This window comes from Pyrgilauda ruficollis, unplaced genomic scaffold, assembly GCF_017590135.1.
Source record: "Pyrgilauda ruficollis isolate IOZ18807 unplaced genomic scaffold, ASM1759013v1 scaffold23, whole genome shotgun sequence".
Lineage (NCBI taxonomy): Eukaryota > Metazoa > Chordata > Aves > Passeriformes > Passeridae > Pyrgilauda > Pyrgilauda ruficollis.
The window spans coordinates 1,323,811-1,550,411 of record NW_024522539.1 but is presented as its reverse complement, the minus strand read 5'-3'; the positions used below and the strand labels follow the sequence as shown (position 1 = coordinate 1,550,411).

At 43.9% G+C, this 226,601-nt stretch overlaps 2 protein-coding genes and 1 non-coding gene across 4 annotated transcripts; 1 reads left to right on the top strand and 2 right to left on the bottom strand.

Moving 5' to 3' along the window:
- Positions 1-11,861: 11,861 nt before the first annotated feature.
- TRNAQ-CUG lies at positions 11,862-11,933 on the bottom strand. The gene has a single exon. It is a non-coding gene; the product is annotated as a tRNA-Gln (tRNA).
- Positions 11,934-12,139: 206 nt separating this feature from the next.
- RAB11A (RAB11A, member RAS oncogene family) lies at positions 12,140-30,119 on the top strand. Its single transcript, XM_041469027.1, has 5 exons — positions 12,140-12,293; positions 19,910-20,105; positions 20,995-21,188; positions 22,123-22,203; positions 28,442-30,119. The coding sequence occupies exons 1-5, from the start codon at positions 12,254-12,256 to the stop codon at positions 28,579-28,581; spliced, it is 651 nt and encodes a 216-aa protein (XP_041324961.1). The 5' UTR covers positions 12,140-12,253; the 3' UTR covers positions 28,582-30,119.
- Positions 30,120-34,332: 4,213 nt separating this feature from the next.
- Positions 34,333-223,196, bottom strand: MEGF11 (multiple EGF like domains 11). Of its 2 annotated transcripts, XM_041469050.1 has the most exons (24): positions 223,081-223,187; positions 220,982-221,083; positions 219,352-219,452; positions 198,919-199,011; positions 124,949-125,195; positions 122,883-123,003; positions 117,760-117,896; positions 112,430-112,642; positions 104,904-105,078; positions 85,202-85,322; positions 83,601-83,764; positions 83,095-83,197; positions 69,325-69,471; positions 66,663-66,797; positions 63,303-63,431; positions 60,323-60,451; positions 59,500-59,628; positions 56,927-57,055; positions 56,555-56,788; positions 51,821-51,939; positions 45,593-45,659; positions 40,940-40,996; positions 34,891-35,097; positions 34,333-34,664 (listed from the first exon to the last, which is right to left on the bottom strand). In XM_041469050.1, exons 3-24 carry the CDS (start codon positions 219,410-219,412, stop codon positions 34,504-34,506), a joined length of 3,078 nt encoding a protein of 1,025 aa, XP_041324984.1. In that variant the 5' UTR covers positions 219,413-219,452; positions 220,982-221,083; positions 223,081-223,187; the 3' UTR covers positions 34,333-34,503. The 2 variants fall into 2 exon arrangements, with proteins under 2 accessions (XP_041324984.1, XP_041324983.1); XM_041469049.1 differs by lacking the exons at positions 45,593-45,659; positions 51,821-51,939 and having other exon boundaries at positions 223,081-223,196.
- Between the last annotated feature and the right edge of the window lie 3,405 nt (positions 223,197-226,601).

Here is a 226,601-nt window from a genome sequence, read left to right as displayed (position 1 = left end):
TTTTTAAATCTGTATCACTGCCCAACTCCTCTCCTAATTATCTGAAATTCTTTTCTTCTGTAACAGCTTTGGAATGTGCCCTTCTATTATTACAAATACTGGCTGCATCAGATTGGGTCCTAACTGCTCATCCATCGATTGGGTTAGGTAAGAGTACCCTTGTTTAAAGCCTCAGCAACTGCTGAGAAACCAGCAAAACAGAGGAACAACATTAAATCTCATGGTGAGTCACTGTGAATGTAGGTCAGCCCAGGCTCTGCCCTTTGCTGAGCTCTCAGAGCGTTGGCTCCAGGTTACCTGAAGGAGCCCCAGCCCCAACAGACCTCCCCCACAAAAAAAAAATAAAATTATGTTTGTGTTCCTTTGCCATACAGCACTGCCGCTTCCATGGGGGAGTTTAGAGCAGATGAACACTTTTTTAGCAACTGAGCCACAACCAAGAGCTGAGAAAGGATAGGAGAGAACACACAAACCAAATCACCTTGCAAGTAGAATACACAACCTGTTTGTTTAACCCAATTTGTGCCAGATAACATTATAGATCCACTCAATCTCAGCCACTTGAGTCTCACAATCAATGTTCTGAGAGCAGAACGGGGGGGGTGATGTATCTGCTCTGATTCATACCTGGAGGACACCCTCTCCTGTAACAGTCAGGGGTTCTACATAATGAGGTAGGCAGAGAACTGTGAATTGATTATTAATTAAGCTGCTTGATCACCTCCTTGGAAAATGTATGACCAAATGTTGATGCACAGAAAGTAATTTACATAATCAAGTTTGAATTTGACTCAAAATACAGTACAAAACTACCTTAATAAATGGAAATTTAAAAAAAATCACACTCTGACTCTTGATGCAAAAAAAAAAAGAGTACTTCCAGTGCAAATAATGAGATGGGAGGAAATGTCCTTGGCAAGTCAATTTGTTCCATGCTGCTGATGGTTCCTGTTAGTGACAAGGATTTTTTTTTCAAGAAGGAAACAATGGAAAACAAATGCAAAAGCATTTACCAGAAGGCCAGGCAATGGCAGCTTTTCCAAAATGTCAAGTGTGCAGAATAGAGTCAATTTAAAAGAGAATTAATTATTTAAACTGAATTAATGTGGCTACAATGAAGCCCTGTTAAACCATCTCATCCATCCTGCTTCCAACTGTGCTACCCCTTACAGTCTAAGTCTAAATACTGTGACCTCAATTTTCAAGCACTTCAAATAAAAACTCTCTTACCCAGTCATAGTACCAATATATTGCTTTTTTAATATATTTACTGCATCTCTATCAGGAACTCACCCACAGAATTGTGCTCACCTTCTCCACATTCCTAACTCATACAAATTTGACCTCTGGGCCCCTTTTTTCCCCTCTTTTCCTCTTTCATCTTCATACTTCTTGTGTTTTCCCAGATGCTTCCGGCAACTTCTATCACTGCATTCTTCAGATCATCCTTTGCCTGCAAGTCTGCCCTTTGCATACAGTTCTGGTATCTTAATTTCAATAATTTTTCTCTTTTGTTTCATGCATTATCTTGTCCTTGCATGCCTTTGGGGACAGGAAGGTGACTGAATTTTAGGTCTCTAGCTTTCATATGGAAGCTCATTTTCTCAAAGAATGTCCACACTTACTTCCCTGGGAGCCTACTGTTCCAAAGGCCTTCAGTTCCTCCTGGACTATGGGCCACAATGTTGCAGTACACTGAATATCACCCCTAGAAGGGATGCTCTATGCCCACTCTTTGCATTTTCCAGGTCAACACAAATTTGCAATGCAACCAACAATCTAAAGGTGCAATAATGGTTACCTAGTGCTCTTTTTCCTGGATAATGTTGCATGAAATATGGCAAACACCAACAGAGCCACCGTTCCTCTTTTGTATCCCACAGGAATATCTATAACCATGTCTACCAGTGATAAGTCAAAACTGTCACTTTTGGTTTCCAGTTTCAATATGGGCAAAGGAACCATTCCAAATCCAAACTTTTCTGCTACCCTTTAAAGCAAAACATCTGGGCTAGAATTTACATAAAATAAATTCCTTTATTTCTTCTATTTCATGGAGGAAAAGAACTCCTATCTAATAAGTAATGAACTTAATTGCCCTAGGTCTTGACTGTATTGGGAATGCATATTAATTTAAATGCATCAGTGTAAAAATCAGTCTCATTAAACTATCTCAAAGCCCTAGAATAGATGGAGCACTGCATTAACACTTGCATGTAGTCATTCATATTAAAGTTATAATTTACAAGAGCTCATAATGAATAAACAGGAATTAAAACTGAGCTGAGGTGCAATAAAAAGGATTAGTGGCAGTGATATTTAAATTGACAGTTAAAAACTCTTCTGGAGCACTTTTAAGGCCTTGGAGAAATACAGTTGGTTGGATATACTATTCTTTATTTCATGGTGTACTAGAAACAATGTATAAAACATGAGCACACCGAGGCCAAATGAACATCTTCACTGCAGAAATGTATTTCTTAAGTTATTTTATGATTTAAAATGTCATTTTCGTGTCGTGCGAGGGGAACGACTGATGTACATATGGAAAATTGTGAGCGAGTTCTTAGAAACCATGCTGTTTTCTTGATCATTCATAACCAAAGACATAAAGATCCTTCAGCGTATCACTACTGCACAGCTTGTACGAGATCTCCATAGCTACCCTTGGCACAACAAGCACAAAACCCAAGTGCCTTTGCAGGGCTGATAAGCAGACAGGAAGCAAGGGAACATCTGCTACAGCTTTAGATGGTTTTGCCTTCAGTAACCACTGAAGCTCTGCATTCCACGTCCTGCTCGCTTGGCCTTTGACACCACCAGCTGTTGGACAGGCGATGTAAAATGTTATACCTACAGAAAGGGAGGTGCATTATTTTCTAAAGGACCACTGGGATATTTAATGGCATTTTTTCTTTCCGTTCTCTGATGACTGGAAACGCTGGATAGCAGAATCTGCATATGGAGTTACTTCCTGAAAGTCAACCACTTCCTATTTAACAATTTTTTTTATGTTCTGTTTTCCTTTCCAAACCTGCTTTGTTTTGTTTTGTTTTGTTTTGTTCTGTTTTAAACACCAAAAACAATTGCCCCATATACTGAATAGTAATTATATTCATCATAATCATTGTAAGGAAGCCATGTGCTTCCCTGGATCAGGGCTGGGGCTTCCAGCCCAGGCAATCTGTCTTCTTGGAGCATAACAGCATTTCTGTAACATGGACAGCCAAGGAACAGAGTTACACAAAATAAATATCAAACAATTTAGTGCAAACCCTTTCTTTGTTTAAAGAAAGAGCTACTGAACATGATGTTTTATAAAGGAGCTTGGCCAAATAATGCAGATTCTCTGCTCGTGTGTGTGTGGAGAATCTGCTCCAGATAGTTCAGCAATTCTCCACCACCCTGGCATTTTCATTTGCATGGAAAACTACTAACAGAGAACTGACAGCAGCATATTTTTAGGATATTGAGGCCCATGCATCTTTATGTACTTCCTCTGAGATTGTAATTTTGTCTAGGAGATTGCAACAGTTGTGACGAAATCGGATTTAGCCATGTATGGTAGATCCTATGGCTCTGACACAATGAGAGGGAAAGGGGCTCAGAGTAACAACAAGAAAGAGGAAGACACTACTCCAGAGTTATGTAAATGTAACTGAGAAGAGAATTTTGCCCAGAAATTCTGTGTTCTATGCTTTGGAGTTCTATACATTTTTTTTTGTATGTTCTATTCTTAAACTGCAGATGGATGTTGTTTTGCCAGAAAATAAATGAAACACAAAGATGACTTCAAATATTTGGACCAGTCATGTTGCCACTCAAAATACAGAAGCATCTGTCATATCACTGTCCTAGTGAGATCATAAAGGCAGAGACAAAGTGATCAAAGAAGAAAATACAGGACTCTTACTCAATTCCTAATACAAGCTATTTCTCTTTTTAGGACCAGGAGCCTATGTGGCATAGAGATATTCCCATAGTCTACAAATACAATAGCTGAGTACCTGAGGTGACTACTTTGCCAGTATTTATTCAGTTAAATATAGGAATAGTCATAAAGACAGTGGATTTAACACTTGAGCCTGGCAAATTACTGACTCAGGTTATTATTGTATAATGGAATCATAGAACCCCAGAATGGTTTGGGTTGGAAGGGACCTTAAAGACATCCAGTTCCATCCCCTCTGCCATGGGCAGGGACACCTTCCATTATCCCAGGCTGCTCCATGCCCCAATGCCCAACCTGGCCTTGGACACTTCCAGGGATCCAGGGGCAGCCACAGCTGCTCTGGGCACCTGTGCCAGGGCTGCCTACTCCCACAGGAAGCAATTCCTTCCCAATATCCCATCTATCCCTGCCCTCTGCCAGTGGGAGGAAGCCATTCCCCCTTGTCCTCTCCCTCCAGGCCCTTGTATAAAGTTCTTTTCCAGCTCTCTTGGAGCCCCTTTAGACACTGGAAGGGTCTTTAAGGTCTCCCCAGAGCCTTCTCTTCTCCAAACTGAACATTCCCATCTCTCCCAGCCTGGCTCCAGAGCAGAGGGGCTCCAGCCTTTGCAGCATCTCTGTGGCCTCCTCTGGACTTGCTCCAGCAGCTCCAAATCCTTCTGCTGTTGTTCCCCAGGGCTGGAGGAAGCTCTGCAGGGGGGGTCTCACCTGAGTGGAGCAGAAAGGCAGAATCCCCCCTCACCTGCAGCCCTCACTGTGGGATGAACCCAGGATATAGAGCCTTTCTGGGCTGCTCTCTATGCTTTTTATCTTCTGCATTTCACAGGAAACTGAATTTTTTAAACTATATTAATATTACAATAATTAAATAGCTGTCTTGAACTGTGTGCACATTGCATTTTGCCAGCTTGAAAGCAAGCCAAAACTTGAAGCAATTTTTAAAAGAATTGTAGAATCAATACATCAATTCCCATTAATTTGGTGTCAGAGGAAACAAATGTGTACCTGTCTGAAACATGTGCATTCCCTGCAGAGAAGTACTAAAATAGGCATCTTCTGTCTCCCTGCCTTCCCTGTGCCCTCCAAACATCAGAAACCAGGGTCAGAATGAGGGAAAACCAGACTGGCTGCAAAATACAATCAAACCACTTTTATTAACTCCATATTCAGGACAAGTTATGCACCAACTGTGCCACATCAAAGCCATCCCAAGCTCTACCCCATCCACTGCACTGAGTTCCTTGTTTCTCCCTGATGCTCCAGTCCCTCCAAAATACATCTCCTTTGCAGGGCTGGGAATATCTAGGCAAGCTGAGGTGAAACTCCATTCAGTCTGTCACAGCCATAAGCTGTCATTCTGCACAGCAGTGGGACAATATTAGTGATGAATCCCAACTGAGAGTGCATTTTTAACCAGCCAAAGTTCTGGATCAGTCCAAGCTCCCTAAAATGTGCTGTGCTGCATGCAAGCATCTTGCACATCTTGCTCACTGCACAGCTGGCTGCTGAGCAAATTCTTGTCTCGGGAGGTATGCTCAAGCACATGAAACATATTTTTAGCATCCCATAGGTGTGAGTACTCCCAGAGCTGAGAGTGCAACCTGGCTGACAGCAGGTTTCCAGAGGAGGGAGTAGGAAAGAGGCAATGGATGATGAGATTACCCCCCACAGAAGGAGACTTCTGCTTGGAATATCAACACATCTTTTCAGTCTCTCATTGTGACTGTTTGTGCTTTCATCAGATTTTCCATTTGCTCCTTCAGCTACGGGACCAGATGGCTCCCACACATTATGCTCTGAATCATGGCAAGGCTCGAGGTGTTTGTTGTGTGTCACAGCAAACACAGGCGCTGGAGCAGGTTAAACTCCCTCACAGCCAGCACGCTGCACCCTGCTCAGGGGTGGGACTGAGCAGGTACCTACAGATACACACTGGGGAAGATCTGAGCATCCTTTTCTTCTTGCAGGAAAATGACTGCCATACCTTGAGCACAGATAGCAGGGAAGAGAGGCAGAGCAGTGACACATGGCAGAGGACAGATGCTCCACGCTTCCCGTGATGCACAATGCCTGATGGCAAGGAGTCCTGGTGGGCCAAGGACAGGAGGCTGTTGTTCCCCCTCTGATTTCCCCTTGCAGTTCATGATTAAACTGGTGCTGACACCTTGCCCAGTGCCTGTTTGCAGAGCCAATAGCCCTGGGCAGGACTTCTGGCCATGAAGCACCTACTGGAAAAAGAGACAATCTCATTGTTTGAGAGCATCTCTGCCTCTGGCATTTGTTAAATAGAAAACAAAACTGATTTTCTCCTCAGTTTGCATAGATCTGGGGTAGATCCAAGCTGTGGCAGCCCTGTGAAATGAGAGTGAACAGGAGGGGTGTTTGCAAATGCAATGGCCCCTATTTAGGAGGGCAAGACTGGGAGGATTACACAGAATGTGATTTGTGCTTCAGTTACAAGACCATAAAAATCAGCCTGCAGTTCTCTCTCACTGAAATACTGCATTTCTGAGCACTGAAAACCACTGGAATAATGAAATATGGTTTTTTTCAATATCTAGGAGATATCTGGGGCTCAGTGTAAGTTACAAATCTGGAGGCAGAGAAGGGATGTCCTGGATAGCACAATTGATATGGTGAGTGTGCTCCAGGTCACACCACGGAGGAGCAGCCAACAGCTGGAGACTGTCCAATGGCCTCACTCCACCCCAAGTATTTTCTGAGATGAGAAAATTCCCCTTTGGCTGTTTTTCAGCTTGCTTTTCTTGCTATGTATTTACATGCCCCCCGTGTTGGAAGTGACAGGGCACCTTGTGAGTGTGCTGGCCTTTGCTGACAGGCGCTGGCAATCAGGGAACACTCATCAGGGACAGGGACAGTGACCAGGAATGTCACAACCACAGCCTGTGCAGAGCAGCTCCCATGAAGGTTAACGCGTGTCGCCACCACCTTTGAGGTCAGTGTTGGCTTCTCTTCAGCAGTCCTATAAATAGATCCCAAGGTTGACTGAAAAGAGGATTTGGCTCTGCTGGATCTTGTTTAGCATTCCCAGGAGAGGAAGGCAGATTCTTTTCCCTTTTTCTCTTCCAGCCTCTAACCTTGAGTTGGTCTCTGTGGGGAACATTAGTGGCATTTGCCAAAAGCACTGCTGCTGCGAGCCGGATGTCCTGCTGTGTCACACAAACCACACGTACACGTCTCTTCAACCTGCAAACCCAGACCTAATTCCACTAAAGCCTCAAACTAATTCCTCACTGGCAAAACTAGGGGAAAACCCAAACAAACCTTGAGCCTAATTGCTTGAAAACAGTAGGACACCTAGTGGATTTATAGGGAATATCTTTGGGATTATCAGCAACATTTTGTCATTTTCTTGGCAAAACCAGCTGTGAATATATTTATAGACAAATCACTGAAATATCAGGGTTTCTATTTAATAAATTAATCTTGTTATAGCTCTTACAGCCTCCAGTTTGCCTGAAGAAGTTATTGCAACCTATAGAAAACCCAAAGAACAGTGTTCGAATGACTTGAAAAAAAATAATTATGGAAAACTGGATGGTTCCCAAGGTCTGGGAACAGGAGCAAGGATATTCTGCCAGATCAAAGCCATCCCAGTTGTTCCATCTGACAGCTCTCTAATGATCTTAATGAGCGAAGTTTTACGGCCTCAGCCTGGCTCCCAGTACAGTCGTGCAGCTCCACAACGACGTGGCCGTGCTGAGCACAGCCAGCCGGCCCCGCCGGTTGTTTCAGCAGAGAATGACTTGGCCACAGAACCCAAAGTGCTTCTTCATTCCCCAGGGCTGATCTTTTATATCCAAATTAGAAGATGATGGGCCACGTGATAACGCCTGCGCTGCTGTCGCTGCATTTGCCTGGTACCAACTCCAACATCAAGCAAATTTTGACCCTAGATAGGGAATAAACCCCTCTGGCAGGGTGTGTAAGAGGAAGAAGATTTGGAGTGATGATTCTATGAAATTATATCTTGGCCAGCAATTATCCTGGGGCTGCCAGGCTTATCTTGCTGGTGTCTCTGGAGGCAGCAGACACAAAGAGATGAGTGATGAGTCCAAAATGGATTCAGGAAACTGATGACTTCATTTTGACAGTCATCACAAGGAACACCAAGTCATTGAGTCTTGCACTCAATTCCTGTTCCCAAAACACACTGAAAACTTTCCTTCCTTTCTGCTTAACATAATATTGTCCTAGTGAAAAATGTCTGCAGAAGATGGTTAATTTTTCTGTTCCATTCCCAATCTTTCTGCAGTGCTGCAGGGATTCCTCAAGAACAGCAAAACCAGAATGAGATTTGATTTTGGATAAAAAATCTGTTCAGATGCAGGTCTTTTTTTTTTTTTAAATTCAAGGTTGAGAAAGGAAAAGCTAATTTAGAAATTAATTTTGATTTGGTCTATTTCTTCTTATACCTTTTCTTTTTAGAGCTGTAGAAATCAGAAAGGATGTAGCACCTGATAGAATGCAAATGAGTTATCAACAGAAAAATTCATATTAACTCCATGTACTTTCATTATTCCTACCTGTGGCATAGAATTACTTGAAAAATAGAATCTGTGTACATTGTAAACCATTTAAATTGGTCTAGGGTTTTAAAACAGATTTTTTTTTTAATTTCAGTGCATGGATTTTGTATTTGAATGGGTTTTTTTTCTGACTGACATGTCAAACTGGGGATAGTGCGTGCTAAGAGTACGCTTTTCTCTAATTTAGCAGCTGGATTGGAAAGCTTGAATTATCTCTGCATAATTGCAATGATTAATGGATTGTTAGGAAATTGCAAAGTATTGATTGAATTTTCCCCTTAGGAAATATTTCTCCTCTGATAAAACACAGTTCTGGGGCTTTGCTTTTGTCCTTCCTACTTTCTGCCCTGGGGAAGCCAGGGGCTGCTTTTATCTGGGAAATGGGAATTTGGGTCAACAGCCCTTCAAGGACAATTTTGAATTATTGTGATTTCCAATTCCAAATCTTCTCTGAGCTTTGCAAAGATATGGATTTACAAAGTGTGAACAGGGATTTCAGAGCCAGAAAAGCTTTTTTTTTTTTTCTTTTTTCCCCAGGACCAGCAGCAAATACTGGCCATCTCTGTTTCACATTCTGCCGTTTCCATGTCAAATACCACCAGTGTGCTCTGCAAAGACACCCTGGCCTTGTTGTGGGAATGCCACAACCATCAAAGATGGTGGCAAATTTTCCACTTTATTAGGCCAGGATTACTCTGGGGGATCTCAGGAGTTGGTGGGAAGAGGGAAGTGGAGAATGAAGTGAGAATTGGATGCAGGGAGAGCTTGATACACAATGCCTGGGGCTGGGCAGTTGAGAGCTGGGAGCCCTGACACACATCTGCACCTTAATGGTGCTGGGCTCTTTTTGGCAGCTGCTCTGGGAATTTCCAGAACAGACCCAGAAATACGCAGTTATGAATGCGACCTCTGCTTCTTTTCTTCGCTAAATTGAACATCCAAGGCCCAGCTGAGTATCGTTCCTTGTCTCTGCTCCAGTTGCTTGGGACGTGCTTCCTCTGCAAATGGTTCTGCCTAAGTTAGGAATTATGAGAGCGTGCTAATTCAAGGTTTGCCATGAATTTAGTGTTCCTGCAAGGATGACACTAATGGCAATTAATGCAGCAGAAATGCCAGTGCTGAGTGACTGTTCTCACATTAAAAGCTGTCAGTTGGAGAGCACACAGTCTCTGTTATTCCAGGCCTGACCTCTGCTTTCTGGCTGTGTTTCCTGTGCACGGCAGGTGTCCCAGGCCATCCCATCACTGCAGCAATTCGCTCTGGGAGGGGACACAGGGAAAGAGCAGAGTAGCCCAAACAAGCCTGTGCTGACAGTGACATTTCCTGAAGGTTTGGATATTCTCATCTGGGGATTGAACAGCAACAAAATTAACCCAGGACTGAACAAAATATAAGACTTTAATTTCTGGAGCTCCTTCCTACTTCAGTGCTCTCCTCATGTCCTGCTCTGTTGATTCCTGTTTAGACACAGAGCTCTTTCTACTGTTTCAGTTTCCACCATGAAGGATCTGATTTTAAATGATCAATTGCATTTAAACAGGCTTAGCTAGAAGTAATCCCTGCTGCTGCCCAACTCCATAGCAATCTGCACAACTTTTCATGTTTTGCTAAAAATCATTGGTAAAAATGCCTTTGCTTTACAATGGCTGAAGTTCAACAAGTGACAGTGCTGCAGCAATGTGGGGACTGTGATTTTTACCTAAGCCAGAAGAGCCACTGTCCTCACCCTGTGCCCTCAACTCTTGCATAGGGTAAGTCAGTTCCAGATGAGGAACAGCTGCAGTGTGCTGCAAGAGGAAGTCATGTTTGCACACATGAAACATGTAAATAAAGGGTGTTTCTAGGCTCACAGACGCAATCCAAAGCATGAAAAGGAGAACAGCTCTTACAGAAGGATGACTAAAAGTACTTAATCTGTGTTATTTTAAGCCTTTTTAGCACTAACAGCAGTTCTGGAGGATGAAACCAGGTCTGAGAAACATCAAGTGAAAATTAATAGCTTTTTAACAACAAAGTTCAATGGACAAGTGCAAATAGGATATGAGATGGAAACCTGAGCTCTTGAATTATAAATATACCCAGCCTCTACACAGACAAGTATCTGTTATCCATTTGATGTACTACTCAATGCAGAGGATTGAGAAAGGTGGCAGGAGCAGGATGGGCATCTTCAGGCTCAAGATTTTGTGTGTTCTGGGTTTGGCTGCAGATAAAAAGGATGAATCCAAAGACAGCACAGATTCCTATAGCCCTCACCACTGCCCTTCCCCCTGCGAGGAGCTGGAGGTGCAGGGCACATCAGAGGCTGGCAGCAGGATGTGGGTGAGCCCAGACTGATGCTCCCGATGCTCCTGAGGAGCATCTGTCCTCCTGTGGAGGGTCACACTGCGGGCACACATCAGGTGTCTTTGTTACGAATGTTTTGTTTTCCCCACTCGGAAGCTCTGAGGCAGCATGAAGTATTTATCTTTAAATGCAGAGGATCACATTCTGGCTCGTTATGGTGCCAGCAGACGGTAACTGATGCACAGCCCTGCTGCTGATGCCCTGGGGTTACTTTCCACACACAGGAATGATGACACAGCCACTGACTGCAGTGATGGCAAACGTGCTGCTGCTGAGGGCAGGCTGGTGGAAAAGAGCAGTTTTAAGGGATTCGGTTTAATCATCTGGACACAAGTGCTATTTTTATCCTCTGTTGTTTATATCTCAAGCCTGCACCAGGAGAAGCTGATGACAAAGTTGGTGTCTCCCACAGCACAGGGGAGACAAGGGGAACTGGACAACCTTTTGGGAAGGGAGAAGCAGGGTGGGCAGGGGTGGCGGTGGGAAAGGGGCCTGTGCTCATGGCCTCTGCATCTCATGAGCTGAAAGAGCTTGTTGGCCTGACTGATACCTCCACCAAGCTCATAGGCTTCTCTCAGCTCAGTTCACAGGAGGATCTTCTTGGGGGACTTCCCACCAACCAACCCCAAGCTCGGCTGTGCTTGTGGGTGGCTCTGGGGTGAGGCCGCTGCCTGCCCATGGAGGCAGGAGAAGGGCACCCACCCCGTGGTGGGGGTTAAGGTTGGTGAGCCCCAGGCAAGATGAGGTGAGATTATCACAGCGTGTGAAGAGGCCCAGGGAGCTTGGAGCACGCCCATCCATCTCTTGGGCACAGGACTCCTGGGAGCTCAGTGTGTCCATCCATTGTTTGGGAAGAGGCTTAGAAATCTTGGATGGAGTGTGCCCAGGCATTCTTTGAGCACAGGAGTCCGGGGTTTGGGCACAGGGAATAACTCGGGCAGCTCAGAGAACCCCGGGCATCGCTTGGGCACACAAAAGTTGAAGAGAAAAAAAACGGAAAGGAAGAAAAAAAATTCAGGTTCCACCGAGATTTGAACTCGGATCGCTGGATTCAGAGTCCAGAGTGCTAACCATTACACCATGGAACCGCTCTGCCACCACCCCCTCCCGGCCGTCTCTAGTTCCTTCCACCGCTCCCCCGCCGCAGCACAGCCGCTGCCCACAGGGTGCCGGAGGGGGGGATCGCTGCTGAGGGGCCGCGGGGCCGGGCGGGACCCCCGCTCGCTTTAGCCCCGGTGAGGGCGCGGCCGCGGCGCTGCCCCGGGCGCGGTCGTGCGGCGGCGCCGCTGCCCCGGAAGCGCCTGTGGGCGGGCGGGCGGAGCGCGGAGGGCGGAAGAGCTGCGGTGGCTGCAGGGAGGGTCCGGCCCCGCTCCGCTCCGCTCCCGGTCCCGCTCCTCCGCCACCCGCCATGGGCACCCGCGACGACGAGTACGATTATCTCTTCAAAGGTGAGGCGGGCAGGGCCCGGCGGGCGGGCGGGAGAGCAGCGGGGCCCGCAGGCGGGGCCGGGGCCGCTCCCTGACGCGGGGCCCGGCGGGTGGGGGAGCGCCCCGGGCATCGCCGGGCCCCGCTCGGGTGTCCCTCCCTCACCCCAAAATGTCAGCTCTGGGCCGGGTTTGGCAGCGGGGATTTGTGTCAGCGCCGGCCCGAGGCTGCCCCGGGCACCGGCTGAGGCGGCTGCCGGTCTGCGGGATGGCGAGCAAAGATCGCCAGGAAGGATGCCCAGGGCTGATAAGGACTCGTCAAGGTTGATAAGAACCCTTTCCAGCTGGTAAATAGAGCTTTCGAGTGGATGAGACATACTCAGCATTGGTAGATGATGCGCTAATTTAATCAGGTAGTCCGACTTGCTGCCTTCTGTGCTCAGGCGAGGAGTGGAATGTCCCTGCTGCTCCACACCCAGAGATCTTAAAATCCTCCTGGAATCATGGAATGGTTTGGGTCGGAAGGGCCTTTAAGATCATTTAATTCCACCCCCCGCCACAGGCAGGGACACCTTCCAGTATCCCAGGTTGCTGCAAGCCCTGTCCAGCCTGGCCTTGCTGTGTCCTGGCTCCCACAGGGAAGGGCAGGAATGCCTTGTTTTCCAGGGCTGATGCCCCTCCAGTCTGCGTTGCAGTGGCCAGTTGGGTTAAAACCTTCCAGATTGTTGTTAAATACTCAGTTTTCACTCCCTGCAGAGTAAAACGCCGGCCTGCTGGACAGCTTCATATAGCCTGCTGTGAAATGTGTGTAGAAGTGCTGATGTTTTGAAAGTTCACTATCCAGTTTTTTAAATCCCACTGAAAAAGCAAGCAAAGTAGTGTAAAAAGGTAGTTGTTTATTGTGATGTGGTGTTGTAAATTTGAATTTAGGATTGCGAACATTGCTTGTTGTGTTGTAATGGTGAGAGACCCTGTGCTTGTCATCATGAACATAAAGGAAAACACTGATGTTTTTTCCTGTACCTTTAAGCTCCTGTAATAACTTTGAGGAATTACATTTTTTTGTTGTTGGCTGTTTTAGCCAACTGCGTGTGGAAAGTGGCATTATTTGTACCTATAAATCAGTCATCTGTACTGCTATGGAAACCAAATCAGGAAGTTCCAGAACAGGCTCTTTCCTCAGCTTGCAGCCCTGGCAAGGACCTTGCTGACCACTGGTTTAATGGCATCAGGCAATGTTATTGTAGGTACTTGTGTGCAGGTTATCAAAGCCATTGAATTACCCTTGTTCATGCACTTCTGTCAGTGGGCTTGTAATTAATGTTTTAGCTGTGAAAGCCTGGGAATATCAGTGACACAGACTTTATTGGGAGAGCTCCTATCTTTCATTTGGCCTACTTCCTTCTATAGTTGGGAAAAAATAAAGTTGGAATCCAGTTATAGGGAGAGGTACAAAGCTGATTTAATTGATTGCCTGTGCTAAAGCTTTTTCTTTTTAGCTTGGTTTATAGAAGCTGTTGGGGTGCAGGGAATGCTGTGAAAATGCTGTTGTGAAGATAAATGATTTGGGTTTTTCCAGCCTAAAGTGGACTGCAGGAAGTTGATGCAATACCACTTAACTGGGATTGATGTGGCAGCTGAAATAACACGAAAAATGCAGAATAATAAAACCATGGAAACTTTTGTAACTTCCCAGAGGTGATGGTAGTTCTAAACAAGCTGTCACCACTCTGGAATGATCTGGAAATTATTGCAAGTAACTCTGAACTGAATGTCTCCTTGCCAGGCACTGGTCAAAAAGGTGAGGGATAGGTAAATATTTTGGGGACAACGTTAAGTCAGTGTTTGAATTTGAGACATGAGCATCTTGGGAATTGAGGTGAAATGTAGCCATGACAGACATATCCATTTTGAAAGGGATATTGTGGAATTAAAAAGGTGGAGAAAGGCATCAAAATAATCAGAAGAGAGACCTAATGGATTCATAGCCCTTATACTGAATTGATGTACAGATTGATTAAAATTTAAACAGTGAGTGATAAGGGCAAATAGGGAAAGTATCTCCTGTTTGTCATAATTTCTCTGGATATCTGTAATGCTTCTTTTATTGGGCAGCGGGTGAAAGCAAAAGGACAAAGTCCCTCAGGTGTGTATGCAAATTTTGAAGTGGTGCATTGCCATGCATATTATAAATGGATTTGAAAGCCTGCACGAATTCATAGAAGCAAGAAAATCTTGTTTGGAGCACGTCAGTGTGACGGTTACAATGGCAAGTCTGAAGGCTTTGCTTATTTGGGGATGCAGGGGCTGGCTGGGACAGAGATCAGCCTGTCTGTTGTGATGCACATCATGGTTTTTGAACATCACTTATTTGGAGTCAGGCTCTGCGTGTTGGTCTGTCAGGACACTTCATCCAGCAGGGCATTTCTGGGTTTATGGGGGGACTGCATGGGTAGGTTGGTGGGACTGAGTTCAGGGTTTGACCTGGTTCAAACAATCGTGTGATGTTCTCTAGTCTGGCTGTCTTTTACTGCTCCTGGGCTGAGCTGCCACGTTTCTGTTTGCGAGACCTCTGGTTTTGTCCTGTCAGCCCCTGACTGCTGCTGTGTGTTGAAATCTGGCTGACTCTGCTGCTGGGTGTAAACTGAGCCCACCTGTGCTGCTGTACCATAAAATCCAGGGACCTGTTACAAAATACACTTCTCCTGACTATGTTGCAACACTTCAGGGTATAGGAAGGACTAAGCCTAGCTTGGAAAAAAACCAGTTTCTGTTAAATTCTTCTTGTCCAGCTTCCAGTCTTTGTATTCTGCCATATTTTCAGGGTCTGTTGAGAGCAGTGCTTGCTGTTCCCAGAATGGCCCCTGAGGAAACACAAGGCCTATGAAGTCCAGTTCATAGAAATCTTGCTCTAATTTTAGTAGGAGGAAAATATAATAATGATATAAAGATATTACTTTATTGCTTAAAAACTTAAGCCTGGCTTTAGTACAGGAACCTTTTGCTCTTTTTGATCAATGTGCTTGCAATAGATGAGCAGTTGTCAAAGGATCCCTCACTTGCAGAAAATGTTTTCTGTGGACAAAGCTCAGGATGATTATGTCTGCACCTTGACCATCTGGGACTCTGCATTTGGGGCAGACTCATGTCATGGACCTGACTTGGGATGTTCACTTTACTGCTAGGAAAAATTCCAGCCTCAGCTCTCTGCTTCTTTGCATCATGTTCATTTCTCCAACTTCTCCCTTTGATATTGAGGAAATGCACTGAAACTGAACCAGCTTGCTGGTTTGGGGTTTAGAAGACACATTTTACTTGTGTGTTTAGATAAATGTGTGGCTGCATTACATGTATTGGTTTGACAGTGGTAGAAGCCCTTGGCTTTCACTGCCTCAGATGTGGAGGCACTTTGGTGCTGCAGCGAAGCTGCTGGTGCAGCCATTTACTGCAGAGCTGTTGGGAGGTGTTACTGATTGTATGGGCAGGTAATCCCTGCCCCAAAGGCCTCTGGGGTGCCAGTTTAGTCTTTGAGAAAAAGACTGAATAAAATGGGGCACAGCTGAGGAGGGTGATTAAAATAAGTCATGACCATGTTGGGTTTATAGCCAGCTGTGATGTGTAGGATCAAGTCTTTTTTTTACATGGCCTTCGAACTCCAGCTGAAGTGGGCAGGGAGAGGTATTCATCAGCAGGTTCTTCTGGGGATCATGAAGACATGTCCAAGCTTTTTATTGATATGTCTCTTAATAGCAGAGCTCAGTGCAGAGACAAGTTTTAGACATGGTGATTTCCTTGTGCTGGTGTGCTTGTTCTAGATCATGTAATATGTGACTTGTGCAATAGCTTTTGCCCCAGACAACACAAGCTAGTGCTGCTGGATTCTATTTTCAACCTGATCTCATAGTTAATGAGATGATTAAAATATTTTCTGAAAATTTAAACTAAGAGGTTTTACAGAAGTAAAAATTGTGTGAGTGAGCTGGAATGTTGGTGAAAAATTAATAACCCCTTCTTGACATAGTTCTCTAAATTGCTTCTCATGCAGCTTAGGAAATTGAGTTCTTATTTTGGTCTTCTACAGAAATAAATCTGGAATTACAGAGTGAAATTTATACAGTACTGTGGATTTGATACTCTTTTTTTTTTCTCTTCACTGAATGCTTGTATGCTTGTCTTAAATGTTTGGGGTAGTAAATGCTATAGAAAGTCAAATGCATCGATTGAAAGCATGTGGTTGCAAGTATTGAACTGTCCCACCACTAAATCAGTCACTTTGGGCTGGGAGATTATTTCCATGACTTTCAGATGTGCCAATACAATTTTTCTTGGTTGTGCAGCTTCCTGAGGTGCTGCTCCTGTGAGGGAGGTGGTGCTCCACAGCTGGTTATTGATTAATGTCAGGACTGGGTCTGAACTGGCTAAAACGTTTCCTCCAGACCTTCCTCCTTCCAGTGCTGGTGTAGAAAAGGAATTTGTGGGTGATGCAAGTTGGGTGGGACAGAGGAAGTGGGAGTGTGGCACTGAGAGAGCTGTGTGCAGATGAGGACTGTGGTCCTCCAGATAAGCTGGGATTTGGGATGTAAGGGTTTATCCCTGAGGACTTGGACTCTGGTAAAGTAAATTTTGCCATCCCAAAGCTGAACAATTAGGTCTGATGACAGGCAGATAGAGCCATCAAGGTGAAATAGCCAGGAGAAATAATTCCAGCTCCAGATGTACCTAACAGAGATGGAACTACAGAAATTCTTGTCTGCATCACAGGGAGATCTGGCTTAGAACAAGGCATGCTGAAAAGAATTCTCACTGTGCTGGAAAGAATTTGAAAAACTTGTAGGGAAGGTGTTTGGGGAAATGAACGATGTGTTTATACAGAACCATTTGACAAGTTTTTGTATTTAGCAAATACAGCAAAGCCCAGACAAGCTGTGGTTGCTTTCTGTAAATACCCCAGCCTAAACACCACTGGGAGAAGACACTAATAAGCTAATGGAGAATGCTGGCACATGGACACCACCATCAGCTGACCACTAATTCCTTCCGAAAATCAGAAGGCAATTTCTAACCATTAGGAGTGAGTTTCTGGAAAAAAACCCAATGAAAGGGACAATGTGCAGGAAAAATTAACTTTATCATGGCCTAGATAACATAATTTCCCTCCCAGAAACTGTTTGCTTGGGGTGTTTAGTATGGGACTTGGCCATCCAGGGTCATTCCTACTGCATTTCTATGTTAAGAGTGTAATACATGGGAACACTGTGTAGTATAAAATATCAAAACGTGGTGGCTTGATAAGGAAAGCCAAACTGAAATTAATAACACAACCTGAGTGGCTGTTAGAGCTGTTTCAGTTCATAATTTTATTTAAAGAGTGATACTTACCCAGACTGGCAGAAATGCAGAAGGTGTGAGGAGTCTTAGGCGCCTGCTGACATTCCAAGCTGTCCTCGTGCCTGTGTTCAAGAGGAGCTGCAGTGGCCCAATTAAGTAGAGGAAATAGCTGACTTCAAGGAGGAAGGTATTATTTTCCCCTTATAATTGGGACACATTAATCTGGTGCTGGAAACCATTCAGAACATAAGCAGTGTGGGAATCAGACACGGTAAGGAAAAAAGCCTGGCAGAGGAATTAAAGGGATCCCTCTATTGTTAAATGACTTAAAGGTGGACCTACAAGAAGAGGTTTGAGGGAATATTTAACAGGTATATGATGCATCCTGTTGGGAAAAGGAAATGGTGAACGTGGATTGCTTTTCTTGCTTAGAGAAGCTTCTGGCCACTGCTGGGTAATAGCAGGGCTGAGCTGTGCAAAGGGAGCTGTCAGCTTTTCCCTCCTAGGAACTTGTTGTGTGTCCCAGTGAATACAAACATGATGTCATCTAAACCCATGGTCCAAACCTGCCAAAACAGTGTTGAAGAAGTGACTTGCCAGTGGCAGAGGAAAGCTGTGGCTGTTTGCCAGGGGTGGTGATGCAAGTAGTGCCCTGTCCCCTGCACTGGGTTTATCAGGATGTAGCGTCTCTGTGCCAGCAGAGCTGTTGAGCAGTGACCTCGCTCGCAGGAAAGCAGACTCCTGTTTGCATTCAGGGGCCTTGCCACCTACCTGCACTTGTGATCTTCCTACACAGGAGAGGTTAACAGAGGGTGCTTTCTGCAACCTCTGCTTGGCCGGCTGTGTGCTGAGTCAGCTGGCACGGGCAGCTGGGAAGATGTTTGTTTTGATGAAGTATTCTGCACAAGGCCGTGCTTGAAGCCAACGTTTCTGCAATTTTCATTTATGGAGGGAGTTTAAAAGGTGCTGCTCTGCCCTTCCAGTCAGAGCAAAGAATTGCTCTGCATTATTTAAACAGAAGCTGCAGAGGGCTGCAGCAGCAGATGGGAGTGTTTCTGCTGCTAGACTGAGCTCCACAGGGGGTTTGTGTCATTGAGTGTGTTTGGTGCACTCGTTGCTTTGTTGTACCACACAGCATCTTTGTGGTGTCTTAACAGTTAATGATGTGTGTTACTGGCAAGTTATTGTTTTTTCTAATTAAACAAAGACACAGTGTTTGTTGTCACCTGAGTGTGCACTTTTTTGCTTGGGCTGGTGTTGATTCACTGCTGAACTTTGTCATTGGCCTCTCTTCCCAAAGATTTTATCTTATTTTTCTTCCCTTTCTTTCACTACTGGTTTGGAACCTTATCATCCTTAACGCCATAGGATCACCTGACATGACTCTGATTGTGAACACATTTCATCCACTGTTCTGCCTCTTGGTACTAAGTTTTAAGTTACAATTAAACTTGCACCTTTCAACTCAGCTTTACAAGATAATGCAGCGAATCCTCGTGGTGCTGTTTTTCCTGCAGGAACTGGACTTTGAACCTTCTGTCAGTCTCTTGTCAAGCATAGCTGAATCCTTCCAATTAGTCTGCTTGGCACTGGTGCTGGGATGAGTCAAGCTGAGCCAGGGAATGGTGGATCCAGTTGTGAGGTTCAGTGATCCCCTGGCAGCTTTTTTGAGCAGCTTCAGTCTCCGGCCTGATGCGTGCAGAAGCAACAGCAGCAGTGGGGACTGCAGAAGGACAGAGAGCTGTGGCTCAGCAAACATTTCCAACTGGCTGGCAGGGTGATGGTGGCCTTGGGGGTTCTTCGGTTTGGTTCTCTTTTCATTCACAAAGTTTTCTGCCCCAGGGGGGAACCTCTCTTCTGCAAAGGCATGAGGAGTGTAAAGTGAAAGCAGAGTGTTCTGCTTGCCCTGTGTTTTGGACTTCTTCAGCAAAGCAGATTTCAGTTGTGTGGTTGTAGCGTTTGTGTATTTTGGTTTTTAGTTCTAGTATTGTTTAAGGAAATATAACTGGTCACCAGCATTTGCAGTGACAGCCATGTATGTTGTTCCTAAAAGAGGAATGTTGTTCCATGCTGAGCAAAGGAGGCTGAAATATAACCATTGAAAGTCAAGTCTAACTTCTGTTCAAAATGCTGGTGAATGTGGCAGCTCTGGTTTTCCAGAAATATTGAGACTTGGACAGCAGACCCATGACAAGGATGGTGCCGTCCTTTTCCTTCACGCTTCATTCCTTAAAAGAAATATTTCTTGTGTGTGATTTTCAATGTGTCATCTACACCTGGAGTCTGAGTCTGATATAATTTTTGTCTTGCAGTTGTACTTATTGGGGACTCTGGAGTAGGCAAGAGCAACCTTCTGTCTCGGTTCACTCGCAATGAGTTTAACTTGGAAAGCAAAAGCACCATTGGAGTGGAGTTTGCAACGAGGAGCATCCAGGTGGATGGGAAGACAATAAAGGCTCAGATCTGGGACACAGCGGGGCAGGAGCGATACCGAGCCATAACCTCAGCGTAAGTGCAGCCCGGGTGGCTGAGGACCAGCTTTGGCTGAGGAGGGCAATTTTGGGCCCTTCCAGTTCCTCACCAACTGCAAACAGGGGTGTTAGTGTTTTACTGGGTAATATCCACAACTTCTGGTGTGGGAAGGTTAAATATTATTCAGCCCAGAAACTCGATCTGGTGTGTTCCTGCACAGACTGATTTCCTTTGCAGTGCTCTCATGACACGTAACTGGGGGCATTTCAAGTTGAGAATGCAAGAGCTTTGAGAGACTAATTTCCATGGAAGTGAATGATAAAGGAATATCAGTGTTCCTGGTCGTTTTATCAGTGGTAACCTTAGAGCTGAAACCTTCCTGTAGCAGCCAGGAAAAACTGCTCGCTTGTGTGCTTGTTTGATTGTTAAAAACCAGCATAGCAAAAGCTGGATTTCAGTAGAGCTGGACGGAACTGTGGGGTGGGAGAACACAGCCTGTTTCCTTTTGAATGTATTGCTGTGGCTCTCACTTAAAAGGAGCTGTGGCCTTTGGTAAAGGGAGTAGATCACGCTGACATTTTTATGACCCAGTGAGTCACTCTACAGTCTCCTTATCGCTCTGGGCTGTGCCTGTGCTGCACCCACAGTGATGGGTGGGGGAGAATTTTCAGGAGTGGATCAGAGGTGGAAAGAGCCCAGAGTTTCATGTCTGGGATGCAGGGTTTCCCCAGAGCCATGGGGGTTGCCTCGCTCCCACACTCTGAGCTGGCCCTGTGGCGTAACCTCATCCGGCTGGTGTCCTGTCCCACGGCCCTGGGGAACTGCCCTGGGCCCTGTTTGCATAGCTGGCATAGCCAGAGCTGTTCCCCACTGTGGCACAGGCTCCTGTGACCTGACTGTGTGGCTGGCTGTCCCCTGTGCCCAGGTACTACCGGGGAGCCGTGGGGGCTCTGCTGGTGTACGACATCGCCAAGCACCTCACGTACGAGAACGTGGAGCGGTGGCTGAAGGAGCTGCGGGACCACGCCGACAGCAACATCGTCATCATGCTCGTGGGCAACAAGAGCGACCTGCGCCACCTCAGGGCCGTCCCCACCGACGAGGCCAGGGCCTTTGCAGGTGGGGGGCTCAGGAATTTCCTGCTGCTGACTGGGGATCTGCCCGCCTGGCTTGGGGAGGGTGTGGGTAGGAGGTAAAACCTGAGGCTTGTCATGTCCCTGAGTGTCACATGTCACATTCAGTCAGAAAGCAGATCTTGTAGAACATGCATGTTGTTTCAAGAATCAGCCAGAGGCACCTGGACATCTTAAATCAGATTTATTCTCTTGGCTGGGCACTGTTTGTCTTGCAGAAACTGTGCCTGTGATTTTAGGTTTGAGTTTCTAGTGTGGTTAGCTTTGCCTTCAGTGTCCCAGCTGACCTGCAGCCTTACGCAGGTGCCTGTGGCTGAACACTTTCATTAAACTGGCTCTCTGACTTTTGTTATGTAATTAAGATCTGTGAACAGTAGTTGTAGTTTCTGTAAGCCTTGGTTCAGACCCAGTCTCTTTCATCCAGGAGTGTAGCTGGGTTCCTCACATGAAAGTTTGCTGTAGCTCCACTGGGAGAGTTTATGGCCAGTGAGGATCCCTGCCTGCAGCTGGAGGAGTGTCATTCCCCCTGCTGCTCTGTTCCTGTTAAATAAACTGCTGTGATATATTAACAGGTGGGAGGTGGAGAAACTTGATGAGGTTGAAGAAAATTCAGAATTTTTCTCACACAAAGAAACTGTAACAGATTCTCCCTTTCAGTGATGCAGGAAAATGTGCCTTAAAGTAACACAGCACTGGGCTGATACCTGTGCTTGGGAGTGGGTGTAAATTCTAGTGTTGGTGTTGGGTGGTGTCACTTTCTCATCACTTAAGGGGGAAAACCCCACTACTTGTTTTCCTTTCTCTTGATACCTGGGTGTCTCATCAGGAACACTACAAATATTATCTGGTACAGAAGCTTTTCCAGATGGGAAACAGGTATGTGCTGTAGCTCTCTAATTATAGTATTTCTGTCCACACAGAGAAGAATGGTTTGTCATTTATTGAGACGTCTGCTTTAGACTCTACAAATGTGGAAGCAGCTTTCCAGACTATTCTGACAGGTGAGTCATGCAGGGCTTTGTGCTTCAAGGGGGAAGGGCAGAAGGCTGCTCAGATATGATGCAAATAGGCATTTCTTTGCCTATGAAGTGTTTAAAATGTTGCTATTAAATCATTCTTCATTAACCATAAGATTTGGAGTCCAGTTTCAAAATGTCACAGTTGAAAGGCCAGCCTTGAACTGGGGAATGAATCCTTGTTCACTTTGATCTGCCCCGGGTTTCTTGTCAGCCTGGTTTGTGTTTCAGTTTCCATCTCCCATTACAGGGAGTGCCCACGGGAGGGAATTGTCTCATGCTGGCACCAAGTGAGAGCAGCCAGTGTTTATCAAAGAGAACTCAGTCCACTTTGTTTCCACCTTTAATGGTGACCGTAGCAGTTGCCAAGGAAAAAGGGATGAAAGAGCAGAGATTCTTCCTTTGAGACACAGTGACTCCTGAGCTGCAGGAGTTGCTGTTGTTGCATTTAATAGTCCTGCCTGGACTTTTGGCCTGTGTAACATGTGACAGCAGTCAGTGCTGCATTTTTATGCTCTGTTGATAAAGTACTTCCTTTTTGTTTAAAGCCTTGTTTAGGTAGGCAAAACTTGTTAAAGCTGAGACACTCAATTTGGAGAACCTTAACTTAACCCTGACTTGTAAAGGTGGGGTAGGAATTCACAAATTAGTATGGAAGTCACTCACTGTCATGAGGCTTCTGCATCTCTGAGCAGCCAGGGCACAGTGGGACACTGTAGCCTCTGGTTTTGGAGTTTTCATAATTCTCAGCTCTGGCAAATGCTCTAGTCTGAGTTTTCAAAACATCTGGGACACTCCTCTGCTTGCTGTGTCTCTGTTCTAGTGTGCCAGGCAGTCTCTTGTTTTCTCCAGCTGCCTCCAATGTGTTTTCCAGTAGCAAATTTAAAGTCCCTCCTTCCCAGTGTAGCATGTGCCAGGCTATGTGATGTGCTTGGCTTGAGCAGTGGCCCCACTTCCAAACTGTCTGTAAATCAGATCTGGTTGCTGTGACATTGACACCAGCTAGTTCTGAACTTCTTCTCCTCTTTGGCACCCAATTTAGACATTCCTTTAAAAACACGCCAGAAAGGTCCTGGTAGCTGTGCTGGAACATGCATGTGAGGATAGAACTAGGAGGTTATTTACTGTAGTAAAACTATAAATCCTGTATCATTTCTTCAGTTGTTTGAAATGCTTTATGGACAGCCTGCAGTGGAGAGAGGTGTTGGGCTACTGGGGTATTAAGTGCCTGTGTCCATCTGTTTCTTGTTTCATCCTGTTGTAAGAGGCCTCTGACAGTTCTGACTCTATTGTGTTCTTACCCTGGGTTCCTAAGCAGTAGTGCTCCTGTGCAGATACCAGCTAAAAGTGTGTTTGTGTTAGATGAATAAAGAACTTTGTTTCCTTTTTGATTGAACCACGTGGTTCCCTTTTAACTTCAGTGTAGTCATTGGGTTGTAATTCTAGCATTGCGCAAATTTGTTCCAAAAAGAAAGAAGTTCTGTTAGCTCACACATTTGCTCCCTACATGACAAACTGCCAGTGCCATCAGAGGGTGGATGACTAAGGAGTGGCTGAATGCATTTGGCACCTAATTTAGACATTCCTTTAAAAACACACCAGAAAGGTCCTGGTAGCTGTACTGGAACATGCATGTGAGGATAGAACTAGGAGGTTATTTACTGTAGTAAAACTATAAATCCTGTATCATTTCTTCAGTTGTTTGAAATGCTTTATGGACAGCCTGCAGTGGAGAGAGGTGTTGGGCTACTGGGGTATTAAGTGCCTGTGTCCATCTGTTTCTTGTTTCATCCTGTTGTAAGAGGCCTCTGACAGTTCTGACTCTATTGTGTTCTTACCCTGGGTTCCTAAGCAGTAGTGCTCCTGTGCAGATACCAGCTAAAAGTGTGTTTGTGTTAGATGAATAAAGAACTTTGTTTCCTTTTTGATTGAACCACGTGGTTCCCTTTTAACTTCAGTGTAGTCATTGGGTTGTAATTCTAGCATTGCGCAAATTTGTTCCAAAAAGAAAGAAGTTCTGTTAGCTCACACATTTGCTCCCTACATGACAAACTGCCAGTGCCATCAGAGGGTGGATGACTAAGGAGTGGCTGAATGCAGAGGTGTTGGGATGCCTGCTGCATTTCCTGTTTTCTTCACATGCCTAAAGGCAGTCCTGTCAAAAATGCACATGAATTTGGGCATAGATTTTTCAGGAGAAAGACATTGCTCACTTGTCAGTGCCAAAACCTGAGACTTTCTTTATGCCCACATCCTTGGTAGCCCTTCTCAGGAGCACCTCAACTTTGAGGTCAGATTTGGCCAGATCTGCTGTGTGTTGTGTAGAACAAGCCTTGCTGCTCCCACTTTCTGTTTGCAGAGGCTCGGGGCTCTCAGATGCAGGTTAGTTAATTAACTGTCATACACCAGCACTAATAAAACAACATCAGATAAATCAGGCAGTGTTCCTTCTCTCCCAAGGTGGCTGTCATGGCTGCATAGTCTGGTCACCTCACAGTCCCCATCTCCTGCTGGCCTGTTGTGTTCTGTGTGACACTGCAGAGGTGAGGAGTTTCCTGTGTGCCCTGGGCTGCCTTCAGGGCTGTGTGATGCTCGAAGGATGCACTGCTGCTGCCATGGGAAGCACCCACCTCTCGGGCAGGGGCTGGGCTTTCTTTATTTCTCCTCACATGCTTCTCACAGTACTTTTTATTCCAGAAATGAATTTGGATTCTAATCTGTGGAGGTTTGATTTTTTTTCCTGGTTTATATATATTTTAATATGTCTGTAAGCAGAGCTGTCTGTAATGGGTGAACAGGTGATAAAACTTGCTCATGATGGGCTCTGACAGATTCTTGAGGCTGTTGCTTTTCCATGGATGTCAGTGTAGCCTGCATGTTGCTGTGACAGAGTTTGGGGTGAAGAGCTCTTGGGTTTGTGAACAGGATCCATGTGATCCTTGTTCAGGAGGGGTCAGTTCAGCTGTGCTGGAGGAAACACTTGTGCTTAGTGGGCATGTGCTCTCTCCAGACAGGGGCTCCTGTTTGGGGGAGATAAAGGTGCAGTGAACAGTGCCTGAGCAGCAGGTTGGCTCCAGCTGGGCTGTGACTGCCACGCTAAGGAGCGCTGTTCTGGAGCTCACTTCACAGCTAGCTTTTTCTCTTAATTACTTGCTTTGGAGGAAAGAGGGGGGCAGTCATCTGAGGAATGTGGTTTTTGGAGTCACCCCGCAGAATCCTGGCTGCTGTGTTTGGCAGGGCTGCCTCCCAGCTCAGTGCCTGTGGGTGGAATGCTGGCTGTCCTTGGGAGCAGGAAGCTGGGGAAGCCAGCAGGCGTTGCCGGCGGCTGCGAGCTGAGCTGGCTGACAGAAGGGGCAGGACGAGCTGCTGCACCAGCCCTGCTGGTATTTGCAGTGCTGGGAACTGCACCACAGACACCCCAGGCTGCTCAGAGCCTTTCCCCAGCTGCTGGGATCTCTCCTGAACAGGGTGTTGTGACCAAGGTCTGTAGCAACCCCCCTTTCTTTCCAGCCCTTCTGAAGCTGGCCTGGTTGGGACAGTGATGGAGGTTGGTGAAGGTGCTTCCCTTGGAGGTGTAGCAGGGTCCCTGTTAAGCTTATCCACACCTGGATTCTCAGATCAAGCACTTGGGGTAGAAGGCTTTGCCCATGGGAAATACGAGTCCAGTGTCGTTAGCACAGCCTGAGTATGTGATCTGTTGCTACAGGTGGAATAAGGGATAAAAGCTCTTCTTTCTTTTCCCACATATAGAGGACTTTTAGAGGGGGTGTATCATGCATGTGGTGGGCTTCCTGTCCTGCTCTGGATTCCAGATGAGGTTTTGAGGACCTTTCCCATCTGTGACTTAGAGTAATGGTCCCTATCCAGATTCTTCTGTTCCAAGATGTCTAGACTGCCAGGGCTGATTGTTGTGCACACAAAGCTGCTTTGTATCATCTGGCAAATAAGAGAGACTGGTATTATGATCCCAGCCACCCTGAGCATTCACAGCAGGATAAAGCATCCTTAAAGTAAACTGGAGTCTGCCTCCCTTCCCTGCCTGCCTCTGTGCTGTCTCTGTTCCCACACCGCATTCTGCCGTGGTTTCATCTCTAAGGAATCCCATCACCAAGGAAACAACATCAGAGAATTAACATCAAAAAATCAAGGGATTTCCTCTTTTGTTGCCTCTGTACACCTGAAAATGAATGGAATCCCAGTGCAGGCTGAGCAGCCAAGGCCTGGCCCAGCTCCTCCTGGGCAGCAGTGTCTCCTTTTCCCAGCTCTCACAGTGCAAGGCCTGTCTCTCACAGTTCCCTATTATGCAGTGATGCATTCTGCTAAATGTGCCCTTAATAAGGTCTCATTCAGCTCCTGAGCAGAGCCCAGAGTGCTGTGTCTTCATTAAAAAGAGCACATCTTCATTAGCCCAGAGCTCTCGGGGCAGCAGTTCCGGTGCAGGCTTGGCTGCTGGGCATTCTGCCCCAGTGAGAGCAGGTTTGGGCTGTTCCCCCTCCCCTGCCACAGCAGCACAGCCCTGTGTGCTAGGTCTGCAGCTCACCAGGGAAGGGCAGGTTTTAGCATTTACGCTGTGGCTGCACCAAGATTTGCTCTGCAGAGGAGGAAGAAGCAGCAGGAAGCAGCAAATTTGGGGCTGTTGACAGTGGATTCACTTGCAGGATGCTGGGGAGGTTGTGGAAGTGAGGATCGTGGGAAGATGTTCCCAGAGTCAGGAGTAGATTATCAGTAAGGGAATTGGTGCTTTTAAGATTATTTTTAAGGCTTTGGGGCTGTTTGCTGAAGATCTTTGCTGTCAGATGAGGCTGTTACACAGAGGGCCCTGTGTGAGTCCTGGCTGGTGGGGTGGAGCCAGTGTGTTAGTCAGGGACTTGTATGAGCTTGTTCAGGAAATTCTCTGTGAAACTGAGAATTGCTGCTGCTGAGGTGCTGCCGGAGAATTCCCAGTAACAAAGGTGGCCAGAGGCTTTTCCTGTTGATGGGAACAGGCATTGTTCTGCACTGGGAGTGAACTGGCTGCCAGCCCTGAGCACGAAGCTTGTTCTGAAGGTGCAGAGCAGATTTCTCCAGCTCTGCTCCTCCCACCCCACACACAGGCTCTGCTGAGCACCGCCACGGGGCCGAGCTGAACCCTGTCTGCACCTTCACACACCGGGCTGCAGGTGGCTTTGAAGGTCTGGTTTCATGGGTTTCACTTATCTTGTGAGGTTGTTCATGTGTAAGATGGTTGGAAAGAAGAGCAAGCTTGTGAAAGGGTGAAATCAGAAAATCCTTTAACCTGCTCAGCTCTTGTTTGGTTGCCTCAGTGACCTGATCCGTACCTGACTGCATATGAAAAAGCCATTTTAATGTATAGTTTTTTCCTTCTGAGTTTGAGCTGGGGTTTTTTGTAAAACTGAGCTTTAGCAAGCTTTTATTTTTTTAATGGTTTTCAAATTCAAATTTGCAAGTGAGTTCCCCACGTTCTATTTTTGGTGTGCTGTGTTTCCTTTCTGGGGGTGAAGTGCTACACACGCTTTACTCTCTCAGTGCAGCTGAAGCTGCTCTGAGTTTTTGTGCAGCACCATCAGCCATGAAAGCCCCAGGAACAGGGCAAGGCTCTTGGTGCAGGTGTTTATCCCATGCTCTCTGGTTCCTCTGTTAAGAATCTCTTCATCTGGAGCCCGTATTTCTCACACAGCACATTTTGTATAGGGTTTCTGTGCTGCTGCAGGGGCTGAGTCTCCCCCTTTGGGCCCAAATCAACCTTTTCTGAAGATTTAACACTGCTTGAATATGATAGACGTGATGGGTGTGCTCAGCAAGAAGAAATTGCCCTTGCAGTCCTATCAGGGAGAGAAATCTGGAATGGTTCCCTTTAATCCTGTTTGTGGATACATCAGCAAACATGTGACCTTGTCCCTGGACACTGTCCTTGGAGCTTAAGAACCTTCAGAAGGAATGGATGGGCACATAGTTTCTCATTCATAGCATGGAGATTTGTGAATTCCGTCCATTTACTGACTCTTATCTCAAGGAAAGTAAAACAGTTGTTTAAAAAGTAATTTCTGTTGCAGAAATTTATTTTATTTTCTGTATCTAGAAAACGCCACAATTGAACTTTGTGTGGAAGCTTCATTGCATTACTTATGTAATTCCAAAGCTATGCCTGGTTTCCCCCAGGTTTAAGTCTCTGATGGCATTTTGCTGGTGTGCACATATTGATCAGCTCTTTCTCCTCTTCCAGAGATCTATCGGATTGTTTCCCAGAAGCAGATGTCTGACAGACGTGAGAATGACATGTCCCCAAGCAACAACGTGGTTCCCATCCACGTCCCTCCAACCACTGAAAACAAACCAAAGATGCAGTGCTGTCAGAATATATAAATTGTCCATTCTTTCCTAAAAGGCCGTGTATATTCCCCAGGTCCAAGATTTAAATATATTTGTAATTCTTGTGGTTACATTCTTGTGTTTAGTTACTGCTTATTCCTTCTCCACGAATTTCTCCATGTCTTAAACACTTTGATTTCAGTGTTTATCAATCTCTTACTTGGATGTGGCTGCAGTATTTTCCCAACACCGACCTGTCGGTTTGGGCTCAGTAAATTGTTTGGAACTCAGCTGATCCCTTCCGAACATGATGCCCACTAGTCAGAGCACTGACACCTTTGGAGAGCACTTGAAGACATTATCCTGCTCCTCACAAAGCAATTACTGTCAGGTTAACAAGGAAAATCACTCTGGGCAGAACAATCTTTCCTTGTCTTAAGGTGTATTCTGCATCTAAAGCTCGGTGAAGCTCTGAAGTGCAATTTTATTGTAAGTTATATGTTTTTGGCTACATCTTCAGATTGTCAAGTGAAGTTTTACAGGATATTACAGGGGAGAAAAGAGAATTTCTTGTGAACAAGCAGCAGTTAGCAGCAGTTCTGGCTGCCTGAGTGAGGTGCTGTGGTTTGGCACCTGCTGCAGAGGAGGTTGATGTGAGGCAGAGCTGCTGGGACCCCACGGAGGTGCCCCTTGTGAAGGAAGTGAATGCAGGAGCCACGTCCATGAGGAAGGGTCACTCCAGCTCTGGAACTTGCAGCATCTTTGTGCTGCTGGAGGCTTGGCCTCCACAGTGCTGGTGGTATCAGGATTTGAGGATGCCTTTTTTTTCTTTCACGGGACACAGACTTGAAGGGTGTTGGCACATATTACATATCACATCTATTAATGCATGCCACATATATTAATAGATACAAGTGCTTGAGTTGATGAATGAATAACTTCCACTACCTGGCCTTAGTTTTCAGTTCTGGTTGATCCAGTATTTTTAAATTATTCCAGTGGTTTGCTGTATGTTCTTCAACAAAACCCTCTGGAGTTTTCTGTCTGGATGTGTTCCTCCTGTGGTCTGCTGCTCCATACCAATCCTGTCCAATCTGCCTGTTCAGGGATACATGAACTGTGCCTTCTGTCACTCGCTCTGTGCTGTTCCTGAACACGCCTGACACTGGCACTGGGGGCCACAGCCACTGCAATCCCACAGGATTTAAAGGAACTCTGTTGTGCAAATGCCTGCAGTTATTTATACAATTACAGGGAAGTAACTGATTGTAGGGGACGTTTCTCAAACTCTGATATGACCCACTTGGAAGATCCAGATGTGGTCGGCACTTCCAGCTGTGTTCTGTTCCCAACCTTTCTGTCTCGCGGTGCTCATGATGTGTGAGGCACACGGAAGGCATTGCTGTAGTCGGTCACTTCTTGTTTTTTACTCCATTTCTCCTCCTGGTATTAGTTCTGAAGATGCTATTTTGATCTGTTTGTAAATTACTTTGTATTTTATGCATGTACTGTACTTTGATTCATTATTTTTTTAGATTGATTTAAAATATATTCATCCATGATTCTAATAAAGAATTACAGGGGACAACTCACTGTGGTGTTGGGTGCACTTTTTGGGAGAATTGGGATTTGACCTGAAGGTTTTAGCTTATGAGCTTCTTGAAAGAGGCAGTGAGAAGACACTGAAGTGGAAGTGTCCCTGGAAAAGGATCTGAAAGGGTTGTGTAGCACAGTTGCCTTCCCTGGGAGCAGCTCTGAGCTTCCTGGGGCTGCTGCAGTTTGTAGCCAGGGCACTTTGGCAGCTTCAGGAAGCTTTGAAGCTTAGAAAATTCTGTGGGTTCACTCTACTCAAACCTCTGAATAACTTTTACAAACCTGTTTTTTTTTTTCCCCATGTTGCCACGAGGAAGAAAATCTGGAGGGAGACGAAGTCCTGCCTTCTGCAGCAGGTGATGGAAGCTTTGGATCATGCTGAGGTGTCCTGATGAAAGGTGCCCCTGAGCACCAACGGGGCAGCACTGGTGGCCCTGGGGACTGCTCTGAGGGTGAGCTGTGAGCCCAGCCCCTCACTCACTGCAGGAGCTGTTCTTGCAGCACATTCTCTGCCCATGCTGGAGCAGATTTTGGAATTAATTGATTTCCTTTGGCAGACATGTTCTAAATTTGTCAGCTGGAAATGCAGGATGAGTTTCACTCTGCTTCCTTTCCTCATTCATATACACAGGTGATTTGACTCTGCTGTCACATCAGTCTGGATTTTGTGTGGTTTTAGGCAAAACTCTTCCTCCTGCAGCAGATGGAATTGCAGTGCAGCTGGTGGGAGCACAAACCACTGTGGGAGGCTGAGTACTTCTAAAGCAAACTCCAGTGGGGTGTGTACAGAAAAGGAACTTCCCACCTGGGAAATCCTTTGCCACTTGGTCACCAAGTGTCCACCCAAAGGCCTGGGAACCTGGGAGTGGCCCAGGGCAGTGTCACCACACGTGGTGGGCATGCAGGGGCTCTTCCAGCTGGGATTGAGCATTCCCAGGAGTCTCACTGAGCTCAGACTGCTGAGGAACTGGGAGAAGGGTGTGCAGAGCCACTGACCTTTGGTTTATTCCAGCTTGGAATGGCAGCACTGGGTTTTCCTGTTCTGGGGGTCTGTGCTGTGTTTCCCTAAGGATTGCAGGGACCTGGCTGCAGATCCTGGCCTGGGCTGGGTGACACTCCTGGGACAGGAAGGTGCTTCCAGAGGTGTTTGGGAGAAACAATGCAAGTTGTTATTTCATCTGAATGCTTTCCAATGGGGGATTGTCCTGTTCAGCTGCTGATTAATCCTTCTGTTCCATAATTGGCACTACTTGTGTACTGAAGTGTCTCCTCCCTGCTAATGGGAGACAACTGATGGTAACAGACACTGCTTTGGGCCCTGGAAGGAGCTTTCTGAGATTCTGGGAATTATGTATAATGCTTCCAAAAGCTTTTTCTGTCGTCTACATATTTGAAAGCCCCAACTTTTAACAATTATTCAGTGAGCATCAGTGGTTCCTGTCTTTGATGGGAGTTGAGGTTCTGACTCTTAAGCAGAAAGGACGTGGAATTGTTCTGATTTAAAGACATTTTTATTAAGCTAGAATTACTTATTCTATAAATTGAGACCTGATGAATTTCCAGCCTTAAATAGCTTATTGAGTGTGGCTTGTCAAATAAGAAGATTACATGCTGGGCTTTAGTTAACAAGATTTTTAGAAATATGAAGCACAAATATTGAAAAGCTTCAGCACGTAGCAGTGGCTGCATTGCCTGGAACTCATTAATTCTGAAGGTGTTTCCACTGCAAATCTGTGATTTTTTTTCACTGGGCTCCCTGGGAGCTGCTGGGCTGCCTCGTGTCCTGTCCCATGGCTGCTGGGTGACCGTGGGTCACCAAGTGTCCACCCAAAGGCCTGGGAACCTGGGAGTGGCCCAGGGCAGTGTCACCACACGTGGTGGGCATGCAGGGGCTCTTCCAGCTGGGATTGAGCATTCCCAGGAGTCTCACTGAGCTCAGACTGCTGAGGAACTGGGAGAAGGGTGTGCAGAGCCGCTGACCTTTGGTTTATTCCAGCTTGGAATGGCAGCACTGGGTTTTCTGAGCCATCCTGTCAGTTCTGTCCTAGCCTGGTGCCTGGGGGCTTTTGGCTGAGGGGAGCAGCCACATCACCTGGAGAGCTTGGATCTGTGCAGGGCTGGAAGTTTGGCTCTGCGAATGAGTACGTTGGAGAGCTACACATTGAGAGAAATTCAATTTATTTTGTACAAGGTAGGATACCTTTGCACAGTGAACAAATATATTACAAATCTGTCTTGCCTTAAAAAAGTATTGCCATTTTGGTGCCTGTTTCCTAAGCTAACGCTGATATACAAGAAGGTACTTATTTTTGTTGGTTTTGTTGTTTTTTTTTTTCTTCCTGTTAAGCTCTATGCACATCATTGCATTTGGTTTCAAAATCCTGCTTTGAAAAAAACCAAACCAAACAACTGAGCACATCTCTGCTCTCTGGAGTCTCATTGCAAACTACAGCAACACACAAACGTGGGTCAGACCAGCAGCTCAGGCTGCTTGTGCTGGGTGCCAAGGTGGGTCTTAACAAGAGTATTCCTCATCCAACCGCCTTTCTCTTGGTATTTTTGAGGTAAATCTTTCTATTAATGTACGCAAAATATATTCCTACTGGGCCTACAAAATAATTGTTTCCTTACATCTCAAATAAGGCTTTCCTGGAAAACAAAATTGCTATTGCTGATCAGCCACGGCCCCCATGCACACATGCAGCATTCGGGAAACCTCGTGGGCAGGATCCTGCTCTGGGAGCCTGGGGGTGTCCTGGGGGTGTCCAGGCTCAGACTGGGGGTTCAGAGCCAGCCTGACCACCTGGAGAGTCCTGGCTCCAAGGGGAGAGGCTCCCAGGGGCAGAATGCCCAGAGCCAGGGGCTGTGATCCCAGGGGTGAGGGCTGAGCCCATCTGGGGACATGTGGGGACACATCTGGGTCCCACCACGGTGCTCCAAGGATCCAGGAGTATTCCCAGAGCTGGGACCCAGCTCCTGCCCCCGAGCTGGAGGGCTCCTCTTGCCAGTCCTGAGCCCTGCAGGTCACTCCTGGGATCGTGCTGGGAGCAAACCCACGGGGCTGGTGTCATCCTCCTCTGCTTCCATCAGACTGGCAAATGTGCAACAAAATATTTTTTATATTTAAAAGGCAATCAACTTGCTACTTCCACGTTTGCCTAATAAAATTACATACTTAGAGTCAATACTACTTCATGCTCAAATCTACAAGGAACTAACGGCAAGTACTCTACTTTCTAGGTCAATAGAGATTATAAATTAAAAAAAATATCATGGTGGCTCAGTCCAAAATTTTACCATGGGTCACACCCTTGATAATTACTTCACAAACAGCTGCTGAAAAAGAAAACCCAGTTTCAGCTCCATTTAATGACATTTCAGGTAGAATCATCAATGGATAAAGTTGCACTACATGGTAATGCACATCAGATTAAGAGGTGTCATCAGTGGCATGCTGATAGTGAATCATGAGGAGATGGTTTGGGAAGATGGGAGAGAGAAGCCGATGTGGCTCAGCTTTGAGAAAGGAAATGAAACCAGGGCTGGTCTGTGCAAACCTGCAACGTCCCGTGCAAACCTGCAACGTCCAGGGCAGGAATTGGAGGGGCAGCAGTTTAAACTGCCTGACAGATCTGCTGGATTTAGCTACCAAAAGAGAAGCTGCATAAGGAGAATGAAAGCCTACCTGTGCCAATCAACGTTAAAAGTGTGGTAAGTGAGTGTGAGACTCATTGTGGAAACTCCATTCATTAGCAAAGATCAGGGGATGTTTGGAAAGATTAAAAACTGCACAGAAAGTGTCTGTGTTAATATTCCTCAACTCAAATTCTCTGGTACTGAATATAGAGATGACAATCTCAATGCTAATTACCAAGCATGATCTGCACAGGTTGCACATGGTGATGGCAGTAAATGAGCTTTCCAGACAGTGACATGACAAGTTTCCCTGCTCTCATTCAGAAAAATGTCCATTCCCATGACAAAGATGAAAATAAATTCCAGCGTATTCCTAGTCACCTCATTCCTAACAGTAAAATCTTGCTGCAGTCAGTAGAAATGTACATCCTGAAGTCCTTCTACTTAGCATGTTTTTGTGGTTTATTTTACAGCAAAGCCAGGGTTAGAACACGCCACGGAGAGTTTTTGCCTGGAGCATGAAGACACCTTCCTGGGGTGATGTGCTCCAGCCCCATGTGGAGGAGGCTCTCGTTAGTTCCAGGTACCCATACAAAAATGTCTTTATAAATAACATCATGCAGCAGCAGTTGGCCCAAGCTGATGTCGTGTTAAGTCCTTGCCAGTCCGCAGGAAAGGAAGGAATGGCTTCTCCTCTGCTTCCTCCCAGTCTGTGTTGGCAGCACAGTGCCAGTGAAGTCCATCCCTCTAGGACTGCTTGTCCCAAGAAGGCCCGTGCGTGGGGCTGTGCCGGACGGGGAGCAGGTCGTAGTGACCAGGAATGTGACTGTTCCTAGGCAGGTCATACGGGTTCTGAAGGTAGCTGGCACTCCGACTGCGGGTGTCTTGGACTATGCTGACAGTGGGCTCTGGGGGAGCAAGGAGAACTGGGTTGTGGTGACCAGCAGCAGTCCCAAAACTCCTGATCCTCCTGGGTCCCTTCCAACTCAGGACATCCACCACTGTGGCTCAGCTCCCCAAACCAACACACAATGCTCAGCCCTTCCCCCTGTGCCACACCAAGCCCAGGATCCGTGTGCCAGGACAGGGGAAAACCAGCACTTCCACCAACCCCCTGTGCCACCCACTGCTTACCAACTTCGTAGATGTTTTTATTGGCTGTTGATGAAGTTGGCATTTCGGAATACGGGGACTCCCTGTGACCAGGTGATTTCATTTCCACGTAGCTGCTCTCGGAGTGTTTGCAGGTTAAAATGGGGGGGTCTTTGATGGTGGCGTATGGGTTTTCACTGCTGTTCAGGGAACAAGTGCTGGAGCTGCACACAGATTCTTTCATATAATCTGCAAAACAAGAGCGGAGTGGGTGCGTTAGAGTCATTAGCTTAATTAGGTTAATTACAACTGAGCCTCTGCAGGAAGGCTGGGGGGGCACAAGGGGCAGGGGATAAGGAAGATCCTTGAAGCCTCCAGCACAGACACCCGGTGCTTGTGCTCTGGGTGTTCCAGACCATTGCATCCACCACTCACTGGCAGGAAAGAAATGAAAACCTGCTCAGTACTGAAGGTTTTCCTGTGAGAGCTCCTAGCTGCCGTTTACTGCAATATTTAATTTTGAGGTGGCAATCCTTTCCCTCCCTCCCCTCATTCCTACGGAGCCGTGTTCATCCCGCGGGCAGGGCTCTGCAGGCAGGAGCTGCTCTGGGAGCTGGGCTGCTCAGCCAGCTGCAGGGGCTGCGCTGGAGTGCACGACACTGCCACAGGCTCTGAACTGCACCAGTGCAGCCTCTGCATGTGCAGCTCCTGCCGGTTTTGGGGTTATCCAGCATCCTACAGTTGGGGAATGCTTGGGTTTCCACAGAGGGGAACAAGCCTCCATCTGAGCCTCACTTCTGCTCTGCTTTTTTTCCCCCCTTTGCTGTAGACATCTCCTGCTCCTCTCCCCTGGGCTGGAGAGGAGGTGACAGAGGCACTGCTTGGCATGAGAGCTGTGACCACCGGCCTGCCCGCTCGGTGACCCTGGCTGGGATAGACCAGCCTGCTGCAAGGTACAGTGCCAGTCTTGCTTTAAAAATAAAAAAAAACAATAGAGAATAAATAGGTCTTAACATTGACATTCAAGAACGTGCCATTGCTGCTGTGTGCATCCTGCTGGGCAGTGCCAGTAATTTAGAATTAGAGCGATGCAATGAAAGATGAGGCATTTTCTTGTGCTGGGTTACAGTACAAAGGCAGATCCTGGTATATATGAAATACTCCCGGTGAAATAGGGGGACTTGCAAAATAGCTGCAATCCCAGCTGCCCCCGCTGTCTAGTATGGGAGACAAAAAGAGAAATTCAGGTTAAGAAATAGACAGACAACATGACATCACTTCTCCAAACCTCGGCTCTGAGCCTGCCAGCCCCATCCTGCTCCCTCACGTGCCAGGTTTGCTCCACTGTGAGTGACTGTCCCTCCTTCAGCTCTGGGGTTGTGTCTGTGTCTCTGTGTCCATCACCCCTGGCCTGGTGCCCCTGGTCCTGGTTCAGCCCTGAGGGAGGTGCCAGGTGTTGCCTTTCTGGGCTCTGATTTCAGTGACACCAACAAGTCTGGAGAGCCCTCAGCTCCCAGGGTCAGTGAAAGCAGCTCACTGGGAAGCTCCACTGCACACAAATAGCTGGGACCATCAGGGCTGGGGAGGCTGGCAGAGGCCTGGCACCGGTGCAATGTTTATTTAGTTAGAAAACTTAGAAACTCCTTGTCCGACATCATCCTGGGTGAGATGAGCAGTGCCTTTGCTTCCAAGTGAAACATGCCTGGTTTGGTAGATGACAGGAGATGGGAACCAAAGCAACAGTGACATTCCCTGGCTGTTGGCTGCAGGGTTTGTCCCTGCAGTGTCACCAACCCCAGCCCAGTACAAGTGAGTGGAAAACTGCCCCATCCCATCCTTCTACAGAGAGATGGGGCAGTCCTGTGAGACCCAAGGCTTCTGCACATGAGTGAGCTCAATGTTGGCTTTTCCTGTGTATGTGACTTAAATCCAGGTGCCCCAGTCTGGGATCTGTTGGTGTTAGAGGTGAGGAAACCATAGACAGACAAATGAAAGGCTCAGCTCCACCTGCCAGCAGCTTACAGCTCCTGGGGCTACTCCAGGAGATAGAGCTCATTAGGAGAGCCAGCTCTGCATTTTGGGGTGAGGGACATGAAGATTATCATCAACTTGGTTAGGAGAGCCTGGGCAGCCTCCAATGAGCCAGCTCTGCATTTTGGGGTGAGGGACATGAAGATTATCATCAACTTGCTTCTCCATTTCAAGCAGTGCTGCTGAGCAGATGGTCACAGGGTGAAAAGCAGGATTCCCTCTGTGCCCCAAGAGCCCCCTGCAAAGTGTTCTCTGTCACACCATGGCTGGGAGGGAACAAATCAAACAAGAGCTGGGTGTAGATTCAGGAAATGTTGATTATAAAGGACTGCTGACTGCTACAGCAAAGAGCAGAGTGAGAATTCCTCCTCCTGCAGAGCTGCAGCTGCAGGTAAATATCTGTGTGGTTTGTTTATAGAATTGGGCACATTGGAGCTGGCAAAGGCAGAAATCCCAGCACATCAGCTGTTTTATTTCATCCAGCTCAGCTACTTTCATCTCCCTAAGCTAAAATCCACCTGTACTGCAGTTAGGGCTGACATTACCTCCCAGGCAGGTGTCCCTCAGCCCTTCCCAGGACCAGTTGGAAGAGATCAGTGAATGCCACTTGGGCTGCCCAGACTTGTTTGGCCTCTCCCAGGAATTGCCTTTTCCCAGGAGATATTGAGAAACAGCGTGCCTGAGAGCCCATCCTGCTGACGTAAACAGAGCTCTGTGTCTGCCTGGGATCAGACCCTTGCTTTGGACACAATATATTTTATGGAGCACCAGGGGATTCTGGGATTCTGGGTACACCAGGGAGTCATTAGCCCTCAAGAAATATTACATGCAAGATCATGGAGGATTTAACTCTGAAGGCTGTAGAGTTATTTTTTGTTAAGATAATTTGTGGATAGTTAAGAAGTCTGGCATTAATTGTAAAATTTTGTTTCATGAATTAATTTAAGCAGAACAAACATATTTAGAGATTTTCAGCCCATGGTGCTGCAGCCATGTGTGAGCCCTGGCTGCTCTGCCTCCTCATCCCTCCCTGCCACAGGCTCCAGCTCTCATGGAGGTGAAAGCTCTGCCCCACAATGCTGGGGCTCACTGGAAGCACTCAATCAGCTGGACTTCTAGAGAAATATTGGGAATATGCTCTAATTTTGAAGTCTCTGCCTTCTGTGTTGCCTGGATACCAATCACCAGACCTTTGGAGGGTTTATTTTTGTTAGCAGGGACTGGAAATGTCCCTCCCCCAGACTGGGTTCCTCTCTTCTATCCTGAATTTCCCCTGGCATGCTGCAGACAAGCCTTGGATCCCCCAGCCGAGGTGGAAGTGCTGAGGGAGGTGCTGTGCCCCGGTAGGTGCTCTCCTGTTTAACCCCTGCAGGGATGAAGTGCCTGTGCTGGCTGCTGTCCCTAACCTGGCCAGCCCTGGCTGCTGCAGGGACAGTGACACAGCAAGGGCCCACTGCTGCTTCTCAGAGGGCCACAGGAGTGGGGACACATCCTGTACAACAACCAGGGGAGCCTCTCTGAGCCCAGCCCTGCACCCCTGGGATCAGTGCTTCTCTCTGCTGGGCTTTTCCTGGCTCTTCTGCAAAGCATGGGTGTTCTTCCTTAAAATGGTCGTGCCTGAGGTCACATCATTCCATCAGTGCAGGACTCTTCATTTAAAATCCAAACCTCTAAAAACAGAAGGACTCAGCTGAAAGGAAGAGCTCAGGAATGACATCACTGAGCACCATGCACAGGAAAGAAACTGCTCAGAAACCTGCTCTGAAAACCCTCGTGCCTGGTGAGCCCCTGTCACCAGGTGCCACAGGGCTGGCACTGTGACAGCCAGCCCCCCTCTGCTGCTCTCAGACACTGGCCCTGACACCTGGCAGCCCCAGATCTCTGTGCCCGACCCCTGGAGCTCCACAGCAGCTCAGCCACCACACCCCTGGTGCCAGGGGACCCTCTGCTGGTGCCCTGCTCTGGGCACAGCCCCCAGCTCTGGTCTCCTCAGAGAACTGGGGCAGCAGGAGGTGGCCCAGGTTCTCCACAGCCTGGCCTCAGCCTCAAGCCCCTGTGCCCCTCTCTGCAGGGCTCTGTCTGGTCCAGGGGCACCAGAGATCACTTCCAACTGCAGGACAGGCTGTCCCCAGTTAGACCACACTGGTGGGAAAAGACATGGTTTAAATTGGATGAAAGTAGCTAAAAACCAGGCACCTGCCTGCCAAGGCTTTTTGCTGACAGAATCCAATTGTTTGGGACTGGGAGTTCTTCCTCTCCATTTTGTGAGGAATGCGGTGAGTCAGGGCCTGGCAGGGCAAGGAGAGCTCACTCTGAGCATTGGGCACATTCCCAGCTCCTCCTGGGAGGAGACTCCCCTGGGATGGGGGTGCCCAGCTGCCAGGGAGCCTGAGCCCAGGGATGGACCTTCAGAGGGGCCTTGGGAGCCTTCAGCCTGCTTCTGAGAAGGTAAGGCAGCTTCTGAAAGGCAGCTGCTTCTGAGAGCCCTCAGCTCCTAAGTGCCTGCAGCTGAGCTCCCAAACATCCCTGGGAAGCCAGGTGTGCCCCTGTGCCCTGCCCCTGCCAGTGCAAGCCCTGCCTGTCTGAGGCCACAAAGAAATCCAGCTGTGGCTTCTGAGCCTGATTTTTCAATTTATAAAGAGATAAACATGTAAAGGAAATGGTTCAGATGCTAAAAATTAAAGAAAATATGTAGCAGCTGAAAATGCATTTCACAGTTCTCTGTCACTGTGGTTCTTTTCCTCTGCCCCACTGGTCCCCCTCTGTGTGGATGGGAGTTCCTGCTGCATGTGCTTAAGGTACCTTTAAACTTTGTAAACACAGTAAGTTTGAGCTAATGAAGTTAATGGCTCCATGTAAAGGGAACAAATAGCTCTATTATAATAAGATTTTTCTTTTTGGAAAAGGGAATTATTGAAGTAGCTGAAACCAGTGGATTGAGTATTTTGTATCTCATAAATCATATATATCATATACATATATAATCCATTCAATATTTTTACTTTAGCTTTATCAACAAAGACTTGGTTGTTGGTTCTTGGTTTCCTTTGGTGATTCTGTGTGGCAAGGTGATGTTCTACAAATATTGCATCCCTGTCTTTTGAAAACAGCAGTTACAAAGTGGTTATTGATCTCTAGGCCTGGCTATAAGCTGGTTAATGCTTTTTATGTGGAATAGCTTTTGATATTCCTCGTTGGCTGAGCCCAAGGTGTGGCTGTGGAACACCTGAGCCATGGCAGAGCAGGGGCTGTGGCACAGCCCTGCTGTCCCCTGGCTCAGCCAGCACCAGCCCCAGGGCACTGCAGGAAGAGGCTGTGTGGTGTTTCCCTCCTCGGCTCCCTGAGGGACATTCCCAGCCCTAATTCACATCCAGGACCTCGGCCTGAAAGCTGCCTATTCCCCAGGAGACAGATTTCTTGCTCCATCTTCTGGAGCACAAGCTCAGTGAGCTAAACCCCAGCCCAGTCTGCCAGGAGCTGTGGGAACCACTGTGCCAAGCGTTCCCGTGCTCCAGATGGAACTGGAATATTGAGAATGTGAACGTGGAGGAAAGTGAAATGTAAAACCACTGGGCCCTGTGCTCGTGACTCATCTGAGATCCTGTTTTAGACCTGCCCTGGAGCCAGTGCCCACAAGTGCCAGTGTGAGGGGACCTCGGCCTCAGGGAGGGCTCTTCTCCAGCTCTGCTCTAAATCCCTCTCAGCAGAGGGCACGAGCAGGGGCAGCTTCTTTCCTGGGGTTTTCTTTTAGCTCAGCACGGCCAGGAGCCAAGAGCGGGGAAAGAGCACTGTGCCACCAGCAGCTCCCCCAGAGCCCGTGTGGCCCGTGGGTCCTACCTGAGTGTGCCCTGGCCAGCCCTGAGCTGAGCCCTCCCTTTCTCCCTGTGCTGCAGAGCCCTGGGAAGCTTTGCATCCATCCCTCATGGGCCAGGAGTGCTGGGAGCCAGGCAGGCAGCTCGTGTGGGTGTGGCTCTGTCCCTCCCTGCCGGGCTCCTATCTCACCTCTTCTAGGACACCCTCCTCACACCTGGGCAGGGTTCTGCAGCTCTGGATACCATACCTTTGAAGCTTTTTTCCATTATGTATGTGTTCTGACGTCTATCCATCCCACAAGCACCTGCATAAAAATGATATATAATGGAAAACAAATAAATATTTATGTAAATTGGATTGCTTTGACTACTGAGCAGCATATATTCTTCTCTCTAAATTGTACATCAAGGCCCTCATTTAGCGAGGCTCTTAAGCACATCCTCAGCTGTAAGCACACACTCAGCTCCAGTGGGGAGTCCGTGCACGCCTGGAATTATGCGTGTGCTTAAGAGTTTCCCTGGAAGGGAGAGCTCTCTGCAGCAGGGTTACCAAGAACTGCCATCCATCAGGAGATCAGGATAAAAACCATCTGCTGAGACATTCATTACTGGAACGTGTGAAAGAAGCCTAAAACATGCCCTTTCAAATCTGAGTCTGCAGGTTGCGTTGCAGCACTCTGTGACTAATTTTAGGCTTTGTTTTGTTTGTGGAGAGTGTACTATTTAACTCACAGTCTTAGACTCTAAGGTGTGCACAATCTTCTTAAATTACCTACTATCACTTTGCTCATGAATTTGCACAGTTCAGTGACTGATGTGACAACAGTCCCTAAGTGACCCCTGTGCCCTGACAGCGCAGCACCAGGAGCAGAGCTGACAGCCAACAATTCTGCCTTGTGCAGCTCCAGAGGAACTTGCTGTTCCTCACAGAAGCTGAGACAGAAGGGGATGGGGACCTTTTCCATTTTTATTCCTGCAAATTACCCTAGATATCAATCAAAAGGAAAATCTAATGTAAGCCTTTAAATCTTTTTAGCTATAGAGTCTGGTATTTCCTATTGACTGGGACAATCAATACAGATTTGGTTACTGAGAAACGTCCTTGTGGCTTATGGGATTCCCAGGCAAGTAACTCAGTTACACTGGGAAAAGAGCCCCACAAACGGTGTGTCCCAGCTATTTGTCCTTGTGTGTCCTCTGGTCTCTGCAGAAAAGTTGTCGTGGCCATGGGCAATGCTGTACCAGCCCCTTTTAGATGACAGCTTCATTTTTTTTTTTTTTTTGCTAAATAAGGGAAATTACTAAATTAGACAATAAATGTGTTACTGGCACATCAAAGACAAACCAACCCTTTGCTCTGGTTCTCAGTGCCCATCCCTGAGCACAGGAAAGGGGCTGGTGGCACCCAGTTGCCTCTCTGGGATGGGCTCTTCTGGCCATGAGTGATCCCCAGTCCATCTGAGCACCTTCTGCTTTGTTGTGCACCACGAGCCAGTCCCACACTCACCCTGCTGCAGAGGGCAAGGCACTCTGGGAGCTCTGGGCAGCTCTGTCCCAGAGCAGGGTGAGCTCTGTGCTCTTTCCCTGCCGTGTTCTCAGTCAGAGCCAGGAGGATGGAGCCAATTCATCCCTTGGCCCACAGCCACAGGGCTGGGGCTCCCCAAGGCCAGCCCTGGGGATCACACATCCTCCTCCTGCCAGGGCTGAGCAAATCTCCAAGGGCAGCAGTGTCCAAGCAGCATTTGGAGCTCGCCCCACAAAGCAAGGCTGGGAGGAGCACTGGAGAGCTCCCAGCTGGGGTCCCCAGGGGAAGGGGCTGTGCCCAGGGGGAGGCAGTGGCAGGGAACAAAGGGACCCAGGCTGAGCCATGGGGAGGTGCATTGCCCTTGGGAGGGCCATACAACCCCACAAAGCCCTTCCCAACCAAAAATTCCCATAATTCTTCCTTTAGTTTTCTCTTTTATCTGTTATAATAGTGTGGGTTTATGACCCATTTTTTTGTATTCACTCAGTTCCTTGGGAGGTGAAATGAATAATAGACACATTATTTTTTAAACTGCAAAAGTAGTTAATGTGGAAAAGTCCTAAACCAGTCAGGGATCTGGCACTTCAGGAAAGTCCAGGTTTAAGTTTGAAGTTAAATTATCTGCTGGGGTGAAATCAGAGTCTCAGCTGGAAATAGTTTTCCACACCTTTTGGCTTTGAGAAAAAAGTGAAGTCAGCTGTGAATCAAACTTATAGCCTTTGGTCCTCTGGAATAAATGCAGCTTTGAGTCACTCACGATGTGCTGCAAATCCCACTTTAATGTCTGCATCCAGGACTGCTGTTAAAAAAGCATCAGAGATAAACCCAGCCCTGCCTGCAGCCGCTGTGGCCAGTGCTCCAGAAATGAGACAAGAACCTTTCCTGAGCTCAGGTCAGTGTTTGGGAGTTTTCACCTGCTTGGGATGGGAGCTGGAAGCTGGGCTCTGCCCCTGCCCAGTGCAGACTGGACTAGAGCAAGAGGGATTACTCACAGGGCAAACAATTCCAGTCCTGCAACACAAGAGAGAGAAAATGCAAGGACAAGCCACTCCCTGAAACAAGGACCAGGCTGCTTTGGGCAGGCAGTGACACACAGGAAGGTGACAAAGCTTCTTCTTGGCACCACAGAGTTCCCAAACTCTGATGTCTCAAGTCCACATCCATGGGAATTATTTGTGCTCCTCCCCAGACTCCTCTGAACACAATCAGCTCTCTGAAAACCTGGAATTTGAAGCTCACAAACAAATGTGCAGCAGTAAAAGTACAGCTTTGTCCTTGCATTTCCCATTTGGAAAGAACATGAACTTTGCAAACAAAGTCCTGCTAAACAGGTAAAACACCTGCAGTCTGGTAAGATCCACTGCAATTAAGAACATCCTTATCACTGCAGGTTTGAGGAGATGAGTGTTCAAGTTAATTTTGGTGTGGATATTCTTACAATTTCCTTTCCCCAGCTCTAATTCACGTTTAGGACACCTGCAGTTTCTAACAGGGCTGTAGACATTTCTGGAGCCTGGTTCTCCTCATCTGCTGGCTCCATCCTTTGGGATCACCTGAGGAGTCACTGGCTGAGGAACCAGTGGAGACTTTCCATCCATTCCAGACTTTCTCTTCCATTTCCCTCTCTCTTCTTGGCTCCCTCCCACATCTGCTGTCTGTGACAATTCATGGGGTCACAGCAGAGGAGTTGGGCAGTGTCCACTGCTATTTTTAACTTTTTAACTGAATCCAGTCCTGCCCAAGGTTTGGCTGCTCTTCCAACACATGAGTTGGAGCATCTATGTTATCAAACTAAGGCTGATCATGAGGTCAGAAGGTGGAACACGTTTTTAACTGTGGTACTTCCATGCTTGATGATGTTTGAAAGTCAAGATTCCCTGTGTGACCTTATTAGACTTTTATGTTTATAATTCAAAGTTGAAGGTTTAAACTATCTTCTGAAATTTTCATGAGAGGAACCTGCAGCTTTTATTACACAACGGTAATACCAAGAAGTGAAAACTTTTTATTTGCATGTAAAAACCAGCCTTGATCTGAGCAAGGATTCAACGCTGTGAAAGTTAGAGAAGAAAGGAAAAAAAACCTAATTTTCATCAATTAGTTTGAAAAAAGAAAGAAAAAGTTATCTGGGATGCAAAATGCTATGGGAAAAAATTGAGTGTTTTGCTGGAGGCTCCTTAGCTAAAGTATTTATCACTTCTAGATCATTCTTGCTGCAGAGGCATTTAGAATCATTTCTGCTGGTAAAATAAAATGCATGAATGCAGAACAGAGGTGGCACATGGGCAGCTCAGGACAACACAAGTTAAACACAAATAAAGCAAATAGTGTGCAAAAAAAGCAGCAAAATAATAAAAGGAAAATTAATATGGTTTGAGAAGCATTTGGAAACCCTCACACACAGCCACCTCTTTGTCACATACAGATAAGCACAACAGTGGTTCTGCAGCTTATTACACAGAAAACATTGATGGTGTTAAGGATGAAAAGATTTTGCACTGAAGTTTGACAGGTTTGTGATTTTCCTGATGCAGGGAAGAGTTATCTTTGGAGTGGGGCACGGCGTGGGCCCGGGGCAGGTTGTGATGCCTGGTGCTGCCCTATGTTCATTCCTTTGCCATGTGAGCTGTGAGACAGTTGACCTTAAAAATCCCATAATACTCCCTAATGCTGCACTTTCCCTCCTCCTGCATATTTTCAGTGAGATGTTACTAATCCCAGGAAAGGAAAGGGCAAAAGCTTTGGGCCATTGATGAGCCAAACTCAGAGTGCTCAGATAGGAAAACAAATAGCATCCAAAGCACTAAATCTGGGCAGGATTTGAGCTAAGAGCTGTTAAAAACCCTGTTAAAAGTCAAGCCAGGAAGAATAAACTGAGAACAGGCAATTACACTTCACTCTTGGCTTGGTTGCACTGGCTGGTGGTTCAGAATTGCCACGCAATGATTTACTGGGAGATAATGGAGCATTGCACAGCCCAGCTCCCACAGAGGCTCCACACCTTCATCAAGATGCCAGTATTTAGTGCTAAGCTTTATTAAGCATGAAAGGAAAAAAAAAAAAAAAGCCAAATTTGAATTTTTAATGTCCTGAGTTAGTCCTTAAAAAAACATTTATAGAGTAGATGATAGTGATTCAACAGAGCAACCTTGGAAGGGAGACTAAAATGAATATTGACTTTGCTTTCCCAGTCTGTGGTTTGTGGTAAAAGAAACAATTTTTAATTCTCCATCTTTCATTACTGGCAATTCTGATTGTGAACTAAAGACAACACCAATATTCCTCATTATTGTTAATGCCTTTATGAAAGGCTGATTTGGATTTGGAATTGCTCTAAAATCTACTAAAGTGATTAAAGTGTTTAAAAATTACTGACCTAGTTCATTCAGATAGCTGTAGGGTCTCCAGTCTGCAGTTTCTCTGTCAAGGATTTTGTTACTGAGCTGTTCAAAAAGTATGATAATGGGTTAATGCTGGAAGAGACAGACAGTTCCCACCCCAGACTACAGCCCAAGGATGTCAGGAATAAAAATGGGAGGTGACTCCTGCCTTGGCCTCAGCATCTCAGCCTTTATCTGTGTGAGTTGGACAGCTGTTCAGTAGCATTAGGGAAAATCACAAAGGAAAGTCACTTCACCAAGCCATGAACACAAACATGCTGGAGAACACAGGATTTCCTTTGGAACCACGATGGGATGCCTGTGGACGTGGGGTGACACACTCCAAACTAACCCATGGAGATGGATGGGTCAAACCCCTACACCAGCATGCACAGAGGGGCTGCCTGGAGCCTGGGGGCTGCTGACACAGCTGTGGGTGCACTGACAGGAGATGCAGGGGACACGAGTTCTCTCAGTTCAAGGAAAATCCCTTTGGCAATGATGGAGCACAAGGGCCCCTGTGGATCTGCCAGCAAAGAGGAGAGTCCAGGGCTGCCCTGCAGGTGCTGCTGCTGGGACAGCCCCTCCCAGAGGGTGCAGGGAGAGGAGAGGGGTCTCTGCTTTGGGGTGCAGAGCCCCACCGGGCTGGGACAGAGCAGAAGGGGCTCCACAGATGAGTGGTCACCAGCTGAGCCCTGCAGGGGGGTTTGGGAATAGCTGTAGGTGCTAAAACTGCTGAGCTTTCCTCCTCATATTATTCCCTTGAAAGCCACGCCTGCTGGAATACAGCTGGTCCAGAGGAAGTGTCAATTCAAGAGCAAATCCCAGCCTTGTTTCTGAAAAGGTATGAAGCCATCACTGCCCTCCTGTGTCTGCTTCCAGACTGGGAAGCCTCCTGCTGTGTTTGGAAGCATTCAGCTCCACTATTTTACTGTATTTACAAGAAAATACTAAACAAAAAGGAGGTTAAAATTGAAAGAGAGTATTCAAAATTACCACAACATTTAATTTTTCCTGATCTACCATTCGTTTTTGCTTAGCTGTCTTAATAGGTTAGACCTGGCACAAAACCCCCCACTGATGTATTGAAGCCTATTGGGATATTAAATCCCAGCTGGGGCCCAGCACCAACAGCCACATTCCAAGGGCATTTTCACCCCTCAACAGTCCTTTCCAACAGCCCTCAGTGCTACTGCCACCCCACCTTGGGCTACAGCATCCCTGGTGTGTCCCTGTGCCCACAGTGCTCCTGCTGTCCCCAGCACTGAGGAAGCTCTGCAGGAAATCAGGAGAGCCCAGGAGTCATTTCCTGATCATGCAGCAGCTCCCTGTGCTTCCCCAAACTGGGAATGGAAACAGAGACAGCAGAGGCAGGGATGGATGGATGGATGGATGGATGGATGGATGAGACATCAGAGGCAGGGATGGATGGATGATGGATGGATGATGGATGGATGATGGATGGATGATGGATGGATGATGGATGGATGATGGATGGATGATGGATGGATGATGGATGGATGATGGATGGATGGATGGATAGATGCATGCATGGATGGGGCAGTTGGACAGCCCAGCAGTGGCAGGGGCATGAAGAGCAGATCCATTTGGAATGTTGTCACTGGGAGGAATTCGACCCTTGGCACCATCAGTTCTCCTCAGCAGAGCCCACAGCTTCATTCTTCTCTTCAGAACTTGCAGCCAGAACACAAATGCTGATTTTTCAACCCAGCTGCACCACTTACAGCACATTTATTAAAGTCTTGGGGCTTCTATTAAAAGTTGTGGCTTTGCAGGATTTATAAATCAGCTCACAAACCTAAAATTTGGCATGAAGAGCTACGGGCTAGAATTGATTTTTTTTAATGAAATGATTTGGGGACATTTCTAAGTTTTTCTGAATGCAATTTTTCTGAATGTGATTATAGCTGTCTCTTTGTGCTACTATCATTTCTTAGCATGCTATAATTTGTTAACTTTTTTTTTTTTTTTTTTTTTTTTAAAAGAGAAACTACTTAATTTTTTTCTGTGAGAAAAAGAAAATACTTCAATTTTTACTGTGAAGCAAAATTGCTTTTCTGCAGGAAGAAATCCTTCATAGTAAATTTATCCATTAAAATTCCAGGCTGGTAATTTTAGCAATTTGGTTAAAACTACCTCATATCTGGCAACTTTTCCTTTAAGATCAACGAGATACCAGCCTAAGTAAACAAAGTCATTATCTGCCTGTCTGAAATAGCTGGATAGATGACAGTGGCCACTTGATCACCACCAGCCATTTGTCAATGCCCAGGTTTTTAAGTCCATGGAGATTAGGCAAAGAAGTGCTGGCAGGAATTCCATCATACCTTTATCCTCCAGGAGAGCAATCAATAATTTGACATTTATTTCCCTAACTACTGACTTCAGGTCTCCCTGGTCCAAGCTTGTGCTGCTCAGTTTTAGATGCCCATCCTGAACATGCTGCAGCCATTCTGTATTTGCAGTCCTCCTTTTTCTTGGGCAAGTTTTAGTCAGAGGTACTTAAAGGTGCTTTCTGTACTGAATTCCTTTTTATTAGCTGGGTGACATCCAGTCAGACCATTTCCAGTGACCTCTGTTTTGCATTTTCTAATTTTATGTGAAGTCTTTGGTAGAATTTAGGACTTCCTTTAATAGATGTGAAACTGCTGGCTTTAAAAAAATCAGGACATCTAATAGCAATTGATTTTTATGATGTCTGTAGAAACCAACACTTGGACTTCTGCTGCGATGCTGGAAGGGAATGAGGGTGGAATTATGAGCTTTGCAAAAGCTCAAGGTGAGAATCCTCCATTTGCTTGTGACCAGTGCAGCAGCCTCATCCTTTACACAGAGGATTCTACACAAACTTTGCAGTGCTTGGTAAAAGTGAGGTTTGTTTTTACTTCATGCACAATGAAATAACTTACTCACAAAGCTGGCATTGAACCCTGAGAGGGGTTCTGTGAGTGGTCCTGCCAAACACCCTCTGGTCTGTGGTTCAGCAATGAGAGCTTTGATGTCAAAACACAGGTATGGAGGTATGTAATCTCCATTTATCTGCTTTGGAAATTTTTGGTAATTCTATGGCAAAAGGTCACCTGAGTTCATGTCTGATACTCCTTGGTAACTTGCAGCATCATTACTAGCTGGTGCTGCACATGTCATGAGAAAAAAGGCCAAACCTACTTGTAGGAGCTCATAAACAAAGGTCAAGGTGTGGCTTCAGTTAAACTCACAGTAAAATATCTCTTGGCTCCAGTGATTCCAGCCTTCTCCCCAGCTGACTTGCCAAGCTCTCTCCTGTGGGCAGAGCAATTACTTGTGGCAAAGTGCTGGGAGTTAAAAGCCTGCACTGAGATTCTGGAGCCTCCTCCTGAACCTCAGAGCTGCAGATCCATTCTCGGGGTCCTTGCACAGAGATGAAGCTCAGCCCTAGAAGCTCCTGCTGGCACCTGGCACAGGCTTGGGGACAGGACTGCAAGGGCTTGGATGCCCCAGTCCCTGTGTCCAGCTGCCTTTTACTGCCAACACCCAGGCACACGATCCCCCAGAGAGCTGATCAAGCTCCATTTCAGCAGTAATCAGATTTCTTTGTCCCATTAGTCTTCCTGGGAAGCTATTCCAAAATCTCACTGATCTGATGGTAGAAATCTAATTTCCAGCTTCGATGCATTCATGGCCAGTTCATCCTCATTTGTTCTCGAGCCAGCTCTGTCATCTCACTTAAATAGCTCTCCTCCCTCCTTGTGTTTACCTTGCTGTATTTATAGATGGCAATCATGCTCCCCCTCAGCATTCATTTTGCCAGACAAAAGCAGCCAAGCCTTTTCCAGTCTCTTCTGATAGGCTCCCCCTTATCCTCCCACTTGTTTTCCTCCTGCCTGTGTTCCAGTCTGTGCTCCACTGGCACAACCCCCAGCCCCAAACACACTGGGCGGGTTTGGTGCCTCCACTGGTGCTTGTCTCTCAGCAGCTCTCTGGCTCACCTTCAGGACCTGAGCAGTGGCCAAATGTCTGTCTGGCAGAGGGGGAATGAGGAGGTGAGATCCTTCCCCCTGCTGAAGCCTGGCCCTGCTCCCATCCTGTGTCACAAACTGTCCCCAGCGCAGTGCTGGGCCCTTCAGCTCCTTCTAAAGCCTCACCCACCTCCTTCCCTCCAGAGGTGCCACCCCGGGGGCTGCAGCAGGGTCAGCACACAGTGCTGGGAGCCCCCAGGCAGGGAGCCTGGAGATGGGAGAGGGATGGGGAGGAGAGCAGAAAGGAAATAGGAATTATATGTGTAGAGTTGGGGAAGAGAAGAGAATAGGAATAGGGACATGAGAAAGAAAAAAGATAATGGAGTAGAGAGATCACCAAGAAAAGAGGGGAGAAAAGGCAAAAGACAAAGAAAGGAGAGAAGGGCAGGGAAGCACAGCAGAGAAAACTCCTCAAAGTGGAGCAGGGCTCCCAGCTGTCCTGCCTTTGTGCTTTGCCCAGGCTCGGAGAGAGAATGGCTCCAGCCCAGCTCCAGGCCTCATCTCCTTGGAGCACAGGGAGGTAACACATCCTGGGTCTGGCTCAGCACTTCAGACATTCCTCTGCCATTGTTTTTTCATGTTGCATCTGTGCTGGTTTCTTTGTGACCCCAGCTGGCACTCTAAAGAAATGAATCCTCCAAGTACAACTTGTGCACATTTCTCTGCAGAAAGTGAGAATGGCACCAGGCAAACTGATTTGGAAATGAACTCGTTAAGGCAGCTATTAGGGCTTTATATGCTCCTTTGTCTCACTTGGCTGCAGAGCTGCAGACAGACAAAGTGTATTTTTGGCCATCCTCAGCTATTCAGCACTGCAAAGCATTCTCATTAATAAGTGAGATGGTGGGAGATCTAAAGGAAATATCAGGCCATATATTTTGATAAATACCCTGAAAATACCAATTCTATTGGTCTTTCAGTGATTATCAGGACAACCTGACTGACTACAATGGCCAGAGCTGCAGCAAGGGGAGCAGCTTCCAGGAGAGTCCCAAAGCACCACTTGGGGATTAAACCTTTCCAGCAGCTTAATTTTTGAAGTAGTTCTGTGAGAAGATGGCACTGCAGGCTGGGAATTCAGGATAGGTGCTGGCTTTGACCTTTTCTGAATTGATTTAAATTTCTGCAAAAGGATTAGTGGCCCAGATGGACACTCATCCTAAATTTGACATTATGAGCGTTTGCACTTTCAATTTGGGGAGCAAAAATTCATGATGCAAGGGGATCATCTACATCAAAAACCATATTTACACATCTGTCTAAACATTTCTCTGAGAAATCTCTGGAGCCAGCCTTTTTTTTTTTTAATGAGATTTTCTTTTAACGACTAAGAAATTACCTACAGAAGCACATGTAGAGATATTTTTGCCTGTCCTGTACAATACTGTCTTTTTTGCATTAATCTTGTTCATATGGCATTCCAGTGAATAGCTACATTTGGGTTAAGGTGACACAGCCTGAAATATCATCATTTTTAAAGCCGACAACCTTGATGAAATCAACTGCATTTCCTTTTTCCTGTGCTCCCTCTGCTTTGCCCCATCTGGCCTTATTAAGGCTCCAAAGGAGGAGCTGTTTTACCATTTGCCATATCTAAATTTACTGCTAAAGAGCTGAATTGAGTCACAGTGTTGTTCATGAATGGTCTGAGGGAATCAATTGCAACAAATTATATGGAAAGTGCTCCTGGATGTTCCAGTGATAGGGCTGGAATAGCTCTGCTGGAGAGCCAGGAGTGACAGCAGAGGTCCCAGTGTCCCTGCATGAGTCCTCAAAAGCACCCCAGGTACCTTCTTGCATCTTTCTGCTTGTCTGTGTCAGCAGGGAATTTGTGTGTCTGATGTGGGAAACAATGAAACGGCAAAGAGAGATTACTGATTAATGCTTCATTGATTTACTGGTGTTGTGTTAATGGATAATTATATTTATTGAGTTATTTATCTCTTCTGAGAAGCAAATATACCTCAGAGTTGCTAAGACACCAAGCCTTGCTGACCCAGACAGGCATGAGACTCCAGTTCCCATTCCCAGAGAGTGGGAAGATACAGGGAGGGGAAATCCAACCTTTCAGTGTCTGGGACATCAGGAATGCTACCCTGGAGTTTGAAATAGTGCTGGCAGACAACAGGGCCCGAGAGGCATTGCTTTGGTTGATTTCCTTGAACTGATAAGAACATTGCTACAGTGGGGTGGGGTAATATCTACCTTACAAGAGCTGTTTCCATCCAGATTACTGGGAAAGAAGCGTGAAGTCACCCCACATGAGAGAGTGTGGTAGCTTGGATTGGAAAAACAATGAACACTGCTGCTACCCTGGGATATATCTGGGAAGAAAACAAGTCAGCACAAAATACTTTGGAAGCCACAACAGTTCTTAAGAAACTGAAAACATGGTAGAGACAATCTAGTTTAATAATCTTTGCTGGAGTACTGGGTGTTCTAAAACATCTGCAGATCTATCCTGCATTATGGTGTGCTCTTGACTATTACCATTAAATATAAGAGAAAAAAGGCAAAATATTTAAATAATACAGTGTTATCTTCTTGAAGGTGTTAATAAAGTAATTCCTGACAGTTGCTTTGCAGGTGAGGGGAGGGAGGCAAAACTCGGGAAATGCATGGGCTGCAACACAGCTGCCTCCTTAGTTTAACCTATGGAAGGGCCCCTGGGCAGTCTTGCAGTTGAAACAAATGAAACCTTTTTGTTACAAAACCAGGAGTAAAGTTAGAAATCAAGGTGCTATAACTGTACCAAGGAGTCCAAAACGTTTTCCGTTGTGTGCAAAGGCTTTTCAAAAACCAAAGCTGGAGCCCTGAAAGGCAAACCTGGGCAGTTACATTCTATGCTCAGAGACATTTTATCTACTTCCTCAATTTAAGTTATAAACACATTTACCAAACAGAATAATTTACCAAGAAAGGCATCATATTTATGCTGGCAGTTCTAATGAAAACATCAATCCCAATCTGGTTCCAGCTGCATAACAAATAGATACGTATTTCAAAGTAACATCAGGAGAAGGGATGGAAAATTTCAACTGGAGCAGCATCATTTAAACAACGAGGCCCTGTAAGGAGCAAATGAACAGGCTTTGCTAAAGCAATGGCTCAAACTGCAGGCAGAGAGGTTGGTTGTGGGGAACACCTTCATTCAAAGGGTGATGAAGTGCTGGGGTGGCTGCTTGAGCCCATCACCACCTTTACTGAAGGCTGGCAGCAATGGATGAGGCAGGACAGGGACCTGGTGTCCCCAGCCACTATCACCTCCTCTCCTGGCCCTCTGCATTTGCCTCACTCTGAACATGCACTTTGCTTTGCTGACATCTTGTGGAGATCTAGATTGAGCTTAATTTACTGCAGACTATCCCGTTTCCAAGAAGTGGGTTTATCTGCAGGGTGTCTCTTACATAAGGGCTGTGGCTCAGGGCTGGGGGAAGCTGCTCCTGCATGTGCAGCTCTGACCAAGCACTGCTTTTCTGCTGAAATATGCAAAGAGATTTTCGAGGTCAGCTCTATTTTGTGATAAGTGCAGAGCCTTTGAGTCCCAGCTGTTTTCCAGAGTTGCTGCTGACAAATGATCTCAGATCAGGATGTGATTCCAGAGCTGAAGTCTTTGCATAGAACATCTGTCAGCCAGGCTGCCAGGGCTCTGCCACCTCCCCCAGCTACAACTCTGTGACATTTACAATCAAACCAACAGGAAACACATCTCTCTTGGGGTCTGCCAGTGGGAACTGGGGCTGGAACCCACCCTTCATGTCAGTGTGTGCCCTCCACCAATACAGCCTTGAGCCTGCTGGGGGGCTTGGCTCAAGGGCCCCTCCTCCCTCCCCACAACCCATGGTCCCAGTTAAACAGAACACTTGGATCTGTGTCTTTCTGCTCTGAAAGTGTTGGTGGAATCAGCTCTGCCTTCCCCCTTCCCTTATCCCCTGCCTGTGGGCAAGACCAGCTGGAAGGAAGAGCCAGGACCCTGTGGCTGTGCTGTGGGATTTGGGGTGCCCACCGATGTCACCGGGAGCCACCTGAGACCAGGCGAGTTCTCACCCAGCTCAGCTGGCTGCAGCTTGTTCTCTGCACCCAAAATGAGCTGAAATAAAACTCTACCAGAGTGCTCTACTACTCAGCACAGTGTTGAATTAATGATTCTGAGCTTGTACACATCCCCCAAAATCCTTTTTTTCCCCCCCCTTGCATGCAGCACCCTGAACTCAGAATTACTCCTTCTACACAGTTCCTTCTGGTCGATACTTAAGTAGCCACCCAGGCTGATTTACCTTGATAGCACAGTCCATTTTCTACACATTTATTCATGAAGCTCTTGTAACTGCTGGCTGGAAATACATCAAATTCAAATTTAATGCTATCCCTGTTTAAAAAAAAAAAAAAAAAAAAGCCAACAAAAAACCCGAACCCACAAAAAAATCTCTCTCTTCCCAAAGGTGGGAATTTTATTCTGGTCTGAACAGCAAGGAAAGACCTAAATGCCTAAAGGAAAGGGAATTAGACTGAGCTCCTGCTCTGAGCCTGGGCTCTGGGGTGCCACAGAGAGCATCAGTCCCCATCCTGCAGGATAGTATTGTGGAAATTGGGCACCAGCCCAGCCACAAAAAAGGGAATAAGTGAGCACTCTGCAGTAAATACAAACCCAGACTTCTCAACTGCTAAATGGAGCTGCTTCCTTCTCTTTGTGTGGGTCTTCTCTGCCCACACAGTGTCAGTGAGACGGCTGAAGGCTCCAAACAGGAGGGTTCACTCTGCCACCTCCCACTACCCATCATCTGCAGATCATTTCTGGAAGTGTCTCGTCTAGTCTTCAAAATCCATGATGCTTTATTTGTGTTAAGCTTTGCTTAGCTCTTGGCTCTCAGCAGAGGATTCACCCATACCAGAAAGTTTGCTAAGACCTTGATAAGACCTCAAACATCACTTCAGCCCATAGCCAAGTCTTTGTGAAAATCCCACTAAAAAATCTCTGCTGCTCTCCACGCTGTTTTCCCTTCTGTCCCCATCTCCTTGAACTAAACAAAAAAATCTTTAAAATATTTTTTGCATGTAGTGCACTGCTCTCAGGCTGGGGAGCACCATTTTGATTTCAGGCTTATTTGGGAAAGTTTGCTCTTGGACCCATGTGCCGTGGATAAGCCCTCCCAGCACAGGAGGTTTTCTTCTCCTCTGGCTGCTGGGCAAAGTGTGTGTTTTGCTGCCACATCCTTCATCCACAAATGCAAAAGAGTCCAAGGGCTGCCCAGGGGGTTCTCTTTCCTCATAATCTCTCTCACACATATGCATGGATTATCAGCCTCACAGGAGCTGAGGACGTAAAGACCAAAAACATCCTCCAGAAATAAATGTGCTGGAGGAAATTGCTGCCTCCAGGAGCTAGGGATTTGTGTATGTGACTCTATTCAGAAACAACACCACCATTACCCAAAGAAGAGTAAACAGGCAAAAGAACAACTGGTGATCCAGGAGAGCCATAATGTTACAACTCACAGAGGGCTGGATGCTGCAGCCATCCAGGTGGAATTCTTGCCAAAGTACATGGGTTTACATGGGATTATATCCATTGGACAAGCACATCTACATGGTATTCTGCCCTTAATCCACAAGCAAACCTGCAGGTGAAGGTTGGAATGCCTGTTCCCTTTCTGCAATATTGCTGCTGATGCTTTGTGAAGGCTGTCCTAGAACAGAGGCTGGACAGAGCTAAAGAATAAAGTGTCCTTCAGCATCCTCTGCAACACACCTGCCCTCAGACACACATGTGTTGTCTTGCCAGCCACATATTCCTTTTCTGTGAGCTTGTCTCATACCCACCTCTCCATGTTCTGCTGAAGAAGGTGCACATCAGCACCTTTTCCTGCCTCTCTGCTCCATGGAAGAGAAGCAGCATTGGTAAGGCCAAACTTGGGGCAGTTACTGAAAGTCTCAGCATGGGAATATACTGGAGGACAGACAGGATTTGGCAGGGAGTTTTCAGAAGCTCTCATCTAGAATTTTTAAATGCCCTTCTAAAAAGGGCAAACCCCAAAACTTGAAACAATGCTGGTACCTGCAGGCAATTTATAATGAGCTGAAGATGAAGCAGTGTGTTTCTATCTTCTTAATCTTCCCCTGCAAGCTCAGATGGCAGAGTTTTCCGAGGGGGAGGAGGAAGAAAACTGTCCTTGTGACCTCCAGAAAGAGAGGCCTGACCCCACTCTGCTGCAGCTTCCTGAGTGATATAATTTCTATTGCTAGAAGGATTGCACAAAGAAAGTAAGAGGAAAGGAAAGGCCCAGTCTCTGCCTTTTTTTCAATTTGTCATTTTTTATAATGACAGCATTAAAAAGGAGATCACATCCTCCAAAATTCAGACAATCTGTCAAGAAAAGCTGTCCTCCATGGCAGGAACAGAGGATAGAAAGAAGGAAGAATGCTTTGATCCTGAAGAGCCTTCCTCTTCCTCTCCCCTGCTTTCCTCAGCTCCTGGGAAGATGATTCCCACCAGCTGTCTGCGTGACAAGGACTGGTCTGCACACAGCAGAGAGTGACAACAAACAGACACCTCAAATCACAATCTGCAGCACAAACAAAACCAAAACCTTATGACTGACCCAGCCAATCCCATTCCTTAAACCAAAAAAGGCTTCCCAAGGTTTCACAAAGGGAAACATCTCTACACTGCAACAGGAATGCACATGACTCAAAATTCCATACAGCATATTTCCTGCCTGGGTATATCCCATATCAACTTCCACACAGAAAGCAGCTCAAATCAGTTTTATATTTGCTCTCCTGTCCCATTTATGTGTTTAAAGATCACAGTATTCTGAGGAAGAATGGAAGTGTCATTATTTTTGAGGCTCAATAACACGTTACACATCACAGAAACTTGTTTTCCCCCAACAGACAGGAATGTGAGTCTGGATTTGATTAACATAAAAAGACCCTTACCAGAAAGTGAGTAATCTGTATTAGTCATCCTCATGGCTGGAGTGTAAGATACACTTGGCATGTCATGGCCCTTCTCCTTCTGTTTCCGTCGATACCACACAAAGAGTGCCAGCAAGACCATAATAATTAGAAGGAGAATAATAATTCCAATGATTGCTCCCACTGAGTGCCTCTCTGATCCAAGAGCAGGGCTAATTTTAGTATAGGGGTTTAATTCTTCCATCATAAGAGCCGCTGTTAAAAGTAATTCATAACACACTGTAAATTGAATCGTACATTTCATTTTTGAAACACTATTTTTTTAAGCACTTCATTGGAGAGGGGGAGAGAGAGAGAGGAGAGAGGGATTTTATAGAGAGAATTCCACTGTACCTTGGTCACATCGGATTCCTTTGAAGCCTGGACTGCAGTAGCAAGTGCCTGTGACGTGGTCACACGTTGCATTGTTCATGCACTCACACAATTGTTTGCAACCATAACCAAATGTTCCTGGAGAGCATTCTGGGGAGCCAAAGAAAAACATTGGAAAGAATTCTTCTGTTTTTGGGAACGGGTACAACACTTGCCGTGGAAGATTCCGTAGAGAAGTCTCCCTGGGTTTAGGATCTCAAGGATAACACCCTAATTATTATTACACCCTAATTATTATTTGTAAGAAATTATTATTATTATTAGTGAAATTATTATTATTATTATAGTGAAATTATTATTAGACTAAAGCAGGAGCTAAATGCATTCTATGTGCAGTTTGTTACTTATTAAGCTGTAATTTTCTGGAAAATTCATGCAATGAAATCAATGATAGGTACAAAGGCTTTAGAAGACTTCATGTATATTACCAATGTTCAGAGTTTAACAGAGCTTGAGCTCAGAAGCTGCAGACAACAGAGCTCAGCATTCTTCACCAACTTACCTGTTTTATTTTTTGTGGGGGGAGTTGCAAAGAAAAGTTTTAATGAACCTTTATATGAACCCAACAGCCTTTACCAAACAAACCCCACATGCTTTCCTACTCATCCCTACCAGTGCCACGTGAAGAGAACTTTGCAGGTGGAATTTCAGAACTGAGCAGCTGAATGGTTTGATTTGCTCTGCTTCGGTGTCAGGGTTTCTAATACAGAAGGAATTTCTATCCTGTCTTTGTGTTTCTATCAAAGACTGAATGTCCAGCTGAGAAATTTATTCATACAATTACCATGATGGGCTATTACAATAAATCTGTAGGCAACTTACTGTACTTCTGGAAGCATTATTCAAGAATAAATTGAAAGAAACAATGTCTGTCACATCCCACTTACTTCCATGGAGAAGCTGCATTACTGAAAACATGCACCCTTGCTATGATCCTGTGGAATATATTGTTCAAGATGTGACTCCTTGTGTGTCACTGCAAATGTTTTTCATTGCATGACAACACCTCCCCAATGTCAGTCTCAAAGTAGCTTCTGGCAGACAAAATTTAATATTAAGTACAGAATCATAGCCAGTATCTCTTTATTGATTTGCAGTGTGTATTAAAATTGTATCTTTAATCTGTTGGTACTCAAACAAACAAAAAAATAAAATTATTACAATTAATGCTCATTCTTTTATTAGCCTGCAGCCTACTTAAAATGAATAAGGCCTAAATTTTGGGACTGCACCACAGAAATGATGCCTGCAATTAAGCATTTCATCTGCAATGCAGTGTGACTGCCCATTCAGCAGGATTTGGAGAAGGAATGAGCCTTAATGAAGAGATTCTTTTAGATTAAACAGTAGAAAAACAAGTAAATAAATACATTTGTAGTTTGGATAGAAAAGAAAGCCTCAGGCTTTATACAGGGGTCAAATCATAAAGCAGCTCCTTGTATAAAATCTGCTATTGTGCAGTTCTTTGTGGGATTCTTTAGTTTCCTATTTTGATTGTGGCTGCAGTGAAGAGCATCCCCAAATTCCAGGAAGCTGGCCACTTACAGAGTTACAGTGGTGCCATGTGCAATCCCCCAAGAGCACACAAGTTTGGCCCTGAGATGCTCACTTTGCTGAATGCAAGTGTGTGCAACATATTTATGAATTAAATTATGTGCACAAATACTTCCATAAAGATCCACATAGCAAGCTACAGTTAAAAAGCCTTCCCTTGCATTTCTGACAGGAATGTTACTGAATTATCTTACTGCCAAAAAAAGTGAGGAAACCCTGTGGAATTAATGCCTTGGGAAGATGAGGTGGATTTCACCTGTGTTTAGAATCCCAGTAAATGGGTGAGAATTTCCTTGTGAATTACTGCACTGGACAAACAAGTAATTATCCAATTACAGCACATCCAGTTTCCAGGACCCTCGTTCAGGGTTCATTGACCATCACTGAGGTTCATTGGGAAACACTCACTGCTCTAGCTAAACACAGACCCTTCCCAAAATGGTAAGCAACCTTGTTTCCCTTGATCTGCTTTATAAAGATGAATATTTATTTGGTCCATGTTTACACCATAACTTCTGTGGGAAAGCCCCATATTCCCAATATTCTTTGGAAGGCAGAGAGCAGAAAGGACTTTTAACACTTTTAACACTTCTGTTTTATGCACTGGGGAACCCGGGGCTGCTGCTCTCAGCAGCATGAACAAGGCCTGAGGCAGCTTTAGGGCTGGGTGTGTATCAATCAGGTACAAGTCGTTTGGGAAGGCCCCATCCAGTCAGCACTGAGTGCAGTGATTTGCTTTCTCTCACTCAACTTTATCCTGGGAATGAAAGGCCCAATTTGCAGGGATTCACTGAATTTCTTTATGCTTAGAAACTTCCCAGTTTTCCAGAGGTGCCCTCTCCTCCCTATGGATTATATAAGGAGCCTGAGGTCATTGTCCTGCTGACATCAACACCTCATTTAAGAGCCAGTTTGTGCAAGAATTCTGAAACATACCCCACTCTCTGGAGCAAGAGGGGACTGAGGCCGCTGGTACTTACTCTGCTCACACTGTTTGCCTGTGAACCCCGTCCTGCACGTGCACTGCCCGGTGATGTGGTCACAGTCGGCTCCGTTCTGGCACTGGCACACATTGGCACAGTTCTTCCCATAAAAAGCAGCTGGGCAACCTTTCAGCAAGCAGAACAAGGAAAGAGTAAGAAATAAGCTGAAAGTCAGCCTCAGATGTGTTATTAGCACAAAGAATGTGGGTGTATAAATCTATGGATTTTCAGCCTCTGTATATTTAATGACATTTATTTGATGGTCTAAATGCAGAGATACTGTGACAGACAATTTTCTTGAAGTAATGTTTCTCATCTTTACAGAATTGCCTCTAAAGTGTTTCAGAAGAATGAAAACTTGACCCATCCATACAAACTACATTTTCAAGAAGTGAAAGAAGATGCTAAACAGAAACTCTCTGGAAGACCAGGGATCAATCAATTATTTGCAAGTGAAAGAACCTTCTTAAAAGGCTCACCAGAATTGGATCTCCTCTTTCATACCGGTAATTTGGCAGTAGGGTGAGAAATCTCTACCATTTTCCTAAATCAGACCATAAATACTGGGGCATTAACAAGCAGGGACACTGACTGTGCAAATTCTAACAATGAATCAATAATCTAAATTATTTTCCCCTCCTTTACCGAGCGCCAAAGGCATAAAAAAACCTTGGAAAGCTTCAGGACTATTTTCTTAGGGGTGATGTGAGGTTATCAGGAGTAGGGAGCATGTGGTTTTCCAGGGAAAACTGCAATACTTGGAAGAGACACGAGGTAGCAGCACATACTTTGACAGATTCCCTGTCTCTGAAAGGCTTACGCTGAGTGCAGTAGAGCCCCGTCCAGCCATGGGTACATCTACATTCTCCATCGTAGGGGCTGCACAGTGCTCCGTTGTGGCAGTTGCATGAATGAAAGCAATCAGGGCCCCAAAACCCAGCGGGACAAGCTATGAAAATAGACAAAAAAGAAAGCAAGGATACTGTGTTAGTGCTGTGGAGGAGCAACAATAAAGGGGGAACCCGTGAGACATCAGCAAAGGCAGAACCTCGCACTGCTGAACTTGGCAGTGACTCCTGGACAGTGAGCAGTGCTCCCTGGACAGTGACAACCCTGGACAGTGACCAGTTCTCCCTGGACAGTGGCTGGTCCTTCCAAGCCACCAACTGCTCTCCAAACCCTGGTGCCACCCTGTAACCTCTCCCTGGCACAGGGATTTCTTGCAGCAGATCAATGGAGGAGATTTTGCTGCTCTGCCCTGTTCAGGTGAGACCCCACCTGCAGATCTTCCTCCAGCCCTGGGGAACAACAGCAGAAGGATTTGGATCTGCTGGAGCAAGTCCAGAGGAGGCCACAGAGATGCTGCAAAGGCTGGAGCCCCTCTGCTCTGGAGCCAGGCTGGGAGAGATGGGAATGTTCAGTTTGGAGAAGAGAAGGCTCCAAGGAGAGCTCAGAGCCCCTTCCAGGGCTTAAAGGGGCTCCAGGAGAGCTGGAGAGGACCTGGGACAAGGGATGGAGGGACAGGGCAGAGGGGGCAGGGGGAGATGGGATACTGGGGATGAATTGTTCCCTGGCAGGGTGGTGAGGCCCTGGCACAGGGTGCCCAGAGCAGCTGTGGCTGCCCCATCCCTGAAGTGCCCAAGGCCAGGTTGGACACTGGGGCTTGGAGCAACCTGGGATAGGGGAAGGTGTCCCTGCCATGGCAGGGGTGCAATGGGATGGGCTTCAAGGTCCCTTCCAACCCAAACCATTCCAGGATTCTGTGACTCCATGAGCCTCTGTTAGGGCAGGACACAGGATCAGGTTTTTGCTGCTGTGAACCAGTGACCCTGGACACAACCCCTCTCTGTGCTGTGGCCACTCTCCATGCCTCACTGGCATTATCTGTGAGGACAATTTAGGCAGGGTTGCAAGATATGGAGGTAATTTAATTTTCTTTTTGACATGCTGGAATTCTTGCATAATAAAGCCCAGCTATTCAGGTTTACTTTGCTATGCAATCAACTACTAAAATTACCACATTCATTTGAAGCACAGAGTGCTACTCCAATCATGAAAAAAATGTAAAGAAAACTTCTTCCAGTATGAATTCCCATCCACAAATTCAGATTGCTATTGTTGTTGGGGGGCTAATATTAAATTAAAATCTCCGGGTCTATTTTATATTTCAACAAGCACAATATTAATACATTAAAAAAAGTTATTGTAAGCCTCCCTCCAAAAATGAATGCAGCAAGTTACAGTTATTAGTGCCAAACTAAAAGATCCGGAATTATGATAGGCCTTCAATACAACAACTATATTTTTGCTTTAAAAAGCACTTTTCATTGCTTCCTGCTAAAGACATGAATTAATAAGGCACGGTTCCCAGGAAACCTGAAAGTACAGACACCAGGCCTATTTCCATGGATGCCAATGGCTCCATGGATGATAAATGGAAGTTTCTGGCATTTGACAGACACCTCTAAAGCCAGAACGAATGGCCAAAAAACCCTGCCATGACGTAAATCAAACAAAAGGTCACTGGACTCACACAATGTAAAGCTGAACAGAATTTGGCCTGAAGTGTTTGTGCTATAAGCAACCAGAAATACTTTCCCAACGCTGTCCTAAGGCAGAGCTGCAGGGGCTGTTAGTGAATCCAGAACTGGCTCTGGAGTCAGAGCTAAAATTATCTCTTGAGCAGCTCCAAGCCCAGGTCATTCCAGGTTAATGGGAGCACAGGGCCAGAAATAGCCCGGGAGGGGAGGCCAGGTGCCCACGGGAGCCTGGAGTGGGACAGGGTCACCTTGGGAGAGGTTCCCTGTGTGTGCAAGGAGTAGCTGAGCAAAGAGCCACGTCCCCCTCTGCTCATGCAGAACCCAGAGTGCCCAGAGCCAGGTGCTGCCTGCTAAACTGCTCCTGCTGACCTGGCCTGCCTCGCTCTGGAAGGAAAACCACCTTTTTTCAAGGTTAACAGACACTAACAGACATTTCCTAATTAGATGGCTAAATATAATGAGGAATATGTGCAGCTTTCTGTCTTTTTTCCCTTTTTTTCTGCTGTTTTTGAGTGACAGCAATATTCTGCCTGTGGAAGACATACAATAAAAGCAAAATTACAGCCGTCTGTTTTTATCCGATTCCTGCTTTATCACTTGGAGTTTAATATATTTTACTCTGGAATGCTGTCTAATATGCTAGTTGTATCCTGAATATGAAGTAACATTTCTGAATGATCGGATATTGCCTCCCTCTGTGATCTAGCTTCAATTAAGGGATGCTCTCAGGAAATGACACTTTGGGATCAGCAAATGCCAATCTTCTACCTGGGCAATTTTCAGAAAGAAATCCTTCATCCCTACAAGGCCACATTGACTTTTACAATTAAATTACATTTAATAGAAATATTTCAGCTACCTAATTTCTCAGTTCTAGGGATTTGGTACATGAAAACATTTACTGGTTAATAATGTCTAAATGTAATACCTGAAAGAAAATTATTTAAAAAAAAATAAATAAAAAGGAATCCAGCTAGAAATTAAAATGGAACATGGAGCTTTCTTTTCTGATAAGAGCTTGTGACCTCCCTTTCCTGGAATAAAAGCCAGTCAGGGCTTCTGCAAACTCCAAATGCAGAAACTATTTCAATCCAAAGCTAACTTAGATTAATTAAAAGAAATCTGCTTTAAAGAGAGCAAGGCACTGGCCGTAATACAACAGGGACTTCCCTAGAATCTGTCTTTAACTTTCAGAAAGCACTAAACAAACACAAAAATAGGATGTTGAAGGCAGAGGTGGAAAAATGCCCCTTTTCTTACTCTGGGAGCAGTCCATCCCTATCCAGCCCGGGAAGCACTGGCAGGATCCGTCGATGGGGTTGCAGGTCCCGTTCTCGGTGCACTGACACACCTCGGCACAGTCCTTCCCGAATTTCCCACTGGGACACACTGAAAACACAAGGCACTTTACTGCAGCCTCTTCAAAAGGAATGTGAGGAAACCACAGGACTCAACATTTAGCAATTAGAGATAAAATTAATTACAACAGTTTTTCTTTGATGAAGAACAGTTCCTCTGGAAAGCAGGAAAAGTATTCGAGCCCATTTTGCTTGCATCCCAGGAGTAAAAACAATAGGAAAAAGTCATATCAAAATCCATTTGCTGCTGGAAAATGAAGTTAATATAGTCAGAAGATTGCAATTATTGAAGGGAAGTATGGAAGGATTACAAGAGGAGAGACAAAACGGAGAAGAGGGGTCATGAGGAGAAGAAGAGAACAAGAAAAACTTAGGGGAATTCAGTGAGTAGCAGCCACAAGGGAGTGGCTGGGACTGATTTGGTTTCCAAGGATTTTATCTATATTTATATTTATGTATGTTATATATCTGTTTGACTGAGAGCTATTTAACAAATTTGCTGCATCCCAGCAACATCAGCACCTCTCTCTGTGTATCCACCTAAGTGAAGCTGGAAGAAAAGAAACTCTCAATTTTTTTCCAGAGTCATCTTCTCACATCCTAAGCACAGTGACAGGAAACTAATAGACATGTAGATCTTCAACCTCCCACCAAATTATTGGAAATCTTTAACGTTAAAGTTGATGGAAAGCTCTGCTCAGTAACGAATGAAATGTTTCATTTCTGGGCTCTTATTGGCTGGGTTCCCTGACAAAAACAGATGTATTTTCAAAACAAGATAAAACATACAGTCCATCTTTGCAAAGAGTGTAACAAATGGAACTGGACTTGGATCCTGGTAAATAATAGCGATGTCAAAAAAGTGATTAAGGCACTTCCCTGAATTATGCAGCTGTTTCACCACTTCAGCCTCTCTCACTTTCTCAAAAGTAGTCTCTGCAGGTGACCTCAATCTATCCTGACTGTGAATCAGCCACAGATTGAAATCCTGAGCTGTGATTCATTGGCTTTTATATAATATGCCATCCTCTGCTCTTACAACAGCAGAGTATTGTTTTCTGCTTGTGTTTCTATAGACTATGGACTTATCTGTAGGAGTGGATAAAGTTGGGTTTGGCTTTCACACTGTGTGCTAAACAGAACTGTTCCTAAATAAAAAGAGATAAAACTAAATACAATACACAGCCAGGATGGAAAGAATACACAAAGAGAGAAGGAAAACAGAACCCTCCTATCACAGACAGCAAAAACTGAACTGATCTGTCAGCCCAGGCTCCTGGACAGGCCACACCATTATTCCCTTCCAGCTCTGCATGAAGCAGCTCCAGGCACTGTTTTATGGCATCTTTGAGATGGAGACAGGCAACACCACCTCGATGAAGGCTGGGGTCTGTATGTACAAAAGTGGAATTCTCTAAGGACTTCCTTTGAAGAGGAGCTGATTTGTTCTGCTCCATGGAATACTGATGGATCAGGGCAAGCTCTGTGATCCAAACAGAGCTGCTGGCAAAGGGTCACACTTGGGTGCACACAGGCAGAGCTGGCAGAGGGGTTCTCTCCACAGGAGCTCCCCTTTTCTCTGGGAAATGGGATGATGCCCTCTGGGATGTCAGCACAGAGGGATGACAGGGTTCTTCTCCCTAATTTAAACAACCTGGCTGTGGACTGACAGAGAGACTCTTGTGAAGATGTGAGATCCCATTTTTTGAGACTTTTTAAATGTCTCAATCATTTTTAGAGAGCTGTAAAACAAGGCTTAATGCTGCTTTTTTCAGCAGCAGCCTGACTGTACAACACAGATTGGGATGTTAATTAGCTGGGAAAGCTCTGAAGTGGGACTCCCAAAGTCCCTGTGGGATGTCAGGTGTGTTCTAGCAGTGATAACAAGTTATTATCAACCCATCTCACTCTGGGATTGTGAAAGATATTCATAAAACAGCTGTTTAGTTGTTTGTAGCTCGGAATCCTTGGCACAACTGAGTCAACCTGTGCAGTTTTGGGGGTTACACAGCTCCTCACATGTACATACTGCTGGTGGAAGAATGTTCCTGCTGCCAATGGCACAAGGAAATGAAAATTCCAAAGTGAAATCTTAATTTCACATTTTTCTAATGGAAAATTAATTAGCATTTTTCTTTCTACAAAATAAAGTTACATGTTAACTCATTATGACAAACTGCAACACAAATTGATTTTAATTAGGACATGAATATTTTAAGATTAATTTGCTAGATAGATCAACATTTCAAAGTAAAACCAGAAGTGCTGAACATCTGAGCAAAAATAAAATAGTTTTCTTAAGAGGATAATTAGACCTGCTTACGCTTTGAAATCTGGCTAACGTTTCACATAAAATGGACAAATTCACTGGAATACGTTCATTTTAATAAATTAATTGGTGTAATGTTTAGTTGACTATACAGCACAGGAAAAAAAAAAACACCATGGTTATACTTAATCTCTGTTTAATGATTTTGGGTAACTGCTGCCTGCAATCCCATCTTATTGAAAAGCAGGTCACTGAAAGTGTCATTCAGTTTTGGCAGGGATGGTGACTCCACAGGGCCAGTGGCCACTACAAATCACTTCTTTTAAATATCTCTGTAGAAAATACCCACTGCAGTATGCAGCACCTGAGAGTGCAGAAGGCTCAGGGATTTTATGGGTATTTTTAGGATGAAAATGACACCTGGACTTAAATGTGGAACTTTGAAGGGTAAAGAAAGGTGATGGGTGTTTGGGGGAGCTGAAGCTCCTCTTCACTTGTGAAAATGAACTCCTCTGCCTCACTGCAAACTTTCCTGTCTCCTGCCCTTGTGTCCATGGTTGCAGCCATTCCCAGCCAGATCCTGCACAGTGCCAATGAGGTTTTGTGCACAACTGGGTGATTGGGATTGTTCACCTGAGCTGGCCTTTACCTTAACCAGTACCTCCCTGTCCTGCTGCAAAGATCACAAGAAGGTGCTATCAACATTCAGGTGAGGACAGGCTGAGCAGCAAGAAAAATGAAGCCATTGGATGCTGATGTATTTACAGCAGGTGTCTCATTCCACAGCCATTTCAATGCAGCGTGGCAGAGCTGGTTTATTTATGAAACCAGGAGCACATCGTATTTCCGAGAGGGTGACTGAGCACCTGTTTGCATTTTCCCTTTGAAGGAAAGATTTTCTTGGGATCTAAACTGCCGAAACACGCGAAAAAGGCAGGAAGCATGGGATGGGACTCGCTGCAGAGCCGCGGATGCTCAGGAGGGAGGCGGTACCTTGGTTGCAGAGGGGGCCGGAGAAGCCGGGCAGGCAGTCGCAGTGGCCGGACACGTGGTGACAGGGACCATTGCTGTGCACGCACTGGGGACACGGCTGGCTGCAGTGGTGGCCGTAAAACCCGGGCGGGCAAACTGAAAACAGAACAAACCAAGGCGTCAGAAGTTTTCCAAGGTTTTCTCATCACTCAGAGATCGAGAATTCTCTGTCTTAATCCCAAACCAATAGTTCTTCATTTATCAAGCACAATTTTGTGGGCAGCTGAAATGATGAAGCCTGTTGGATTGTTTCATGTCTAATAAAGTGCAGGTTCTGGGTAAAACTGCTCCTGTGTTCAAACATTCCCACCTTCCTTCCTTCCTCATGGAAGTCCTTGGCTATTTAATACCACAGCAGAGTTCTCAGCAGCCTCTCTCTCTCAGGACACTCATTTGAGTCTCTCTAACCTGAACACTTTGACAAAACAGGAGTTTAAGATGTTTGACACCTCACAGCAGATATAGTTAATAACACACATTCCAAATATTTTAGGATAGATAGGAAAAGAAACACTGGCATACAGGTACAAACAACAGAAACTGAGTCAAGAAATCAGAGAAGGTGTATTAGGAAACAAATACTACTGTGCCAAAAGCTGATTTCCAAACCTATCTGGTGCAATGCCTATGCTCAGCTGGGGCAGTCATTTTATACATTTCATGGGAGGAGCAACAGCCATCAGGTGATGAACAGAATCCAATAATGGCAATTATGTAACACCATACAAAATCACCTGATTTGAATCAGTAATCACATCAGATAGCTGAGTAAACTTGTAATGAATTGTGTGTGTATTTTGCCTAAAACCTGGATTGAAATTATTATGGAATTTGTACATCAGTTATAGAATCAGGATTATGGCTCAGTATCTCTCCTAAAAGCAGATTTTTGCTTCTAAGAACACGTAGAGTGAAAAAGCATCCACTGTCCAAACATTCACTGCAATAGATAACACAAAGAAATGTTAAATTGCAGTAAGTGACAGTAAAAATAACTTTATATGTTTTTATTTTTACTCCTGTTATTCTCTGTTCTATAGTTCTGGCTCAGTGGTTACTAAATCATGTCTGTTCTATTTTTCCAGCAAATGAGAATTTTCTCATGGACTGTATGTTCTCAGAGGGTGTCAGGCTCTTACCCCACTGCACATTTCCAGCTGGAGCTTAGCTGACAGGTTGGTTGATGATGCAGTAGCTATAAAACAACCTGGATCATTCCTGGAGACATTTCTGCAGGCTTAAGAGCACTAAACCATCCCAGTGTCTCATGTAATCCTGATTACACAGACAGAACAAGTTGGCTGAGTATCATCTTCAGTATCATTCTCAGCTCTGCCTTGTAATAAAACAGCCTAAATCCTGTTTCTAAATGAATTTCTAAGAGAAAAATGTGGATGATTTTGAGAACAAGCTTAGCAAGGTCTCCTGTTCACCAGGTATTCTTCAACCTGAATCCCAGAAAATAGCTGGAAGCAAGCTGGATTCCCAGGCCAAATACTCACAGAGGCAATAGCAGAAGCATGCACAGGATCCCTCTACTGTCACCCCAGTGGGGAGGAAAATGTCTCCTCATTAGATCCTTAGCAAACATCCTCAGGGAGCAGCCTGATTCCTGGGCTTGCAAACTGGGCACAAGGTTTGCTCTTGTAGCCTGCATGCCAACAGCTGATAGAACTAAGCTGGGGTTTTTTCATCTCAGAAAGGTCAGAAACTATTAACTTCTGGAAGTTTTGCACTCTTAAGGTTTCAAATTTGTAAAACATTTTCTTCCTCATCTCCCTGAAGCTCTGAGCTCCACATTTTAGCCTTGGACAGAGGTTTTACAGCTACACAGATATGCTGAAGCACCTGGAAATTGGGGTTTATAATGGAAATGCTTATAGGCCATTAACTGCAGCAGTGCTAGAGGTCATCGTTATAATGGCTTTAAATAAAAACTGTCAGCTACAAATTATTTTTAGAGATGAGTGTGTTCTAGTGTCAAGTGCAACTGGTGAAATCAAAGGGGATATATGAACTGGGCATGCAGAATATCTTACAGCAAGAAGAAGAAGAAATGCTGAGAAGAAAGACAAATCCACTTGTTTACACGGGAAGATGGTTGGTATGGTTTGGATCAGTGAATTAGGGTCCCTGTGGGGCAAATGCAGCTTCCCAGATAAAGCAAATGAGAGGATTTTTATCTGCTTGGTACATTTTAATATGTAGCAGCAGAGCATCAAACAGGAGCTATTTTGGGCTGCTGTGTTTCTTTTTCTGGCATACAAGAAAACATTGCCTTGTTATTTTGATGCCAATGCTCATCCACTTGTCATTATGTGATGGGTGGTGGCTGACTGTTTAACAGGTCTGACTTCACTGCAAATCTGTGTCCTGCCAGCTTTGGTTTGAAAAGGTGCTGCTCCTCCTTCCAGGTCACCTGTGACCTCCAGGTGTGATCAGAAGAAGAAACACAAGGCACAGCTCAGTGCAGGAGAGTTCTTGATGAAGGAGCATTTTCCAGGCTCTTTTGCCCTTAGGAAGTCATGAGCTAAAGCAGCTCAGAAACTGTGGATTTGTCTGTCTGGTGCCATAAAGGAGCATTTCCACCTGCCTTGCTCCTGCCAGCTATGGGAAATCTTACTTCTCTGGCACAAGGGCCCTCTGTATCCCGGTGCACAGTCACAGGTTCCATCCTCAGGGGAGCAGGATCCCCCGTTCTCACAGCTGCAGGAGATGGAGCAGTTGGGTCCCCAGCGGCCCTGGGTGCAGATGTTGTCACAGTGGATGCCTAAGGACACAAAGCCACATGTTAGGCTTCCCACAACTTTTACTCTGCTCATTGATCAAAGAAATTCTTGGTTGGACTGATGCCTCACAGTCCCTCAGAGCCAGCAAGGGAGTCTGGGAAGGAAACAGCTCCTCTTTTATCTGCTTAATAAAGTGAAAATTAAGAAAATGCCAGAGAGGTGAATTCTGTAGGTGTTGCTGGGTGCCTGTTCAGTCCTCAGCACCATGAAAGAAACTCTGCATGTCATCCAAGAGATGAAGGTCAGGAATTGCTTTAAAGTCACAAAATAGCTCAAATAACTGGTCTGGAAATAGGCAGTTGATTGAAGCCTGGTTACTTACCTGTTGTGAATTGGATGGCCATAAAAAGAAAAATCAGGATTTTGCAAAAACATGTTCAGTATTTGGATTATTGAACACAAGTAAATTAAACCCTATTTTGTGTTCTGTTCCCTTCCTGGCTTAAACCCCTGTGCTCTGGTGTTTTGTGCACATACCCCACATCCACCCAGAACTCCCCAGTTCTGTGTGAATGAACGGAGTTCTGATCCAGCAAGCGGCCATATGTGAGCACAGGCTGAGCATTTGCATGTTAAATGGGGACTGAGACCTGCCAATCCAGCTCCCAGTGCTTCCCAGGGTGCTTGTTTGATATTTATTTTTATGAAGAGCAAAGCTTGAAAACACTGAAAGGAACACACAGCCAGGAAACTTAACACAAGGCTTCTGGCATGGTTTCAACTGGCTTTGTTTAAACTGGTGACTTTTAAAAACAACCTGTGCCACGGCTTGTCATATATAAGTGTGATTGAAGGAGCTGATCCTGCACACTATGTCTGAGGGGCTCTCACTCCACAGGGATAAGGCAATACCAATATTAATAATACCTGCTATTAGCAGGGCCATTTGCATGATCAAGGACTCCTTGGATGGGTTTGCAGAATCATGAACTAAGAGGGACATTGAGCAGTGCCAGCTGCAGGGAGTGGCACTGGCAGGAGCATCTAAAAACAGCAGAAATGGATCAGAGACTGGCTTGGAAATTTTTCCTAGAACATGACCCCAGTGGGAGCCTGGCCCTGAGATTGGGGGGTACCCACACACCCCACTGGGCTTCCATCCCCAACCTGAGACATTCTTTACTATCTCTGACCAGAGATGTTCTTTACCATTCCAACCTGAGATGTTCTTTATCACCCATGCACATGTCCCACTGCACAATGGGATCAAAGCAGCCCAGGGGTTGGATTAGTGCAGCTCTCTGCAGAAACACAATCCCAATCATTTCCTCCACCTCTGATAACTTCATCTGGATGCTGGAGGTAATGCACTGCATTTGGGGAGCTGTGATCTGCACGGTCACCAAACTCTGAGCATTATTAAATCAGCTGAAAGTCATTATAAATACACTTACAGTGCAGTTTCAAGTTGGTTTTATAAATCTCTGAAGTTAACACAGTAAAAAATACTGCAGAGCCAAACTTTCCCTTTTCTGAAGATTAATCATACAATTATAATGTCCCTTCCTAGAAAATCTTAACCAAGTCTGGCAAAAGCACAGTTTGAAATGTGATTTCTAGTAACACATGTTCTTAGCTTTATTTATAAAGAGGCATGGACCATTCTGTACAGCTTAATAAAAACCACATTAAATACAGTAAAAACTTAATACAAGCTCAATTCCTTCATATCCAAGTAAATAAATCTGAAAAAAGGGCCTGTGAAAAGAGACAAGGATCATTTGTGTTAGTAAAATCAAGAAAAACTATTATTTTAAGAAACTATTTTAAAGTCTTCCCTGCTCCCTTTGAAATCAAATATATCCTTGGATTACTTAAACAAGTGCTTTGTATGTGCATTTATGTATTTTATCCACAGTGCACTGTAATTAAAAAGTTAGAAAATAAATTGTAAATAAATAAATAAATAAATGAATGTGTTTTGTGTTTATAAATACATATATATGAACATTTATAGGCTGGAGTCTCAGTGTGAGCTCCCTGAACTGAAATTCAGACACAAACACAGAAAAACGTGCATTTTTCCTCCCGAGTGCAGCATTAAAACTACAATTCTGTCATTGTGGATGGGCTATTTATAAACAGGGACAATTAAACAGCGTTATTTCTTGTCTCTTTTGACAAAGTTTGGGGAAGAATGACATTGACTCTTTTCTTGTGGAAGGTACCTGAATTTGAATGCCAGGGTTGTTCCTGCAGCAGCAAAGCCCTTCCTTTGGTAATGAGTAATGAGGGATGTCTTCCCTCTGCTAACGAAGGCAATGAGTCATTGTGGAGCTGATTGTGTAGCAAAAGGGAAAGGGGGAAAAGGAAACTTTCCAGAAGCCACTGGCACCCATTCCAGCCCTTATTTATTTGTACATTTCCAGAAGACAACCGAGATGGTGCCGCAATCAGGTTTTATTACTTTTTATTACTCCATGTTAATTCTCATGGAAGACTTCATTTTTGAAGGCTCCTACACGCATTGAATTGCAAATATAAATGAGAAGTTAAAATTGCATCTGGACATGCAAGTCTTATGGAATTGTGCTGGAAAAAGCACCTTAATTTTACAATTCCCTAGCCTGACAGCGTGTGAAGGGGGAGCCCATCCCTCCCAGCTACTTTACAGTCAGAGTCAGTGAAGCAGCAAGATTCTGTAATGTAAAACTTTAATATTTATTTAGGAACTTGCTGATGAACATTTCTGATAAGCAATTAGTTTTCAATTTCCAGAACTACAAAAAGCGCTGAAGTTGACACAGTTCTGTACTACCTCGTGTTACAACCACAGATCCCTAATTTATGAACAAAGTCCTGGTTTCACATGCATGGTGTAGAAATTAGAAAGACAACTATCAGAAATCCTTGAAGCTGCAGGAAGCAGTTCTATACATAAACTCTATTGCCTGGATACCAGGGAATTATCTGCCAGCCCGAGGCTGTGGTTCACAATTGCAGACACTGGTATAAAATTACACTTCCAAGACCTTTTTAGACAATGTTCTGGGGGTGAATTGTAAATGAAATCCACATAACTTATAAAATTGTAGTTATCCACTGGACATGGGCAAAAGATCTGCACTTTTGCAGTAAGGCAGAGCCCACTGTGGCTTTAATTCAGTCTGTGGAACAGCAGCCACAAACTCTCCATGGCCCAGCAGAGATTTGGGGTATTGGATTTCTGCAAGCACTGGCTGCTTTCCAGTGGGATTCCCTTTGGACTGCTCTGTACATGGCATTTAGCTGACAGTCCCAGGAGTGGCTTCACTCCCTTTTCCCCACACCAACCTCCTTTGCACACATGGAGAGAAGGAAAACCAGCCCCAAGGGCCTGAATTACTGTGGAAAACACAAACTGGGCTGAACTCAGCCCACCAGAACAGTCACAACTGCACTGTTCCAAGGGACAACCACATAGGATAGCTGCTCCAAACCCCTGCCCCTCCAGCACAATTTCCTACCAAGTGTCCGAGCAGCTGCTGGCTGGGACATGGGGAATATCTGGGGTAACTCAGCCCAGACTTCCCAAAGGTGAAGCCTTTGGTTGGGCAGGGATCTTCCAACATGGAGCTGCAGACAATCCTGATAAAGGAAAGCAGAAGGGAGAGAGGTAGAGGAGGAAGAGAATCCCAAAATCTCAGAATGGTTTGGGCCAGAAGAGACCATCCATAAAGCTCATCTTGTCCCACCCCCTGCCATGGGCAGGGACACCTTCCACTACCCCAGGCTGCTCCAAGCCCTGTCCAACCTGGTCTTGGACACTTCCAGGGATCCAGGGGCAGCCACAGCTGCTCTGGGCACCCTGTGCCAGGGCCTCACCATCCCCACAGGGAAGAATTCCTTCTCCATATCCCATCTAACCCTGCCCTCTGGCAGTAGGAATCTGTTGATAGAAACCTGTGTCTGTCTTACATGGAGCAGTTTCAAGTTTGACCAGATGAAGTCAGTCCTTTTATTCAAATTTACAAATCAACTGTGATGGATTAATCCAACATCCACACAAGCATCAGGAAAAGGAGCAAGACAAAGAAGAGGAAAAAACCCCTCAAGCCATACAACTGGAATGTGAGGCATCTATTGAAGAGCTCCTTCACAGGCTGCTTCTGTTAATAATCTTCAGTGGCTTCAAGAAAGTTTGTCAAAGTAATGCAGATTTAGTGCTGCCCATAACTACATCATGCTGAAGGACTTTGGAGGGTAAAATTCCTGAAAGCCAGTCACAAGCAGAACTCCCTTTTTTCCTTCTCCAGCTTCTGCAATTGCACTCCTGCTTGGGGATTACGTCTCTGGCTCTTAATAAAGCTGCCATTGTTTCTCTGCAGTGTCTCTGGATAGTTGGAAACTAATACTCCAAACACAATAAAAGAGCAAAAATGATGGAATAAATGAGAACCAGTGGCCTGGTTTTGACCACTGCTATCCCCCTGACAGTAGCCTCTACAGCAGTGCCTGCACACTGCCCAGCATCTAATTATTTTTCAGGGACGTAGGAATTTGATAAATTATAGGATGTAGCTCCCTCCCCCCCACATACTTTAATTTTACATCTACCAGTGTATAACTGTAATTATTTCTCTGAATAAGATCTTCAGCTTTTTTTTCCCCCTCAATAGTCCCAATCTAAAGACAGATGCAACATCAATTAGGAATGACAGGAACTATTTCAGCAGACATTTGAATCCAACACAAACATTGTGCTCTCCTCCACCTGTCTTTCAACATGACATGAAGTCATAATAATCTCTTATTTCTGGCATTTGAATAGCTTTGGAAAGTGCTTCTTTTTATGCAAAAAAAGGCACTGGATTTATGCAGGCAATGCTGAGGAGGCCTGAGGTTTGGTGAGTCACGCTTGGCTTTGATGTGGAATGCTGGTGGCTCGTGTCTGTGGCAGGATGGATCCCCAGTGGTGGTTGGTACCTGCTGACAGGGTACCCAGCCCAGCACACACCCTCCAGCTGGTGCTGCAGGGCTGGCTGGCTGGAGGGTGTGGGCAGGGGCCAGCAGGGAGTTGCAGGTACTGGGAACAGGTCTGGGAACGTCTCAGTGGGTGTGACCTCTGGGGTGGGCACCCTCCCTCTGGTCTCTGTCCCACCTGCAGTGATCCCCTTGGCAGCATCCCCTCCCCAGCCCAGGTGGCTGTGCCAGGGGCAGAGCCAGAGGCCACCCAGGTCACCCTGAATCCTGCCTTGGCCTCCTGATTTGTACATTTATTTCTGATAATGACTTCTATAATCACACATTCATGTTTTCTTTAACCTTATTCTCTTGTCTTTCTCTGATACCCTCATTGCTGTTACACTTCTGTAATAAATTCTATTTAAATTCTACACTTCTATAAATTCTATTTAAATTGTATTTGAGGTTAGGTCCATGTGCTTTCCTAAGCAGAGACTCTTCTGCTGCTTCTAAAAGGTAAAAGACAATTCACTAACAGCACAAGGAAGAACTGTCCAAGCTGTGGATCAGCTGCTCAGAGGGGCCATCACAGAGCACCAACAAGAGTTCACAGAGAATTCTTGATGCTTTTCTATCACTTTTTGCATCTTTGTATTTATTCCTACCTGAGGCAAACCCTGAAGTATTTGACTCAGAGCCAGTCAGAAGCACCACAGCACAATTCCTGACAGCTCAGCATTTAAGAATGCTGAAGAATGAGAAAATCAGTGTGGGGAGGGCAGCAGATAGAAGAAAACATAAAGGGATCTCTCATAAAATTAAATGGAAACATTAAGAATTGATGGCTGCTCATCTAGTCTGCAGATAAGCTATTTTTGTTTTTATATAGTGAAACTACTCAGCAGAGAACAGCAACCACACTCACATTATCTATGAACTTCTGTGGTGTTCTCAAATGCTTTTTTTCGCTGATTTTTTTTCCCAAATTGGTGCCATGGAGCCCTTCCTTCTCTCCTTCTCTTTCTGAGCATCATTCACCAGTGGAGTCAGAGGGGCAACTCCTGAGTGTAACAGCCCATCAGTCTAAATGAAAGCTCCATGATCTGGTCCTAAATAATGAAGAATAAGCCCTTCCCTGAAGCCAGTGAAAAATTCTAAATTGTCCCTTCTCTCATCTGTGCAGGGGCGATTTATGCACCCATTAATGTAAGTGTTTTTCTGCAAGTAATACACTTAGAGCCTAATGTACCTCTGTGGAGCTCTAATCCTACCCCTATTTTTAATTATCTAGAGAAATCTCCAGGTATGAATCACCCAATCTGGGGAATTTATGCAATAAAAGCTTTTGAGGTAAGAGACCTACCTCACAAGAAATTAGGTAAGTCAAAATGTTTGCTAAAATAAAGGATGATCTGGTTGCCTTTGCTCCGGGGTATTCTCCAGGGTGCACTCTTGCAGGGCAAGTTGCCCTGAGCAGGCAGGGCAGACCTGCAGAAAATGGGGCTAAAAGGAGTCAAGCCCTACACAGCCCTGCTTCATCTTCAGACCTTTCCTATTTCTCAACAGTTTCAGGTCAGGAGGGAAGAGAAAGCTGGGGAAGATCTGAGCAGACCATCAGCAGGCAAACAGGAGGAACTGCTAACTGGGAAAAGCTGGATTGTTTTCCTGCTGGAAGTGTTCAAGCTCCTGAACTAAACCATGAGTGAAGAACAGCTGAGCAAGAGCTGGGGCATAACCAAAGCCTTTTGTGGTCAATGGTGTTGAAATTCCACCCTTTCTCCTTGGTGTGGGAGGGGAAGGAAGATGGTTACAACATTTTTCACTGCAAACTCTTTCATTAATAACATAATGGATCATAGAATCATGGCTGGTTTGGGCTGGAAGGGACATTAAAGATCATCCCATTCCACCCCTGCCATGAGCAGGGACACCTTCCACTGTCCCAGGCTGCTCCAAGCCCTGTCCTTGGACGCTGCCAGGGATCCAGGGGCAGCCACAGCTGCTCTGGGCACCCCGTGCCAGGGTCCCACCCCCACAGGGAAGGCAGCATCAAGAATATTTCTGCTTTTTCTCCTATCCAATCTAACCCACACTCTGGCAGTGTGAGGCCGTTCCCCCCTGACCTGTCACTACCTGCTCTTGTAAATAGTCTCTCTCCACTATATAAATATACAAATGTACATACACACCTCATTTTAACTTGCAGGCTGTTTGCTGAGCACTCTTCCCTCTCCTCCTTTCACACCCAGCATGCCAACAGCCAGGATTTAGTCTGCTGAAATGTGCACAAATAATTTTTCCCCACTTCTCGCCCACATTTATTTATAGGTGACTATTGTACACACAGCCAGGCTTATATATAGAATGTGTCTACATCAAAATGGAAAAGGGTTGGGTACCTCTAACGTCAAGTCTCATGTTTTTAAAGCCCATTAAATTAGCATCACCCAGGATGCCATCCAAGCTCTATCTTCTCTCAGAAATTTAAAAGCTGTCCTTTATTAAGCAAAATTAAACCCAAAAATAAATACAAAGATAAACAAACTTGTATATCTTCTGTGTTTATAAGATTATTACTGCAATGATTTGCATACATGCTGAAGTTTAGCAGTAGCCTTACTGCAGCTGCTAATTACAGTCTGAGGGTCTGATCCAACTCCTACTGAAGGAGTGGCAAAAATCCAACTGATTTCACCAAAGGTGAAATAGATACAAAATCTGTCACAGGACAAACACAACTAAACCTCACTCAGATGAAAATTAGGAGTCCCCCAGACACCTGCCAAGGAAGGCACAGACATAATTAATGCCAGGACATCAATGAAATCTTTGATATAACTTCAGAATTCATATTTTTGAAAATTAGCCCTATATCAGCAGGAACCATCCTTAAAGGTTCCTGTCAAAGAGAGAATTTTTAAGCACAGCCTGACATTAAAATCTTATCAACTCACTTGAAATTAAGTCAATGAAAAATTAAAGCTAATTTCTAATAAGCTTATCTTACATTCATAGACTAAAGGGCACTTGTCTAATCCAGAGAGTAAGCACACCTTTCATATGGAAAAGATTTTCACACTGGAAAGGCAGAGGCCAGGAGAGAGGCTAAAATGCACCATTTTAGACTGACTCTAGAAATTTCTAGTTTTCCTGTCCATTTAAAGCTAATGTAAGGATACAGAATAATCACAGAAATAAATTATTAATTTTAAAATCTGGGATAAGACTGCCAGAAGTGATAAATGCAAAATAGGGTGTAGATAATGGGACTAGACATCTAGAAAATGCATGTTTAATAGGAACTTACTATTGCTCCATTCTGGTATTTTAGGCTGTGTCTTACAAACCAATGGTACGAAACAATCTGATGGAAAAAAAAAAGTCAACCCATGCCATTGTGAATTCTAAACCACTCTGGATCTTCAGCTAAAAAGCTGCAGGTGCATGAAACAAGTCCTAGTTTTTTTGGTTTTTTTTTTTTTTTTTTCTGGTTTTAAATAGGCATGGAAAACCAGCTCCCAGTTTTATCATCACATAGGTGAGGCTGATCTACTAATGACAAGAGAATTATTTAGGCTTCAACCCAGTATAGCTGAGGAGAGGATCTGACCCTAAGATTATAAATTGGATACAGCTGCAATGAAAGAAAAGTCATATTAGTTCAAACAAAATACATTTTATGGAAAGGGTGGGTTTTTTCCTTCAAGGATTTTTCACCTCCTTGCAAAGAACTAGAGAAAGTGAAGTTAAAAATACCTTAGAGCTCCCCCTCAAAGTGGTCAGTGCTCCTTTAAAATTCAAAAAGGCTTTCCCTTGAGTAACAGGCTTATCAGTTTTCCTGAATTAATGTGTCCACAGGAGGCAAGAAACATGTTTCTGTGTTTGAGTGACAGTGCAGATGTCACTGCCAGCCTGCAAATGTTCCCAGCCCTGCAGCCTCGTCCCTTGGAGCTGCCCTGGTTGTGCCCAGCAGCACCTCCTGACCCCATCCCTCCCTCACATCCCACAGGTGGAAATCCTGCAGCTCCAGACTCCACAGCCACTGTGCTGGAGCTGGACACGAGCAGAAACCATCAGGGGCTGTGTTCTGGCAACGTGGGAAAGTTATTGAGGCTGTAAAGGACAGTGAAATTTGTATTTTGATTTCCTGTGTAACAGCAAAGAGGGAGGCTGCTCTTATGAGCCAGGAATGAAGCCTGAAGGTGTAAAGAACCAAGGTAATAAGATGTTTGTTCCTCAGCAGCATGCATCATTTGCATACCTGTGTTTGCCATCCTGATTAATTAAGGAAAATCTATATGGGCTTCTTTTATGATTAACTATGGGATGCACACTTTTATGTTTTCCATCTCATATCTACAGCACCAGGCTAATTTTCCCCACACATCTCTGGGATGTTAAAATATAGCGAATAAACTTTGGCTTTGAGTACTGAGAGAAGCCTCTGGGTACCCCAGCTCAGTGGGGAGCTGAGATACCATCACCACAGCAGCTCTGCAAAACCAGAGCACCACACAAGGAAAAAGGCAGAACACGATGCAGATAAGACAGCATTTCAGATTAAAGGAATTCAGATAAACAGGATTTTAACTGACCTTAGCATTTAGAGGAGTGGAATCTATCCCCCTGCAGATCACTTCCCATTTTAACCCAGTGTAAGAGCTGAAAGGGTAACAAAACACACGCTGCCACAATTAACCTGGAGCAATTGGCTCATCTTGGGGAGGAGCAGAGCTCAGCATGAGGAGCAGCCAGTGCCTCTCTTCTGGGATCAGTCTGGGAGTGGGAAAATGGATGGACTCGAGTCTTGGGGGCAGGATGGGCAATACCTGGGTCTGTCTTCCCAGGGAGCCTTACCTGGCTCTGATCAAGCACCTCCAGAAATCAGAGGACAGGCCAGCAGCTCTAATTTAATTATCGAGGGATTACTGAGGGAAGGAGCTACAGGCTACACAGTTTCAAGCAGCTGGAATCTGTGAGGAAGCCATTTCTGGTACAAAACCTGCTGCCAGCAGCTGCCTGAGGTAGGACCAAGCTGAGGGGGTTGAAGTTCATCCTGCATCCCACAGGACTTGGCTGGAGCTGTCATCTGCAGATCCTCAGCATTACATCTGGCACAGCAGCACTGTCATCCTGCAAGGCCACCAAGCAGCTGGTCCTTTCCTGTCCACTTTCAGATTATAGTAATTAAGAGGAGCCTAAATGAAATTTATAACCTTGTCACTTGAGCATCCAGGACAGGAGATTTCACCTGGGACAGATGAGACTCATCCTGCTACTCCAGGACCTGTTTGCTTGCAAAGGACTTCCAGGAGCTGCTCTGCCATGCAGCATTCTGTGTTTCCATTCCCTCTATGGATTCAGTGGGGGATTCAGGGACCCCCAATTAATGAAATGTAATTAGCACTGAGCATTTTCATTTCTTCCTGAGTGTACATAAAATAAGACCTCTTCCACAAAGGTCTGGTGTGTAGGGAGCTCTAAGGACCTGTGCACACAGAGAGCTGCAAGCACAGAAGTGTCTGTACCTGAAATGCACAGCAAAGGTGGAGAAAGAGAGCCTTATTAATCCTTAAAAAACAGCCTGAGCAATCAAGACTCGGTCCTCTGAGAGCAAGACTTTTCCTTTTTAACCCAGCAGTAGGTTTGAGCACCTCCTGTCTGGATTTCCAGGGTACTATTTGTATACATGAAGTTACATGCCCAGCCTGGAGAACTCCATCCAGTGCAAGCCCTCAGTGTCACTGCATCTCACATGTCCTTCCTGTGGAGGGAAATTCAGCTCTGCATGGCACCAGCAGGTCACAGATCTGATTTTGCCCAATATTTCAACAAGTTTCACTTTGTTTTTACCATATGACAGCATTTTGCCAATGTAGTATTGGGCTTCTGTTCTTGCTGAGCTATCTCCAAAGCCATGGGTGGCACCACGTGCCACCTGGCCGGTGACTGGCAGCAGTGACACCAGGTACAAGCACGCCCAGAGCTGATCCTGCCTCTGGCTGGAATTCCCCACGGAGCTGACAGGGAGGGGATGGGCACGGCTCGGAGCAGCTTGCTGCCTCTGTGCTTATTTATGCACCCAGCTGGTTTGCACAGCTTTGTGATCTCCTGCTTGAGACGTGGGGATCTCTTCATCATCTTCCCATCTGCCAGGGACACTCAGCTCCTGAAAATTACCTTCCCCCAGCTGGTATCCACAGAAGGTCATTGTCCTGAATAATAGTCTTGGGTAGCAATCAGGACATAATAAAAGGATGGTAGAGTGCTATTACTTTACATTGTATGCTACTCTGGACATGACTTGTTCCTTCTTTTCCCAGTCCTCCTCCATGCTCTTACCATCCATCAGTCCCTGAAGGTTTATATCAGTAACATCTTGAAACCACTTTAAAGAAAATGGGTTCAATCTTCCCCTTGATCTTTACATAAAACAGAGACATCAAGAGGGAGTCCCACGTCTGGGATGAACATACAGAATATGCTGTTTCAGATGAAGTTTTGTGGCTATTAGGATCAGAAAGCCACGTGAATTCTCTGTTTGGTGTGAGTGGGCAGGGGAACCCTCAGAAGTTCCATGATCCTGAACTTTTCTGATATTTTTCAGGCCATGCCTAATTAGTACCAAAATCAGAAAGCAAAAATTTCAGCCTGAATTATTTATCACCTCATATTAATAAAATGCACCGCAATACACATCATGGCCCAGTTCACAACAACTGCAGATAAGATTAATCTTTCACTGATGCCATACTCCTTAATATGAAAATATAATTATCTAGCTGAAGAGTTTCTTAAATGACATACTTTCAAACTGGTAGGAGCAGAATTTATCCTTGTGTCTGGTGCCAAGCCAAGTGGAAAAACATTGGAACAGAATTGAGAAAACACGTGTTGGTTCTGTCTATCAGCATTTCCACCTTACAGAGTCATGTCACCATTTCAACACCAACCTGGTCTCAAATATGGATATAATATTTTCCTCCCTGAAATGTGATCCTGAAGAGAAGAATTCCAGAACTGCAGAATGGATACACTGATGGATAAAGTGCTTAGGCTGCAGCAAAGCCCCTCCAAGTTAAGATACACTTACCTTGCTCAATATGGAAATTAAAAGAAGGACATCAGATATTATTCTTACCTTTAATTAGTATCTAATGTCCATTTACAGATGTGCATGGGAGTAAGCACAAAGTCTTTGCTGCAAATGCCTTTGAGGAAAAGCTACATCTTCAGTCTGCATTGCCTGCAAAGGTCAGTCCCTGCAGTTTCCTCTGGAATGCTGCATCCAGAAGATGTGTAATAAACTTCTAGAGTAGGTATATATAAGAATCTCTCTTCAGATTACTCTAATTTTAAAAGCCATTTTTTCCCTTGAAGAAGCTCACAGTGACTACAGGAAAATCTAACAGCTGTTTCTCTGCTGATCATCAGTAAATGAACAGTAGAGTTTTAAAGCCTGATAGATGGATACATTGATAGCAAGGAGGTTCAGAGAAAGATAAATGCTGCCCAGCCAGTGAGGAAGGCAAGAGAATGAAGGATACAAGTGAGCTTATAAAATGGATTTTCTTGGGGGAAAAATGTCCTTTTCAGGGTTACATGCCCAGTATCTTAGAAAAGTAGCTTTGTTGTACACAACATGGAGAACTTAGTATTTTTACTTTTTAAAAATTTTTAAAATATTATTTCCATTGCATGTTTTAGGCATAATTTCATTGCTTTTGCTTCATGCTCCTGGGAGCTGGGTTGCTGTGGGATGTCCTGTCCATCAGAAACGTAAGGCCTGTGTTGGTTTAAGGCATAAATCAATGGGAAAGGTGACACTATCCCAACTGTTGGCTGCCTGATCAGCCTGCCTTGCTCCATGCATCCTTCCAACTTGTACTTGTTTGAAAAACAATTAAATTTTCCAAATGACTTCCTGTTAATATAAATGCATTTTGACTGTCAGTGCCACTGGTGGTTCTGCAGTATATGGAACATAAGTTTATTTCCACCCAAGGCCTCAACAGAGAGCAGAGGGAGATTAACCAGGATTTTAGGCAGCAAAGTGTGAAATGGTTGGGTCAATAACTTGCCCCCTACTGCTGTCAAAAGCTGGAAAGAGAGCATCATTGTGGAATCAAGTGCAGGTCTAATTGTGCTGAGAACTCCAGCCTGGACTCCAACTTCACTGAATATTCCTCTCTGTTGCTGTGTAATCACAACAGCTGTGTCAAACCAGCATTAATCTGCTCTCTGCAACTACCCTGTGACAAGAATCATTGGAAAATGGGAAAATTCAGAGTTTTGTATGTTGGAGCAGCTGTAATGACTCATCAGAAATGCCCAGGTATGATGGTCCTGGGATTCACCGTCCCACAACTGAACTCCTGTGGAAAGGGCAGTTCAAGGAGAAAAACTCTGCAGGATTATGGATGATCTGCATCCCTCCTGAGGATGCTTTTACAGAAGGCTAACATCTGGCTGCAGGTTTGGAGCCATCTTCAACTCATCTGAATACAAATTTAATGAATGCCAATTATTGTCACCATCACGAGTGATTTAAATATGGGCAAGTTCAGCTGATCTTGTCTCAATCTATTATTTAGAAGTTTGCAGTCAAAAGTCCAGGGCTATAACTGATGCAATAGCAAAGCAAAACAAACCAACATAATCCCCCAAACCCCAACATGAACCAAAGCCCCAAGGTTTGCAAAGGGAATTGCTGGTTTTACCTGTCCAGCCTGCCAGGCAGCAGCAGTACCCAGTGACAGGGTCACACCCGTCCGCGTGGTTGCAGTCACAACGCTCGCTGCAATTAAGGCCATATGTTCCATCCTTCAAGAACAGAAGTAAAAAAGCCTCTCAGTGATCAGCTTTTTGTTCTGCAATGTGCAAAATCATCTATCATGTCCCTCTTAATGCTGAGTTGCATTTTTTAAATTAACATACAGAGAAGACAGAAACTCAGTGCCTAATGTTTCCATACAGAACCAAATGAGGAATCACTTTAAAAAATGACATCAAGAAACTGCAGATAACACAGCAATAGCTCTGATAAAATACAATGCAAAGTATAATACATCCAGTTGACTGCTAGAACCCCAGTCTGTTATTTACACTTGATTTCCTCAGACATCACAGACAAATGGAGATCCTCCCCTGCTCTCTGTTCAGCAGAGCTATGGGGACTGTGATTTAAGGTGGTGGAAGACCACCCCAAATTGTTATTTGCACTCACAGGACAAGGCTGGTCACAGAACTCCCCCTGCCATCCTGGGGAGCAGAGGCAGAAGCCATCAGCTGGCCTGCAGGACGCTCCATTGCTGCAGGAACACGTCTGGTTACAGTTCAGACCCCAGCTTCCACTTGAACAGGGAATAGAGCAATCCACTCCTTGCCACCCTAAGGAAATGGGAGAGAAACATCATCTGGGATGTTTTCATGAAAACAGCAAGACAGGCAGCTGGCAAGCTGCAGCTCTCTGTTTCTAGGAGCAGTTTCTTGGTGTAAATGAAAACTAACTTGGGGTCAAACACTGACCCTTTCATTATGACCTCCCAGCTCCATCTCCCAGCATCTGTACACACAGATGGAGGTATCACAGCCTTGGCTGTAACCAGATTTAGGTGCCTGATGCCTTTCTGGGATCTGCTGGGCAGTCCTTGTCTGTCAGGCTGGAGACCTTCTGACCTACAGGACCGCAAGAACTTTTCATGTGATGCTGCCTGTTTCGTACCGAATTTTTTTTTTTTTTTTTGAGAGTGCTATTTAATTTAAAGCAGCTACTACACCTAAAAAAAGACCAATGCCATAATTTCTAGCCATTAAGGCTCAAATCTTAACTACCAGGAGCACAATGACTTTCATTACACTGCAGCTCTGTGTCATGGAGTTGAGCAGTAACTCATGGTTTATACACCCTCATTAAATGGGGTTCTACAGTGATCCATTAATTCATGTTTGAAATGCCAGATTTTATTGTTATTTGCCTCACTTCTGTTTTAGGGCTTATGTATGTCATACAGGTGTAGCTCATGTTGGGATTTTGGGGGAACAGAAGAGCCATTGTTTCATGAGCAGTGGAGGAATTCTCAGGTGGTTACTGGATCCATGGGATGTGCTCACCACCACGTCCAGGAGGGAATTATGGACACGTGGGAAGAAAATATGTCAGTCACCTTGGAGCAGGAAAGACTTCTTATTTCCCCAAATAAATGACAGCCACATCCTGAACCCTGTGCTAGCTCAGGAGACAGAGGACACCTGCACAAGGCTGGGGTGTCACCATGCCAGGGTACAGGATAATGAGCAGCTGGGATGGCAGCAAGGGCAGAGAGCCAGGGCCCACCCCATAGTGCCCAAGGACAGGGCTGGCAGCTGGGATGAGCCAGGAGCCCAGGGCACCAGGAATGAGACCAGCCCAAGGTGGAGATGGGCAGGCAGGAGTCAGGTCAAGGCTGGTGAGGATGACCAAGGCCAGGCACAGCCCAGTGCCAGGGGCTACAGGGCACACAGGCAGGAAGCTGCCCCCACTCCTGTGCCCAGTGGCTTTGGAATCTGGGAGAAACAGAGCAGCGAAGGCCTAAAAACCTAGCAGCCAGAGGATTGTTCTGCATTTCCCCTGGAGATGAGCAGTGTTTCTGCCCTCACACTCAGTTCTGTGACAGGTTTCTGCAGTAGAGCAGAGAAGTCTGGCCCCTGGCTTGCAGTCCAGCCCCTGTTAAGCTGGGATACTGGGGAGGACAAGAAAATAGTGAAGTTCCTGACTGCACAGCTGTGCCACTTTCAAAGGGGACAGGCATTGATGGCAGGGACCTGTTAAATGTGAATTTTGTTTACCTTCTTTGCAGTAGCACAGCCCATCCACAGGGGAACAAGTGCCATTGTTCTTGCAGTTACAGACCGACGAGCAATTGGTTCCGTAGGTCCCTGCCATGCAGGGAATGGTGCAGTCATCTCCCTGCAACCCAGAAAAGTCAGAGTCAGCTAAAGGAATCTGGCATGTAGGAAATTCCCAGCTCGGCACAGGGAAGCTTTCTCTCTCTGAACAGTGAGCAGAGTGTTGTGAGTTGATTGCTGAGTCTTCAGCACTTGAGCAGTCACCGCTGCTTCCCATGATTATGATGCAATTAGTGCTTTGATTGACTTGGAGGAAAGGGACAAGTTTCTGGCATTCATTCAGCAGGAGGTGGGGAAGTTACAAAAACAAACCTCCTAGAGCAGATGTTAGATCATTAAGCAAAACATCACTTACGAAGCACTAATCACAAAATATACAGTCTGAAACCGTGCAGAGATTGCTCTGCGGTTCTTGGAAAATATATTCTAAGAATAGGTTTGTTAAAAACCTAAAGGATCTCGTACGTGCTCGTCTTCCACAGGTTGGCAGAGAGGAAAACGACATGGCAGGTGCATCAGACCTTTTTGATGCGTAGCTGGTACCTGCATTTGTTTTCAATTAATTTGCATGAGATTGTGACTTTAGGAAGAAGGCAGAGCAGGAGTGATGTGTGTGTCAGAGACAGGAGGCACACAGCAGAACACAGAAACGTGGTCTCTGTCCTATTTCTGCTCTAGGTGTGGGCAAAGGGAGGGAAAGGAGAATAAATACTTACATTTTACAGAAATATAGAATGCTGTAACATTGCATTCTGGTGTGCTGTATGCACTGATCAGCTTGTGTGGTTGGAAGGACAGACACAGTTCTTACTAATACGGTTCATCAGATACAACAAGGGAATTAAAATGTGAGAACAATAAGGTTTAAAGCAATTGTGGTCTAACCTCACTAATTGAGGTTTAAGCCTTAGTAAACTTACTGAGTCCCACAGCTGGGTCTACACATTAACATATACAAGGTATTTTGGCTTCCTTTTCCTCTGTGTGTAATCCTGACTTTCACATTGCAAATTAGCTCCTAAATTTACTACTTCAGTGAGTCAAACTTAAATAATTTAGTTCTATGCCAGGGAAAGTGAACCTACTACAAGATAAAAAGTAACTCCATTGCATGGTGTGACCTGTGTCATAGCTCAGGGGAAAAGGTATTGGTCAAAATGTATTTTTGCACGTGAGAGGCTTCACTGTTAGATAGGAGGATCCATTTATTAGGAGTGAAATGTGCACCATGTCAGCTTCCCTATGCTGTGACAAGTACCTGCAGGAGCCTGTATATCACACAGCAGACACCCAGACAGCACAAGGAAATATGAACAGATTTCTGAGCACCATAAACCCCCATCTGCTTTGCTGGAGCAGTTCTGCCTCACACCAGGGTGACTCATCATATTTTAGACCTTTTAGAAAAACTTTGTTTCAGGAGGAAGGAAAGGAAACAGTTAACTGCTCACAAGTAAATCCTGAGAGTGTCTGATTTTTGAGTGAAGGCACTGTTTGTAAAAGATGCTATCTTTGACCTTGGTGGAGTAAAACAAGTGCCCCTGCAAAGGCCTGGCAGGAAAAGATGCTGCCTTGACAGGCAGCAAATCCAAAGCAGGCTGCCCCTCATTACCCTGCCAGCATGCCTATGGAATGAGCTCCAGGAACCCGGGCTGGCAGAGGGGCATTCAGTCTCCACGCCTAATCAATCCTCTGCCTTTCTCCTGTGTGTGACAATTAGACAGCCAATTAGTGCCACTTAGGAACCCTTATCCTGTGTGAATGAAACTCCCAACTCATTTCATGTACTACACAGAACTGCTGGTACTGCTAATAATTTCTATGACAACTGACCTTATCTGGATTTGAACTAGTGATCCAGAAGGAAAAGAAAATTCCTTTGAAAAGGAAAGGGGAGCAGAGTGATGTGGAGTTAAAATACCCCTTGGGGAGTCACATTCACTAACCACAGAACCACAGAATCATCAGGGTTAGGAGAGAGTGAAGATCATCCAATCCAACCATCAATCACCCCAAAACCACATTCCCACATCCTGACACCCCTAAAACACCATCTGGGCCAGGGCTGGAGGCAGCAGGAGGATTTCCAGTGTCTCAGCTGATGTTCTGTGACCACAGAGCAGCTGGTGTTGGGGGCAGTGCTCCCTGGCCAGGCATAACTGGACTGGATTCACTGGTTTTCTGTAATCACTTTGGATTATCCCAAAGAAAAGGGATACAACTCCCTGAAAAGGGGTTGTAGTGAGGTGGGTGTCAGTCTCTTCTCTCAGGTAACAAGTGACAGGATAATCAGGTGAGGAAATGGCCTCAAGTTGCACCAGGGGAGGTTCAGAATGGATATTAGGGAGAATTTCTTCACAGAAAGAGCTGTCCAGCATTGGAACAGGCTGCCCAGGGAAGTGGTGGAATCACCTTTCCTGAAATCTTAAAAAACATGTGGATGTGTCACTTGAGGACATGATTTAGTGGTGAACACAGTGGTGGTGCTGGTTGATGGTTGGACTTGGTGGTCTTTGAGGCCTTTTCCAACCTTAAACATTCTGTGATTCTCACAAGGTGACCATCAGGCTGTTTATTCCAAGCCTTTGAGTGTTGGCATTTACTTTAATGTACTTGGCTTTATGGACTGACAGAGCTGGGCATTCTGGCTGCCCACCATTCACTGATGTACTTTGCAAACAAACCTTAACTGAAAAAAATACCTGGTTTAATGAGATTTCTATCCCCAGGTTTGACAAGTGAGACCTCCAGAGCTCTCTGAGTGACAACTGCCAAATACACTTAACTTCTTAATTACATAAGAGGAAAATGCACTTGAACTATAGCACTGGCTCTAAGATTTTATTAATTATAAATGCACACCTTGTTATTAACATTTTGAACTTGATTTGGGAGAATGACCTCTGAAATGAAATGCATTCAGGTACTGTTAAAGATATGTAAATTCCACCTCCCTCTCACCACCTGCCTGAGTGGATAATGCTGCAGTGTATGCATCCAGCTGTTAATGAGTTATATATTCTAATAAACTGATTTCAAATTGTGTGTATTGAATCTTCACTCTTGCAATATGGTACTTTATATTTCTATCCTAGTTAGTAAAATTAATCAACAGCTGTGCTCCTTATGTTGATTATTCTTTTTTTTTTTTTTTCTGTTAAGATTGGGAGGTTAATGAGGATAGTGCAATGCCTGGATGTGGTATCCATGCTAGGAAGGAGTAGCTAATTCAATCAAACATATACCCCTGGAAATGTTAAAGCTATATTAGGAAATTGAGCTATAAATAACTTGGTATTTTCTGTCTCTGTGTTCCAAATCAGAATGACCCATATGGACATCACAAACTTTCAGAGGTGCTTCATTTTCAATATTTTCACTTAGAAGTGCCAGTTTATCAAAATATCCCCCCAAATCTATCCACTGGGCTATTTCTAATTTCAGGGGTCAAATCTGACTTTAACATAAACAATGGAAAAATTCTTTAGGGAATGTGGGGTCAGGGCCAGCTGTGGGAAATGCCCTGCTCTGTGTGGAGCAGCACATTCCTACTGTCTGCTCTGCATCACCCCAACCTGGGAGAGGCCACCTCAGTGCCACCAAGGACAGGGTGTCCCACACTTCATCCCTGCTCAGAAATTACCACTGAGCCTCTTGTTTGAAATCCAGGCCTGAGGGGAGCACCCCAACATGGCAAAGATACAGGAGGGAAGCTACAATTCCTGGGACCCTAAAAGTCCCCTTGAAATCAGAATGGATGGTGGCAGTGACCTAAGCAGCCCCACCTATGACTTTCCATGCCTATAAACACTTCAGAAACACCCATTTTTGCTGGAACTGACAGCCCTTCCCAGCACCCCGAGAGCTTTGGGCATCCACTTCTTGTTATGGTTAATTCTTCCCCATGGATTGAGGGTGAGGTCCAAGGAACCAAGCTCCATTAATAACTCAGGCTGCCAGCTCACATCCATCAGCATCAAATATTAATAGACTCCGAGGGCCACAGCATCCGTCTTTCTAGATGGCAGTCAATAATCTGTCTTGTTTCTGTTCAGCAAGAGGGGAAGATTTTCCTCCACCAAAATTATTATTGTTCAATATTAGTAGAGCTTAAAGACACAATGCTGCCTTAGGTGTTGGCTATGTTAACAAGCTCTGACTGCTTCAGAAAGTGTTTTCCCTGGATTAATGTTACCCTAACAGGTTACATTTCTTGTTTCTTTTAAAAATGCATTCCTGCTATAAGCAGTGATCAACTCCCTTAAAAATCCTTTTCTGGTGATCAATACACAAATTTGTATTTATTCCTGTGCATTTTGGATTAGGACTTCAAGTCTGAGAAATGCATTTTGAAAGGGGAACAAAAAAGGGTATCCCAGACCATAAAGAGAGTTAATAACCCAGCATTGGTCAACAGTGTCCAGCAAAGTTTGCACCCACACCTGGTCTGTCACAAAGTTTGCTATTTAAGGATGTGAAATTAAGGATTTCAGAAGTAGCTACAATCTACAGGAATACAATTCCCTTGGAGGGCTGAAGTCTGGTTCCACTGAACTCAGTGGCAAAACAGAAAATCAATTTTCAAGGCTTCCGCAATGCAGAAGAGGAACAGGATGTTATTGAACCCGGCCTCAAGTTTGCATGACAAAGACCTGGGTGACAGCTTTGCTCTGGAGGTTTAATCTGCCAGGTGCTGAAATTCCTCAACTCCCACAGGTTACTGGGGGCGACTGACAGCGCTGAAAGGCAAAATATAGGAACCTTTGGTAATCTGCAGCGGGACTCCAGCTAATCAGAGATTTCTAACACCCCATCTGATCTGTCCCTCGCCCCCTCCTCGCCAGGCTGGGCAGGTGGATCAGAGGTGCAGCCCCTGGCAGCAGCCCAGGGATGCTCCACGCTCGGTGCCCAGAGCACTGAGTGGAAAGCAGGGCACGGTGCAGAGGCTCCTGTGTGTGCTGATCCGCAGATCAGGGAGGCCAAGCGCTGCTGCTGTTTGTACCTGAGGCCTGTGTGTCCAGATAAGCTGATCAGTATGGATTTAGCACCTACAAATGTATATTTCTGTGTACACACAGCACGTGGGACACCGCTGTGCTGGGACATGGTGTCTGTGCACTGATGCAGATCACAGATACACTCCTCTATATTTACTTATTTAATTGTGACATTTACAATTAACCCAAAGTGGTTCTCCACAAACATTCCCTCAAGGTAAACATATGGTATCCAGCAACACAAACTGTCAGAACAAACTAATTTCCTTAATGGTGTTCAGTGGAAATTACCGTGCTCTTCATCAGTGGATCAGCAGCAGGGGGAAACTTTGTACTTGCACCGGGCTTGTCCTCCACCCTGGACTCAAACAATTATTCATGACCTTACTACACAGCATCTTTAGTTTTCCAGACATAATGATGTCCTCTGGCAGAATTCCTTTCCCCTCTGGGTGTTACTAATTACTCCCTGCAGAGGCTATTATTGGTGCTAATGAAAAAATGCAGTAAAACCTTGGGGATGGCTCCTGTGCCAAGTGTTCCGTGTGCAGGTGATTGCTGTGACTGAGCACTGACAAAAGTTCCTTTGCCCACCTTGTAACAGGATGTGATGGAGCTGTGCTGGGGTTTGATACACATCTAAAAGGACAAAATGAAACCACCAGTGATCTTATTCAGCCTCCTTTTCCCCGTGCCCTTTTCATGGGAAAGACAGGGGAAGGCAGAAAGGATGGGAAAGAGTTTTCCTACCCTTAAAAAAGTGACTTTACAGCTCATGACTCATCCAAAGACAGAACCATTGGCAGCTTGAATGCCAGAGTCTTTCATGAAATCATCAACCCCTCCAAGAGCCATCTGCAAAGCTCTCCCCAGTCTGCACCCTGGTGACACTGCAGTTCTCTCAGCAAAACACGGAGATGCCAAGCACGGATCCCTTTGGAATGAGCAGAACTTCCCCTTTGCTTCCTATAACCTCACAGGGATTTACAAACCTTTACAAATGGATGTCAGCATTTTATGTCACCTCTGAATTTGTGCTAATATGCTAATTCACACAGTAAATTTCACAGTAAATGCCAAGTCCAGAATTACTCAGCCTGATACTAATTCTTAAATTTGATGATGGATCAGAAGTATTCAGCAGAACATGCACACAAACAAAATGGAAACTTCATTTGTTATAAAGAGAGGGTAAGCAAAATATTATAAATAATATCAATTTAAAGTACCTACAGTACTTTATTAGATAAAATTTAATTTTACCTTACTGATCATAGTCTTTGCTAGCAAAGCTCTGAGTGAGAAGGGAGTAAAAGTTACCACAAAGTAACTGTAGTTGTTATTTTCCAAACTGTACAAAATCTGGTTAAATTTCATGGATTCCTTTTTTATAAACCCAAATATATTTGCTGTGGCCTGTTACAGGCATAACTCACATTACTCCCTCATTAAGGCCACAGAAGAACCAGGATCATTTGTTCTCATTTCTGGCCTCTCAGTCCCCAGAACCTCTCACTCCCTGTCTGGGTTGTTCTGTTTCCCACTGCACAGCCTCAAAATTGATCTGAGATGCATTAACAGTATATTTGGGTTACTTTTATTACAAAAAAAAAAGAAAAAGTACTCACCCCATGGTCCCTGGGCTACAATGTGTTTCAAAGCAACAATTATCCCATTGCCCAGGCACCTTGGGAATCATTTGTCACAGCCACAGCCTTTGGATAGGATTTGGCTGCGTGGGGAATAATTTAAACCTATCAAAATGGGAGAACTTGTGCAGTCCCCCAGTTTAGACACCCTGCATGTGGAAAACTAGAATTAACTGGACAGGGCTCATGGTTCCCAGCCCAGCAAATCCCAGCTGTGAGGGATTTTTTGTGGAGAATGCAAGGATTTGTGCATCTCAGGAGTAAGGCACTGCCTGTTGGCTCAGGGTCCTCTCACACTGGGACTCCACTGGAAATTCATCTTTTCCAGTGGAGGGTGCACAGACTCTCACCACTCTCCTGCCCTCCAGCAGCTTGGCTCCAACGTGCTCCATGCAGCCAAAAGGAACAATGCCCTGGCACAATAAAACTGATGAATAAAAGCAGCAAATCCTGGCTTTGGGAGGGTTTTTTCCCCTCCATGAAATCCAGTGAAAACAAACACAAATAAAACCTTCATTAAAAAAATTGGATTTTGCATACTAAAAGCCAGCAAACCTGAGCTGGATTTCTGTCAGCAAGCATTATAATCCCCCTCACCACCAGGGAACAGTTTTCTAGTTTGCACTAAAACTATGCCCAATACCAGTCAGTTATCTGCAATTAAAAAAATCCATTCCTACAGTACCAGTTACCTAAACATGGTTATTAAAAAAGGAAAGAGAATTCAATAAAGAAAGCAGGCAAGAAATCCCACCCTCCCTCCCTCTTCCCGTAAATCAGGACAGCACTTGCTGGCAAAAAAAAATCTAGACTGACTTTACAACACTTGAATATCTGCCTGGTTTAGTATTTAGGCTTAACTGCAGAGCCCTTTAGTGTCAGCAAGGCAATGAATACAGCATCATATAATTAAATGTATTCAGAAGGAAAGTAGTGTGGAGAGTACAAAAGATGATCATCAGCCTCTGAACAAGATTTTTTTTTATGCAGTCAGCACTTTTCACCTAATAGAATATCACAAAACACATTTATCCAGGAGAGACCTCTCCAAACTCAGGGAATTGGATTTAGACTGGGTAAACCAGGTAGATTATCAAGGCAGGTAAATCATGTCTGTACCAGAGGGATTTCTCGTGTCCAGTGTGGGGTCAGCTGGGAAACCAGGTCCTCTCTAGTTAAAGCAATTTAAACCTGGAATTTAAACCTGGAATAAGGCCACTGCAGATTTATTCAGGTGAGGCAGGGAGCAAACTCTCAGAATATTTTAAACTTAACTCTGGGAAAGCTGTAAAGAGTCAAACGTGTGGGGATCATTGCTCTCACTATAACCAGCTTTGATCAGCTGCTGTTTTAAAATGCTCCAAAACATATGTCCTGATCACAATTAAATATCCTCAAAGGTAAAATGGCCCAGTCATCCTGTGCATTATTTCAAGTTAGTGGGAATTATTTGCATCCCTGAGAAGTAAATCTCTGTCACATCTCCATGATGTGCCCAACAAGCCACTCGTGTCCAAACTGGGGATGGAAGGTGGCTAAATGTCAAAATTCCAAACCACAGTCCTTGAATATACTGGTAAAGATTAAAAAAACCTGGGGTTTTGGCCTTTTTAAAATAAGGCATCAAAATCAGGGTTACCACTGTGGCAAAGGAAAGATTTTGACATGCTGTGTGCAGTTCCATAATTTCCTTCCCCAGATTTGGGCAGAGCAGATCAGGGCTAACAGGAGCCTTTTGGAAATACAGATTAGCATTTCAGTGCCAGGCAGTGACCTTCAAAGTGGGAGCCCAGAGCTGCCTGTCAATTCTGCCCCAGCTATTTAATGGAAATACTTTTGCCTGGAAATTTGAGATGGTTTCTGGTCTATCCACACAGCCTGAGTGTCACAGTCCAAGATCCACCTTGTAAAACAGCTGTGGCCTCCTGACTTTTTTGCAATAATAAATGTGGGTTCTGGCTGTCAAGTCTGAACAGTTCTGCAAAAAGGACATCAGCTAAAACAGGAAATAAAAGGCATCATTTATACCTTCAGCCTCTATGATGTTTTCTGGCAAGAAGATCCACAGTTTAATTATAAATACAAGGGAGAAGAAACATCTTTATCTGCTTGCTTCAAACCCACTGCCTGATTTTTAATTGGGAAACTTCTTATGCTGTGATAAGTAGCAAGAATGCATTCCCTCTTCCCCTTCCCCCATGGAGTGAGAGACCTCTCACATCCCTACCCTCAGTGACCCCTTCTCTAAGCAAAATCATCCCACTGTTATTCTCATTTTATGGGAGCCATTTCACAACTTAATTACGCATTCTGTGAAAAGCACTCTCTTTGTTTTTAACCTGCTGTGCAATCATTTAATTGGTTGGCCCTTGTTCCTGGGTTATTAGAAATAGTAAATAACCATTCCTTGTTCATGTTCTGTGCACCATCCCCAGTTCCACAGATCTCTATCATGTCCCTCCTCAGCCATCTGTTTTCGGAGCCGAGTTCCCGCTCATTGAGTGACTCTCTATAGAAATTGTTCCATATAAAAGATGATCTTTGTCACCATTTCCATTCTATCCTTTGTAAGCAGGAATCAGCCGAGCTGTGTGCAGTAATTTGAGACTTGGATATATTATGGATTTACACAATACCAAAAAAATGGCTTTTCCATCCTGTTTTATTCTCATCCTGATCATTCTAACTATTCTGTCAGGCGCTCTGGATTAGTTTGAGTTTTTCAGGCTCATTGAGGGGTTGAGTTTTTCAGAAAACTACCCACAGTGATTGCCTGATCTCTTTCACTGAATAGCAGGAATTAAATTAGAACTCATTTTTTGTGTATTTACTTAACATTATCTTCCTATAATCTATTACTCTACATTGTTAAATACTGAATTTCAACATACCCAGTCATTCAGGAACAGGAATCTTTCCCCAGATTTGCTACTGCATTGACAATCCCTATATTTTTGCATTATTTGCAAACTTTCTTTTAGACTTCTTCCACAAGTGTATTGTGCAATTAAGGACAATGTCCAAGCACAGCTTTAAACCAGTCCATCAGTGCACACCTGATGTCGTGTTCACACCCCAAAGGACTGAGTCCAGGAGGAGCTAAAAGTGCTGGAAACAGCAGGAATTCTCCACTGGCCCCTTGCTATGAGCACTGGAGCCATGGAAGTAGCAATGCGGATGGAAAACACAAAGGAACAGGGCTGATGCTGCAAACAGCTGTGGTGGACCTTGGTGCTGAGCTGCAGGATCCACAGCTGAGAGGATCAAAGCAAAAAAACAGCATCTAAAAAGGAAAAGATGTCAAGTCCAAGCTAATGGGTTTTGTGATGTAATACTGAAAAGCTGGTAAATAACCAGGTTACCACACACAGTCAGATAAGAGAGATCCCCTTCAAACTCTCATTCCTAAATCAAAACCCTATGGCAAAAGAGTTTGAGATCTGGTAAAATTTCATTTGCTCTTTGGCATAAGAAAACAAAATTAGGATTTTTCATTTATACATGTTTGATTGTGAAAGACAAAGTCTTTGACAGTACAGTTGAACAGAAATAAAATGCAAAACTAACTTATAATTTAAATCCTGTCCTTAGGATGTTTTAATGAAGTCAGTTTGCAATTTGAACTACCAGGAGAGTCAGCTACCAACACTTTCATGCACAGAACCATAGATAGTGTGGATAAAGATATATACATTTGGAAGCCTAATAGATGAAAGGAGGCACTGCTATTGGCAAGCAGTTCATCCCTCTGCAAAATTCAGATCAAATAACTCAGTCTGAGCAGAATATTGAGCTCCACTGGCTCTGAATGAGGCTACAGGAAGAGAAATGCAATTTGACACAGCCACATTGCCAATTAAGGATAAAACACATGAAATATGTCAACTAGCAACAAAGGCAGAGGCTTTCAGGCTTTCTGTACCAAGTTGGTTCCTTTGGACCCACTTAGGAAAACTTTGGACTTATTCGGGTAAATAAAACTGCAGCAGAGCCCAGTAAAAGTAAATATGAGAAGAAAGAGAAGACCTGGGACTTGCTCAGAGTTCTTATCACATTACAAACTCTGTGTGTGAGTGAATACCTTCTCATTAGGAGAGACAGACACTGAGGCAAACCCCCTTCTTGTGTACCTGGGACAACCCCACTGAAGGCAGCAGTTGTGTTCAGGTAAACTTGGGCTGGCAAAGCAGAATTTGAGCTGTCACAGACAATTTCTGGAGCTTGTGCATTGACAAGAGAGTGAGCAGAGAAAAATGAAATGGAATAGCTCATAAAAGGCTCTGAAAAGTTCCACTGAATTCAAAGAAAGGTCTGCAGTCTGCACAGCTGAGCGGGAGCCACTGTGTCCTGCGCATTCAGTGACCTTGTTAAACACTGCGGTACAGCAGTTCACCTGCTCCAAAGCATCCACCAAATGCCCTGAGGCAGGGGCAGAGCCTTTGTTCCTGCCCTTGCAGCCGGGTGCTGACAGGGGCACTGCAGGCTGTGAGAGCACAGGGGCACTGCAGGCTGAGAGAGCACAGGGGCACTGCAGGCTTTGGGGAGCACAGGGGCACTGCAGGTGCTGCTGCTCCTGCAGAAATCCCTAATTGGTCCAGAGGAGCTCGGGGGGAGAACAGCACCAGGCCTGACTGACAGCACTGATATGAAAACCTCTATAAAACTGATATAAAACACTGATATCAAAATCAATAGGGGAGCGGCTCGGTCTGAATGCCTGGAATACACAGGTGGCCTCCCCATAATGATCTTCCCTGTTGGCACTGGAATGGAGATTATGTCCTCCTGTAATTCATCAGAGCCAGGAGAATACATTTGTGAGTAGCTCCTGAAATCCTGGCTTAGCCCACATCCAGCTCCCTTGCACTGAGGTGATGTCCATTGTTCCCTGAATGACGTGTGGCAGTGTCACCTCACAGCTGGACTGAGTTTCCAACTTCACCTGCCATTTGGGAAAGGTGCAGGACAAGCTGGGTGGCTCACAGCGTTCACGAGGGGTGCTGCTCCAAAACTCTCAGTACCTGTGCTCTTTGTCCCCAGAAAAAGCCCTACAGGGACCTTGAGATGGATCACACAGCCACGTCACCAGGCTTGACCTGAAGCAATGGTTTGTGAAGGGAAAATGGTAAAAAGGCTCAATGTGCCAGCAAATTTGCTGGTGGCTGCTGATAGAAATGGGGATTGTGATGTACACACTGATCCACAGGGAGCTGGACTGAGACCAAGTCATTCCATGCAGGGCACTGCACAGCCAAGGGAAGATCATTCTCAGTCTGTACTGATCACACCGAGTAGTTTTGGGATGAAAAATTTTATAGTCTGTTATTAGCCCAAATGGACTACAAAAAAATCAAAGCACAGCCCTTGCATACACATAAATATATTCTTTTGTATGCACTGAGAAGTGGGTAAGAAAATTCAAATGCCATCAGTGAAAAGGGACATGAAGGTGTGATTCAGAGGCAGTTTTCATCTGCTCTGTAACGTGCAAAAATCTTAGTAAGTGCAAATGATCTGTGATCAGCTCTATTTGTGTGGAAAATGTACCAAAACATTGTGTGTGAGATGTTTTGATTTCTGTTTGTAAACTCAGACCTTCCAACTTGCAGCCCAGATAACAGGAAAATTTCTGTCCAATGGGAAAATGTCAGTTCCTTCATTTGAAAAACATTTTCCTAGCTCACTCTTGGGTTGTATGGAACAGAGAGGCTTTGTTGCCTGCTTGAGATCCACTTCTTGTTCCACATCCACTTGTGAACTAATTTCTAAGCTTCAAAAAACAATCAGCTGAGCTTTCAGACATATCTCTATCTAGAAGATACCAAGAAAATGCAAATTCAAAGGAGAGTGCATTCCTCAGAGACCAAAACCAGGAAAGAGGGATCTGGGATGCAGCCATAGTTAGTGTAGGGGGCCTGGTTGTGTTGTTCTGGCCGACTGATTTTTATCTTTATTCACTTTTTAAATACCAGGTGAATATAATTTTTTACTTTCATCATGGTTTTCCACAGCACAGCTACATCTTCCATTTTTTAAGGTTACTTTAGTTGAATTTCCCATATCTCTGCCTTTCACATCACCTCCAGACCTAAAACTGACAGTGATATCTGTTATCAAAGAGACTGCATTTCCTTCTTGCTGGCTTTCACAAAAAGAGCCTCTCAAAACTGCTCAGAGCACTCTGAATCTGCCAGGTTTCTTTGGTGGCTCTTCAGCTGCATCTCACTGCTCTCTGTATCCGAGCAGGGACTTTCCCTTTTGAGCTGTTTCTGGGATCACCAGGACAGTCCTCCTGGCTGGCTTGGTCTTTCCCCTGTCTATGTCTCTTTACTTCAGGGATAGCTGAGGAATTAGTCAGGGCTACAGTGGGATATTCCCAAACTTCTTAAAATTAACTCTGCTAAGAACTTTTGGATAACTGAGGTGAAACAAAGGAAAAAAAACACCAAAACAATAACCATGAAAGAATTCAAAGGCTGGGAGAACTGAAATCAGTTTCTTCTATGTCTTGACTTAATATTCAACTTTTGCTCAGGCAGGCAAAACCCAAAACCCTTTTCTTTTTCAGGGAATGTGATCCATGGCACTTTGAATCTGGTTATGCAGTCAGGGGATGAAGCGAGTCTGAGGTCCCTGAGCCCACCTGAGTGTTCTTGGCCAGGTAAAGCATCAAAGGAGACCTGACAGCGATGCTGCAGCAGGGCAGGAGAGGCCGGAGGACTGAGGATAGAAATCAGTGGCAAACAACGCTCTTGTAGCTCCACAACTTCTAAGATAACTTGTTTTACTTTCATTATCAATTAAAAATTCATGCCCTGCCAGCTGCAGGCCATGCTCAGACCCACATGCACAGTGAGGGTGCCTCTCCTCCTCACCTCTGCCTCTGCTCCTCGCCCTTCTCTGTGGGTTTGAGGCGTTGGGTCATGGACACAAATGGGAAACCAGAGAGGAGAAAATGCATCTTCCCCCTGCACCCAGGTAATTCATGAAACCAGACCCTGCAACCCATTCCTGTTGCCTGTGATACTCCAGTTAATTGGACAACTGCTGTGCCAGGAAACCTCTCCCCCACCTACAGCAAGTAAAATTTATACTGGTGGCTGGTAACAAGAACATCTTGATAAAATGGTTGAATTTATTTTATACCTAGAAATGAAAAGAGCTCTTAACAAAGGGGGGTAACTGATATGCTCGGTAAATCAAGGATAAAAGGACACAGGCTCTATTGAAGATTTTTTCCCCTCGTCTTTTCTTTTTAAACCTTTTGATGAGGTGCCCTGTTGCTCTGCGATGAGCTTCTACAGAAGTACTTTTGGAATTATCTCAAAGAGAAATGGATCATTTAAATGAGTTAAAGCCCCCAAACCAGATCCTCTATCTCCAGCCTTACGTTCATTTTTTATATTAAGAATTTTGTGAAATTTATAAAATAATTTTACTACCGAACCACGGGCTTATAACACAAAGAAGTCTCATCCATTTTTCCCCCTGCTTCCTTGTGAAGTGGTGAAGAATGATACATTTAGAATAAAGATGAAAGTTAGTATGTAGAAGAGAGGGAATACTCTGATAAATTTGTACCTTGTGTGTTTAGAAAACACCTACAGGCAATGATGCTTCCAATTTCTCCAGACCTGCCTGGGACTTGGGTCCTTCAGGGAAAATTCAATTGAAGATAAGATAAGGTGCTCCTCTGTATTTACTCTGTTTTTTTCTTTTAGACAAGAGAGAGAATTTTAAAGGTGTAGGACAGGAGAACAGGCTTCCACTTCTTAATATAAAGATAAAGATTGTTTTTTCTCTCCTCTATGCTATTTTCAGGGAACAAGAGATATGGTATGTGCCAGAAGGAAACCTGTTAGAGCTGGAATATTCAAGAGACTGGACCTCTAAGTGTTTATGACCTCTAAAGGACCATAATCATGGTCCTTCTCATTCTATGGAACAGTAAATTGGTCATTTTACTCAGTGAGTAGGCACAGAGCAGGCTAAGACTGGTCTGAGTCTGCGTGTGGGTGTTTGTACTGACCAAGAGATTATTCACTGCAAAATTTGGTGTGCATTTGCTGTGCATTTGAATAGCTTTACAGCACTATAATTTATACTTATTTTACTAAGTGCTCAAGCTACTGTTCATTGTGTGCTACAAGGGCTGACTTTTACTCAGTGTGCAGGTAGGTTGTAAAGTTTTACTCTGATGTAAACCCTGGGAACAATTTGTACCCCTATGGTAGAGAAAGCATTATGTTGAGAAATTCAGGCATGCCAGACAAAATTATGGACTTACAGACCCAAATGATGCCTGTGTCTCAGTACTTAAGTGCCCAGATTCCCACTGAGCCCAGCCAGAGATCCATACACATAAGCACCTCTATAAGGATATATTTGAAAGGCATTAATTGTGCTTTAAAAATGCAATTTTGATACAATGCAAACAGAAGATGCAAATACCTATAGATGCACAGCACTGGGATAAATCTTGGAAAGCTTTAGGGAATCCAAGAGCCATTCCAAAAGCTGAAAATTCTTCTAGTAAGAGATCACCACTGCTGTAGTTTCCATACTTTGCAGCATGTGATTGGCTTGTGTGGGATCTACCAATATAGTGAAGAAATAGAGAAATGTCAAAATGGATTCTTTCATTTTGGTGATGAAGTGCTTGCTCTGCTTGCCAGCATGCAGGGTTCAATAAAAGCAGACAGGTCTTCAAAAAATAGCAGCATAAATAGATGAACTCTTTAAAGTAATATAAGTTCTGTCATCTGGATGTGAAATATAGACCTAAGTGCCCGCCGAAGTAAAAGCTGACCACACGTTCCACAGAGAAGTGTTAAAAGTTTTCTTGGAGTGTCTTGGGCTGAGAAATGTTTTAACTACATCTCTCCTTGCCACAACACACAGAATGCAAGCATTTGAAGTTAAACCCATTTTTCAAAAGAAGAAAACAAAGAATCCATAAAGAAACAAAGGCATAGCACGGGATGAGGTCTCTAGATAGCCACTGCTTTCAGGGAAGCTGCAATTAGCTGTGCAATGGAGAAGGTGAGGTTACTTGTATCTAAATAGCATTTATAATGATTTCAGCAGCTAAAATGCTGATAGGTATGTGCAGGGGGTTGGTTTCAAGATTTTCTTGTGAGACACAAGGTCAGGATTCCTGTGGTCTCCTGTCATATTTAATTCATATCCTCTGGCCTTCTCCACCACGTTTATTGAATTACGGGAATAAAATTCAATGAACCAAAAACAAAAGAAGAGAGAGAGGACATGGCAAGTCCTGCTTTCTTTTATGTCCCTCCTGCACACCTGAGTTCAGTGGACTTATAGGAGAACATGTTGGAGCAGAATTTGGAAGGAGGGGGAGGTACAAGTTAGTATAACCCCCCTCACCATCCCCATAATTGCATCCAGATAATTTATTGCAAGCAGCAGCCATTTCCACATGGGAGCGAGGATCCAATTTCTACCATTCAAGACTCTCCCCTGGTGCTTTTTAGGGCTGATCTGTGCACTCCCTGTGTGTGTTTGCCAGGTTCCTTCTGGTCACAAATGAGATGGCAGCAGAACAGCTTTACAGAACCATTCTTCAGAAAAGCATTTTGGCAATTCATCACTTCACTGCTAAGAGGAAACCCTCAAATATGTTAAAAGTCCCAGTTGGAGGGAAGTGCCCTCTTGGTGTCCTTGTAATTATGATTCCCTGCAATCATCTGAGTCAAACTGATACAGCCTTTATCCTCCTTTACAAGTGGGATGCAGGAAGCAAAGCATTCCCAACAAGCCTGTGGAGCAATGGGGAGTAGGTCTGTGATTTTGGGGAGGATTTTATTGTGTCTCCTCTACTATTATCCTGTTTTCATTGCCCTGCGTGCTGCCTCCAAGAACTGCCTGGTTTGGGCTGTGGATGCCTCAGCCAAATCCATACCCAGGTCTGCAAGGTGGTTCAGAACCCGCAGAGGTAAAACAGAGCCATCCCCCCAGGGGATCACAGCAGCACCTCACACAAATACCCTGATACCCAATAACAGCTCTACAACATTGTCATTTGGGTTTGGAGCCAGACATATGCAAATCTGCTCTTGAGTCTGCCCCAAAACATTTGCAGAAAAAAATAAGACAGAAGATGTTTTGAAACTCTATCCTAAACTGCAAGCTCACCACTATTTAGCTTGGGCATTTTAATTTTTGGAAATGTCACAGCTAATAAATAATGTATTTTCTTTAAGCTACCATATACATTTTTATTTTACAACTTGCATCTTCTTGAATTTTCAACAATTAAGTGTTCTGCTCACGTACATGGCAGCCTATGGGATGGCTGCCTTTTCACTTAATACATTTAATAAAGGTGACCAGATGCTTTGTGTTTTTAATGGCTTGTTCTGCATCCCAACAAAATGTCCCTGTTTTGGCTACGAGAGCAGATGATTCATCCTGAAACCCAGCCCAGCTGTCCTGACACAGGCAGGGCGAGTTAAAAACCCACCATCTGTGCTGGAGGAGTGGGCAGGAGGAGTGCTTTGTCAGGAAAACACTGTCCTTCCTTGGGCACTGCATATTCCAGTCAGTCCAATAATCCTAACGTCCTGTGGGTCCAACCCCTCTCCCTTTGCAGATAAATTCAGTAGTTATATCCTATCTCCCTCCATTTTTCCTTCCTTTCCCCCTTCCTGAGCAGCCCCTCAGACTGCTCTGCCGTAGTGTCATGTGTAGATCAAACATTGCTCTAAAATGTAAGATGTTGCTCCTGGTTTTATTCTTTCCAATTATGTGGCAAAATTCCTGCCCGTGTGGCTGCCTCAGCCAAGCCTCACACTCAAAAAAGCAAGAGGGATTAATTTCTGGCTTTTGTGAATAATTAGCTGTGCCCAGCCCTGCGTTAGCAGCACTGCACTGCCAGCTCTGCCAGAGGACACATCCTGAGCTCGGAACCGGCGCTCGCCGCCTCGCCCAATTCAAGGGCAAAGCTCAACCCCCAGGCAGAGCTCCCCTGCTGCCTCAGCAAGAGCCAGGCAGGAATATCTGAAGGGAAAACCTGGCTTGGAGTGTGTCATTGGGATAAGGCACTTCCAGCCTGGTTCTGGCCCCACAACCTTTTCTAGCTCCCTCCTCCCTGCCCGGAGCATCCTGGCAGGATAACACCCTGGGGTGGGAGGGGAAGGTTCCCAGCAACTTTCCTGCACAGACTGTGTTCTGCAGCACTTGAAAGAACCATTGCAGCTCATCTGGCATGCACACGAATGACAAATATGCTTCAGAGGCAATAAATTAGCAATTTCAAGGCTTTACTTCCCCTCATGGACTAATTGCCAGAGATTATAGTATATTATGTGAGAGCAATGATACTAATGCCTAAATATGCTTCAGTGATTATAGAGCTATCCTCAATAACCAAGCTGTTTAAATGTCAATGCAAGAAAGCTCTTTATTATGAGATTAAATATTATTTTGAAGCAATGCAATAGGAACTTCCCAGGCTTTCTGCCTCCACTAATGCTGCCTTGGGGCAATGTATATTGGACAAGGTATGCTTTTTTAAAATGTGTACAGTAAAGAGTCCCTAAACGCTTTTGTGCTGCAAATTTGGACAGCATTCCTAATAAGAAGGACGATCTTGGCTGTTACTAACATGCTGCTGCCTTCTTCCTTCCTCCACTTGTGTATCAACTAGAGCATTCCTAATAAGAAGGAGGATCTTGGCATCATTTGATTTTGTAGCTGTTACTAACATGCTGCTGCCTTCTTCCTTCCTCCACTTGTGTATCAACTACTGTATAGAGAAGATAAATTCTTGTTTTCTATTTGTGGAGTTGGGAACCAAACTCAAAGACCTTTATTTCTCCCTCCCCCATCTCCAAGTACCATTATCTTGCACAGATGCTTTGGAGTCCAGCCCCTCACACCTAAATAAATCTGTTAATACCTGGCATTGAGACAACTCCTGGAAATTGCACAGCTCTGCTGATGCCAGTTGGAGATCACAAGATCAGGTGTAGAATTAGAATGAAGAGAGGCAAAAAAGTCTTTGGCATCCCACTAATCTCATACAGGACCTCCCCACTACGGATCTGTCCCAACTGTGCAGCCTGTCCCTTGATTTCTAGTGAACTTAGTAATTATAACTCATAATTGTTATAATAGCACAGAAAACATAGATAGGCCTGTGGGGACAGATCATGTAGAATGAAGGACAGAGAAAGCCAACTTTTTGCGAAGTTTGATGGAATTCTCTCTTTAAAGTATTTTTTTTTCCTTTAGGAAGTATAGTTTCTTAAACACAGCCTGCATTTCTCCTTTGTGGTGTGCTCCTGAAGAGGAGGAGCTTCATCTACAGATAACCAGGGAACTTCTGGCAAGAATTCCATTCTTCCCAGCCTTAGCGGGACTGGACTCCTGGATCCATTTCCCAATACTTTCTGCTGCAGCCTGGCAATTGTTAACTCTGAAGTTTTGATGTTTTCATCTTGGCTGGTTTCTTCAGCCATTTTACATCTCAACGATAAAATGCAATGCTTGTTTACCTCAGAATGTCTGAAGCTCTTTCTGATGCTCGGTAAAAGACACCTGCCACATAGGCTCAGAAAAGACATAAATTGCTCTATCATTTGTAACATTTTAAAATATCTTCATCTATTAAAATCACGGTGTGACTGACAAGGAACATGCTGAATGGCCATGAGAATTCTTTCTCTGCTCTTCCAGGCAGACAATAATCTGACATCTTTTTTGTTACGTCTTGACTTAGAATATACTATGGGAAAGCATATCTTTATCTTTATAACAGTAATAAAGTTAGAACAGATATGTTAACTAAACAACCAGCAGCCACAGATTGACACTGCCCAGAGGACAGCAGTGTGGACTTAGCACAGAATGGCCAAAAATGACACACGTTTGGCTGCTTTGATGCAAATATTATTTCAAATCAGAATAAACCCCTCTTTTATTTTTTGCAGCCACTTTATGAAAGCCCTCCCCATGCCCAGCCCCACTCACCATGAAGCCTGGGGCGCAGATGCAGCTGCCAGTGATGCTGTCACAGTCGGCCCCGTTGTGGCAGGGACAGGGCACCTGGCAGCCCTCGCCGTAGTAGCCCACGGGACACGTCTCGTTGCAGTAGAGCCCAGCCCAGCCAGCCTTGCAGCTGCACTCCCCAGACAGAGGATGGCAACTAACGAAGAGACAGATGTTAATGAGATGTGGGCAGGAAGGAAAAACACAGCCCAGAACATTTCACGTGTCACACTATGAGCAGGACAAGCTTGGAAACTCTTCAGAGTGGTGGATATGAGCAGCTGTATAATTTGGGACATGAATAGAGAATCTGGTGCTAAATAGCCCAGCATTTCCAAACATCTGGGAACTGCCACAGCACTGGGTAGTTTACACCTTGAAGTTTATGCTCTTCCATTCTCAAATCAGTGTGACTTGGATTACTGGCATCAACCACATCATTAATCCTTACAAGCTGCAGGACAGGTATGTGCTGCACTATTTGGCTGTAATGCAGCCAGCTAAAGAAGTTCAGGGATAGGAGAAGTTCCAGTGGGTGGAGGAATGCAATCAAGAGAGCTGTGAAGACAAACCTGAGTTCAAGGGCACAGCATTCCTATTCTATTCTATTCTATTCTATTCTATTCTATTCTATTCTATTCTATTCTAATTCTATCCCATCCCATCCCACTGTCATTTGTGTTTTAAAAGTGAGTGCCACCTCAGCAGAACTTTCCAGCAGACACAGCTAGAAACGGAATTGCTTTGGAAGGGAAAACTCTCCTTGGAAGAAGAGTTTTCAGGGAATATTCAGCCATAGTGACCAGAACTGATCAGCACCTGGAGCTTTGGGATTTACTCGGGACAGGAGTTAACAGGAGCCCTGGGAATAAGTCACAGCTGTGCAGGGAAATGAGTCAAGTTCCTTTTCGCTGCATAATGAACAACATGAATCCTCTGGCTTTCACTTCTATTCAGTCAATTCCACACTGTTGTGAGAGCACATGGAGAGGCAAGAAGAAAGGAGAATTGAGCCCCAAAGAGCGGACAATGCCCAGTCCCTCTGCATCCCTAGGTGGAACATGCACCCCTCTGTTCCTCCTGCATGAAATGTTTATCTTTATTGGCATTTTTCTTCCTCGAGGTTTCCTCTGGGCACCACCTTCCCACAGCAGGAGGCTGGGACAGGGAGAGGAGGAGAAGGAAGGCTGGAGATGGGTTAACTCCTGGTTTGAAGGGATAGAGGTTCCTGGGGATGCTGTCTGAGGCCAGCTGGGCGTGTGAGGCTTCACCTGAGAGCTCAGCTTGCTCTGTGGCCTCTGCATCTCAGCACTGCACAGTAATGGCACTGTTCAGTCCTCAGTGAGAGACATGAGAAATAATATTGCCAGGAATCCTGTTTTCTTTACTCTCAGAACAAGAAGAATAGACTTCTGCAAGGTGGGATCTCTCTCTGGGCCTGTCTCCTGGTTTTTTGCATCCCAGAAACAATTATTTTTTCCTTTACGATTATTTATTGTTACAGTTTAAGACTGTAGACATGAATTAATGGGTTTCTTTACACCTATAAAATTAATATTGCATATGTTAATTTTCAAGGTAACCTCATAAAATGTAATTTCCAACTATGTTTCAGGCAATTTCTGTTAGGAGAGGTTGGTCATATAGTGCTGCAACTAAAAAGGATCAAATTTTCTAAGTGTCAAATGTTTCATCATAAATAGTGTTTTACTGACTAATTAAAACAATTCATCAGCATAACAAACTACCATCCATGACAAAGCAGTCCCTGAAATTATGGTTTTCACAAAGCACCTCTTAACATTCAGATGAAAATAACAAAAGCTCATGTTTCCCCCCGTGTCTATTAATCATTACCTAATAGGAGCAGAAAGCTCAACATTAAAAAGGATTTTGAAATGAATTTTATGTTGCTGTATTTCCACTACTACTACATGTATCATGTACTTCCATGAGAACTGCACCTGGTAGGTAAATTAAATATTTCAAAGGTAATATATGACCAGGGCAGTTTGAATCAGACTATAACAATTCAGCAGAAAATACTACACTCACTCAGAATTTTTACTCCGAGGTTGGCTCCCCCCTCAGCATGGGGAGCTTTTTTGCATGGGATACAAGCTATGTATTAAGGGCTAAAACTCATCCTGATGTGCACTAAAATAAGAATCAAAACCAAACAGGCTCTCCAGAAGAATCTACTGGAGACAGGGAACTTGGACTCCAAAATAAAGGCCAGTAAAGTTTGAGGGCATATTCTGACCCACCAAAACTTCATCCACATTTCATGGGACTGTGAGCCAGAAAAATCCGATGCAGATGTTTGAGTCCCTCCATCCACATAATCTTCCCAATGAAAGAAGGATAATTTTGTTATCAGCTTGAGCAGATCAGAGTTTTGTTTTTCTCCTAACTCCAAAGCACTTGTTTGACGATGCAGGTGCCTGATGCAGTGTTAACTTCAGGAGGGCTGCGATTTAGATGCTTTCCCAAACTGCACAAGGCAGCTGTTCTCTTCCCAGTCCTGCCAGGGAATCCTGGCCACCTAACTGACTCTTCTACCTTCATTTCCCCCATTTCTAAAATGATGCCTTTCTCCCTTTGGAAACCCTTTCAGGATCTGCAGCTGATATCACTAAATAGTACAAAGTTTTTCTATTAATTATTTTTTCTCTCTGGTTTGTATGAACTATTCCCCTAATTAAAGTGAGCAGAGTTACATACTAAATATATTGTAGCTCATGATGTAGGAATAGTGTATGTGTGTGTTTGATAGGAAGGTTTCTCTTCTGCTGGCATTTTGTACAACCACATTCTGGTCGAATTATGAACCTAGATATAGAACAGAGCCAGGAAATTCATCTATCACCCATCCAAACATCCATGTATCCAGACTGCCCAGTGAATTAAATGCTATTTGGACTGAAGCTGAAATGTTTGAGGCAGAATAAAACTTGAATAGGAAATACAGGTAGAAATTTTTGTAAATATCTCTGTAATTCCTCCCCTCGAGTGCACCTTCCCAGGCCATGTATCTATGTAACATTTTGCCAGCAGGGGTCACAGTGCATGTGAGGCATTTCTCCATAAATATCTCTGTAATTCCTCCCCTCCTGTTTTGAGTGCACCTTCCCAATGTATCCATGTAACATTTTGCCAGCAGGGGTCACAGTGCATGTGAGGCATTTCTCCAGCCCCCAAAAAACTGAAATTAATGAACAATTCCTCTGCAGAAGGATCGCTGAAGGATGGGTGAGAGAATGGGAGGGTTCCAAAAGGATCCCAAAGGCAAACCCACCAACATCTGTTTTCCAACCCCTGCTGGGAGCAGTGAGGGAACCTCACTCACTTCAAAGAGTTTGGCACTGTTATCCTTTGTAGTTTGCATTGAATCTTAACAACTTTTATTTCTTCAACTCTCCTGCATTGCAGGAAGAAGCAGAGTAGAAACCAGGAGTGAGCACAGGCAGCCAAGTGTTCCTGTGGCTCCAGGCCAAGCAGAGGTGGATCAGAGCTGTCCACACACACATCAGGGCTGACAAGGAAAGGGTTCCAGGGCTCCTGCTGCACTTTGAAAGCTACTGTGCAATCCCTGGCTTTTGAGCCACATTTAAAGCAATAAAAGATTTATTTTAAAAAATTTTATTAGCTGAACTGAAAAGCATAAGGGCATTTTTGACCTTTAAATTTTTAAGCATCTAATTTTGAGGAAATCTGAGGAAACCAGGTAAATTTCTCAAGGCAAATTGGAAGTGTTTTAGACAGCACAGTCTGTTCCAAATTCTGAATTTGTTCTCCACACATCTTTCAGCCAAAGCAACACCTTCCCAGTGAATTTTCTGATTTTTTGTTTATACAGCAGCACCAGTCCTCTCATTTTCATTATCAGCAGCCTAATCCTTATTTTACAGTATTTTCTGTTTCATGGTGTCCACACTACATCCAGTCTCCCATACTAAAATGCCTCTTGCTTTAAAGCAGTGGCCACAGTGAGGCTGCAGGGCTGCTCCTTCAGTCCAGCACATTATTGACCCAGATCAAGGCAGAACTCCATGGAAGCTCCGTGGGGTTTGGTCCTCCCCAGCTTGCCAGTGCTGAGGCAGTAACTGGAGCCTATGGAGATCTGCCCATTCCATTTGCCTTTGTCCCAGTGGCTTCCTTCTTTCTCACATCTGTGACCTGGGAAAGGCATTACCAAGGGCACATGGCTCCCCAGGCTGGCTCCACAGCAGTGCTCAGGAAGGGTGGGTGCCCAGGACTACTCCAGCTGTTCATTTCCCTTCCTGCCTGACAGAAGAACAAGCCAGGATTTTTCCCTTCCAGCTATAGTAGGCTGTCTCAACATGGACTTTTTGCAGAGGGGAGTTTTTTACAGGTGTATCCTCTCCTGTGGAAGGACAGTCCAAGTCACCACCACATTCTAAATCACCTAATTGTGGGGTTGTTCAAAGTCCTGTACAAAGTGCCTTTCAGTGTGCTTTGATGCAGAAATTATTGGATGGTGTCCTTCAGTCATTACCATACTGGAGGTTAGACTAGATGATCACTCTCATCTCTTCAGATATTAAAATAGATAGATCTATGAAAATGGAAAAGCTGATTGTGTATTTCCTACTGTTCCTTCTCAGCTACTCCTCAAAGCCCTCAGAACTCTCCATTCCAGTCAACTCTCCAATAACCAGATCAAATGAGACAAATCCAGGGACAGGAGTTTCCTTCACCTTCTACAGGTGTTTAATAATTACCCTCCACACTTGGGGATCACAAAGAAAACCCAAGAGCTTAAACTGCTCCTGGGGAAAATAGATGGCTGTGGGTAAATGAGTCACTTTGGAAGAGCCCAGATTCAATACGAACAAACACTCAGGGAGGAATGGGAAGAGGTGGGTGGGAAGAGAAGTGCTCTGTATGGGACTGGTTAAACAATCAGCACAAAGATTTGTTCAGAATTTGGAGTGCCTTTGGAAAAGGTCATTTTCCACCAGCTCTGAAGCTCCTTGGCTCAGCAATTGACAGCACTCTGCAGAGCTGGTAGAAAAGTGGAGAGCTGAAATCCCATGGATGAATGAAAGAACATTTACTGACCTACAGCTTGCTGGTATCTCTTTGTTCCATAACAGCAGTGATAAGATGTAGGAAAAAGGGAGATTTTATCAAAAGAGAGACCAGACTCATTTATTAAGGAACCAGAGATTCCATCTCAGCAGAGGATGCTGCAAGGGACGCTGACGGAGCAGTGTTGGGAGGGAAGGAATAAAATGTTCCCATCAGACAGCAAGCAGGCACAGGCAGGGTGTGTAAGAATGACCACATGCCTAGAAAAGAGCTGGGAGAGGATTCAATCCTCCCCCTTTCTGAGCTCTCTCAAACCTCTCTGAGACCTCTTATTTTCTTCACAGCTGGAAGGAGAGTCTGTTCTTTCCGGAAAGATCCTCTGGCAAACTCACAGAGCACCTCCCAGGTAGTTCTGAGTAACGCAGAGTGAATTCTTTCACCCTCCAACCCACAGTCTTACCCCACCTAGAAGTCTTAATTAATTGAGCACGTAGCTGAGAAACTGCAGCCAAACTCAGCCTTGCCTGTGGCCTGCAGTCCTTCCTCTCTATTTCTGCCTTTATAGAAACAAACATGTTTCTGCAGGCTCAGGAGGGGTGAAGACACAAGTGTCAGCTGCTGACCATGAGCATATTCTCACCCTCCTGTACACCTGAAGAACAGTTCACACTGAGGAGCAATTCAGCTTGGATTTACCACAGGTGCTGCAGTGATGTGACATGTAGGAATTTATCCCTCAGCTCCCTCTGCAGTAATTCCTGAGGCATCCCCCATCCTCAGTACAACACAGCACTAACCTTTTGTGTATAATGTGCAGTTCTTGCCTCAGGGATGGTATTTTTGCAGTGATTTCATGATACACAACATAATCAGAAGCGATGGGAGACTCTTGTACGGAGCTCCCTGGGAGCCTCAAACCTTTTGGATCCTGGCTGTCAAACCCAATTGTGCTGGAGCTCTCTTGCTGCACAGGAGTTGTATCACCATAATTACAAGTTTTTAAATAATCCATTGTGAGCTCTGACTTTCAGTTAAGCAAAGCCTCACCACTCACAGCTGAATTTACAAGGAAAATCACCTGTTTATTTCCAGGACTGAGACAAATAGGGTCTATCTCAAGTGCACAGACAGATTTGCCTGAAGTGTTTGTGTGTGTGTGTGTCTGTGTGTGCACACAAATGAGGTGCCATTTCTTGCATACATAATTTAATGTGTTTATATTTTAGCAGCAGCAAGATGGCAAGGTGGGTCTGTCAGCATCAGCAGGACAGTCAGGTCCCCACCTGTCTGGTTCCAAATTGAAGAATGTCTATCAAGGGCATTTTTGCCTGGGCATCAATTATCTCCACCTCCCCATGAAGCCTACTCAACCCTAAATTGGCTCTGCCTGCTGAACAGGAATGGGCAGAAAAAAGGAGGGAATCCAGTGGGAGCTGAGGGGCTCAGCAATGTGCAGGTGAGGAAACGTGGCTCCAGAACATCAGACAGCTCAGGCCAGGGGGTTTGGCTGTCCAGGCTCCCTTTATTGCAAGACAGGGAGTGAGGATTCTCTGAACAGCAATTCCAGCAGTCAGTAAACAAGGCAAGGAGCTACTTAAGGTAACAAAGAGGATAATAGGGAAGAGTCTTAAATTCTTCCTTCTTTTCAAGGTTTGGCAAACTTATTCAAGCTTACAATGGAAAAGCAAATTCAAAGTCTGTTTGTGGCTCTGTCTCAGAGTAAAGAGAACCTCAAGAATCAGATCTTTAAAAAAGCAAAAAAGGGAATAAAACATCAAACTCTGACCTTTTAAGTGAGGCTTATTCCATTGTAGGCATCATTCCCTGGTATTTATTTTCCTGAATATTTTCCTCATATACAAAGAGAATGAGGAGCAAAAATGGACTCACATGAGGAGTCTATTTTGACAATGTCAACCATGTTACAGTTCCACAGACTGACTCAGGGATATTGATTTCAGTCTATTTATACATTGGCCTCAAGTGTTTCCAACAAGGTAATTTGCCATGAGACATCAGCTGAAGCAAATTAGGTTTCATGTTGAAAGTCCCCTTGCTGTCTATAGATCTAACAAGGAAACCCATGTCATAAAAAAGAGGGAAAGTGATGGATTTGAGTAAATATATATCTATTTTTCAACTTCAGTGGGTTATTATCCACACATATGAGCATCATCTGGTGCTTCTTATGAGGGTTTACAGGATAAAGCTGTATGTCAGGCTGTTTCAGGTGTTACTAGAACTGTAAATAGACACATGCTTAATATCTGGCTGGACTGAGGCTTATGGTTCCAAACCTGAGGTCATTTAAATCAAAATTTTGCAAACCAGAGAAACTCTCTGTGTTTGTACTTAAAACTACAGAGAAAAAGACAGTAGGTGTAGTTAGCTGGATTTTTTCCCCATGTTTTTACTGTCCCAGTCCCTGCACTAGAATATTACGATATACATACCTGAGGGTGTTGGTAATATTGCAGGGGCATTTCTTGTTGCACTTGAGGCCATAGAACCCTTCAGGACACATTCTTTCCTGGCAGTGGATGCCTTTGAAGCCAGGGTCACAGATGCAGGCGCCGTTGACGTGGTAGCACTTGGCCCCGTTCTGGCAGGCGCAGGTCTGCGCGCACTGGAAGCCGTAGGTGCCGATGGGACACTCCTCCTGGCACCTGCCATGGCATGGGACATGGGACCAGTTACATCCACAACCTCAGCAGGACATTGCTTTTACACAGGAACCTCTTTGTTAATGAATTAAATACCAACCAGAGCAAACCCTGCTCATTTACTGAAGTAACACTGAACTGATGGTATCACTGGAGTGATGGGATATCTTGGCCATGCAAATTGCTGCTGAGAGAAGCTGCATTCATCCATGCCCAATTATATCCTGCTAAATTTGTAATAGTTCATATTACCTTCATTCACAAAATGCATTCTTCTTTCTTGGACCTTGACAATTGTGTTCATCAATTGAAAGAAACTGATAGGCAATAAAATATTTATTATAAAACCCCTCACCTGTTTTACTTCTCTTTATCACAGGAGGACTGTGCACCTCCCTTGAAAGGACATGGCCCTCTCAGTGATGAGGAGGGTTAAAAGGGAAAGTGTATTTAACAATATTGAGCAAAATGTTCTGCAGCAATGTTTTAGTTTTACTTGCCCTCTTTGTTGACATTGCATGAGTTTTATACCAACAAGGAGACAAGAAACCCCTTTGTGTTTTGTGTGTGTTCTGAGTAACTAAAAGCTTAAATTTGCTTTCCTTCTCCTACTCCAGAGTAGCTCAGTAGTATAAAATCTCCATAAAAATTACTTTCATGCTCCTTAATGGGGAATCTTCTTAAAAATTGCCAACATTTTTAATATTTGATGCACATAAAATTGGAACCTGCAAACCCTTTACACAGATTGTTTTAAATTGCACCTTCCATGCACTGTTAAAAATATCTCCCTACTTGGATACGTTCTGAGATCTGCCAAAAAGTCTGTTTCCTTGTCCTACACAATCAATTTAAGAGTTCAGATTATTTCCTCCTTGGAAAAGCTCAGCTAAGTTCCTGAAGAAAGCAACTGATTGTGTGCTTGACATAATTCAGTGGTTTCAGAATTCTGCAATGAGTCAGTACCACAGTTTACATGATCCACCGTGAAATACAGATAGGCCTTTTCAGTTAATAAAAACAGAAAAAGAAGCCCAGAAAAGCCCAATTCCCTTATCACATGGATGCCAGGCATTGGAAATTGCCTATCAGCATTAATTTAAGCCTGAGCATTGATTAAAGTGTATACTGTAAACTCAGTGGATGGAGGCAATTGTTAAATGTCTTTCTGCAGGTCATTTCACAGCTGGCAGGTGAGAGTTAATATAATGATCAGTAATAAAAGATTAATGTGTGATGCAAGCCAGGCAAAACTGCAATGAACACAGGCAGTATATAAGAAGGGCATTACTTTTGCAGCTTCAGATTATCACGTTTTACTAAAAATAAATGAACACAGCAAAGGGCCTGGCTGGTGATTTAATTCCAGCAGGCACCGACGCAGCTGCTGGCTGCAAATCCGAGTTGAGGAGTTCATATGAGACCCAAAGTGAGAGGAGCTTGGGACAAAGAGGGAAAGAGTCTGGAGAGGCACCAGAGAGAGAGAGAGCCCTGCTGCTCTCAGGGGGTTCAGCTGCAAAGGAAAGAGCCAGCAAAGAATGGGAACAGTGGGGCTGAAACACTCCCAGCAAATGAAATGCAAGGAGGAACAATGAAGCTCCTCATGTCCCCACTGCTGCACAGACCCCGAGTGAGCAGGAGAGCTCTGAGCTCCACAGGGTGAATTCTTAGTCAATAGTGCACTGTATCATTCTATATTTATGGAAGATGAAGCATTACCTAGCAGGGAGAAAAGCATCTGGAAATGAAATATTGACGACCTAATCCATTTACATAATTAGCCTTTTTCTACTAACAATTTAACCAACTTATTTATTTGGAGATCAAGCAGCTACCGCTAATGAATTTTATACAAAGAATACTAATAATGACTCCTCTGGAACATGAGAATAATCACAGCAGGAATTAGCTTTCTACTTAAACATCTTTCCTTTGCAACATATCAATCTAATGTGTCCATAGCACCATTAACAACCAGATACATTGTTCAATTAAATTACAAAATGAGCTGCTAAGCCCTAGTTATGTTTCTTGTTTAATTTACATTGCTTTCTGCCTATCTGGGGAGATTCGTATTATAATATCCACTGAACTTTAATATGTACCATAATTATTTGGGTTGGGATAGGATAATATGGCTGTCACCTGTGGAATTAATGGAAGCAATTTCACAAAATATTAAACAGAAGACAGCATGCTTAACAGATGAACTTAGTATAGGCTCCTACACTTTTCCCCACAATTTTCTTTTTTTAAGGAATAATGCTGCAAAGTTTTTTAGGTTGTCCTGTTTATTTTGAAACAGTGATCACGTTTATGTAGCACAGACAAATATGAAAAGCCATCCAAAATGCACTAACCTGGAGATAAGAGATACGTGTACAAACACAACAACAGGAGAGTAAATCTCCCCATACAGTTCTAATAAATGTGAGATTTATTCTGTTAAGATTCAATCTTTCGATTTAAGGGCAATATGGAAAACAAAGCTAAACCAGCATGTTCACTTTTCCTGTGAGCCACTCAATTCTGAAAGACTCCATTCTCAGTTTCTAACTGTGCCTCTGCTATTATTCCTTTCCAGTTTGTAAAACACACATTTCCATGACAGATCCAGTCATTTCAGTGAACACAAAGCATCCTGCAGTTATTAACAGTGCTGCCAATTTCCCAGAGATTTAGTGCAGTGCCACTCTTGGAAAACAGGTAGGGAACAAAAGTGTGGCAATTACACTCACGCAGACCTTTATGACCATTTCATCTCCACAGATATTTATCTAACTGTGTGTTATTATCTTCTGCACATGATGATGAACTGTAGCATTATATAGTAGTTATTGACAATTTTAAGATGGTAGTAGGTAAAATGTATTTATGTCTTTATTGCTGTTATTCACAGTATCTATCATCATTAAGATTTTTTTCAATGCCTTGTAAAACGTTAAAGCAGGCAGTGTTTTGTTGTGCAGCAGATTCTCCTGCTCTCCTTTTTGCTGTGACAGTGCAACAGCTGCAGGAGATGCAGGGTAAAACAAACTCTGAGCTAAGCTGAAGCTGCCTGGTCTGTCCCATTGTCCCTGTGGTGCGAACACAAAACCAAGGAAAGCCACTCAGACCCTTTGAAGACCTCATCCCCCACTGAAATCAGTGGGCCCCCAGGCAGGTGAGGCAGCTGTGTGCTCAGAACAAACCAGTACAACCAGCACAAACCAGGGCTGCCCAGCCCAAGGGAGCTGCACAACTGCAGATGGTTACAACAGGCCTGAGGTTTCCCCTCCCTCATGGAAGGGGGATTAAAGGCTGAGAGATGAACATGTTCTAACTTTCCAGGAACCCGTTGGAAAGGTGGGAATTTCTAGGCTAATCCAGTTTTACCCTGCTGCAGCAGAGCTTTCCTAACTGCCTGTTTACCTTTTCAACCTTGTTCTCATTCATCCTTTCACACACCTGCATTTCTGCTCTCCTGCCTCTTCTCTCAGTGTCTTTTACTTCCCTGCTCTGGGATGGGGAAGGTAAGCCATTCCCAAGGGTTTTTCTTGGATGCAGGTCCAGAATGTGACCTTCCCTCACTTCTTTTCTACTTCTCCCAACTGATTCTGCCTTATTTTTCTTACTTTCTCCCTTCCCAAGTTACATCTCTCTTTGGAGTCTGAATTTCTCTCACTTTTCTCCAAGCACAGACCTCATGAGTACACACTCCCTTGGCTCAAGGAAAACCCCTGTGAGCTCCTGCCATGTCTTCCCTGAGTTGCCTTCTCCAAGGGCAATCAGCAGTAAAATCCTCTTCCCATCTCCTTTCCTCATCCCCAACAGGATGCAGGCTGCTGGCTGGGAGCTCCCAGCACTTGATTGGATTGATCCATCTACAGCCAGGAATCCATCAGGGTGGGCAACAACCAAATGAGGAGAGCAAGAGAGGCTCTGTCAGCCCCCCCCAGCATGGCCAGCACTGGGAGCAGCTTAGGATTCAAGTGTGGTCCTCACTACAAAGGCCCAGGCTGCACAGCTGCCTCCTTCAGTGGAAAAGTCTCCACAAAGAGAGAAAGAGAAACAGGAATTATATGGTACCACATGTCTGGAAACAGTCTCCAGATGGAGAATGGGGAAGAGAGGCACACTGATGTCTTCTCCTCTAAATTACTTGGAAATAATTAGTATTTCCTCCATATTCAACCCCATGCAAATCCTGAGCCCCCTCCAATTATAACTGTCCATAAAATGGGAACAGGGAAGCTCCATGTGTAATGGGAAGGAGCAGCCTTCTGACCCACCCACAGGGCTGAGGGTTGGATGTTTGTGCTCCAACGACCTGCTGATTATTCAGTGAGGGCAGAAATGAGAAATTCCAATGAGCTTTGTTGCATAAAAATATAATTGTAGCATATGTCAGTATAGAGCTATTAAAAAAGGGAACAGAGAGGAGAAAGTGCTTTAGCACAACATCCACTGGTGAGCCGTGCATCCCTGCAAACCCTGGTGCCACAGGCCCCATGCAAAGTGCTCCTGAGAGCTGCTTTAACTGCACTTCCCAACCTTTGTTATCCAGGATTAGCTGCAGGCTAAGCCAGCACGTGCTGCAATCCCTCATTGACTTTGCTGTGTAGTCATTTTGCTGAATCCCTGACACCTTGGTAAAACAATATTATCATCTGCTCTGATCGATTCATGGGTGAAGGCTCTCGTTTATAAATTTTGAGGATTTATCACCTTTTGCTGGTGGCTGAGATGGATCAGTGCTACAGCAGCACAGAAGAATGAAGGAGACATTAAACTGCAGCATTGCTTACTCTTGAGGATATTAATTTGTATAAAGATAGTTCATTTACATATCTTGTAAACATGTAATGCTCTCTATTAAATTTATCACTGTAAATATCTAAATTAAATTTAATCCATTAAATTTTAAAAGTTATATTAAAAACCCCTGTAAATGGAGAGCATTGCCAATAAAAAGTAATAACATTGCCACATTTATATTGCTTGAAGTGCTTCAGAAGGATGAACCTAATTGGAGCAATAGAAACATAACAACATTTTTCAGGGAGGAAGATTGTCCTAGAAGGGACATAAATATTGACAGTCCATGGTTAAAATGAAAGGCTTTGGGGGTTGATTTTTACCTGTCTCCTATATAGCCAGCTGTACACAGGCATTTTCCTGTCACAGGGTCACAGTGCCCTCCGTTGTGGCATGGACAGTCCTGGCTGCAGTTAATTCCAAAGGTTCCAGGAGGACAAGGCTGTGCACACACCAGCCCCTGGTAAGGTTGTAGAAAGAGCAATATTTCAGTCAACATTCATAATGCAATAAATTTATCTATGCAGCTTGGAATTTTATTGTCCTTCTTGCTAAAACTAGATGTAAGTGTAGCAGCAATATTTTATCTGCATAAGATGTGCTAAAGACAGTCTGAAAACTCTGCTACCACAGTAAATGCCTGCCTGGCCTGACTCCAGAAGGGATTTTTCTCACCACTGCACACTCATGGATAATTCTCTTCCTTGGATCTCCCCCACAAACTGCAGCTGGGCTTGCACTGCCCTTGAACAGCCACATGAAGATGTGGGAGAAGTTGAAGGCAACCAGAGAAGTCTACAAAGCTGCTTGTGTGCTCCTGGGTTTTTCTGTGAAATGGGGAGTGTGAAAAACTGTTGGCTACCTGCTGCACAGAGAAGGTTTGGGAAGGAAGGGATTGTTGGAAGGTTTGCACTGGGAGGGTGTAGCTGTGCTGGTTTTGATGGTCTGTGATGATCTCTCCTGTTCAGTCAGTCTCATTCATCCAACTCAGCTGGAGGCTGGAGACTCCTCTACTGCCCTTCACACCCTTCACTCTGCTCCCTCTGCTCTCTCCAGCCACACATCCATCTCTCAAAGCAGCACAGAATGGATCAGCCAGAGTTTTGGGAAAGCCACAGGAATTTTGCGCTGGAATATCTACCTAATCCCTAAACAGTGACAGGACGCAGCATCCAGCATCCTCCCAGCTCCTTATCCCCAACCCTGGAGCCACACCTCAGTCCCTGACTTGCCTCAACTCCACATCCCATTTTATGCTCCCAGTTCTCTGCTTTCCTACCTCTTTATTCCAGTCTATTCCAAATCCCTGCTGCGGCCTCCCTTTTAATCTTCTCCTCCACCCAGATCCAAATGCTCATCTCTGAGATGTTTCCTCCTTCCCCTCCCTGCTTAACCAGCTCTGGGAGTGAAGCAAAGCCAGACTGTCCCTGCTGTGCCCCTGGCACTGCTCACAAGTAAAGCAGCTCCCAGGTAATCCCTGCTCCAGCTGCTCAGCCCCAGGGCAGGGAATGCTCACCCTTGTGTGGGGTTGTGTCTTTGGAGAAAGACAGCTGCCAGTCTCACGTGGTTTCCCCCAGGTATCCCATAATGTTCCTGCCAAGTACCAAGGCCTTACAAGGATTTCCCCAGACTTTCTTAGAAGTTGTATGAATGTTTTTCTCCCTGTGAGCAAATATAAAGCCTGAGGCTGGCATCCAACTGAGGAACTTCAGCCAAAACAAGTCTGGCAGTGCTGGGCTCTGAAGTTGTGGTCCTATAATGGAAAATGTTTGGCATCTGCAGCAAGTGGTGCTGCTGCCAGTGCCACCACAGTGCCCAGTGTGAGACAGAAACAGTGTCTGGCCACAGGATTATTTGGGTTTAATTTCCTTGTTTCCCTAACCAAGCCCTGGGGCCTCTGGGTTTTGAACAAAGCATGTATGAGACACAACTTATTCAAAATATAAACCAGGAATATAATGGCTGCTTTCACTCCTCAGGGCTTGGGAAGTTTAGCTGTATCAACAGCCACAAAGTGAAGAGGCTGCTCTTCAATGTCACCATAAAACAGATACTTTGAGCCTTTCCCAACCAGGGCTATGTGGCTCCTTGGCTGTAAAACAGACAGGTTGGCCTCAGTTCAAGAACTTTCAGATTACAGAGTTAAAAACTGGTGTCTCTGGACTTGAGTAATACACAACACTATATATCTGAAAACCTAAGTGTCCATTTGTCTTGATAATAAATACTTTCTCCCTTCATGTCTCAAAAGGAACAGGATTTCTATCAACAAATGATGAGAAAGCAATACTCTGGGATGCATACCCCCGGAGCCAAGAGAATCTTTAGCTGTATTTTTTGCATTAATATGTACTAAGGGAATTCAAAACATCCCTCTCTAGAGGATCAAATGTCAGACCAACATTTCCTGCTGCTTATACATCTAATCAGCAATGTTCACCCCATCAGCACCTTTTTTAAGGCCCTGATCCCATCAGCTTCTGCTTTTGACATTGTTTGCTGTGTTTTGTAGGACAGAAAAGATTTTTTTTCTCCTCCATTTTCTCAGACACCCCCACGTTTAAAATCTACAACAGAAAGAAAAATAGACAAAAATACAAATGATGCTTCACAATGGCCAGAATCAATAGGAGAGAAGTGATGAGCAGAATGTGCTGTATTACCACAGCACCACCGTGCCTTGGGAAGGGGGTCTGGGGCCAAACAGGGGGCATTGCCAGTGACAAACATTCTGTCACATCATGAAATATTGCTGCTTTCCAGAGCACAGAGATCTAGTCCTTCAAAAGGGCTTCTGAGAAGCATTGTAAATGCTAAATTAACTTCTCTCCCCACTTCCTGAGAGCGCTTGGAGAATTTAATATTGCAAATGAGAAAGATGTATAGAATTAAACCTGTAAATTGTTAATGAGGCCCTAAAGCAGCCACGTACTAAACTCCACAGCCACCAAGGCACAGAAGTGGAAAAAGCCCAACACTGTGGGATGCTGGAAGCCACGTTCTGTTGACTGTTCAACAATAGAGGCTGTTGGCCATCATCCTCCTGGTGAAGAACCCATGGGGCAGTAAAGTCCCACAGGACACCATCCAGAGAACTCCTGATGCTGAGAGATTCAGCACTGGTGGGAGGAAAGAAATTACAAGCCATAAAAGAACCAGGCTCTGAAGATGGCAGATCCAAGGAAGAACCTCAGAACCCCAGAACTTCCTCCTTTTAAAGTCACTGCCTCCCCTTCTCCATCCCACCAAACCCCAAGGGAGCTGAGCTCCTGTTAATAAGCCAACCTAGGAAAGGATAAAAGTTGCAGCTCATCCAGCAGCAATAAAGTCCAAGTGGATTTGCACTTGTATAAATCTAGGGAGAATTCTCTCCTTCCAAAATGATGGTATATTCAATATATATATGTGCAGTCTCAAGCCTCAAAATCAGCAAGTAAAATTCCTGGTGTCACAGAAATCCGTGGTGTGAAATAAAATGAATGCTGTCTAGCAATCCCATCTCGCCTGCTCCTTTACAGCCCCCTCATGTCTCACTTCCCAAACCATTCCAACCACCAAGAGTTAAAAATATAGCATGAAAAGACACTTGCTATCCCTCTCTGTACACTGAATTACCAGCTTTTCATTAAAACTCTGGAGAGACTCTTTATACTTAAAATCTCAACATTTACAAGCTGAGTGCTTTTACTTATAATTTCAGTTTCTTTCTGCAGAATACTTGATCTTTCTCTTCAATTTTCAGTTATGCTTGTTTGAAACATCAATTGTTAACTCTAGGGTTCCTCCAGGGACAGAGCAGCCAACAACACAGTTTTCAAAAAAGTCTCTCTGGGCTCCTAAAAATGCATAAAAGAACTCCAGGCTGTAAGGAATTGGGCAGGACTGAGCCAGAATACAACCACAGCTGCTGTGCAGTGCTCTGGTTCTTCTTAAGGTCTGTGCTGCATCCTAAAAGACATCTAAAAATTCCTCTTCTATTCTGATATTCTTATTTGTTTTGTGATGTTTTAATTTTGAAAAGGAAAACTCCTGATAAAATACAAGTAAGGAAGAATACAGCAAAACACCTGAGAAATCTTGGCATGCAGGAGGAGAGTTGAAAAAAGTAATATTTTTATGTGAATCACTTTATTGATTACTTCTTAGAAGTTAGTGCCAGAATGGACTGATAGGCCCTCAGAAATATGTGAATTGCTTTCCTAATGCTCCAGCACTCAAGGAAAGAATCTTTTCTTTGCCACCACTGATTGCCAGGTGAGGGCAAGGGGCCATATTCATACTTCTGACAAGTTTTGCCTTTGTCATTTGAAATGGAATAACCTCATCAGCACCCTTGCCATGATGGGTGGTGTTAGAGAGATTCCAGCTCTCTAGTTAGAGATATTTTCCACCAAAAATTAAGGACAGCAATGTTCTCCTACAGAATATTGTTGCTGATGTACAGCAGCATCTCAGAGGTGGTACTTCTGAACCCAAAGCAGTTGATGTATAAATGGAAAGGAACACAAACCTCTCTCAGCTTTTGTATGTTTGAACAGGTAGAGGGTCCCCTTTAGAAGTCACAGTTGTGTGATGATCTGCAGGGCTTTCCATGTAAAAATAAAAAGTTCAGAGTACTTGCATGCTTTAAAATCCAGCAACTTTGCCAAGAGACTAATTGTCAGATACAGGAAAAGTGCCAGGAAGTTTAGTACAGCTAAATGGGATGAAGGCCTGTGAGACTTGGCATGCCCCAAGAGAGTTCATTATTACATTATTGATAAAGTTGAGGACTTTGAAAATGCTTGGCATTGCTTTCCTGACACAAAGGATTAAAGGTTAGGGCAGCTGTCTCTCTGCAGTGCAAGTCCTGACACAAGCAAATCTCTGGCAATCAATGGCAGTGGTGCCCGGGCAAGGACACGACACTGAACTGTGCCCTGGGCTCAGCTCTGCTGCCTGCCTGAGCCTCGGATTCCCCCTGGCTTCCCACTCTCCCTGAGGGGGAACAGGACACTTTGTGCCTCTGACAGTGCTGAGCTGGGCTTTGAGCTTTCTGTCCTGTGCCAGGGCACTGTCTAAGGCTGCAGGGAATATTCCAAGGAACTGGAACTCACAGATAACTCTCTTGTCTGTTGTTTTTAAACTCTGTGATGGCATGTACCAGTCAGAGAATCACACAACCACCGAGGCTGGAAAAGACCCCAAGATGATCAGGTCCAACCATTCCCCCCTGCACTGCCAAGCCCACCACTAACCCCTGTCCCCAGGTGCCACACCCACATGTTTCTGGAACACTTCCAGGGAAGGTGGCAGGTCGCAAAGTGGTGGCCTGTCTGTGCAGGTGCTGTGCACACCCAGCAAATGTGGTTCCACTTTGGGAACTGTTAGAGCCTGGCTGGCACACATCAGCTGAGACAGTGAACAATGAACATCCAGGCCCTGAGTGAGGAGCAGCAGTACCCACCATCCATCCAGCAGGACAGGAGCACTCCCCAGTGATGTGGTGACAAACTCCCCCGTTCTGGCAGGGGCAGCGCAGCTCACACTGCGCTCCGTGGCTGCCGGGGGGACACAGCTCCTCGCAGCTTTGGGGAGAGAGAACAACAGGAAACAGAGACATCAGCTCAGAGGACTTACAGGGAACAGCATATGAGGAAAACACACAACACAGGTCATCATGGGAGTCATCATGCAAATGATGAAACCTCAGTAAGGCTCAGCTGGCACTGCCAATTAGCTGAGATTCCTTTTATTTCTGCTGGGGTGTTTATGTGCCATGGATCCAGCCCTGTAAGGCTGATGCATGTGTGTAACCTTTCTGCATGTACCAAATCCCACCCATCTCAACAGGACAACCCATAACCATTAAAATAGCCCAGGAAAAGATGAGTTGCAGGATGAAGCCTTCAACATGAATTATATGACATGGCACTAAAAGAAGCTGCAAACAGAATAAAAGGATGGGATTAAAACACTTGAAATTCCTCCAGTCACTGCTGAATGTTAACATTTGCAGTGCATAATGGACTGGCAAGGACTCAACATCATTTAAAGGCTATTTAAGCTCATTGAGGCTCCCTCAGTACTCATGGGGGGCAATGTGGGAGTAATCCCTGCAAAACCCAGTGTCTCCTACATCTGCACATCAGAGCTTTCAGCATCGAGGTTCTGAAACTACAGGATGTTGTCCCCCAGCTGACTGTCCTCTGATGAGGATGTTCCTACAACATCAGGGGTTGGCCCTGCTGAGAACTGACACGCTGATGTCAAGGGAGCACTCCCAAGAGTAAGCAGAGTCCTTAGCAGTGAGTGCTTCCACAACTGAGGTCACAAGTCTAGGAGGAAATCAGGTACTAAATAAAATATTCACAAGGCCTATTACTTATTTATGAGGGTTAACTCTGTCCTTATTTTTTACCTTCCCCTTCATGCAGGCTAACAAATAATAATAGACTGCAAAAGTATTAACTCACCTACAATAGATCTCCAACCAAATTCAGTGACTAAATTCTCTTTTCCCCTTAAATAATTCTGAAAAACATAATTACTTCTGAAGCTACTGAAAGATCTCTAATGAGAACTGATGTTACACTGTGGGCAATTTTAAACAAGAAACTATTGCTTGCTGTCCTAAAATTAATATGCAGATTTTGTGAATCCTACTGGTAAACTTTCCGTGTGGTGGATGGGGATTTAGCTACATGATTCTCGTTAAAGTTAATAGGAGTCACACCGCTAAATCCCCGCTCTCTGTGCTTAAAATTTACCCCCTAGATACTAAGCTGATATAGTTAACAGCAACGCTTTCTCAGTTAGATTGAAAGTCAAATAAATTGGGGATGGAAAAGTCCCATTTGATGCTGCACTGGACTGCTAATGAGGAGAGAGTCCAAGTGCTTATCAAAACTCCACCGTAATTTGGATTGTATTCACATTCTGAAATTAGGAACAGGTAGAGTTGTTGCACAAGTTAGAACATATAAATTATGTTTAAGCTTATTTTAGCACTATGTTTTATTTTAATAGCATGGCATCATAGAACTCCAGAATGGTTTGGGTTGGAAGAGACATTGAAGCCAGATCCAGCTCCCTGCCGTGGGCAGGGACACTTTCCTCTGTCCCAGGGTGCTCTGAATCCCAACCAACCCGGCTTTGGACACTTCCAGGGATCCAGGGGCAGCCCCAGCTTCTCTGGGCACCCTGTGTCAGGGCCTCCCCACCCTCACAGGGAAGAAATCCTTTCCAATATCCCATTTATCCCTATTTAAAGCCATCACCCTTTGTTCTACCGCTACACACCCTTGTCCTAAGTCCCTCTCCAGCTCTCTTGAAGGCTCCCTTCAGGGACACAGGTATAACCAGCAGCAAGAACAGAAATTCCCTTTATTCATTCTCTCTGAAATCCCATTCCCTGATTTCTACAAAGGCCGGTTTATAACAGGGTGTAAATTCAGCCAATTATTCCTCCTGTTAAACGCGGCCGACCCAAACCAGTTCAAGGCAGTCCCAGCGCGCTGCTGCTGCACTTACAACACGCCGGTGTACCCGGGCGCGCAGTGGCACTCGCCGGTCTGGTGGTCGCAGGTGGCCCCGTGGTGGCACTGGCACTGGAAGTGGCAGCCCTTGCCGTAGGTGCCCGGCTCGCAGAGCTCCTCGCAGCGCCAGCCGCGGAAGCCGTCGGCGCACACGCAGGCGCCCGTGATGGGGTTGCAGAGCGCTTCGTTCTGGCACTGGCAGCGGTTGCTGCAGTGGGGCCCCCAGTGCTCGCTGTCACAGCCTGCGAATGGACACGGAGTTACCCACGCGGGCACACGGGGCTGCCTCACCCCACAGCCCCGTGTGCACCTCGGCCAGAGCCTTCCAAAGGAGCCCCCGCTCCCAAACTGACCCCCGACCCGGCTTTAACATCTGCCCGCCCCCGCCCCAGCTTCAGCATCCTCCCCCAGACCCAGCTTCAGCATCCTCCCCCAGACCCAGCTTCAGCATCTTCTCCCCCACCCAAACCCAGGTTCAGCATCTTCCCCCAGACCCAGATTCAGGATCTTCCCCCCCAACCCAGCTTTAGGGTGCAAGGACACAATGGGACCACTTTTATACCGAAAGTTGAGGACTTAACACCTTATTGGATCAGGCCTGAAATCTTTTAATATCCTGTTTCTTAGTGCTTTTAGATTGCTGGAAGGGATGAATTTATAGTGGAACTAGATGCAGAGGGTCGCATCCTGCCTGCAGTGCACTTAATGGCAGGTGGTGTTGCCAAGCAAATCCTGTCGATTTATCATGTCATCAAATATTGTTTCTTTGTTATGTTCCCATAAGATAACATACAAGATAATCTAAAGAAAGCTTTCTCCTTGGTGTTGTTTTCTGATTTATTTATTTATTTACTTTTGTTGTCTTGACTAAATAGATGTAAGGAAATAAAATAGCATTGGAGACAGGACGTCCTGAGGCTGCCCAGGCTCAGGGATGAAGGTATGGAGTGAATATATCAGGTAATTCCTGTGCTAATAACAGCAACACAGAAGGACCCCAAACCCTCTGGCCACTGACATGGAGAGGAGGTTCCCTATGGAATGCATTAAGGCACAGGAGACCCCTCATGTGACCATCCTGCCTGATCCCTTCTCTTTTGAAGAGCATGTGGAAGATGGGAGGGGGAAGTCAGCCCTACAGGAACAGTTTCTCCTGATTTGCTCTTGAAACAGCACCTGTACAACACCTCTTTGAGCTGCATGCACTGAACAGAGCTCAAGTAAACACCTCAGGTCAAGGTTTCCTCAGCAAAACATCTGCAGGAAAACAAGGATTTCTTCAGCAGCCCTACCCTCTACTTAGCAGCCTTTCACCATAGCTGTGGCAAGGGTGAAGAAAATCCTCATCCTATTCAGAACAGGCTACTGGGAAGGACACAGTTACTGATGGCTTTCCAGGCACAGATGGCTGTGCTCAGAGCTGGTTTCAATTTCACCACCAACCCTCTTGCGAGTGGTGTAAATCCCACTGCCAGGCAGGAGAGGAGAGTGGAATCCCAGCAACAGGGCTGTCTTCACAAACTCTTTTATTTGCAAACATGGAAACTAATCCCAGGTGACACAGGCTGCCTCTCAGCCCTGGATCTGTTTCCAGGATTAGCGAGGTAAATGTAAAGCTCACTTAAGCCTGGTGCTTTTGTCCTAGAAATTTCATAGCCCTCTCCTTCTACAGTACTTGGCTATAAACTCACACTGGAAAACTGCCTCTATCCATTAATTTTGGCAATATTTTTATTTATTATCCTTCATTTTGAGAAGGAGGATACTCACTGGTCAGTGTAAGGCTATCCAGCAGAAAAAGAAGACAGCTCTTAGTTAATTTGCCCTGCTGATTATCAGTTTACAAATTTGTGTTGTTAAAAGCCAAAATAAACCCCCAGAAGACAATTCCAAGGTCTCCAAAAGATCTGCAGGGTGTTAGAGGATGCAGATGTTTAATGTCCTGCAGGGAGCAGAGCACACCATGTCCCCCTGTGCACGATCCCACTCGTGCCTCACCCCAGCTCGTTTATTGCTTTGCCTCACTTCCCCCCGGCTGTAAACAGGGATGATAGCTCCTCTCTAACACCACTGGGAGCCAAGCAAACAAAATCTTACTCTTTATAAGACTTAAATTATTACTGAGAATCTGTGGGAAGAGATGATCTATCTTTATTTCACATAGACACTTGCTAAGGCTGTGTGAGCCTTCTGGGGCAGGGAGCAAAGCTGCTGGAGCTGCTGGAGTTCCCCAGCAATTTCCATTCCAGAAACACTGATTTGTTTTCTGCACAACTTGAACATCAAGGGATGCAGTTCTGCACCTCCATAAAGAACACAAACCTGAACCACACAAGCACAGCTGATGTCCCTCAGCACAGGAAAGTGGAGTTCAGGGATCAAACTGCACCCTGCGTGCTCTGGGGATTGATTCCTGCCTTCCCACACCTCACATCAGAGCCCCAGCTGCAGACTCTGGCTTCTTCTGAGCTGATGCAGCTCCAGTTGCAATTAATTTCCCTAATATGAATAAATAACACTCATTACAAGATACGATTCTACCCTTGCTCTTTCATGTCTCAGGTGGGTGCTCCAAGCATCCGATTTGTCTGCTGGGTTTGTGTTTTTCACTTTGAAGGGAAGTGAAGGAAAAAGAAAACTATTTGTAGGAAGGGAAAACCATTTCCCATCATTAGTTCAAGCATCTTGCTTCAACTGTACAGTGCCTGCCCCAAACACAGCTCCTTTTCTGTAAGTCCATCCTGTTTGAACACTTATTTACAAGCAGTATTTGGTCATGTTTGCTTCCTTGTCTTGGTGGTTTTTTTTGTTGGTTTTCTTTCCTCTTTCCTCTAAGTCCCATATTGCAGTGACTCCAATGACTCCAATGACTGGAGTCATTTCATTGGAACATGATGTGATATTTATATAATGATATAATGATAACTCTTGAGATCTGCACTGTGGGCACTTCTGTACCTATCTACAAGGTAGATACAGGGATGATAAGCTAAAATCCAAGTACTTATTCATACAATTAACTCCACTAGCACAGCAGGCTCGTTCAGGTGTGAGACTAATTGAGTGTGTAACTGGCTACAGGACTGGGATCCAGTAGCTCCTGGTAGAGAATTACAAAACAGAAGAAACAAAGAACCAAAAGGTATTTTTTCCACTATACACCAGTGGGGCAAATCTTGTCTCGTGTATGACAGTGACTCCAGGTTCTGGGACAGAGACAGAGAGTAGAGCAGGCTCAGAGCCACAGGATCCTGCTGCACTTTGGGACCATCAGCAAGGTCTCCAATTGGAGAGACCATTTTAAACCCCAGCCCCAGCCTAGCACAGTCTGATCCTGCTCTTGTTGATTGCCTTAGTGAGTTACTGTAATAGAGATAAATAATAACAGCAACAACGTGTGAACAGAGAGCTGATTAAAGCTCACACGAGCGCTCTGCTGTAAATGCAGATGCCATTAAAAATGTCAAAATGATACAGAGACTTTAACCAGACCATCAATAAGGAAAGCAACCTGAGAGAGGTGATGTCAGGGAGGTACAAATGCTCCCCTTAGCTGCATGTGGGGATGTCAATACCATGAGGGATGAGGCTGAAGCCCCTGTTCTCCTGGGAGAAGCTACATTGAAGGAAACTGCCATATTTCAGGTACGTGCCCACATTCCCTGGCAAACATGCTAACTTCCTCACTTTTTCACCTTTGGAAATGTGGCTGGAGATGAGCTGTCACCAGTAAAAATGAATGTGGCTCTGCAAGGGATGAGGCTGGGTGCACAAGCACAATCACACTGGTGTGCACAGGGTGTTGTGACAGGGGAGGGATTCTCTCCTCAAAGGAGACTGCTCAGAGCAGCACCAAGGGTTTTCCTTCTATTGTCACTCCCACACTGAAACCTCAATTCCTTCCTGAAGTGAAAGTTAATTCCTGCAGGCTCTGCAAATAGAATCATCAAATCCTAGAATCCTTAATGTTGGAAAATACCTCCAAGATCACCAAGTCCAACTTTCAACTGAATACCCCCATGCCTACTAAACCATATCATGAAGTGCCACATCTGCTTGTTTTTGAACCCTTCCAGGGATGGTGACTCCATTACTTCCCTGGGGAGCCTGTTCCAGTGCTTAACTACTCCTGCAGTGAGGAAATGTTCCTGCTGTGGTCGTGCATGGCACCCTGTTGGCAGCTGTGTGCTGGTAAATGCACCTCGAGGACACAGGGGAAGTGCTGCTGTGCCCCCCAAGGGCTGGTTATCCCTGTGGGGATGATGAGGGAATTGCTGTGGTCTGGGTCAATAGGGACACCCAGTACCCAGTGCAGCAGCACAAGTCAGACACAATGAAGCAAACACAGGAGTTTGAAAAGGTAACAGATGAATAAAAGGACTCCCAAGGAAAGGGTGACATTTATGGAGTGACTTATCCCAACGAGAGAGAGTCAAAAGTGCTATTCCAGAGCTTTTCCATCACTGCACACACACCATTCATATGAAAGAATCTTCTATCACAGCAGCACCACAACCTGTGGTCTCAAGGTCTGAGTTTATTCTGCTCTCATCAGCATCAGCCTCCCTGTGGCTCTTTTATAGCCAGGGCCAGTTCTGTATTGCAGGTCTGCAAAGTCAGTGGGATGTTCACAAACATCCTGCACAAAGCACAGCTGAAAAAATTCAGTGTCTGATTTCCTTGGCCCAAGGACTCAGGACCATATTGGGCTGAGGGGGAACTTCAATTAATCCACACTTTAAAGCAGCTTTCTACAAATTTGCTAAAGCATAGAACGTGCTCCTATTCAGTAATCAATATTATGGAATATTTCCAAATTCAGTTTGTAATGTTTAAATGAGATACTAGCCCTTAAAAAATGCAAACAGGAAATAAAATTAATTTATTAAATCTAGGAGGACATGGTTTAAGAGAGATTATTTTAGAATTTACTTTGAAATTAGGACTAGATTCTCCTCTTAATGTAACTGTAGTGTTGTAAAATGATTCTATGCATACAAATTGAGGTGAAATGTGGATTTAGCTCTGGGTGGGGTTTTTTTGTCTAATTCAGTTTTGGAATCAGATGGTTGACCCAGCTAATGCAAAGCAGGCAAAGAAACAGCAAAAGGTAAAACATATACCTGAATATAATGAAGGAAAATTTAAAATAATCAATTAGGTTTTTATTCCCTGCACTTTATTCAGCAGGAGAATTACAGCTCTGTGTTGCACTGTGCCTGCTCCCTGCACAAACATGACTCCTTTTGGGACAGTTCAATGCCTTTGCAAACAGAAGCCAAGCAATAGGTTTGGAACAAGGTCCATGAAGAGGGAATTCCCCTACAATGACACTTCCCAGCACTTTGTGTTGGCTCTGAGCAGAGCTGAGTACCTCAAGGGACACCAACACACTGCTAAAGGCATGAGCCAGGTCACTGACAAACCACCTGCTGATCTGCTTGATTCCAACCCAAAAAACCTCTGTCTCATAAGACTGATCGCCCTTGCAATGTCTAACACATATTAATAACATGCAAAATAACCCAGATTTTCAGAAGTACCCTTCAAAAATGTTCATCCAAATGTTTAGAGACCGACATTCTAATTCCATCATTTTACCAGCTGGGACACCTTCCACTGTCCCACACCCAGGGATGTGCTCATGTGTCCCCAGTGAAAATTCACCTGTACTCAATCAAACGCTAAAAAAATAAAAAATGCAATTTGCAGTGCCACCCCTGGATAACTCATTACCTGCCTTCCTCCAAGATTCCAACTGTATGAAAAGCAATCTGAAATTAAAGACTTCAGGGCCTTAGCAGGGCTCCTCTTACAATTTTTCCTGGCAGCAGCCATGGGCTGTTTAATCTCTGTTCAGTAAGTGGCCCACGGGGAGGATGCCAGCCCTGTGCTCTCAGTCCATCACCCACGTGTCAGGGCTTTGCTCTGTCCCTGCTGATGAACTACCTGAACATCAGCCTGATGATACTCTTGAAGAGACTTTTCTTATTCTTCATTTGCTTTCATTTGGTTCCCCAAAGCAAACAGGGAGCATCCCATGTAAATAAGACATTTGACTTATGGAGCTGGTGTCACAGAAATAAAATGTCAGATTAAAGGTTGGAAGGACAGCAGTAATTCAGTACTTGAGCCTATGAATTATGATATTTTCTTTAATTATGTGAGCACAGGGTACCCTGGCACTTGCTGACTCCTGAGCTTGCAGCTTTGCAGCCTTAAGGTTCCCAATCCTGGATTCCTTTTATCTCCAAAGCCAGACTTTCAGTCACAGCTCTCACAATTATAATGAAGAAAATGCCAGTCTCAGTGTTTACCACTCTAAGACTGCCCAGAGAATGTATTTTGCATATGTAAATATGCATTTGTGTATCCACCCAAAAGGAAAACCCCTGGGGTTAATCTGAGCCTGGCAGGACTTGCAATCAGTCTCATCCTCCAGTTTATGGATCAGTCTTCATCAGGTAGAAATGGAAAGTTGGGAAGGAAACATCAGCTGATTTTTCCAAAATGAATAAATTATTACTCACAGGAAGAAATCAACCATTTTGTGTTTAGGTTTTTTTTTGTTTTGTTTTGTTTTTTTCCCTTTCTTAACGACAGGAGAACAGATTTTCATCCTTCAAGAACGATTTTGCTGATTCTCCCTGAAGTTCCTGCTCTGAATCAGATACGGAACATGTGGCTGATTTGGGCCCTGATTTGATCTTGGATGATGATCTCATTAGTCACTGACTCTCTAACATGTGGTACCTAACTCAGGCTCAGCACTTTAGAGACCCTGCAGTTTATTTAGTAGCCTCTGAGGAAACATTTCCTTTCCAAAGTAATTCTTGTTTAAAGAACATTCCTACTGTATTCTGTAGAATGCTTACAACAGTTACCTAGCTGAGGTTTGTCTTTGGGGTAAATGAAAACAAAATCACTCCAAGTCAAAGAAAAGTTAAGTATTTGGATGTCAGCCTCATCAAATTCTGTAATGAAGTCAATATATTTTGGAACCAGTAAAAAGGAAGAAACAACTTCTACTCCTGACAGATACTGAAGTGTGGTGCTTACAGAATTTCTACTAAGAGTTATTTTGACAGACGCTTCAAAAGAAGTGAAAATTAGAACATTAAAAAAACCTGAGAATATTTCCTATTTCTTTTTGTAGAAATTACTGCTCTGTTTAATGAGCCTTTAACTCTACTGACACTCTGGATCTTACAAGGAGTTTAAAATCATGAAACGCTTCATAAGGGAGCGACAACATTCTATACAACACTGGCAGCTTGTCTTCTCATTATAATTTTTGTGGAGAAGATGCTGCATTCTTTAAAATGTTTGTTTTTTGGTTTTTTTTTAGTGTCATATTAATGGGAGGCAAAGTCTGTTCTTTAATTAGAATTTTACTGTGGTGAATTAAAAAATACATGGGCAGAGTATCAAGAGTCTAATAAAACTAAATGAAGATACTATCTTTCCTCTGTATGAAACCCAGCAGTCTGCTCTGGCAAAACTTCCATCAATACTTCATTATTATTGTCTAGGACAGGCTTGTAATAATAATATCTGCAAGTAACTTACTTCCAAATTCAGTCTTCCAACTGGGTAAAACATTCTCTCTCAACATCTGTAATGGACTTTAGATGTTTTTATTGACTAGGTAATGAAATTTTCTGGTAATGCCTCTGCACAGAAGTAAAATCAGTTTTGCCTTCAAGCAGGGGTAGAAATACATTGGAAATGCCTAAAACATTGCAGGACAGGGATAGGGAGGAGATGCAGCTTTCAAGAAGTTAGTGTTGGAGGGGCTCAGGGGTGGTGGCAGCAGAGTTGTTCAGAGAGGCCTCTGACCCTGGAGATCTGAAGCTGTGGACACAACAGCAATGCCTGCTGTGAAAAAGCCACATGTAATACCCACATGGGCTTCTTCCTACTCTAAATAATCTAAATAAACAACCAAGGCAGTGTGGGAGGAGAAGCAAACCCCCGCTGGGTTCAGTGATTCCAGCTGACTTCGGTGCAGTTTGGACAGACCCACAGGGACTGCAGGAGGCTGCCCAGGCTGGCTGCCCTTCAGCCACATCCTCCCCCAGGGCAACTTCATGCTTCACCTGGGGAATCCAGCATGTGGAAAGCACCCTGATCCAACCCCTGGGGTCACCTTTCCAGCCTGTGTGATTGCAAAGGACCCAGCAGGACCAACCCTGCCCAGTCAAGCTCTAGGGATGTGCTCAGCTCCTTGTTTTTCACAGAGCACAAACTCGGCCTTGTTGAAGGTCACTCTGCTGATGTTTTGCCAGATAGGCAATATCTCTTTATTTGCAGTTAAAGCAGTGCTTAAAGGAGAAAAGCTTCTTGTCACTACAACAAGGAGTAGAGGGTGTTCCTTCTCCCTGTCCTTCCCATGCAGGGATGTGTCCCTTCTCTTGCAGCTGCTGAGCAGAGGGAGCAGAATTGAGACCTGGATTTGCTGATCGGGATTGGCCGAGCAGTGGGGAAAATCAAGGCATGGATATGAAAGAAATGCTGGATCCACCTCAGCAGCTGCAAATTGTTCCATAAAGTTTCCCCTTCAGGGGGATGGATAAGCCCATCCTTCATGCATAACATAACTCGCAGCCCTGACTCGTCAGTCATTTTTAAGATGGTCAATAAGCAATTTATTTTATTGTGTTGATATTGAAACACAAAGTAAACACTGTGGATTGTGGTATTTGCTTTTATTTCCAACAGTGTAGCTGGAGAGTAAAAAGAACCACTTATTCTCTTTGCTGCAATTCCCTCCTAATGACTAACCATAGAATCCTGGAATGGTTTGGGTAGGAAGGGACCTTAAAGAACTTGTTCCACCCCCTGCCATGGGTGGGGACACCTTCCACTATCCCAGGTGGCTCCAAGCCCTGCCCAGCCCAGCTTTGGACACTCCCAGGGATCCAGGGGCAGCCACAGCTCGACTGGGCACCTGTGCCGGGACCTCCCCACCCTCCTAGGGCAGAATTCCTTCCTACCATCTAAGCAAAATCTCTCTTCTTTTAGTTTAAAACCCCTCCCCCCTTGTCCTATCACTGGGTCACCTGTGCACTGCTCTTCAACTGAACAATATCAGCTTAAAGGATGTTCTGCCCCAGCAACTGAATCTAGGAAAAATCTTACCTTTTCTAGTGTGAATTCTGTTACTTACAGACATTCAGAGAGAATTAGAGCAGCAGAAAGCCAAGTGGCCTTTGAAAAAGGGGTGTCTTTTATATCTAAAACAGTTCAAAGGCTTGCAAAAAGCTGTGTGCAGGTATCCACACCAGCTACTTGCTGTTCTCCTTTCTTCTGGGCATACTTGAACCTTCACATGGCTCTTTAATGTTACCTAATGTCTTCAAGATATCTTAAATACACTGCTGCCTTTCTCTTATAAACCATTAATAGTAATGTCCCTTTCAGGCACAGAAAAAGAAACAGTTTTGTAAAAAAGTCTTGCCCTATGTGACCCAGTAAAAACTGGAACGTTCACTCATCTAAACATATTGTGAGACTCAGCACAGTCTCTCCAAACCTTTCTGATATTTACCAACAGAAAACAGCAAGTCTGAAACTACTGGTGGAAAAAAAAAAAGCAAAAATACTGAAATATTAGAATATTACACTCTCTTTTCACATCACTCAGCCAGAGAGATGTGGGATGTGCTTTTAATAAAGAGATAATAATGAGGCAGACAAATACTGCATAGCTAAAATACCAGGAGCCAAAGCCTGTGTGTCCCTGGGTGTGTTGGGAAAGGCAGAGGACACAGGGCCCTGCATCAGGAGAGGTTTATGCCAGAAAAATTCCAGTGTCCCTAGAGCAGCTCCTCAGACTGCACCAGTGCTGCAGCTCTCCTGCACCACTTCTTTAGGATGCAAATGCTGAGAGAGCAGAGCAGCCTCAGCAAGCACAGCACCAGCCCCGAGTGCTGGGCAGAACATTCAGGCACCTCTGCCTGTGCCCCTTCAGCTTCCTCTGCCCACCAGTGGGGCTTGGGTTTCCTTCTGGAGAGCCAGGCAGGAGCAGAAAGTCTTGTCTCATAAATTATTGAGATTGGATGTCTAAACCTTGATATTTTATTTTGACTTCCCAACATGTTCCAATGTTGTTCACAGAAGCGTAAATTAATGCCAATTTCTAAAGCAGAAGTTGCTCTAAACTGGGAAGTGAAACTTTTTTGTTATGATGTTAAAAACAGACAATTCTTAAACTGTTTTACATTCTGAAAAACAGGCTGATCAAAACTGTTCATGCTCACAATCAGTTAGGGGTGTACTGAGCTGAAATGTTTTGACAAAATCCCAGCCATATGGAAGCCGGTGCTTTCGGAACAGTTTCCCCATTGTGGATTCCTGCATTAAGCCATCAAGTGTCAGGCAGGCAAAAACACGAAATCATCACTCCACATGTTTTTTCCTCATTGTTTACAAACAACCTGGTTGTGCCTGCAGCATTATCCATGGGTCAGCTTCACAGAAACCAGGACAATCCACAGAGCAGCTCCACTTCCCAGGCTTGGGGTGTCAGTTCCTGGGGGTTCAGCTGCAGCCTGAGGAACTGTGGAACAACTTCACCCCTGGATTAATTTAATTTCTCTGGTTTTTAGTGACAATTGCTACTGACAAGGAAAAAGCAGAACAGACACACGTGACTTCCTGGCTGAACAGCAGCAGGGAAGTGAATGGGATTTTGCTGGAAGAGAGCACAGCACCTGTGCATTAAAGGTTTAAATGCCAGACTCCCTTAAAGGTTCAGATCTCTACATTCTCCTAGTGGCAGCAGAGAAATGCCTTAAAAAATCACAGGGAAAAAGAGGTTGTCTGATGAGACCATCACCTAAATTGTCCCTGGCCATGCTGCACGGTGCCATCAGCAGCACCTCAGGCTCACCCCAGTGCCCTTTGCAGCCAGGGAATTTCTTTCCATCATCTGTAATCATCTCTGATAAGGGCTGGCCTCCATGGGTTAAGTGAGTGCCATCTGGAAAATGACACGGATTCCACAACTTTGCTGCTTCCTTGGCTAAGAAAGGTGCCCTGCTCCCTGCAGAACCTCTGAGCAGAGCAAACCCCCCAAATATTAAATAGTCAATGAGCAGAAGGAGGCACGAGCCCACAACAGGAACCACCCAGGGAAATGCTGGATGTTCCTGATGCCTGTAGGATGGTGACTGTGTGGTGGGTGGTGATTTAGGAATGCTGCTGACACACATGCACAAATCTGATGACACAGGAAATTAGCATCCGTTCCTCTCCCCCTGCTTCAGAAGAATTACTAAATATAGCTCACTCTTTAAATATTAAGGATATCTGCAGAATGTTGTTGTTTTTGAAAGGGTTCTTTCCTGACTGGATTTTCCTCATCAGGCTTAGTAATCAAGTTGTTTTATTTGGAATGGATAATTATTAGTTGAGTGATTAATTATTCAGAGTACATTACTAAAGAAAATTCAAAGTATGCTGGTGTAATAAAAAAGTGACAATATGCAACTATTTGGGTTCTAAACTGTGCAATAAGATCAGAACATGCAGGGTCTGTAGGTATTTAAATGTGGTTTTGCACATTTAACAGAATTGCCTCCATCACCAGTGTCCCATGCAAACACTGGTTAATTCTCAAGGTCCACCTATGACCTGGAAAATGTATTTAATCACCTTTCATAGAAGGGAAACTGAGAGAGTCAAATTACATTAAACTACAAAACTCGCCAGAAAGGAAATGATAGCACTGAGATAGGACAGCTCCAAGATCTAAAGTGTCAATTTATGCTAAAAGTACCTTATAGTATATTTTTTCCACTACATTTATAGTCCTGTGATGAATTAAACTGATGAAAAATGACTCTTTAATGTATACAGAGATTAATTAATAAAGTATTTCTTCTCTTTCTCATCAATAGCAGTGTTTTAAAAGTGGAAAGTTGGTACAAAGAGCATCCCTGGGATGCAAACTGCAGAGGGACATGACTGGTGCAGTACTTGAACATCCAAGGGCAGGGACCCAGCCCCTCCATCCTGCTCAGCCAGGACTGGGACACTGAGTGACACTTCCTGGGATTCTCCCTCCTGGTTTTCCAGGTCCCAACTCCACCACTCTCTCTAAGGAAATCTAGGATTCTCCAGGTTTGTTTCTCTCCATTTGCTTCCATCCCCATTAACCCTGACAGTGTTTCTTACAGACCTTTGCTGATCTTCTCCCTCACTTGCTCTCTAACAAACCAAACCCAAGTTACACAATATTTGCTGTAAAATTTTCCATAGACTGTGCTGGGACCTGGTAGGTTTTGTTTTCCTGCTGATTGCCAGGCTTGCACTATTGGAATTTTTGCAAGGCAAGGGATCCAAAAGGCAGTAAAACTCCACAGACAGAGACTGCTGGAGTTTCTTCTAGTATGTGTTAATTAAAATTGTTACAAGTAAATGAATTAAGTTCATATTGCACCAGAAGGACTTGCCCTTATAGAGACCTCACAGCCAGCAAATGAGGGAAATTGTTCTGCAACTCCCATCTATGCAGACTCCTCAGTTTGGCACATCCTTCATTTCTGTCAAACTAAAAGAATTCTAACATTTTCTGTCAGGAAGCTGGTGTAAAACTTGAAGAAGGCTTAAAAAAACCTCTACTGTTGACTCATTTCACTCATTCCTAGGCAGATCTGAGAGAAAGAAGATTGAAAGCAACATTATAAGCCCAAGAATTATCCTCAACTCTTGAAAGGCACACAAAATTAAACTGGGGGATCAGGATCAAGGTAGTGGAAATTATTGGGTCTGTGCACTTAAAAGCTGAAGAAGGTGACTTCCCACTGAGACTTGAGAACACAGGTGCACATAATTTTAAAAATCTGCATTTTTAACCTTTTAAATTTGCCAGCAAAGCAAGGAAGTTGTTGAGAAACTGCAGTAAACATGGCAATTCAATCAGCTCCTTCCAGAGTCTATCTCACAACTCTGTGATTCCTGAATCCAGCTGGTCAGGAGATCACAGAATGACTCCTTGGTTGCAGCGGAATGGAGCTGGAGGCAGCACAGCAACACTTCTTTAGGGACTGCATAAAAAATCCCTGAATTCCCAGCTGTGGTGGCTCTGGCCACCAACAGTCAGTGCTGAAACCAATGTCCTACTCCCTGCTCCTTTCTAGGAATGCAAGAGGAGCTGTGGAAAGAGCTAAAGCCAACTTTCTAACAGCAGTCTGGGAAAGGATTCAATTTTTCCAACTTTGGTATAAGTTTCTGTACATTTTTAGAAGCAAGGCTCTACAATCAACAATTTACAGGTGATAACGGTATTTTTTTCAGGTTTTTAAGCATGTCAGAGATGAACACAGATTTCTAGTGTTACTTTTCCTTGAATCGGCCAAAAGACTTCAGGCTTATTCTTACACCCATGGACTTAAAAATAATTACAACCTCATAATGCAAATACTGTGAATTTCATTAAAAATCAAAACACCACTTGACTGCCAAGAAACAACAAGCACTTTTATGCATAAGCTAACTAATTCCATTTTCAAAGCTTCTGGAAAAACAGCAATTGTAGCTCATCATGGCTACACCTTGAGAGATAACCTTGCACTTGCTCCTGCCTGCCCTGCAGTTTCAGAGGAACCACTGATGGCTGTTTACACTTCACTCATGGCAACAGGACCCGTGGTGGAGCAGGGCCACAGCCGTGACATGTGACAAATGCTGTGACAAAGATTTATAAAGCTGAAACTCTAATTACCCTGATCCACAGCCCACTGAAAGGAAAGCAAAAGACACCACTCGTTTTCCCAGTGTAGCCTTATAACCTGATTTATCCTCAGATGTGTCCTGGCAACAGAGTGTTGAGCTGCTGCCCACAAAATACTGCCAGGTGGAATCTTAGTAAAAAAGATTTGAAGCTGTCGATCCAAGTCCTTGTTTTCTCAAGTCTCAATTATGGGACCATTTTCCTCGTGGGAGCTCTTTATTACTTCCCATTGGGAGCACAATTCACCCCGAGCGTGGCTGCCAGAATTCCCCTCTCAGGTTCTGACTGCTCGACTATATCCACCTTACTTTACACTATTTACACGAGTGCTGTAAAGATTTTTATTGATGCCCAGGTTTTACAGCTTAATTTTAAGGTACTCAACAGTTGTGCTCAGATATAGTGGAGGGATCCTCCTGTTTCCATATGTTCTCCATTGCCAGGGAGGTCCAAACTGGCAGCTTGCTGAGCCCACCTGAGACATGGCCATAAGTCTTTGGAATTGGGACTTTTAACAACTCTGCTTTTCCTGATTCTTGTGCAAACCACTCAATCTGTCCTGGCTTTTAAACTAAAGATGTTTTTATTTGCTCTTACTTTTGACTGGTCTTAGAAATACACGTCAATGAAATACTGTTATTGTAAAACACCTCAAAAAACAGGTTTAGGACTAGAAAAGCTGTATGAATGAGCCCATAAACTCCTGCAATGCTCTGGGTTGGAAGGGAGCTTGAAGATCATCCGTCCCCAGGCCATGGGCAGGGACACCTCCACTATCTCAGGGTGCTCCAAGTCCCATCCAACCTGGCCGTGGACATTCCCAGGAATCCAGGGGCAGCCACAGCTGCTCTGGACACCCTGTGCCAGGGCCTGCCCACCCTCCCAGGGAACAATTCCTTCCCAATATCCCATCCATCCCTGCCCTCTGGCAGTGGAAGCCATTCCCTGTATCCTGTCCCTCCATCCCTTGTCCCCAGTCACTCTTCAGCTCTCCTGGAGCCCCTTTAGGCCCTGGAAGGGGCTCTGAGGTCTCCTGGAGCCTTTTCCTCTCCAGGCTGAACTACACAGTCCCAGTTTACCACCAATGATTACTAAAAGAACATTATGTTAACCAGTACCAGCAGTGACCAGTCACACATTTACCCAAACCAGTTGTCCTTTCTGCCCTCACATCCTTCATTAGGTGTGAAAGCTCAGAGAAAATATTTGGCTGTAGGTGAGTAAAACACAGGAGCATGAAGACCCAAAGTAATCCTGTACTTTCCTGCTTTCATGTGTGCAAGAAGAACAGGGGGAAGAAAACAAGGCATGGAAAGTATTAGACAGAAAAACGGAAATCACTAAGAGTAGGAGGAAACAAGGAAAAAGAGTATGTAGGAAAAGAACACTGAGATGATAGGTTAAAAGAAGGGAAGAAATCCAACTACATAAAATTCCAAAAAACCAGAGAGGAAATAAAGAGCTGAATGAAAGAGCACATCAGTTCCTGCTGTCCCTGCCTTAGTGTCCCACATAATGTGTCCCTGAAAATAATGAAGGTCACTAGCACATTATAGGAAATAGTCAACAATGAGAAGCCCATTAGAACCAGCACAGAAATGATCAATTTGTTTATCCTTGTTATCTGCAAACAGAAAACAATGTGGGAAGGGGATGAGTTCATCTTGCTCCCCAAGGCTTTCGTTCCCCAGCTGCTTCCCCTCCCCAGTGCCACGCACATGACTCCTGCTTTTTACTCCTGGATAGCCAGGGAATAATGACTGACTGTAATAAAATAAATAGCTGCTTCTTGCACACAAGACATCTCCTGTCTGATTTCCTGGGAGCTGCATTAGCAGGGTTTATAAGTCAATTTTTAAAACTCAGGACAGCATTAAAAAACTGACAAATGCCACTCGGTCACGTCCCTGTTGTCACAGTTATTGAAGCCTCTGAAGAGAGTGTCAAAAAAATAAAGCAAATTTCTTTTTTTGCTTAATTTGTGTCAATTGATTTCCTATTTTTAATTAATAATTCTAATTATGATGCAGCAAATTTACCCAACAGACACAACTGGTTTAATCAGCATGTATTGATTGTAACAGTAGAATTATCCCAGTGTTCCTGACACCATTGATTTTCTGTTGTGTGACTGTAAGAAAACAGCAGCTGGACAGACTCTGGTGTCAGCTCACGGTGCTGATGATCCCTGAGCTATGAATTGGTGCTCCTGACCTGACAAATAAAAACACGGACATTATCTACTGCTTCAGCACTCCAGAGGAGGAATCTGGTGATTACAGTACGGCACAAATAAGGGATTTAGTCACAGCAGCAGCAGCAGGAACGTGAAGGTGGGAGACACTGATTTGAGGCAAAAAGGCAGCAATTAGAAAAGTCCTTGTAAAACTGAGCTAAATCATTTGGTGTAAGTTCCTAATTTGTCCTCATTTTGGACAGCCCCAAAATGACTCTTTAAGCACATGCTTAAATATCCAGGATAAAGACTTTAGGATATTTCTGAGCCTGAGTCTCACATTTTAGTAGAATCACATTTTTAGTAGAATTGGAGAATAGCTTGGGTTGGAAGGGAGCTTAAAGCTCACCCAGTCCCACCCCTGTCATGCGACACCCTTCACTATCCCAGAGTGCTCCAAGCCCTGTCCATCTCAGCCTTGGACACTTCAGGGATCCAGGGGCAGCCACGGCTTCTCTGGGCACCCTGTGCCTGGGCCTCACCTCCCTCCCAGGGAACAATTTCCTCCTAATATCTAAGAAAAACCTCTTCTCAGTTTGAATTTCCAGCCCTGTTTCCTGTTGTTTCCCAATTTTTACTCCATAGCTCCCCTCTGATGGTGCTCCCAGAGGCTGTAGCGTACTACAGGCTGTACCAGGCCATCAACACCTAGTACAGCCTGGGTCTCTCAAATGTCACTGCTGTCCCCAGCTTCTCCAGAAGCAGAGCACTGGGCTGAGGAAAGAAAGGGAATTTACAGAGAAGGCACAGTGTGACCTAAACTACTGTTTAGTTCTTTTGTTGGAGTCATTGAGATTTCTGCAATTTTCTGCTCATCGAGTTCCAGATTCTGCAGAAATTATATTAAAAGCCCCTCGGAGCAGCACAGAGAATTCTGATCCATTTGCAATTTGAACATTCCAACTTTGAAAGTGCACAAAGGCTTTGCAGGAACAGGTGGGTTTGAACTGACCCTCTGGAACCAAGATGTTCCCAGGTTTGGAAGGAAAAATGATGAGTTGTGAAAACTTGGCCAAACCAGTACCGAGGGGAGAAGAAAAACCGAGGTGGATGGTACTGCCTCAGCCTGGGAAGGCAGAGACATCCCCCCATTCCCAGGGGGAACAGAGGGCAGAGCATTCCTTTACCTGGGGTGCAGCCTGGGAATGGAACCAGCCTCTGGCAGAGGTGGGAAAGGGAAAGTCTGATTCGTTTCCTTGCAGAGTTAATCACAATGGAGCAGAAGATAATTCCCCAAGTTTCCCCTCATTTGGTTTTCCACAATAACTGACAATATGAGTACATTTAGCAGAAAAAGCTGCCGTGGTGGAGGGGAAATCACTAGTAATAGAAAAATTATAATTTTTCCTGAAGCTGTTAATTCATATTAAATATTTTCAGTTCTGCTTACTCAAACTATAATGTGTCAGGAATAAACATGTGATTATACTAGTTAGCTTTTTGGCTAAAATATTTGGAACAGTAAAATTGATAGATAATTACAGTAACAATTATTTGCTCCCTGCCAAACCTGCACTAAGGCATGTCTGCCTGCAGACTTACGCCTTTTTAAGCACAAAAAGATAAGCAGTACACATCATACATTTTGAATAATGAAAAAGATATCCTATGGCCAGTGTTTCAGAAGTGGAAACAGACTGTGGTTTGATTCAAACCATATCTATTTATGTAAAATGGGATTTTAATTGGAGCTACTTATCCCCGTGATACAAATGAGGCAATGAAAAATGATTGATGCACTCGGGTAATTATTGTTATACCACCTTGCAAACTACAACAAAAAAACTTTCATGTACATAATGGCTGTTTAAATTTTAATAGGATACAGAACTGCTTGTCAGTAGGCAAAATATTAATGCTACATTTCGAACAATATTTATATTTAAATACAAACAATATTTAACTGAAAAATCAGAATACATGAGAAATGCTGGGTGGGTTTGTTTAAGTGATGAATAGATTTATTTTGGAAACATATGGAAGAAAGTAAAAAATGCATTACCTAGTTATTTTTCACAGTGGGGACATCCAAAGATGATACAGCACAAACTCTCTGCCTCCCAAAGTGTAAAAGGAGGCAGTGAGTGTGATGGTGCAGATATATCTGGTCTCATAAGAGTCACTGTTGCTGCTTCTCCATTTCTACCTAACAGCAAAGGTTAAGAGTGCAAACCCAGTTTTTGTTCATTATTATACAGCATGAATAGCAATATAAATTCTTAATAATTGTTATACCTAGGGGGGAAGTAAAGCAATTCTGCTCATTTAAATGAAATGAAAGCTGAGCGCTCCAGCCATCCTTTCCCTCTGCAGCCCCAGCAGGACGTGCGGCTGCCCCTGCTCTCTCCATCACGGCCAGATCAGACTTCCTGGAATGCTGAACCGCCAGCGAGGCTCAGAGAGGCTCTTACAGACACCAAGAGCAAGAGTCCTGCTAGAGATGAGTCTTCTGCAGATAAAAAAACTGCAGCAGAGTCTGTCTATACAATCAACTCGTGTCATTTGTCAGGGAGGGAAGGTCTACGTTAGCCTGAAAAAAATGCCAAGAAGCTGCTTATAAGAGAAGAGGGTATTGAATAACAGACCAAAGCAATCAAGACCTTCTCTGGTTATAATCTCATTTGTGCATTGACAGTATTTCAGTCAATAGCCTGTCATGCACTAGCCAAGAGTTGTATTGCAAAAATGTTTGGGCCATCATCTCAAATTTCATAGCTGGTGCCCTACAAGGTCAGAGAGTGCAATCATTACTCTTAATAGGGTGAGTGATCAAGCCATAAATCCAGCAAAATCAAATTTTACTTTGGTGTTTCCTATAAAGAAAAATAATAAAACTTCCAAAACATTAAATTTTTATATATCATTATTTTGAGCATCCAGATCCCATTGCATCTGGAAAATCAGAGACCTCTGCATATAAAGCATGATCTCACTTTCACTGGAATCAATCACAAGTTCTCACTCTCTCAGAGAAGTAGGGGATAATCACAGAATCACAAATGGTTTGGGTTGAAGGGAGCTTGAAGATCATCCCATTTCACCCCCTGCCATGGGCAAGGACACCTTCCACTATCCCAGGCTGCTCCAAACCCTGTTCAACCTCATCCTGGCCACTTCCAGGGATCCAGGGGCAGCCCCAGCTCCTCCGGGCACCCTGTGCCAGGGGCCTGCCCACCCTCCCAGGGAACAATTCCTTCCTAACACCCGACCTAAATCTCTCTCATTTTTAGTTTAAAACTAGTCTCCCTTGTCCTATCACCATCTATCACTGTAAAATGTTACTTTCCCTCTTTTTTATAACCCTCTTTCAGGCTTCAGTGGCTTCCCCCCAGAACCTTCTCCCCTCCAGGCTGAAGGAATATTTTGTAATTCTGTGTAGTTCTGGATGCAGATTATCACATTCTGGATGCTTCTACTGGACCAAGCGAATGCAAAGCAGAACAGGGAGCTTGGCACATCCTCTCCCACTCCAGCAGCTGCAGTTCCATCCCTGCAGTGGGAGTTTTCCTGCAAATAAACACCTTCATGGAAGTAGGGTCAGCACATAGGATCAGTCAAACTCTGTCACTCCAAAGATTCCTTTTGTTTCCTGCACCTCTCAGTGAACCTGACAAACCTCAAGTACAAAAGCCCAGATGAACCCCTCAGATCATGGCATTTGGTTTGGTTTGCATTGTGGAACAGCTGCCCTGTGGAATGAAGGGGGGAGTGGTGCTGTTCACTACAGGAGCAGTTGGTCTAAGCCACGACAGCATCACTGCACTGCTCATTTTTGTATCGCATTGCAGCTTCAGAATATAATTGAACTGTTTGGCTTTTGAGTGCCTTTTCATTGGAAATGCAATATTAATGAACCCTACTGAGCTTCCCCAAACAATAACAGGGATATGAATAAAAAATTACCCCTAACTGTCCTGACTCTACATGAACCTTCCTAACCCAGCTATATTTAACACCAAAAAAGGGGGAAAATACCCAAAGTAGAAGACATGAACAAATTGTGAAACATGGATCAAGGGCATTTTGCTTAAATCCCTGATTTGATCAGTTCAGGATATGTCCCTCTCATATACCAGTAATTACCTGGATACAGGGTTTAGCAACTAACTCTAATTATAGAGATGTTGAGCAGTGATTTTTTTTAAACTGAGAGTTAAGCTGAGAAGAGCTTCTTGACTAGAAGCCAGTGTGCTCAATCAATTAAATTATCATAAGAGAAGAAGAATCAGACCAAGGGGGAATGCGGATGTGGATGTGAGGCTGATCATTAGCACAACTGAACTGTCACCTCGGTGTAGGCTGGAATGTGGCCATGCCAGGAGATTGATGGATGAATTTTGCTCAGCAGAGAACAGCCCACAGTGAATTGCTGATAAGATCTGAAAATAAATCTTACAATATTATAAGACAAGGTGGAACTGCAACCTCTGCAGCCTTATTGTGGCCCACAGGCTGAGCAGCTCCTCCTGTCTGTCTGCTCCCAGGGGCCTTTCCTGGGCTGAATGAGGTTCTTCTCCCCATCTTATAGGATGTTGTACCCATGAGGTGTCACACAGCAGCTCATAACTCTGGAAGTGGATGAGCTTGGGAAAATTTGGATGGGTTTGTGTGTCTCAAAGATGCAGATTTTTCCCTGTAATTCCTGTTTTTCTTGATCACAACTTCATGTCTGCCTATTAGAGGACTGGAACCACAACAATTCAAAGCCAAAAGGCAACGTGGGATGGAGGGGGTGTAAGGATGAAGCTGTCTGGCAGGTTGGTTTCTGAGTTCACGGAGATATTATTGACCTGCAGAGTACCTGTGAAGAGGGGATGGATGTCAGACAGCTCACTGAGAAAGGTTTCTTTGCTGTGTTCAGCTATTTTGGTCCTCACTGCTCAGGGAACTTTGCTTTAAGCTCCCTCAGTAGAGGGAGAGACAAAGATTGATCTTGCCATTTACAGTCAAACCTTAAACAGACAGTGGGAGATTCACAGTGAATTCATTAGGTGCCCACAGAGTCCTCAGAAAAAGGAGGCCTGAGCTACTGTCACGATCCCCTGGCTTGCAAGCTACAGCAATGTGACTCTGGAACCAGAAATCAGGGTATAAATCATGAGAAGATGTGAACTTCCTTCATTCCTCACTTAGGAAGTTTGTGCTGTAAGAGATGTGAGGCTCATTCCTGTCACTCGTCCAAGGGAATGGCTTTACAAATGATTATAAATGTCATTATTTAACTCCTGTGGGAGCTCAAAGACTCCCAGATCTGCACTATTCTGAAAAGGTATGAGCTGTGTGTGAGACTCGAAATGTCTTGTTTTGATACTTTACTGCAAGTAGATGTTTTTGGAACACAATGTCCAAATTCAGAGACTTTATTCCCAAAATTACATCCTAGATAAGAGTCACATTGGCTGATTTCTGTCTGGCTTGGACAAAGCTCCCACATCCCCCTTAAGAGTCCAGAGCACTCTAATTAAGACTGTGGGTAGTGAGTTGCCTTTTTATAGCGTGTGAAGTCCATAAAGCAAAGCTGTTTCTACAGCTGCCCACTAAACCTCACACCCCTTTAAGGGCATGGTGAGATCTTTCCCAAAGCTTTGTAATGTTCCTGTTCCAAGGGTTTTAGTGTCAGTGACAGATGGCCAACTGAGAGCACAAGGAAGAGCAGCTCTTAACTTATCCATAAAGTTTGAGCTGGCACAAGGAGAAGTATAAAAAATCCTCATAGTTACATGTCTCCCTGAAGAATGAAGGTCTCCATTCCTCAGTGTCCTTAAGCCACAGAGAAAGGGAAGGGTTTGTGGCAAGCAGGGCTGCAAAGTCCAGTATAAACTTACTAAATAAATCAAAATCTTGACTCTCCGTTAAAATTGAAACACTGAACTGAATTCAGATACATGGAAATGAGGTGCCAACTCTTTTTATTTCTGGAAATAATCCAGAGCTCCCTTCTGCACTTCTGGGGTCTTCAAGCACTTGAGGCTCCTCTCATGCTGCCCTCTCACCTCTGAGCTACCTCATCAGCAGAAAAGGGATGGCATTTGTTCTTCCTCTGTCTCTGCCCGGAGATCAGCTCTGCCGCAGCGGCAGAGGCTCCTGGCAGCGGGAGGCAGCAGCTGTGCGGAGCGCTGCTCTCATCATCCCTGCTCCTGCCCCTCGGCCTCGTTAGTTCAGCTACAGCGGGAGAACTCCCGGGGATCGGGGCAGGCTCTGCTGGGACTGCCCCTGGTGCTCCTGTGCTTCATCCCAGCACGAGGCTGGGCACAGCCCGACGGTGGAAGCGCTGGATTCCAGGGATATGGAATTTCCAGTTAACCTGGGGGGCAGAAAATCACCTGGCCCAAGGACAAAGGTCCCGTTTCCTTGGCTCCTTTGCTTGGCAAACTCTGTCATGTCCTGACTGACATGCAGATCTTTTGCTTCCCACAGCCTTCACTGCCTACAAAAACAAGCACAACGCCTTGCAGGGAATATGAGAATCCCAGAAATTATAGAAAGGCTTGGGCTGGAAAGGACAGAATGGTTTGGGACCATAAACAGTCTCGTTCCAACCTCCTGCCATGGGCAGGGATGTCAATAATATGGAGATAAATTTCAGCCTTCCTCTAGAAATGCTAAAATAATTTGTCAGCTGGTTTAGATGGCTCTGTGTGAACACTGTGCCCATCAGCACTCACCACTCTGCTAGTTCTTCTGTCATTCACAATTTTTTGCTGCAGTGATTCCATATTTACTCCTATATCAGTAATGTAAATATTTATAGGAGTAAGTGAAATAGCAGAAACCCACCAGAAATACATTTGATGTTTATTCCACATTGACAGCTGCTTTTTGAGATCTGTCATTTAGGTTTTATTCAATTATTAATACATGTTGTTGATAATTGTATAGTGCTGATTTTTTAATCAGAATATCCTTCGGTACTGAATCAAACATGTCAAAAAATTTATTTTATTTGCACAGCTACTCTAGTAGAACTCGCAACTAAATCTGTGATTTCATCACAGAATGAAATCAGGTTTGTATAGAATGAACAATTTCTTGTGAAATGCTAAACCTTATTTTATTATTTTGATTTTTCATTGTCTGAATCCAAATAGCACCATAACTTACTGGTTTTCCTCTTGAAGTGAATGACATCTTTTCCAAAATCTGCACAGGATTGTGAAAACATTCAAGTTTCTCTTTAGTTTTTCTTAAAAGATATTTTATAGAATTTTCTTAAAGAGATTTTTGAGAACTTGCAACCGAGGCACCCAGAAGAGTGATTTGGCTGCTGGGCTGGCACTGCAAGAAAGCCCAGGGGGAAGAAGGAATGTCTGAGTCATCCTCCAAACTCCCTTTTCCAGGTCTCCAGCACAAATCAGAGAGCAGCAGGGAATTGTTCCCAGGCTGCTCCAGCGCAGGCAGAGATTGATTTGAAGCTGCAGGATGTTCCAGAGGCCTCGTGCTCTGCACAGGGCAGCTCAGGAGGGACAGGGACTCCCCTGTGCTCCCAGGGCAGGGCAGGGAATTAAGTGTTGGATACTGAGCATGAGCAGCAAGCAGCTTTGGCTTCTCTCCCCTGCTCCCCTCACTCTTACCCTGCTCACAAAGGAATATGATTAAGATGTGAGTTGTTTAGATCCATTTTTAATATCTCCTGATCAAAAGTGGAAGCTTAAGGAGCATGTAAGGAATGACTTTGATATTAAAGAGACAGAAAGAAGAACAAATAGTTTAATTTGCTTCTTGTCTTTCTTGGCTTGGGAATTTGAAGCAGATGTTCATATGCGAACACAAAAAAACCCATATTCCATCCAAGTCTGAGCACAAATTGCCTGGATCAGAGGGAAAATGTCTGGAGAGGGATGCACCAGGGTGCTGCCTGCTGGGAGGGGTGCAGGAATGGCACAGGCAGCAGCCTCTGGGAATGGTCTGAATTGTGGGACCAAAAAATGAGGGAAGAAATCCTTAAAATTGAATACTTGCAGTAAGCCCTCCTCATAAAACAAGTGTAAGTGTGTTATTGCAGTGTATCCATGGATCTGAAAACTGGGAAAAATGCAGATTGAGTATTACAGTAAGATTTTAATGGAGATCTTCAGAGACAAAGAAGGATGCAATGGTAAAAGAAAGGGGCTGATTTCTGCATCTTGAACTGATGAGAGCATGGGGTGGCACATATGAAACCTCTGATTAGTCATAAATAGGAGAAACAGACTCTCCATGTCATCCAAATTCTAAAGGGTGCAATGTCAGATTTTCAAGAGGGCTTTGATTCATTTTGGTCTGTGCACGTAATGAGGAATGAGAGCTAAATTGCAGAAGCTACAGCCAGGCACAGGAGAGAACCCAATCAGCACAGAATCAAACAGGAGGGTGTGGGATGGTTCACAGATCTCTTTAATCCATCACCTGAGAGAAATGGCCCACTGCAGCAACTACCACCAACCTTCTCCCTACCCCACAAAGAGGCACTTTGCTCTCCAGCACAACTCCCTGCTCTCCAGACTGACTCCAAACCTTGGGAAGAACCAACCACTCACCTCAGTATTGCCAGGAAGAGAAGCGATGTGCACATAGGCACAGGCAGAGAACTTCCCAAGGGTTGTCCTGTACCATCCCCTTCAACATGGAACCATCACAGATGGACATAATCCATCTGTGCATTCCAGTGTTTCCTATGGGTTCATGATGATTTAAATGCTTTTTAGATATTTAATCTCCACCTCTTTTACAAGGACCTCAGGAGTACCCCCAACTGTTCACGATGAAGATGGGAAAAGAAGGGGATGAGTATCAACAACGAAAAAGATTTCAGGCTTGGTTAGAAATCTGGGATATTTGATCCTACAGCAAGACAGTCCTTGAGCTCTTACCATGTAAAGCCAGATCCAGAGTGTGCAGGCATGAGTTCCACATGTACATATAGGCATTCCAGTGGATTTATGGAGACATTGCCAGTTATTTCTCTGAAAGCCAAAATGTGTCACAGGGACTTCTGTACCTCACAGGCTCCAAGCACAACTCATGTCCTCCTCCTTGGAGAGTTCTAGTCACAGCAATTGCCTTCACCACCTTGTTGTGTTATAGGGCAAATATGCTTCCATTTTTGCTTCTATGTGTTCTGCATGTTCAGGTCTTATGTAGGAAATTAAAATATTTCAGAATGTCTCTCTGTGCTTAGATTTGTATTGGTAGTGCAGTATTTACCTTGCATTAATTGAGCGTAAACTGAATGCAAAATCTGGCCCTTCATACAATGGGATCATTTTGGCACTGGGCCCAGACAAGAACAAAAAAACAATTGTCTGAATTTAATCAGTTGGTGTTACTTGGCAGTGCAAGAAGTCTTTATGCAGGTATTTATTTGTCCCAGCAATAACAAGAATATTGGAATTTATATCCAGGAGATAAGCGAGTACCTTGTCACTCAAGCACAACTAACAAGGGAATTGCTATTTGGTGCAGACATGTAAATGCCAAATGCTTAGTCTGGTTATTATTGTAAATTCCATTTTTACAACCTCTTGTTTTTAAAATGGTCTCTTAATTGATTTTTAATTATATTTTTCAATGACATTTAACTACACGTGCTTTGTAAATAAACCCACACACATCTCAAAATATATTAAAGGAGCAAATACCGACACAGTTGAGGTTCTCTTTTCCCTGCCTGCTCTGAGTGCTCTCAGTGATGTTTTGCATAAGGAAAAGAGACCAAAGTGGTTCTGGGTAGAAGGGGATGCAGTTCTACCGTAGGCAGCTGATGCCAGAAGATTTGGTCCTCAGAGTGTTACACAACAGAATGAAGGGGATGAAGCATAAAATGAGCCAGAACATCCAATCCTGTGCCCTGTGATTTACCCAAGCTGAAATGTGGCCAGGACATACTGACCTAGAGCTGGTTTAGTGTAAAACTCCATGAGGTCTTTAGTGATCAGAAGAAGCTTTAACATCTCTTTAACCTCAGAATAGCTTATTAAGGGAGAAGCAGAAGGAGTCTCGTGTCTCCAGCTGGTGTTTTGGAGGTGTCAAATAGCCCAGCTGAGCACCAGGCAGGCCTGTGGTACAATGTGCAGCATTTAAGGACATGGAACTATAAATTGCATCCATCCAGCTGCCTAAAGCACAGGTTTGGGATGAATTTAAAAATCCGACCCAGTTAACTGAAACACTGCATGAAAGTACTGAATTCCCTTGAGTTTCTGCCTCAGCATCCGTCAGGTTTGGGGTCCAGGGCATTATGTGCCATTCAAGAGAGAAACCATGCCCAGGGACAGGCTGGCAGCAGCTCCCTCAGATCCCACCACCCTGCAGGAGCCACTGGATTTGTTGGAAACCACTCACTGTTGTAGTTGCTGTTTCCGCCAGTCTCTGCCGAAGAGGTGCTGGACTCCCCCAGCCCATCAGAGGTGGCCAAATCTTATGGAAAATCAAAATAAAAACTTGAAAATACCACTTTCCATGCATTCCTGAAAACACTGTATAACCTTGATGAAGTCAGCAGGATAACAACAGGTGAGGACTTGCACCTTTTTCACTCAAACTTGCATTTCTGACATTTCCTACATACCTTTCCCATGGACAGGATGTCACATTCTTATTAGCAGAGCTGTAATTTCATTAATGGACACAAAGAAATGGAAAACACTGGAAACCCAGAATTTAGTATTTATCCAATTCCCAAGCTTAGCAATTACGGCAGAGGCATAGTGCTTTTGTTGGGGAAGAACCTGATTCCTTTATGCTGTGGCACTCATAAAACCCACAGGGCTGGGGAATGACTCTATTGATCTTGGGTAAGATTCACTCCTGTGCAGAGATCCAGCACAAGCCAGCATTTCCCGTAAATTTTGTTTAAGCCCCATCCTGTGGAATAAAGCAGCACGCAAATCACACATTACTGGGACAATGATGCTTTGTTCCTAAATATTGCTACTCCTGAGGAGACTACAAAATGCTTTCAGAGCCTGTCAGAAATGAGATGTGACTTGCCAAAGGTCACCCAGCAGGGAGCAGAGGAGCTGGGACACATCCAGGTGCCAGAGCAGAGATCTCTGTCCTGTCCTTTGCCCTTCCCCATGGTACAAACACTCAGTGACAGCTTCTGCCCCCCAGAATGTCTTATCAAAAATGCCTTGTGTAAAGTCTGCCTGCACAATGGGAGCTGAGTGTTCCTCACAAGCTGCATTCATTAATTCAGGCTGTTTATTTTAATTTCAATGAAACCTGATTTAATTAGGTGTTGTATGTGTTCTGCATAGATGACTAAAGCTCTTCTGATTTTTTTTTCAGTGGGTACATATTTCACCTGCTCTTTTTTTTTGCAGTGGTAGCTTTTGCCCACCCATACCTTCTCCTATGGCATCTGAAGAAAAAAGAATCCAACTGGCATCCCCTTCCACCCCTTAATGAGAGTAGGGTGCAGTTCCTGCCATAAGGTGAAGACTGGTAAAACATCTTTGCTGACAGTTTAAAAACTTTCAGAACACAGAAATTAAGCAAAAGGAATTGGAAATCTCAGGGACAGATTCCAGCAGACAAAAATGCACACTCAGTTCATTAGCTGACTCTGAAGAAATGTGAGTTCTACATTTCATGTGTCACAAACTCTTAAGAACAGCAAGTGTTCGTTAATGGACTTCTGGGGGGGAAAGAAGCTAAACCAAGTGGCAAAGTTCTCTGTGCTTCTGTGTCTCAGCAAAACTGGCTATAAAACAGAGTAAACTGTGGATGTATTTTAGGGAGCTACAAGTAAAGTTTCAGATTAATCCATTCCTGAACTTGTGCTGTTGCTCAAAACAGTAATTGGAAAACAATCCTGGTAAGGTTTCATGAAGCAAGGATAAAAATCCTTCCTTCAGCACAAGTCAGTCCTCTTATTTCCTGGGGAAGGGAACAAATGTTCCTCTGGGGATCCAATAATTGTTTGTTGTTTCTATTTAAGCAAACATATATGCACCTGTACTTATGAATAGTTATGTTTTTATTTGGCCATAAAGTGCCCAAGTGGTCCTTTAAGCATATAATTCCTCACCTAATTGCACAGCCCTGAATATTCAGGGACAAATTGTAATTACAAGTGTAGGTTCTGCATGGACAGTCTCTGCTTTAGTATTTTTTATTTAGTATTTAGTATTTAGTATTTAGTATTTAGTATTTAGTATTTAGTATTTTTAACTGCCAAAACACAAATGGTTTCAAATTATAAGAATCCCACCGCTTCCCATTTTACATGAGCACAAGACAAATTTAATAACAAATCTTTAAAGGATCTTGGAATTCAGGCTGGCCCAGCAGCAGGTGCTGTGAGAAATCCCTCTCTCTTCAGACACACGAACTGAGAGAAATCCAAGGTAGACCAAAAAGAATCAATTTGTCACAACCAGTAAAAGAGAGCTGGAGCTTCTGTTTTCGTTTCTCATACCTGAACAGGCAAAGCACTTCAGCAGTGACATTTATTGATCATGTAGCCTCAAAATAAAGCCGGGCAAGTGCAGAGCCTGGACAGGCAAGAGGTATGCATTAAATACAACAGGGAAGTTCCAAAAATTACTTTGAATGGCAGAAAAAAAAGAGAAATAAATCCCATTTATAGAGCTGGGAAGGATGGGAAGCATGCAGCCACTCTTACTAGCAGGAAAGTGTTGGGATTTTGCTATTTTGTGGCTTTTCCTGTCATGTTTGATCACTATTTTAGATGCAGAGGGGACATTGTGCCTGTTAATGTCACTGGCCTCAATCATGCAATCCTTAATCAAGCAGAAATCCCTGCAGCTTTGCCCATAAAAGAATTACAGACTTAGTTATAGGTTTTCTGGTACAGATTTGACCCCTGCTGCCTCCCTGCTGCAATAAAACTCCTAAACCCTTTTGAATCATTACTCCTACAACTTGCCTGAGGGCACAGGGGGTGCAGCATCCATGGGGCTGTTTTCTGGTTTAATCCAAGAGCTGAGGATCCAGCCAGTGACTGTCCTGGCCAACAGACAGCACGAGAAACCATCTTAAACCAGGGCCAGGGCTGGGAGGAAATTCTTGCCCCGCAGTAAATCATCCCACTAACTCAAATTCCCCACAACTTTCTCATCCTTGCTCAGCTATTGCCAGAATGCCCTTTATTTAAAATAAAAAAATAGGCTTCTTAAATGGCCAAAAAGGTTATTAGGATTGTTTATTCTAAGCTCTGAAATATTTGTTCAATTATTAATTTGCTTATATGTCTTCTAATTACATCAACATTGGGGTTCTGCCTTTGTAGTTGTAATTGGAAGCTGATATAAAACCAAGACTAGAAAACATTAAGTATTGCAGTGACTGGAGTTGTTTTTTGTGGCATTTGTCGTCTCACTGCTTGTTTACCAGAATGAAATTTCCAACGCAATTCTCTTTTTAACCTACAATATTAGGTGACAATATTAAACATGTTCACTGGCAGATGATTATTTATCTGAGACAAAGCCAAAAAAAGCCATGCCCTGCTCAAGGCAGAGCCTGCAACTCATTATGTTACATAATTTGAGGTTGGAGAGGGAGGAATAGAGAATGCTTTGGATGGGAAGGGACCTTCAGGACCATCTCATTGCACCTTCCACTATCCCAGGTTGCTCCAAGCCCCATCCAACCTGGCCTTGCACACTTCTGGAAGTCCATACAAGAATTCCTATGATGTTGGTGGCCTGGTTGTATTCAAAGGCCATGATTTCAACTGATCTTAAAATCCCTCCCAAGATCAACAATAAATTCTTCTGGATTCTCATTTTCAAGTTTAAAATTGTGCCAGGAAACATTAATTACAAACTAATCTAAATGCATCATCACCCTATAGTTGATGGCCTCAGCCCTGACAAGTGAAGTGTGTTCCTAGGGGCAACCAAAGGTGATTTTTGGGGTGGGGTTCAGTCTCCACAGGATCTGTGGAAGCTGCTGAATATCAAAACCAACTCAAGACACCTGAAATTTTTCTCCATTGAGATCCACAGGAACATTTTGGTAATGCCAAGGGCCATACATGCACTTCATGCTTTGCTTGCCATATTATAATAGGAAATAACAATGGAATAATAAATGGAGAAAATTTTTTTTTTCTGTTGTCTTTGTTTGAATTGCTCAGTGTGTGAGAGCAACACGTGTCTGATTTTTCATCTCTCCTTGAACAGCCTGAACTGACAGATTGCCCATAATCTGTTCTGCAATCTCAGTGCCAGAACATGACAATAGTCAGCCCCATGGAGCGGCTTGGGAATCTCAAAGGGAATAATTTCCCACTAACCAATAGCTGAAGGGTGACCCAGTTCAGAGAGGCCTGGGGAGAGACACATTGCTGGTGGCTCTGAGCATGTGTGGCTCCACGCAGGCACAGTTAAAAGGCAGATTAATCTGCAGTCAGGTGTGAGGAACAGAGCCAAGGAGCCCTACCGGGGACCACACGGCATCCAGCCCCTTTGGAAAGCACTTTATGAATTAACCTAGGCTGGGGTTTTTTAAACTGTGAGCATCCAAGATCCACACCAGAGTTTCTCCAGCCTGATCTGTATTCCAAAGCAGTGCTGCTCACATAAATCTCTGTGCTGTTTTTTACTGGAGAGTGAAAGGGAGAAAACCCGCCGTTAAATCAATAGGCTGCGTTGCACACCACAGTATATGAAAGTCCTGATGCTGTGCTTATCACTTGTGCTGCCACCAACTAATTGCTGTCCCTTGCACTTCATTATCCCCTGTAATATGGTTACAATAACAGAGGATGACAAATAAGAACTGTTATCTTCTCCAGGCCAGTCTTTCCTCACAGGGTGAGTTCTCATTCCAATCCATCTATCTGGATGAATAAGATTTACCAGATTACACATGGACTTAAAAGGTTTAACACGAGCAGTGATGGAGAGCTGCCTTAGGAAATATTTTTACAGGCACACTTTGGGGATCTGGCACAAAAAACTCTTTACTGCTGCTTTTGTACCCACCATGGTTTCCCTTAGCTCTCCCTGCATTTAAGGCAGCGATGCTGGCAGACAGAAAACCTGGTTCTGTAAAACACTAAGCGTGCCTTATGTCCTCCCTGAATCAGGTCTGCCAGTCATTCACACACCAGAGAGGTGGTCTGATTCTTTTGATGTTAAATTAGATACTGGAACTAATAAAACTGCCTACATTGATTATGAAGCAGAAACAGGCAAAGAATATTATGGATAGGAGAAAAGAGTTTGTGTCTGGCAAGAAAGGATAAAAGTATCAGATCTTTAATGGGTGGCCTAGTTAAAGGAAGTCCTTTGTTGCAGCAATAAAGAGGAACTGTAGAAAATGTGAATGAAACCTCCAATAGCCACGTTAAGGCCACCTGGTCTCAGGTGAGGCTCAGGAAGGGAAGAGGAGCCTCTTGTGTGGCTTCCAAAGTCTCTGCAGGAGATCAGTTTTTCCCATTGGATGTAAAGGATGTGCAGGGTGTCAGAAGCAAGGAGAGATGGGGAAGCCATTATTACAAAGTCTTTGTTTATGCTAAAGATCCTCAAACCATCAGTGTGGGGAGGCAAACTCATATGGACTACAGGAGACAGCAACGGAAAGTCAGATGTTTTACCAAGCAAATGAATTACATTTCTTTAATCCCATGGCAGCTTCACATGTGTCTCAAAAGTCAGCCTTTACCCCAGGAATCCATAGCATTCACAAATATCACCAATATTTGTCTCCACAATTGTGTTAAGGCACACATTTGCAAAATTAAAGACACCCATAGGTGAAGGAGCACAAACAAAAGCATAAAAAAGAACCATTTCTTTTCCAAAGCCTTCCAAACTAAATTTGAGGTAACTAGTTGTCCAATATCTGGTGGCTGGAGGTAGTTCCCACTCTTACCCTGTACTGAGCTCTCTGTAAATTTCTGCATTTTTCTAACTCCTTCTGGAGATGTTGTTTCTTTCCTTTTGATGTTGTAGATGCTCTTTTGTTTTCTGCTTGTTTCCAAACTAGTTATGATCAAGACTTTCTCTCAAAAAACAGCATGACATAAGTGTCCATAATTCTGTGTAAACTGGCTCTAAATACCTAAGGACCCCAAGAGTCCACAAAATGAAATCTGAACATGCCCGTGAATCATTGTCTCATTTGTATTATTTCAAATGCTCTGCTAGTTAATGATGTCTTGGTTTATTATTATTATAACCTCTCTGATAGTTAAATCAATCAAATAATCAGTGCTGCAGTTCATCAAATATACACCTCCAGGAAGATGCTTCCCTTGCATAGTGCTGAGGAAAAACAGCATTTCTTTATTAGAGACATGATTAGTTTGTCTTAATATTCTAGAAATGGGGTGAAATAGTGTCTTGGAGGTAACAGGTAACTATTTTTGCATATGTTTATACATTTCTGTTTTCCTTAGAAAGAAAAATATGCAAATGGCACTGCACCAGTTCCGTGGTGGAGTCACTGGTGCATCTGTTACTCAACACTGCTTTGTCTCAGGCACTCACCCCCTTCCAGAAACCCACCCAGCACCTTTCTCCTCACAACTGTGCTGGATCACACTGATTTTGCTTTTCCCCTTGTATTAAGCCAGTCTTTCAGAAGCCTTGCTACATCTGTGTGGATATCAGCTTCTCTGTGAACAGCATTAAAAGGAACTACTTAGCACTGCATTGACATTATCATGGCAAATTGCTTTAAAATATCACTTGTAACTGTAATATTAGCACAATAAAATATTTTATATTTGCCTACTGTGTCTCAGAGCTTTTCCTGATGGTGAATTACTCCTCATAGTACATTAACAACGATTCTAGTAATTGTCAGGAGCACTGATGGACATTTTGTTCTCCCCCATGAAGGGAGATCACAGCTCCAAGGACACAGGCAGTTTATTAAATTTCATAACTCTTGCTTTCACGTAGGTGATGTGGAAGACTTACACCTATATATCAATTATAAATTTATTGAGCTGATAGCTGGTAGGATTAGAGCATCTGCAAGCTGCAGTTTTATGCAGAGCTCAGGATCAAGGCTTCCCGTGCAGTGCCTCCCATTACAGCCTAATAAAGATGAATGTGGCCAGTGTTGCTCAGAGAGAGCCTGACTAAATGAAGAAAGCAGCTCAGTGAATGTGGAATCTGTACAGAAGCCAAACCCAACTCCTTTTTCTAACTCAGAGATGCAACATTTGGGCAGCTGCCCAAGGAAGGGAAGAGAAGGGAAACCAAGTCTGCATGCATTTTTATTTCTCACTGACTCTAAGCTCACAGTTATAAAACCTAACTAAATTCTTGATTTCTTTATATGCGCTGTTCCGGACTCTTTAATCCATGATTATAGGAATGTAATTGATATTCAGGCCATGTTAAATGCATTATGGTAACTCTGCAGTTAGGGAAGTAACATATTCCCACTAAATTTCAGTATGATGCAGTCCAAAGTGAAAACAAGATAAAAGGAATTCAGAAGATGAGAACTCAGTGGGGTTTCATAATCCTCAGCATGTGCACAGTTGAGAGGCAGAGATCCAAATGACCTGGACAAATCTGCATAAAGTTTTTTAGCAAACATAAATGAATTCCTGAAGTAATCACTCCATCAACACATGGGATTGTATCTCCACCTCTCCCACTCTTCACTTCTGCTTGCAGAAGAAGTCTTGCATAATAAGTAAAAATTGCACTTGCAATGTGCTATTTTTTGAGCCTTTAGGATGAACACTGCTCAACCTGACTACCAGGTGGATATATTTAATAATTTATCAAAAATATCTATGCTGTGCCTGATTCCAAGGAGAGAAATAAGGAATGATAGTCTGTAAACATTAGGTTGTTACACAGCTTTCAGAATCTAAAGGCTGAACACCAATGTAACCTCTGCATTGCACAAGGGTGAGAATTTGGCATTGACAGCGTGTTCCAAATTTGACCCATCCCTCTGAGGAAGGTTCTCAAAGATGGGATGGTTAAAAAGTTAGCTTGGAAAAAAAGTTCCATTTGATAAGCAAAAGTCAAATTCTGCTCAAACTGAACCAATGTCACACAGTTGGACTGGATGATCCCGTGGGTCTCTTCCAACACTGATTCTGTGCACGACCTGACACACCAGACCCTCTGCAGAGTGACTTCTAAAGTGCTCCTGGACAGTGGGGAAGCTCCTCACTGGAGGGAACTCTTTGGCAGTGCCACTTCAATCGTGCTGTCTGTACTGGGCTGTTTTCTCAGGGTCCTGGGTGCACAGGACAGCCCTGCCAGCCTCCCTTGGGCCCACCACCCACAGCCCAAGGACCCAGAGGCTGCATTTCAGCTCAGCCCTGGACCCTCAGCCACTGGCTGAGCTAAGCTGGAACTCTGCTGGTCTCCAGCTCCGTCCCAGCCAGGCCTCTGCCTGCCCAGGGACCGTGCTGATCCCAATCCCACGGACTGAGACCCAGCCTGACCTCACAGCAGCCTCCTCAGCAAGGACCTGCTTGCTCCTTCCCCCTTTAAACAGGGTTAAATTTGCACATTACTGAAATAATGGATTTGAAATCATAGGTCATTTGTTCACAGTAATTAGTGTGTGACATCACTCCTGCTAATGTTCAACATATGGTCTAATGCAATACTACATTATTTATTGCTACTTTATGTTACATAAGTGCAAAACATAGGAAGAGTCAAGCAGCTGAAGCCTGCACTTGGTTATGTTAATCCTCTCAAGTACCACGGTATTTCACAGCACCTCTTAATAGCCAAATCTTTTCTGCATCTCTGCTGCCTGGCAGTCTGGCTAAGAGAGATGTGGGGGATCCATTCCTGTAGCTGAGATCTCACCCTGCCTGCAAGTGCCTCACCAGATGGTCAGCATATTGCATTTTCCCCTTGGTAACATCCTTTTTTCTCCCTGCATCTGGAACTCAAGTAGGAAAATACTTCTGTTGTTTCCTGTAGTGCTGGAGGTAGGGATGTATCCTCAGCTACTGCAGGGTGCAGCTGCCCATGTCTGTACTGTGTTTTAAGCTGAGATACACCTGAATTTTGGTGCTTAGTTCCCCCTCTCACAGCCTGGTGATGCAGCAGGCAGGGAACTGCTGTCTCTTTGATCAAGAATTTCCACAAAACAATTGCTTATTTGATGTCAGGTGCTTGAAATGTTGCTTATCCTATTCCAATGTTGTTTTGAAATGGCTTTTAACATTCATGACTTTCATCCTAAAATGCCTCTGTTAGTTGATCAAAAGGTATTCTTGACCCCATTCAAAAGTTCTGGAGCTCTTCCTATTGTTCCCTAATTAGAGCCCCAGCCCCAGCGTGATGTTCTTCTCCAGGGGAACACTGAGTCACACAGGAGGTCACTGGCATGAGGCTGTAGCCTCTGGATTGTTTCCTTGCTCTCAGCAGCAAGAAATGGAATGGCTTTTTAAAAAAATCGTGTGTTTGCATTAACTGGTAATGTGTTTGGGAGGGAATGACTTTTTTATTGTAACATTTTAGCAACAGCTCAGAGCTTTGAAAAGGCATCATTTTAATATGCACAGTGCTCACCTCCTCAAAGAGCTGATACTCTGAAACACTTTTCAAAAGAGTTACACACATTACACAGTATTTTAGGAGTTCATTTCCCGGCATTTCCAATTTCTTCAGAAAACAACATCCTGAAATCACTAATCATTCCAGAGCCTCCACTAATGTGACAGCTTGGCAAACAGAGTCCAAGTGTGCTGCCTTGGCAGTGCCTGGGTGGTGTGTCCCTGGTGGCACCAGTGCTGTCCTTGCCTGGGCAGGGGACAGAAGATTCAGCCTTGGGGTCTGCAGAGCTCTTCTTCTCACATGCTCTCACTCCTCCCACCAACTGCAAATGCACAAGTTTGGGGTTTTCCCTATCTTAACTCTGCTATTCCAGTAAACCCCTGACAGGCTCAGCCTTGGCCAGTGTTGGGTTTGTCTTGGAGCCAGCTGGTGTCAGCTCCATGGGACATGAGGGAACTTCTGGCAGATTCTCACAGAATCTTCTCACTCCTGTGGTCCCTACAACCAAACCTGGCCCTGCAAACCCAATGCAGTGACTGCTTTTTAAACTGGCCCCAGCAGCCAAAGGCAGGATCCACATAACCCAGGAAACAGAAATTGCTGACTTGCTTCAGCTGCAGAAGAAAATCTTCAAAAGTTCTTCAATCAGGAATCTAAATCTTACTTTCAGAAGTGATAGAAAGTTTAAAAACTGATGTGTGACTGGGTTAAAGTGTGTAAACTCTTGATGCTGCATCAGATTTCTCTGTGCTGTCTGAGGTGGTTCTGGCTTTGCTGGAGCACACGTGGGGCATCCACAAATCCAGGCCTGGCTGCCAAGCTGCATAAAACTCCTTGTACTTGGGCATGTTCTGGCATCACAGCTACACAGATCCTACATCCGTTTTCAAAGTGCAATGTAAAACTTCAGAGATTTTCCCCCCAGTTATTGCTCACTAATGTCTCTCGATGAGGTCAAATTCCTCTTCCCCTTTTACAAATGTGTAATACCTGCTTTTCTCTCAAGACTAATTTTGTTTTATAAACTATTAGCTTCAAGGAGTTACTGCAGAGTAACACTGTTGTGTGATCAGAATATAAACCAGAGGGAATTGCCTGTGTGTGTTCTGATCTATACCATTCCATCAGTCTCTCCTTTTCCCTATTTTTTCACTCTGCTAGTTATCCCTCCCAGACATCTTCCAAATCCCTTTATTGGGTTTTGTATTTAACAAAGAAGCAATGAACCCACAGAATTCTCCCTTCATTACCAGAGCATTGTAATAGCATCTTTCTTTACCCACAAATGGCATTACAGCACTGTGAACATCTGCACTGTGGGAAGAGAAAATGGAATTGTCAACGGCCTGAACAACATCAGCTCAGAGACTCCTGGCTAAAAGACCTTCCAGTCATGATATTTTGCATATTCAAAAGCACAACCATATCTGGAGAGCTTGATTTGCTTTAAGACATTTAAGATTCCTCTGATCCCACTTCAGAAGGACCGTCAGCACACCTAAAGAAAATTTACGTTTTCATGTGCCAGGATATGGAAAATTGTCCCAGGAATATGATATAACTCTGCAAACTTGAGTATTTTTTTTCTGTGGATCTATCTAGAAGAGACAATTTGACAGTGTAGGGTGAGGAGTTTATTCACAAGCACTTCATAACCACTTAATTCTCACCTGGGTTTCCTGCATCACCCACACCTTCAGCCCAGAACCACATCACATGGCTCAGACCATCTCCCTTGTCTTGTGGGGCAGCTGAAGTCACAGAAATCACTGAAGTCCTTAAAGCCTCTTAAAGAGCAATGACCAGGGTGCCATATTCCACTGACTTTCCATAAAGGAATTCCTAAGGAAGTCACTGGGATCTCACATAGAACAATCAGTGCTGGATGTCTTCCCAAGCAATTCTTCTCTTCAACTACAGGTTCCAGCTTTGGAGATGAACATGAGTTCTCATTACTGCCAACAATTTTTACATACCTAATTAATTCTCTGAGCTCCCTATTAAAACTTAGTGCAGAGTTTGGTCACAGCCTAGACGTGGCCTTTTTGCTGGAGAAAATTCCACCTATTTGATATGAGAGCCTGTTAGATTTTAAGAAAACTGGAACTAACCTCGACATTTGAGTCCCACAGACATTTCATCCAAGAAAAACTGAATAAAGATGACATGATTTGGTGGCAAGGAGTGTTTTTTTCTGTACAGGATGAGAAGAGCTTAGACAGCATCCTTGGATATAAACAAAGTCAAACTTGACTCATACTGATTTATACAATCATCTAAACAGAACTCCTGAAGGATAAGGAGACGTGGAAGAGACAGGATGCAGTTCTCTATTACTGATGATGCCTTAGGCTCTGGATAAAGCCAGAAGGCCCAGAAAGCCTTCTGCCAATGTCTCTGGGATCCTTTGCTCCTAGAAAGCCTTCTGCCAATGTCCCTGGGATCCTTTGCTCTCAAATCAGAGTGCTCTGGGTGGGGCTGCTCAGGCATTAGGCATACAACTGATGGGCTTTTCCAAAGCTGCTCATAACAGCAGCACTTACTGCAGCCAGACACCCATAGGCTTCAATTGAAACTATTTCAAAGCATGAGATTAATGTTAAACCGGTTCTGAAAAGCTTTGTTGAACTAGGTTTAACAGAGCAAGGAGAGCGGATGTAAAGGAATTCACAGAACCGGAGCTGGGCAAAGCCAAGCAGAGTCAGGTCCCAAGGGCTGCAGGAATGGGATCCCAGCCTCACACAGAATATCCCCAACAACAAGTAATGAACATGCCTGAAAGGGGATCCAAACAGGGCTTTGCTGCTGTTGGTGTGGATCTTCCCCCCATCTCTGCTTTGTTCCACTTCCTTTGTTTGCTCACTGATGGTTCATCCCTGGCTCCAGGGAAGAACACCTCGCCTGAAGCAGTTTAAACCCCAGCTACTCAGGGCAAGACCCATCCCCACCAATCCAAAGGAGACTCCTTTTGATGTACAGTTATGTTTCAAAGCATGTTTGTGATAATTTTTTTGGTAACTCTTCTTTCTGGAATGTCCAGGTGGCACCAGGGCTGAGCCAGGGCCTGGGAGAGCCCTAACACCCCAAAGAGCTGTTATTTGGTGGGTCATTCTGTCCTGGGGACAGTGAAGGGGCCAGGGACAGACTGGATGCTCCAACACCAAAAGTTGCTGCAATGTGTAAGAGGCTCCCTCTGTCTCTTGCCTTTCCTTCCAGGGAATGAAGAAAAGGGACATAAAACTTTTCAGTCAGTTGCTGAAGTCTTCACTGTTGCAAAAATAAAGTAGTTGGAAAGGAGCTGGAGTCATTTAGCAATTAACTGACATTTTAAAAAACAATTCTTTTGCAAGATTCAGGCAACTCTTTTTATTATCTAGTTAATGGTAGCACTTAGAGAAGCTAATTTTATGTGTAATAAAACTTCATTACTATCCCCTCTTCAGAGAGAAGGGTGCAGAGGACAATTGGAATAAGAAACATATGGTTTCTTATATTTTCTCAGTCATATACGTGCATGTGATGCACTATAGGTACCTAAAACTTTCCCCTTTATCTTTTCTCCCCTCTTTCTTTCCCTTTCTGGCTGTGCAGTGCTGTATTCCTTCACGCCAGAGGTCACCTATCAAATCCTACTCTGCTCTTTTTTTTCCAATCACAAATCAATGATGAGGACCACAGAAGGTTAGAGCCATTTTAAAAATAGCACTGATGTTTCTGCTTGCTTATTTGGGGTCTGGTGAGTCTCTTACAGGCAGAGATTCCTAAGGAGAATGTTCCAGACCAGCAGAAGTGGGAGTGTGCTGACCTCCCATGTGCTGCAGTTCAGGGCACGGGGATGAGCTGCCTGGCCAAGCCCTCTCCAGCCTTTGGATCCTTGTGGGAACTGTCAGAGCAGCAGTTGGTGTTGAGATGGAAGGGAAATGAAGGCTGAGCAGGGAGCATTGTCACACTGCAAGGTGACAGGATGACATGGCTTTTAACTCTTTTTCAATCAGTGAAGTTTTTCAACTAACCCACCTCAATTCCCATGGAGCTGGCTTCTACCAGTCATTGTTATTAACCTGATATTTATTGTATTCAAAATGACAAAAGTGGACAGGTTGACATTTCATATAATATAGATTTTAAAGCACAAGATGGAGATCTCATAAGGAAAGTGCAGATTTGCAGAGTACACCTACTATTTTCTGCCACAAGGAAAGGAAAAAGCAACAAACCAGAGCTGGGGTTGCATAATCGCCACTACAGCAAGCAGGGACTTCCTCAGTGGGAAAATTCCAGTCTGTGTCAGGTCACTGCATAATTCAGGTGCCTTTCACAGCTGCTCCACCAGCCCCACATCACAGTAACAACACTGTTGGCTACAGGTGAGGAGTTACAGGTTTGTGCTCTAAGAATTTGCCCATTTCACTGCTGAGGCTCCCATTTGGCCCCCAAGGAGGATCTGCTTGTGTCTTCCCTCTGTAGGCTCAAGAAAAAGTAGCTGGACTGTGTGAAAAAGGCACTTATTAAAATACAAACCCTTCTATCACAAAGAAAGATCTTCTGGAAAGTGCTGGCAAAGGATATTTTGTTCTCTCCTTTTCCTATTTGTTCTAGCAGTACGAGCCAAACTCAGCTGTCACTTGTAATGCTGCAAGCCGAACAAGCTGGGGGAAACTCCAAAATTCCATTTGGAGTTGTAAGTGCTAATTTACACCGAGGGAGGAGCTGAGCCACTGGCAAATTCTACTGGTGCTGCTCAGCTCTAACCAAAAGCAGGATTTTTCTCTGTATCTTTCACTTCTCTTGGAGTTGGAGGACTTTTATGAATATGTTTAACAATGAGCACCCCAGGGACACCTTGGTAAACCAAGCAAGAGGGAGAAGAAAGAAATTATAGATCTGTTTTTCAGGCATCACCATGTATGCTCAATGAGTGCTCATGTCTTTATGCATTCCAAATCCTTGCTGTGAAGGGAGCAGACCCCTGCATTACGGCCTAAGTCAAAGGCAGGAGCAGCGATTTTAAAAAACCTTCTGATTTGGACCCAATTGTTTTCCATTCTTTGTAATTACTTTAACTTTCAACATCAGCTTTTCCTGTGAGCAATTCAGTAAGCAAATCAATTTTCCCTATTCCTAGGAGAGATTCTGTCTAGGTTTAACTTCAGAAAAAAATGCTCTGAGACAGGGTATTTCAGAAGTGTGCTCTTCATCTGAAGACAGCTCCTTCAGTCATTATTTCAGCTGCAGGTACAGTCTGTATCTATTTCCATCTAACTTTCCACAGACAGGTACATTTCTTCTACCCTATCTGTGGTAGTGATAGCCTTTAAAAATATAGCAGGGAACTCAAGGATCTCTGCTTTTCACTGTGATATACAGAACTTTCTTCTAATCATGGGATGGTTTAAGATAAAAACCCCTGTGTAGAAACAGCATTGCTATCTCAGTGATCTGCACTGGTGGATTCATGACTACTTTGGTCCCTGCAGTAATTCCAGTAAAATGGTGCCGTGTGTCTTTGGAATATCTTCAGAAAACACTTTTTCTGCAAAGCATGTGGCACAGGAAGGCTGTGGGGCAGAACAGCAGGGAAGTGTGAAAGCACTCAGCTGGGGCAGCCAGAGGCCTGGGTTCCACACCAGACTCACCCTGCTCAGTCTTGCAGCCGTGTCACAGCACGGGATGTTCCCTCACTCGAGCTGGGTTTGGTCTTACAGCGTTTGCTTTGCTTCAAGCCATGCATATGCATATGTAAACTTGGCCTGGGATGTGCTAAATGCCTTTCTAAATATGGATGAACTCCTGAGTCGAGCAGGATCACAGTCATATTCCCACCTTTGTGAAATGTAAGAAGCAGTGGGAGATGGTTTGTGCTTTGCAGTGCAATAAAAGTACAATGTTAGATCTGGCTCTGAGCCCATTGTACAGGGAACGATCTGAGAGCCCGGGGAGGAAAGAGAAGAGCCTGACCCACTGTGAGACATGAATCATGGCCCATATTTCGTGCCTTGGTCAGCCCATCAGAAATCCTGCTCTGAGGTTTCTGTATTGTTTTTCTATTTCTTCTGTATTTCCAGATGAAAGGTGCTAATGTCCCAAACATCATTATTAACTGAAATTCATTGCCTAGTCAGAATATGTAAGAGCCTGATGTTATCTGAGACACACTGAGAACTGTATTACTACATAAAAGTAACTGTATTACACTTCACAAAGAATCTCGGCATTTGCAGAGCTGAAAGAATGGTTTGAAAAATACATTTGTAATTTTAAATTAGACTTCTTTAATCAAAGTGGTAGATTGCAGCTGCTACTCCAAACCTGGGTGCGTGACTTGGGTCCTAGTGAGGGTGTTCTTCAAACAGATGAGCAAAGTTTCAGGCTGAAAAATGTCCTTACAATTACCAGTGCCTTCTGCAAGTATAAACTAGAAAGGAAACCTTAGGAATGAGAATTTAATGCATATTCTTTGAGTCAAATGGTGCTTTTTTCTCTTCTCTTTTTGCTGTTTTTGCTGGATATTTAGAGCCTCTGTAGTCAGTTTGTGTATGAATTCACTCCTGACTCTCTGGGTTTTCTGACTGTCAGGCATCAGTAAATATTTTTTTCCTGCATAAATTTCCCAGCAAGGCAGAGAATTTACCCAGTGCTCACTAGAGAGATGCACATGGAATGGCAGAGCTGCTGCTGCCATGGAGGCACATCACAGAATCCCAGGATGGGTGGCCCTTGGGTGGAAGGGACAGTATGAGGTCTGTTTGTCCCTTTAGTTCCACTGCCAGCCATGGAATCGCAGTCCCCAGGGCATCCCTGGGAGTGAAGTTTCTGCTGGCTGGCTGTTATACTCCTCCTGACAGTGAGAGAATGACCTGTTCTGCCAGAAGCTCACGTGGACAGCCCCACCACCTCACACACCATTTCACTGATTTCCAGCACTGGACTGGATCCTTTATCTGCCCTTCGGCTTCTTCCTCACTGTCCATTTCCTTTATTTTCTACTCCCTGTTATCAAGTGTGTGTTTGCCTACACCAAGAAGAAATTATCAAGTCTAAAATACATGAATGCTATTGTACAGGGCATCTTCCCAGTTTATTCAGGTGCTCTGATGCTTAATTAGTTACTTAATAAAATACTTGAAACATGAAGGTATAGACCTCTACAAATGCAAGGATCTGTTATTTATTATTATATGATTTAATCAGGGGGTGAGCCTGCTAACACAACCAGAACTCTAGTGTATGCTTCCACACACAGAGCAAAATTCATCAGATAAAACCAAATTTTCTCTTTAGTACATTCACTAAATCTATTCCAATGCTGGGAAACTGTACAGAAGAGTTTTGCAGCTGGACCACTGTTTAACAGTTTTCTAAATGCTGCCTTCAAAAGTGCTAATTTTCTTCCAAGCAAAGCTTGGCTGATCCAGATATTTTAACATTTATGACCCTTATAGTCTCTTTCAAAGTCCTGATTGTTAAAACATTAAAGGTTTCTATACTGTGCTAATGGAGAGAAGGTGAGCTGGTGCGAGACATCTGCTTCTTGATAATAATTATCAGAGTAATTAAGTTTTGCCATAGCTGCTACAATAAGGATCCAGTTTTGACATTTATAAGAGTGGCATTATGAAAAGCTGAACTCAGAATTATCTCTTTATCATACGACTAAAACAATTACAGATGTTCTATTGATGGATGCTGTGGTCCTCTTCTCAGCACAATAATTATCTTTTAATGAGCCCGCATTAATGTAAATTGGATTCATCAGGAAATAAATTTCCCAATGAATGTGAGGCACTCTACAGGTAACCTTTCATGAAAGCAAAGCAAATCTTGATCATTTGTGGACTAGAGAATTCCTTTCAGGTCTGAGACAAGGCAAAAAATCCAGGTGGATCACATTGTTTCCTGGTATTCCAGGCAAGTGGAAAATTTAATGAAATTAAATTGAATTTGTCACTTTTGTAAAATTTGCTGTGGATAAAGGGTGGATAATAATGCATGTTTTATGTGGGCTCCTATTTCCATCATTCCCCAATTCACCTCAAAGAGTCACCAGTGCCATGGTACAAAAAGAGGAAAGCTCAGTGCCAAATCTGCTGGATTATTCCAGCTGCTGTGTTTTAGGATTCCCCACTGCCTGCCTACACCTCTTCTGTCATTTTCCTGGGTGTCTTGAGTTCTTTAAAAATCAAGTTCCACTAAACAAAAAACTTCCCAACTCATTTTTTAACAACAAAAAAAAGGTTAAATAACAATTTTAAAAAATCTTATGAATATATAAAATGATATATTATAGATATATGTGTATATATAATCACAAAATATACAGAGTTGGAAGGGACCCACAAGAACCATTGAGTCCAACTCCTGGCCCTGCACAGGACCATCCCCAGTGTCAAATTTGGAAGATGCTGGATGGTTTTTGCTGAAAGCCTTTAACCCAAGACCATCAGGAGTAACTATAAACACATGCACAGACAAGAAGTTGTGTCTGCTTTATTCACAGGACAGAACATGGCTGTATTCAATTTCTTAAACCTCTTCTATATTCTTTACCCTAAAAACAAAGTTATTGAAGGAAAAGACACAGTTAAAGTTGGTTTGTAACAGAGTATGGGGGGGGGGGAGGGGGGAAGCAATTCCTGAAGGATTTGGCTTGGGGTAGACAAGCCTTTGCCCAAAGTGTGACATGCTGAGAGTCCAAGTCACTAATCAAGGAAAGGGTAAGGTGGGGAGCAGCTTTTCAGAAGAATTTCACCTCACCATTGGTTGTGTTCTCCTGTCACTAGGTTGGTCACAGCACCAGAGAGATACAGGGGTGACCATGGAGCTGAGGTGTGACCCCAAGCTGTGGGGGAAATCTGCCCTGATCTGGACAGCTGAGGTCCCAAAATTTAGACATCAACAGCACTGCTGCACCTGGGATTTAGCCAGAGTCCTGGGTGGGCTCATGGGTTTATGCTAAAAGCCTGCAGGTCCAGGGAGAAGTGTTGAGGTGCATGTCCATACCTGTCCCTCACGGGCTGTAGGGCAGCCAGAGCTGGGGCTAAGGCAGGGACCAACGATTCCTAAAGCCAATGGACAAAAAGGACCATGGAGATGCCCCACTCAGTGACAGGCTTAGAAGTGTCCTGGATCCATCACTGCCATCAAGCCTTTTGAGGGACTTTTATCTGTGCCAGGAGCCAAAAAAGGTCTATGCATTACTCCAGGACTATTTTGAGGACTGAAATGTGATTTCATAGGTACACAGGCTCACTTTGGCCTTCTGCAGAGAATGGCTTTCTCCCATATTAGAATATTTAAAATTGACTTCATTCAATTATGGTGACTACATCAGCTATTTTTCCCCCTGAAACAAACAGTGCCCTGAAACTCATCAGGAGATACACTTTGAAATGCATGCAAATTGTGTACACACATTTGCTCTCTCCCAGCTATGGCAGAAGCCTCCATTAAAAAAGCATTCCCTTCCTTACTGCAGCATTTGTCTGCAGCTTCTAAATGTCAATATTATCCCCAGTGAGAGGAGGTGGGAGGTGGGAAGGTTGGGAGCATTAGGGAGCTAATTGCCACCCAAAACTGGGAGTTGGGAACACTCCATGCCTTGTGCTGCAGGGGCCCTGCTCTGTCAGGTCTCGCTGCACAACCCTGAATTTACAGAGCCACCCTTTGTGTTGCCATGATCATCACAGGAAATGAATTCATGGCAACAAGAAGGTGCAGCAGTAGATTAAAAGAATGTCCTTTACAATTTATTAATAATAGGAGCCTTTGAAATAAAACACAGAAAAATGCCTGTGTAAAACTGACTTCTCCAGATCGTTCTCTGTTTTCATCAAGGACTTGGCCAATAAGATGTGAGAGCTCAGCACTAAAAGACAAGCTTGAAGGGATTTTTTGTGAAGATGTCACAAATAAGAAATAACACTCTATTTGAAGCAGCCGCGATCACCAATTTGACTCCATATGGCATTTTTGTTGCACATCAAAAATGGATGTTAGTCAGAAACTCCCTCCCCCACCCAATGCCAAGGAGAGCTGAACACTGAATTTCCTTGGGCACCAAGACCATGTAGTGCATGGAGCAGTTCAAATGTTAGGAGTTAGGTTCTCACTGGATGTCACCTGTGCCTCTGTGGACAAAACAAAAGCACTGAAGGACACTGCTTTTTATCCAAAATGACTCTGCCACTCCCTTTAAATATAGCCACCTATCAAAACATTTCACAAGGATATTTATTGAAATTAATCTTGGATCTTTAATATTTTCTAATATGCCACTCTTGCTTTTCAAGTTTGGCTTTTGGAGTAGATTGCCAATAAATGATTTTTTTCCCACCAGCAGGTTACCTCTTGAAGACAGTTTTCTATGGAGAAGGGAAGGGATGTGTTGACAGTCACAGATACCAGGACCATATGCTGCCTAATCTCATCTTGAGCACATACTCTGAACCTCATGAAATCTATGTGATATTTAAATGCATCTACACTACATAACTCCACATCCATCAGATCCCCTGTTCCATGATCTCTCAGCATACAAACACCCATTCTCTAGGTGCTTTCCAGTATCAGATACTGTAAGGTTGGGAGTTATGACAGTTTGCTCTCTGGTTTCAGTAGATTTGCTGATGTTTTCCTGACTTTGATTGACATCAGAGGTTTGATTCACCTTCTACAATTCTAGCAAGTTTTACCTTGTTTTACCAAAGACCCTGGGCACTCAGACAAGAACCTGAGCTGAAAAGATACTGGATTGAAGGCACCACTAATGCAAGACATAAAAGCAAAAAGATCAGGAAAATAAAAAGTAAAGAAAAAAAAATCTGGTGTAAAGGATCCCTTTTGTTTCCTTCTTTAAACAAGATTTATATTGTCTCTGTGTGTCTGTTTCTCCCTGTCTCCCCCTCCTCGCTAGGAACTCATTTTAACCCACTAACAGCCTTTGGCAGACTGGTGAATATCCAAAAATACTGCAGTTCTCTGGCTGCAGTTAACAATGAGACAGAAAAGGATGATTTTATTACTGCCCTGAGGAAAAGAACCCTTTTTTTAAGCATCAAAGGATGCATATGGGACTAATCAGTTGGAGGCAAAGGCCTTTAAATTTTGTCTCCTGACAATGCCTATCACACCAAAGTGCTGCTCCTGGCTGGGGCTGCAAAACACCTCTGTAAATATTAATCCCAACATGTCCCTCCCTGTCTCCAGCCTAGGAATAGCAGAGGTGTGGTATTTAATAAAACAGCCTTTTTGTAATTACAGAGGGATCACTGCTACAAGTGCAGCCCAGACACCAAATCTGTCTTTTGCCTCTACTGAGATTACAAGTGTGACAAGTGTGATTTGGAGAAACACACCATGATGGTACAATTTCATGCTCAGTTTGCCATGCTTACAATAAGGCAACAGGAAAAAAAAGTCTTCAAATGGTAAATGGAGTAAATTTGCTATGGAAATCACTGAGAGAAGATAAATATAGAGTCCTACAATGTCATTTTTACAGTCAATTTTCTCTCTGTATCTGAAGTTTATCTCAAAAGAAGGGAAATTACATAAACATTTCATCTGGACTGTAATAGTACTAAATTAGGTGCTCTGGAGATTATTTATATGATGTAGATAGGCTGTCAGTGGCAAGTATGAGAAGTACAGTAACACTGAAACAGAATCCTCTCTAATTCATGTACATGAGTAAATGGGAGCTTATGCAACTTCTAAATAAATGTTTTTTACAGATATTTAAACCAGTTTCAGCTGAGTCATGTGTTGCTGAGATACAGTAGTTCTTTCCTCTCAGACACAGACTTCCCTTTGGGAAAACCTGGGGTGTTTTAGGGTTAAATCTTACATGGACTTTTTTTGTCCCCAACATTTGAGTGAGGAGACTGAGTGTATTAATGGTCACTGGTCCCACACCAGGTCTGTGGTCAGAAGGAGCTGCTGGAGTTCAGGGAGGTTTGTCCCAATCATGGGAGTCAATCATTTGCTCCAACTCCCAGAGACATTTCCTCCCAAACCAAGCACTGTGTGGAAGTTCCTCAGGACTCACATCTCCTCAACCAAACAAGAAGGAGAGCAGCCATGGATCATCACAGGAAAGTCATGCCTGCTTCCCTCTTGGGATGCTGAACTAGAAGCAGAGCTAAAAGGTGGATTTTTCTCTTTGACCTACTCCACATTATAGCCCTGTAGGAACAATGGGAAAAAAAAACCCAACTATTTGATGATCCCTACCAGATACTTTCTGATGGGTGAAGACACCAGGAGATGCAAATGTGGTATACAGCCAGTGCCCCCCTGCAAAGAGGCATTTGTGGGGCAGGCTGGGAAGAGGGATGGGATGGCAGCCAAAGCCCATTTCTCAGGGATCTCTGGGATTTACACTCTTGCCTGTGCCCAGTGGATCAGGGCCCCAGAGTTGCCCATCTGTCCAGCCCCTCAAAGCAGCTGTGAGTGGCACCCAGCCAGCCTTTCCCTGGGCTGATAAGGGAGGTGGGTGTTTCCCTGGATTCCCTTCTTACAGCTGGTACCTCACCTACAGAAACCCTCTTGGCTGCAGTCCTGCCCTCCCTCCATGAGCAGGATGCACTCCATCACCACTTGTCAGGAAAAGCAGGGAGTTCTGCTACCTGCAGCCACAGAGGGAGCAGCCAACCAGCCCCTCCTGCAGCCCAGGACTCACTAAGTCTTGTGCTTTTACTCTAAAGTGACATCTAAAGCATCTTTCCCCCATTAGCTGATATTGCAGCAGTGGCAGATGCACAACAAATAATACATTATAGACCTGTACTTCAAAGGCCTGAGTAGTGCAAGTGCAGTAGCTTCCTCACATTCACTTTATTTAATGTTTTCCATAAAAACTGTGTGTGATATTTATTTATTTGTTTTCCAACTGAGTGCTTAGACTGTGGTTCCTTCCAGTTTTCATTCTCCTACTTGGTGACCTGGCTGCTCTGGTGAGTGCAAAGGGCATTTCAGAAATAAAATGAAGAGAAATACAGTTATTAATCAGCACAGCTTACCAAAAATGAGCATTCTCCACAGGGCCAAGCCCCAAGGAAAGGAAAAAAGTCATGACATTTCTAGGAATGCCATTGGGAGCAGCATGGCCAACCTCTGAATAATGAGATGAGAAGGTAAAATGAACATGGTTGGGTGGCCTGAGGGGTTAAAGAAACATAAGCCCCTGACTGAGAGCAGAAACTTCCAGAGGACTTCACTGTGTGTTCATGTTTTAAAGGGGTTCTCATAAAACTCCCGTTTTCATTGCATTCAGTTTTTTCTTCTACTTAGATCTTTTCTAGAACAGCATCCCAGGACACACCATGTGCCAGAGGGAAGGGTGGAAGCAAAACCTCAGAGGGTCCCAAATGAGCTGCAGGGAGGAGGCACAGCAAAAAAGCAAATTCCAGGGTCATCAAAGCACTGTCCACTTCTGTCTCTGTGAGAGCTGGCAAGGAATTACAATTCCCAGGGCAGCCAACTGGATGAGATGGGATGAATCCCTCACATGGGGCTGCACTCAATGGGCCTGTGTGCTGAAATGACCCCAGGACAGGACATGTAACTCCCAAGCAAACAGCTTGGGCTGTGACTGCCCATGACTGATTGTAGGATCACTCCTGCCTTGAGCAGGACAAGCAACTGTTCCTGCCATGAGGTGCACACCAGGGCAGGGATTGTGTCTCCAACATCAGCCCCAAGTTGTGACATGCTGGCAGTGGCCCTGCCTCACCTGCTGGGGAAGAACATCTCTAAACACCAGCTGCAATTAGAGATTAACAGCATTTTCAAATTAGCAGCCAACTGATTTCATCCCTACAAGACCATTGCACATCCCAAAGCTCCTGGAGGTTTGTATACACATGCACATACGTGAATTAATTCCAATATTTAGACGAGTTAATCGGGTCTCAAGTTCCATGCACAGTAATTTTTCTTTACTGTACCAACTGTACACTGCAATGGAGATTAAATTAACAATGTTGTAGCAAAGCACAGACCACAGTTTATAACAGATTTATAAGTACTGTATGGACATGTTTGTCTTTTCCTTTATTTCCTCGTAAGCGATGCCGTTATGACAGCCATAATTCTTACTTACTCGACTTGTAGGCTGCTGGCAATAGCATAAAAATAGATTCTGAGAATTTATATCATACATGCATCATAAGAAGGCAACAAAAGAACACAGGTAAAATTTATTTAGGTTTAGAGCCAGTGTTCTTCATATTCATTTTCCCACTAACCCTGTTCCCCTAAGAGTCATCAGCTCTGCTTTCCAACAGCCCAAGGACCTGACATTCCCAGCAAGACAAGCAGGAATTACACTGGAACTGTCTGACCAACTTTGGGCTTAGAGCTCATACAGAATTTGGAAACAGCACAAATAAATTCCCCCAGGAACACTGCTACAGTCCCAGAATATTCACTCCCCAAACTGAGGAGCTTGTTTCTAATGCAAAATGCACCACATGTGACATCTCCTTTCAGCTTCACACAGAGGAGTTCATCCAGCAACACCGAGAGAAACCACCACTGACTCTGGGAGTGGATCAGCAATACACTGCTGAACTCCTTGGAACAGCACTGGTGTGGGATCTGGACACCAGGGCTGGAATAATATTCCAAATGGCATTTTGCAAGAATAACTCCACAGGACATTGTTCTGCTTGTGAAGAATCTTGCAAGCAGAGAATTTTATCATCACTTCTTTTCAAGGGTGCCTGTTCTCAAAGGCAATGTCTGTTTTCACACTGGGCTGGTGCCAAAATGTGCACTCCCAGCACGGTGCTGGGAGCTGCTGGGAACTTCTCTCAGTGGGGCAGGGGAGTTCCCAGAGACTGAGAGAGCCAAGGGAGGTTGTGGAAGGGACCAATGGTGCAAAACCTGAGCCCTCGTTGTGCCCAAGTCTCCTTTCATGTGCACCTTTGTTTGTTCAGTGACAAAGCAGGAACTGTTCATTACCTTCATGTTCTGGGATGTTTGCTTTAACAGGACTTTCCTTCCACCTATTATAAATGTTCAGTGAAATATTCAATAAAAAAGGGAAGATTTGCAGTTATAGAGAAGAGCTCAAATAAAGTTCATGGTTTCTAAGTAATGCAGCTTTCAATTACCATACCCTTTTTAAACTGGGAAAGATGTAATGTTAATCAAACATATAATTTGCAAGTGTTTTTCTTTAGTAAATGTCATGTACAAGTAGATATTTAGGATGTAATGCAAAAAGTAATTGCAGTTGGATAACTTTCCATGGTAATATTTATTTACATTAGAGCAGACGTGAGTATTCCTGAAAAAGGAAATTAATATTGTGCATAAAATCCAAACCCCACTGAAGTCAATTCCAAAACTCCCTTTGCCTGCCAGGACTAGAATGTCACCCTTTCTTTAATGCAGTATGTTAAGTAATCCCTTTCCTGGTGCTTATTAAATAAGAATGAAAAACGGAGTCAGCAAAGGGAGTTCAATGGAGAAAATGCTCAAACTCCTTCCAAGGTAAAAAATACCAAAGGAGAAGGATGGAAAGTGCCTGGAAATCAGAGGAGTGTTGCATTCAAACATGAACTCTGATGGCAGAGGTTCCATTGGTTCCATTCCATGCTCCAATTTGGTGTCTACAGGTGTATCATGCCACATTTCAGGATCCCAAGATCCTTACAAATTTATGGGAATTTCTTCTTCTGGTCAGGTATTTACATCAGGATTAGAGCAGCCAGACACTTCTGTGGGATCACTCCAAATATCTAAATGGTTGTCACAAGTCAGTTCTTATCTTGCTGGGGCATCCCTCCCACTGTCACCAGCTATAAATAACAATGAGATGTTTTATAAGGCTAAGAGCCAAATTTATTTTTACAAAAAAGATACATTTCTGCTTTAATGAAAGAGTGTTCTCTACCTGCACCAGCTGGAAACTGCTTTATCCAACATGCAGGGGCCAACGGGAGAGGATTTTAAGCTGAAATGTTGTCTGACAGGAGGCCCATCAGGGCAACTGGGGAACTGTCAACAAGATGAGGAATTGGATACACCCAGTAGGAAAACAATCTTTACATTCATGCGAAGAGGTTTCACGATGGGCCCTCCTGGCTGTGAGCTGCAGGCTCTCAAACCGACCCCAGAGGTCAACTCCGTGCCTGAGTTAATGGTTAAAAAGTAACTGTGAACTCCTAAAGAGGGGCTTTCATCGGGAAACAAATCTTCTTTCACAAGTTCTCCGCCAATGGCACATTTCAAACTTCTGCAACATCCTCTTAGGAAGACTAAAGGCTCTGTCCTGCTCTCCCCAGTTAAATACACACATCCCCCCCAGCAGCACCTCTGCCCTGCCCGGAGCTCCCACCCAGACATAACTGCAGCTCATGAACTCCAGAGCAGGCTGGACCCTGGAGAGGGGTGAGGTTCACTCCAGTGCCAGTTCCACAGCCCAGAACCAGGGTTCCTCCCTGGGGTGGAGTGGTGGAAACCCCAGCCTGGCCGTGGAGCCCAAACTTGGCAAGGAGGAGGCAGCTCTGATGCAGCACACACGCTGTGTGGATTCCCAGTGAGTGTTACCTGCTCCATGCTGGTATTTTCATACAGCATTTTTTCCTGACTTCCCACAAGCTACAGAATTCCTGGCAAGGCAACGTTTAGAGGGAACCCATCAGCCAGCAATTTGCCTCCACTTGTTTATGTTTACAAAGAATTTTACACTGTTTCCTTTGCCTGAAAAATTGGTTATGTTATCAAAGAAAGCTATTAGCTGCCTTTTGTACTATCTACCTTAGATAAATGTATGTTCTTTTCAAATCCATTTTTCATTTACTTCTAGGCAATTGATTCTCTCAGTTCCTTCAAAATGTATTCCATGATGTTTATATTATTGGGACTGGAAAAACAGGCCTCTATTTTCCCACTCTGTTAAATGTAGCAACTATGTTTTATTTTCTTCAGCTAAACAATACTGTGAGCAATGAATGAATATGTGTCTTTCTGAGTTCTCTAGACCAGCATGGGGATTGTAAACTTGGCTCAGCCCAATATGGAACATAAAACATGTTAAAGATAATGAAGATAATTTGAAGGGAGCAGTGGGCTTGTGTGGGTTTCAACCCAGCAGTTCCTTCCCAGCACCTGGGACACAGAGTGTCAGGATGGTGAAGACATTTATGGAGAGCAGGGGTGAAATGTGTGTTTGGATTATGATTCAGCTGTGCAACTGTGATTACACTCTGCTGAGTGTGATTTGTGCGTAGTTTATGCGCCCTGCTGCCTCGCTCTGCTAAATCCCAACCCTGAGTAACTTCAAGTAAGTAAACTTTGCATGAAGCATTAACCCCCTCCACATGCAACACCTGCAGGAACCTGGTCAGCGCATTCTGGGCTCTGACAAGTCCCCCTTTCACCTTGGCAGGATTATTAACCCCTCCCTGCTATCAGGTCACATTTCCTATGCTGCTGTTTCAGAGCACGGCTGGCAGCTCAGCCACCTGCTCTTGCAGGAGCACATTAGTGCTTTCAGCTTGGGCTCCTGACTCAGTTGTGGCTGTTTCTTTCCCCTTCACTCATCGTCTTCCTGACCCCGCTTGCAGAAATCTGCAGAAACATCTGTCTGGTTTTGGTGACACCACTGTCCTACTCTATTTCCCCTGAAGCAGAACTCCCCCATCCTTTTCTTGTCTCTTTTTACTCACACAGCTGATATTTTTATTAATAGGCATAGCTTGACTTTTGGCAAATCTTACTTTATCTCTAATGTATTTTGACTTCTAAGTCAAAATAGTTTTGTCTGCTGTTCAGCTCTATTTTCTGTTCCTTACTGCTTACCTGTACTCTCTCTACTTATTTCAACTATGTTCCCTTTTGATAACTAATATGAAATTTACTCTAATGTCTCCAGCTACAAGTTTCTGACTCTTAAGTAAGTTTAAGTTGCTGATTCCTGACAGTTTTCTTAGAACCTGAACTTTGAAGTACTTATCACACAAAATTTTTGGGTGTTCCAAGCCACAACACATTCCAAATGGATTTTCTTAGTTTTGAATGTTTGTTTTATAGCTGTGCAATTCATAAACGACTGATGGTATTTTCTACGGCCGGGTCATTTATTCTATCTTCATTACCTACAATACTACATGTGAAATAGCATTTTCCTGCTTCAGTGATCTGTTGGCAGGAATATCTACTATTTCAGTAACACTTCTTCTCTAAAACATATCAGAGGAATTAAGGCTTGGAAGCGATACAAGTCCCCGACGTATTTCTCTCTGTAGTAACATTTGACAGGCCTCTACACGGAGCCAGCTCAAGTGCTAAACCTGCAAAACAGATTTCCAGCACTACACCACTCCAAACTTCCAGCAGCCTCTCCTGCAGTGATTCTGACCTAAACAGATGTTGATGTATCTTTACTATCTTTTATTTCTCTTAAGCTGATCACAGCCCTACTGAATAATGCTACTCTGTCAGCTTAAGTGTCTTTTGTACATAAACCAAGATAAAGTGGCTCTGTGCATTTTTATAATCATATAATTACAGGATTTTGTAGAAGAGTTTATGCTTTCACAGATAACATCTCTTTGCACACAGCATGCGATGAAACCTTTACAGCTACAAACGCAGAAGTTTTGCCTTCCTAAATGTTTAGGACTTGAAACATCATCTCTGTGCAGAGTGAGTGTCTCAGAAACACAAGGGACCAATTAGATCTGTGGGTGCAGCTGCATTACACCAAGTTCTCCAGGATGGAAAATTTAACTCTCAGTTCCTCATACAGAAAAAGTGATTTGACTCTCTGGATTCTTCCAGCTCCTGTTTCCTCTCCAAACTCCACCAGGTGTGGTGAGGGTGCTGCCTGGATTTGACTGGTTGTTGACAATTTTCCTAAAGAAGCAGTGCTCGTTTCCCCAGTTACCTGCCCTGCCTGGGGTTGATCCCATCACCAGTGTGAAGGCAGCCCCAGCACAGCGGGCATCCCCTCACTCACCTCAGGGGTGCACAGCCACTCCTTGCAGCAAGAGTTTGCAGAATGCACCTGGATGGGATTTTATGTGGCATTGCCTTGGCAGAACCGATCTGAGAGGAGGTTTTTAACTTTGATCAACCCAGGACAACATCCACGAGAGTATTTTGATCAAATGATATCAAATTTATATGATTGCATGGTGCAACAGTTTATAAACATGGCAGGAAAGAAAATTCTGATTTTGTGAATGTAAGCAAAACATTGCTATAGAGCCTCTGGGACATTTGCATGCCCATGAAATACAGGATCAATCTGCTCCGGAGTCTGACATACAAGGACTTATGCTTATGCTTAGGCTGATGTTTAGCATGCTGCAGTGCAGCAAACAGAAAAGTGTAGTTGAGCTGTCATGTGAGATAATTGATTTTGACACAACTACAAGTTAATTCGTCACTATTTCGCAACTTATTTGAAAATTCTTTGCAGCAATGTCCCAGAGGACAGCGTGTAATCGCTTGTAAACTGGAATTAGGTCCAGAGTTAAATATCATTAAATCTCAGGTACAGCCCGAGCTCTGCATGTGCCTACTAATGCGTTACCTTCCCTATTACATCAAGGACACAACTGTAGCAAAGGTTATGAGGATTATTGCTCAAGTTGCAAATTGCTTATAACCAGAGAATTAAGTTGAGATAAATTTCCAGGCAGACTAGAAATGGGTGGAAGAGAAAAGTCACTGAATGGACACTGACAATCACCAGCGTCCTGTGCATTCGCGTTTTCTTGCTTTTCTTTTGCACCCACAAACAAAACCTCCCATGGGAAATAAGGAACCCAGAGAAGCTGTGGCTGCCCCATCCCTGGAAGTATTCAAGGCCAGGCTGGACAGGGCTTGGAGCCACCTGGGACAGTGAATGGCAGGGGGTTGGAACTGGATGGTCTTTAAGGTCCTTTCCAACCCAAATTTTGATTTTATGTTTCTGAATAAAATAAAGAGGAATATTAAAGCTCATCTTTGTACTAACCATAACCAAATTAAATCACTACTCACATTAGCCCTTCCAGTCTTTTATTATAGTAGAGGATGAAGGATTGGTAGATATTTTAAAACTGTATTGTGAAAACCATATTGTTTGACAGTTTTATTTGAGACTGTTAAATATTAATTGCTGAACAAAAGGGTGCATTAAAAAATTATGTGGAATACAAATAATTCAACTCCCTACAACCAGAAAGAATATTTGCATATTCACCCTCTCTTAAGCCACAGGTAAGGATCTCACCCTGGGTGGGTTGGGTGAGGGTTGATGGTCATTTCTACCAGAGTGGATGCACAACTGCATTAGCATTTGACTCTGATTAAAGTGAAGGTGGTGAGCACAGCCAAAACATCACACATCACCTTGTAACAGCAATTTAAGCAGTGCCCCCCAACAACTGCGAAGGTTTCAGCCTGAGACCAGTGCCTGGTTAGGATCTTTTGGGCTGGTAGGGAAGGAATTTATCAAGAGATGCTGCTGCTGCCATCCTGGCTTCCTGGGATTCCTCACCTACACGAAGAACACCCTGGGGGTCTTGGGCTGCTGCAACCTCTCTCTCAGGTGCATAGCAGTCAGAGCTGCCTGAGGGTGGCTGTGATTTATGGAATGTTTGTGTCCTGAAAGGGCAGAGGGAGCAGCCCCCCACAAAGTAGGCTGAGAAGCCACAGGCTCTTCCTTCCCCAAGGCACAAACCCAGAGACAAGCACAGGGACCTGGCTGTGCATGTTTTGATCTCTGGCGTGGAACACAAACTGTTGTGCCAGGAATTAAATTGAGATCCTTCACTAAAATCCATCTTGTTCTCAAACAGACAGTGTACTACAGTCAGAGCTCCTTAATTTCACTAATTACTTTTAAATGACCATAAGCAAACAAAAGACAAGAAGTAGGTACCATGTGCCAGGAGACTCAGTGCAGGGTCTGGTCAGAGTCAGAAATCTAATCATGCCCACCTGCTCTCCAAACCTGCCAGCATCAGAGATTGGTTTGGGTTCAATTTCTGAAGAAATGGAAACTCTGTTCATTCTAATTAGACTTTTGGAGCAGGGACACCTGAACTGAAAAGCCATCTGAGAGCAGGCTCAGATGGTGACTCTGATGTTTTTCAGCAGCCATCACTGATTTTTCAGAAACAATTCTATTCCCATTACTAGGACGAAAAGGGTGTTTTATCGACTCTTATTTCCGAAATTTTAGAAAATGTCTCATAAGGCTTTATGTATGTCTGTTTTTATTCCTCTCTTCTCCTCTCCCCGCCTAAAGTTCAAATATAGAACTACATTGCTGAAGTCCCCTGGGGTGGCAGCCTGGCAGCTTCTGCAAACGTTGAATTCACAGAATTAAATTACATTAAATAAGTGTTTCTGATTGCCTGTCTCTGTTTGTGAGAGGGAGACCCCAATGTGATACCAGTGGCACACTTGGCAGTTTCCCCTTAAATGAGTGACTGGCTAAGAGAGTAACCCCACAGAATAACTGGTATTTAGCTGAAAGGCAGGCTGGCATTTTGAAACATTAAAGGAATCTTTCTGTGATACAAAATGGTGTTGTAGACTCTTAGCCAGGCTACCCAAGCATCATCAGAGCAATCTAGGGAAGCCAAGGAACAACAGAGAACTCAAAGCACTAAAATCGTGCCACTGCTCTGCTTGAGAGCCATTTCCTTGCTCTATTCCAACCTCTCACTGTGGGTGAAGCCATGGGCAGCTCCTTGAATCCCACTTTACTCCCTGCCTGCTGGAGAAGGCAATCAGGAGGCACCGAGCAGAGCTGCTGCTCAGGAGGCCCCGGCACAGCCCAGCCTGTGGGCTCTGAGTGCTGGGGGCAGCAGGGGGATCTGTGCCCTTCCCACCCAGGAATGAGGAGGAATTAAGGGCAGCAAGGGAGGGAAGCACAGGAAAAGAATGGAAAGAAGCAGAAAGCAAGAGTAAAATGACTCAGGAGGGAGATGGTAAGAGACAGAAGGGGGGACATGGTGGCAAAGAGCCTCAAGGTCTGGGTCCAGCACAAAGGATCATCTCTTCACTTCAGGCTGCTGTGGCAGTAGCATCTCAAGACCAGAGTGTTCTAGACTGGTGATGCCAGCCATGCCTCAATGCCAGCTCCCTCCCCAACAAGGAAAAACCTGTACTGCTTTCTGGCTTGTATTTGTTTGAGAGACAACCATGTTTTAGTAATTAGACATTGTTCACTGTGAGTGAACTTTTCAATAAGATACAGGACTGCACTCAACTACTAAACCAAAATTCATGTTTAATGTGTCCAGAGAATTCCTGTGTTGAAAGCCTGACATAAAAGGGTGGGTGAGTGAGGAGACAGCAGAAAGCCTCATTTAATGTGCTGGCTTATATTTACCATAACCTGTCAGATGTCCCTTTTTTAACAGGGGGCTGTGTATAAAGTGTCCTGGTCAGGGAGATTTTGGACCTTGAAAAGTCTGGCAGCACCCTCATCCAGGTGTTTCACAAGTTGTCCCTTATGCAGAACATGTAACCACCCCAAGTACCTGGAAAAAACAATTTCAGGATCATAGAGGTGATGTCAGTGGGAGCACAACAAGCAAAGGACAGGGAGGAAGCCCTTTGCTTCCTGGCTTTGAAATATTGTTTCACTATCTGCAGGTTAGGCTGAGCCAGTCATGCACTGATGCTTACAAACTTAGATGGAAGTGCAATAACTAACTCACACAAATCTTTTTCTTTCTCTTAAAAATAACAAGTAACCCAATTGTAACTTTCTCTGTGCTATACTTTATTTTTATGAAGTTTAAAACCTCATACACACTCACAGAGATCTGGCAGTTTGTAGCACTGACCTCTCATGGAAGAGTTTGCTCTTTAAATCCTAACAAAATAACAAATATCTGCAACTCATTTCAGAACTGTGCACTGCATTTGAAGTTAATGTACTGATTAATTTATCTAATTACAGTAAACCAAACAATCCTGCAACTGAGGCTGCTCTGTTCACTTCCTTAAAATGCAATTACACACAGCCCCTGCTCAGATCGGATCCGCTGCTGGATATCTGAGGACTGGGCCATGATAAAATTTTAAATATTTCTTCTGGTCATGTTTCTGTTTTTCAAGTCTGTCTCCTTTGAAATATCAGAGCCTAGTTTGACATTTCATTTCCATTTCTGTATTGAAACCAGGAAAATGTGTGGCTCTAGAGGAAGACACTGAGAGAAGCAAATTTAAGCTAATCAGTCATGGAGTTGGGGATGGTGATGAACACGTTTGGTATGCGGTGTCCAGGGAAAGAAAAGTTCAGTTTCTGTTCAGAGAGCTCACACCAGATCAATTAACTCCTGAAATCCCCTTTAGGAGGGATAGGAGCTGGATCTGAGATCTTCACTGAAATGTGAGTGGCAGAGGAACCTCGTCATTCCTGTCCCAGAGGGGTGAGCAGCACTGTAACTGTTCAGTGGACAGGCTTCCACTGACAAAGGAATTTTGTCACAAATGTGATTTATCCCAAAGAGAAAACTTCAAAATTGTGTTCTCTCCTGAATCCCACTGTAATGGAAGTATAAGAAGAAATTCTCAATTAAGAAGAAAAAGAGAATTTTTAATCTAATTTACTAGAATTTTAACTTGCCTTTCTTGGATGTTATGAAAGCCTCAATTTCCTATACAAGCTGCATGACCCATGTACCAGTCCTGATCATTGCTTATTTTATTAAGGAAACTATTCAATTTCAGTAAAGAAGTGGGGAAAATCTGTATTGTGCAAGAAGCATAGGAGATGTTATGGAAACTGCTACTGACAGAGTCAGAACCAATCAAGATTGGATCCTGCTCCATCATTTCTGTTTTACTTTAACATGCTCTGCTGTTATTGCTGGGTTTTAATGTGTGAAAGACTTACAGAAAAAGGAGGATTTGGATTTTGATCTGCATTAAAAAAAAAATATTAGAAGAACCATGTAACTTGGAGGGGAAGAAGCCTCCTCATTTGCCAGCACACTGGCCACAGTCCCATTACTGGGATTTCCAAAATACAGATGAAATGGCATTTGCAAAGATCCTGAGAATCAGAATTGAGATGCACATTTTAGTTTACTTAATGGAGCATAATGTTTCCCTGCAGAGAGGTCTGGGTTGTGTTTCTCTGCTCTCCTGTTATGGCAATAGCAGCCCAACCCAGAGAATTCTCTGCAATTTCATTTCTCAAGATCTGATGTTCCTCCTATTCATGCTCTCCCTTTCACACCTGCTCAGGATTAACAAACCCTTCCTGGGATATCCAACCCCCAAAGGTCAAATGTGGAGTTTACTCAAGTCCCCTCCTCTAATCAGCCTAGAAGGAATTTCAGGTGAGAGGAGCTGTACCTGCTATAAAGAAAGCACTCAGAAATGTTAAATATTGAGTTTAAACACCTGACAATGGCTGAGTTTCTGTTATCATTTCTGTGAACCCAGAACAATTCCACTTGTGTAGTTCTCTATTAATAAAACTGCTCTCCAAATGTGATCCCGAGATGCACCACATCCTTTACAACAACAAAGCAAATGAAGCAAAAGAGAATGAAAAGTGAATTAAAAAAACATTGATCTTGCAGATACAAAACAAAGTTGGGATAAATATTAGCACTGATGATTTCCATTCCATTATCCACAATGTGCCTTTTTCCCACAAAAAAAAAAAACCCAAAAAACAAAAAGGGAGAGGTTTAATACATCTATCACTCATGGAAGGGACGAAGCATGAAAGATGCCTGGGAGCAACTTAACGCCTTGGCTGTGCCTCAATTTGTCATAGTCATCCACAGAGCAAAAATGCACCTCCTAATGCATCCTAACATGTTGCATCCTGGAAGAACAGCTCAGCATCTGGACATCTCAAATACCGACTGCAGCATCATGACTGCATGTCAGGGTAATTAATGAATGCCATGTCTTGCTGTCACATAGAACACGTGCATCCACCACACAATTCACAACAAGGGATCTCACCCATTTGAGGAGAAACATGTATTTCTTCTGTAGCAGTTTTCATCCAGAAAATCCAGTATTCACCCAAATGTGGTCAGGCTCACCATTCCATAAACCAGAAAATGAAATACAGAGGGAAAGGATGTGTCCAGAATGATGCAGCAGTTAAGAAACAGAGTTGGGAACTGAGCCTGAATTCCTGAATATGAGCAAGGAATTCCAGTACTGTTGAATTAACTGATGAAAATACATCCTGTCATAAGAATTTTCATGGCATTTCAGGATTTTGGAGTGAGAATTACCACATAATTCTTTGGACAGGCTCACCATAATAGAGTTCTGCTCTCAGACACAGGAGATTCCCAGGGGCTTTCAGAATGCTCTGACCTGCTGCTTAGATATTCTATGTTTTCCACCATATCCAGCAATCCACTAAACCTCCTGCTCTGATTCAGAGATCACTAAAGTTACAGGAATAAAATAATTCATAGAATCATAGAATTGTAGAACAGCTGAGGTAGAAAGGACCCCTGGAGATCATCTAGTCCAAGTTATCAAGGACTGCATCAAGTTGAATTTTGAATGTCTCCAAGGACAGGCTCCATAATCTCTTTGAGCAGCCTATTCCAGTCTTTAATCACCCTTACAGTAGAGGGGTTTTTAATGCCTAAATGGTACTTCTTGTATCTGATTGAGCTCTAAGCTGTGAACGTGAGCACTCTGAAGAGCCCTGGAGGCAGAAGCTGAGGATGAAGGGTGGTGAGACTCTTACCAATGCCATGGACAGGTGATTCCCAAGAAACCCAGACCTGGGCTGCCACCATCAGATTCCATGGACAGGCTAAATAACGATACCCTCTTCCCAAAGGATTTCTGAATAAGCTCTGACAAAAAGAATCCTTCCCCGATGCTGAAAGCAAATTCATTGAGCTTTGTCCTGCAGCTCCTATGGCCCATAGCCCCATAAAGTCTGCAAGGGAGAGGTACTATGCTCTACTGCTATTCCTAAACTGGTATCTGGGGAATTCCAGTGGCTGGAATTTGTCCTAGAAGAAGGAGATAATATTTTCAGAAATGCATGTATTTTCTTATTGCTATCCCAACCAAAGTGGGTGCCATGTAATTGGGAAGCACTAACAGACAGGCTAAAGTAAATGAGGAAGCACGGGTTATTCTAGATTCCCAAGAATTCCTCAAACTTCCAGCTATGTCTCCCTATCTCCCACCCTAGCAGCAAAGTGTGCAATCTCTATGGGAAAATTGATCTTCCACATGAATCCTCATATCTTTCTGCAAACCTGCCTCCTTCTGCAGTTTGTTTCCAGGATTTGATCTTTATTTAGGAAATTATCACTGCAATGTAGATAAGTCAGAGAAGGCATCAGATTTTAAGCCTTGGCTAAAAACTCTCCTGTAATCAATTTTTATGATTTACTCACAAAGCTGCATAATTGGAACACTGCAGCTCTGTCCATGGGGTTCAGAAAGGTGAGATTTAAGCAGGCAGTAGGAAGGTTGAGAAACCCTTACCTCTAAATCACCCCAAGCGTCTGCTGTTTCATGATTTAGCTGCTTCTGTTAAAATTTGTGTCTGCTGTTTCATGTTTTAGCTGCTTTTGTTAAAATTTGAATTTTGCTGGCTAATTTCATCCTCTACACTGAATTTGAAGCACATATTTTTAAGCATCCTGGTCAGGGTTATAAAACCTGGCAGCCTCTGGCCTTCACATGAGAAGGCACTGTGTGATAGGGAGAGAAGCTACTAAAACTGAAAATGATGAACAGCAGGGACTTTTCATGTTGAATGACCACCCTCCCTGATCAAAGAATAAGTGTTTTATCTCTCTTTTTTCTGGTTGGTGTCCATAAAGGTCTTCTGATATAAAATAATCTCAGTAAAAATACACACATCATTTCCATCTGGCATTTACTGTATTTCCTAATGGGCCCTAAATCTTTCTTGCACAGCACACCCCAAAGCCATGAAAGTGGATAAAACCTCCTGCTACAAAGTAGTTGTGGATGGGAGCCTTTCTCACACACTTTCTTTCCCTTTTCCACCTTTCTCCCCTGTAGTTCTTCAAGCAGCAGACTCTACATACCACTAGCTTCCTTTTGATTTCCCTGCACAACCCAGAAACTCGTTGTGCATTGTTATTCTCTGACTTTGCTCATCTTTTAGGTCACTGATCATATTTCATGAGTTCTTTCCATTACAAAGAAGTGACACCCATATCTGTGACACTTGGGTCTCTTCCCAGCTTCCCTGACAAATGGCCTTCAATGGCTTTTTTGGAGAAGACTGAAGTCTTTAGAACTCTCATTTTTACTCCCAAACATCCAGATATTGTGCTGGGCTAACACAGGTGTGTTTAATAAATAAAATCTTTATGTTTCTCTGCACTGAATCAGGTCTTTTGGAGGTGTAAGGAAATGACTGGAAGGTGTGCTTGTTATGCAGCACACATTTAAGGCAATCAAATGGTGTAAGGAAAGGTCAAGACTAAAGGTGTAAAGTATTTTCATGAGTACAGAAATACAAGGGAACTTTTGACTGTATAAATTTTCCCTAATGTGCAAAATTCCTGGTGTTTCACCTCTGCTTTTGTCAGTAACATAATAAACCCTGTCTATTGAAAACTGCACTTTCTTTGCTTGCATGATCCTTCCAGGCCAAAAAAAGGCATTTTTGGCAGTTGAATGCACTAAAACTTCCAGCATCCCACTTCAATACCTTGTGTTTAAACATTACATAGTGTTTATTGAAGCCATAGTGCTGTAAAAGACATTTACATCCCTCCATAAACACTTCAACAGGTTTCCTTGCCAGCACCAAAAAAAGACAAATGCCACTTAAACCTGAGCACTTAATTGCTAAATTCTTCTGTCTGGATATCACCTGGTTCAGATTCTTGTCCTGATTTAAGCTCAGATGGCAGTGAAGTCCATGGGGAGGAGAACTGGGAAAGGGTAAAACCCACTGGTAGAGATAAAAACAGGAGTAATAATAATAATATGAAAAAAAGAAGAGGAAGAAGAAGAAGAAGAAGAAGAAGAAGAAGAAGAAGAAGAAGAAGAAGAAGAAGAACAAGAACAAGAAGAACAAGAACAAGAAGAACAAGAACAAGAAGAACAAGAAAGAGAGGAATAAAACCAAGGAAAGATAATTGTTGCATAACACAATTGCTCACCACCCACTGCTGGATGCTCAGCCCATCCAGGACAGCAATCGGTGCCTCCCAGTTTATTCACTGAGCACAACATTCCATGGTATGGAATATCTCTTTGCCCAGTTCTGATCAGCTGTCCTGGCCATGATCCCTCGTGATTTCTTGCATGGTTCTTCCCTGGCAGAGCAGGGGACAATTGAGAGTCCTGGACTTAGGGTAAGCACCACTGAGCAACAACTAAACATCAGTCTGTGATCACTGTTATTCTCATCCTAAATCCAAACCACAGAACTGGATCAGCAGCTATGAAAAAAAAGCTCCATTCCAGCTGGAACCAGAAAAATCTTTGCCCTTATTAACCTGCCTCTGGCATCTCCCATCACCATTCAATCCTCAGTCCTTCCACTTCACTTTATTTAAAAAAAAATTTGTAATTTCTCCTTGGTAGAATCAGCCAGCAATTGTCTATAAGGCTGAAATTGTAGGTACCACACATGTATCACAGTGTTCATTTGTAAAACATCAAAATCCAGTTATGTACTGTCTCAAGTCAGTTATCTGCACACTGACCTCCTTTCCTATCCCCACCTGCTTCTGCCTGTCATCTCATGTTGATTATTTTCCCAACATTTCCCCTGAATTCCTTCTCTCTCATGTCTCAATCTTGATTTTGCCCTGCTTTTTTATTCCATGCCTCCATGCATATCACCTTCCCCTGCTTTTCTTGGCTTTGGTCTCTGTTCACAACTCAGTTTGCAGTCCGTGGTTATGCTACAACCACCTCCTCTGGAGTGTCAGGTATGATGCTGGCACACCATCTGCTCATTTATTTCCTTAGGTCACGACACATTCCCTCATTTTCCATGCTTTTCCTTCTGGAGAGCTGTGGGCCTGCTCGTCTCCCTGCCCGAGCTCCATTAGTGGTGAGAACAAAACGCTCACCTGCGAGCAGCCTGCGAGGGCTCTGATCTGCCAGCCCTGCATTTACAGCCACATTTGCACTTGATAAAGTCCTCCGCTATCTCATTATTTCTCTCCCCAACAACAAGGCAGACAAGCTGTCAACAAACACTCATTTCACTGGGGACACAAGGTATCTGCTCCTATGGCAAACACTTTTTCAGGGTTTTTTAAGAACTACAAATAAGTATCAGAATATTATTTGAGGGGCTTAAGAGAGATTCTTGTGAGTGTAATTGAGAAGAACAGGATTTCTCAGAGAAACTTCTGAAAATACTTCAGAAACTTGCTATCAAACTCACAATAGCACAAACACTGGGTAAAACAAAGGAAACTCCCTGAAACTTTCTCATTTTATGCAGAGTGATTTAAGATCACCATGACCTCCTCCTGCATGGAGAAGCTACCAGAAACGCAAGTGATTTTAAGGCTAAAGAGAAACTCCAGAGTGTCACCTGTGCAATGGCAGACACATCTCTAAAGTGGTCTCTTATTCCTACACAGGAATTTATTTATTGACATGGAAAGAACTTCAAAACCAGTAAGTAGCAGAACACTCCATTGTGCTGCCACATCCCCATTAGGCGATGGAGGAGCTCGGGGCCATCACTCTCACTTTAAACTGCCGTGTTTCATCACTTCTGCGGAGTCTCCTGCAGATGCAACCATCACACATCTCTAAAGTTAGCAAAGCAGCCTCCAGGCTGTATTTTAAATGCAGCCCACCTAAGACACCAAGGGCAGCTGTACATTAGAGCCTCCCTCCTCTTCAGCACAGATATTAACTGTGGCTGAGCTCTTCCCAGCCCACCACTGCCACCCCTTTTCAGCTCCAACATGGGCCCAGTCAATCCAGACGACAAATATACTCAACTCCCACTGAAATCAAGGATAAATGAGGACTTCCCACCCTATGGAGGCTGAGCTAAGTTCACACAAAATTAGGGTGAAGCCTGAGGACAAATCTCAGCATGTAACACTTTCCCTTGGAGCAGACACTGCCCACGTTGAACACCAGGTTAGTGGGAGGGGACATGGACCATGGGGACTGCTCAGTGCAGCCAAAGAGCAGCTAAAATACACCCAGCTGCTGTTTCCTGAAATAAAGTATTTTAGTATCTTAGTATGTAGACTCTGAAAGTTAAGCCTAAACAAAGAAACCCTCAGCACCAGGGAAAGCTGTGTGTTCATGTGCCTGCCTCCCATGCCTGGGCACGCTCCCTGGTGCTCTTGCAATGATTTCCTGGCTGTGCCTCGGCTCTCGGGTATCCACACACAGGCAGGCTGGTGTCTAACACTGTGTGATGAATATCTGCCATTTTCTAGAAAATTTTAGCTGCTGGAGGCCCAAGATAAATTTCAAGCCTAACTTTTGAATGAAACCTTTGGTTTTCTTCTTTGATTTCAACTCTTAAAGACTGCCCAGGAAATAGTATTTTATGTAAGAAGAACAGTAGCTTTTAAAAAGTCCTAAGAGCATGGGATGGAGCAGTAGTGCCTTTCCCAGTTGTAGCACTTGTCTTTGGGGACAGTAATTCATAACCCAGCACAAGTCAGAACAGGCCTGAGGCTTCTCAAGCTTCAGGTGCCTGAAATAGCTCCTGAGGGATTTTCTGATACCTTAGTGTTGGACAGTGAGCAGAGCTCTGCCCTCTCCAAGCATGCCTTGGAATCCATCACCATGTCTAACACAGGGAAAACTGGTTTAGAAGCTTTCCCAAGGACCACTACTTTTTTGTGTGTATTTTTTAGCAAGCAAAAACCCCAGAAATACTTTTGAGTGGGTGTCCACAGCTGAGATTTTTGCCAATGCTTTGCAAAAGGAAATTTTGCTCTTTTCTCCGAGTGACAGCTCTTAGTGACCAGGCCATAAAATTATACCAATGGTACTTTTAAATTGATCTAAAGTCTGTTCATTTGTGTAGTGCACATTTAAAGCCACATTATTGTAAGATGCTCCAGCAATGAAATTCAGCATTAGCAATTCAGTTCATTAAAGAGGATATTTTAGTAGGTTCTTTCTTTTATAGCTATTACTCTGTCTAAAGTGAGAAAAACCTCAGTCAAATTAATAAAACTAACAACTCGTCACACATACACTGCCTCTCTGTGAAGTCTGCTCTGCTCTCACCAGTTTGGCAGCCAAGGAAAGATGTATGGGAGCCAAATTCCCTCTTGCATAACCACACAAACCTGCACGGGAATGCGTTTAGCCCATTCAGTGCTTGTAACCATGGTTTCATTTACTGAAAGTTACCCTGAAAATTCAAAGTTTTAGTCAATCATCAAGCCTTTCCTCATAGCAGAGGGCAGCCACACAGCTCAGTTGTGCTCCAGGTTCAGAGCGGTTGTGCTTTGGGAGGGCTTCACTGTTGCTCTGTTACAAACACCTTAGCAACACTGAGGTTCTCTGGGACACAACTTTCCTGGATAGCCCTGCCTGCTCCCAAAGCCTCACACCCAGCTCTCTGCTCCAAAACCTAAATGCCTTTTCTCACTCCCTTTTGGAAGTACCAGTCCCTGTCATATTCCCCTACTGACAGGCAATCAGTAAGGCTTTAAACAATAAGATTTGCTCACAGCTTCCCTTTTCAGTTTTCAGCAGGAATTCAGTGTTGGATTCAAACTGATTTTGCAGAGATACCCAGCATAAAGAATTGCAGTTCAGTTCCATGGAACACAGAATTTCCATCCTGCTCAAGGATAGCTCACCAGGGGCTGTGCCAAGGTGGTCACTGGGTCTTACCTGTCCTCTCACCTCCCATTTGTCAGCTGTGAGACCCAAGCAAAGTTCATGCCCTTGCTCATCCTGGATGACACTCAGTAACTATTGGCCCCCATAAAAGAGATCCTCACCAACCTGATTTCCACCTCATCTCACAAGTTCCCATTCAGGAAATGGCTTAAGCATTTATCTAACTTAAAGTAGTTAAGATTGCTCCTTATTGACTTTAAAATGACTATTCATATGTATGAAGTACAAGGCTGGATCAAGCCTTGAGAGCAAGGCACGAGATGGAAGACAGAACTCCAGGGACTGGAACAGACAGAGTCAGGTCAGCTCAATTGACTCTTCAAATCATCCAAAAGAGGGAGTCTCAGAGGAGGGCTGGGAGTGCTGGGGAAATGATCTGTCACTACCTTGGCTTTAGACACAACCAGCTGATTTAGGGAAGGAAGAACTTTCCCAGACTCTGACAGGGAAGATGAAGGTGAAAAGTAAAAGGACACAGGGTGCTGAATTTCTATTTTTCACTCACTTTAGTACAAGACTTAGAACAACTGGCAGCTGATCTATTCATCACCAATGAATCACAATGAAGTACAGAAAGCAGTTCCTTCCCAGAGTAAATCTTGGATCTACTTTTCCTTTTTCAAAATCAACCCTTGCCCTTTGCCCAGCCCTATTACTGTGGGAGAAGCCCAGGCTCTTATGACTCCAGCACCTTCCCACAAGCTTGCAGTACCTCCCAAGTGGTTAATTCATGGAAGCTGAGAGGATACAGGATACACATCCCTCACAGAGTGAGGAGAAACTGCCACAAATGACTGGGCAGATATCAACAGCTTCAGCAAGAGACAAAATATTCCCACCGAATGAAAAGTGACGGATCATCCCGGTTTAATGCAGCCAAATTATCTGTGTAAAAATACATGCAGGACATGCTGCTGTGCCACCAACGGCACTGCACAGCAGCTTGTGTTTACATCTCATTCCCTGTCACAGGCTGTCCTGCGTGGGCTGGGCCCAGGAAGAGCTGCTGCCACAGAGCCTGGGAACACATGAAACCCAGGGCCTGAGCCCTGGTGCGTGGGCCCAACATCCAGCAGAGGCAAAAATTAAACACAAGCTGTTTACCTGATTACACCAGTTCAGCAGTGATTGAAGGGAAATGGGTGTTTTTTAAGTTTAAGGAAGAGCAAATTGTTAGAACTGAGAGACAGAAATCAATTCCACTCTGTAATTGCTATGGAAAGATCCTTCTATGAGCCTCACTGGAGTTTGATTTTGTACATTTGCATCTCTTTGCATGATGCAGTTGTCACTGAATCTGCAAATCATATCAAAATTAAGCTGTAATTTGAGCTTGGCTTAAATGAAAAGTGTGTTAAAACTTTGAAGTCCACATGCTATGGATATGAAATCCTGTTTCAGCTAAAGCAATAATTAAGACTAGATCGCAATTGCAGTTTAACAACTTCAAACAGATCTTTAGAAGCTGCCTCTAAACCCAGCAGCTGGAATGGCAAATGAAACACTTGGCCTGTGGTGGAAACGGGGACACTGTACCTGGTTCTGTGACCTCATCTGGCACTTGGATACAGCAGTCACTGAGGTACAAACCCCACAGTGACAAATCCCAGACCAGCCATGGACAGGTGTCCCTTAGAGACAGGCTCTGGATCTAAGCAGTAGCCCACCAACAGCTTCGAAGAGCTGTGGTCTTGCACCTCTTTCGTGGACTCAGGTGGTTTCCTGGTTAATCCTGTCCTAAAAGTCTGAGGATGAAAAATCAGCTAATGATTCTGGCAGATCAGCCTCCCACATGAATTTTGTTTGAGTCTGAATTCATGAACCAGAGATCTTTCCTTTGAACTTCATTTCCTCTTCAGAAATAGTTCAAAGCAGTTGGAGAACATGAATGCCAAAATCAAGCCTGAAAACCACCACAGCCTCACTTTAAAACACTTCATTTTTCTCCTGAGAGTTCTGCTGTTGCTTTCCATGGCTTGTCAAACAACCCCGTTCAGATTTAGCACAGAATCTGCTGTTCCCATTCATCACGAGTCTCAGGACTGAGGCACTCCAGCTGCTCCAGGGCTATACCCTTAAAAGTGATCTTGCTGTGATTTTACAACAGTCTGTTGTTATGACCTTGGCTATTTTTGACAAAGAGATAAAGATGAAATAGGTTCTTGTTCCTAATGACAGCTTGTACAAAACACCGATTCCAAGGAAAACTATGTTATCCATATGTATACCTTATGGATCAGGCTATGCCAGACAGCAGCACTATAATCTCTCTCCCCAGGTGACACAGCAAGAAAAATGGTTTGGTGTTATTATGCCAACATCTCTTTAATTGCACTTTGGGAAAGTACTGTGTTTTCTCTCAAAACCAATAACAAATCAAACACTTTGAAAACCACTTTATTTTTTTACTACAACCTCTGTGTTTGTTTACTTGGAAATTTCTCAACCTGGCACACACAGTTTTGGAAGATTTTTGCTTTTAATTTGGGGTTCTTGCCCAGAACTTTCTTTTTCCTACATGTTGCCCCTTTTTTGAGAATGCCCTATAACCCGAAAGATTTCTGTGACCTTCCTCACAATAAATAATGCTTGTGAGAATCAAAATGGTCTTCAAAAAATTACCTGATTAACATCTTGAAAGAAAGATCACCTTATTCCTCACAGGCCTGATGATTTCAATTAAAGCTTTGTATTAATTTTACTGAAGTTTTTTTAGCTGTTCCTTCAAAACTAATTTAACAACCACCTAAATACTTAAAGCAGATGAGAAGTCCTACTTGTGTAAGGATAAGCTTACATTCTTTGCTGGATGGTGGCTTAAGGGCCTGTAAATACAGATGGCTGTGAGCAAAACCCAGAAGAGGCCAGATAACCACCAACAGGCAGTTATATCCCCATCAGAACTTCAAGCCAGTATATCATACTGTTTGAAACTAATTGCTCTGAAATAATTGGAAAGGTGAGCAGGTAAGTTCACACAGAGCATTTGCAATCTTGCTTTGTATTTAAAAAAAAACCAGTGCAGATTGCATGGACAAAACAGGCATGATTCAATAAAACAAGTTAAAAGGGAAGGGAAAGGTATGCAGTGGTCTTTAAAAAGGACTTTCCTTTTAATTTTTAGCATCATTAAAATGCTGAAAACATTTTGTTCAAGAGCTTCTTTAGTTAATACCTCATTACTTCTCTTTTTATTGTTATGGTAATCAAGCCTTAATATATTGCAGCTTTACAGCATGAAATCAAGGCTAGGCCTGTGGGCATGGACAGATGTACAACAGCATGCAGTAAAACACAGGTACAGAGACATGCAGAGCTGAATATGGCACTGGGGTTTTTTATAATTGTTTAGCAATTCATCTGAAGTTATTTTAACCTTGACAACAGATGAACTCTTAACACGTACCATGATCAGTCACTGGAAAGCTGCACTGAAAAGCAAGTTTTGTAACTGTTGTCTTATAGGCTGGGTTCTAGGAAAGCATGAAACCAAGTCTGAGCAAGATGATTAAATTGTTTGCATGACTACAGGCTGCAGCTGTAACTATTCAAAACATTTAATTGAGAATATTTTAGCCAAGGGAGAACGGTAATGTTGGGGAACTGCATTTTACACCACAACTTTGCCTCTCTGTTGTAAATTGGGGCTCAGTGTCAGCATTCAGACCCTCTCCAGGCACAGGCACACCAAGAAAGAATATTTGGATCTGACTTCTGGTTCTGAAGTGACACTTGGACCTTGTGCTGGAGCTTTGCTAATGGTTGAATTTCACCCATCAAATCAAGTGAAAGTTAGAAATAACTTTTAGAAAGTTATAATGGCTGTGTCTGCAGGGTGTTGAAATTGTATCTCAGGAAGAGTGAGCATCCTTAGATCTTTCCCAAGTAAATGACAACACACGACCCCCAGTGTCAGGGAGGCTCCCTTTCTCAGCAGTGCTTTCAGGAGAGATCATTCAGGAAACCATTCCAGCTCCTGGGAGCTTTGCTAAATTTAAAGGAAGTGTTTTGGCTGGCAATCCCTCTCCCAGTGAAAGCGCTTCAAACAGCCAACATGAAAAGCAATATGCCTGTGACTGCATCAAGTCCCTGATCCTGAGGAATCTGTTGGGAAGTTCTTGAGCCCCACGGGTTTGGGATGGCACCATTGACCACCAGCCTCAATTTGTCCTGAGCGCACCGTGCAGGAACATCCCAAACAGCCTTTGGCTCTGCAAACATGTGACCTTCATTGGTTACCCAGCAGTCATCAGTCATGAAGGAACAGAAAGAAAGCAGGTACAGGTGACACATTATTCCAGTAGAAATGAAAATTGTTTTCCACATTATAACTGGATAACAGTAAAATATGATTTAACACATGGATCAGGTATCAGAAAAACATGGCTAACTTCAGTTAGGCAAAGCTTCCAGATTCCGCCTTTCTTGGAAATACTGGGAGTAACAATGTGCTGTATTCAGCTGAAATCTGTTTCTTTAAACCTTTGAATTTAAACAAAGTATCTTAACAATAAATAGTCCAGTTACCCAAATTTCTAGTGTCAAGCACAAATGCGAGCAGCTCTCCGGTGCAGTAAAACTGACTTTCCCTCCTAGGAGCATTCCACTGGGCAGAGCCTGTGGGATCAGACCTTGGGGCAGGAACATGTGTTACCCAGCATATAACAAGTGCAATGAAAGACAATGGGCACTATAGGCCAGCAAACACACTAATTATATTAATAAAATGAAAGCTTAAATTTTGAAGCTAATCCTGGGCTATCATTTATAAAAGTTAACAGGGCATATTTAATTTAGGAATTGGCTAACACTTCTCTTTCCACCACTGAAACCTCATAAATGAAATATACTGGATCCCTGCCCAGCACGGAAATAAAAGTTATGAATAATGTTTCTATCTCAATCATTGTCAGTGCTTTAATATTCCTAATTACTTTAAAAAGCTAAATATTCAATATAGGAAAAACCCTCTTTTTCTTTTATCTCCACTTGCAAGATTAGAGCAATTTAATAAGAGTCACTGGGTAGTTTTAGTCCACAAGACCATTCTGTACTTTGACATCTTATCCTTTGCTGGCCATTTTTACACAGAATGAAGTGCTTTTTACCCTGTGAGTGCACATGTCTATAAATGTATAATCTGTATCTGTATGTGCTTATTGTCATAGCCTTTTTATTATTATTTTTAACTTCTGTTAGTGCATGTGCACTGTACAAATACTCACTGGCAGGATAAACTAAATCTAGTACTAAGAAAAATAAAAACATTATGTGAGTTCCTGAGAATCTATACAATATCTCACAATATATGGTATTATTTTTATTTTTTTTTAATATTTTTAAAGACAGATATTCAATATATCATGATGACCAGTTTTTCCCTTGTCCACATTCCAGGTAATCCCAAAATGTTGCTTCAAACCCTATAGTATGGCCTTTGTTTCCATCTTTGGAGTCATATAATCCCAGAATGGTTTGGGTTGGAGGGACCTCACTGATGATTTCATCCCAACCCCTGCCACGGGCAGGAATGCCACCCCCACACCAGGTTACTCAGGGCTCTGTCTAACCTGGCCTTGAACACTCCCAGAGCTGGAGCATCCACATCCCCTCTGGACTAAAGTCCTTCTTCTCTGCTCCCTTCCCTATTCCCTTTTCTGCTGGAATCAAGGGGATATTCAGCACAGGTGCAGACAAAACCCCAGGAACCCATCCAGGAATCTGCCCTGCTGCCTTCAGCCTCTGGCTGTGTTCACCCTCAGGCACATTTACCTCCCATTTCCTTCTGACTCCCCCTCTATAGATCCCTTCTCTGTTACCTTCCTTTTCTTAAGATTCCAATCAATTTGGGAGAAAGGGAGGAAGCCAACACATTCAGTTCCATTTCACAGCATCTCTACCCATGCAGCTTTATTTACTTGCCTGATGCACAAATTGACTCCATTTATCAAGCTTATTCCTGTTTTGTCAATAATGTCTCAGGCCTGTGTTACGTCACACTCGGATGTTTGTGCTGCCTGTTCCGTTCCAGCATGAACCAACAACTTCAACTCATTGTTCCCAATTAAGAGAGTTTAACAAACACAGCCTTGCCAGCTGAAAGAACTGAAAGCCTCAAGTGTGGATTAATTCCCTAGCAAAAGGTGCAGAACTCCCAACTCCCATTTCCCTAACTTTGGCAGTATGGATTTAAGGAATGGATTGTAAGTCAGAGGAGAGAATTTGGGCTGCCTGAAAAGTCAATGGCAAAACTCCCCCTGGCTTGAACAGGACAAGAATTCTATCTGGAGAGAGTGCTTTCGAAACACTCCAACACTCCAACACATGAAGAGTACTTCATGAAAAATGCCCTGTATTAAAGATTTGAGAGAAAAAAAAATTCTTTATAGAGCTCTATTATCTGTACTGGTATCCTAATAACAGGAGCAAAAGCATTAACAGCATCCTCCACTTCATTTCACAGTTCTTTGTAAAACGCAACCAAAAAAGCCCCATGTCATTATCCTGGGAAAGGGTATTTTCACATATTCATAGAACCACAGAATGATTGGGGTTGAAGGGATCTTAAAGGTCATTTTGTTCCAACCCACTATGAGCTCTTACAAAATAACCAGCAGACAACGCTCATTTTTCCATTCCAATCATCCAAGTTCTAAGGCCACTGCTTTATAATACCTGGTTTTTAACAGCAAAACATATTTTAATCATATTTTGGTATCTTTACTCACCACTTGAGCAATCAGTCCCTCCCCAGCCTGGTTCACAGTGACACGTGTCAGGAGAGACACATCTTCCATGCACACACTCCTCTGTGCACAGTGCTGTTGAGAGGAAACAACACACAGCATTGTAAATATATTAAGTGGTTGCTAAACATACCCTAAACAATGCCTTAGAGAGCAATATTTTGTTTAAAAATATTAAGCAAAAATATTAAACAAAACAAACACACAAAAAAATAATTACTCACAAGATTTAATTATTGCTAAGTGACCAAAATAAAATATAGGTCTCTTGACAGCAATAAATTCATTTGTCACTTCAGCCCTGTAATGAAAAACTCACACAGCAGAAATTCCTTTGGTTAGCAGTTTTGCTTCATAATAAAGTTTTTACCAAACTGACATTTATTATTATTATATTACAGAACAGCAGCTTCTTATATCGCACTCAAATTGCAACTGCTCGTAAGACAAAATGGAGCTCAGTCTTGTAAGTATATTCAGATCCAAAATAGATTTCATTTAAAAAACAGCTCCAAGAAAATAAATAATTTTACTCCATGATGCAGTGGCTATAAGTGCATTTTTGTCTTTTCAAGGTCAGCCAGTTTTCCATAACTACAGCTCTTGGTGTCACTGGTACAATATTGGAAGTTCAATATCCTCAAGTTCAAACCAAGACAAACAGGCTGGCTGAGGAACAGCTCAAAGTTTTTAGAACTCCCTTTCCTGTGCTGTTTCAGTGTCTGACAGTTTCCAGTGTGTGCTCATCACATACTAAAGAACCTGGAGAGCACTGAATAACTGATTTAAAGACTGAACTTTGTTGCTTACTACCTTGTTTCCATTTTACCACTGAGGACACTGCCAAAAACTCCTTGTGTCAGAGATTCAGATTGGATGGTTAAGCTGGAACACATCATTTCCATCTAGACCAACATGCATGAGTTATTAAAAGCATGAAGCAGTGGCAATGAGGTCACTGTACTAAACTGTATGTACATATATATAAAATACACTATATAGATCATATATAATCTATGGTTGTATATCCTGTGTTTTTATATCAGATGGGAAACGTGGGTAATGAGTTTATTTAACCAAGAACTGCCTGAAGCTGGACTACAAAAGGGTTATCCCAAAGATAATTCCCTGATCTGCAGGTGGAATGAAAGCTGGAGCCCTTTCAGTTCCCAGATCCCTCCTGCACCAAAAATTCTCCACCTCTGCCTTGTCACTTTGAATGACTCCTGCTGCACCTGACACTGGCTGGACTCCCAGACTGGATGACACCTTGGACCCAGGCTGTCATCAAAGCTCATGGAAACATTTTTCTAGCTATTCTCTGGTTGGGTCATTGCAGACAAAAGCCACTGAGCTGTTCACAAAATACTGAAATCCAACATCAAAATGCAGGTGAATTTAGAATAATCCTGCGGGACAAACTTTCCTGCTCTTTATCCAGCAGATCCCACGTGACCAGTGATTAGAACGCTGCCTCGTTAAAATGACTGCAAGATCTTTCTAAATTAATCATTTCCTTTCTACGTTTGCTGCATGTCAAAAATGCAATTTATTCTTATTCCATATCTTGTGTTTAGACAGTATTGCAGTGGGCATGAAATATTCATAGCTAATCTCTAGTCACTAATTGTCCTAATCTTTTGTGCATTTATTTTACTCGAGTTAGGCTTTCTGGAGACAGTGAAGCATCCTACTCTACAGCTGTGGGATGAAATTCAGGACAGGATATTAGATAAACAGGATAGCCCAATAAAAATATACACACCTTCCAACAATCATTTGAAAATGGCTGGTTATCCAGAACAGGGAGAAGTTCACATATAGAACAGTCACAAATTCACAGGTTTTTATTCAAACTACAGTGTGCTAAAAGATACAGGATATGCTGGGATAGGGATACCTTAGGAATTGTGTGCTGCACAGCTTTGGCTGAGAGCACATTTCTCATTGATGTGACATCCTAGTTTCATAAGAGATGTGGAAGTCAAAACTGAGATTTTGCTGTTGCCTGTATGGACATTTGCAATAATAAATCACTCTAACATGTAAAATGTACAGCATTTTTTACCCTTTTAACTTGGCCACCTTCTCACCTCAAGGCAAACATTGTGAGTAAGAAGGTTCATGGGGGACTGGTTCTTTTCTCTTCCAAATAACAGAACTCCTGCACATTACTGCTCTAAATTGAGTTAATTTCCACACAAATTTATCACACCTCAACTATGTTAACATAAATATGAAATAATAGTAACTAATTAAGCAATGAAGTCTCCCTGATCTCTTGTCTAGCTGCAGTCCTATGGGAAGAGTGCAATGTGAGACTTAGCAGCAAGACTCAAGAGAGAACTCCTCATTCTAAAGCACTCAGTCACACAAAAAATAATAAAAAATATATTATAAAGAACTGTATCCTTGTTTTCAGGTGTTCTGAAGTCCCACATTGCTGAAAATGATGATGTTTAATGAGCAATTAAAGACTCAAGTAAGGTGAAGATGCTTCTTGGAACCGTGGGCTCTCTCATCTCTGGTTGATTAATTGCTAAACAAGTAGCTGTGAGCTCAGAGCTCACTAGTGACTAATTCCAAATGTGGGGGTCACAGAAAACCCCCTTTTTTAAACAGAGACGCTTTGACAGGAGTAATTTTATTTAAAGTGGCAAACAATCAGACTCTTGCACTGACTGATTCAAATCAGGCTTATAAAGGTCATATTAGGGTACGGCTCTAAAGTTTTACCATAGCAAATAAAATTTTGAATTTCTCCTATAAAAGGGAAGTCTTGCCTTGCTCAAGTCTTTAGAGTTTAAATTAATTTTTCATTCTATTAACATTCAGCATAATAGGATACAATGGTCCCCAAGGCATTCTTCATAATACACTTTGTACAGTGGTTTGCAAATGATCCTACTAGTTAATGGAACTATAAAAATTACTTGCACATAAAGGTCAAGAAAAATAAAGATAAGTATATACTTTCTGACACTGTCCTGTTCAACACTCAGCTAAAGGCCCCTGGAGTAAAGAAAACTTGTCCTAATGCAAGGAATATAATTCCTCCCAGTATAATAGCCCAAGCACTTCAACCTTTGGAATTCCAGACTTTTTAAGTCTGCATTTTCCCTCGACCACTTCACTTGAGCAATCCAGCACCTCATTGATCAGTGTGTTATTAGCATTCTTGGCATGAGTTTGACATCAGTTTGTAGCTTGATTCAGCCTGGTAATAAAATGACCTACATCAAAGCCCTGCCAAAATGCCATCTTTGTCGCAATGTGTTTAGCATGAGTTATTTGCCCACATTCAAGGTTACACAGCAACTGCTCCTTATCATGCAATAAAGGCAACAAAAGGGTTCTGTAACAATCCATTTGATGCTTATCACTTACTTTATAATTACAGACTGGGCTTTTTTTAGCATATAAGGTCAATCCTCAGGGAAATAGACCTAAAGATTAAACTCTTTTCACACCTGAAATGGCTGCACTGAGGAATGGATGTTAGAGAAATGGATTCCTCTAACACTAGTACTTATTCTTTAATTGTTGTCCAGAATTTGAATTCAGATATGATAAATGGTTTGTCTATGTCCCCTCTCCACAAAGGTGTGAAGTGGCCAGAATATTGCAATGAGGAGAAGAGCTCAGTGGAGCAGACTGCAGAATATTTCCACTGCAGAGTTCCTTCAGCAAAGGGGCACCACAGGGAGTTCATCCTAGAAAAAAGCAGGGATGGAGAGATTGCTCTCTCTTCCTTGATGCTGCATTCCTCTGTATGGACCCAAATTATGATGTTGCAGGGTTTAACTTTGTTGTTACACCCTCTGTGCCACCCTGCTTATCACATTATCCACCCACTGACCGCTGGCACCCACTGAGATCCACAATCAGCCTCTCTCCCAGAGGCTGAGATGCATTTAGGGAAGAGTTTCATCCTAGGGGAACAAGTACGGAGTGATTAACTTGAAAAATTTTCATTGTCCAAAAATATAACCTGTACATTTATTTCACAAAAGACAGAGTCACAAACAACCTGATTTGTGCTTGCACTGGAGTGTGGTAACATTTGTAGTGGTCCTTAGAACCTGTGGGAGTTCACAGCTACCAACCCAGCAACTTCCATCTGCCATTGTCCCACTTTGCTGTGCCAGAAAAGCAAAATCCCTCCAAAACAAAGATCAGGGTAATTACAAAGTGTGAAGGACCCAGAGCAGAACAGAAATCAGGCTCCATGAGCTGTGCTTGCTCACAGCAGCGTGCGCTGCAGGAGAGCCGTGCCGGAGCATTCCGTACACGCTGGAGTTTCCTGGGCTCTGTGGGATTTCTGCCCAGGATCATAGGGCAGCCAGGAGGTGACAGAAAGCATAAATAACTGGAGATACATTATGATAATGGAAAACATTGCTAAATGGAAATATGGACGCTGCTATGAGACACAATGAGAAATTCAGGCACTCGCCTGGAACTGCACAGAATGAACTGGTTTGTTTGGACTGCACACATGGCACAAGGTCATTGCCTCAAAATATCTTCTTTCCTCTGTCTTACCTCTGCCAGGTTTTCTTCACTATACACTAATCTTGCCCAAACTCAGACCAATTTCATTTATTTTCTGTGAACCAATGATAAACCTGCATTTTTTTCTTTTATGTGCTGGAATTTTAACTTCAGATTATTTAACCAGTTTGCCCCATGTTTGGTAGTTGTTGGACTAAACAAAGCAGAAACTTAATGGAAAAAGTGATGTTCTCCTTCAATATTTAATATGTGTCCCTAAAATAATTTGGGCCATTTTAGCTCATTCCTCCATTCCCTCGTGCCACTTTTGCTAGGTGAAATAGCTGTTATCCTATGTCTAGTGGTTTCAGATAATGCAGCGAGGTCAAAGTAGATGAAAAAAGATGAAAAAGATTCTTGCTCCTTATCCATTAGGAATCTGTTCACTCAGGGCCTCTCTGGTGCTTCCATCTTAATGTACTGGCCTGGGTCCAGCTTGTGCTGAGTCTACAGTATCAGCTGCATTAGACAAGCCTGTAGTCAGCTTTTGGCTGTGCTCAGGAAAGGGAGGTTGGATAGCACAAGAAAGATTACAACAGCTAATGCATCCAGGTAGGTTTTCCTCATTCTTAGATTATTGCTTATTTGTGGAATGGATGATTTCCTCCCTAAATCACTGACTTTCCATCAGGAATCAAGCTGATTTGATGGTTTCCTGGATAATTGCTTCAATGAAGTGGGATAATAGCGCTTTGCATTGCTTAATGTCTATTTCTGTGGTCATCACTCAGGATACATCCATTAATTTATCACCTTGGAAAGCACTTTCATGCAAGGTTTAACAACTTCCAAAGATGAAGAGATCTCAAAGCCTGCTCAGGCTTTGAGGAATTTATTGTTTCAGTGCATAGCAACCCTTCTTTTTCATCTTCCCATGAAAGTACCAGTGAAAAACACAAACCCAAAGAGATCAATGTGAGCAAAGGAAAGATGAGACTAATGCAGAGCAGATAAAATCAGTGGGTCACAAGATCAGCTCCTTTTCCTGTAGGTGCAATTCCAGCACTTCTTTTGCAGGTTTGGAATTAGACACTCTGCATCAATGCAATCAGAACAGAATCAATGGTCTTTTTGTTGTCAGGGACATGGGGATCTCTGACCATTGCCTCAGTGAGGTATTGATCTGTTCCGGGTTGTGTTATCCTCAGTCTTGACACCCAGCCAAAGCTCAGGGATTAGGCCAGACATGACTTGTGGATGTTTGAAGTAAAGGAACTGTGGAGATTCATTTTGAGGATTTTGTCTTTTCCCAAGAGCAGAATTTGACATGTGTCGGTGCCATCACTGACAACAGATCAGTAAATCCCTGTATCCATTTGCTGGGACATGAAGATTTGTTAATAAGCATAAACTCCATGGTAGTTTTTTACCCTTTCTATCAGCAGGTAAATAACAGCCTGGGGTTCTGATCACTGTCGAGGTGAACACAGAACCTTCCACATTCTTGAGTGTCCCAGGCTTGTGACATGGACTAGTTTAGGGGTCCTGGAATAATTCCATCCAGATCTCAATGTTGAGATTTCAAGGGCCCTTCAGTAGGAATGCTCACAGTTTACTGTCACTTGAGGAGCTGGCACTGATGAGAACCTCCTTCAGTCCACACTGCAATCTGTTGCTTTAGGCCTTACTCTAGGGAGTGAATAGGGAAGCAAACTGTGTCAGGGGAAGGGCAGGGTAGGGAAGAGACTGTCACTTGTTCTGTGTGCCCTGAGACTGGTGGGGCAGTTTGGAATCCCAGTCTGGCTGGTTCTGAGGAGCAGCTGAGCTGGAGCAGCACATCCCTGAGACAGGAATGGCATCGCATCACTGACCATAAAATAGTGACAGTGACAGAGAAGTTTAGAGCCTGCAAAAGGAGAGGTCGGGGAAATCACACATTTAACAGAGTTCTTGTGGCATTTTGATGCCCCATTGGTTTCATCTGCTCTGGTGGAGAGAGGGAATGGGAGATAGCACTGACCATTTAGTGCTGTCTGAGCAAGAGCTGCAGAGCAGCCTCCTCGTAGCAGCAAATGTCAGAGAGCACAACTGGGGTCAGGAAGCTGAACTCTGCTGTACCTTTGGCTGTGTTAATAAAAAGTGCAGGAGTTGAAGGCACAAAAAGGGATGGTAGAAAGGCACTGAGGGACTCTGAGCACTTGAGTGCATCTGCCCTGCAAAGTGGATAGTTTACAGGGCTGGGTAAGAGCAGACTGATCCATTAGTCTGGAGATAAAGTCACAGCTCAGCCCCAGCCAACGAATTGGGCACAAAGGCAGGAGGGGGTTCAGTATATGAAGGAGGCAAATCCTGCAAGAAAGACAATGCCTGATCCAAACAGCTCCTGACTAACTCACACCTCAGACCAAGGTTAGACACATCCACACAGGGACTCCTGCTCAGCCCCAGGGCTCCACAGAAAAAGGGCACACCAGAGGCTGGGCTTGACCTTGGGGCAAAGAGAGAAATTCCTCCTTCTGGTGAAATCCTGACCCTCTAAGGTGAGTCACACTCCCAAATCCCTTACCACTTTGTTGAGCATTAGGATTTTTCCTTTTGTTCCTTTCTTTCATGGAATTTTGTCCCAGCTGTTGCTGAGACAATAATAACCAGTATCTAAGACAGATGAAAGAAATGGCCAAGGTAGGAGAAGGGTGCAGCTGCTGATCTCTTACCTGGGAGGTCTTCTCTTCTGTCAGATCGATGGGGAGACAGGCTGTGCTCATTGTGGGGAGAATTCACCACAACTGTGAGGCTCCATCTCCTGCTGTCTCCTACACTGAGTGAAGCTCTGCTTGTGGGAGCAGCCATTGTACTAGAACCTTATTAACACCCTACCTCACTAAAAAAGGACCCTCACCATCTCAGGCGCCTCAGGGGAAACTCCTTTCCTCCTCCAGAGGAGCCTCTCCCAGCCGTGTTCAGGAGCTTGGCTGCCGCTGCCCAGCCCTGCCATTTCTCTGCCACTGCTCCGGGTTTTTCAGGTTTTACACTACCCGCCAGACACCCCACAGCTCCTGCTACAGCTGCAGAGTTTCTGATACATTTCCTGTGCTACTCTGGGGTCTGCCCATCCCTGCCCTCCCAGCTCTGCTCCGAGCTTGCTGCCGCAGCCCATTTCACCATCCATCCCACCCGCCATCCGCGCGTGAGGGAGAAACGCGGCTGAGCCCGCGCCACAGCGCCCCCTGCAGGCTTGGCGGAACCGCCGCCCCTCCCCGCCCGGCCGGGAGCCGGCAGCGCCCCCTGTGGCTGCGGCCGGAACTGCAGCGAAGGGGAAGCGCCGCGGCGGGAGCGGCTGGACGGCGTTTGCGCTGTGTGCTGCTGCTGGTTTCCTTGGCACACACGCTAGGAAAGAACGGCTCTTCCTCTGCCCATCTCCTTGCCTGGGAGCCCTGCAGTTTCAAAGTTGTAATAATTCTGAGGGAAAGGGGTCATGTTCTCTGTTCCAAGGGAGGTTCCTGCCTTGATTGGCAGACACCAAGACGGTTTTAAGGCTCAGTCTTTCTCATTGCCTTCACAGAATGTGAATTGGAGCCCAGAGAGAACTCATCAGGGATCAGCTAAATATTGATGATAGTTGATCCTTTGAGGCCCGCAACCAATTTTATGCATTTTCTGTCATTGCTTCAAGTAGAAATAATCATTGTATTCTGCCATGTTGAGAGGAATGAGTTACACTCAGATCAATTCTGCTGATCAATGTTCTAATACAATATTATTCTGTGGGACAATTTCAGCATTTAACATTTTCTGGTAAATGATTTCCCATTGCCTCAGTCAGGGTTCAAAACAATCATTAGCACTAGTTCAAACTGTTAATGAGGTTAAGGGAGATCCTGAATCAGCAGAGCAGAATCTGTGACCCTGGAAAGCTTTTTCCCTCCTGTGCCCTCTGTCTACTCCTTCCATTTTGGTAAATTGACCAACTCTTCCCAGCAATTTGTAGGAAATACATTTTCACTTGTTAATTTTCTACTGGAACTTGATTCATCCAACCAACAAACTTAATTTGTCTGCAAATTGTGCTCTATGTGGCACCTTCAGAAAGAGCAGCACTATCTTGTTCTAAGCAATGCAGAAATACTAACATTTACTCTTGGCATGCTCCTTCATTCTCTCTGTACACAGCCTAGGAGACCTCACTCCAGCAAAACCAAATGCAGTCAAATAGGCTTTGCCTGCAGGAAGCTCCAGGTTTTTTGAGGACAGAAGTACCAAAACCAGTGAAAGCTTTCCCCAGTCATTCCATTCTTAACTTCAGGGGATTTCTTTGTTGTTGCCTGAGGAAATTAAATTCTTGACAGGTTGGGAATAGAGGAGAAGCTTGTACCTAAGATCCCTATCTCTTCCAGCTTTCATGCCAGTCTCTGGAGCAGCAGCCAGACCTAGCAGAAGAAGAGGAAAGCATAACCTGGCCTATCAAACCACCTGTGAGGGCACCAAACAGACCCAGCACAGAGGCAGGAATGCCCCATCTCCACTCCTGGGTAACTGCCTGCAGTCTGAGCTCTCCTGGGAGTTGTGCTGGAATGGAAAATGAGCTGCCAGGTGTGAAGCACAGAGCTGCAAATTCACTAAAAGTGGTAAATCACAAACATTTCCATCACAGAAAGACTGGAGGAACTCTCAGTGCCCTGCAGGTGAGGAAGGTGAGAAGTAAATGACAGCTGGACAGGTGAGAGGTGTGGCAGAACTGGGTGAAACTCAACTCCTGGGGGATATTCCCAGCCTCACCACAAAAATTCCACCAGTACAGTACCACTGCTTTGCTTCATGCCACAGCCACCCCTGCTTTCCTCCTGTGACTGTAGCAATCCAAGAGACCAGGAATTTGCAGGTTCCAACACTGGCTGAGGAGCTGTTTGATTTAAACAGTGAGACAGGAAACACATGGGAAAATGTCAAAGAAAATGAGCCATTATCAGAAAAAAACCCTCACACGTTTATAATTGGAAACATTTCTATCTGAAAATCACCTCAAAATCACAGCACTTGCATATTTTGCTGTAGGTTACCCACTCAGGGCATTGAGTGAATTTCTTTGTGTACAAATTCCATCAGCCTGTGATATATTTATTTTTAAATCTGGTAGCCTTGCTACATGTCCGTAGTTCTCTGATTGCTGACTTGCCCTGAATTGTGGGTCTCATGCCAAGAAAATCCTATTTTCTGACAGCAAATGACACAGCTCTACTGCTGATTGATTTCCATAGGTAGAGAGTGCATGCTGTGTGTTAGAGTGAGGATTGAGGCATCAAAAATGTTGTTCCTAAAAGATCAAAAGTAGATCGATGGAGACATCTGGACTGCATGACACTTCTGGCTGTCTTTGCTAGGCAATGCAACACTTAATAAAACCAAATTACACAGATGTTCCTAGAAAACTTTCACTCCTGTAGCAAATTGAATAAACTATCGATGTTTCAAACAAAATCTTTCTTCATTCTTATTCCAAAATTTATCAAGTGAATCCAACAACAATCCTTTCTTTGTTTCTCACCAAAACAGGATGAATATGGACAAATTTCTGAAGGCAAACCTGTCCTTGAGGCCAGGCAGAGGTCCCAGAGGGCCAACACATTTCAGATTTCATTTCAAACCAAGGCCCACGATGCAAGTGAAGGTGACCCTGCTGAAATCAAGGACAGCCTGTGCTCTGTTTGAAGATCATGCTCATGTATAAGCTACACTAACGTTCCTGGGGATGGAATATTTAAATGCAGCTTCCTTTCACTTTTCTCACATTCAAAAGGAATCACAGCAGTGTGTTTCACAGCAGCTTTCTGAAAAGAACAGCAAAAAAGACAACACAGGAAGCTTTTTTTGTAATGATGGGGGCTGATCCTCATCTCAAGCCACTTGTTTAAACTTCCTGTCACCAACTCCAGATTGCAGAAGTTCAGCTGATTTAGGATCAAGCCCAGCTTCTGGATGTTGAATGTCCAGAGAAACTTTCCAGTTCCTGGGATTCACACTGTGGCCTGGAGATAGAAGATGGGAGCTGGAAACAAAAGCTTTTCCCTACATTATCAGAAACTACTGAAGAGGGCTTCTGTTTATAATAAGGTAAATATGGCACAGCATTGGCAGTATTTGATGGAAAGATAATTTTTGATGCCTTTAGTAATGCTTTTAAAAGGAATTCTATTTAAGCTGGACATTTTTCAAAACATGACACCCATGAGTGCAGGTGTGGTGACATCAGATCCAAGATCTGCACCAGAGAGTTGCTTCAGCAGAGCTCTTGTGCACAGCACTGCTGTACTTGAAAAGGTTCCATTTCTTCACCAGTCTCCTTATAGTGTGTTTCGTACACATTATTTTATTTTTAATCAGAAAAAAGTTTTATTTCTTTGACTCAATTTACATATTTACAGTGTAAGCTTTGTGAAGCAAGGCCATCTTCTAGTTTTGCACATGGATTCCTGGATATCACAGTAATAAAAGTAAATCATAGCATTGAGAAAGGAAAATCTTGATAAAAAGAAAAGTTTGAAGTTAGATAGATTGATTAAATAGTTCCTTTTTACTTACAGCATCAGAAAGTGAGGTTTCCAAAAGTGAATACTTATGTTAGAAATACTGAGCTTAAGATAAACTACTCAAAAATATTTTGTGATCAAATCTGCAAAGGACTGAAGTTGCATGAATAATCTCCCTTGGAAGTTTGAAAACCCCTCTAGGAAAATGGAAAGTAAGTGCAGCACCACACAATGTGAAGGGGAATGCTGTAATCCTGACACAGAGAGGAAAAGAGAATGTCTGTAGACTCAGTTCCAAGCACATCAGGTTCTAAAGGATGGCTCCATGGCTGCTTAGAAGAGCTCTGTCCCTGATTAGCTTTGCGACATCTGATTAATCCCCTCCCTGTACTAAGAATCGTTAACAGATGCTTTTCCAGCCAACATCGTTTCTTTCTCTTAGAACAATTAGGGAACCAGAAATGAAAACTGATTTGCCAACTCACTCTATTGCAAACATAAAATTTCCATAGTGTGCCCTCTGGGCATCTTCAGTTCACTGCTATTACCCATTGTGTCCTCTCACACTCTTTTGTTTCCCTTGTCCCATGAAGAATTTCACTATCAGCAACTTCAACTGCCAGAGGGCAGGAATAGGTGGGATATTGGGAAGGAATTATTCCCTGGCAGGGTGGGCAGGCCCTGGCACAGGGTGCCCAGAGCAGCTGTGGCTGCCCCTGGATCCCTGGCAGTGCCCAAGGCCAGGTTGGACACTGGGGCCTGGAGCAGACTGGGTCAGTGGAAGGTGTCCTGCCCATGGCAGGGCTGGAATGGAATGGGATTTAAGGTCCCTTCCAAGCCATAGATTCCATGAACTCACTCTGCAGATCATTTATTACTGTGGCATGCTGACACCACTCAGAAATGGTGCACAGCCTCAATCTGAGGTGATGGAAATTGGAACACTCACCATGTTTGATATCCAGGCTTCTGCTGCAAAGTTGTAGGTTCAATAGGAAGAAATTACTTCTTTTTCAAAGCCTCACAGTGATTTTCTGCACAATTTGGCATCTTAATATTTTTACATTTTGGTCTAAATGATTTATGCTTCAGAGTTGTAAGTATTTTATATTTTAACATAAGTGATTGCTTTCTACAAATTTTGAAGACTTCTTCCATAACAGGGCACTGTCAGCTTGCATTAAGCTCCAGAGTAACTGCCTTTTTTTTATAGTCTCCATCAGAAATGGATGCAGTTGCAGAAAATCCATGGAATAATGTATCTTTATCCTACTATGAGATGTGGAATATGTGCCACAAAACCCAAAGTTAATTTGGAGCAAAGGGAATGACAACTTCTTTAAATTCCCACGCAGCAAACTCATTCCCAGGAATTCCCTGGCATTTGAGAAACCAATGTCAATAAATACAAGTAGACTAATAGAATCATAGAATCACAGAAGCTCAGAGCTGAAAAGGACCACAAGGATCATTGAATTCCAGCTCCTGGCCCTGCACAGGATCACACCATGTGCCTGGAATGGTATTTCTCATGTCAGGCTCACGTGGTATTCCCTGTGTGAATGCCATTGGTATTGTTCAGAGGCATTGCTAAAAGGATGGAATAATTACAGACAGGCATTCCAAAAGTTCACATAAAAGAAATGCACATTATGCACAGGAAGATGCTGAAAGCACTGTATACTCTGGGCCAAATTCCATCTGCCAAATGCTTCCACCACTCTCATTCCTGTGCTGGAAGAGATGGGGAGTAGCTGAGCTGTAAGTAAATGCACCCAGGTAGCCAAATGCCTCCTCCTGCTTGGCCAGGTTGCTGTATTTAGGGCATCCATGGCTGTTGCTATAAAAGGCTGTGAGAGCAGAGGGAGGCAGGAGCAAGGCCCACAACACCTCAGCCAGCCCAGACACCTGCCAGCACCAGCTTGCCCTTCCCAACGTTCTGAACAGAGACAAAACCACTTGAAAAGAGTGGCTCACTTCAGCTTCCAAAGTGCTCCCCTGCCACTACTGAAACCAAGAGGTGGAAAGACAAAGAAAAACCATAAGAAGATTTCCTGAGGATCATATTGATGAGTGTTTTATTATCTGCAGCATGGCTGGCTCTACGGGGCTGGCTGGGATGGGGTTAACTCCTCTCAGCTTGGATCATGCTGTGGTTTAGGTTGGTGACCAAGCCAATGCTGACCATGCTGACATTTCAGCTACTGCTGAACTGTGCTGGCACAGCACCGAGGCTTTCTCTGCTCCTCAGGATCATTCACATTTGTTTTTTCTCAATCCACAAATTTTCTTTCTTTGGTTCTTCTTTCCCCTTCTCCCATCCCATGGGAAAAAGGGAATGGGAGTGGCTGCAGGGATCAGTGATGGGGGAGGCACTGGGTTAACCCTCACCCCTGCTGTGTTATCATGTGTTATCATACGTTATCGCATGTTACTGTGTGCTATCATTTGCTACTCACGTTATCATATGCCATCATACATTATCACATGTTACTGTGTGCTATCATTTGCTACTCACGTTATCATATGCTGCCATGTGTTATCGTTCTATTGTAGCACTTCAGCCATCCTTGCAGTGCCAGTGATTCAGTTTTATTTATATTTTCAGTCTATAAGATGCCTAGAAAGGTGGAGGGGGCCGCTGGCACTGACAGCTGGCAGAATGTTGCAGTTGCTCTGTTTTGTGGGCAAGAAGGAATCGGCCTGATAATGGTCCCCACATCTGTCTGGTGACTTCCCAGACATCCAGAGTTCACGTGGGAACTGCTCAGGGAAGGTCACAGTCAGAGGAATACAGAAGGGAAGCAGAAAGAGATGCTATTTCAGATTTTGTGTGTACATCAGGAGCTCTTTCTAAAGGCCATCTTGATTTAGGTAACTCCTTTTCCTCTCTCTACCTTTCCTTCCTTTTCTCCTGGGCTTTAAAACTTCTTCAGAGTAGAAGAGAAATCTGTTAATTGGAGAAGGATGTAAAGGAGTGATCAAGAAAATAACCCGTGGGCTGGAACAAGCTGACCTTTAAGGTCCTTTCCAACCCAAACCATTCTATGATTCCAATTACAATTTTAAACCTGTTTCATTTCACACATTTGTCTTCTTTCTGACCCTATTGATTTCCATGAGTTAACCTGGCTCAGCACATGCCTGGACTACTCATGAACTGCAAACTGCTTTGGAGGGGAAAATCTTCTGGAATTTCGTGTCTTCATAATTCCATAAACAGCAAATGCTCTGTATGTCCACACCCTCATTCATCCCAGGGGTGCACAGGACCCTGTTTTTATTCTGTGCAAGCACCCCCAGCAGCATGGGAGGGTTGGGTCACAAAGGCAGTAAGGAGCAGCCCTGGTGCCTCCAGGCCATGCAGGACCAGTGCAGACTGCCATGGAGCACTGTGAAGTGCATCCCAGCAGGAGCAGGATTTGAAAGGGCATCCACACACATCCTGGTGGATCTGTGCTGATTTAGAGCAGCTGGGGACCAGCCTGACTTTGCTAAAAGAGGGCAAATTAATGGACTAAACTTTGCATGGCTTTTTCTTTGAACTCAACAATGAATCACTTCTATGGTTCTTGTGCTTTTTTCTGATCCTGCTGAAGCTCCCAGCCATCCAGGCCATTAGCATGAGCACCATGAGGAGCTCTGGATCCAGTGCCTCCTTCTGTGTCTGCAATCCCAGTGTGCTTTTATACTGATCCAACAGAGACTGCCTAAAGCAGCCAGAAAAGCTTTTTCTGCTACACTAGCAACAGTCTAAATCTTTTTCCCACCATAATGCCTGCATAATTTTTTCTCTGATATTTATTAAGCCCCTTGAGACATTATACAGCTTCAGCATTCCCCCCTTTTTAACTTTATGCTATTTTCATTCCTTTATGTGAGCGTTTTTTTGCTCCTCCTTCTCCTGCACTGCTTCCAGAAGTCCTTCCCTTATTCCTTTACTGCTCCCCATCAGCATCTTTGCAAATTCTTCAGCATCTGAAGCTGAGAGCAAACACAAAATGATGGATGGGAGATGAGAACTGACCTTTCCACCTCCCCATCCATGGTGTCTCTCCAGTGTCTTTAGGCTAAACAGCCACCCAGTGGCTTCATCTGTGTCACCAGCTGAACTGACCTGCTTCTGGGGCTGGTGTCCCTCTGCCCTCACACTCCTGTATCCCAAGAGGCTCTGAATGAGCAAGCAAAGGCCCATTTCCTCTCAGCTCTCCTTCAGATAGGAACAAAGGATTAAAATAATTTTCCCCATGTTCTTCACTGGCAAAAGATGTATGGAGTCATCTCCAATGCATATAAAGGGAGAAATTTCAAAGTGTCTCCTACTGTCATTTCAATTCTATAATTAATAACTATATGCAGAAAGGCCTTCCACACCATCTTCTCGCTGTCACACATCCCAAATCAGACAGAGAAAAAGAATGTCCCCTGATAGGAAGTATCTATGTCCTGCTATAGCATTTCCCCTAATTTAGGTTGCATTATTGATGTACAGGACTCTGTACTTGAATAATGTAACAGTAAGACTCTCACAGAAAGCACTAGCACTGGCTTTAATGTGTGTCTATAAAGATAAGAAAAATGTATTTTAAAAGTCCAGCAGCTTTCAAACAATATATTTTCAAGTTACAGGAATGCTCACCACAAGGAATTTAAAACTGAGGTGAGAAGGGGGAGCAACATTTCTCCTAAAATGCTAATGAGCTACTGCCTTATAAAGTGAAAAAAAATCAACAAATCTGATGTATGAACAAACATTATGAATATTCAGGAAGTTTAAGCTGCTGATTCAAGGTTTTCTAGGAGTGGACAACTTTTGCACTGATCACACAAACCATTCTTTTTCTTCTCATCATGAGCACGCTCGACTGTGGTGTCGGTGTGCTGCCGGAACATATGCGTGGAATTGCAGGGATTGTAATTCATCCAGATGGCAGGAAGCTCTGGAATTGTTACTCCTATGCTACAGATGTTTAACAATCCAACCATATGGCTCCAATAAGGCAGCCTTGTCAAAGAGTACAAAAACTGCACTAGACACAGAGCCCTGTAAATGGGAACGCAGTCCTGAGGTGGGAATGTTCATATGGCTGCACTATAAATGCACACATCACACTGGGAAGCTGGCATGGCTATTGCAATTACAGAATTTATGAAACATTATTTAAACTCCTGAAAACAATCAGGCCTCATATTTGCATAATTTCCCCAAGTCAGCTATTAAAAGAACATTCCTCATTTGTTTTTGAAATTCATTAAAGGCATCAAACAAAGGTGAATTGAAAATCTGGGTAAATAAATACATGTTAATACAATAGTGTCCCCAGCCTCTGGCCTGAGGGAAATACCACTGCAGGTAAAAACTGAAATTCAACCAGTGAGACCAACAATTTCTCTAGAAAAAGATTTGTCAAAGTCAGGGAGCCCTGCTGATGCTTGTGACAATTGTAATGTGGAAAGCTGAATGTTGAGAAACAATCTGAGATCAATAATATCTTGGCCAAGAAAGGAAAGCACCATGAAATGGTCCATCTATAACTCTACTGAATTTTGGCAGGTTTGAAAGACAGATAAATGGCAGCAAATCAGATTGTTAAATCACTAATCCTGTCATTATTACATCCTGTCACATTGCATAGATTTAGACATTAGAAAAAGAGTGTAAGGTAGGAGAGTGAAGAAAACACTTAAAAGCTCAACTCAATCTGTGAAGAAAAGGTGAATTCCCAAATTTTGTTTCATGGTTGGTGCTTTTCTGCCCAAAAGTCAGCTGGCAGTAGCTGCTGCTCAGAGTCCCATCTACCTTCGCTCTGATGTCAGGTCTCTGACCCTTTGTTCCCCACAAGAAGTGTCTCCTCTGTACAAATCTGTTGTGCAAGAATAAGATTAAAATGGACAGACTGAACAAAGCATTGGTCTCTCAGACAAAAATGCATCCATTTAGCACACAGGGCATCTTTCCACCTGACATATTCTTAAAGGGAACTATTCAATTACCATCTCCTCACAGGCTAAAGAGCACAAAAGAGCCATGTAATATTCTTTTTCTCTTTTTTTTTTCTTAGCAGCAAAGTATTCAGAGCTGCTTTATCTACCACAGATACTAATCTAGGCAATATAATTTTAAAACATCCTTACAAAAACCTTGAAGGGCAGTTGAACCCTGTGGTTGTTTAAAAAAAGATTTTCTGCAGTTTATGCATTTGCTCTGCCAAAAGCTTACCTTAGCATACAAAGTACAGTAAATCATAGCTGCTCTGATTTACTGCCCAGACTGTGCTGTTTGTTTTCAGGGACAGCTCAGGGAAAGCTCTGTCAAGTGTAAGAGCATTCAGAGAAGGGGAATCGTTTTGCAAAGCTCCCACAATGGTAACAACATTTCTAAGATATCAGTGAAGGGGAAAAAAATGCAGATGTGCATTTGCAGCATTTTTCAGGGGGGATTCTTTGAATACCACTGCAACCCCAAAATATTTCAGGCCCTTTGGAGGCACAAAGACAATTTCATACCCCAAAACTGTTTAGCCTAAGCATTAATGGGCTGGCCAGTTGTATAATTTACCAGGCAAACAGTTAAATTATTGGACCTTGTGCCTGAATTCCACATTTTGTGGGGCAGCAGCACATACAAATGCCAAAAAGGCAAAGAAGACACCGGAGAAGTGGCAGAGCAAGAAGCTCTGGATCAATGTGATTATTTAGAACTGAGGGTAGATTTTATTAGAATTAATCTATTTAGTAAGCCCCAACATGAGGACAAAGATAAAACCATATATCTGACATCCTTTTGAAAGTTAGTAAATGAAAAGGGAGAAGATCAAAACAGTAGCTGAAAGCCTTCACTTCTGTTTTAAAATCCAAGAAACAGTCATTAATAGAGATTTAAACTCAGCCCTCTCTAGTCTAAACATGTCACTGTTAATTACAAAGCCATTTAACTTTTGCAAGAAATAAAGACTGCTATTAATGAAAGAAGAACCAATTAGCCTTTAATCTACACACTGTTTTTTAATCAAACTTTCTTTTGATCATCAGACTCACTGCAGGATGTATCCCTCCTCCCCATGTTGTAGTGGCTTCCATGGTTGCTAATGGAAAATGGATTTTAAAGGGCTGGCTGAGCAGGGAGAGCCCTCTCTGCAGGGCTGGAGCTTCCTCCCTTCCTGCCAGGGACAGCTCAGAAAAAGCTCAGAATGTGGAGTCCTGAACACTCTTGGAGCAGCTGCCTTTAGAGGAGCAGCACTGAATGTGTCTAGAGGAACGTGGGACAGGAGTACTGGACAACCTTGTTAGGAAACAGTAAAAAAAATACCAGTGTAAAGAGAAGTAAGAAATGGGATGGAAAAAGGCAAAAGCAGAGAAGTGCCTCCAGGAATGAAAATGGAATTCACTGCTGACTGCAAAGGATGATGAATGAGAGAATTTGCTTGCTGGCACAGGAACATATTGTGGAAAAACAAAACAAAACAAATGGGATCAGGGCTTGATGTGTTACAAACAAAGGGGTGACACAAAAAGGATCCCATTAGCAAAATATTGGGCTCCAAACTGTTGCTTGAGGGTGCGGAGAATTTCAAGGAGGTTTTCTGTTTGGTTTTGGTTTTTTTTTTTTTTTTGCTGTGTGGCTACTTGTAGTAGCAAAATAATATGTCCAAGCATCTGGAATCCATCATGATGGAGAACTTCTTCCCTGACATCATTTCCCCCTTGGCTGCTGTTGCTGCTCCGATCTCCGGGAAGGACAGAGAGCAGATGTCCCTGAGCACACACCAGGCTGATAATGGAATACAAAAACCTGACTCCTGCACATGTAAACAGCAGAGAGAGTGTAACTATTATCTGCTCTGTGTCAAACACGGGGCTCTTGGTCTGACCAGATACCTGCTGCCTGCTCTGCATTAGCAAAATTTCAGTGTATGCTGTTCTTTCTCCACCACAGAAAGATAAAATTTGCCTGGCAGCAGCAAAGCACGAAGTATTAATGATAACAAAAAAACCACTTCAAAACAAATGTTAATATCCTCAAAGAATCAGAATGTCTGGAAGATTTATTGTTGCGACAGTATGGTAATTTAAAAAAAAATTAAAAATAAAAAATCAATAGATTGCAGGGAAAAAAGTGATAATAAATATGCTTTGTGACAGAGAGGATTCTGAGTCATGAAATTCAAGACTGTAATAACAGTATGTGGAACAACTGCTGACATGGTATTGACACCTGAGATATTTGAAGGTAGGGACATACTTACCATAGGAAGGATTCCAGCAAAGACAATAGGTTGCAATGAATGTTTTTCAGGACTTGACTAACAGCATTTTGCACTTCAAAAGATCAACTTATTACACGTTCTGTAAAATAATTCTAATGCCTTATCTCAAAGGGCTGGTGATTTTTCACAGCCCAAACCCCTTGAATGGAACTGTTTGGCGTAAAGGTCACTGAAAATGAGATCAGGGTCCATTCATGGCTTTCAGCTGCTCATGTATTACAATATGAGTCCAACACAGGAACTCAGATAAAAACATCAACAGAGCAAAAAAGAAATAGCTGTAAAGCACAGTGTGAGATATTTGAAGTTAGCTGGATAATTGTATCATTTTCACATTTATTCCATGGTATTATAAACCTGTTAATAAAATTTGGATTCTGATGCTGATCAAAACCTCTTTGTGTTTTTCTGGTGTCATAATCTCACTACACAAGACCTAGACAAGAGGTCCCATCTCCACTCTCCTTTTGAGCACATGCAGAACACTCAGAAGGCTGCAATACTGAAAACATGTGACACTAATGTACAGGGTATTTTTAATTAACAAAGCTCTTAGGCGTTGCTGAAAGATCCATTTTGATTTTTGTCCCCTCTCTTATTGACCTAAAACACTTCAGAGCTCTGTATTTATTTATACAGTACAGCTGGGAGAAAGTTCTTCTGACATTTGAGAAGCTTTAAAAACTTAAATTGTTGACAGGAACCATTGTGGAAAAAAAAGAGAGATTTAAACTCATTTAACTCTTGAAGTAAGATCTTTCAAAGGTAAGAAGCAGAAACTTTACACTGCTGCTTAAATTATGTGGTAGTTTATTCCTGAGTGTTCTCAGTTCCCCTAATTCATTAACATTGGTGAATACTTGCATTAATTACTCCCCAAAGTAAGCCCTGATTCAAGAAGGCACTAAGGGACTTCATTAACTCCCTCCCTAATGACTTCAGCCAAATTTTCCCTACTTACTTGAGACGCACATATCCAAACCACCCCGAAATATTCCGTACCTGCAATTCTGCCTGCGATCAGCGCCAGCTGAAAGCCCTGAACATCAACCCTAATGCAACACAGCTTTAATTTATCTACAGCTGCTCCAACAGCCCTCTGAGCAGTGCCAGGGGCCGTGTGTACATACGTATGCAGTAGTCCCCACTCTCGTAGTAGCCGGGGCAGCACTGGGAGCGCCGGCGGTACATCGTGCGCAGCCCCCTGCGATAGGCGGTCTTGTAGCTGATCCTGCAGCAAGAGACACAAAACCACGGGACACTATTGAAAATCAATGCCTCCTGCTGCAATGATATTTGTGTTAAATTATAGTAAGGCTAGAATTCAATAATTATTTTTAAATGCATGAAAGCTTTTTGATAATAAACGCCGCAATAAGGGAGGAATCGATACTTGTTGTGAAGCTTGAAATATGACTCGTGTTATGAGCACAGTGCTCCTGACAGCCACTGGAGCTCTTCCTGGGGCAGCTGCTGTCTTAAAACATTTTCCCAGTCCTGCTGCAAGGGCAAGGAGTTTCTTCAAGAATAAATGATTTATTTTTGCACATCAGCAAGGTCAGATCTCATCAGTAGAAGGAACAGAGTCTTCTGCAGAGACCACTGTGTCAGCTGCTACACAAAACCTTTCCACAGTGGCAACTGCTCTCAATACACAGCTTGAGAAGTTAACCCCAAGTGATTTGTTCCTGCTTGCTACCACTTCCAAGGCACTCCTACCTTGCAAAGTGTCATTATAGTCCCAGTTCAGTATTTAAAGCCTGTTTTCCCAACCACAATACTACAGTCCACGGAAATTAAAAGGTGTTTAGCATTCTGAAGCATCCCTACATTTATTCATAGCATTAGCAGGGATACCATCATAGAAAGGTAATATTTAACTGCATATTTAACAGCAAACACTTCAAAACAGCTTTGCTAGTTTATGGAAATTACCTCAATTGAACAGAATCTATTGTCCCTCATGTTGGATAAACTGATCGAATTTACTCTGCTGCATTCCAATCTATACAATATTCCAGAAAGCTCTGCAGCTCTGTTCGCTTCCAAACACTCTAACACAGGAGCTAAAAAGCCAAGTGCCACAGTCCCACTGGGATGGTGCTGAACAGCCAACTTGCAACTGAATTCATGAGAGCTGAGATAAAAAAAGGCTTCTAAAACCCCCTGGAAAGATTGTGAATATTAGTGGATATTTATTAGGATACTTTGGAAGCAGAATGAATATAACAGAAATATCCTGCAGCCTGGGGAAAATTAACTCTTTAGTACAAATTTTCATTCAGTCCTAGAAGCAGACCCATGCTCATTTTACCTGATTTTCAGTGCAGATATGGGTGCACTAATTCTAACACAGATCCATTTCTAATTATCACTAACCCTCAAATGCCTGATTATTCACAATTTAGGAGGTGCATGGACTTCCTTTTACAAACCTGGACATGCACCCATCACTTAGAAAAGAAAGTTGGTCATGTCTGGTCAGGGAATAGACACTTCCAACAGACACTTCCAATCCCATGGCAGGGCCAGTGGAATGATACATTCTCCTGGATGTCCCCATGAGGGACTGACTATAACTTATCTCACTCAAACTTCAGGCAAAAATCTCTGTATTTCTACTCAATGCCCTGGAATTCCAAACACACATCTTTGTGTGCACATCTGCATCGGAGCACCACAAACATTTGGATAAACAAGAGGTGTGTGAGGAGATGAGAAGGCAGCAGGAAGCTCAGGTTTCTGAGGATGAGCTCTTACCTGTGCCTGGTGCACTTGAACCAGTTGAGGATGTCTGTGCATCGTGTGTAGTAGATCTGGTCAAAGGGGTGAGCGTAGGATTCCTGCACGGTCACGGCGTAGCTGAGGGGGGACAAGGAAAGAGGTCAGAGGCTGTGAAAAGCTGCAGTACCCTGTATCTGCTGTTCATGGAAGTCCAGTATGAAACATATTTACATCAGGAATCTTAGAAATTTGGGAATCAGCAAAGAGCAGAAAAGGGCTTCCTTCTGCTAGGCCTTTTCTGGTTTGGCTTCATGACTGATAAAGGCATAGAGATATCACTGTGATCAATAAACCATTCTCTTTTAGGGAAAAAAAACACATATAACTAAAAATCATGGAAATTTAAAAGGTGAAAAGTGAATGGATATGGGCAAAACCTGAGCAGTTTGGTGAGAAATCACAGAACTTCAACAATAGCAAGAACTGAGCAATCCTCCCAAAACACCACTTAGCCATGTAACAGCTTCTATGTTCATTATAGTTTGGGCCTCTCACATGATACAAGAACCCAAATCTCATGTTGGGGTCAGTTGTGGCAGAGCACTGCCCCACAGCAGGTGTGTGCACTGCTCAAGGGACTCCTCTCTCAGGTGCCGATCTGGACACAGCCCCACTTTATCAGACCTACAACATCTTTGGAGAACAATACACAAATTACCCTAGGCAGGTCAAGACCCAGGAATTAGATCCTCTAGGTCACTCATTATATGGATTGTCTTAGTTCTGCAGCTGATTTCCCTCTCATCAGCAGGACTGCAGATGTGATTAAGCCCTGGGAGATTGCACCCACAAGGCAATACCAAGATATTTGCTTGGAGGGGCTGACTGGCTTGAAATCGAAGATTGGGCTGTTCCTGCCCTCCTTGTCATGTCCCTTCTAGACAAGCCAAGGTTCCCCTGCTTTGCCCTCTGTCACTGTTTGCTGGGTTTGACAATAATGTTTTTACTTCTGCTAATGCCAAAATATAAAATATTTACATTGCTCATTATTAATGTAAGACAGTAACACTTGCAAATCTCAATTATTATTTTACGATCCCGTTTATTATCCAGAAATAGCCCTAACAATCTTTTCTCTTTGATTTATTAACATCTAACTAACAAAGTCATCTTGGTCAGTACAACCAATCAATTTTGGTATTTAATTTTTGTTTCTCCTTGATTGGGTCTCTAGGTTGCTGACTTTCTTCAGACAAAATCAATATTTTATTCCTGTGCTCTGAATGCACTTCCAGCACGCAGACTGCAAAATCCTTTTCCTGTACAGTTTTTGCTTTGCAGTTGCATTATCTACAATGAGTTAATTCTCTAATTAAGGCCTCAAAACATAGTCATTAAAGACGATTCTATTTTTACCTTTGTTAAAGGGTGTATTTTGCTGAAGTGTACAGCAATTCAGATTTGTGTGGAATTGAACTAGAGAGCAGGACTGGAAATTTAGCAAGTTAAACTGAGAAGTACAGGACCTTTAGCCTCTGCAAACAGCCCCTGTGTGAGTGTGAACCCATCAAAGGCTGTGGGTTTCTCTGTGCTCACAGGAACTGGCCTGCTCAGATCCACTTTTAGGACCAGGACACTGGAACAGGAGAGAGAACAAGAAATTCCAGGTCCTTTCATGTTCAGTGCTTTCATTCACTCTTTGATGCCGGCACGAATTTGGCAGGAAGAGCCCCAAAGTTCAGGCCAGACAAAACCAGCCAGGATGCTGCAGCAGGAAGAGCTTCAAAGTTTCTTGCTGGACAACAAGCAGAAAAAAGCAGGACAGAACAAGGCCAGCATTTCTGTGGGTCTCTCCATGATGGATGCAAACAACTCAGTGCACTCCTGTCCCTCAGACTCTGGAGGGGCTTCCCAAAGGGCACAGGGGGATGTGGTCAACAGCTGCAGCCTTAGAACCAATTCCTTGGGATGATCCAAACCCTCCCAGGCACCCCAAAGCACTGTTTCTGTAAAGCAAATCTCTTTTCTGAGACGTGGTGGTATTTAGCAAATTATGGCTCAGTTTGCCTTCTAAATGTAAAAATATTAAATGGATGATTAAAAAAAAAAAAAGAAAAAGGCAGGTTACACATTACCTTTCCCAGTGACTACAAACATTTGGATCATCTGGATTTAGGGACAGAGTGGTTTTGAGCAGGAAAGTCAGAATAAGCCCTCTTAGAATCCACTGGAACAGCACATGTGCCACCATTGTTGTACCTAGAGAAAGAGAAGAAAGTAGAGCCATTAGAGACAATTTTGAAGAAAATGTCCTTTTTGGCCTTTTCCTCCTTACTTTTGTGCAAATCCAAATACTGTGGAGCTATTCAGAAACTGAAATACTTGAAAAAGCAATCAACTAAACAGTAAAATGCTTTAAAAGTTCAAATCCATTCTAAAAGGAATTTATACATTTAAACCTAATAAAAGCAATGAATTTGATGATTAAGCCACCCAAGATATTGATAGCCCCAATGATTCTTCCAAAGAACATTTCTGATACTGATTATTTTTATGACAGGCTGTCTGTACTGACAAATAAATCACTGAGGTATTAAAGCAATCTATTCTTCCATCAACCTACAGGCAAGTGGGAGAATACCCAAATGCCCCCTTTGATTTATTTAAATGGGGTTTACAGGTGTCAATATGGGCTGGATGTGAGACTCGTGCTTATTGCATGATGGAAGGAAAATCAATGCCCTCCTCAAGCCCTGGATGGGGAACCACTGAGAATTACAGAGGTCAGTGAATTGGGGCATGTTACACAGAGCACTGAACATGAAATAAAAATATTTGCATTGAAGCTGGAAAGAGGTTGTACAAAACTCACTGGGTGTGGTCTCTTCATCACCTTCCTGTTCATCTGTTAAATGTACTGACTTACACCTGCTTAGGGCTTTGAAACCAAAGTTGTGGTGTTGGTCTAGAAGTCTCCAATGACACCAGTCAAAAATTTAAAGTAGATAGAAAATAAAATTGCTTTTTTGGTAACAGCATTAGAGGTGTTAATCTGTAAAACATTAAGTCAGGAAAAAGTATTTTTAAATATCCATTTCAGGCATTTACATGGACACATAATTCACCATTCAAATCAGAAGTCCTAGAAATTATTCCTGGCAACAAGATTGCCCTAAAAATAGATTGAATCTTCATATGATCATCAAAAAAAACACATGGCTCATTGCCTCAGGGTCCAGAACAGCAAAGGGATGTTAAGAGGCTTGCTCTGCAGGGCCCTGATATACAGCCCAGCATAAAGAAGCCATCACAAAGCAAATGAAGAGCCAGGAAACTGCTCAGAAATTACCTCCTGACCCAGAGCCTTCTTAGCCAGTTCAAGGACACCCATTGCCTTTAGTGGATTCAAGTCAAAATCCCAATGGGAGCAATAGCTCATCTTTTAAATTATTCCTAGAGCACTGCTAAACCCAAAGATAGGTCTTAAGCCATGTAAGTCATATTAATGTTAATTAACATGATTTAATGCTAATGCTCCTCATGAAATGGTTTTAAGTCAAGGAGTGACCATTTTTTACCTGTGGGCTTTTCCAAAGTCCCACAGCAACAATGCAAAAGCTTAGTCTGGAAATCCAGAGGGCTGACAAGGCGAGGATGTATTCATGGAAAAGCCACTGCCTGTCCCTGTCCTGGGCACTGCATCTCCATGGAGGAAAAGTGCCTGGAGGAGTTGAGCTGCCAAAAGTCCCAATGTTCCAACAGTCAGAGCTGTGGGAGAGCAGAGGTGAACATTCCCTGAGCACAGCATGGACAATGGATGTGAACAACCCAAGGATGAGGCTGCACAAACTGGCAGCCCTTTAACAAAAATCCCTCCCCAAAATGCCTTTATTTGTGACACTGGGCAGCACTGCAGTAATGCCAAAGCAAGGACATAAGTGTGTCTTGGCATTGTTGTAATTTACCTTCACCCTCCTTCTTCATCCTCGGCACCTTTGGTACAGGGCAGGGCTGAGCAAATGGGGCTAAAGGAAAGCTCCTTCTGATGGGCAGGTGTGGGCAAAGCTGCTCCAGGAAATGCAAATCCTCAGAGAGGGCTTAAATCTAAACATAGTTCTGTGCTCAGTTTGTTAACTTCTGGAGAACATCAACAGCCTGGGTCTGTGCTACATTAATTACAGGCAGAAAGGCAGCCTGACTTAAAATCAGTAATTCATTGCCTGCATTTGCTTTCCATCAGTTATCAGGAACTGAAAGGTAAATAATAATTAATTCAAGCTAGAAATCAAACTTCTCCCCCACTCCAATTTTTGATTCTTCGGTACTAACTGAAGCCAGTGCCCTTGAGTTCAGGAAAAAGCAAACTTTCAAGAAAGATTTGCTTAGAATACACCAGATGCTAAGAAAGAGGCTCTTAAGATCACTCATTCTTGCTGAAAATTACCCATTCTTTATATTGAATTTTATATCTCCTTTATATTAAAGTACTCCCAACAAAATAAAAATAAATGAGAATAGAGCCCTGCTGCCTCGCTCACTCTAAAGAGAATGAGGTCTAAAGCAGCCCCATATTTGAATTCTGTAGTTGTCAGAGACCTCAATTTGTTCCCAAGGAAATAATGCCTCAGTTTAGTTTTTAAATCAAACAAATGTCAAAGAATTATTTATAAGCCCTAATAGCACCCAGAATATTATTTTTTGCTTGCTGTGTATTAGAAAGAGGTTCCAGACTGTTTTCCAAACTTTTATTGCTAATGCTCTGTTATTATCTGTTTGTGAGGGAGCTGCTTTGTGTCATTAATTTCTTAACTTTGTAAGTCAGATCGAAGATCAGAACCATCCAACTCCCCAAATCAGCAGAACCTCATTCATCTCAAGTGTCTCTTTTTGTAACTCAAATGAAATATTTCACTTTGATCACTGTTAATAGAAAAGCCCTCACACCAAAATGGAATGGTTGCTATTAAAGGAGTCAGAATAAAACTCTAAAAATAGGAGCACACATATTAAAAACCAATATCAAAAAAGAATCCAGTAATGATATCTAATGCTGGGCTTTCAGCTTTCACTGCTCACCACAGCACACAGGAAATTCCTGCCTCAAATTCAGTGTTTGGGGCAGATTGTCCAAGGAGGCAGCACCAGCCTTGAGGGGGACAATGCCTGTACCTTCATTAAAGCTACAACCAAATTATTGCAACATTTCCAGTGTCTGCCACTCTCCCAGGACAGGCAGCCTGGGGCTGAACACCAAAATAAATGTCACAACGGTTGTCTGTGCAATCCCCACATGGACTCTGAACTTTTTGTGTCTCCAGGCCTGATTTTTCTTTTCAGAAGTGAAAGAAGTCAATTTAGGCAAAATTTGGGAAGAGTCTTTCAATCCAAAGGACAACCAGGTGGTTTTTCACAAGTGTCTCACTCTGGCAATTATAACTGATGAGGTATCTGCTACTCCTCAGGCCATTTTCTCCTATCTTCCTCCTTTTTGAAAAATTTCATATTTCACCTACAATACTGATACAAGTCAGTGGTTCCATCACAAAAGAAAGGAAAGCTCCAAATCTAGTAGGTGGCAAATCACTAATTTATTTGTCTGTGGAGTTGCTTTACAAAAAACCTTCTTTGAGGAAACTGTGCTGGGGTTTGCAAAGAG

Coding starts and splice junctions, on each gene's coding strand:
- MEGF11 (XM_041469049.1), bottom strand. CDS start 223,196: ATGGTGGCACATGTGCTGTTCCAGTGGATTCTAAGAGGGCTTATTCTG. Junction 112,643..117,759: donor GCTGGCTATATAGGAGACAG/GTAAAAATCAAC, acceptor ATGCCATGGCAG/GTGCCAGGAGGAGTGTCCCA. Junction 69,472..83,094: donor CTGCCTGGCAGGCTGGACAG/GTAAAACCAGCA, acceptor TTGTGTCCTTAG/GCATCCACTGTGACAACATC.
- RAB11A (XM_041469027.1), top strand. CDS start 12,254: ATGGGCACCCGCGACGACGAGTACGATTATCTCTTCAAAG. Junction 12,294..19,909: donor GTACGATTATCTCTTCAAAG/GTGAGGCGGGCA, acceptor TTTGTCTTGCAG/TTGTACTTATTGGGGACTCT. Junction 20,106..20,994: donor TACCGAGCCATAACCTCAGC/GTAAGTGCAGCC, acceptor CCCTGTGCCCAG/GTACTACCGGGGAGCCGTGG.